This window comes from Botryllus schlosseri, chromosome 4 (assembly GCF_051294905.1).
Source record: "Botryllus schlosseri isolate E-star chromosome 4, Bs_hap1, whole genome shotgun sequence".
In the NCBI taxonomy this organism is placed as follows: Eukaryota; Metazoa; Chordata; class Ascidiacea; order Stolidobranchia; family Styelidae; genus Botryllus; species Botryllus schlosseri.
Genome location: NC_137239.1, coordinates 11,894,339 through 12,138,011, shown reverse-complemented (window position 1 = coordinate 12,138,011; position 243,673 = coordinate 11,894,339). Strand labels below are relative to the sequence as shown.

At 40.4% G+C, this 243,673-nt stretch overlaps 3 protein-coding genes and 3 long non-coding RNA genes across 18 annotated transcripts; 3 read left to right on the top strand and 3 right to left on the bottom strand.

Moving 5' to 3' along the window:
• Positions 1–21,267: 21,267 nt before the first annotated feature.
• Positions 21,268–25,015, bottom strand: LOC145437045 (uncharacterized). The gene is made up of 4 exons (XR_013914554.1): positions 24,809–25,015; positions 24,202–24,362; positions 21,516–22,074; positions 21,268–21,474 (listed from the first exon to the last, which is right to left on the bottom strand). It is a non-coding gene; the product is annotated as an uncharacterized LOC145437045 (long non-coding RNA).
• Positions 25,016–36,783: 11,768 nt separating this feature from the next.
• LOC145437050 (uncharacterized) lies at positions 36,784–157,296 on the bottom strand. 5 transcript variants are annotated; one of them, XM_080314221.1, is made up of 7 exons: positions 90,556–90,694; positions 90,317–90,391; positions 88,011–88,163; positions 46,877–46,930; positions 40,979–41,071; positions 39,888–40,111; positions 36,784–37,055 (listed from the first exon to the last, which is right to left on the bottom strand). In XM_080314221.1, the coding sequence occupies exons 1-7, from the start codon at positions 90,599–90,601 to the stop codon at positions 36,873–36,875; spliced, it is 828 nt and encodes a 275-aa protein (XP_080170347.1). In that variant the 5' UTR covers positions 90,602–90,694; the 3' UTR covers positions 36,784–36,872. The 5 variants fall into 5 exon arrangements, with proteins under 5 accessions (XP_080170347.1, XP_080170349.1, XP_080170348.1 ...); XM_080314223.1 differs by lacking the exon at positions 40,979–41,071; XM_080314222.1 differs by lacking the exon at positions 46,877–46,930.
• On the top strand, positions 101,371–102,993 carry LOC145436792 (uncharacterized). Its single transcript, XR_013914407.1, has 3 exons — positions 101,371–102,021; positions 102,106–102,266; positions 102,931–102,993. It is a non-coding gene; the product is annotated as an uncharacterized LOC145436792 (long non-coding RNA).
• A 12,582-nt stretch (positions 157,297–169,878) lies between the features above and the next one.
• LOC145436787 (uncharacterized) lies at positions 169,879–171,397 on the top strand. The gene is made up of 4 exons (XR_013914405.1): positions 169,879–170,188; positions 170,260–170,449; positions 171,035–171,059; positions 171,186–171,397. It is a non-coding gene; the product is annotated as an uncharacterized LOC145436787 (long non-coding RNA).
• Positions 171,398–190,503: 19,106 nt separating this feature from the next.
• On the top strand, positions 190,504–217,110 carry LOC145437049 (uncharacterized). Of its 9 annotated transcripts, none has more exons than XM_080314213.1 (12): positions 190,506–190,703; positions 194,230–194,280; positions 194,915–194,962; positions 195,931–196,062; positions 203,929–204,012; positions 205,070–205,165; positions 206,722–206,808; positions 208,438–208,533; positions 213,166–213,252; positions 213,406–213,498; positions 216,495–216,587; positions 216,932–217,110. In XM_080314213.1, the coding sequence occupies exons 1-12, from the start codon at positions 190,629–190,631 to the stop codon at positions 216,956–216,958; spliced, it is 969 nt and encodes a 322-aa protein (XP_080170339.1). In that variant the 5' UTR covers positions 190,506–190,628; the 3' UTR covers positions 216,959–217,110. The 9 variants fall into 9 exon arrangements, 8 of the variants coding, with proteins under 8 accessions (XP_080170345.1, XP_080170339.1, XP_080170343.1 ...); XR_013914556.1 differs by having other exon boundaries at positions 190,507–190,703; positions 203,929–204,021; positions 213,406–213,517; XM_080314214.1 differs by having other exon boundaries at positions 190,507–190,703; positions 194,915–194,950; positions 203,929–204,021.
• Positions 217,111–230,865: 13,755 nt separating this feature from the next.
• On the bottom strand, positions 230,866–239,104 carry LOC145437044 (uncharacterized). The gene is made up of 3 exons (XM_080314206.1): positions 239,063–239,104; positions 233,091–233,383; positions 230,866–231,221 (listed from the first exon to the last, which is right to left on the bottom strand). Exons 2-3 carry the CDS (start codon positions 233,256–233,258, stop codon positions 231,039–231,041), a joined length of 351 nt encoding a protein of 116 aa, XP_080170332.1. The 5' UTR covers positions 233,259–233,383; positions 239,063–239,104; the 3' UTR covers positions 230,866–231,038.
• Positions 239,105–243,673: the final 4,569 nt, after the last annotated feature.

The window sequence follows — 243,673 nt, the reverse complement described above, 5'->3', positions numbered from 1 at the left end:
AGCTTGAGTTTCAAGTCAAATCGAACATGTTTCCAGCCCTATGTTACTTCACGGTCGCTAAGTTCGGAATCAGTTTAAAATTTGATATTTTATTTATTTTATCAATGAACAAGCCTTCAACATATTGCATCAAGTAATTAAGGTATATAATCGTGATATACCTGGCGTACCGGCGGTTGACAACCACTGGATTAGACTATAATTTGCGGTGGCAGTTAAATTCTATATTGGAAACATTGTAAACACATGCTGCTAAGTGGAGGTGTTGATATTAGACTGTGTGGCTCAGCAAACTAGCCTGGCAGTTTTACTAGCTTCGCTAGGTGGTCCGCGTCGGCCGATTGTATGTCTTTCACTGCATGATTTTTCTCACAATGCCGACTCAAATTATATTCTGTAAACACGAAGAGCTGCTCGGTGATCATCATCATCTAAAAAGATTGGTTCACGGCTGACTTCAGTAAATAAATATTTAATACTTCAAATATTGCGGAAAGATCGACCTTTAGACGAATCTTTCATTATTTTACATAACATCGTTTATGAGTGAGGATGACGTAATACTCTGAAGACCAGATCTCCCATCAAACAATGTGTGAACTTGAATATGGAAACAGTGACTTCTAATTTTAATTGCTACAGCATACTTCGCTATATTGGCTTTATTTTGAACCTGGGTCACTCATACGACGTACGTTGCTTATGTAATCACGGTACATAACCAGAATTCAATTCCCCGTCTGACCGTCGTCGAGTACGCAGGTCTCTCGTGAAAGAGTAATTATCGCTAGTCTTCGTTTGCCTCATTAGGTATCGATACTCTGCGAGGTTAGGTCTTTACGTAGTGCATGCAGACGTGTCTCTTTGGATCTTTGTCAGGTAGTAAGTAGAGTGTATACCCTCACCACCTTAAAAAGGGTAGGTGATGGAGGGTATAACCTCTAATCTCAAACGTAGAATGGAAGATCCAGATAGCGATGAGGAAGCTGTTGGATCTTGCGGGAATACCAAGATTCCTGCCAGGAAATTCGCGATCGTAGATAATCCCAACGCTACGACGACTTCTCAACCATCCTCTAGTCAAAACTTTGATAGCTCTTCACCGAGCATTAACCCTAGTGCATCATTGGCAACACCGGTGTCAAGTGGGGGATCCGCATTCGTGACGGATCCCGTCAATAGTATGACCGTTATAATTTCGGGCAGAGATAGGGTGATGACACGATATCACCCTGGATCACCCTGGGAAAGTTAACAGAGCTCTATACGCTATCATCGACAGCTATGCTGGTATCAAGCCACTCCCTTCGGGAGATCTTCTCCTTACGTGTCATAACCACAAGCAAGTGACTGAAATGTTAGAATGCGTTTCATTAAGTGACACGACCACAAATACTAAAATTGCTATCTCAGTTACACCTCACACCGCACAGAAGCCATACGTCAGTCGCGCAGTCATCAAAGGGGTAACCTTAGAAATACCGGAGAGTGAATTATTAGAAGACCTGGCTGCCAGTAGTGTGATGCACCCCAAACCCCTGAAACGGAGGGCAGAAAAAGGGTTTGAGCCAAGCCTGTCCGTCTTGTTATACTTTAGTTCAACAGAGGTACCCAGTTCAACAGAGGTACCCAACTACGTCACGTTCGGTTACCTACGCTCAAGGGCGTAGCCAGAAAAAATATTTGGGGGGGGGCGAAAAATTCGATGACGTAAATGAGCCCCTCCCACCTTAAGATAAGGAAAAATGGGCTAAAACGATGGTCTTGGGCCCTTATTGGATGACTAACACAACATCTGAGGCGATCTTTATGCATATATTCCGCTCATATAAAGTGATGTGTGATTGTAGAAAACTCTGACGTCAACACTTTCGCAAATTTTTTGGTTAAAGAATGAAAATTGTTCATTATATTCTTACTTGCATATTGCAAATACGTTTTCATTATCAGATTTACCGGCAAAGCTGATAGAAGTGGTGTCATCGAACATTCAGGGCTAGTACACTTGAACTATGTACTATGTTCATAACACACGGCAAGACTATTTAGAGCAGTGGTTCTCAACCGGTGGTCCGCAAAGCCTTTTCAAGGGATCCACGAAACTCCAAATTTGCAAAATGGTTGATAACCTAATAATAATAAACTATTTTTGGTTTGTTTTAAATTAGAGAGATGATGAAGCACTTTCGCTTCATAACTGCTGAAAGTTCAGGACTCACATAACAGAAAATGGCCGTCTGAGATGAAATATTCCACCGTGCAAAGTCATTTTAATTGCCAATAGCCTACTTATACGAACACATTGCTGTTTAGGGATGTTTTGCTGAGGTTTTGGAAATAATTGTATGCAGAGATCCATTTTCTCCTATGAAATACACCGACCGCTATTCCAGAATAACTTCACGATAAGCTGCTAGATAGAAATGACTAATAGGCTGGAGGATATATTGATCCATGTGTGTTGCCATCATAGCCAAATGTGTCGTCGGACGCGTTACGTGTTATTATTACATTCACCACCACCTATCTCTGTGGAAATGGATACTCGGCACTCGTTCATATCGAATCGACGACGTGGATTTTCAAGACATAGCCCTGTATTTCAAGAAATGCAGCTACAGAATTCGCTTTAAAATAATAAAAAGTCGATGTTATTTTCAAGAAAGGTCATTTCGCTGTTGTTTATCACTAGCCTACAGATAATAATTGCACAAGGCAGATGAAGGTTGCATGATAATAGAGGCAAATTTGAAATAAGAACTGGAGGTCCGCCGGGTACGTGAAGGTGCAAAGAGGGTCCGCGACGACAAAAAGGTTGAGAACCATTGATTTAGAGATTGTATAGGGTGGACGCTGGACGGGACAGTTGTCATTTATTGCTGTTACTTCATGACTTGCGGAGAAAGCTGCCACCTCTCAAGAGATCGCTCACACACAAGGTCGTAGCCAGAATTACATTTTTTTGCGGGCGGGGGATTTTTATGAGTTTAGGGAAGCTCTCCCGTGGGAACACCTCGCAGAACCGTACATCCTGCCATGGGCAATTTCATCACTACCCTTTATTCAGACGCTTCTTAGACGCACGCACACACATACCCTATGGAAGCTTCCAGTTGAAAAGCAGTGTGCATTTCGGATCTAGTCGCGCGGAGCGTACATGTTTTTGAATAAATGAAAGTATTTGATTAATAATATTGGTGCGTGTATATGAGCAAGTGGATTCCATTCCAAATAATTACTTCGTTGAAGCACGGTTATTTAGTGACCTCTGGTAAAGATTGATGCTAGTTTAGAGATTGGAATTGCTGATATATATACCAGACCAAATTAAAAAACAACTCTTTTGATCAGACTCGTGCGATTTCAAATTAGCACTTTTTAAAGGGAGATGGCGATATTTTCCTGTGCCAGTCGCATTCATGTCGGAGAAGTCTGATTGCAGGGACAGGATCATTAGGCGCCAGCCATTTAAGTATACCCGAAAATCTATATCGAATAGGCTACATGCGTCGGTTTTATGGCCGTCAATCATTTTGGGAGCGCACTTTGCGGAGTCGCATGTAACCTACTTGATATGTCTTCGTGTGTCCCGTAACGGGAATTGTCGGAGCTAACAGTCCCCAATCCCCATACTGAACTTACAACCCTGAACTCAATCAACCCAACGACCTTGAGTTACTCTCGTCTATCTACTGGTACTGTTGTATTCTCATAACTAAGAATGCAGCTAAAATCAATTGTGGGTATTTGCGGAAGATTTTTTTCGGGACACCGATAATAAAATCAAGACAGTTATGATCATGGACACTAAATCGCGCGAAGCGCGAAGAAATTTTTTAGGTTGCATTCATCTGCCCTAAAATAATGTCATATTTATTGATTTTACGAAAATTTTTCGAATTTTTTTTTTTTTTGGGGGGGGCGATCGCCCCTCGCTGGCTACGCCAGTGCCTACGCTTCCGCATGAACACTTACAATCCACCGCCAACTCGCTGCTTCAAATGTAACAAATTCTGCTAACTCGCTGCTTCAAATGTAACAAATTCGGCCATACCTCTAAATCTTGCCGCGGAAAACCGAGCTGTACAAAATGTGGCGCCATGGACCATGCATATACAATGAATGCCAAATTAACAGAAAATGCATCAATTGCAATGAAAATCATAGTGCCGCTTATGTCGGGTGCCCCGTCTATAAAGAAGAGGCAAAAATCCAAATTGTCAAAGAGAAGGCAAACCTCTCCTTCCCTGAGGCGAGGCATCAAGTACGTACACAGGATCTCGTATCGGACTCTTCGACAACGCCGCAGGATTCCATTTCTGCTTCGTCGACGATGCCAAAAGAGTCCTACGCCCATAAAGTCACCGCCAAAAGCAAATCATTGAAAGTAAGAAATCTCCTGAACAGAAATATACCAACCGCGCCATCACCCAATAACGGGGACTTGAGACAACTACAGAGCAATCAATCAGAACAATCTGCGTTACGAAACCCCACCGCAACACAGACTGAGGATACCGCAGGCAACACGACAGTTCACTTGAATCAATTAAAACCGATGCAACTGCTGGTGATGGTAGCAGAAATCGTCCAGGTTACAATTTTAGCTTGCCAAACTGGCAACGGAAACATATTTAACATCGTCGCAGAAGCGTTTGGAAAGTACTTTGGACAGCATATCGACTCGACCTTGCTGCAGAAAATGTCGAAAAACGCAAACAATCGAAATTCGGAAGTACGAAATGAAGCCACGGTCCCACAAAATCGCGATGGACAATGAACGGGTGCCTTTATTTTGTGCTAGGAAACTTATGAAAATTATGAAAACTTATGAAACTTATGAAAACTTATGAAACTTATGAAACTTATGAAACTTATGAAAACTTATGAAAACTTATGAAACTTATGAAAACTTAAGAAACTTATGAAAACTTATGAAGCTTATGAAACTTATGAAACTTATGAAAACTTATGAAAACTTATGAAAACTTATGAAACTTATGAAAACTTATGAAACTTATGAAACTTATGAAAACTTATGAAAACTTATGAAACTTATGAAAACTTATGAAACTTATGAAAACTTATGAAGCTTATGAAACTTATGAAAACTTATAAAACATGAGGTAAATTAATTCAGATTCGAAGTTTATTGTGAGACCATTGCCTCGGTATTCGATACCAAATTGGGATTTTTAAATCATGATTGCAATAATGGCAATCAAGATTTACATAGACCAGTGGTTGCCAAAATCTTCAACCTCGCGGCACCCTCTGTAAATGGAAAATAGTCAGCGGCACCCTAGCATTATCGACCTTTTTTGGCTAGCAGCACACTGTAAACTACCGGAAGATTTGACAGCACCGATAGACACACGGAGGTGATCTCTGACGAAGCTATTTTACCTATTCGGTGACCGCGAGTAGGCTTTGCCTTCTTGTACTATACTTAAAACCATGCGGTAACTAAGTGCCAGCACGCCTAATAAGAGAATGCTGGGGAGTGTTCTGATTGCAATATGAATTTATAAACTTGAACATCGACGACGCTTCATTTCTTGGTGGTAATTAGGAAGGCAATGAGGTTTTGAAAACCGCATTGTCTCACAGGCGCCAGTATGTCTGCGATCGATCAACGCATCGTACAAAACTGGATTAACCCTTCTCGGCACGCGATATGTCTGGTAAACCGAGTTCGCGTGGATATTGGTTGTCGGCATGACAGAAATAATATTTTTACAAATAAACTTCACATCGACACCGACGGATTATAATTCAGATCAGTGGTTCCCAAACTTTTTCGGTGTCAGGGCCAGATTTAGAATTTCAGAGCACGGTCGGGGCCGCACGAATACCAGGGCAATTAAACGGACCCAAAATGTCATCAAAATATGATGATTGGTCGATGTGCGGTGATTCAATCTACAATTCTACATATAATTTTTAAAATCATAATCATTGGGAACGATAAGTAACAACTTATTCATACGTCACATATGAGTGTATCACGACTTCGCGAGTATCTTCAATAATATCGCGAACCGAAAAGGTTGTCTTAAAGCATAGTTTAAGTTTATCTAAATACTTGAGTGGCATTGACGTCGACTATTATTTCCAAAGATACCAATTCAGCGTCAATCAGCAAACGCGACTGTGTCGCAATCTTCATATGCTAAATTGCTAACGCGTGACCCAATTTGATTGCCGCGCGGGGAAAGTTCAAGATTGCGCAATGTGCACAATATCTCAGATGCGCTGGTAGACGTCTCATTGTTTTGATGTACTCTCTGTGCTGGTGACGTCATATTTTGTGTTACGATTGTTGATATACGCTGTTCTTTCGAATTCTCTACTAGTTGCTGACGATTACCCCTGACGAGTGTCAGCCCAAAATATTCGGGTTCATTTTAATATGAATATACTATTCAATTGTATATTGAAGTTCTGTACCTCAAAGAAGCTACTCTCTGTTCTTCACAACAGATTAAATAAAAATGCTTACTCTCCGGACGAAGCTTTAATTCTTCCACAATTACGAACAATGTTTATGTAAATTGCATTGTTAATTTAGGAGAATACCAGATACCCTGATTCCGACATAATTGTCTACTTAGAGCGAAATGCTGGTAACCTCTAATTTAATTCTGATATTTTTCAATACTTTACAATTTTGAATCTACTCTACTTCTGGTTTTCCGGAAAATAGTACTGAACTGTATAGTCCGGCACGAACCGAGGTTGTTGTACAGACATTTGCCATTCTCGTGCTTATAACAAAGAGCTCTGACTTAATTGTTATGAACTGAATTTATCTCAATTTCCACAACTGGTCGTGAAATTTATCCGAGTTATCCAACTTCACACTGACAACGCCCACGGTTTTCACTTGGCATTCGAAATAAATTTAAGCAAAGTAAAGGTGAATGAGTCCAGTATAATTCACGGTAATAAATTTTTTCTTTCCAGTCAGGTTTATAATATAGGACGGTTTCAACTAAATTTGATTGATTTTTTGGCTGGTATTCATTATATCATTGCGATTGTTGCTTTGCAATGTTTTTTTTAATTCTCTACTAGCTACTGACGATTACCCCTGACGTGTTTCAGCCGAAAATAATCGGGTTCATTTCAATAGGAAGATATTCTTAAATTGTATATTGAACGGCTCTTCATCCAAGAGCTCTTTATCTTCATAAGTTTCCATAAGTTTCATAAGTTTTCATAAGTTACATAAGTTTTCGTAAGTCTCATAAGTTTCCATAAGTCTCATAAGTTTTCATAAGTGTCATAAGTTTTCATAAGTGTCATAAGTTTCATAAGTTTTCATAAGTTTCATAAGTTTCATAAGTTTTCATAAGTTTCATAAGTTTCATAAGTTTTCATAAGTTTTCATAAGTTTTCATAAGTTTCATAAGTTTCATAAGTTTTCATAAGTTTCATAAGTTTCATAAGTTTTCATAAGTTTCATAAGTTTTCATAAGTTTCATAAGTTTTCATAATTTTCATAAGTTTCCTAGCACAAAATAAAGGCACCCCAATGAACCGCTAACCATATTACAATGGAATTGCCGTAGTATATATAAAAAATTGCCGGAGTTCAAGCATTTTCTATCGACCCTAGATCACAAATCAGATGTTATTCTTTTGCAGGAGACTCACCTAATCGACAAATATACTCCGAAATTACGGGGTTATCGGCTTTTCCGACGAGACAAGACGATTCACAAGGGTGGTCTGGCAGCTTTTGTTGCCGAATCTCTGAGTTGTCGCGAGGACGTTTCCGTGTCATCGAATTGCTTCGAGTTGATGTGCCTGAGACTTGCCAACATAACTATATGCAATGTCTATATACCTCCTGATTGCACTTTGAGCCAAGACGACCTCTCTTTCTTGTCATCCTTAGAGTCGCGGTCACTCATTTGTGGTGACTTTAATGCTCACCATTGGGCATGGAGCCATCGCTCAAACCAACGGGGTAACCGACTCTATATATATATAGACAGGCATATATATATATTGACAGGCATATATATATATTGACAGGCATAACTTTGTTGTGCTCAACACTTCGCAACCGACGAGAATCAACCTATCCGCAGATGCCATACATCGCTCATCCCTGCTTGATTTAACCCTTGCGTCACCAGACATTGCGGCTTGTCGTCACACCAGCGTATCAGGTCACCTCATTGGCAGCAATGTGGTACGTTCGTCAAAAATACCAAGATGGTGCTTTAAAAAAGCCAACTGGCTGGATTTCTCGCAGAACGTGGACCGTGCCCTCAGCAGCCCTATGCCGGAAAATGTGCAGCAACTCAATACTGCTCTAACAAATACCATAGTCAATTCCGCCAAAATCACAATTCCCCGGACGCGAAACACCAACAAGATCTCTGTGCCTTGGTGGAATAAGGACTGTGAAAGGGCCGTTCGACGCAAGAAAGCTGCATTCTTGAAAATGAAAAGATCTTTCAATTTACGTGATGTGATCTGCTTTAAGCGGCTGCGGTCGGAATGCCGCAAAATCATTCTGACTGCAAAGAGGTCGTGCTGGGATGAGTTTTGCGATTCTATTAACCGAAAAACGGACTCCCGCAAGGTGTGGAAAATTGTGGCATCGATGTCCGGGACCTCCGCACCTCGCACAATACCGATACTCAATGTCAACAACGCTACATTGAAGGCCGATCGATCCAAAGCCGAAGCCATCTCGGCGACTTTCTGTAAAGTTAGTAGTAACGCGAATTACCCAGTGACCTTCATGCAGTCTAGAAATGAAATCCAAAGAATTCAAATGTCCACCGCAAGTTCAAATCGTATTGAAGGTGAAATGGACATACCCTTCAGTATGTCCCGGAAAGACACGTCTCCAGGGGGCGATTCAATCTGTTATGCAATGTTAAAACATCTTTCCGGCAACTCGCTGCAGCATCTACAACGCCTCTTCAATGCATCCTGGGACAGCGGAGAAATCCCCTCTGGTTGGAAGCATTCTATTGTAATCCCGATTCTTAAGCAAGGCAAAGATGGCACTGATCCCAAGTCATATCGACCAATTTCTCTTACGAGTCATCTCTGCAAAGTGATGGAGGTTATGGTCGCAAATATAATACGCTGGCACTTAGAGGCCAACAATTTGCTACATCCCTCTCAGTCAGGATTCCGAAAGGGGAGATGTAGCCTACTCTAGAGTCTAGACCAATGGTTCTCAACCTTTTTCACCTCGCGGACCGGTAAAATTTTAAAATATGTCCGGCGGACCGGTGAACTTTGAAAGTTGAAATGAAGCCAGAATGTAAAGTATGCAACCGTTTTTTGCAAATATATGGTGCTAGAGAGTGTCATTTAGAGGGTTTTGATCGTAATTAATTATCTTCATGATGGCATCCATGCGATTTTATGGTAGTCAGTCTGCAGAGTCGAGGTAAAGTTGCCTTATCCAGATGAACGGTGGAACGTGCTACCGCTGAGAGTCGTTTACAGACTTTGGCGCCAAAGGCCGTGGGTTTAACCGGCCACGCCAACTCGAACCAAGCGCCTTATCGTGCTACCTTGCTCATTGCCCACTGCAACCAGACGCATAGGCTACTCTGGTAACTACGAATACAATGCATGCCGCAAGAAAACACCTTTACCAGCCATCCGCAAATCCGGGCCGCAAAAGCACTTCGTTAGCCCACCCCAAAAACTCTGGTCTTGAGCCCCACAGGGCGATAAGGCAAACTTCCGGGGCTTCGCCTCCAGACCCTACAGTTGGGTGGATGTTTTCACCTGTACTTGTGAGCACATTCATTCTACTCAGTGTAAGCAGAGAGTTTATGCGGCTTAATCGCGCCAATGGCGAAAATTATCGATAATTCAGGACTGAATCGGTTTTTTCGCTGCCGAAAGTTTGGCACACCATTCGGAGTCCCATGTTAGCCTAAACTTCATTATGCGTTGATACGTCGTGGCACGGTAATGTCTGACGCCGAAATGCCATTCTATAAACCTAATATAAGCAAGACGTTTAGTGACACTAAATCGCGCAAAGCGCGAAAAGAAATTGAAAAATGTTGGAAAAAGTTTCAGAAAAATACATTATGATTTATGTTCATCTGAAAAATAATTTTGGACTTTTTTCAAGCTCGGTCGCTCTCCAATTAAGCGGTTTGGGGTGCCCCAGTTACGGTCCTGCACAAAATGAATGAATCGAAAACGAATGATCGCGGAAACTGTGCTGTTTAGCGATGAGTCAGCTCGTATCTGTTCTGTACTTGTCGCTCACATGTCGTCAAATGACAGGTCTTGAACTTTAAGTCAAATCGAACATGTTTCCAGTCCTAATGCTACCTTACGAAGTTCTGAATTATTTTAAATTTGATGTTTTATTTATTTTATCAATGGACAAGCCTTCAACATTGCAACTTGTAATATACCTGGCGGACCGGCAGGAATGTCGTCGCGGACCGGCGGTTGAGAACCACTGGTCTAGACCACGCAATACGACTCCATGACTCGATATACAAGTCTATCAATAACCAACGCTCAACGATAGCCGTATTTCTCGATAATGAACGCGCTTACGACAAGGTTTGGCGAAAAGGTTTACTATTGAAGCTATCTCGGCTTGGTATTGGTGATAAAGCGCTCTGCCGGATCCAGAATTTCCTAACAAATCGAAGCTACCAAGTGCGTGTCGGGAATACGCTGTCAGATGTAAACAGCTTCGATAGCGGAATCCCCCAAGGAAGCGTTTTGAGTCCGTTGCTTTTCACCGTGATGCTAAACGATGTGCCCCTAGCTGTTCGGAGCAGCGTTGGAATTTACGCGGATGATTGTGCCATATGGGAGAACGGGCTTGGTAAACCGACGATCGTTTCATCAATTCAGAGGTCTCTAGACTCGGTGCAGGAAAGGTGTAGTAAATGGGGATTCGTCCTTTCAAAAACGAAGTCTGTAGCAATGCTATTCACTAGCAAAAGAAAGATTCCCGTGATGTACTTGCACATTGACGGAAATCGAATCACCCTCGTTGACAACTTCAAGTATCTTGGTATCACTTTTGATAAGTTGTTGACGTATAAAACACACATTGGCAACGTCGCGAAAAAATGCTCCAGAAGAATGGGATTACTTCGTGTCGTCACAAACACCGCATGGGGTGCTAATAATCACGCACTCCTACAGTTATACGGATCTCTTATCAGATCCGTCATCGACTATGGTATGCCAGCATACTTTTTCACCTCGAAGTATAACACTCACAGATTAGGGCTCACACAGAACCAAGCTTTACGTTTGATAGCGGAGCAATGCGGAGTACACCCATATGTGCTTTGCAAGCCGCATGTAGCGAACCGCCTCTCCACATTCGACACAAATATTTGTGTATGAATTATCGGTGCCACTTGCTTGGTCAGGAATACAACCAACACCCATCAACTGAACTACTAACTGATACATGGCATGATATTTACTCCTTGATAAGGCCAAACTTCAAGACGTTCAATACCCTGTCAAAATCCCCCATTCTGGAACGGTTGGTGGTGGAAAAAGAACGAATTCAATTCGTGGCACCCTGGACGGTTCCACAACACCACAGTCGACAGAACATTACTTCGGCTTATGGGAAAGGGGGGCTCGCCGATCTCAGTGAACTCGTGTTTCAGAGATTACCTTTTCGAGTGCCACGACCAAGCCGTCGAGATCCACGCAGACGGTTTTAAGACGGCTACAGCAACGGCTTTCGCGATTTACATACCATCACAGTCAGTCCGACTTGGCCAGATCTGCCCGAGTTCATTTTCCGTTTTCCAAGTGGAGATGCTAGCTTTGCCCTATCGTGGATAATCAATCATGGCAGTCGAACTGATAAATATGTTATTCTGAGAGATTGTCTTAGTGTTCTGAACACAATCGCCACCCCGAACCGCCCACCGAGCAGAACGTTCAATAAGATTTTTCCTCTCTTCCTGCAGTTGGTAGAAATGGGGATCGACGTTGCCTTCTCCTGGGTATGTCCTGACATAGTGGCATTCCCGGCAATGAGGTTGCAGATGAACTTGCACGTTCCGCCGCCTCTTTCGCATTTGACAGTCGGGGAACACCTGAAATTACCTATAGAGATGTCAAGAACGAAGTACGCAAATACGTCCGGACTGAGTGGCAGACCGAGTACCGTTCAACAGAGACGGGAAACCACTACAAACGTTTCCACCAAACGGTACAAACAACGTTTCCCTCGATGCACAGATCGCGTTTGTATGAAACGATAATATTCCGTCTCCGGTCCGGCCATTGTCGCCTAAAAGGGCATTTATTTAAAATAGGCTACATCGACACACGCCTTTGTGTGACTTATGCCTCGTACCCGAGAATATGGATCACTTCCTCCTCGCATCCCCAAAATGCGATTGGCACCGAGCATATTTGATTGATTTCTGCTTGAACTTGAAAGTTGAGTTCACCACATATAACCTTCTCGTACGACCAGAACTTCTCTCGCCTCTCGTTGAGTTCGTCCTGGCCAGCAATGTTTTGATTTGAGCAAATGTTTTTGGTCCACGATTTGCGACAGGTAATACGACATTTCTGTCGTGGCGCACCAGACCGATAAGGTGACAAGCGCCACAATGTCCCATTTTCAAAATTAATGATAATAAAAACCAGAATTCAAGGTAAACAGATTTCCGGTTAATTTTCTGTAGTCTATAGTTTTTTTTCAACGAAATAATAACAATAATAAGTAGATTTTATTATCGAAATTCCAAGGAACTTTCAGAAGGCCGCACATAATCTCGTCGCGGGCGCATTTGGCCTGCAAGCTGCAAAATGCCCAGGACTGCCCTAATAGAATTATTTTCAGCGTAATGCATAGAGCAGAGGTCTCAAACTCAAATGTGCTCGCGGGCCAATTTCCTAGTTTTGATGACGCCGCGGGCCGCAGCATCATGATAGGGATATGCAATGGCCTTATTTGAAGGGACCTTGCAGACAGGCATTCCACAAACATCGTGGAAATGTAATTTACTATCGTTCTATTAATGCTTTTTGACACGAAAAAAAAATCTCATTTTCAAATATTTGAATAAAATTGCTTTTGTGCCGGGCAGAATTTTTTCAATTAACGAGTTATAGACATCATGTGAGAGGATGCATTCATGAGATCGTAAAACTGTCGGGTGATAATATTGCAACTAGTGGACCTACGACGAGCAACAACCAGGGTTGTAACCAAGTCGCATGGCTACGAGTCACAAGTCAATCTCACTTTTATAATTTTGACTCGAGTCAAGTCGAGTCATTTTCACTTCACCACCGAGTCAAGTCCGAGTCCAAGTCATCAAGCAGCGGGTCGAGTCCAAGTCATGGTATGATGACTCGAGTCCGAGTCCAAGTCATCGTGTTGATTGCCCGGTTTCCATTAAACGTTTTGTTAAACCCATTTTTTATAGCTCTGTTTGGTGATATCAAATGGTTCGAATTGATATTATACTAATTTTCCTCACTCACTTCCTCACTCTGGTCGCATTTTCAAGAACCAGTACCAATAGACGAAATCCCAAGAGTGTGGTTACTTTACTTCTCTTCAAAAATACAATGAAATATCGGTCAATGCCCGTCCGAGTCTCGAGTCATATGACTTGGTTCGAGTCATGCGGAATGACTCGATTCCAAGTCGAGTCAATACACAAATTGACTCGAGTCGAGTCGAGTCATTTCCGTATTTTGAGAAAATGACTCGAGTCAAGTCGAGTCATTAGAAAATCGTGACTCGAGTAGGACTCGAGTCGAGTCATGACCCGAGTCATTACAACCCTGGACACAACTTTATGAAGACTATTTTAAAATCTACTGAAGGTTGATCTGATATCAGAGCATTTGAGCGGTGTAGCCTAATCCTATGGTTTTGATATCGTCGTGATAATTATAAGCTATTGTTACCATCATTGCCAAACACAAATTAAATAAGCATAAGATTTTGCCTTCGATATATCAATAACAACTTAAATACACTCATTATTGAGCCATAGTAATAGCGTTGCTTCTTAACCGTTTTAGTGATCGTACCCCTTGTGCTTCCAATAGGGATTTCTCGTAGCCCCTGTCCATTTTCAACACAATTTCTGATGGTACCTATTTAAATCAGAAAGCCCATTCACAAAATCGCACGCAGCGCGAAGACTATTTTCCAGCTGAATAAATAGGCCAAGAAAATATTCCACAGCATATGGGCCTACAAATTCTACAATGCATCTCTTACTCACTGATGTGGTGCTCTTACCCCGATGGGGTCTACGGACCCATGGTTAAGAACCCCTGGAATATAAATTCGTTGGTGTTACAGCTGTAGAGCGTACTACCAACTTACTCGCCACCGATAATTACATGGATGAAGAGAAAAAACAACATACAGCGTTTAACCAACTATAAACGTCGCGGGGGTCACGGAACACCCATGGTTGCCATACTGACCTGATTAAATATCTATATACCCTACGCAACGCCAGCTAGGACCTTTTTATGTATTACTATTCCCCATGAAAGTTGCATAGATTGATGCGTCCGTAGGATTACCAAGTCACGATTCCGAGTCGAAAGTCCTTCTCCGATTTCAGCGTTTGGCCCGACTCAACTCGAGTCATTCTTATTTAATCACCCATTCAATCCGAAATCAAGTAATTTTAGGAGAAGGTCGCACCAAACCAAATCACAATTTTCAGTCGCGAATCATCAACGGGTCATGTTTTATCATCATGAACTAGAAATGTGACGTAATAGCTGATCTTCTACCGCATGTTAGCTTTTAAAAGTGATGTGATAGTGATGTTTGTTGGGATTTCAGTGATTGTTATAATATTTTTGCGTGAACTTTAAGTTCTTATATCTAAAAAGATATATGGCACTTAAATATATTGTTGATTACTTGAAATTTCAAAATTCCGTCGCGGGCCGCACAGAATGCTCTCGCGGGCCGCATGCGGCCCGCGGGCCGCGTGTTTGAGACCTCTGGCATAGAGCATGGTGTTATGAATATTTGGCAATTACCAAATATATGTTATTGTGTATGAACCTGGTGTCGTTTCATTTTGTCGGACCAATAAGTCTGCCTCGTGCCGCCCACTACCGGCAGAATGTGCTGCATTCGTTACAGTTATCTTGGAAATATAGGGTATACAATACTCAGCGAATATATTCTTATAGGGGCCGGGAATCCCTTACACGCGTTCCAATTGTGGGAAGCACTTTCAAATATACATCAAATACTTTTAGCAGGCCGTCAGCCGATACTAATACGCCGAAAACCAAGATCGAGTGGTTATGAGGTCACTCATAAACCAATATGCTCAGGTGTTTCCGGATTTTATCGATTTCCCCAGCATTTCCTTGTAACTTGGTTCCGGCGTTGAAAGTAGTGCTATTACCACATTTTGCAAAAGCAGTTGGAAAGGTTCCTTGCTCGAACGGTTGATAAAATATCACCATAACCCAGAGGTGGGCAATTATTTTCCTTCGCTGGTCAAAGAAGAAAAATCAATACGTTAGCGGGCCAAGTGAAAAAATTTAGCTGTATTCTCAAGCGTATTTTAATTTTATTTCTAAATTACATTGCTGATAAATGGTGCTCGGTGAGTGTGTTGATATTAGATAATGAGAAAATGAAGGTTAATTAGAAAATATCTATTTGCTGTCATGATTTGAAACAATGTTAAACATGATACATTTTAGCTTTCGTTAAACCCCTGTCCACGTTTTTTGTGGTATTCATGGTGTTTGTCGACTACTATCATCATTTACACCAGGCCGATATTCTTCATTTTTTTCCGTAACTGCCGACTTATAGCACGGCCCGCTTCTAGGCTTTTTGTAAGACACCGCTTACGCGGAGGAGGTGGCGAGGAGGAGCCTAGATAAACCTCCAACACTTAGGTATAGGAATTCTGAAGTCGATCTCGGTCGGACTCGAACCCACACCCATTTGTGTTGCAGCCCTATCCACGTTCTTCTATTAAAACTCTAAAACAGTGGTTCTCAAACTTTTTAGTCACGCCTCCCTTTATGATGATGAACGATTTCGCGCCCACTTATCATGATATCACAAAATATTAAAAAGTGCAACCAGAATGCTAGCAATCCCAACGGATAGTTTAATGGCATGGAAGATTATGGCTGCTGATGAGAGAATTGTGAAATAACAAAGTCGGACAATACACAGAGCAACAACTATAAGCTGAGGGTATATCGCGCAGAGCGAGAAATTTTTTTCAATATGCTTCGCGTTCGCGCCACCCTTCTCATGCTTTCACGTTTCCCAGTTCGAGAATCACTGCTGCACTAAAATTTATATGCAATAGTACCAAGCTTATTTTCTTAGTCGCTGCCTTCGGAGCAGTGTACAGCTTAAATAGCCTTTATGCTGATCGAAGCATGCAGTTTATCTGAACTTCGCCTTCCCTTGACCGAGTGTTTCGTGCCTTTGTCGTAAGACCGACTTTAATTGCAATCCTTAATCTCGGCGACATGCTCGGCAAAAACTGAAAAGATGAGTTTAACCCTGACTCCAGTATGCGAATATTTATAGTGCTTTAAATTGTAAACCTAAACCTTCTTTGAATTCAGGTTTAGTTTTTTTTGGCATGGCCGTTAATCCTTTATGGGTGTTAGATAGGATGAGTCATATAGTAATCGCGAGCTCTGATTGACTTGTTTTACGAACATATCATGTAACAAATAGAAACACATACCGCATAATGCGTAATGTGACAATGTCAACAAGGAAGGCTTGAACTAAACTATATGGAAAGAGTGATTTCTTGTGGCTTCAATTGCTACTCATACTTTGCCACATTGCCTTTATTTTGAATCTGGATTACGCATGACAGGTACGTAGGCCGCGCAATCGTGGCATATAAATGAACAATGAACAGTCTTCAAATTAAACGAATTTCATGTTCATTTGATACAGCCTATGGATTTAGTCAAAGCTTGCATTTTGAGTTCCAAGCAACCTTTCACCGGTCGCACAGAATAGCTTCGCGGGCTGCATATGGCCCGCGGGCCGCACTTTGCCCAGGTCTGCTTTAGGGTATAAAGAGATTAAAGACTATGTGGACAGCACTGACATCTTGGAAGGTACACCGAACATACAGAGGATAAAAATGGTCAGAACCAAAATCTTCAATGAAAGAAAAAGATGCCGCCTGCAGTGAATAAGGGAATGCCACATATGCACGAATAGATATAGACTCTGCCACTAGACTTCCAACACGTAGCGTGAGTGTCTTCGATCATTGTCTACTGTAGATTATGTTCGAGTATTTTTCGTTTAGTCACTAGTCGCAATTTTATGCGTATCAATTCGTTTTATGCTATTTACATTTCATTGCATTCACTTCACATTTTGTTGCGAATGTGTTTTGATAAACTGGTTTCGTTAATGTATGCTTCGAACTATTTCTTTTCTTGGTGTGATTTAACAGGTTAAGCTTGTTAGCGACGTCACGTTGAATTGGAGAATGGAAGGATTTTTTGCTGCTTCCAACATTGACTCCTGGGTGCACTCATGGCTCTCCACAGCAGGAGTCGAGACCGTGTGGCATGCCATCGCGATTACTGAACATTGGACAAGTTGGCGCATGGCTTTCAAACAAATGGAAGTTAGGAATTATCAAGTAATAATAATATGAGTGTTGTTTATCATATTGTATATTTTTCATGATCACATTGGAATATTTTGATAGCTAATCGTTTAATTGACCATTAATACAAAGACATACACTACGAAGGCATTTGGCAATAGGAAAAGTTAAAACCATGGTAGAAAAGTATTCCTGTGGTTCCTAAACTGAACAATTAAAGAAATCTTTTGAAAAAGATTGGAGCTTTCACCGCATTGAACATCTGATAATGGTGGGTCGGATTCGGCGGAATCATTTTTCCTCGCAATTTCTGCATTTTTGATGCAGTCGTTCCAAAAATTCTGAATTGTCTTACTGTGGCTTATCTGGCAAAGGATATTGTAACTGCATACAGGCTACAGCATATGGGCTATGCATCTCAAATTAGTATCGGAGTGTCATGATGAAATTGATGCTAAATATTGTATGTTTGAATGGTCTCGGGGGAAATATGGATGTAGTATCTTCACCCCTACCACCTGCAAAGGGTATTTTGACAATGCTGCAGTATTTTTGATATGTTGTTTCATCTTTACAACATCTAATCGATGTCCAATTCAAGGTTTGCAAATTTTTCGAATGTGGTATAGCAGTTTTGAGTATAAAACCATCAAATCACTCATACCTAATATGACTTATTTTACATTTAGGCACATTCAATTGAATTCAAATTTGGCTATGTACTGATTGAAGCATGCTTGCACCATTTAAAAGCAACAGATTTCAAATACCTGTTCTACTTTTTCACTGAAATATTTTTCAATTTTCAAAGTCGATTTTCTCCCATTTCTAGTTTTTGATAATATGGTGTCACGGGGACAGGAAATTTTGATATCGGAATACCTTCAACCCTGATCAAACTTGGCTCATTACAAGCAGTAGGACTGTTCTACCTGATAAAACTATTGTTTCTCCTATAAGAGCTTTAGTGTACTTACTTTGCTACTTATGATCTGGATTTTATGAAAAGAAATCGTAAATTCGGCACCGTAACAGTACCAAACAAATATTTCGTAGGATATTTCGAAAAATGGGAAGTTTCACCAATTTCAGCAGGTGCTTAGAGGCCTCCGGACACTTTATTAAGCATTGCTTAGAATCTCTCAGCATCCATCGATGAAACAGGCGTTTCCCCGTGCTAACCATCTGATTCACCAATCTCCCCCCTCAATTTGGGCCCAAGGAATCATTGTGAAATGTTGAAATTTATGCAGTATATGATGTTGAGTAAAAATAGCTAACATTCCAATTTTGAGAATCTAGCATTTATTGTTTATAAAATATCGCAATATGAAAATTTTGTGAGTCTAGCAGTACCTTAGGGCCTTAAGGGGAAAGATTGCCTCATACCTGCTATTAGACTGTTGGGTCAATGAAACATGGAGCTTCTGAGGGATATTAGGGCCGCTCATAATAATTAAAAAGAATATATTTATCATTTCATTTGAACTGAGATCTGCTATCGCGGCAAAAGTAGCCATCGGCTAGCCAACGAATGTCGTGATGATTTGCATACTAGCCGTATAGAAAACTGGTGATCTAATCTGCAGAATGGCCAACTGTAGCTTCTTATAAAGGCCCATATCCCGTAATTTCACAGCAGCTTTCAAACGCAAAATATGTGTGTGGTGAAATGGCGTAGTCAGTGGTATAATCCACAGCTACAACATCAATTGGTTTTGGGGTAGAGTCCGACTGACATCGACTCCGGAATTCCAACCTAAGTGTTGGAGGTTTATCTAGGCTCCTCGTCACCACGTGATCCGCGTAAGCGGTGACTTTTAAAAGCCCAGAAGTGGGCCGTGATACAAGTAGGTAAATACGTAATCAAAATAATGAATATAGTCCTAGTGTAAAACTAACAATGTAGTCGAAACATCATGAATATAAAACAAACAAATGGCGAATTATATATAGCGATCATCCATATCGTACAACGATGACGTCGTGAATTTCAAATAGTGACGTCAAAATTGATTGTCATTGGTATACGACTCCTTTGGAGGTACAACTGAAAATGTAGGGGCTGGTATGACTCCTTTGACGAAACTGGTTCCTGAACCTTGACAAATAATATGACGACAATGCCCATCGTAGCTCAGTAACGGACATGGCCATGGTTTGGTAATTCAAAATGACGATATGTCTCCTTTAGTACCCAATGTCCACTGAAGTGGTCTATTAGATATTGGAAAAGTTGGCAAAAATTAGGGCGACTGCAGTTGGAGGACATTTCGTGTATATTCTAAAGCAGTGGTTCTCAACCTTTTTTGACACGCGCCCCCCTTGGAGATGGTCAAAAAATTCGCGCCCCCCCTGACCCCTTGCATTTATCGTCATGTCAAAAAGAGCACATCATCTAATACAGAGGTGGGCAACGTTTTTGATAATCATGGCCGCATTTCGATTGCTTATGTAGCGTAAGGCCGCATTCCAGGGCATAGCCGCAATGAACGATCTGGACGCAAAATACCTATGGCAAACTGTCCATATCCATTCCCGGTGAACTCCGGACATCTACTTTACATCTACATTTTTCAGGGCCGCGAACGAATTGTTATTTCTTGCCAGTTCCCATTCCGGCTCAGATTAAGAAGGGCGCTACTGCAATAAAATCGAAAAATGAAGTCTTGTTGAATTGCGCAGAGGGCGAAGAAAATTTCAAGATTAATTAAAATCTCTCGGAAATGCGGGAGTGAATTCGTAATTGCAATTTGCATGTCTACGGCCGCCAACACATACTAATTGAAATAGGCGTCGACGGCCGCTCCAATTCCCTTCTACGGCCGCAGGCTGCCCACCCCTGATCTAATAGTATACATAAGGTCTATCTTACGCCAATTTTGAATCTGCATTCCAGTTGTTGAGTCTTTTACATTGCTGACAAATTTCTCCAAACTTGTTTGAAAATAACAAAAAAACATTGAACAAGACATCCATTAATTAATTTCATGGTAGGTCACCCCGAGACTAATCCTGATGCTGGTAGTGAGTACAGAGAGCAAGGCGTCGTTCCGTCCTGCCAGGCTAAATTTGATCAGTTTTGGAAATTAATTAAATTGTATTGATTTAGAGTAGCCTAATTGAGGGCGAAACCGGGCAACCTATGTTGCATCTAAGTCTGTCTTAGGCAGTGCAATTCGCAAGCTACTAACAAGAGCTGCCCGGCGCGACAAGCTTTAGGCTACTGTCAAAGCTATGAAGCAATAAATGACTTACACGTGGGAATTGCTCTCTATATCTCCAAAGAATTTCAAAAACTTGCTCAAATGAAGTTGAAATCAGACTATACTCCGTTGAGCGCGTTTGCTAGAGTTTGTATTTTGCAAACTTTCTTGAATATGGAATAAATTTCATCTTCATTAATCGTCTTCTCATAATGGATGTGAAACACATGTTCAGACACGTACAATTTATACTGACTTTGTCAATTTCTCGCGCCCCCCCCCCCCTATACTGACTTCGTCAATTTTTCGCGCCCGCCCTGAGAGCCTCCCGCGCCCCCCAGGTTGAGAACCCCTGTTCTAAAGGCTGCGATAATAACAGCTAGTCACCAGTGAGCACCCGCGGAATCGATATTTAAAAACCAATCGAGATATTTTCAGTCGCCTACCCAGCAAACACTCGATTTCCAGTTGACTTCCTGCGGAATAGCCGCAGGGCGCCCAGCGTTACTTCCCTGGAGTGGATTTGTCGACTACTAGAAGCGTCCTAAACACTTCCTGAGTTGGTCTACTATGGACGTGAAGCGACTCCATATGGACTCATTGGATCTGCTGTGAACGTGACGTGACTCCCTATGGATGCGTCAGACCTACTGTGGACGTGACGTGACTCCCTATGGATGCGTCAGACCTACTGTGGACGTGACGTGACTCCCTATGGATATGTCATTTACCACCTGTTCTATTCCTCGGGATTACCATATCAGGACTCCCCTCCACACCTGGTGCAATTACATGGAATTCAACATCATATAAACTAACGAACTGTTTATATTGGGTTACTGGAAAACGACAATTGCAAAATACAAGTACAACATTAACTAATGAACTATTACTTGTTAACAAAGTTCAGGCTTACGTGAAAAATCGATCAGGAAATCACTACGAATAAATGTGTCAGTGGGATTTTGTATATAACAGCAAGTTCTAAGTCAATTTTAAAATACCATTATAAATATTTCAATTGAAGTGCATCATGAAATTAGAAATAAACGTGTCACATGACTTTGAAAAAGTACAAATGCTAATACAACTAAAACAGGGAAAAGCATGGAGCAATCATAAGTAATAATTTACATTGCATATTATAAAACGATGGATCATTTGCACCGCATCATGTTAAGAGCGCGAGCGCGTATTCGCAATAAACTTGGTTGCAACAACAGTTTTCTTCTTGGTCTTTGTTTTGCCTGAAACATATACAACAATGTCAGCAAGGCCACTCTGCTGACATAGCACATGAATTTGCGTCAGAGCTTCAATTTCTATTTCCTCATGCATTAATTGTGATATGTCTTGTGATCCGCTACTTCTACTTGTGCTGAGTGATAATTTATGACGATACTACCATGTCTACTCAAGTGCGGGGAGCTTCTGACGTTGTGATACGGAGTATGCAACCCGTCAATCAAATTAAATTGTGGAAACACCTCAAGTACATACTTCAGTACTTTCCAGAACTTCTACTTCAACTAAAATAGTTTTGATAAGCCGTGTATATCGCTGCTTGAGTGCTTGAACCCGAATAGAAATACATTGCGTTACTCTTACTTGTACTAAAATAATACTGACGCTACAAATATTTCTAATTGAGTGCTGAAAATGATTACTTTCCTTATCTCTGTTTAAAAGCATACAACTACGACATTCCTCAAGTCTCCATATTTTGACCGTGTCGACACTTGGAAGTAGTTTGATGTCTTGTAAATCGCTATTTATACTATTTAGTACGGTACTAACGATGAATACTTTGACCACCTTCATTTGGAACTTACCACCTACTACAACTAGGGCTTGCCACGAATCTGAATAGAGTAACGATAAGTCGAAACAGATGATCTTTTCGGGTACATAAATTGTACTCAACAAGTATTAGAATTCCGATTCTATGTACCACTGCGAGGCCTAAAAACATCGATTGGTCATATCGCAGAACACGGCACATGTAGGACGTAGCTACGCACGATCGTGTGAATGACAAATGTATTGTCTCAAAGTACAATAAAATAGGAGTTATCTTAAATCTAAAAAACATTCTTTGATATGATATAGAGCCGGTATTCATTTTCTTTGAAGTCGCATACGAGATCGATATTTCAACTTTTCCATGTTCATAATGTTGTCACATCATATAGAGCAGAGGCTTCAAATTCAAATGTGGTCGCAGGTCAATTTCATGATTTTTGACGACGCAGCAAGATAGGGATTTTCAATGTATAATTTCCATGTAGGCCTTATTTGACGGGAGCTTGCAGACAGGCATTCCACAAACATTTCGAGAATGTAATTTACTGTTGTATTATTCACGTTTGACACGAAAAAAATCACAGTTTTGAATATTTCAATAAAATTATTTTTGTGCTGGGCATAATTTGTTAAAATAATGAGTTATAGAGATAATGCAATAGGATGCATCATGACATCGTCAAACTCTGGGTTATAATATTGCAGTTGGCGGACCTTTGACGTGTCACAGTTTTATGTCGAGTATTTTAAAATCTACTGGAATTTGATCTGGTATCAGAGCATTTGAGCGGTGTAGCCTAATCCGGGTTTTGATATAGTCGTGATAAGTAGGCTGTTGCTACTGTCATTACCGAAGTAAAATTAATTCAGAATTAGCTGTTGCCTTCGATTATTATTGGAACATATCAATAACAACTTTAGCCATAGTAATAGCATTGTTTCTTAGCCTTAGCGATCGCACCCTTCATGCTACCTAAGATTTCTAGCAGCCCAAAATTTATTTTCAACACAATTTCTGATGGTACCTATATTAAAATCAGATAGTCAATTCACATAAAATTGCGCATAGCACGAGAACCACAGCATATAGGTCTAATCTCACGATGCATATCGTTCCCTCTGATGTGGTGCTTCGTACCACGAAAGGGTCTACGGGCCCTGTTTAAGAACCCCTGGGATAGAATAGAGCACGATATCTTATTTTAGAACTTTTTACTTCATTTTGAAGTGAATTTTACAAGCCTGGTAAATGGCTAATTGTACAGCAGTAGAAATTCAAGGCGTTGCAACTATTTCAACTCCAGTGCAAACAATAATTACTTTGACCACCAACTATGATTAAACGCTAAGAAGGCCTACGCAACACCTCAACCAAATCGACTTCTTAAAACTTATTATTTGTATACTTTCCAGAACTGCATTATCTACTTCCATTTCGAGTAGATCTAACGCAACTTCAAAGTTGTTACCTCTAGGTGTGTATAAATCCATAACATTACATCTACTTCAGTTCAAAAGATAATTGCTTTCACAGCCTCTGGTTTCCATGAAGTGTATTCAATGTTTTATACCTTCTGACTTTTTCCTGAGGATGACGCAGCAACGATTTTACAGCAATGCTTGTTCCATGTGGCAGTAGTTCTTGCGAACGTTTTCGGTTCCAGTCATCAAGACATTCTTTATACAGTGTTCTTGACGTTGTTGAACACTATCAATTGAAGACATTGCCGATCTAAATAATCAAAATTATTATAATGTTTGTAGTGAAGCCATTTGTCAAGAAGCCAAGCCAGGAATCTAGAATATCCTGTAAAAAAAACAAAGACAATGAAGTTCAAGCTGGACCATTCCCACATTCTACTCACTGAAATGACTAATCAGTAGGGCTGAGCACATTGGTATGGTTACTCAAATATCGAACGAGTATCAATTTGTAAGATTCGAGCCAAGTATGTGAGTATTTTAAAGACAGCCTACTGAAATTACACGCTCTATGCCACTATAAGAATGCAGTTTATAATAAAATTATAGTTCCACCCAACACGTTTTAGCAGCCCGATTGCGAACCACCGTCAATAGTATATTTCCGCCTCATCGATGGCACTTTTTTCAGGGTAATAAATTGCTAATTAATGAACAATCATAAATCATCATATATAGTTCGTAACTTCAACTTACATAATTCAACATCTTGATCCATGAACAATGCACCACTGCGGCGCCTTCCTCTGAAGTTTAGAACTACATAACATTGCCTGTTCAATATCTAGTCTCCTGGTAGAAATGAAGTAACTTTGTATACACAAACACAGATATGTCCCATCCATATATAGTAAGAATCCATTGATAATAAGGTTGTGTTTTCTTATTGACGGCCATGATGACCATGAGCAATCAGCCTTCCTTAGGGCCCATCCATAGCCTACTTTTTTAATACTGCTGCAATGTAGGCAATGTTTCCGTGTATATATACTAATATCGAAAGTTATAATCATGCAATAAAAGTATGCACGGAGGCCGTGCCAACATTGCGGTAACATTGCCAACAACCCGTCTGCACCAGGCCATGAACATGTTCAGTTTATAGACTTATAATTGGTTTAGTGTTGGAGTATCCTTTGATTAGAGCGAGGTTAAAGATGGGCTAACAAACTAATATAATGTTGTTCCCAAAATACCTTAAATATAAACTAATATTGCCATAAATTCTTACATGTTCACTGAAAGCCTCAATTATTTTACTAACGCTATTATAGATGGTTATATACTGTTGTGGACACAAAAATACGAAAATGGATGGTACTGTGATGCTACAATCTTCATGCGTCCACAAATTCAGCAATCTCACATTCCATAAAGGAACTTTCCACATTTCTATTAGCCTACATAACATTTCAAAATTCAGCATATACCGATATGTTTACTTTATGCGGCATCTGGTTTGCTGATTGGGTCCTGCAGTCCTAGGAAATCCTTGTAAAACTTTTCACAGGATGCACATGAAATGTCAAGTTATTGCTTGTGAGACATTATGCAACAGAGCACAATAAATCAGACTTCTATGATCAATACATTAGCCTATCATATAGTATCAAATATACTACAAGAATTATCGGCTTGCATGAGTTACCGATTAGCAGCGGGTCGATCAATTTCGTCTGTAGGTGATATTACAGCCGTGTCACTATAATCATATAGTCGAATTCATTATATCGCATCAGCAGTTCATGATGATCGAGACTGTTGCTGTATATTAAATATAGCACTCAAATACCAAGCTTCCTGCCCTTCCGGTACTCATGATAGAGACATCTCACAATCCACGCTGTTAACGTTTCCCATTATGCACTAAACCATTACTGTGATAAATTCGTCCCTCCGCCATTGCTACATACGCTGATCAAATTGAATTACAACGCGCATGCGCGATGCTCGCGAAATAGAAGAAGGCAGGCTTCTGGTTTTATGGTTGGATGAATTTCAAGCAACAGGCGTGTTCGACTCCATTATCGAAATAGCCGAGAGGATTGCTTACTGAGTTGTTCCGTGATTGGAATAGTCATGACAATCCCATCATGACGATTATCAAGTTCTGATGTCGGAAGATTTCACATGCATTACGAGTATTTGCCCGTGATGTGGGTATTTTCGACCCGATAATGTCACAATAAAATCAGCTACTGTGTCTCTGTATCGCACATTATATCGAGCCTCTTTAGCACTGTGCGATCGATAGCCGGGCATGTGAAGTTCCACGCGATGGGAAAGTCATCACCATATCACCATTCACGGCTTCACTCCACTAGATTTCACTTATATCATGAGTGCATTCAACACAACTTATTTGGCATTGACTGCAGAATAATGCACATTTGAGTTCATAGAAACGATTTCCCAGTAAAAGGACATCCAAATCAACTCCTGTGTAGGTGGCATCCAGGCATCACACTATTATGACATCCACTGGAATGGTCATTGGTGACTGGGATAGGAGAACTCCAAAAGTTACCTCCTCTGGGGGTCACTTGGAGTTAGATAATCGGACGTCAGTTTGTGACTTACTGAGCAAGTCCTCAGTCACTAAAAGTGGGACGTGGGACGATTGGGCACAATTGTGGACGTACCCGTAAGTCCGTGGGAGATCGGGTGTTTGCTGGGTAGCTTGTCTCCTTCTGAAGGCGATAGTTGTCGCCCAAATTCTTTAAAAACAGGACTGTCCACCAAAGTAGTGTAATAGGTAAATATATATATATATATATATTCATAGTCGGAACTTTCTGGGTACATTATATCGACACTCGAAAGCAGTGGTTCTAAACCTTGTTGTCAACGTCCCCAAGGGGGCGATTTGGTAGCTTACGCCTTAGTGTTAGTCCGATCTAACCGACACCGTTAAGACAAGCGTATCTCATCTTGGTAGTCCTTGTCGAAATTGGAGGCTAGGCGACGTAAATGGCATGACATGAAATCACCTGAAGGGGTGCGAAGAGAGAAATGAAATTTATGAACAGTGAACACGGAATGAGTTATATTTGTGTTGCACATTCAAAGTTTCTATAGCAGTAATAATCCTAATTACATTGCGATTTTTCAATGTCATGGTAGGGTTGCAATATCCATACACCTATGTTATATTGGGACTGATGCCGTACCTTGAACCGATCACAAGTTGTGTACGAATTGGGATTATCTGATGAAGGCGTGCAGGTGTTAGCAGTTAGCTGATGCTTTTACGGTTTGTCTTTAAAGCATCCGTGAAGAGTGCGTAGGAAAATACAACAGGCTTTTTACTAAGTTTATGGCCGCTGATCACTCTGGTACGTTTGAGGCTAGTATTGCATATAAAAAGTGTTTTAAAAAGTGTCATTTTTTAAATTAAAAAAATGTGCTCACGTTTGCTTTCACGTGGAACCTTTCAAAAAGGTTCGCACCATCCTTCGTAATTAAGTATGATCCCGTTTCAGACGGTCTATATCAGTGATTCCCAAGCGCGGCCCCGAGGGCCGCATGCGACCCCCAGATAGCCTTCTTGCGGCCCCAAAAATATATTAAGAAATCGATTTATGACAAAAAATAAAATTTATATTTATAAAATACTCTTGCTTGGCTTAGCCTCTGTAGTTTTTAATTATAGAATTGCAGGAAAGTTGTGAGTATAGACTGCTAACGTTACGTCACCGCTGTTTCAATGCAATGTGCCCTAACTTTCCAGTTGAACGAGCTGTAGCTATAGATATGAATAGGTATTGATAACTTTCAAAACCGGAGGAAAATCCTGAAAAAATGGTACATTTTTCCCACTTCGTTAGCGCGTGACTAAAAAAGAAATAGAGGCTCAACTCTCGGAAAATACACTTTTTCTTTCACATTAACAGGTGGTTGACTGAAAAAAAAGGTCAACTTTCCGGTCCAGCTTTCGAAATAGCCGCCGTAGCGTTCCTACAGTGCTGACTTAGTGTATATCAGTCAAATTTGGCCCTATATGTAACGAAAATCCTCAAAAAAGAAGAAAAAATCTCAAAAAAGAAGACATTTGGGCGTCCTCCGAGGACACTTTAAAACAAATCAAAAAAGAGGACAAATCATCTTAAAAGAGGACATATGGTAACCCTATGATAACTAGATGTGCAACACGTGACTGACGGTTGAATACGCCGAGATGCATACTGCTTAGCCGGCTAAAAGTAGCATAATTGGTAGTCTTATAGTCAGGGCCGTAACTGCCGCACCCCAAACCCCCCAATTGAGGGGGGCTGAGCTCGAAGGGGGCCAAAATTATTTCGTGAATTAGCATAAATTATAGAGTATTTTTTGAAAATTTATGCAACATTTTCAAAATTATTTTTTTACTCTTTCCCAAGAAAAAATACGCAAGATTTATAGAAATGGGCAAATCAGCGTTGGCCATGACCGCACCACAACGCACCAAGACATATAAAGTTTTAGGCCATGTAACATGTGACTCCAAGAAGTGTGTCAGAACGATCGGCAGCGAGAAAGCCTTGGCCGTAAAGAACTGCTTTTATGCTGACCAAAAACTTCGAAAAATCAAAGACTTCGTTATATATACAAAATACAGATAAGTTTAATTGTCCATATAGGCGCCTAAATGACTGGCGCCGAATGTTCTTGCCTTGGCAATCTGTACCTCACAAGACAAATACCATCTCGCAGGAAAGAAAATTATATGCCAGTGAAGAAATACCAGTCTGAAATCGTGTGATCTTTCAGTTTAGTAGGTTTGGTCAATTCTACATTTTTTTGATATAGCAGACAGGAGGTCACAAAATAACATCATGTAAAGAAGTCATACCTAGGGGTCCTCCCGCCCGAAGATGTTTAATTTTACGGGGTCTGCAGTTTCAAAGACACCTCTCACTCAGCTCTACCGGTAAATCTGATAACGTGGGCAAAGAGTACAACCATTCTATTCCCGATCTTATTCACCGATTTTTTCATGAATTATCGAAATATTCGCGCGTCGCGATGCCTCACTAAACAGTACAACTTTAATTTTGTGGCAACAGCAAACAACGTGATGCGAGGTCAGTGTATCACCCTGTGAGAGCCCGGGGTCTTGACTAAGTGCTGTTACGTTCCTGCCAACGGGTATACCCCCGGAGATGCTTAATTACTATTGAGGGCACCTATACTTTTTCAAACACACCTCACTCAGCTCTACCGGTAAATCAGATTACGTGAACAGAGACAGGATGAAAATTGATAGCAATACATGCAATTCCCGATCATATTGACCAGGGTTGTAACCAAGTCACATGGTTCCGAGTCACGAGTCAATCTTACTTTTGTGGTTTTGACTCGAGTCAAGTCGAGTCATTTTCAGTTCATCACGGAGTCGAGTCCGAGTCCAAGTCACAGTATTGAAGTCATGTTCAACTCATGTTTTCAATCCTGCTTGGGTGATATCGAATTCCGATGCTACAGATAGACAAGACAGGCCGCTAATATGATAACTCTACTAATGTTAGAACCTAAAATCAAATATCTGTCTTGTCAGTCCGATATACATCACAAATACAAGCAGTCAGTTTTTATTTCTAGCAAATCGACGACAGCTCACAAACAGCTGATAGAGAACCAACGAATTCACGTTTACATGCTATCTGATAGAGAACCACCGAATTCGCGTCTAGATACCAGCTAATAGAGAATGAACAAATGTATGTTTAGGTCTGGAGAGGTATTTTCACCAGGCCAGCATGCTGTAAAAGCGTGCATGCAGCTATGTGCAGTAGGGTTGTCCAAAATTTGAAAAATTTCGAAAATGCTGCGTTGTAATGTCTTATTCTATAGATTATTGATTAAAAACATCAACAAGCCTGAAAGAAGCTCTCAGGAACGTCGTTAAGATTTCTTACAAAGCGTTTGAAAGTAGCTGCCAAAGAGTGGGCGGGCCACCGACGGCGAAATTGCAACTAGGCGGGCAATGACGAAACCACGATTCTTGATTGGGTAATCGGTTATGCTTCAATGATGACGGCGGCTGTCAGCTCTGATTTGGGTGCTTCACCGTGTTTGACAGAAGGAGTAGGTTTTGCTGCTGCTGAGTCTGTTGGTGACGGCTGTAATACTGTAAAAGCGTGTTGTGGTTTGATGAGTCAATAGTAGTAATGTAACAGTGGTTCTTCGAATGTATCAGTTGTAGCAGTAGTTTCTGTTTTGCGGAGGTCGACTCTGTTAGTAGAGACGGGAATTTGTAAAGCGCATTGTGGGTTGATGCATCAATAGTTGTAATGCAACACTTGTTCCTTGCTCAATGTTTTAGTTGCAGCAGCATTTTCTGTTCTGATGAGGTCGATTTTGTTAGTAGTGGTTGTGGTTATGTACAAGGGCATTGTGGGTTGGTGAGTTAATAGTCGTAATGTAACACTTGTTACTTAAATGTTTTAGGCGTAGCTGTAATTTATGATAGAAGGCAAAAATATTACTGTCATGGCAGAGGCAAAACGGCGGAAGACTGTGCACTTGCCACAGAGAAGAACAAGATCTCGATCTGAGCATTACTTGGTCGGATATGCTTGCGATTACATCTGTGGCTCGAGATTACCAACCTTGCGAGAAGTAATGAGTTACTTTCTGCATCTGAAAGACCATTGCCCTCAGTCAACCCCTACTCGTGAGCTATGTAATGTGGTGGTTCATGATGTCATGACAGTGTGGCAAATGGCGAGAATTGCCACAATACTTAAAGGAAATGCGGTGAAATTACTTGAAAAACTGAACAAAAAATATATTTTTCTGAAGGCGACCATGAAACGGGAAAGTGATCCCAAGGGTAAGAGGAAAAAATTCACGGAAGATTTGGACAAGTTGTGGGATATTGGAAGTACAGATGCGATAGCAATAATACAAAATGACATTTATCTATCACATGATAGAAAGCTCGAAGACATTGCATTCTATGAAGATCAACAGCAATCTCGCAAATGCATAATGTTGGGAAGAGACAAGATTCTCGCTAAAGACATCGAAAAGAAAACAGCAACCATGGCGGATAGAACTGTTAAAAACATTCAACATGACTCAAGTAATGACTATGTTGTTTTAGCATCTTCTTCATCTTCAAAAGAGGGTGATAGTGTGAGTTCAAGTTCTGATTATGATGCTGATGTTGGTCTTGGCACCTCGACAGCCATTAAGCTGATGGCACCTAAAAATATTATGAATAATACCCATGTGTCCCAAGCTCTGGATCGATTGCAAATAACAGACAACAAGGCAACAATGCTGATCGGAGCATTTATTACGGCTTGTGGCGGTGACATAGCAATGTTCTCTCTGTCAAGATCTTCGGCAAAGAGAGCCAGGGAAACAAATCGTCTTGAAATTTCCAAGGATATTTCAGAGAAATTTGCAGAAAATAAACCTCAACATGTTGCTATTCATTGGGATGGAAAGCTCACAGAGGATAGATTAGGAAATCGGTATGAGGCTTTGTCAATTGTCCTATCTTGTCATCCTCAATACTCAGAAGGAAAACTACTTGGCATTCAAAAGATGCAAAATGCTGCAGGTCAGACGCAAGCAGAAACCACTTTCAACATAATTGAAAGTTGGAATATAAAAGATGCTGTAACAGCTTTGGTTTTTGACACTACAGCAAGCAACAGCGGCTGGAAGAAGGGTGCGGCAAAGATTCTTGAAGACCTTCTAGGAAGGAAGGTGTTCTACCATGCATGTCGGCACCATGTGTATGAGCTGGTAGTGAAAGACGTTTGGAAATCTTTATTTGGAAAGGCCACAACTGGACCAGAGAATGCATGGTTTGCCCACCTTAAAAGGAACTGGAGCAGTCTTGACAGGGAACAGCAATTCAAGACTCTGACTATTCCTCTATGTTTTGCTGAACGAGCTGCAATGATAGTTGATAAGTTCAAGCTACTGTTGAACAGAAAAGATTTTTTCACACGGGATGACTACAAGCAATGTGTGACTAATGCTCTTGCTCTTCTCGGTGCAGATGAAGATATACGTCATCACAAACCTGGTGCAGCACACCATGCGAGATGGATGGGTACAATTCTGTATGCTCAAAAGATGTTCATGTGGGCCGACCAATTAGATTACAAATCTGAAGAAGTTGAACTGCTGCGCCGCTTCAATTTATTTTTGGTTCTCTTTTATATCCCTGCGTGGGTGGATTCAAGCATTGGTCGTGATGCAGCTGGTAATGACTTGAGATTCGTTCAGCACATGTTGAGTTATAAGGAATATGATGAGCAAGTTTCCACAGCTGCTTCACGAAAGCTTTTGAAGCACGACTGGTATATTGTTGAGGAAACCGCTGTATACGCCTTGTTTTCACCGACGGAAAGCAAGGAAACCCGGGAAAATATGGCAAAGGCGCTCCTGCAAGTAGAGCGAACTTCCAGTTTCAGAAGGGGCCCACCCTCATTGAATGCAACTATACAGATCAACAAGGACAGTACGTTGTCTGACCTTATTGGGCCCCAGTCGTGGTACATATTTGAAGTTTTTGAATGCTCTGGGGATTGGCTGCGTCAACCGGTTGATGATTGGCACTTTTCAGATTCATTCAATAAAATGAATTGCTACGTTAGTTCTGTCAAAGTCGTTAATGATGCCGCAGAAAGAGGTGTCAAGCTAAGCACAGACTATGCTGCAATCTTGACTGACAATGAACAGCAAAGAGACAGTTTGCTTCAAGCTGTGGAACAGCATAGGAAGATTTTTGGAGACAGCAGGAAGTCTACTCTTATCAAAGGCCAGTGATCTGCAACACTGACCCTGCGATATACTTTTTAATGATGCCTTTTGTAAATAGCATTTTTGCCTTTGTTAAATCTTGAATAAAAAGTGTAATATGCGTTCGTTTTAGAGAGAGACGTCGACTTACCATAACAAGCCATAAGGAGAAATTGACTACTGGTTTGCAATTTATGAGTTACAGTCGTTGTCAACTGGTATGTTTTAGAAGGCTCGAAGGTAGCACGATGCATGCATCTAGTTCATTCTTATCTTAATTGGCCAAGCTCCTGTGCAAGAAGTAACAAAACTGTTATACACAGTGTTCAGGTAGAAAATATATTACTGGATCGTTATGCTGTTGTCGATGGCAGCATTAACAACGTCAATTTACCATATCGCCAATGCCACGAACAGAAATGGCTGCAAACCAACACAACAGAGTAGAACGAAATCGTGACCAGCAATGATCACAAAATCAGTATTTCAGCCAATCAGTAGCTTATTATTACAGGTTCCAACCAATCAAAATTCTAGGTTCGTGATTGCCCGCCCACTTCATCGATTCCCCGCCCACATGCAGACGGCTACTTTCAAACGCTTTGTAAGAAATCTTAACGACGTTCCTGAGAGCTTCTTTCAGGCTTGTTGATGTTTTTAATCAATAATCTATAGAATAAGACATTACAACGCAGCATTTTCGAAATTTTTCAAATTTTGGACAACCCTAATGTGCAGTGACAAAAGAACAGATACCTTTTGATATTACTAATGGTTTTCCCAATTGCATTACAGACTATGCATCTCCGTTACAGCATCGGAGAAATAATTGTACAACGGGTCTGTTCAAAATCATTTTTTCAAATTTTCCGAATACTTCTTAAAATTGTACATAGTAAAGTCATGCTCATGTCACATCGATAAGATTATTTATCAGCCTAATGCCTGTGCGCAATGCACCACTGAGCTATATAAACACCGCACTCCTGCTGGTTTCCGACCGTTTATGGTCGCGACTCCATTTCCGATATGAAAATGTTCCGTGGCCCAGCTCAAAATTTGATAGGCTGATTACTAATTAAAGGTCGTCACATTTGCCCAGACTCATCCACGGCATATTTGGAAACTGATTTGATTGCATTCAACGTCTTCGCGAACCCAAAATAAAGGCAAACTACCCCCAAGTTTAGAGCCTCTATCTTTGAATAAAGCATCGCCACAGCGTAAACCGACTCTACGAATATACCGTTATCTTGTAATTGTAATTGCGATTACAATTAGACTTATTTCTGTAAATGAAGGTTATTTTTATTTATCTTTGATCGCAGTTTTGCGAGGGTGGTAGTCCCCACATTAAAGCCGACATATGTGATGCCAAATCGTGCGTAGCGCGAACAAAAATTTCACGTAGGCTATACCATAAATCTACCCAAATATATCATTGTTTATGTTGATTTAGGAAAAAAATTGTGAGCTTACTTCAACACATTTTCGACACATTTTCGAAATTCATCCCGGACGCAGTTTTAACAGTGAAATTCCGAACATGTCCGGGAAATTCCAGACGTCTGGCAACCCTACGTTAGAATATACCCACCTCTACTGAATACACGTTCCACTGGTGCACTAGATGCAGGAATGGACAAGCATTTTTGAACCACACTGAAGAGCATTGCATACTCATTCTTTCTAGTCGCCGAAAAATGCAAAGAATCATCGCCTTCAAATCCACGCAAGAGCTTATCAGTCTAGCTCTTCCAAGCACTCGACCATCTGAGTCATTGCATTGGCTCTAATTGAACGTTGCTTCGATTGTTTGCTTGTATAATTGAAAAGTGTTGAGTACTCTGATTTCGGAGGATCTATTACACCTTCATTACTGGATCACTTTGTGCAATGCATTGCTAATATGTACCATTGTCTGTTGTTTTTACAACGGCATATCTGATATCAGACGAGTGCATCGGAAGCAGTGGTGACAAATAGCGATGGCGGCAGAATTCGTCAGATGCGTTGATCTAGCCTTTACGATTTGCAAATTTCTTCATCTTCAAGTCATATAAAATAAGCCGAGTCAATGACTTGGGTCGAGTAATGCGCAATGACTCGAGTACAAGTCGAGTCAATCCAAATAGTGACTCGAGTCGAGTCGAGTCATTTTCCCATTTCAAGAAAATGACTCGAGTCAAGTCGAGTCACAAAAAAATCGTGACTCGAGTCAGATTCGAGTCGAGTCATGACTCGAGTCATTACAACCCTGATATTGACCGATTCAGTCATGAAACTAAAGAAATTTCTCGCTCTTCGTGCGTTTAGGCGAGTAAAGCTGATTCACTCAACGGACACCCAATGCAGCAGATAAGTAGCGGTAAACAGTGTCCAGTTTCGAAATCTCGCCAGGGCAATAAAACTACTCTGAAATAGCCATGATGACTGTTTGGGTCGGTTTCATAGTAGTATTCGTGCGACCCCGACCGTACTCTGAAATTCTAATTTTGGCCCTCACACCGAAAAAGTTTGGGAACCACTGTTCTATATAGCAACCTTGATTTCGATTTCATTATTACATTTATTGTATCGTACATTAGTCGAGTCGAGTGATGATCTGGCGCGATCCAACCGCGAAATACTTCCAATTGTAAATCCAAACCCAGAAAGACCGACCGGGACTTTGGCCTCTACAACATAGTCTTTAGTACAACCTTTAGATATATGCACTGTATGTTGAGATGAGAGCAATCTTCAAGTTTTGTACTACAAACCCGATGTACTGTAGGATCTATAAAATATGACGCAAGTCAAGATACGTATCTAATAAAATTATCTCGGTTTCGGCAACTTATCATGTGGGCTGCCGTAGTTCGATTGTAATATATGTTTATTCGTCGACTGGTGCAACACAATTAGTCAAATATACAGTGGTGGTGAATAACGAAGTACTGCAAATCTTTCGAAGAATAAAAGTATATGGTTGTATTTTTTGATTACTTCCACTTATACTATACAGTTTTTAACAATAACTGTTATTAGACAAGTAGCTTTGGGATATGTAAACATCACGTCTACGAGTTAAATTGTCATGACGGCCCGATGTATCAAAGACACGGAATAATTTTCGAATATTGCACCAATTTGTATCAACATTAGTCTTTTTGTGTTAGTCGCGAAGATGCACCCAGCATCGGTACTTACCATTGAGTAGACTTTAACCGTATTGTTTTTACTTCTACTTGAGTAACCGGGATAACTTTTTGGTCACTTCTGCAAATATCCGTGTTCGTACCTTTTACTGAGACCTCCACACAAAGGGGTTATAGAGTCGCTATGTCTAAAGGCTATCATTACGAATATTCAAACTATAAAAAAGCGACACTATTTGCAGGATTAGTTCTTGGATATAAAAGTGATATCGTTTGTGCTCCTCGAATATTAGTGCCCGGTGTCGGGTTATGGCGTCGACTCTTTGAATAATCAGTCGTGCATACTGATTTTAGAACTTCTTAATATGCTGCGCAGTGCGCATGCGTGCTTTTCTCTTGACCTAGCCTACACCCTGATGTAACAGTAGGCTATGCCTTCATGATCAGTCGGTCTTGTTGGCTTTTGTCGTTCTTTGATTAGCATCTTCGTATTTTCTCTTCATCTTGTCTCTCACTGCGCTTTTGTTATAAAGACGTATTATTAGACGTGCGCAAAAAATATAGCCTTGAAAACCAGCCATTAAATATCTCAAAAACTTTGAATCGTGCTACATGGCTAGATTCGAACCACAGTTTCTCGAGGCGACTACATCAGTTGGAGTGACACATGAGGAGTCTACATCTCTCTATCTCACCGAGATGAAGGAATGCTCATTGCTCATCTGGTTTCTATATGACCGTCTCAGAGGAACGTTGACACGATGAAACCAACTTGTTTTTTTCACATTTTCGAATCAGTATGTTTATTTATTACTGTAGATACATCCTAACGTTTACATAGGATTAAAGAAATACACGAATATAATATATTATAATTAAATTTCACACAGTGTTCCCTCTCGCGTGGACGTTGGCGCATAGGCCATTAATCCGCCATGATTCCGGTCTGATTTAGCAACTTCAATCAATACATTGGGGTAAGATGAAGGGTGGCCGCTATGCCACTTAAAGTTGGCAGTTCCGGTTGTCGTTCCATTACTATACTCCAGTGTGTGCTCCTTAACAAAACGTATAACGTTACGGGTAGTTAGAAGAAACGTATAGATTTTCCTGTTTTGTGAACAGTTTAACTGACTTTCTCTACATCAGGGGTTCTCAACCTGGGGGGCGCGGGAGGCTCTCAGGAGGGGCGCGAGAAATTTTTGTCAATTTTGTCAATGTCTGTAAAAATTGTGACTGAGCATGTATTTCACAACCATTCTGAAGAGACGATTATTAAATATTAAACTTAATTCGTATTCTAGAAAGCTTGCCAAAAAACTCCAGCAGTCGCGCTCAACGGAGTATAGCCTGACTTCAACTTCATTTGAGCAAGTTTTTGATATTCTTTGAAGATTTAGAGAAATTCCTACGTGCAAGTCATCCATTACTTCATAGCTTTGGCAGTATCCTAAAAATCTGTGCGCTAGGTAGCTGTTGTTGATAGCTGGCGAACTGCACTGCCTAAGACAGACTTAGATGCAATATAGGTTGCCCGGTTTCGTCCTCAATTTGCTATAAATCAACACAATTTAATTCATTTCCAAAACTGATCAAATTTAGCATGGCAGGACAGAACGACGCCGTGCTCTCTGTAGTCACTACCAGCATCAGGATTAGTCTCAGTGCAACCTACCTTGAAATTAATTGATGTCCTTTTCAATGTTTTTTTGTTATTTTCTAACAAGTTTGGGGAAGTTTATTGTCAGCAATGTAAAAGACTAAACAACTGGAATGCGGATTCAAAATTGGCCTAAGATATACCTTATGTATACTATCAGATCAGGGGCGGGCAGCCCGTTCGGCCGCATGCGGACGTAGAAGGGAATTTGTGCGGCCGTCGACGCCCAATGGAATTAGTATGTGTTGGCAGCCGTAGACATGCAAATTGCAATTACGAATTCACTCCCGAATTTTCGAGATATTTTATTTAATCTTGAAATTATCTTGGCGCTCCGCGCAATTCAACAAGACTTCATTTTTCGATTTTAGTTGGAGCAGGAATGGGAATCCTCAAGAAATAACAATTCATTCCCGGCTCTGAACAATTTTCGCGCTAGGCGCGACAATATGCACTGCCAGCAACTATTCATAACATTGCCACTCGCGATTTCGGTGCGTACAATAGGCCGTTGCGAAAAGTATAATAGTCCGGAGTTCACCTGGAATGGATATGGACAGTTTGCCATAGGTATTTTTCGTCCAGATCGTTCATTGCGGCTATGCCCTGGAATGCGGCCTTGGGCTACATAAGTAATCGAAATGCGGCCATGATTAGCAAGAAGGTTGCCCACCTCTGTATTAGATGATGTGTTTTTTATGACATTACGATAAATGTCAGGGGGGCACGATTTTTTTGACCATCGCTAAGGGGGGCGCGTGTCGAAAAAGGTTGAGAACCGCTGCTCTACATTGTACTGCGTTACGGTACTTTAACTATACCTCCCTTAATGTTTAAAATTCACAAATTCATATCGCTTACACTGCGGACAGTCTGAAATAGAGAAAATGCTGGCGTAGGTGGTTTTTAATATTGATTGAATTGATTCCCTTCCAATTTATAATTAAGTAAGCCTTTTTTGGGCGCAAAGTCAGGATTCATCACTCGAGATGCCATAAAGTCACACACCCTTCCTTGAGTCTGAGTGAGATAGGTGCAATACTTATTATATTAGTAGAAGGTGTTAATTTATTATGTTATCTGATGGCCGACAGGTTGCTAATGGTAAAAACAATCTCACACGTTCTGGATACGCAATTGGTCGAATGTACAACACATTACTTCTAAATTTTGCTTCTCATTCGATAATGTAATGATACTTGCGAATAGTCTTCAGATAGCTAGGCTACATACGGCAGAGGAAAGCGCGATTAGAAAAAACCATAGCTACGTGGTTCCTAAACATTTGGGACACGCACCCTTGGCGATAGTCGGAAGATTCGCGAATGGAATCCATCTGTCTTTGTTGTACCAATAATAACAGCCCTAATCGCAGGGTTTTGACGTTTGAACGATTTGGCTAGCTAGATTTCAATACTTTTCGAACCCATAGAACTTAGTTTCACCCAATCAAAACTTTTTGATTTATTTGTGTTATTTGGACAAATCGTCCAACCTCCAACTATTACAGTGGTTACGAGACGGGTGACTTAAAACTAACGGCCAAGGGCAAGGTTTCGAGGTACGGACGAGGCCAAGAAGGTAGGTAGGTAGGTGGAACTAATAAAGTCCCGACGTCCTCACAAATAGATCCTGCTGCATGCGTTATCTGTGCAAGAAGATGGGGTTGTGATCCTTGACGCAACAGACATCCATTAGCTGGGCAATCATTGATCAATATTCATTGATGGGATCTAAAATTATTAGCAATTTATGTAATTTCCAATATATTGACGGTATCATTACTGGATGTGAAAAGATTTCGCGCTGTGCGCGAATTAATTAACATTTACCAGCTGACCTCCGCTAAACTAATACGCGCGTTGTCGAGTAGTGGTGTCGGATGTCGCAGAATCGGGCCTGCGAGCGAATCCCCCAGAAGCTTTAGGCTATGGGGCCACCAAAATCTACTTTCATGAGGGGGGCAGACGAAAACCTGTGTCCTGCGCAGTGCGCAACAGTACATTGGTTGTTATGCATTGCCTAGCATTAAGCGTTACGCGTTACCATGTTTAGTTGATTTCCGCTTAGTTTGGACAGATTCAATTCTCCGCTTACGAACGTTGTTGTAAGTGAAGTGTCCGAATTAAGCAGAGTGGAATGTTGCTCGACTGTTGCTAATATGCGCCATCATTCAAATGATTATTGTAGTGCCTCTCCATTGAACGCCAACCAACAGTAATTTGCCCACCGTATGATGATGGATCATTCCGAGCCAGAATCCAGGAGTACCAGATCGTATCTTTTCCCGTATGAAATCTTGCAATTCGATTTGCTGATTTCTGCTATAAATTTGTGCGAGCACACCGCCCTGTTGTTCGCATTTTGCCTTGGCTTGCGAAACATTCATTCTGTCCAAGAAAAACACGTAACATCGTTCCTCCGAAAATATGCCTCCTGGTCTCCAGCATCTTCCTGAAAAAAATAATACCAATGTTACATAAAATGCAGAGCCTAAATTATTTCATGTCATCAAACGGCGTATATCATATCTGTGTAGTACAAATCCACGATTCCCATTCAAATTTCGATTATCTGAAATTAGTATCCGATACCTCCTCATTCCCTTATGGAACAGCAGATAGTCAAGCCGTTGATAGATTAACGTGGAAAAGTTGTACTCTGGTAATCAAGGATATCTTACTAGGGCTGGGCAAAATCGAGTACCCGAGTGATTCGATTCTGAATCACGTATTCTGCTTCGAGTCGAGTAATCGAGTACTACTCATTGTGACATCATATCCGAATGTAGTATGTCAAAGTATAAATATTTACCTTTTATGCCACCACAAAGAATATATATATAATGTCCGTTATCCATCATATTAAAGATACTTTAGTAGTTTTTGGACCAGACCGAATTCATTGCACTTGGTGATCATTTTGTGGAATGATCATAACTTCAGAAATGTTTTATTCCCAGTAACGTTCGTATAGCATCGCACAATATGTATTGTATGCGACACTACGGCTACTCAATGTTTCAAGGCTTCAACACTGAAAATTAGTATCGAAATTAAAATTCTCGTTGACAAATCAACTTTCAGCGTATAATTTCAGTACTCGAAAAAATCGTCTTTTATAAATCATTATGCCCAACAGCCAGCACTATATATTACTCATATTCGCAACTGAAGCGATTATTTATTGACAACTGAATGAAGTTTCAAACGGAATACAACATCCTGGGAATCCGCTCGAAAAATGGCCATAGCCAATTGGGCATACTGCCTAGATTCGCTTGGTGTAGAAACAGCGAACACATTGTGATTCCACACCTACCTTTCAGCAGTAGCTTGACAATAATATCCTCATTCATAACCAAAACATTGCTGAGGTTTTCCGCCAGGCTTTTATTCTTCAGTGATTCCAAATCTCAAACATAAGGATGTGCATGAGATGTAATTACATATCGCCACTACCAATACGATCCACCATTATGTCGTACTAACACGGGATATAATCGTGATGTATTGGTTATCGGCTACGACGATTACAGCATTATGAAGTAACCGTGATCGAGATCGATGACATTCGAAATAAATCTGAATTGTGACAACTATTCTCTAGAATGCCAATTAATCGGGTACTATGAATCAATTAATCAATCGGTGGCTCATTTCTAAAAATTGTAGTGTAGCGCCACCTATAACACGAGGTTAGTGTCTGGCCAACACTATAAAGATTGAAGTGCCGTGTGTGTCGAAATCAATATAACGGGAATGTCTCCTTTTAGGAAAATTACAAGTGATCGATAGTGCGGCTATGCTATGTGTTAACAGTATACAATATATACACACACGCTCGGCGCGGCTGAATAGCTTATACACCAGGAGTAGGCGAACTAGGGCCAGCAAAGTCATTAAGAAATGCAATATAAATATTGATAAAATGGGCAGTCAAATCTAATTACTGGTGAGGTTTGGTTAAACATTTTCCTAAAATGTTGCATCATTGATGGATTGAGTTATAATCTTAATATTGTATTATTTGATTCTATGGTTGGCGCAGTAGCCCATCCTCGGGTAAGGTCCACACATTTTGAAACCTTTCGGTTGCTAAACATCCAAGATGATCAAAACAAAAAGAAATCTGTTCGGATAACAATTGTGATTTTGGATTAGAATTGCAACTTTCAGTGCTGTACTTGAAAAACTATTTCGTCTGTGTGTTAAGTAGATTCGTTGTCTATACGCACTTGCGCAGTTACATGTCACATGTTTATAGCTTAGGCCTCGATTTATTCATAATGCGCTGTCCCAATCAATACAATAAGCGAAAAGTTGACGATGATGCTATGCAATTAAAACAAATCAACTGATAGGAAGGCCTACTTCTGTTTCGTTGTCGGAGAAAACGCAAAATGTAATATTTGTTGTATAATATATATATATATCACTTGCATCCGAACATCCTAACTATTTATAGGCCCAATATATCAAATTACGAGGTGCAAAATAAATCAACTGAATTAAGCAAATGCTTGAGACAACAATAAATAATGTCGATGTCGTCCTTACAAAAAAACGTGAAGAAGGCAAATTTAACACAGTAGCAAGCCTTTTACTGAAACGTATTTAAAGGTAACATGCTGGCTATGATGAAGCATTGTGCGTTCTGAAGTTTAACCAACGGAAAATCAGCATATCTGTAAGCCGATCGCTGCTCACAAATTGAATTTACCATCTTGTCTTAGGAATCGTGACAACCTACTTCAATCCCTAATTTAGACGAATTGATTGAAGATCACCTGATTGTAAAATCTCGTTAATGTTTGTGGCTAATGTGCGTTATCATCAATGCAATATTTTAATTCTTTTAATCCATATCTATGTATTATATCCAGTTGGCGTCTTGGCTTATAATTTCGATCATACCAGTGGTTCCCAACCTCCAGTGGTTTCCAACCTTTCTGTCCTCATTCCACACTTCCGATTTATTCTGAATCTTCATTCCCCACTATCCAAAACTATTTGCTTGTTTGAGTTCACAAGACACACAACCACACCAGTACGCACGACAATCGCCTATAACTACAACATAACCCGTATACCAGTGTTGCCACTCTAGGTTTCTGGAAAGACACAAGATTATGTCGTGAAAAACACTAGATTAGTAAATTGCAGGAAAAATTTGCCGTTGCCAAGTAGGCCTAGTCATGATGACCAAGGTGCAAATCCATAGATAAGAAGTGTTCCACACATGAATTCGATACATATGTACTGCATGATTATTCAACGAATATTAATGAAACGAATTGATATACTGCATTATTATTCAACGAAAATTAATGAAACGAATTCAACAGAGTAAGTAATATTGTCGCTCTCGAATTGTACGGCATCATAAAATTATCTTTCGATTGTACACCGTCCATCAAACATAAGTATATTTGATGTGCTCATTTTGTGACTTCGCCAAAGCAGCCCATACTTCCGAAAAATCTTAGACGAAGAAAAATCATCAAGTTCATCAAATAATATCACGGAGGGAAATTGCACAGCTAGAGGAATGATTGATTTTACTTTTCGCTGTGTTGATAAGGCTGTTAACGGATTCAATACACTCAAGTACGAAAGTATGCTGTCCTCGGCAAATGAAAATCTTGCCTGAATCTATAGAGGGAATTCAAGAACAAATGACAGAGAATCAGAGCGAAACCGCGCTTCCTTTTTTCCGAGACTTTCGCTCTTAAGTATAACCAATATATTACCAAGTTTAGTACGAGTATAGAATGTAAACGTTTACATTCTCTAGTACGAGCGGCATGACGTGGGCGGATTCACAGCGCACCCGGTTACGTAATAATTGCTTGTTGAAAACACGCAGCAAGGGAGAAGGGACACCAAATCGCCTTATTAGCGATAAATTTGGATGATAATTTAGTAGTCTAATGTTAGAATGTTCATTGTTCGCAAAATTGCAGAAAAACACTAGTTATCAAAATTGTGCAAAATAAAACACTAGAACACTAGGACGACCGAAAAAACACTAGATCTAGTGTCAAAACACTAGGAGTGGCACCACTGCCGTATACGTATTGTGAATCGTTACCGGTATCCATCAATATTGAGCGAAATCGTTATATCACGTCATATTGGTCGCGCTGGATGCGTTTGTGACGCAACCATTGATTATCCAGAGTTAAATGAGTTTTGGTGAACAACACGCTATAAAATTTTCGATACATTCCAGAGCAGTTTACTGGTAACGGTAATAGCGCATGTGGCTCCGTAAATATGTAGTCTATCCTGCATATAATGTTAAGCAAATGCATCTATTCCCACCAGAATCCATTGAATTCCACACTAGTGGGGAATTCCCCACCGGTTGGGAACCACTGGATTATACTATGATGCGGCCCGCGAACGGATTCCGATGTTGAATGCGGTCCGGAAGCTGAAAAGTTTCCAACCTGTGTTTAGATCGTCATCTGTATTTTGCGTCGCACTACTTGACTTCTTCGCTTGGATATAGATAGAAGTCGTTCCAAAAGACCTATACACGTTGTTATAGTCTATAGAGCAGTGGTTCCCAAAGTGGGCGATATTGCCCCCAGGGAACGATTTGGCGGTCTAGGGGGGCGAAAATAACGAAGGGGGCGATAGGGGGGCAAAAACGGACGAAGGGGGCGATTGCGCGTTAAAATGGCTGTATTGAAGTCGTGACTGTAAGTACCGTACCCCAAACCCCCTAATTGGGAGTGGGCGGCCCGAAATCGAAGGAAGCCCAAATTTATTTTGTGAATTAACATGAATGATAGAGTAATTTTTCAGAAATTCAAGCGACTTTTTCAAAAGTTTTCGCGCTGTGCGCGATTTAATATTTTCATGTGTCTTGATGTTGGGGTCCCCGTCACCCAACAGAAATACGCATGATTTCTGGAAATAGGAGACTTCGGCGTCGGCCATTACTGCGCCACGACGCACCAAGACATATGAAGGTAGAGGCCATGGTTAGGGGCTATTTAATGCATTTATTAACATTCGGATTTTCAATAGCAGTTGAAGTCAATGAGAAGATTATGGTCGATCAAAGTTGTCAACAAGGTCTTTGAACTCTGGCTGCATGTCGGACGTATAAACCTTAAGTTCACTGTACGTGAACAGCAGTCAGATTGGAACGCAGCTCGAACAAAGGACTAATGAAGAACCTACCGTCACTATAATTTGACGTAGTAGGCTTCGTGTCCGTGGCCACATTATCATGTAAGACCGGATACGATCGGCGGGCCACTAAAAATACCGTCAAGGGCCGGGGCCGGCCCGTGGGCCGTATGCTGCCCGCCCCTTGGTCTAGAGCAGGGGCGGGCAACTTATCCAGTCGGCGGGCTGCATATAGAAAAATTAAGTGCTTGGCGAGCCGGATTGCTGAATCGATACATTATTTGCCAATTTATCCTCATATACAAGGCATAAATCATGTACAATGAATGTATTTTAACGACTGCAATGACGAAGACAATGTGGATTTGAGAATAGTATTGTCATACAGGCGTCGCCATGTCTGCTTCTATCTGATCATTTACCACACGGTGCAATCCTTTAATAAAGATCTCAAGGCGTTCGATAAGCCCGGTACCACAAACTTACCAAGATGTCAATTCATTAGGGTTAAGTAGGCCTACGTCCTCTACGAAATTTGAAAAGTATCCGGCGACCCGTTTTGAGTCGGCGATTACGGAATCAAAAATGTGAAATATCAGCCTGGTGTAAATCACGAATGTAGTGGACAAACAACATGATTACCACAAACGACATTAGGGTTGAGCACATATTGTAAATGGCGATGGTGCAAGTCTTCTCGCTTCTACAAACTTAAGGTCCACTCTCACACGTTGTGCATGCGCAATGCGCATACACGCATATGATAACACAGTCACTAAAATTTGACGTAGTAAGCAAGTACTGAAGTGGGGAATCTCGCCTGACTGGGGCCGCGGGCCACATTATCATGTAATACGAAAAACTGTCCGCAGCCCGGACAAAATACCTTCGCGGGCCGGATCGGGCCGTGGACCGTATGTTGCCCGCCCCTGGTCTAGAGAGACGTTGACGACTCTATAATTGCATAATGGCCATTGCTGTGAATATATAGTCGCCAACTTCTCAGATAGGCTTCAAGTATATAGGCTTGGTCGAAGATATGCTGATCATTATTTCAGTATCCTCAATGTGATGGAGAACAGACTTTATTTTCTTTGTGGCCGCATAAAAGGTACATATTCGGATTTTGTCATCTTGTAAACAGTTATTACGTCACAATTAGTAATACTCGAATACTCGACTTGACTCGAAGTATATAATACTCGATTCAAAATCGAATCACTCATGTACTCGATTTTGCCCAGCCCTACAAATAACACGAAAAGATGTCGCTGAGTTTGATTCAACAGCAATCGATTATCAGGAGTTAGTCTGACGGTGAATACAATGTCTGGTCTAACCTATTATCTCGCAAGTCCTCGTCGAAATTGCTAACAAGGCGACGGAAGGTATTGATTTATGGGATTATCGCATTTGAATGTTCCAGTCCAGTTGATACATTTGGTGACGCTTGAAAAGTTATATGTACTTGAGCGTTGTGGCAAAATGTGACCTGAGTCGCTAGGTATCATGTACATTAACATATTACTTTATTGAAATGTAGGGTTGGAATTGGAAATATGACGCCACGTGACGTCATGGGCATTTGGTTAAGCACTGCAGTCACGACGTCAATGGAAGTGGGTTCGGATCCCGGTTCTGATAATCTCCTACGTAATTATAATAACAAGAACCTTTCATGGGTTCGCACCACCCCCACTATTTACCCTAATTCTCTACTGTCAATGTCATTTCATTGTGACGTCACACATCAAGATTCGTTACATAATGTTTAATAAAAACAATAAAAAACATTTTTCAAATAGGACCATGCTTTAAACATTATTGTTTTGAATGCAACCCCAATTAAAATCGCGGTAATTTATCGGAATACTTTCGTCTACATTAATATTTCTTTGCGACCTATGTCATCGACTTTCGTCGTCGCGAATGAAGAACCCAAACTTGAATTAAATATATCGCATCCTCCCAAGATATGACTTTTTTTAAGACTGGCGATTTAACTATTCCTATACGTTATAATTGCAAAAGGACAACTTCGTCACCGATTTGTATAGGTAATTGAATTACTCACCATTAGATATGATCATGATGTTATCATGAAGGCTTTCGTTCATTCGTTTGAATTCTAAGAAATAGGTGCAAATTAATAAATCAATGAGTGTATATAAGTAGATGCTCGATCCAGAGTGGTCATAGCATTTATAAACAGCGTCTCATAATATATTCACTCACTATTTAAGTCGATAAATGATCACTATTTGTCTACATAATTAATGCTTCGTCGACTGTCATCGACCCTGGTGCGTAATATCGCAAATCAACAACAAGATATGACTTATTTCAAAGACTGACTATTTAACTTTTTATATGCGTTATCTTTTCTAAAGGGCGATATAGCAATCCGATTTGTAGCATTGAATTGCTGTGGTCATGTTGATGTCGTTTAGGCGTTCGTTGATTCGTAGGAGCCCTAAACAATGAATGGAATTCAAGATATCAATCAGGGCTGTAGAGTCGGTAAATTTTTCCTCCGACTCCAACTCCAGAGTCTTTAAACGTACCGACTCCGACTATTTTCCTCATAGAGCTCCGACTCCGACTCCAACAGTACTACGAATTTACTTCAAAATTATAGGCCACAGTGACGGTTGAATGACGTTCATATAACCATCAAACATGTGAAAAGGTATTGTTGACGATGGCATGCAAAATTGTGTCATTGTGACACATCTCGAAATATTCACTGTGCAATTATCATGTAAGTATTCATTTCGAAATAGTCTTCCCTTTTTCATATGTTATAGTTTTTATAATATGGACAAGCCACGGATACTCTAATGCAGTGATTCCCAACCGCGGCTCCCACCTAGCCTTCTTGCGGCTCCCATTATGTTTGAAAATCCCACAAAAATAATAAAAAATCAATTTATAACAAAAAAATAAAATTCATTTTCTAAAATCACCCTTGCTTGGCTTCGAGTCTGGAGTTTATAATTAAGGGTTGTATTTTTGACTTTGTTTACAATTTTGACATTTTTTGACTTAACGCTACAATTTTGACTTAATCTAGGAACACTCTCATCTCCATAATTATTACTTCACCGACTGTGATCGACTCGGTTGCGTACTATCGCAAATAAACAACCCAATAGTGAAAGAAATATATCGAAACCGCCGAAGATATGACTTATTTTTGAAACTGATCGGAAATCTATATATATGTAGATGATAATGATATTTGAAGAGTTACCGATGTGCGGTACGCCGTCCGACGTGCTGGATCGCAGAATGGCGGTTGCGTATGTTATTCACTTATATTACAGCGTTGTAACGACTCGAATCCGAATTTTTCCTAATAAAAGCACGAGATCTGCATCGCCGGTGGCCACCTGATAATTGAGACTTTCATAATAATCATGAATATCTTTAGCTCGCTCTCGACGTACTGGGTCATCACATCCGAATCTGCAATCGTGGGCGTGAAAATCGCATCTAAGGAACAATAAGATTATCCCTTGTCCGGCCGAATTACGATAAAACCCATCAGGTCGATAATTGCGTATCCCCACGTGAATTTCAGACCCGTTAAAAGCGTGGTGAACATGCACCTTATGAATATGAGAATACCAATTCATCCACTGGGTTACAGTCTGAGCATTTCGGCGCGGTCTTGACAGGTTTGAATTTAGTACACTCGGCGTCGATTGGTTGCCAACGTACCGCAAATCCGGTTGGACTTGGTCGACTTAAAGCATACAGATAGAGTGAGTCGCTGGTCAAACTTGTTATATGTCGCGCAATCTGTGCATTTTCCTTATAGACATGTTCTTTGATTCGAGTTACACCTGGTTTTGGGTGTCGATGGAAAATGATCGATGGTCCACCCGCTAAATTATCCCTGAATAGCGAAAACAGATCTTTATGTTTGTCGTTGAACATTGCGAAATCCCGTGGGATGCTATTAAAAAGATGTCTCGATACAACCCCGAGCAGACAGACCGTATCCTTGAATATATCAACATTGAATTGACTTTTGAAAGATTGGAATTGTTTTTCTAAAACCTCTATGAGGTAGCGAGTATCGTTCGCGTTGCACCATCCGAGATAATCACGCAGAGAGGTCATTTTGTTGTCGTTCCAAACCTTCAAACAGTTTTCATATTCCGATGTTGATATATTGTAACCTTTTAGTGGGTTATAAAACTCGTTGTGGCTAGGAAGACTCGAGTTATCCAACTTCTCCAAACTAGTCAGAAACTGATGCGGGAAGTGAGCTTTAGTGGTGCTACATTTGAAGGCTTCCAAATATGAATCATACGAGAACCCGGGTGCCAAGTAATTCACAATATCCAAGAATTTGAGTCTGTTGGTCGTCATTGAGAGAAATTTGTTACCGCGTTTCAGTACACTAAGATTGTCATCAACGAGAAAACCAAACAAGTACGCTTTGAGCCAGTTCAAGTCATACCGATCACCATTGAACGACAAAACAGGAATTTGACGTAAATAACGCATAAACTCCTCCTGTAAACGTTCAAGGGGTATTGGGTGTTTTGAAGGATCAAGCGCTTTCATTTCGGTAATTTTTGATTTGAGCATGTCCAAGTAGGGTTGATATTCTGTGAGTGACAGTCTGAATGATTCGCTTTGAATATCATGAAAATGATCAATCATTTGTGCGCACAAATCGTTTGTGTCACCGCTCGAGACAATTACATGCGACTCCGAGTAACCTTCCACATTAGACGATATGCTAACAGAGATGGGGATGTTCTGGTGCTCTCGCAAAGTTTTAGAGGTATCATACAAGCTCTCTATACTGAACGCGATACGGTATTTGAAATAACGAAGCTGACGAGGAACAAACACCCCTTCTAGATCAAGTTTTTCAAAGATGTTCAGAGGAGGGCTATAAACCCAGCCGGGGAACACTTCAACAGGACCCGTCACACATTTGTGTCTGGTCAAATCATATTGTTCAGTAAACAACCGTTGACAAACATCACATTTATAGGTCTGTATATATCGCCTCATATCAGTAATGAAACAGAAATGGTTGCTTTCTAAATGTAAATACACAGGTTTCGCTTCAAACGTACTACGCCGGAGCGCGACAGCTTTACCCTCAGTTTTGGTGTAAACGAATATGGCCACATTAAACAAGACCTCGATATCATTCAACACGTCAAGTGTCACACCAGATTCTACACTGACACCATATACCGAAGTAAATTGTTGAGCCAAATCTTTGGTATCTTTTCCTACTGAGTGACCAATACAGCGAAAAGCACACAGATTGTCATTGTACCGATGTCTATTTTTTCGATGGGTAAATGTCATGACGCATCTCGCTCTCGCAAGCCATGTCGGTAGCTTAATACCAACACAACCAATCAGTAAATGACCCGTAGGGTATACATAAAACTGGACATTAGTCAGACAGACTGGCAGTGACTTTGTATCTGCTCGAGAGTTTTGTAACAAATCAAGTGCGGTTTCCAAGTGAATAGATTCAACAAATTCATCGAATTCAGGTAGTGTTGAAATTAGCGCCGGTGTTTCTAATACACTATCGATGTTTGCCGAAGCGTGAAAATACCGAAATCTCAGAGTCTCAGTGTGATATAAAATGAAGGCCTGTGCGTAGTTCACTTTAAAGGTATGTGACTCGGAGAAAAATATCGCTTGGATATCGCGGTAAACATCTGTTAGCTCACGATCGATAACTCGAATATTATACACATGACTGGTCTTTTTCACTACATACGATTTTATCGCTTGCCAGTTCTGATTTACAACTTCTTGGTGTTCGTCGCCAATCTCTGGCGGTGCATTCGGTTCTTCGCGAACACGATTCCGTCTGCGTCGACTCATCTGTAAAATTAATAACACGTGGTCAAATTCAGCACTTGGGGAACATGAAACTAGTCTTACTTACATTCTAGTTTCTTTGTTGGTGTCTTCGATTCTTTACGCTTAATAAAACAAGTAACACATCAATCTATGTCCACTAACGTTGTGTTATAGCAGATAACTTACCAGTAGACTCGCGCGTTCAACTCGAGTTGCTCTGTCTGTTCAACAACAAAATCGTTACATCATGCTCAATAGTTCTGAACAGTAATAACTCACCGTTTCAATTCTTTAATTCCGACGCTTGTTTTGTCTGTAGGATAAACGAATAACATATTACGTTCATAAATCCAAGTAGCCTAATCGTACCGAATAACTTACTAATTAACTCCTTATCCACCAATTCGCGATCGAATATACCCAGACAGTAAGCCACGTTGTTCGCCGCTCGACACCCGGAGAGAAAGACCTAAACCGCTGATTCGAGATTAAAAGACCACCAGCGCCGTTGGTGGTTGCGCTTTCAGAAGCTATTATTTATGGTTCTAATGTAAAATCTGAAACGGTAAACAGAAATTGAGAATACACACTCACAACAATGAAAATCATGCAGCACAATCACAAATTATACTTCAATTTCGTTCTAATTTCTAGAAGTCGATGTAAGTACTCATCGGTTGCGGTATTTAATTCAGGTTGAATCTCATCGAGACTCCAACGCTGACCCTTGACAGTAAGCAATCGTTTGATATCAGTCATGAGCTTTGTGACAGTCAAATTTTTTTTCTCCATCAATGAGTCAACATAACATAGTATTGAACCTAAATGCGGCTTAACAACGTCAATAGTCTGGAGGTGGGTAACCATTTTGTCAACTGTGTATTGACATAGTTTTTCTTCTTGCTTGTTCTTTCCCTTCACGTCGTCGCGAAAATCGTCGTCACTCACGGTTTTCGATTTCGCAGGTTTCTTGCTAGCCTTCTGTCTGGGTTCAGTACGACTCGAATTTTTCGATTTCGCATTACGAATCTGTTTAGTTGGCAGTATGCCTACCCCCGCCGTTGTCGATATGGCTCTTTTTCGAGTCGGCTTGTCGGTTGATACAGATTTAGGAGTATCAGTTACCGATAGCGACCCCGCGGAGCGTGGTAGCGTCACCCCAGAAGTCGACGGCTTCTCAGTACTCGGTAATTCGGTGCTAACGTTCGCCTCATCGATCGGTACACACGGCGTCGTCAACAAGTTCGCGAGGTCGTTAATCGCGCTTTCTCTAGTTAGTTGACCCGACTTCAGCCACGTCTGGCGCGCTATATCTGTATAGTTTGACTGCATTTCGATCGTTGTCGTAGAGTCGCATTCTGTGGATTCAACTCTTAAATCCGGCGTCATCAGATCACCAGGATTAATCGCATCAAAGATATCCGCGTTCTCTTCAAATTGCGATTCGAATGCATTTGGTTCATAACCAGATTTGTCAAGATTATCTATCTGAACCTCGGCCATTGTATAATAATTAATCTAACTGCTCCAACCAACGTTTATGTCTGCGACAGTGAAGTATAACAACCGGGTCGCGGTGGTGTCTATTTATAGATTTAATTTTTCACACGCTAACACAGACCTCTTCTTTCTAGGTGATCGAGAGGTATATTTCACCATTTTAACACCTCGTGGTGTCATGGTTTACTTTTTCAGCTGATAGTTATTCGTTATGACAACTAGTGTGATTATTGAGAATTATCTTCTGTATTATCATAACTTAACAACCCCCACCTTGAGCGAAACGGAAAAATTCATCCACAGAGTGCTAGATTTCTATGTACATGGAGAAAACGTGAACCGTGTTCGAAAGTGTGATTTTACCGCGTTGGTTAACTCGATTCGATCATACGGTATCGACTGGAATGGTGTGTTTAGTGTCATAAGCATTGCAGCGATGAAGAGCGACATTCGTTCGATTGCATTGTACAGAGATTTAACAACAGACATCTTGAATACTCACTACAGTACATTGATAAGTGAATGGGTAAGAAGAAAATTCATTCGTGTCGTTTGTCACTTGTGAACGGCATCCTTTCTTACAGAACTCCTGTAAAGTTTATTTCAACCCAAGTCTATTCACGCGGGTCATCAGCGTTATACAAAGCCTGTTAACCTGTTTTATAACACGCGGTTAATTCTATAAATGACGATTGATTTGTTGATGACTCTCACTTTACCAAACGATATGGCATCGAACAGCGTCACCAGCATGCAAGTCGGAGCAACTTCAAATTTCCATGTCGGTGTCAAATTCGTTTCATCACCCAAAAGAGGTGGTGTTTGTCAATATCTCAAAGGTATATTCATCGACGGTAATAATGAAGAGATATCTTTCACGTGTTTCAATCGCGAATTATTCGGGAACATTGAGAAAGCATTCAACAAACGAAAAAATCTCATGGTCAAATCCGGTTGGGTCCAAATTGATAAATTTACTGGCAAACCGATTGTATTACTGGGTCGGGCTTCGTCAGTAACCCCGCATGGAAAATCGAGACATACGACTGAAGAATATCCATTACTGACCTGCGAATCGGTATACGGGAATAAAGACGAATACGTATCGATCGCTGCTACTTGTGTTTCTCGAGAGGAGAAGATGGTCAATTCCGACGCCGGAAAGGAGTTGAAATTATACAGTTTTACATTGAAGGATGATACTGGCGAGGTGGTTTTGGATCAATGGACCAAAGCCTCGCTCGTACCCGGGAAGAAATATCAACTCACTCGTGTTAAAAACTGTGTCGGCAGATTGAAAATCGATCAGTTAACTAGACTTGTTGAATTGGAAGAATAGTTTGCTTATTTGTATACCACAATACAATATTTCCATTCACAAGAAATGTTTGGTCTATGTGATTCGACAACTGGGTTAGCGCGGTGTTGTTCTACTGGTCGAGGTGCGAAAATTGCGCTATCGCCGTGAAGTCGCGACTGTGAACAGCAGACTATTCTGTAGGTGCGAAACAGCGGTATGGAAGGTGCGAATAATCCGATCTGAAAGTACTATTCAGCTAGCGATCAATAGCGAGGAAAGACTTAGAACACGATCGGTCATTTGTCACGACTAAACTACATCATATATAATAATTTACGATATACACATTAACAAAGGTTCATTCACATGACTATTTATTTGATACATATTCAACACCGCGCGAGAGATGCCCGAAAGGGCGATTCACGGCCGCACCCATAAGAACACATGGCGAGTCACCACAGAACCCGTAAGAATACACGACAGGCGAATCACCGCCACCGCCTATAGCAAAAAAGGCGAGTCACGACCCCGAGTTTTCACGGCGAATCACGACCGCAGCCTATACCCGAAAGGGCGAATCACGACCGCACCCATAAGAACACATGGCGAATCGCGGCCCCGCCATAAGAGATAAGAGGCGAATCGCCACCCCGGGTTTTCACGGCGAATCGCGACCCCGCCATAAGCCACAATAGCCCGTCACGACCGATCGACTATACTACTGGCATAGCCATCTCTCGTGGTGTGGATTTACAGAGGTAGGAATCACGCACAAGTAATATTTTGGTAATTAGTTTGTCACGGAGCCGGCGTAGACGGCGATTCGGTTACCAACAATCAGTAAGTCGCGAAACTGGATTTCACTGGTAAGATTTAATAAGTAACGAATAACAGAGCCATCGCAGACGGTGATTCGAAAACCAACAATTTGACACTTTCTGGTGGTCGCTATATGTTTTGACACTCCGGAATAGTGGTGGACTTTAGTTGCGTGATAAGAATATTCAAGCAATGTGTCAATTTGTCAACTTGAAATGAAACTCACTACACAACTCAAGTTGATTCGTATCTGAATGTTTTAAATCGGTACAACTCTAATCCTTTGACAAATCCCTTTAACGCGTTTTTGTTGAATCGAACGTAACCTGAATATTACTGACGCCAACATTCAGCCGCATCGGATTATTCGCACATTCCGCGCCACTGTTTTCACACTTATAGAATCAATACCAACTATAATTCTCCAAGAATCAAGAATCACAAGTATGTGCATTACACAGTTATTGTCTTTATTAACTTGAAATCAAACACTTAACAAAAACACGCAACTAATCATTTGGCAACTCTAGCATTACCAAAAAAATTCCAGTATTGTTGATTGAAAATCCTTGAGTCATTATTATCAAAAATGTTATAGTACCGCATCGGAATCCATTCGCAGGATGTACTAAAGGTAAATCCAGATAATCCAAAATGAAATATTAGGACTTTGACATAGTCTGAATTGAAATAGATTGACAAACATGACTACCAACTTTCACCCAGTCACATTTCGAGATTATACGCACATTGATTTGAAACAAGTAATGAAACATTGCAACTCTATTCGCAATCCCGCTTTCCGTTTTTCAAAGTGACATTTAACATCTTACCATACTCAAAAGAATTATTCACAACATTAACCGGTGTTAAAAATCTAGTTTTCACTTACTTGATTATATCACCACAACTCACAAACTTGAAATAATTCAACCTGGTTGTATTCATATGGCCGATAATTTTTTATTCAACTGTAAAGGTCGTTACTATTCTGTAAAACAAAGTATTTACTAATCGGCACATATACACTTGACATAAACCTATTACATTTTGAGTATACGATATTTGAATGTCTGAACAATAACTGAGAATTAAATTATCACAAGTGAATCCGTATATTACAGCATAAAAGATATTGGAATGTCAGCAACTCTTTACGGTTATTGTTACTACCACATTAACTAATTTACCCGCCCAACTCGTCATGATCATTCCTGAAATCAACACAAACATGACCACTGACTTGAGTTAACCACAAAACATCATCAAGTTTTAAATCCACTTGTAGCTTACGGATTATTTGAATGCGGGTTATCTTTTATTGCAATTGAGTTAACGAAATAGTATTAAGACTCGACATTTTAACATTTTACCATACTCAGTCAATCAGGAAAACCTTGCCGAGTAAATCCGTTTGTAACTTACCCAACCAACTCAAGAGTATCCGTATAGAAAGTAGACAAGATTACTAGAGTACATACAATCGCTACAGTCTAAAATCATAACAAGTTCGGTTGTATTCATATTCCGACGATGCGTCTTTTTTTGTTCAATTGAAGTAGTTACTATTCTGTAAGATAAAGGAATTACTACGCGGTATATTCTGCAAGACAAAGTAATTACTACTCGATATATTTTGTAAGACAAAAGTAATTACTACTCGATGCAGGCGCCTTGAGATTAACATAATATTTTTGAGTATACGAGATTTGAAAGTCTGATCAACGTAGTTGGGGATTCATTTCTTACAATCGAACGCTGGCGTTGTATCGAAAGTTATCATGCTGTAAACATAAGGATTGACACATTGATTTGACATATGTAATAGTTGATCATGACTTGATTATTAAATTATTTGCGTTAATTAGACCCGACGTTGTGGTGAAGGTTATTTTGACATCAACAAACTTTTCAGTACCATTGTTATTAACATATTGAGTTGTAAACTATGTGTGTCTAAAATGTTCTCGATTGGAAAATTATTCAGCCTTGGTACAAACCACGCAGTGTATTGTGGATATCAGGAAATATTTTACAAATGTAATTGTCTGCAGTAAACAAGACTAAAGATGAAACAACAATTTCCTTTGTTGAACAATAACCGGTACAATACTTTATTGTCGGTGAGAATTGAAACACTTTCGCGCATTACCTGGTGTCAAGATATCACACTAGGTGAATTGACATACCACCATTTGATTAATGCTTAATCCGTTCGCATCATTTCACACACACTTTGATCATTACAAAAGACAAATTGGAATATGTTTGCTAGGCACCACCTATTCAACTATACTTGAGTAATACAGAAACCTCTCAGCATTAATAAAATCGAAGTATGTGCTACACTGAAATCTAGAAAAATGTGTTTGTATTGTTGTTCATAGTAGTGATATCGATTTGAACCTGCAGAATAATTGTCATCATCTAACCAAACTAATGAAAGTCTTTGTCAATTTGTATGATGTTCACTGATTTCATACTAGAACTATTTGTGCAACACACACGAACAGAGAAATTGGAAATTTTCCCATTGCCATTCGGCAAAGTAAATGTCATCACAATACTCAGTCACTAAAAGACCATATACTTGTATGTGATTGAATCACCAGCAATTAACTCACTAAATCAAATCGTAAGGTAATTTCACGCACTCATCGGATATTAAACAACGTCGCTTTATCGGTGTGGGTCGTTTTTTCTAAATACAAATCATATCTGTCCAGTAGAAAACAATTTTCACGCACTTGTGATCCTCACACTACGAAACCAAATGGTTGTTTAGACTCTACAAACTTTTTTTACACGAATGGTCACACATCTAAATATTCAAATAATCCAACACAAAACTATAGTACTTACAGAAATATCATAGTTCTTGTAACAAAGGTGTTTATCGTAAGTCCTACACAGTCATGATAGCCGTCCGAGTTTGACTTTTAGAAAATATTATACCGATATCGATACATCTTTCAAAAACAAAACCATGGTCACTGCTTGAGAGACCTGCCAATTATATCACAATAATACAGTTACTTCCACAAAAAAGTATGTATTCGACTTACTTTCCACAAATCTTACACACAAATCAACCTACTTTGCTAACGAAAAGTGCTGAGTCATCACATGATTGTCCTCGCAACAATACAATTAAAACATACTATCATACAAAATGGTCGTTATAGTTCGCACACCAACGATACATCGTACAAGTAACAAGTCTCGAGAATCCAGTTATTGAAAAAACGTGAAAGTGTTTCTACGCCAAGTCGTTATGTTGACGAAAGCGTATATTGTAATATCATGGTCGATTTACATTCGTTGGTCACAAACTGTCACTACTCTAAATAATTATTTTTCACTCAAAGCCTACTTGTCACCATTCGTTTCATCAAGCACGAGTTCAAGAAACCTGCTACGACATGAATTGTTATTTTTATGTTGTGTAAATAGGTAATAATTAATTTTAGTAACACTATATCAACATCATCGAGTTGCGCGAATAGATTTACATGTGGTCTTGTGGTTTTAATCGAAGTATACAGCACGGTCTAATGTAGAGTCGTCTCTACTGTACAGCAACTCGGTAATCGAAATGTATTAAAATTTAAACAACGATCTTGTTTCGTCGCACCAAAAATATGTTTACTATCGCGATACTCTGCACAGGCCGTGTAAATCCTTTTCACACTCGTAATAGTATACCAACAGCTACCGGCGACAACGTTTAACAATACCAACGACACTAAACATACGATACCTACCCAAGTAAAATTACCATTTTCACCTGGAGGTCGGTCGTTACCCGAGTAAAAATACCATTATCCTTTGGGGATTTATCGTTTACTCAGAGTAACAATACATTTTCACTTGGGGGGTCTATCGTTTCCTAGAGTAACAAACCCCTTTTCGTTTGCAAATCTATTTTTCCCTGGGTAACAAACCTTTTTCGTTTGCAAATCTATTTTTCCCTGGGTAACAAACCTTTTTCACTTGGAAATATATTTTTTCTCTGGGTAACAAACCTTTTTCACTTGGAAATATATTTTTTCTCTGGGTAACAAACCTTTTTCACTTGGAAATATATTTTTTCTCTGGGTAACAAACCTTTTTCCCTGAGCAACAAAACATTTTCACTTGGTGGTCCGTCGTTTACCCGAGTAAAAATATCATTTTCTTTTGGAGATCCGGTGTTTACCCAGTGTAACAATACATTTTCACTTGGAAAAATACTTTTACCTAGAGTAACTAATCATTTTCTCCTGGGTAACAAACCCTTTTCGTCTGGAAACTATCATTTACCTGAGTACCAATACAGTTTCCACTTGGAAATCTACCTTCTCCCTGGGTAACAATATCATTTTCGTTTTGAAAACTGACAACCACACCGGACAATTTGATAGTTTTGTATATTGTTACAACGGGCAGTGACAAAATATACACCAACAACGACTCCGATTCATTTGTCTAATCAAATATTCGTCCTCACTTGACCAAGTGGATGTCTTCGTGTTTTTGTCATAAAATCGACTTAAATTGCACTCCTTCAACATGGCGATATGCTCGGCACTAACTACTAAAAAGACGGGTTGACTCGTGACTCCAGTAAAAAAAATATTTAGTGCCCATATCGTATCACGTACCGACCGTGTACCGACCGACTGTGTAATGCGTAATGCGACTATGACAACAATGAAGGTTTTGTGACTTCTAGTGACTTTAATTATTACTCCATAATTTGCTACATTGACTTCATTTTGAATGGGCTGCGTAATCGCGGCATAATAACAAACGGGCTTGAAAGTAAACGAATTTTCGTTTCGATCCATACAGTCTATGGTTTTAGTCCACGCAGTAACATGTGAAAGTAGGTTTTACGTTTTGAATTCCAAGCAACTTTTCGCCGGCCGCTCAATATGAATCAAGTACCTGGAACGAGATGCAAGACTATACCGGCATACGCGCACAACTGCTCAAATTCTGCAATTTTAAATACCAGTTTCTCAATTTCGATATGGAACAAATTTCTTATAATGATAGTATCGCCCACATACTCCGAGTTGAGATTAACAATGCTATAATACAACCTCGTATACGTCATTTCATTACAATTTTTTGATAGACTCACCGCCTAAGAAAATCGGAAAAGAGCCAGAGCCGACCGTTCTGTCATCGAAACACGTAATGTTGATATTTGGCGTAAACATATTCACAATGCTGGGTGTTATCTTCACTTTAATATTTTGCGCCTTGTCACAAGCACGCTTACAAGCAGGTCAGTGCATATTCGTCAATTAAACAATTACTTACAGGAAACTAATTCTTGACATGAAATAAGGTATTGTCTCGACGCTACTCGAAGTAACTGTTCCTGTTTATGAACATATCGTAAGTAGTTAGTATGATCGGTCGTGAGGTGGGTGGGGCTCTTATGGGCCCGCTCGCATGCGGCTGGGAAACTCGTGTTGGCATGCGGCTCCTTATGCCTTATGGGCCCGCTCGCATGCGGCTATTGCGTCTTATGGCCCCTCTCGCACGGTAACTCTTTTCAGTATAGGGATCGCTCGCACGCGGCTTGGAAATTCGTGTTGGCATGCGGCTCTTATTTCTTATGGCGGGGCGGCATGCGGCTATTGCGTCTTATGGGCGCGGTCGTGATTCGTACTTTCGGGTATAGGCTGCGGCGGTGAATCGTAATGAAAACTCGTGGTCGTGATTCGTACTTTCCCGTGATTCGTAATGATTCTTATGGACGCGGTCGTTATTCGCACTTTTGGGTATAGGCATCTCTCGCACATCGCATGGAAAACTCGTGGTGGCACATCGTACTTTTAGGTATAGGCTGCGGCGATGATGCGCCTGTCATGTATTCTTACGCGATCTCTGGTGATTCGCCATGTGTTCTTATGGGTGCGGTCGTGATTCGTACTTTCAGGCATCTCTCGCGCGGTGTTGAATATGTACGAGTCACCAACAATAACCGCACAAACGGAAACGTGGCTTGCAATAGGATTACGCAGTGCGTGCGACCTATATTTCGAATGACCTGCGCGCTGAATTGTTCCCCGGCCAACCGCGGGCTACTATCGATTATTACACTAATCCATTCAGCGCGAAATAGTTTGCTAAATCTAGGAATCACTTCCAAGGTAATATTTTGGTAATTAGTTTACCGCAGAGCCGGCGTAGACGGCGATTCGAATATCAACAATAACCGCGTTCACAAACTAACACTTCAAAAATGTGTGAAATAGTTTGCAAAACCCCGCAATCGCTGACAAGATAACACATCAGGCATAAGTAGTATAGTCGATCGGTCGTGACGGGCTATTGTGGCTTATGGCGGGGTCGCGATTCGCCGTGAAAACCCGGGGTGGCGATTCGCCTCTTATCTCTTATGGCGGGGCCGCGATTCGCCATGTGTTCTTATGGGTGCGGTCGTGATTCGCCCTTTCGGGTATAGGCTGCGGTCGTGATTCGCCGTGAAAACTCGGGGTCGTGACTCGCCTTTTTTGCTATAGGCGGTGGCGGTGATTCGCCTGTCGTGTATTCTTACGGGTTCTGTGGTGACTCGCCATGTGTTCTTATGGGTGCGGCCGTGAATCGCCCTTTCGGGCATCTCTCGCGCGGTGTTGAATATGTATCAAATAAATAGTCATGTGAATGAACCTTTGTTAATGTGTATATCGTAAATTATTATATATGATGTAGTTTAGTCGTGTCAAATGACCGATCGTGTTCTCTTTCCTCTCTATTGATTGCTAGCTGAATAATACTTCAGATCGGATTATTCGCACCTTCCATACCGCTGTTTCGCGCCTACAGAATAGTCTGCTGTTCACAGTCGCAACAAGAATCACAAGTATACACATTTACACATTCGTTTATTACTCTGAAATCAAACTCTTCACAAAAGCACGTACAATCGTATCATTCACTTTTTTATCATCGCCAAAATTATCCAAGTATTCCTCGGCTGAAAACCCTTGAGCTCTTTTTATCAAGAATGCGATAGCATGATCTCCACACACATCCGAAGTTTTACTCTGTAACTGTTTCCCAGTCACTGAAAATTCATCCGGCTCCAGGAATTCGATTATCTGAGGTTTTAGTGGTCCGAAGCCTAGCGAATCATGAAAATGAGTATCGTCATCTCTGTATATAGACACCCAGTGAGACCCAGGCAAACTCGACTCATCGTAATTAATGGTGATAGCGAATTTTCCGCTAGTTGGTTTCTTTGGTAACTGGTCTACTGGATAAGTTCCTAGATATAGACTTTGTGTGTCAGGGTGGTTATAGAGAATATCATTGATCTCAGACGTATTCATATTTCGACGACTTGTCTTTTTTGATTCAGCTGTAGAAGATGTTGAAACTCCTTCAAACATAACAAGGTTACGGAGGTTGGTAACGGCTTCGAGGTAGTCAAAACCAGATGCACAGTTCCTGTCTTATGAAGTTGATAACATCCCAAACTATTATCGGGCGTCAAATCAAACACAAAAAGAGTGTATCCATTAACATAATCTTTGCGTGAAATATTTAAAGGTGCCTCGGATTCCCAGCGACCTGTCTGAGAGAATAGTGTCATATAACCTTCGAGTCCGCCGTGTTTATCAAAATCGAAATGAAATTCGCGTCCGTTAATTTGACGCCCATCCACACTTAACGAAAGATTTTGAACATCAAAGTGTTTAAAGTTGAACGGATTTTTGGCTCGAACACCATTAAATGTCGTGGTCTCGACTAAACCAATTACGATCTTCTTTGGCATGGTGCCGCTAACTAACTCTCTATCAATTTTCGATAAACCCGCCGCGAATGTATGAGTCGACATTTGTAAGCGTATCCAGGGGTACTTGGCAGTATTCTTCTGTAATACAGACTTGTGTGCTAAGCTTACACTTTCAGCGATCTTCATCTGTTTGACATACACCTCCATTTCGAGTAAAACAATTTGTACATCCTCCGCGTCGCCGAGAAGACAGAAATTATCTTCGTTACGTGTAAATTTTAATTTCATGTCGACATTATCCAAGATACATCTAGACTGTTCAAAAAGACCCATTCGAATTTTTCCGATCAACTCTAGCGGGGTGCTGTTTTTTGTAAGGTCTTTTCGTTTAACATATCCAGTATTCGCTGCACCGAGAACATCCATAGATCCAGCGACATCTTTATAAAAACCTTGTCCTTGCACAAAACTCTCCGAGGCACCATGTGTATCATTCAACAACCGAGAGATATAAGCTTTGTACGCATGACAATTATCCGAATTTGTGATAACCTCATTTGAAATAGTTACATCGATTTGTTTGAAAAGAGAATCCAACATGTTATTGACCAGGCCCACTTGTGTATCGTTTGCTAAATCAGTTCCATCGCGTTTAGTGAGCTTCAAACGTAATCTCAAGAACGTGTTTTGTAAATCCATATATCGATCCGTCCTTGGTAATTGTACTTCCATGACATTACCTAAACTATGGGGTTTGACGACGACATATTGCGATTCCTCAATACTGGTTTGTGTGTGGGGTATACTAAATATGTTTAACCCGGAGTTATGACATTCTCTGGAACCCGCGTGCATCAACATAGTTCTTAGTCGAATATATCCTGTTGTTTACGACGACGTTTGGATGAAGTGTTCTTTGACTTTGTTTTTTTCCTTTTTATAGCTTTTGGGGTTAAAATTTTATCAATCACTCGACCGCCAGCTTGTTTACTTCTCTTGACAACACTAGACTTGATCGAGTTACCCCGTAATAGATCTCTCGCTATTTCACCTCCAGTCCGTAACAATTGACCGCCGGCGTATTTCGCAATAGGTGTCACTAAACGACCGAGTGATTTAAACAAACTCCCGATGCCGGAACCGGCTTGAACTCCACCACTAAAATATCCATAACCATCGCCTGTCTGGTTATAATGACGATGGACAGAATGATGATCACACGTGAAAACAACTTTCATAATCGCTTCCTAATGTTAAATGTAGCTTGCAATGAACGACTTATTATATTTATAGGTTCCCCAAACTCATCCCTGAGGTAAAGACATACAGAATCTACAACATCTTTTGAAACAGGGAAATAATACGGATTTGTCGCTACCCAATTATGCGCGACATCACCAGGTGTCAGCGGTATAACTCGTAATAAACGCGCTAACACATCTCCAAGTAAGTGAGGGTGAATAATATCGCAATACACAAACAAATATTGACCAATCGCCGGTTCGGTTAAAGTGAAATCGATCTCCATGAGGGCTAATTCACAATATCTTGTCGGGATGTTGTTGATGGTGAGTAGTCTGTGTTCAAAATCAACACCAAGCATAGAGGTGGTTAACGTCACTATTTTCATCGTGCGTGGAGTGTCAATGTGGTCTCTATATCATGTACTAACTGACCGTATTGATCCCGGATGGTGATTTTTATATCGCGGACGTGGTTAATCGATACTGGGAAATAAAACGGTTTTTCATATACAACTTCTTGTCTCATACACGTCTCGTTATTTACTTGGATCACACGAAGCAATTGACTCATGTAATCACCCACCGGATGATGTCGTAGTACATTGATATACACAAAAAGATATCTGAGGTGGGGTTGAGTTGGTTTAGGTTTGATCGACGTGACATTACATACTGGTGTCGACACTTGATCAACTACACTGAAATAATTCGTGAATATATCCGTGGGGTATAGTGTGATACGTTTCGAGTAACGAATTCGGAAAAGTTCATCGTTGATTCTTTCGGTGAAACAATGTTTGAAACTTTCAGATAATATTCTTCGCGTCAACTCGAGGTTGTTTGCATAATTCCCAAGTGGTGTTAGGTACGCATCTACTATTCGGTCTTTCTCATTATGTAGCTCCCAGAGTGCTTGATCACGATTGATTATAATTCGATCAAGAGATTCACTGACAAAACTCATATCCACCAACGCAAGCTCATTACAAATAATTTCATTCGGTAACACCACCGAGAATTCACCTTTGGTGCTAGACAACGTGATGTAACTCATATTGAATCAACAGCTCTACGACGGAAGCGTAGGGTTACTGTCACTGGTGCTTTTCGAAATTTAATAGGGTTGCCAGCTGCATCACGTAGATAAATTCGTATCGTTCTAAAATTGTTTCTCGCTAAAGCAAAGAAGTATGGTTTTGGGAATATGTTGATTTGGTTTTCATTCGGTTTAGCGGTTACAGTAACCACCCGTAAAAGTTGTTGCAGCTTGTTACCGTGTGGTCTTGGTTGTATCAGATCACAATACACATAAACCTTATCAATCCGTTCCAACTTTATCGCGGGTGTAAAGATAAATTCTACCACTCCGCGGCGACGAGATACAACGCGTCTAAATGTTATTGTATCCAACACAGAACCAAGTGGTATCAATCCGTAAGGTTCGGGTGAATCATACGTGGTACGGGGTATGTGTTTGACGCTAGAGTCTGCGGTATCGGTATTTATGGGTACACCCCGCTTGTGTCTTTTTTTACTCGTGACTAATCTTCTGAATGTGATTCTAAAGTCTCCGAATCCTTGTAAAATGAAAATGTCCCCTATGTAATATTTCTCGTACGATTCTAACATTTCACCGATGCTGTAATACGAGCCTTCGGGAATATAATACCGATCGGTGTAGCCATTCGCATCGACAAATCCAAAACCGATACTTTTCGCTGTCACTTCAATTCGCGGTTGAAAATCATGGGGGAAGGTCAACTCACATAATCCTAGCTCATGGCGATTCATTTCTAATTCTTTGTAAAGTTCCGTTTGAAAATCTGTGCTAGTATTCGGAAATTTATCCAAACTCGCATTCGAAGGTAGAGTCAACAACATTTTATTGTTTCTTTCAACATATACGGTGAGGTGATGGATTCGGTAATAAATACCCAAGTGAAGAAGACAGTAGCGTTAAATATATTTCACGATCCACCCCGACAGAAATTTGATATAATGAAAACACGATTACACACACTAACATACAAATCTGTACAATAAACACAATCTGGTTTTTCAGACTGTTCGAGACTTGACCCATGCGAGATGAGACGGAATCAGAATCCATAGTTTGGTTGAACAACATTTTCAGCGTCTATTTATACAAATCCGAGACCCAGGAATTAAATTTAGATGGGTAACCCAACCATTTTACAAGATATTGCGTTTTCTTTCCTTTCCCGCGAGTAGACAGGATTTTCTCGATATTGTAAATATTATTATTTTTAGTAATTGGTTGTAACTCTTCACGCTGGAAGCGACCGTCTATAACTTCCCCGTGGTAGTCTTTCAATTGATAAGTAGGAGGATCACCTTTACGACATCGAGATACGAAAAAGATTTCTTCGCTCCAACTCACCAAGGCACTTTTCACAAAATTACCACGCGATTTCGAAATCCTGACGGGTGTGTCGATAGTTAGTTTGGGTTTTTTTGGGGTCATGTCACCGTATAACCTATGGAAAATTTGTTCTTGATTTGAATAATCAACATCCGCTGGAGGGCCCCCTATAGCCACGTGAAAAGTAGTGTTGTACCCCTGGCATATCTCGGACAGGACATCGATATAATTCAAAGTCTTATTGTGTGTGAAATAACGGTATAACACTTGCTTCACAGTACGAATAACACGCTCGCATATCGATGCTTTCAGTTCACTATTTGTATGAAAATGTCGCACATTGTTATCTTTCAAGAAAGTCTGAAACGCACGGTTAGTAAACTCAGAACCCTGATCACTTTGAATAACATGAGGTATACGATCCTTGAATATTTCCTTGAATCCACGAATAATACCTTGCGAGGTTTTGTTCTTGAGTGGATACAGATATAAAAATCGGCTGAAACAATCGATCGTCACCAACACATATTTAAAATTGTCGTTTTCTTTTGAAAGGTTTTGCATATGCATGAGATCGGTTTGATACTGAACACCAAGACCGGACGTAATCACTCTAGGTCTCTTAAATTTCTTTCGATAGGGAAAATGTTTCGTGTACGCGTCCTTGCTCGAAAGAAACTCCTTGACTTTGACTCTATTCCGCCCTCTAGAGAATACGTATGCACCACGGTAACTACCAGGTAGCCCTGGCGTGAAATATTTAGTATGGCTCCCATCCGTATCGTCTCGGGGTCTTGGGTGTACGACCGCTTTTCGTCGGGGCATGCCGAGTCTTTACTTTGCTTCGTTGGCTACTCGGTGATGGTATAGGAATCCTTGATGGTTCACCCTTGATCAGGCGTCGCAGTGCGTCCAACTCACTAACCGAAAATAGATTCCTTTGTTCTGATATATCGATTTTCATCGGTTGATTCAGTGTGTCGTGTTTTGTTTGATAACGATTTAGTGCATCGTTATATAAGGCTAATTTTCGTTCTTGGGGTATGTTCATCTGTAGTATGTCACTCATACATTTGTCGATATCCAAATTCAATTTCTGAACGTCAGCTCCGTTGATCGGACTCGGATTTATGAAGATTTTTTTAAAAGAAGTCATTTTTTGAAAAGATTACCGAGTAAACCAGTGACGACGGGTAGGATGCTTGATAATAGAGTCATAAACATACCCCCATTCTGGTTGACCATGCGTTTCTTATGTCGAATAGGGATGTCTTTCCGGACAAGTCGACGTAAACTACATTTATGAGCTGATAGTCGCTTTCTTTTATACTTTGAAAGAGGGATGTTACCGTTTAAAATGTTCTTTGTACAATCACATATACACTCGATCAATTCTTTGCTGGCTCCAGATATAATTTGCTTGCGTATCTCGGGTTTACTTTTATGTAGGAACTCTAGTGTGGGTATATGCCGCTGCGTCCGAGCTGGTACCTTGGTCATTTTGAGTTTAAAGTCGTCTCCGCGCTTGGCTATTTATACCATCGGGCTATAAACCACCATGGTTTCACCAGGAAATATATTGGTCATAACGCGTCGATGTTCAGGTGCTTCTTGCGTGAGATCGAGGAACAAGTAACTATGAGGTTGTCTAGCAGCGTCACGATAAGCCTCTGTTAAAAATCTAGAGTTTGGGTACATTTGTCGACCAAGAAAACTGATCTGCTGTTGGTCGCGCGGATTCTTGAAAATCACCATATACGAGCTCGAGAGACTCAAGTCACGCGCTCCTTTACCCTTGTGATACAGGTTCTGTGTGATATAGCAAATTGATTTGGCTGAATGATGAGAAAATCTTGTAAAGTAGTCTGCAATTTTCGCTGTCTCAGTCATGAAATCATCCACTATAATCAAGGTGTCTTCAGAGCAAACCTTCAACTCTTCTAAAATATCTAGACCGGCGTGGAATTCTACGTTACGCATCGTCTTGAAAACCTCCTGATAATTATTGTAACAATATACGACCCTGGACACACTAGGTTTAATCATTGATGTCACATGTCTAATCAGCTTTGCAACAAAAGTGGTCTTCCCACTTCTTGAAGGACCACTCACAATACACGCGAATGGGTGGATCAATTCCATCGTTTGTTGTTTATTGAAAACTCGATAAAGTGTATGTGTTTATATATCAACAAGGTTGGGAATATCCACTGTTGTAGTCATCTTGTTCTAGCGGAATATATAATCCCAGTAGAGTTCGATTTAACAATTTTCCACGGGTTATGAAATCTTCATCTGTTTCTCATCGTCAGTGGAAGTTGTAGTGTTACGAACGCTTCAGGTCATCAAGCAGCTGATCCCAATCTGCAAAATAATAAATCGCATAAGAGGAGTCATAATACGTTCATAGCGCTTTAAAATCTAACAGTGTTATTATTACAACTATAGACCTCACCACGGATCACAAGTTTTGGTGGTCTGCTTTTCATCAATCGGATATCATCGACGTTGGGAGTTGTTTGGTAGAACCAAGAATCATGAACTGTGGTAATTCCCGCTCCAAGGTAATCATCTCTACATGTAAACTATGTAAATCTAATGACACGACAGACTTAAGATATGAAATAGTGTTATCCATCTGGAAAACAAATGATACATGAACACACAATACAAATAAATCACATCAAACATGCAGTATATACAAATAAATTAAAGTCACACAAAATATATACAAGTACACCACAATAACATTCAATGTCATGCTTAATTTTTTCTTGGGTCACTGCGAAAACGATTGAGACCACGGAAAGATGCATCGGCGTCGTATCTCACTTCCATCAAACCAGGTTGATGAAGATAATGAGCATACGTATCTTTACAGCATTGTCTCGAGCGGTCAAAAGAAATCGGATCAGTCAAGAATTCGTTTCGATGGTTATCACAAAAATAACGTGGAAACCAATTCTCGTAATCACGGTAAAATTCGTTCCTTTTCTCGGAAATGAGAATATCATCGAGCGGTGCTGAATGCGCGACGAAAAACGAGTTGATATCCACCGAAAGTAGCATGAAGCTGTCGGCACGAAAATATTTGCATAAACAGTCATAAAAAAACGACAACATCCGTAACTTGACATTATTATACAACCAGAACGATACTTGAATGCAGTTATCTTGCTCGATCTTTTGAGGGTGCTTCGTTATTTCAAATAGATCTGTGTTTAATTGTTCACACTTGATGAAAAAGCGATCCTCCACATTTGCGTCCAATTCACTTTTATCACAGAACGTGGTTTGTTTGAGTTTACGCGGATTCATTAACTCACGATCATAACAAGAATTCGCAGCGAGTTTTTGCGCTAGCTCAATAATCGCCATGTTAGGATTGCGACCCCCAGCACGTCGACAGTCTGAGACATTTTTTGTAAAGGTAGCAAAACAGGTCTTTTTGGTGAATTCGACAGCCTCATGAATTTTTGATACCACCAACCCGTGATCTACATACCATTTGATCAAGTCGGAGGTTAGCAAGATTTTCTTACCACAGTACGACGCAACCAACATGTCAGTGGGTTTACTGGGTGATTTCCGATCTACAGCAAGCTGATTCATGTCACTTTTCACGGTATCGCGAGACACTGTGGTATTTTTGAATATCGGGCGGAGTTGAGCGAATTGCTTTTTCGAATGTGGTCGAGTACAAATATCAACCAGCAAACAACCAAAGAAAGTACCATTCATCACCATCTCCATCAATTTCTGTGGGGTGACAGACTTGGTACGAGTCAGTTGTGGTTGAATGCCATCGAGATATCGCACAATATGAGGATTTCTCTTCTTCTCAATATTCCACTCACATTCCCATTTACATACAACCTGATAATTGAGACTTTCATAATAATCATGAATATCTTTAGCTCGCTCTCGACGTACTGGGTCATCACATCCGAATCTGCAATCGTGGGCGTGAAAATCGCATCTAAGGAACAATAAGATTATCCCTTGTCCGGCCGAATTACGATAAAACCCATCAGGTCGATAATTGCGTATCCCCACGTGAATTTCAGACCCGTTAAAAGCGTGGTGAACATGCACCTTATGAATATGAGAATACCAATTCATCCACTGGGTTACAGTCTGAGCATTTCGGCGCGGTCTTGACAGGTTTGAATTTAGTACACTCGGCGTCGATTGGTTGCCAACGTACCGCAAATCCGGTTGGACTTGGTCGACTTAAAGCATACAGATAGAGTGAGTCGCTGGTCAAACTTGTTATATGTCGCGCAATCTGTGCATTTTCCTTATAGACATGTTCTTTGATTCGAGTTACACCTGGTTTTGGGTGTCGATGGAAAATGATCGATGGTCCACCCGCTAAATTATCCCTGAATAGCGAAAACAGATCTTTATGTTTGTCGTTGAACATTGCGAAATCCCGTGGGATGCTATTAAAAAGATGTCTCGATACAACCCCGAGCAGACAGACCGTATCCTTGAATATATCAACATTGAATTGACTTTTGAAAGATTGGAATTGTTTTTCTAAAACCTCTATGAGGTAGCGAGTATCGTTCGCGTTGCACCATCCGAGATAATCACGCAGAGAGGTCATTTTGTTGTCGTTCCAAACCTTCAAACAGTTTTCATATTCCGATGTTGATATATTGTAACCTTTTAGTGGGTTATAAAACTCGTTGTGGCTAGGAAGACTCGAGTTATCCAACTTCTCCAAACTAGTCAGAAACTGATGCGGGAAGTGAGCTTTAGTGGTGCTACATTTGAAGGCTTCCAAATATGAATCATACGAGAACCCGGGTGCCAAGTAATTCACAATATCCAAGAATTTGAGTCTGTTGGTCGTCATTGAGAGAAATTTGTTACCGCGTTTCAGTACACTAAGATTGTCATCAACGAGAAAACCAAACAAGTACGCTTTGAGCCAGTTCAAGTCATACCGATCACCATTGAACGACAAAACAGGAATTTGACGTAAATAACGCATAAACTCCTCCTGTAAACGTTCAAGGGGTATTGGGTGTTTTGAAGGATCAAGCGCTTTCATTTCGGTAATTTTTGATTTGAGCATGTCCAAGTAGGGTTGATATTCTGTGAGTGACAGTCTGAATGATTCGCTTTGAATATCATGAAAATGATCAATCATTTGTGCGCACAAATCGTTTGTGTCACCGCTCGAGACAATTACATGCGACTCCGAGTAACCTTCCACATTAGACGATATGCTAACAGAGATGGGGATGTTCTGGTGCTCTCGCAAAGTTTTAGAGGTATCATACAAGCTCTCTATACTGAACGCGATACGGTATTTGAAATAACGAAGCTGACGAGGAACAAACACCCCTTCTAGATCAAGTTTTTCAAAGATGTTCAGAGGAGGGCTATAAACCCAGCCGGGGAACACTTCAACAGGACCCGTCACACATTTGTGTCTGGTCAAATCATATTGTTCAGTAAACAACCGTTGACAAACATCACATTTATAGGTCTGTATATATCGCCTCATATCAGTAATGAAACAGAAATGGTTGCTTTCTAAATGTAAATACACAGGTTTCGCTTCAAACGTACTACGCCGGAGCGCGACAGCTTTACCCTCAGTTTTGGTGTAAACGAATATGGCCACATTAAACAAGACCTCGATATCATTCAACACGTCAAGTGTCACACCAGATTCTACACTGACACCATATACCGAAGTAAATTGTTGAGCCAAATCTTTGGTATCTTTTCCTACTGAGTGACCAATACAGCGAAAAGCACACAGATTGTCATTGTACCGATGTCTATTTTTTCGATGGGTAAATGTCATGACGCATCTCGCTCTCGCAAGCCATGTCGGTAGCTTAATACCAACACAACCAATCAGTAAATGACCCGTAGGGTATACATAAAACTGGACATTAGTCAGACAGACTGGCAGTGACTTTGTATCTGCTCGAGAGTTTTGTAACAAATCAAGTGCGGTTTCCAAGTGAATAGATTCAACAAATTCATCGAATTCAGGTAGTGTTGAAATTAGCGCCGGTGTTTCTAATACACTATCGATGTTTGCCGAAGCGTGAAAATACCGAAATCTCAGAGTCTCAGTGTGATATAAAATGAAGGCCTGTGCGTAGTTCACTTTAAAGGTATGTGACTCGGAGAAAAATATCGCTTGGATATCGCGGTAAACATCTGTTAGCTCACGATCGATAACTCGAATATTATACACATGACTGGTCTTTTTCACTACATACGATTTTATCGCTTGCCAGTTCTGATTTACAACTTCTTGGTGTTCGTCGCCAATCTCTGGCGGTGCATTCGGTTCTTCGCGAACACGATTCCGTCTGCGTCGACTCATCTGTAAAATTAATAACACGTGGTCAAATTCAGCACTTGGGGAACATGAAACTAGTCTTACTTACATTCTAGTTTCTTTGTTGGTGTCTTCGATTCTTTACGCTTAATAAAACAAGTAACACATCAATCTATGTCCACTAACGTTGTGTTATAGCAGATAACTTACCAGTAGACTCGCGCGTTCAACTCGAGTTGCTCTGTCTGTTCAACAACAAAATCGTTACATCATGCTCAATAGTTCTGAACAGTAATAACTCACCGTTTCAATTCTTTAATTCCGACGCTTGTTTTGTCTGTAGGATAAACGAATAACATATTACGTTCATAAATCCAAGTAGCCTAATCGTACCGAATAACTTACTAATTAACTCCTTATCCACCAATTCGCGATCGAATATACCCAGACAGTAAGCCACGTTGTTCGCCGCTCGACACCCGGAGAGAAAGACCTAAACCGCTGATTCGAGATTAAAAGACCACCAGCGCCGTTGGTGGTTGCGCTTTCAGAAGCTATTATTTATGGTTCTAATGTAAAATCTGAAACGGTAAACAGAAATTGAGAATACACACTCACAACAATGAAAATCATGCAGCACAATCACAAATTATACTTCAATTTCGTTCTAATTTCTAGAAGTCGATGTAAGTACTCATCGGTTGCGGTATTTAATTCAGGTTGAATCTCATCGAGACTCCAACGCTGACCCTTGACAGTAAGCAATCGTTTGATATCAGTCATGAGCTTTGTGACAGTCAAATTTTTTTTCTCCATCAATGAGTCAACATAACATAGTATTGAACCTAAATGCGGCTTAACAACGTCAATAGTCTGGAGGTGGGTAACCATTTTGTCAACTGTGTATTGACATAGTTTTTCTTCTTGCTTGTTCTTTCCCTTCACGTCGTCGCGAAAATCGTCGTCACTCACGGTTTTCGATTTCGCAGGTTTCTTGCTAGCCTTCTGTCTGGGTTCAGTACGACTCGAATTTTTCGATTTCGCATTACGAATCTGTTTAGTTGGCAGTATGCCTACCCCCGCCGTTGTCGATATGGCTCTTTTTCGAGTCGGCTTGTCGGTTGATACAGATTTAGGAGTATCAGTTACCGATAGCGACCCCGCGGAGCGTGGTAGCGTCACCCCAGAAGTCGACGGCTTCTCAGTACTCGGTAATTCGGTGCTAACGTTCGCCTCATCGATCGGTACACACGGCGTCGTCAACAAGTTCGCGAGGTCGTTAATCGCGCTTTCTCTAGTTAGTTGACCCGACTTCAGCCACGTCTGGCGCGCTATATCTGTATAGTTTGACTGCATTTCGATCGTTGTCGTAGAGTCGCATTCTGTGGATTCAACTCTTAAATCCGGCGTCATCAGATCACCAGGATTAATCGCATCAAAGATATCCGCGTTCTCTTCAAATTGCGATTCGAATGCATTTGGTTCATAACCAGATTTGTCAAGATTATCTATCTGAACCTCGGCCATTGTATAATAATTAATCTAACTGCTCCAACCAACGTTTATGTCTGCGACAGTGAAGTATAACAACCGGGTCGCGGTGGTGTCTATTTATAGATTTAATTTTTCACACGCTAACACAGACCTCTTCTTTCTAGGTGATCGAGAGGTATATTTCACCATTTTAACACCTCGTGGTGTCATGGTTTACTTTTTCAGCTGATAGTTATTCGTTATGACAACTAGTGTGATTATTGAGAATTATCTTCTGTATTATCATAACTTAACAACCCCCACCTTGAGCGAAACGGAAAAATTCATCCACAGAGTGCTAGATTTCTATGTACATGGAGAAAACGTGAACCGTGTTCGAAAGTGTGATTTTACCGCGTTGGTTAACTCGATTCGATCATACGGTATCGACTGGAATGGTGTGTTTAGTGTCATAAGCATTGCAGCGATGAAGAGCGACATTCGTTCGATTGCATTGTACAGAGATTTAACAACAGACATCTTGAATACTCACTACAGTACATTGATAAGTGAATGGGTAAGAAGAAAATTCATTCGTGTCGTTTGTCACTTGTGAACGGCATCCTTTCTTACAGAACTCCTGTAAAGTTTATTTCAACCCAAGTCTATTCACGCGGGTCATCAGCGTTATACAAAGCCTGTTAACCTGTTTTATAACACGCGGTTAATTCTATAAATGACGATTGATTTGTTGATGACTCTCACTTTACCAAACGATATGGCATCGAACAGCGTCACCAGCATGCAAGTCGGAGCAACTTCAAATTTCCATGTCGGTGTCAAATTCGTTTCATCACCCAAAAGAGGTGGTGTTTGTCAATATCTCAAAGGTATATTCATCGACGGTAATAATGAAGAGATATCTTTCACGTGTTTCAATCGCGAATTATTCGGGAACATTGAGAAAGCATTCAACAAACGAAAAAATCTCATGGTCAAATCCGGTTGGGTCCAAATTGATAAATTTACTGGCAAACCGATTGTATTACTGGGTCGGGCTTCGTCAGTAACCCCGCATGGAAAATCGAGACATACGACTGAAGAATATCCATTACTGACCTGCGAATCGGTATACGGGAATAAAGACGAATACGTATCGATCGCTGCTACTTGTGTTTCTCGAGAGGAGAAGATGGTCAATTCCGACGCCGGAAAGGAGTTGAAATTATACAGTTTTACATTGAAGGATGATACTGGCGAGGTGGTTTTGGATCAATGGACCAAAGCCTCGCTCGTACCCGGGAAGAAATATCAACTCACTCGTGTTAAAAACTGTGTCGGCAGATTGAAAATCGATCAGTTAACTAGACTTGTTGAATTGGAAGAATAGTTTGCTTATTTGTATACCACAATACAATATTTCCATTCACAAGAAATGTTTGGTCTATGTGATTCGACAACTGGGTTAGCGCGGTGTTGTTCTACTGGTCGAGGTGCGAAAATTGCGCTATCGCCGTGAAGTCGCGACTGTGAACAGCAGACTATTCTGTAGGTGCGAAACAGCGGTCTGGAAGGTGCGAATAATCCGATCTGAAAGTACTATTCAGCTAGCGATCAATAGCGAGGAAAGACTTAGAACACGATCGGTCATTTGTCACGACTAAACTACATCATATATAATAATTTACGATATACACATTAACAAAGGTTCATTCACATGACTATTTATTTGATACATATTCAACACCGCGCGAGAGATGCCCGAAAGGGCGATTCACGGCCGCACCCATAAGAACACATGGCGAGTCACCACAGAACCCGTAAGAATACACGACAGGCGAATCACCGCCACCGCCTATAGCAAAAAAGGCGAGTCACGACCCCGAGTTTTCACGGCGAATCACGACCGCAGCCTATACCCGAAAGGGCGAATCACGACCGCACCCATAAGAACACATGGCGAATCGCGGCCCCGCCATAAGAGATAAGAGGCGAATCGCCACCCCGGGTTTTCACGGCGAATCGCGACCCCGCCATAAGCCACAATAGCCCGTCACGACCGATCGACTATACTACTGGCATAGCCATCTCTCGTGGTGTGGATTTACAGAGGTAGGAATCACGCACAAGTAATATTTTGGTAATTAGTTTGTCACGGAGCCGGCGTAGACGGCGATTCGGTTACCAACAATCAGTAAGTCGCGAAACTGGATTTCACTGGTAAGATTTAATAAGTAACGAATAACAGAGCCATCGCAGACGGTGATTCGAAAACCAACAATTTGACACTTTCTGGTGGTCGCTATATGTTTTGACACTCCGGAATAGTGGTGGACTTTAGTTGCGTGATAAGAATATTCAAGCAATGTGTCAATTTGTCAACTTGAAATGAAACTCACTACACAACTCAAGTTGATTCGTATCTGAATGTTTTAAATCGGTACAACTCTAGTCCTTTGACAAATCCCTTTAACGCGTTTTTGTTGAATCGAACGTAACCTGAATATTACTGACGCCAACATTCAGCCGCATCGGATTATTCGCACATTCCGCGCCACTGTTTTCACACTTATAGAATCAATACCAACTATAATTCTCCAAGAATCAAGAATCACAAGTATGTGCATTACACAGTTATTGTCTTTATTAACTTGAAATCAAACACTTAACAAAAACACGCAACTAATCATTTGGCAACTCTAGCATTACCAAAAAAATTCCAGTATTGTTGATTGAAAATCCTTGAGTCATTATTATCAAAAATGTTATAGTACCGCATCGGAATCCATTCGCAGGATGTACTAAAGGTAAATCCAGATAATCCAAAATGAAATATTAGGACTTTGACATAGTCTGAATTGAAATAGATTGACAAACATGACTACCAACTTTCACCCAGTCACATTTCGAGATTATACGCACATTGATTTGAAACAAGTAATGAAACATTGCAACTCTATTCGCAATCCCGCTTTCCGTTTTTCAAAGTGACATTTAACATCTTACCATACTCAAAAGAATTATTCACAACATTAACCGGTGTTAAAAATCTAGTTTTCACTTACTTGATTATATCACCACAACTCACAAACTTGAAATAATTCAACCTGGTTGTATTCATATGGCCGATAATTTTTTATTCAACTGTAAAGGTCGTTACTATTCTGTAAAACAAAGTATTTACTAATCGGCACATATACACTTGACATAAACCTATTACATTTTGAGTATACGATATTTGAATGTCTGAACAATAACTGAGAATTAAATTATCACAAGTGAATCCGTATATTACAGCATAAAAGATATTGGAATGTCAGCAACTCTTTACGGTTATTGTTACTACCACATTAACTAATTTACCCGCCCAACTCGTCATGATCATTCCTGAAATCAACACAAACATGACCACTGACTTGAGTTAACCACAAAACATCATCAAGTTTTAAATCCACTTGTAGCTTACGGATTATTTGAATGCGGGTTATCTTTTATTGCAATTGAGTTAACGAAATAGTATTAAGACTCGACATTTTAACATTTTACCATACTCAGTCAATCAGGAAAACCTTGCCGAGTAAATCCGTTTGTAACTTACCCAACCAACTCAAGAGTATCCGTATAGAAAGTAGACAAGATTACTAGAGTACATACAATCGCTACAGTCTAAAATCATAACAAGTTCGGTTGTATTCATATTCCGACGATGCGTCTTTTTTTGTTCAATTGAAGTAGTTACTATTCTGTAAGATAAAGGAATTACTACGCGGTATATTCTGCAAGACAAAGTAATTACTACTCGATATATTTTGTAAGACAAAAGTAATTACTACTCGATGCAGGCGCCTTGAGATTAACATAATATTTTTGAGTATACGAGATTTGAAAGTCTGATCAACGTAGTTGGGGATTCATTTCTTACAATCGAACGCTGGCGTTGTATCGAAAGTTATCATGCTGTAAACATAAGGATTGACACATTGATTTGACATATGTAATAGTTGATCATGACTTGATTATTAAATTATTTGCGTTAATTAGACCCGACGTTGTGGTGAAGGTTATTTTGACATCAACAAACTTTTCAGTACCATTGTTATTAACATATTGAGTTGTAAACTATGTGTGTCTAAAATGTTCTCGATTGGAAAATTATTCAGCCTTGGTACAAACCACGCAGTGTATTGTGGATATCAGGAAATATTTTACAAATGTAATTGTCTGCAGTAAACAAGACTAAAGATGAAACAACAATTTCCTTTGTTGAACAATAACCGGTACAATACTTTATTGTCGGTGAGAATTGAAACACTTTCGCGCATTACCTGGTGTCAAGATATCACACTAGGTGAATTGACATACCACCATTTGATTAATGCTTAATCCGTTCGCATCATTTCACACACACTTTGATCATTACAAAAGACAAATTGGAATATGTTTGCTAGGCACCACCTATTCAACTATACTTGAGTAATACAGAAACCTCTCAGCATTAATAAAATCGAAGTATGTGCTACACTGAAATCTAGAAAAATGTGTTTGTATTGTTGTTCATAGTAGTGATATCGATTTGAACCTGCAGAATAATTGTCATCATCTAACCAAACTAATGAAAGTCTTTGTCAATTTGTATGATGTTCACTGATTTCATACTAGAACTATTTGTGCAACACACACGAACAGAGAAATTGGAAATTTTCCCATTGCCATTCGGCAAAGTAAATGTCATCACAATACTCAGTCACTAAAAGACCATATACTTGTATGTGATTGAATCACCAGCAATTAACTCACTAAATCAAATCGTAAGGTAATTTCACGCACTCATCGGATATTAAACAACGTCGCTTTATCGGTGTGGGTCGTTTTTTCTAAATACAAATCATATCTGTCCAGTAGAAAACAATTTTCACGCACTTGTGATCCTCACACTACGAAACCAAATGGTTGTTTAGACTCTACAAACTTTTTTTACACGAATGGTCACACATCTAAATATTCAAATAATCCAACACAAAACTATAGTACTTACAGAAATATCATAGTTCTTGTAACAAAGGTGTTTATCGTAAGTCCTACACAGTCATGATAGCCGTCCGAGTTTGACTTTTAGAAAATATTATACCGATATCGATACATCTTTCAAAAACAAAACCATGGTCACTGCTTGAGAGACCTGCCAATTATATCACAATAATACAGTTACTTCCACAAAAAAGTATGTATTCGACTTACTTTCCACAAATCTTACACACAAATCAACCTACTTTGCTAACGAAAAGTGCTGAGTCATCACATGATTGTCCTCGCAACAATACAATTAAAACATACTATCATACAAAATGGTCGTTATAGTTCGCACACCAACGATACATCGTACAAGTAACAAGTCTCGAGAATCCAGTTATTGAAAAAACGTGAAAGTGTTTCTACGCCAAGTCGTTATGTTGACGAAAGCGTATATTGTAATATCATGGTCGATTTACATTCGTTGGTCACAAACTGTCACTACTCTAAATAATTATTTTTCACTCAAAGCCTACTTGTCACCATTCGTTTCATCAAGCACGAGTTCAAGAAACCTGCTACGACATGAATTGTTATTTTTATGTTGTGTAAATAGGTAATAATTAATTTTAGTAACACTATATCAACATCATCGAGTTGCGCGAATAGATTTACATGTGGTCTTGTGGTTTTAATCGAAGTATACAGCACGGTCTAATGTAGAGTCGTCTCTACTGTACAGCAACTCGGTAATCGAAATGTATTAAAATTTAAACAACGATCTTGTTTCGTCGCACCAAAAATATGTTTACTATCGCGATACTCTGCACAGGCCGTGTAAATCCTTTTCACACTCGTAATAGTATACCAACAGCTACCGGCGACAACGTTTAACAATACCAACGACACTAAACATACGATACCTACCCAAGTAAAATTACCATTTTCACCTGGAGGTCGGTCGTTACCCGAGTAAAAATACCATTATCCTTTGGGGATTTATCGTTTACTCAGAGTAACAATACATTTTCACTTGGGGGGTCTATCGTTTCCTAGAGTAACAAACCCCTTTTCGTTTGCAAATCTATTTTTCCCTGGGTAACAAACCTTTTTCGTTTGCAAATCTATTTTTCCCTGGGTAACAAACCTTTTTCACTTGGAAATATATTTTTTCTCTGGGTAACAAACCTTTTTCACTTGGAAATATATTTTTTCTCTGGGTAACAAACCTTTTTCACTTGGAAATATATTTTTTCTCTGGGTAACAAACCTTTTTCACTTGGAAATATATTTTTTCTCTGGGTAACAAACCTTTTTCACTTGGAAATATATTTTTTCTCTGGGTAACAAACCTTTTTCCCTGAGCAACAAAACATTTTCACTTGGTGGTCCGTCGTTTACCCGAGTAAAAATATCATTTTCTTTTGGAGATCCGGTGTTTACCCAGTGTAACAATACATTTTCACTTGGAAAAATACTTTTACCTAGAGTAACTAATCATTTTCTCCTGGGTAACAAACCCTTTTCGTCTGGAAACTATCATTTACCTGAGTACCAATACAGTTTCCACTTGGAAATCTACCTTCTCCCTGGGTAACAATATCATTTTCGTTTTGAAAACTGACAACCACACCGGACAATTTGATAGTTTTGTATATTGTTACAACGGGCAGTGACAAAATATACACCAACAACGACTCCGATTCATTTGTCTAATCAAATATTCACTTGCTCTGATGCATCCCATCAAAATCATTGGTTACTCACATACAATAACAATGAGCTGTTGTACATAGACATGTATGTTTTCGGAATTGGCGAATAAAGGGGTTTCCGATATGTCTGTGATGTCCGGGTTCGTGCTTTGGATTTCCCAGAGTCAAAATGTCTGAATAAAACACCTCCTCGACTTTGGTAACTGATTGATACACGGATAATGGTGTTCGGAAAACGGATGAATTTATGTTCCCCATCGCGCCAACAACTCCGGGTTACTTGTGAGTTTCCTCAGGTCTGTTTACTATATTGTGTCTTTACTGATCAATACATGTCGCTCCAGTCAGCTGAAACCGGATCACTAATACGAGAAAGTGTGTGGGGGCCTGATCCGGATATTCACTCATGAACCAACGACCAATATTCAAGTAAACATGTTACAGACCGTGTTTTGTCTCCATGAAAAATACCAATGCATACACCATCACATCAAGTACGTCACGATTGTTCACAAGTATTCACGTAAACGAGGTGTAAATACAATTTGCCGGTGTACAAACATCATGGAAAACAAATTCATGTTCTCAAGTCTCATCATGTGACGACTCTGTACATTCAATGTGGGCATAGATGACAAACGACATGATACAATGGACAGTGCATTATGCATACCGATATATTCTCAGTCAAATATGCGAACCATGTACTATCATGCATCCCGATTTTCGCTGAATATCCACAACACCAACAAATCTGTACATTTCTTTTCCCTCGACCTCGACGATAGAGTTGTCATCCCAATGTACCAATCGAGTGTATGGTTCATCAGGTGTAAAATCCAAATCAAATGTCACCAAGGTATCGTTTTTCATTTTCAATATTTCCACCGCTGCATCTTGTCTGTGTCGTAAAACCACGGTGTGGGGCCAGAGGAATCTATGGACAGTTACGCGTAGTCCCATATTTACACGTGGATATGGTTATGTTACGACAACGTTTTCTCAATGGTCTGTGTGGGTGCACCGTTTCAATACGTAGCTGGATCAACTAGACCAAAAGTTTCCAACTGCGTTTATAACGACCTGTTGAATTACGAGATAGCACCCTCTTGCGGCGTGATTAACACGAAATCAACCTTTAACACGAAATAAGCCTTCAACACACAGAGACACACCTTGGATTACAGTATCTAATCGTAATCGAACTCGAGATTCACACACACACAGAGAGTCCATGTTTACGATTTCAATCCGGAGTCACTGCTCACGATGTTTATCTGGAGTCGTTATGTGGGAGTAGCGATATCTGACATATTCATCGCGTGAAAGATTGATAACGATGGTGATCGCCAAATACATTAAACCAGGTGAAACACTGCGATCTCAGCAGAAAAGTTCGCAGGTTAGGACGAACAATACGTGGAGGGATTGAGCGAGTTACGCAACCCGATTATGTCGAAGTCTGGATCACGATACAAGTCTACCTGAGAATCCGAACAATCTTACAAAATCTAAGTGTGAACCCGTGAAAGGGCTGTACTATTGTGAGATTGATTTTTCACAAGTTGGGTGGAGGTCGGTTCATACTAAGACCATGTTACGTCCAAATAAGACCGCTTGCCTGTCTCCAAGTCATCTATGCCCACATTGAATGTACAGAGTCGTCACATGATGAGACTTGAGAACATGAATTTGTTTTCCATGATGTTTGTACACCGGCAAATTGTATTTACACCTCGTTCACGTGAATACTTGTGAACAATCGTGACGTACTTGATGTGATGGTGTATGCATTGGTATTTTTCATGGAGACAAAACACGGTCTGTAACATGTTTACTTGAATATTGGTCGTTGGTTCATGAGTGAATATCCGGATCAGGCCCCCACACACTTTCTCGTATTAGTGATCCGGTTTCAGCTGACTGGAGCGACATGTATTGATCAGTAAAGACACAATATAGTAAACAGACCTGAGGAAACTCACAAGTAACCCGGAGTTGTTGGCGCGATGGGGAACATAAATTCATCCGTTTTCCGAACACCATTATCCGTGTATCAATCAGTTACCAAAGTCGAGGAGGTGTTTTATTCAGACATTTTGACTCTGGGAAATCCAAAGCACGAACCCGGACATCACAGACATATCGGAAACCCCTTTATTCGCCAATTCCGAAAACATACATGTCTATGTACAACAGCTCATTGTTATTGTATGTGAGTAACCAATGATTTTGATGGGATGCATCAGAGCAAGTGAATATTTGATTAGACAAATGAATCGGAGTCGTTGTTGGTGTATATTTTGTCACTGCCCGTTGTAACAATATACAAAACTATCAAATTGTCCGGTGTGGTTGTCAGTTTTCAAAACGAAAATGATATTGTTACCCAGGGAGAAGGTAGATTTCCAAGTGGAAACTGTATTGGTACTCAGGTAAATGATAGTTTCCAGACGAAAAGGGTTTGTTACCCAGGAGAAAATGATTAGTTACTCTAGGTAAAAGTATTTTTCCAAGTGAAAATGTATTGTTACACTGGGTAAACACCGGATCTCCAAAAGAAAATGATATTTTTACTCGGGTAAACGACGGACCACCAAGTGAAAATGTTTTGTTGCTCAGGGAAAAAGGTTTGTTACCCAGAGAAAAAATATATTTCCAAGTGAAAAAGGTTTGTTACCCAGAGAAAAAATATATTTCCAAGTGAAAAAGGTTTGTTACCCAGAGAAAAAATATATTTCCAAGTGAAAAAGGTTTGTTACCCAGGGAAAAATAGATTTGCAAACGAAAAAGGTTTGTTACCCAGGGAAAAATAGATTTGCAAACGAAAAGGGGTTTGTTACTCTAGGAAACGATAGACCCCCCAAGTGAAAATGTATTGTTACTCTGAGTAAACGATAAATCCCCAAAGGATAATGGTATTTTTACTCGGGTAACGACCGACCTCCAGGTGAAAATGGTAATTTTACTTGGGTAGGTATCGTATGTTTAGTGTCGTTGGTATTGTTAAACGTTGTCGCCGGTAGCTGTTGGTATACTATTACGAGTGTGAAAAGGATTTACACGGCCTGTGCAGAGTATCGCGATAGTAAACATATTTTTGGTGCGACGAAACAAGATCGTTGTTTAAATTTTAATACATTTCGATTACCGAGTTGCTGTACAGTAGAGACGACTCTACATTAGACCGTGCTGTATACTTCGATTAAAACCACAAGACCACATGTAAATCTATTCGCGCAACTCGATGATGTTGATATAGTGTTACTAAAATTAATTATTACCTATTTACACAACATAAAAATAACAATTCATGTCGTAGCAGGTTTCTTGAACTCGTGCTTGATGAAACGAATGGTGACAAGTAGGCTTTGAGTGAAAAATAATTATTTAGAGTAGTGACAGTTTGTGACCAACGAATGTAAATCGACCATGATATTACAATATACGCTTTCGTCAACATAACGACTTGGCGTAGAAACACTTTCACGTTTTTTCAATAACTGGATTCTCGAGACTTGTTACTTGTACGATGTATCGTTGGTGTGCGAACTATAACGACCATTTTGTATGATAGTATGTTTTAATTGTATTGTTGCGAGGACAATCATGTGATGACTCAGCACTTTTCGTTAGCAAAGTAGGTTGATTTGTGTGTAAGATTTGTGGAAAGTAAGTCGAATACATACTTTTTTGTGGAAGTAACTGTATTATTGTGATATAATTGGCAGGTCTCTCAAGCAGTGACCATGGTTTTGTTTTTGAAAGATGTATCGATATCGGTATAATATTTTCTAAAAGTCAAACTCGGACGGCTATCATGACTGTGTAGGACTTACGATAAACACCTTTGTTACAAGAACTATGATATTTCTGTAAGTACTATAGTTTTGTGTTGGATTATTTGAATATTTAGATGTGTGACCATTCGTGTAAAAAAAGTTTGTAGAGTCTAAACAACCATTTGGTTTCGTAGTGTGAGGATCACAAGTGCGTGAAAATTGTTTTCTACTGGACAGATATGATTTGTATTTAGAAAAAACGACCCACACCGATAAAGCGACGTTGTTTAATATCCGATGAGTGCGTGAAATTACCTTACGATTTGATTTAGTGAGTTAATTGCTGGTGATTCAATCACATACAAGTATATGGTCTTTTAGTGACTGAGTATTGTGATGACATTTACTTTGCCGAATGGCAATGGGAAAATTTCCAATTTCTCTGTTCGTGTGTGTTGCACAAATAGTTCTAGTATGAAATCAGTGAACATCATACAAATTGACAAAGACTTTCATTAGTTTGGTTAGATGATGACAATTATTCTGCAGGTTCAAATCGATATCACTACTATGAACAACAATACAAACACATTTTTCTAGATTTCAGTGTAGCACATACTTCGATTTTATTAATGCTGAGAGGTTTCTGTATTACTCAAGTATAGTTGAATAGGTGGTGCCTAGCAAACATATTCCAATTTGTCTTTTGTAATGATCAAAGTGTGTGTGAAATGATGCGAACGGATTAAGCATTAATCAAATGGTGGTATGTCAATTCACCTAGTGTGATATCTTGACACCAGGTAATGCGCGAAAGTGTTTCAATTCTCACCGACAATAAAGTATTGTACCGGTTATTGTTCAACAAAGGAAATTGTTGTTTCATCTTTAGTCTTGTTTACTGCAGACAATTACATTTGTAAAATATTTCCTGATATCCACAATACACTGCGTGGTTTGTACCAAGGCTGAATAATTTTCCAATCGAGAACATTTTAGACACACATAGTTTACAACTCAATATGTTAATAACAATGGTACTGAAAAGTTTGTTGATGTCAAAATAACCTTCACCACAACGTCGGGTCTAATTAACGCAAATAATTTAATAATCAAGTCATGATCAACTATTACATATGTCAAATCAATGTGTCAATCCTTATGTTTACAGCATGATAACTTTCGATACAACGCCAGCGTTCGATTGTAAGAAATGAATCCCCAACTACGTTGATCAGACTTTCAAATCTCGTATACTCAAAAATATTATGTTAATCTCAAGGCGCCTGCATCGAGTAGTAATTACTTTTGTCTTACAAAATATATCGAGTAGTAATTACTTTGTCTTGCAGAATATACCGCGTAGTAATTCCTTTATCTTACAGAATAGTAACTACTTCAATTGAACAAAAAAAGACGCATCGTCGGAATATGAATACAACCGAACTTGTTATGATTTTAGACTGTAGCGATTGTATGTACTCTAGTAATCTTGTCTACTTTCTATACGGATACTCTTGAGTTGGTTGGGTAAGTTACAAACGGATTTACTCGGCAAGGTTTTCCTGATTGACTGAGTATGGTAAAATGTTAAAATGTCGAGTCTTAATACTATTTCGTTAACTCAATTGCAATAAAAGATAACCCGCATTCAAATAATCCGTAAGCTACAAGTGGATTTAAAACTTGATGATGTTTTGTGGTTAACTCAAGTCAGTGGTCATGTTTGTGTTGATTTCAGGAATGATCATGACGAGTTGGGCGGGTAAATTAGTTAATGTGGTAGTAACAATAACCGTAAAGAGTTGCTGACATTCCAATATCTTTTATGCTGTAATATACGGATTCACTTGTGATAATTTAATTCTCAGTTATTGTTCAGACATTCAAATATCGTATACTCAAAATGTAATAGGTTTATGTCAAGTGTATATGTGCCGATTAGTAAATACTTTGTTTTACAGAATAGTAACGACCTTTACAGTTGAATAAAAAATTATCGGCCATATGAATACAACCAGGTTGAATTATTTCAAGTTTGTGAGTTGTGGTGATATAATCAAGTAAGTGAAAACTAGATTTTTAACACCGGTTAATGTTGTGAATAATTCTTTTGAGTATGGTAAGATGTTAAATGTCACTTTGAAAAACGGAAAGCGGGATTGCGAATAGAGTTGCAATGTTTCATTACTTGTTTCAAATCAATGTGCGTATAATCTCGAAATGTGACTGGGTGAAAGTTGGTAGTCATGTTTGTCAATCTATTTCAATTCAGACTATGTCAAAGTCTTAATATTTCATTTTGGATTATCTGGATTTACCTTTAGTACATCCTGCGAATGGATTCCGATGCGGTACTATAACATTTTTGATAATAATGACTCAAGGATTTTCAATCAACAATACTGGAATTTTTTTGGTAATGCTAGAGTTGCCAAATGATTAGTTGCGTGTTTTTGTTAAGTGTTTGATTTCAAGTTAATAAAGACAATAACTGTGTAATGCACATACTTGTGATTCTTGATTCTTGGAGAATTATAGTTGGTATTGATTCTATAAGTGTGAAAACAGTGGCGCGGAATGTGCGAATAATCCGATGCGGCTGAATGTTGGCGTCAGTAATATTCAGGTTACGTTCGATTCAACAAAAACGCGTTAAAGGGATTTGTCAAAGGATTAGAGTTGTACCGATTTAAAACATTCAGATACGAATCAACTTGAGTTGTGTAGTGAGTTTCATTTCAAGTTGACAAATTGACACATTGCTTGAATATTCTTATCACGCAACTAAAGTCCACCACTATTCCGGAGTGTCAAAACATATAGCGACCACCAGAAAGTGTCAAATTGTTGGTTTTCGAATCACCGTCTGCGATGGCTCTGTTATTCGTTACTTATTAAATCTTACCAGTGAAATCCAGTTTCGCGACTTACTGATTGTTGGTAACCGAATCGCCGTCTACGCCGGCTCCGTGACAAACTAATTACCAAAATATTACTTGTGCGTGATTCCTACCTCTGTAAATCCACACCACGAGAGATGGCTATGCCTGATGTGTTATCTTGTCAGCGATTGCGGGGTTTTGCAAACTATTTCACACATTTTTGAAGTGTTAGTTTGTGAACGCGGTTATTGTTGATATTCGAATCGCCGTCTACGCCGGCTCTGCGGTAAACTAATTACCAAAATATTACCTTGGAAGTGATTCCTAGATTTAGCAAACTATTTCGCGCTGAATGGATTAGTGTAATAATCGATAGTAGCCCGCGGTTGGCCGGGGAACAATTCAGCGCGCAGGTCATTCGAAATATAGGTCGCACGCACTGCGTAATCCTATTGCAAGCCACGTTTCCGTTTGTGCGGTTATTGTTGGTGACTCGTACATATTCAACACCGCGCGAGAGATGCCTGAAAGTACGAATCACGACCGCACCCATAAGAACACATGGCGAATCACCAGAGATCGCGTAAGAATACATGACAGGCGCATCATCGCCGCAGCCTATACCTAAAAGTACGATGTGCCACCACGAGTTTTCCATGCGATGTGCGAGAGATGCCTATACCCAAAAGTGCGAATAACGACCGCGTCCATAAGAATCATTACGAATCACGGGAAAGTACGAATCACGACCACGAGTTTTCATTACGATTCACCGCCGCAGCCTATACCCGAAAGTACGAATCACGACCGCGCCCATAAGACGCAATAGCCGCATGCCGCCCCGCCATAAGAAATAAGAGCCGCATGCCAACACGAATTTCCAAGCCGCGTGCGAGCGATCCCTATACTGAAAAGAGTTACCGTGCGAGAGGGGCCATAAGACGCAATAGCCGCATGCGAGCGGGCCCATAAGGCATAAGGAGCCGCATGCCAACACGGGTTTCCCAGCCGCATGCGAGCGGGCCCATAAGAGCCCCACCCACCTCACGACCGATCATACTAACTACTTACGATATGTTCATAAACAGGAACAGTTACTTCGAGTAGCGTCGAGACAATACCTTATTTCATGTCAAGAATTAGTTTCCTGTAAGTAATTGTTTAATTGACGAATATGCACTGACCTGCTTGTAAGCGTGCTTGTGACAAGGCGCAAAATATTAAAGTGAAGATAACACCCAGCATTGTGAATATGTTTACGCCAAATATCAACATTACGTGTTTCGATGACAGAACGGTCGGCTCTGGCTCTTTTCCGATTTTCTTAGGCGGTGAGTCTATCAAAAAATTGTAATGAAATGACGTATACGAGGTTGTATTATAGCATTGTTAATCTCAACTCGGAGTATGTGGGCGATACTATCATTATAAGAAATTTGTTCCATATCGAAATTGAGAAACTGGTATTTAAAATTGCAGAATTTGAGCAGTTGTGCGCGTATGCCGGTATAGTCTTGCATCTCGTTCCAGGTACTTGATTCATATTGAGCGGCCGGCGAAAAGTTGCTTGGAATTCAAAACGTAAAACCTACTTTCACATGTTACTGCGTGGACTAAAACCATAGACTGTATGGATCGAAACGAAAATTCGTTTACTTTCAAGCCCGTTTGTTATTATGCCGCGATTACGCAGCCCATTCAAAATGAAGTCAATGTAGCAAATTATGGAGTAATAATTAAAGTCACTAGAAGTCACAAAACCTTCATTGTTGTCATAGTCGCATTACGCATTACACAGTCGGTCGGTACACGGTCGGTACGTGATACGATATGGGCACTAAATATTTTTTTTACTGGAGTCACGAGTGAACCCGTCTTTTTAGTAGTTAGTGCCGAGCATATCGCCATGTTGAAGGAGTGCAATTTAAGTCGATTTTATGACAAAAACACGAAGACATCCACTTGGTCAAGTGAGGACGAATTTTAGAAGGACAGAAAGCTTAATTCGCTCAACAACAAGGCTATTTCGCCAAGCTGCGCATTGCTCGAAAGGCAGCGACCAAGACAATAAGCTTTGTAGTATCTCGGATACATTGTAATTTCTTGATAAAAAATGCAGATAGCGGTTCAAAGACAAATTAAAATGTATCATATTCAACATTGGTTCGAAATATGACGGCGAATAAATATTATTTTTAGTAATAAATTATCACTTTCTCATCCCTAATATCAACACATCCACTGAGCAGCATTTGTTACCAATGTAATTCACTGATTTCTTCCTAGAAGCTCGCTATTGCAAGTGTATCTAAATCCAAGTACTCAGAAGAAAATATCCCATGACCACAGTGATGTTGTTTTGTTTCATTTTATATGTTAATAATATTAAATTTGATATTACCACTATGTACATGGATCAAATTGTTATTTTGTGATCACATTGTTAACAATGATAACCGTCCTTCACTAGTGTTGCTGTCTTTTATTTACTTTTGTTCATTTCGTTACTCTTTGCTGTGCTACTCGAAAGAGAGAAGAAATTGATTCATATTATTATTAATACTGCCAAATATGCTTGGGTGACTCCGGCCTAGAAGACTTCGGTCATATCGGGTCTCCCAGTCTATACCGTGTAGAAAATAGTTAGGAAATTTTTTTTTTAAATGTGTACTTTTGGGCGTGAATGTTTTTGGACATTGCCTACACTATATTTCATGGTTGACGAATAAAATAATTCTCTCTCTCTCTCCGTGTTTCTCTCTTAATACGCTGGAGAATAAAGCTAAAATTTTGACTCGACCCTCCAACGTTTTTTGACGTAATGTAGAGTGTACTTATTGAGCTCGCATTGTTTTTAGCCCATTGAATATGTTACGTTACCAAATATCAAAACGTTAGTTGCTCTCGGCAGTTGCTGACCTGCTTGTATATTGTTCGACTTGCAACCTTACTGTATGAAATATAGCGCTAACGTCAGTGAAATGCTCACTTTTCGTTGTTCTGTACGAAGTGCCTATATCTAGTTACATTACTGATCATAGTAAAAGTCCGAGTCGCAGAAGAACGCATATGAATCATACCATTTATACCAGGGCAGAATCGATAATATACGTATAATTGTATATAGGCAGTTTGGAATATTAGTGCGAAGTTATGGAATAGCCACTTACATGATATATCTTCGGCATATGAGGCCAAAAGACATTAATCACGGGCGTCAAACATACGATCACAAGATTAAAACTGATGTATATTCTAGAAATCTAGAAAATGCCCATTCTCGGTAATGCCTGTTCACGGAAATGTCCACTCTCGGTAAAATACACGATGGGTAATGTCCATTGTCTGTAACAACATTCTCGGTAATCTATACTCTCTCTAATGGTATGTAACCTTTTGATCGTGACCAGGAAAATATTAATCTGAGGCATAACTCACGGAATCGAACATAATTTATCTTCCAATTCCCCAAAAAATATTTTTAACATACCCATCTCTTCGGGGGTCGCGTCAACGCAAGTCGATGGCATTTGTTGCAGTGCATAGCTTTCGTAAACCGCATTTCCTTAGAAGAGTAGAAAGTTTCTTTTTCATTTTTAAGGTACGATGCTAAAAGTTTACTTGTGCTTTAACACAGAATGGCAATAATATAATGGATTAGGAAACGCGATAGTAAATATTTCTGTTGTGTTCGCACGAAATAAATACTTTTCTTTTTAATAACCATACCTTCTTCGTCGGCGGTTGCCGAATTAACATAGATGTTATCCTCCATGATTGCTTACATCGTCCGGCACAATTAATATAATACAAAAAACAAAAAACGTTTTACGTCTGAATTATATAAACAGCAACGGAGAAAATGCTTCAACATTCGAATAAAACCGAGACGGCAGTTTTCACCAATAACAAACGCTGCTACTTCTAAGCTGGTATGAATCAACTGATCTGAATTTATGCAATAAATCAGTGGTTCTTAAACTTGTCGACCTCACAAACCGGTAAAACTTCAAAACAAATGGGACGGGCCAGGCTTCCAAAACAACAAATAACCGTAAATTTTTGGCGGCTTAGCGTAGTGCTATGACCCACAGCTGCAACGCCAATAGGGTACGGGTTCCCATCCGTCCGTGGTCGATTCAAGAATCCCTTCCCAAGGCTCCTCCAAGCCATTTGATCCGATTAAGCCAGTGCTTCTTGAACTTTTTAGCGCTCGTCTCTATCGAGTTATGACGAAATGTCTCTCGTACCCCCCTCCCATTCAGCATCGGAACATCCCTTTTATCAAGCCACCCTCGAAGGCTAGTATTGGGCCCCCGGTTTACAACACAACTTATGTGGATTTCAGGGACATAAGACATTACAGCGACTGGATAAATAAATATCGACGGTTTCACCGATGTGCTGTGATTCTAGGGTCCAAATGTTAATCTCCGCTGCCGGTACACAAATTCAATGCAAGAATGCTCTTGATAGGAAGTCGCGCGACGCGCGAAGAAAATTACAGAGTTGAAGAGATCCGGCCAACAATATTCCATTTTATGTTAATTTGCAAAGTAATATAGATGTGATCAAATAGCGTATAATTGCACACTGCATCTCGTAGCCCTACTTTATTGGTTCGTATCCCACAAGGGGTCCGTGGCCCCCTGTTTAAGAACCGCTGGCATAAGTGGTGTCTTTAAAAAAATCCCAGATGAGGGTCGTGCTACAAGTTGGCAGCTACTGATTCATAATAAAGACGTACCCACGAATGCCACAAGCAACAACGCTGAATTTAATTACAGTATGTAACTCTGCCACAAAAGAAATCTTGGAAACTCCACTAAATGCTGCCTTTTGATATTACAAATTTATATGTGATACTGTTGAAGTTTCTGCAAGGCGAGCTCGCGAAGTCCAGAGCACTAACTTGGTTGTGATTGTTCGGTATAGTTTGAAAGTAATGGGACTTTGTTGTTTGCTATTGCGTCAATTATACTGCCAAGTAGGCTATCGCTTAATTGCACTGTCGGAATTCAGCAAGTTTCGTTCAATAGTCTTGATAGCTTTCACTTATAGATTGTGCGAAACGAGTTATATGCTACTTTTGAACACTTTCGTACGGCACTTGCATCAATTGTGCCGCACTCCCAAAGAATACCATGAGCCCTCAATTAGTACACGATGCAGACAAATAAATTTAAAATTCGATGCTTTATTTCTCTAATTCGTGAACAAGATCCAACTTCTTGCATTTTGGAATGGAGATATAAAATCCTAAACTATTTGGCGCACCGACAGCGAACTTGCCACGGACAAAGGGTTGATAACCACAACTATGGAATATATATTTGTTAAGAACTACTGCTTAGTTGCTAGTTAGGTGGCTCAGAAGCGTTATCGTCGCTGACTCACATCATGACGAGTCCGGGTGGCCGCGTATAAATCATTTAAGCAGCTGGGAATTTGTTGAGTACATCCTGTGTTTGAGTTTTATCAATCGTTTTATTAAATTGACACATACGCGAATACATTGAAATTTTGACCATGCAATAGCTTGTAGTTTTAGTTAGGCAACAAAATTGTTGTTGACTTCCTTGTATAAGAGATTTTCGAAGCAAGCGGGTTACATAGTACTATACTTGTGTTGAAACTCCACAATTCCGACATTCCGATTGTTTATGGTATTCGTGGTGTTTTTCGGCTACAACCGCCAACTGGCAGGCGGATATTCTTTAATATTGTTCCGTATCTTCTTACCGATGTTATTTACAAGCTTTTTAAGACACCCCTAACGCAGATCACATGACATGCAGAAGCCTAAAAACCTCCAAAACTTAAGAAGGAAATCTCGAGTCGAAACCGGCCCAGCCAACAAGATGGGAAGCGATCGTCCGGCGTATTATGCGCATTCGATGTCAAAATGATGCTTCAAAAGAAACAATTTTCGCACTTCAGCTGCAGACTCATTAACCCTTTTGTTGCCGTTCATTAACCCTCTCGCTACTGCAGGTTACAACCGCTAGTAACCCTATCGTTTCCTGAATCATTGTTGCTTTCTGGCAGATATATTAACCGTAGGTTGCAAGACATCACAATTTGACAATATTTTTTCATTGTTGTGTTAGTTATACTAAAATTCAGCACGAGCATACATTCAGAAGACCGGTCAAATACAAACAGACAGTCATATGAAATGCATAACACGACACATTGATTTCAGTCGAGATACAGAGAGATCTTTATTCCAGGAAAAGTTTGACACAACTATTCCTGCTCTTGAATTGAAATACTGACAAGATCTGGTTTATCAAACAAGTCTGTGCCTTGGCGGGAAGAATAGGATCAAGGCAACGCGGAGCTACCATCAGTACCCAGCTCACTGTGTGGCACGCTAACTTCATTCAGAGCCAAATTGTGAATGATATATCCTAAGTATAGGCTTGACCTGGTCTCCGATATCTGGGTAATTCCACTGGCCTCATATTCGTGCGATGTACTGTAAGCGAGATATCATTACTAATGATAGTCGGCTGATCATGGACATTGTCGCTGCAGGTTGAGCCAATGCTTAGGGCACGATATTTTATAAACTGTTGCCTTCGCCAACGCTGAATTTTTTTCAATTCACCATCAGACTTCTGCCCAGGGATATTTGGGCATATCGCAATCACTTCATGGCTTCAGTCTCAGATATTGCAGACAGAGACAATAGATGGTTTGAGCATATCCCATGTTTCGTTAATATACATAGCCTACATTAATGAATGCACTAACAAATGAAGTCAAAGCCATAACTATAACACGTCAAGATTCAGCGAGGGGTAACGACACACTTACGCGGTTTAGCATTAAACTATAAATGGACCGGGAGTACGTATTACGTTCAGAGCATTTGACAAGTATCACGCTGTTCAATGCCACCAACCTGACATTTCAGGTCCGGAAAAGTCAAGGTCAGCATCAGCATTTATATCAAGTCCTATTTTATAAGCCTAACGCAAACAAGCAATTACAGTGTATTATGACTGATCTGCTATTCGAAACACCATTTGACTACCAATACACATCTAAGCAAGCATGTAAAATATTTCGATAACAACCCGAACTATCTCTTGCGCAACTTACCTCAACGAAGAACTTCATTCACATTCCCTTCCATCGCTATAATCTCGGAAATACAATTCGCCGGTAGGGACGAGAATTCAAACTTCGAGTGTGCAACGGTAAAGAACATCCGATGACTTATGACATCACAATTGCTCCACGCTCAAGTGCTCACGAACCTGGCAAATCTAGGCAGAAGAAACGTCACGATGAAGCCGCGTGATAATCATGCGCAATTTGATTGGTTAATAACACTGACACCAATCTGCCTGGCCGACCGATGGAAAGGAGAACAATCGATCTTTTGAATTCGAGAACGATCAGTTTTTGTACATCAAAGGTGCCGCCTCAATGTAGTGTCAAAACTATAGAAATTAAACATGGAACGGCAACGACCGATTTTGCAGCTTCGTTCCGCTTCGCCGAGGCTGGAGTGGAGAATTGTTTTGCGTAAGCAAGGCAACCGACACCGATCAGAAGGACAAACAAACGAGGAAAATTTCAACGGTGCCGCTCTGGATAATCTATCGCCTACTAATGTTGATGAGATTAAAGAGCTCATATCTGGTACACGTCCAAAGACATGCGATCTTGATCTTATACCAACTTGGATTCTGATGGAATGTTTCTCGGACATAGCGATTCTGGTCGTCGAAATCATAAATCGGTCGCTGTTAGACGGCGTGGTACCGCAATGCTTTAAGCGAGCTGTGGTGACCCCACTCCTGAAGAAGAACACTCTTGACCCCGATCTGATGCAAAACTATCGACCGATATCGCAGCTTCCGCATCTCTCAAAACTTCTGGAGGAGGTTGTCGCCAAACGCATTGTGGACCATGTGACCGAGTACGATCTTCACGATATGAATCAGTCGGCATATCGTGCCGGACACTCGACTGAAACAGCAACGTTACGAGTCCACAATGACATTGCTTCTGCCCTCGACAACGGAAACATGGTCGCTCTGATCATGCTGGATCTCTCCGCTGCCTTCGATGTAATCGACCACGTTCTATTGGTGGAACGGCTCCATCATGTATTCGGAATCTCCGGCGTGGCATTAGAATGGGTAAAATCTTATTTGAAAGATAGAATGCAGTGCGTATCTGTGGATGGTGTCCGTTCGTCAGAGATTCAAATCGAATCAGGAGTACCACAGGGTTCTGTTCTCGGCCCATTGCTCTACCTCATGTACACGAAGCCAGTCGGAGATATTTGCCGTCGCCATGGTTTCTTCCACCATTGCTACGCGGATGATACACAGGTTTACGGTCTTATGAGAAATAGCAATGACTGGGAGAGCGTGTCATCCAAGTTACAGCGATGTCTTATCGATATTGAGCTCTGGATGACACAAAATCGTCTCAAGTTGAACAAAGAGAAAACTGAACTCATAATTTTTACGCCAACCAGACGCCCCATCGACCACAATCAATTCACCATCAGATTCGGACCAGACACCATCCAAGCCAAGACCTGTGTACGTAACCTAGGTATTCACTTTGACGGCATGCTCTCAATGGAAAAACATATCGACTATACATCAAAGATCTGTTTCATGTATATCCACAAGATCAGTCGGATCAGGAACTACCTATCTGAGGATGCATGCAAAGCCATAATACTGTCGCTGGTGATATCACGGCTTGACTATGGAAATGCTCTGCTTTACGGGGTAAACCAAAATTGCATCGACAAGCTACAAAAGATCCAAAACATCGCTGCTCGTTTGGTAACTCGGTCAAGGAAGCGTGATCACGTAACGCCGATTCTTAGATCCCTTCATTGGTTACCCGTGAAATTTAGGTCTGAATACAAGCTTCTTCTGTACGTCTTCAAATGCATGGAGGGAAGTGCACCAACGTATCTTCGTGAGCTAGTGACAATGTATAATCCCGGAAGAGCGCTACGTTCTCAGTCCCAAATGCTCTTGTCAGTTCCAAGAGTTAGAACATCGACCTACGGTGTGAGAACCTCTTCTTCCTCGGCCGCCATTCTGTGGAACAATCTTCCAATTTCTATCAGACTATGTGACTCGCTATATGTTTTCAAACGCAAAATCAAGACCGTTTTATTCACACGAGCGTTCGAACTAGAGTAGTGTTCATTCCGCCCTACAACTATGCACTTCGTCTTTTATACATATCGTTTACTTTTATATTTTATTGCCTTTTATGTACAGCGCCCTAGTGTAGTAATGACATATTGTTATATTCGGCGCTCTATAAATTATTATATTATTATTTATATTCTTTATTCACAGTAAAACTGGTAGATACACACATAATCCGGGGAGCAACCTGCCCCCAAAGGAAAATGGCGAGATTGGAGTAAATTTTTAAAATTTCAGTAATACATTCAAATTGTTATTCCTATGCAATACACGGAGAAGTCAGATTACAGAATTGCAGCAGATGAAGAATTGGCAAGGGTTACAGAGCAGAGGTAGAGATGATTGAAGATGAAGAATCGAAATTACAGAAATTATGCTGTGATTCACAAGCGTAATTTTAGTCCAGTGGTGCATTCAAGGCCTTCCGAAGAATGTGCACAGTGCCCAATAATGTGATCTTTTGGATCATGTCGAATCGAACGTTACCCGGAATTTGTTGGATATGTCTCATGAGTTTTTTGCTCACGACCCCTGTAGCACCAATGACTATCGGTACAATGTTTATTTTGCATCGCCACATTTTCTCACATTCCATTTTGAGGTCTGCGTATTTGGAGTATTTTTCTGATTCTTTTTGCAGTAGGTTGTGATCAGCTGGGACAGCCAGTTCAATGAATAAGCATTCTCTTTTCTTTTTTAGTTTGACGATTATATCCGGGCGGTTGCTCCTGATTTCGCGGTCAGTTATAACTGGTACATCCCACATAATTTTTACTTGTTCGTTTTCTGTCACTGGTGCTGGGCTGTAATCGTACCAAGGCGAAGTGGTGATGTTAAAATGTTTGCATAATTCAAGATGAATGTAGTGACCAATCCTATTGTGTCTCCATGTGTATTCGGTAGCTGCAAGTGCACCACAGCCGGACATGAGATGTGCTACAGTTTCATTTTGGTTGTGGCACATTCTGCATTTGCCGTCCGTGTTTTGCTTCAGAATTCTTTTGCGATAGTATTTTGTAGGAAGCGATTGGTTTTGTGCTGCGAAAATGAATCCTTCGCTTGCCGGTTTCAGGCCAGAGCTGGATAGCCAGGTCCATGAAAGCTCGTCTACATGGGGCTGTGAAGTTAACTTCTTGTGCTGTCCATGAAGAGGCATCGACTCCCATATCGTTTCTCTCATTTTCAGCGTTGCATTTTTGTATCGGACTCGTGCTGCTTTTGCTATTGTTGTGGGTTTAGCAACAGTGTTTTCTGCAGTGTACAGGTTAGCTGTTTCCAAGTTGACTTCTCTGGCGTACTTGTCGTGACGATAGCTCAGAGATTTTGTTTTGCGCTGTTTGTCTTCCTGTGCAATGAGTTTGCAGTAAATGTTATCGCTGTTGTTGATGTACTGTGACAAGCCGATGATTTCTGTTTTGAAGGTTTGTTCAATTTCTTGTAGTCCTCGACCACCTTTTTTTCTGGGGATGTACAGTCTTTGTGTATCAGATTTTGGGTGATGCATGTGGTGCATTGTCATCAGTTTTCTCGTCTTTGTGTCCAATTTTTTAATTTCATCCTTACGCCAGTTCACCACACCAAAGCTATATCTCAAGACAGGCACTGCAAGACTGTTTATGGCATTAATTTTGTTTTTGGAATTGAGTTCAGTTTTGAGAATTGACTTGAGCCTGCTGATGTATTCTTTTTTTAGACTTGATTTCATTGCAGCATGTTTAATGTTGTCGCTTTCACAGATCCCTAGATATTTATAGTGATCTTCGGCATTCAATTCTGTTATGGTTTCGTCCATTTTGAAGTTCATGTCGCCAGTGCTGGTGGCTCTTCCGCGTCGTATGGTAAGTTTTGAGCATTTATCCAAGCCAAATTTCATTTTTATATCTTCCGAAAACTCATGAACAATTTTCATTTGGTTATTCAGGTCCGTGTCGGATTTCGCATACAGTTTCAGATCATCCATGAACAAAAGGTGATGAATCTTTTGACCTTCAGAATTTGCTGCTTTTTTCATCACGTATCCTGTTTCATTTTTTCTCAGCAACTCACTGAGTGGAGCTAAGCTGAGGCAGAATAGAAGTGGTGAGAATGAGTCGCCTTGGAAGATACCATTGCATATCTGAATTGTACAGGTTTCTGTTTCACCTTGGTCATGTTTGATCAACAGTTTTGTATGCCAATTTTTCATTGAATTTTCAATAAATCTGATGATGATCGGATTCATTTTGTACATACGCATTGTTTTCAGTATCCACGTGTGAGGGACTGAATCGAAAGCTTTTTTGTAATCTATCCATGCCATGCTGAGGTTAGTGTGTCTCCTCTTGCAGTTTTCAAGAATGGTTTTGTCAAGGAGCAGGTGGTCCTTACAGCCAAGGGCGCCTTCCTTGCATCCTTTCTGCTCAGGCGGTAGAAGATTTTCTAGGTGTTTGTAGCTTCGTTTTGCCAGGATTTTGGTCAGTGTTTTGTACATGGTTGTCAGGCATGTTATTGGCCTGTAGTTCTTGGGGTCCCTGGTGTTTTCATTTTTTGGAATAAGATAGGTGATCCCTTGTGTGAACCAGGCTGGGATCTCGTGCGAGCTGGTTGAGGATAAAAGCTCATTGTAGGTCACCGCTAGGTAATTATGTGTTGCAGTTAGTTTTTTTAGCCAAAAGTTTTTGATCTGGTCAGGACCAGCTGCTTTCCAGTTCAGTGAACTCCTTAGGGCCTCCTTGATTTCTTGTTTTGTGATTTCTGACCATTGTTGTTCTGGTGTTTGTAGATGGTCAGTGTGGAGGTCTTGTATCCAGTTTGCATTTGAGTTGTGCAATTTTTTGGTTTCCCATATTTTCTTCCAAAATGATTCCACATCTGCAGTGGCTGGTATTTTGCTGCTGGTAATTTTTTGATTTGACTTTTGTTTCATCATTCGAAAAAATTGTCCAGGTTTCCGAGCAAATAACAAATTTTGGCGATATTGTGTTTCTCGTTTTTTATATCGTTTCAATCGTTGTGCTTTGGCGCATATTCTCATTTTTAATTCTTCTTGCAACATTGTCACTTTTTCTGTTGACTGCAGTTTGGTTTGGTGCTCCAGTTCTATTCTTTTTACTTTATTTTTTACTTTGCGGGAAACATTTCCTTTTTTTAGTTCTGAGAGTATCGCAACGTCACACCTTAGTTTTGCGATTTTGTTTTCAATTCTGCGTTGCCAAGCTGGCGTATGCCTTCCCCTTTTTTTGTTGACAGTTCTTGGTATTTTGCAGTGCCTTTCTGAGATAACTGCCGCAGTGCTGTAAATGAGGTTGTTGATTGTTGTCAAGGGACATTGTGGTCTTTCTCCTTGTTTGTCATTTAGAGTTGCAGGTAGTATGGTTTCTGTCAAAATTTTGTTCGCTACTGCAATATCAGTTTTCAGTTTCTTTGTAATTTGTAAGTCAGGTAACTGCACTCTGTCATTTACATTCAATGTGGATTTCATGCGGTCGATGATTTGATTTTTGATCTCCAATTCTAATTCCGTGTCTATGTCGCCATCGTTAGGTGTTGTTGATTCATTCGGGTGCCCGGTGGTATTTTGTAATTCTACTTCTGCGATGTTCGGGTCATCAAGTGATTGTTGTGGGTTCAGGTCATCTTGGCCGAATTGCAGTTCCATTGCCTCAGAGTTTTCTATGTTTTTGTTACACATATCTCCCTCGATTTCTGCGAGTTCTTGTTCAGATAATTTTTGATTTTTTATTACACAACGTCTCATTGTTGCCAGGGTATTGGCAGTCATGGTTGGAGAGTTGTTCGTTCTCTCTTTCCATTTTTGAAAAGTTCCTTCGGTTACTCCTGCCGAGTTTTCAAATTTGGCTAAGAAGTAACATCTCATTATTTCTTTATACTCTTCTTTACTCCATCTGTGTCTCTTCTTTTTTTCTTTTGCAGCAGAGCTGTTTTGTGAGCCACAGTTCGGTGTTGCACAGGCGCCATGTTGAGAAATATCTTCTCTTTGGTGTTCCTGTGTGGTCGGAGTTGACGAGTCCTCTGGGGTCATCCGCTTGGTCCCACGGCGGGTACGTCCAGGTGCGATATATCCAGATCGTTTCGCAGGCATTCACAGCAGTGATGCGTCAGTTCAGAAGTTAGGTTAAGTTAAAGTAATTAATTAATTATTAATTAATTATTAATTAATTCTTAATACAACCAAATACTTATTATTATTATTATTATTATAAGCGACTGTAGGATTTCTGGCAATCCAAAAGCTATCTTCCCGATTACAGAAATTACTGAATCTGGTCTTGATCGAAAGCTACTGTTGCACCGATTCCGAAAATATAAATTTAAATAATGATCATGCACTGATCCACCTAGAATCTGTCCTCCAAGTCTGAAATATCGGCATTGTTCAGAACAATCGGGTAACCGCAATGCAATGGCCATAACAATGACTTGTTGCGACCCTCCGATTGTTCGAACAATGCCGATATTTCAGACTTGGAGGACGGATTCTAGGTGGATCAGTGCCTGATCATTATTTAAATTTATATTTTCGGAATCGGTGCAACAGTAGCTTTCGATCAAGACCAGATTCAGTAATTTCTGTACTCGGGAAGATAGCTTTTGGATTGCCAGAAATCCTACAGTCGCTTACGCAAAACAATTCTCCACTCCAGCCTCGGTGAAGCGGAACGAAGCTGCAAAATCGGTCGTTGCCGTTCCATGTTTAATTTCTATAGTCAAAACGGTTGCGCTCACATCTCTCCTGCACTGTCTTCGCCTGGTTCGGCATTGAATATACACACTTTTGTTGCCTGCGAGGCAGAGTCGAACCCATCACATATCGGTATCGGTGTTGCAGCTGTAGCTACTACAACTACCCAGTGTTACCATTCGAGGTTCGTGATGAAACACTAGATTTGCCTACTAAAATGTTTTAATCGACAAAACATACACTAGTTTTGTAATTTAGGTCAAATTTATTGAGTAAATCATGAACGATAAGGAAAATGAGCTGATCAACAACAATAACATAACGAGAATAGCCTACTCAGTAAATAGCAAAATCATCACGTTTTCTGCAATCTTTCGACATCTGACAATACTGTCAGGCAGTGGCGGCTCGTTTTATAGGTCAACTGTGGCATTGCTCTCCTCAAATTCTGTGCTATACCAATGATTTACCATTTATAGACGCACTGCAATCAATATATAACTTAATTACGGCAACAGTAGCACTATCTTATCCGTTTTCGCTTGTAAACGCCTAAGTGGGGCATATTACTCGTGCCCCGGTCGCACTCATAACAAGCTTCACCTTTCTATTCTCTTGAAGACTCTCAAAATAAAGAAATACCTATCATTTTCTGTAATGCACGATTTTCATTTTTGCTCACGAGCGCCGCCATTATGGTCAAGGGATGGCGGTCGGTGAATCTTGCTTCGTGCGCGCAGATGGCAGTTTTGGAATTGGTTTCGCTATTTATCTCCGTGGGTTGTCGATATGATGCAGTTCAGGGTATCGATGCTAAATTAAGATAAATAGCATGTTTATTATTAGCATGGAATCTTTTTGTTAGCGAAAAACAGCCGATTTCAGCCGTTTTACGAAGTTTTCGGTACTGGTTTGTGACAACTCACGAGAAGTCGAGAACATCATGGCATATCAGCTTGACTTCTAAGATAATAATAGTGCATATATATTTGTAAAATGGCTGGTCATAACGGATATATTTATGTAATTTAAATTAGTGAATTTATTCCTGTAATACAGTTTTATGTTTGATATGGACAGGTTGATTTCTTGCAAAGAACTTTTGCGATAAACAATCTGTATATTATACTGTATTGCCTGTGAGATAACAGACATGAATGCAGATGCGGGATCGTAGACTGTGACGGGAAGATCACACTATGTTTGTTGTGTTCTGAAATGCAACAACGACTAAGAAAGGCCATGAAACTATCTTTTCACATGAAGAAATGGATATAAAAAATTAGATCTGTGGTCGGGTTGAATTTTGAAGTGAGTAAATTACCAGAAGTGTTTCAATCCGATCATATTCTCTCCTGTTCTATTGTGATAATGTTGCTATTGACTTTTGCCTAGATAACTGGAAATACACGTGTTTGTGGGGAGCATTTTAATGACGAGGATTATAGACTGAAGTCTTGCGGACGTCACTATTTGAAAATTGGGGCAGTTCCTGAGATATTCAAGTGGACGAAGTCAACAACACCATCAAAAAGGGTGTTGCACAGGCATCAGAGGTGAGATCAAAGTAAAATGACATGATATGAGGCTACAAATTTCTTTCAATTCTTAACAATGACTGGTACATGGTAGATAGCCTAGGTCTCTTATGTGTGAGAGATTCCAATATGATTTGAAACTATTTCGCGAACTCGGCACATCAATTGGGTGGAAGGGAAAGTTCAATAACTACATGATACTGCCTTTCCAACTATATGTAGACTGTAGAGTGCATTGCAGCCAAAAATATAACTTGCACATAACTCAGTATCAGGAAATATGTCCAAGGTGTGCTTGGCCATTCTAGAACCGTGTAAAAGTATTCATGGTTATTATGATTAGTGCAGCAAAATCCCAAGCTGCTGTATCACCTGAACAGCGACAAACATTATGACCGAACATTATTAGTGATATTAGTGTGTGGCAAGCTGACAGACATTTTATCCAATTCGGCTCATTTGTTGTTCGGGTGATTGTTTACTTTGAATTTTTTTCTGCACTTGGTTATACCACCAGGCACCAGCACTAACTATTTAGTAAAAAGAACTCTAACACTTGAAAAACGTAGATGTACTCGAATAACTGCCATTGTTAGTTGATCGTAAATATACCGCAAGTCAGTAACTATAAATGTTTTCAATTCTGTCGGCATGTTATTAATGCATCTAACTGTATTTGCAGTGGACATCATACTCCAGAAGAAATTCCTGGTCCAAGTAGCACTGATCAGATTCCACATCTACAGCCATTGCTGGATCACGCGTATTGTGAAGAAAAATCATCTAAAGTAAAGGAATAATTCAGGATTTAAGTAACGAGCTGAAGAAGCTGATTTTGTGCACGATTCAAGGCATCCGATGATATATGTTTCCGTATTATTCTGGATTTTCAAGTTATGGGATTGGTTTTGAAGTTTTTGATATAGTATGGGATTGGTTTTAAAGTTTTTGATATAGTCAATAGTCAATATAGTGATCAACAGCTGCAACTGTTCCACTTTTATCAGCTGTTAAAAATTATCTCAGAAGTGGTATATTGAAGAATCTCAAGCAAAGGCAAACTCAAAAACTCTGCCATTGCAAGACGAACTGTTTTCATTTGTTTGTCGGATTCACCAAGGCTTTGGAGTGAAAGACCTTGGTGTTCGATTCAACTTGTCAACTGCATCTGTTAGCGGATTATCGATAACTTGGGCAAATTTTTCATATTTTACTCTTGGGAAATTGACAATTTGGGTGAGTAGAGAGAAAATTAGAGAACATATGCCCCAATCCTTCAGATGAGGGAACTATGGTAGCACACATGTTAATAATGCTTGATTGGTATCGCGCCACATGGCCTTAGTGGCTACATACACACAAGCTTGATTGGTATCGCGCCACATGGCCAAAGTGGCTACATAAAGTCAAGTCTGCTTTATATCGCTAATCCTTTCATTTTTTATCTGCTCAATAAACAAAACAAGTAACATTCAACAGTTCTGTTGGGTATTGTATATTGACAAATTTATCCGCCATTTGCTAGGAGTTAGCCAGTTATGCGCAAAGCTTATCCGGTACACAACGGAGTGAGCGGCTTGGTGTCCACCGTGGAGAACAAAGTCTAAACCCAGGTGAAATGAAAGATCTCTGGGTGGCCATGACCCTTTCATATCCCGCAAATGGGCAAGGTGTCCTTGACAGTTCTAGTTTTATCATCAGATTTCGAAATATCCTTGTCGATCATTGATGGTCCGTGTCGTTGTGGCTGGTCGATGAGGCACATCTGCACCTGGAACATAAAATACTGCAGCAGTATATGGTGCACTTGACAATCATCGAACTGGGGCAGTCAGGCAGTGCAACTGGGAACATTGCAATGACAGCAATTTTTAGTCATATTGTAAAGCTTCGTATTTGTTTGTTACTAAATAATTTCTTGATTTGACAATATGCAATATCAAGCATTGACCCCAACAACACTGCTGATACTGACATGCTCAAACTCATCAGGATCACAGATGATACTTGCAAAGTCACGAAGTCTAATTCTCAAAGCCAGTTAGGAGCCTATAATTTGAGTGCTTGAATAAATCTACCAAGGACCTCTGCTAGTATAAATTACAAAATGCCTCTAAAATCTCATATGTCAGATTCAGCGAATAATTTATAGCCTTTGCTATTTCCATTACCTCTCGATTCGCTGGCAATCCTGTCTACGTCGGCAAAACTGAACTCTGGTAGATCCGTCAACAACTAAGACAATACAAGCTCCATACATTGCTGTATAAATTGTTACTGTTACTAGTGACATCAGAAGAGAAGTCAGCAGCAGTTCAGTTAAAGCAAAAATACAGTCCCACGCTAAGGCTTCTCAAACAGCTATAATGAAGAAGTAGGGTCTGGATTTCACTAGCAATGACAGGAAATCAGGCATTAGTGGTGTTGCAATAACCAACAACTCATGCATTCGCAGTAACGCCGCCATAAAGGGAAAAGTACTTCAATATTTCTGCACACAATGGCAGCCTTATGGAGGCAAAATTACGACCGCCATCCCTTCATAGGTGGCGCTAGAGCGGTGAGAATCGTCCATTATCTTATTACTTTGCGATTTGCCCCGCATGTGTGACGTAACAATTTATCAGTATTTAAACTATGTTACCACATCTTATGCGTTGAATCGATCGCTGCTGCAGCATATCGAATTTCACGGTGTTTCGTAATATGATAGGTCTTGAAACTTGGTATGGTATGTTGTGATGGTGATATCTTACACTGGTCCAAGTTTCAGGGCTGCTTCTCTACGATTATGGTAGTAATTTCGTTTCCAAAGTAGAATGTGTGCTGATCCGTAATGTATCGCAAATAGATTTCACTCAAAAGCCGGTATTTATCTCTAGTTATTTTAACAATGTTTCATACCGATATCCGTCATGATTTGGCACGGTATGTCTTGCTTTTAGTTTAGAACAATGTGCCAAGTCTCAAAGTTAGCACTCAATGATTAGGGCCGTAATTTCGTTATCGAGTTTGAGTATATTGCCGTCAGTTTTATCCTCTCTCTGGTCACGTATGGAGATTTACCGGTAAAGCTGATCGAGTAAGGTGTGTTGGAAAAGGTAGGACCCAAAAACAAGAATTAAACATCTTCGGGCGTACCCGTTGGTATAATGACTTCGTTATATGATGATATTTCGTGACCTCCTATCTGCTATAACTAAAATATTGAAATTGCCCAAACTTACTAAACTAAAAGACGTAGGCCTACACGATTTCAAATTGGTATTTCTTTACTGGCATAAATAATGTTGCCTCGAGATGGCATTTGTCTTGTGGGGATCGGATCGCCAGGACAGGAACACTTAGGTGCCTATGGACAATTAAACAGATATGTATAGGCTATACATCAAAGTTTTCGGTCATCGCATGGGCAGTTTTTTTTCGGCCACAGGTCTTGTCGCTGCTGATCGTTCTGACACACTTCTCGGGGTCGAATGGTTCAAGGCCTGTAACTTCATATGTTTTGGTGTACTGTGGCGCGGTAATGGTCGACGCTCATTTCTTTAAATCATGCGTATTTTTTGTTGGGGGAAGGATACCGAATATTCAAGATATTTGAAAACACTACATCGCACCCGGCGCGAAAAAAAATTGAAAAAGTTGCATAAATTTTCAAAAAAATGCTCAATGATTCATGTTAATTCACGGAATAATTTTGGGCTCCCTTCGAGCTCGCCCCCCCTCCAATTGGGAGTTTGGGGTTCGGCATTTTCGGTCCCGACAAAGACTATGCTACGTTTGTATGACGTTGAGAAATCCGGGTAACTGCTGCGCACCTCAAGCTGTCTACCAGCATTAGATTGACACTTCGCGATTATGGAGTCGAGGTAAAATCTTATGGATGCAATTTGTCATCCCCGTGGTTTGGCACGAGCCAAAGAACCACCGTGATCATTGATATTTTTCCATGAATTACATGCCAGATTGGAACCAAAATAAGAAGTCTTAGCACTATCCCAACGTAGACTCTGCTTTACATCCAATTGTCCACTCCCCTGAAATTTTAGTCGCAGCTTTAGGTCCCTGCCAGATCTGATTTAGAATGATGCTGCAATATAGGATTTAGTGGAAGATTAAGATGACAATGGTAAATGATGTAGCAACTGCAGTGACAACGATTCCTCAACATTGTCACGAATACGAAGTAAACCGACGCCGTTTACTAAATATTAGCTAAACAACCACTTGGGTTGGAACAGAGGTGTGCAATTATTTTCTCCGCGGGCTGAAGCCGAAAATACTTTGGTGAGCCGATTCAAAAAATGTAGCTGTGTTCTCCAGCGCATTCGTTTTATTTCTAAATTGAAAGCAGTGAATTACACTGATAATACATGCTGCGCATTGGATGTACTGATATTAGGGAATGAGAAGTTGCTGTCATATTTCGAAACAATGCTAAAATGCTACCCTTTAAACTCTCTTTAAATCCCTATCCGCATTTTTCTATCAATACAATAAAATGTTTTTGGGTTATAACGCAGCTCATTGTCTTGATCGCTGACTTCCGAGCACCGTGTAGCTTGGCGAAATAGCCTTGTTGTGGAGCGAAGCTTACAGTTCTTCTGAAACTCGGCCTCCCTCGACCGAGTGTATGTCTTCGTGTTTATGTCATAATATCGACATAAATTATACTCCTGTTACACGGCGACCTGATCCGCACCAGCTACTAAAATGAACGGTTTACCCCCGATTTCAGACTTGGACAAACTAGTGAATTTTCAAAAAGCGCAACTAGAACTATAACTATAACTACTCAATTTTTAAGACTCGCAACTATAACCATAACTAGAACTACCCAATTTTCAAATCCCGCAACTAGAACTAGAACTAGAACTACTAAATTTTAAAAACTCGCAACTATAACTATAACTAGAACTAACGAAATTTAAATATCGGCAACTAACTAACTAACTAAAACACAACTAACTAAATTTAATTGTCAATCAACTCATTCATTTTTATTTTATTAGAATTCGGCGTTCTAGCCTTCCACATGAACGTCGGTACAACGAAATTACCGAAAAGTCAGACAGACAGAACTATTCTGTAATCAGTACAGGATAAACTAAACCATTTTCTGCAGCGGTTGTTGATTGCAGCGAATCAATATGAGTCGCGAAAATGTTTTTTCGTTGAATTTTGCCCTATTTGGGGAATACAAAATCCCAGCATGCGAGAAAGCCCTTTCACTGGGCGCAGATGTCGCAGTCATCCCAAGAAAATCTTTCGCCAAGTTCCGTAATTCTTGCAAGTCGGTCATATTCCGCCAACAGTTTAGCACATTCTGACCCAGGGGTAGTCGCTGTTCCCTGGCATACTTTTACACCTCAGACGGGCCGGATTTAACTTCAAGCGGACGAGACTGACTTGGAGGTAGAAAGTTGAAGAGTGAGAGTCTCGGTTTCCTGTGCGTTGGAGAGCCAGGAGGAGACAACCCAGGCAATTTCTGCAATTTCCTTCGTAAAGATACCTTGGGTGAATCCAGATCGTCTTCTCTCCAATTAGTAAACAACCTCAGCGGGAGATCGCGTGCGCTGCGCACTGTCGATTGTTGTAAATTTGCCGAGTTATCAGTGAACTCGGCATAATCAATGTATTAACTATGATCCAACAATGAGCATTTGATCCTTTGTCATGATCACATCAGTAACCCGCAGTAACCTCACTTGTCACGCGAGGAGAGTTCTCATCACGCAGGACACACGAGTGTTTTCTAGTTGTTCCGCAACTAATATTTTTTTGAAATGCGCAACTAAAACTAGAACTAGAACTACTGAATTTTCAAAATCTGCAACTACAACTAGAACTAAAACTACGCAATTTTCAAAATCCGCAACTACAACTCGAACTAGAACTACGCAATTTGCAAAAGCCGCAACTACAACTAGAACTAGAACTACTCAAAAAACTGTTAGTTAGTTGACCGTCAACTAACTAAATGTTTAGTTGGTACAAGTCTGTACACGGAGCAATAACTATGAATTGAAATTTTTTTGAGTTGACAGGCTTGAAAGCAGACTTGGACAACTAGAAATTTTCAGCTTTTCTGAATTAGATTGGAATTAGAATTAGAGCTAGACAATTATTTCCTAATTGGATTATAATTAGAATTAGAGCTAGACAGCTTTTTCCAAATTCCATTAGAATTAGAGCTACACAGTTTTTTCCGAATTAGATTATAAGTATAATTACTGAATTCACAAAAACTTGGAAATTGAATGAAATTGTGAATGGGAAATGAAGACATCAAAAATCAGTTCATATCAAATCACAGTGCATTCCAATAACCACGAGAATGGTTAAAGTCTGTACCCCAAGCTTTGCTCGTTTTGAACTATACCAGGGGTCACCGCAATCGCAGCCGGCGATCTGATTTGCTACTTTGGAAGAAAGCGAAATAAAGCATTTTGAAATGCTAAAATTGATTTCAGTTTCAAATTATCGCTGTTGTTTCAAAATAAGCTATCCACCTGTGCCCGACAACACTATTCCACACCAGCTCAAACGGCTTCGGCGATGGCAACAGCATTCCATCGGTGTAAGGTCAGCTGAAATCAATAAGCATATTGCCTTGATGTGCAATAGCCCAGACACTGCAAATACCGATACATTTAGAAAACGGCGTAGGACGTGTCTACAAGATCAACGTTTAGGATGAGATAGTCTTTCAGCAAGTAACATGTCTGGATAGCCGCAATATCGATTCATTAGTCGCTGGAAAGCGTTGTCGGGTGTCGTGCGCAGCTCATAGTTCAAAATAAACTGACGTTTATGATCATGATATTTCGTGTTGTATCTGTACTACTTTAATATTAAAATATTACTTCTTTTGTGGTAACCATATGCATCGCCCAGGTTAGTCGTCAGTACGGCGTTGTACTAACGTAAAGTTTAAAGAACTAGAATGTTGTTGTCGTTTGCAGACTACACGCTAGTAAAGCTACCATGCTATTACCAGGCTATTACTCTTCACAATCACAGTAATTACAATGACTGTACGTGCGGTGTAAGTAAGGCGATGGCGACTTGGCACTGGCTTTTCTCGCTCGAGAGGGACATTCATGTTAACTCGCTGCAAAAAGGCCCGGACAAAGAGGCATTTTCAGGAAAACAATAAATTAGATTAGAATTAAAATTAGAGCATAGGAATATTTCACAAATTAGATTAGAATTAGAATTAGAGCATAAAAATATTTCACAAATTAGATTAAAGTTTGGTTACTGACATTTTGCTCTAATTTTGTAAAATCACACAACTAAAATTATCTAGTTGTCCAAGTCTGTTTGAAATTAAACGAATTTTTGGTTCAGTTTATACAGCCTATGGTTTTATTCCACGCAGCAACATTAAAATGTAGGTTTAATGTTTTGAATTCGAAGCAACTTTTCGCGGGCCGCACAGAATAGCTCCGCGGGCCGCATTTGGCCTGCGGGCTGCACTTTGCCCCGGTCTGGGTTGGAACGACAGAAGCATGCAACTATGTGGATCTCTTGGAAGTGATGCTTGCGAACTTTCTAGGATCAAGGATGAGATGAGCATGAAAATTCACTATCAGAGAGGTATCAAAATATAGCCGGAATACTCACATGATGGCAGATTACTGCCTGCGCCTATTCCGAAACTGTCACCATCAAACTCGTATAAGACAAATGCCCTGCAGATGACTTCCAGCTAATTTGAGTTAATAATCAGATTTGCATCTATGAACTTCACTAATGTACATCCTGAGATGGATATATTTCTCTGTGAAGCGCTGAATACTCATCGATGAACAAAAATATTGCTTTCTTGTTCATTTCGTCTTTGTCTACCAATTGTCGTCTTGTTGTAGGCTCAGGTATACTTGGATTGTTGTTACCGAATAACTGCTAATTATTGTTCACATCCGATTAAAATATCAATAAATGGGGCATATTTGTGCTGGATATATGGGAAAAAATAGATTTATGCAGCACAGCGTCGTTTAGCTGATCTAATGGTGACTTTAACTTTCGCATATTCTGGTGGTTTCGGTGCCCACAGACTCACTAAATCATTTAATATTTGCAGTTGTGATAAAATGAAATCTTGTTTAAATGAAATAAAAAATAAATAAATTCGGTGATAGCTTGATAATTGAGCTAATTTCCAATAACAAATACCATTTTCGAGGTCAGCGCCCCTGATTTAGGCTAAAATCGTTCTCACCTTCCGTGATGAATTATTTTTTGTAGGCCAGTGTTATTGCCTGTACTTCACCACTATGGCATAATGAAGCCTGCAATATGACGTCATATGTTCGTTTTAAAGTTTGCATTCATTCAGAACCCTGCAAAAGGTTTGCACGATCCCCAATAATTAGATAGGAGCCCGTCCCAGACGGTTAATATAATAATCTTGATTTTGATTTCATTAGTACATTCATTGTAACATTAATTAGTCGAGTGATAATTCCAATAATCAAATCTAAACCCGAAAAGACCAGCTGGAAGTTCGACCTCTGTCCCATAGTCTTTAATGTAACCCTCAAAATACGTGTGGCGCTAGATCATGAAAATTTTTGATTAGTGGCATTGGAGAAAAAAGGTTATGAACTACTGCTCTAAAGGGATTAGAGTTTAAATACAGGCGCTGCATGTTGAGATGAAAACAATCTTCAAGTTTTGTACTGCAAACCCGATGTACTGTAGAATTTATAAAATACACAGAAAGTCAAGTTACGTAGCAAATAAAATTGGTTCGGTTTCGGGAACTTATCATGTGTGCTGCTATAGTTAGATTTTTTTGAATTTTTTTTAGCAGACTGATGTAATACAAGTAGTCAAATATTCGGAGGTGATGAATACCGAAGTACTTCTAATTTGTCAAAGCATTCAAGTAAGTGGTTGAATTTTTGCTTTATTCCACTTCTACTAAGCAGTTTTGGGATACGTATACATCACATCTACAAGTGAGATTGTCATAACGGCCAGGTGTAATACCCTCTGCATCACAAACACGGAATAAATTTTCGAATATTGGGATTGGTCATTTTGTGTAAGTCGTGATTATGCACCCAGCAAGTTTGAAAGTAGCATCTTCTACTTTTACTTTGTAGGAGTACTTTGCTAATCTTGATTTTCTACTTCGAATACAAGTAGTTCTGACATCTCTTGGAACTCGGTACTTGCCTCATAGGCGCCGTGTTACGAGGTGGCGGTCACCCCATACAATAACATTAAACGCCCGCCGTGTGTGGCGAGATAGCGCAGTGGTATAATCCGCGGCTGCGACACCAATGGGTGCGGGTTCGCGTCCGACCAAGGTCGACTTCAGCATTCCGATGCCTAAGTGTTGGAGGTTTACCTAGGCTCCTCCTCGCCACCTCATCCGCGTAAGCGGTGTTTTACAAAAAGCTTAGAGGCGTGCTATAAGTCGGCAGTTACGGAAAATAATAAACAATATCGGCCTGGCGTAAATGACCATAGTAGTCGACAAACACCATGAATACCACAAACAAACAAACTCCGCCGTCTGCAATTTCAAATCATCAGCGCTCTCAATCAACGAGTCCGTGATAGCGCGTAAATGCCAACTATTTAGCATTAACCGATACGCGCGCGAATAATTGAATACGCAGGTTCGTTGGCGACGACGAGCTAGTCCTTAAAACGCCCCAATAAATTGTAATCCGTGATTGGTAATCAGTAGGGCGGTTTTTTTTTTGACATGTCAAAATTTGTCAAAATTTTGTCAAAATTGTAGCGTTAGGTCAAAATTTGTCAAAATTTCTCATGATGTCAAAAATTTTTTGACGCCTTCATTTTGTTTGTATCGTAGATTTTGCACTGTCGGTGAACTTATAATTTGATATTTTACTGCTGTTAGCCTATTTTATAGGCCTGCCGTTGCAAACGGCTAATCGTCTGCTCATTGTGAATCATAAACGGTCAAATAAAACAAATAATAGGTAGACATGGTGTTATATGGTCAACGTACCGCAATATCCTAACTGAAGAAAGACTTCTTGTGCATTGCATCATTCTTATATTAAGAAGCGCATGATGAAAATTTGTGATGTAGACAACATTGTCAGAGCGAAGCAACACGGTGTGTCAGCAGCACCAGCTGTGTACGCACAACTTGAGTGTTGTCAGCCAACAACTGCTGCTGTTGAACATCCTTGGCAAGCTTCTTAGTAAGGACGTGCACTTTCTACCCAAGAATGTAGGGAAATATCTCTCGTTGTACTACAAAATATTTTAATTATTTCTACCATAATACATATTGTAACCACTGGAATTCTTCATAGGGCCAGATTTCGTTAAAATATTGTTTTTTTCATGTACAAAGTTGCCTGTTTCTAAGCCAAAAACGCTTTTTCTGGCCAAACTACTTCGTTAGGACAGTCAGATCCAACCAGAAATGAAGATAAGTGGTACAATTTTAACATTATGTAGGAAAACACCTAATTTGCATACGTTAGGTCAAAATTCAGTTTTTTCAGGTCAAAAACAGTCAAAATTTGGATTTTTTATGTCAAAATTTCCTTTTTTTTAGGTAAAAAAAAACCGCCCTAGTAATCAGACAATCGAAGCAACATAGTTTACTACGTCGATTTCGACACGCTTGCGCTGAGAAGCACCATCTTCTCTCTTAACCAGACGAGCTAACTTGTTGTATTTGCGCCCATATTCGCAAAATAATTCTTGAGTTAGTTCCGTGATAGTCTCTTTAATTGGAGGGTTGGAGCTAGAAATAGAACAGTGTGTTTGTATAATGTATATGCCTGCGAATTGGAAGTCATTCCTGCGAAAAGTGCGCATATTCATTACTTTAACAAGGCTTTGCCAACTTTTATCGGAAAATGCAACAATGCAGCTCAAACGTCGTTATAATGTGCAAACAATTGTCGCGAAGTCAGACTTGGAACCCAATTGTGCTGTACACATGTTGAGGAATTACTGATTAGATGCGCGCTTTCTCGTTTGCTATCACCTGTAGGCCACTAATTCTTGTATGCTTTATACACTCGTATTCCCTCGGTGTCACTTGTCGGTGTTTTACTGCGCATTGTGCAGTGCACGGCGTTGAATTACGTTGTTAAAATTGATGCAACACGAGATTCTCGGTGGCGCAAATTCTGAATTTCTTCGATTAGTTTGAACGGGAACATTCTATCTTCCAATAAACTTCATTGTTGGACGGACTCAATCGAGAGCAACCTTATCGCGAATCGAATTTAAAACCTTTGGGATATATATTTTTATTGATGAGGTCTCGGCCTGCGCCCATATTGCTCTTACTGCAATATCACGTGGATAATTAAAAGCGCACCATTTTGCGATCAAATTCGACAGCCTGATATTAATCAGCGCGTTGTCGGCATAAAAACCCCAGGTGCGTAGCCAGGGAGTTTCTCATTTATAACTAGAAATCCCGTCCTTTTCGAAATGCTAATTCACTAATTCGTATTATCGATACTGTATACTGCAAATTAGCGAGAATCATTGTATGCGAAATGAGACTACATCTTGAATCACAAAAAGCAGGTATCCCTGGCGGACAAATGGACTCCATCCTCAACAACATCCGAGCTACACTGCGTTACTATAAAGAAAAGCGAACAGAAGGATACCTGATGACAATAGACGCCAAAAAAGCCTTCGATAAGGTAGACCACTGCATGTTGTTTGAAATTCTTGGAAAACTGCCCATCTCGCCACAGACCCTAAATGTCATACGGGCAATATACAACAAACCGATGGCTACGATAGAGATAAACGTCCAACAAATAGCCAACATAGCATACACGAGAGGCATCAGACAAGGATGCCCTCTCAGTATGACGCTATACGCCATCAGCGCAGATCCTATGGCCCGTAGAATCAACAACAACAACTCGATAAGAGGAATACGTATTGGAGGAATGTACCACAAGATCGACCAATTCGCCGATGACGTCACCCTATACCTATCCGACATAGACTCAATAACGCAAGTGCTAAGAGAATACTCGAGCCTGTACCAAGCCACTGGGCAGGAAATCAATACCGAAAAAACCGAGATCCTACCCATGAACCCTAAATCCCACCAACGACTAAAAGATTCCAGGCACGCCCACTTCGCAAAAACAAAAATTAAAATCCTCGGAATCCACTACGGGGAGGATGCGAATGGAACAAATCATGACAACCTCATAAAAGAAGTAAGAAAGCAGGCCGCCAACATCAAATCAAAAAAGCTATCATGGATCGGGAAAATACAGGCAATCAAGGCATACATAATGACAAAAATAACTTACATATACTACAATATTCAGATCACCGAACAACGAAGAAAAGAACTGGAAAGGATAATCTACAACATCCTGTGGAGTCCGGAAAACTTGGAGCAGAAATCGAGAATCACTCTAATTAGACCCAAACAGCACGGGGGAATAGGATTCCCGGACGTGGCCAGCACAATACATGCCAGGAACGCCAAGCGCATACAAGAGATCGAATCTATTACAACACCCAGTGAGATATGGCACGCGGAAGCAATCCATAATATGGGGACCAGGGTGAGGTCTATAAACAATAACCTCTATAACAACTTATATACCCACAGATACGCGCCCTCCCGAGACTGGAAGAAGGAAATAGACTCATACGAGTCACTGAGAGGAGAAAACACACAAACGTGGAAACTGACCCAAAAAGAGATATACGTCGCACTAATTCGAACCAAAGCGCAACATGATGACCAAGAAACACCAAATTGGAAGCAAATATGGTTATACGAAGAGGCAATCAAACATCAAATATCAAATATTCAACGGGTAATATCCTACAGAATGAACACTGAGGCATACTTTTCAGGTGCAAGAAAAAACCAATCTGGATGGGCCAAGAGAAAAGACCAGGTCCTCAAAAACGATTGTAAATTCTGCCGTAAAAACCACGATACCATGTATCACATCTTCAACGCATGTCCAATTTATAAAAAGATATTCTATATCGTCAGGGCGGACATCGAGGACGTAATCGCAAACATCATCAACGTGTCCATAGAAGAGATTTACCGAAACATCTACACGGGACCACATAAGAAGATCATCATCACAACCTTCATGAATATGAAGACCGAAATATGGATATGGAAGATGACGCTCGATAAGAAAAATGAATACGCAGAAGACGCGAACACCGAAATCGAAAACATAAGAAGACGCCTATTATCGAAAACCAGACGACAGCAAAACAGAAGTTGAAAGAACGCGAAAAACTGTCGAAAAAAAAAGTCGAACCACAAACGCGCGCGCGAACGCCAAAATATCCGATATATGTAATACGCATATCGCGAGAATAATGTAATTTGATTATTTTCACCGCAATCTCAAACCATGACGCCAGACTATCACCACTTCTATCTTATTACATCTCATGCATTCATGTATATATATTGAATAAAAATGCGCACCTATACAACCCCACCCCCCACCCCCACCCAAATGCCCCAAACACCCCTTGCAGCCACCATACAGAGAGCCCAAGACCACTCCGCCCCATAACCCAACCAACAGTTGACTCTAAACCTGAACCACCTCAAAGCTTAGCAAATCCCGAACAGAAAAACCCGGACCACGCCCTCTCCACTTGCTAAGTGAAAGAATGAGCGTCATCCTTTCAAAAATAGCACATCCACCCATACCCCACAAGACAACCCCCATCCCAAGATACGTATATCATTTATTGTAATATTGCACTTCTGTACTTATGAAAATAAACCACTAAACCAGTATTCGAGTATCACTCATTATGACGTCACAACAACATGTACTATGTTAAAGTTCAAATATGTACCTTTTATGCCACTACAAGGAACATAACGCGTGTTATCCATCACATTAAAGATACTTTGGTATTTTTTCAACCATAACGATTTCATTGCACTTCTTGACAATGTTGCGGGTTGATCATGACTTCGGAAATGTGTTATTTCCAGTAACGTTCGTAGCTTTGCGATATGTCTCGTATGCTGCGACACGGCCAATCAAGGTTTCAGGCTTTCTCAGTGGAAAATAGTGTCAAAACTATAATTATCGTTAGTAAATTAACTTTCAGTTGCGAGGAGCGTATAATTTCAGTACTCGAAAAAATCGTGTTTTACTACTCGACTCGAATCATCCAAATTAATACTCGATTCAGATTCGAGTACTCAAATCATTATGCCCAGCCCTACTAATCTATTCAATCCGGTTTGAACAGCGATATGCCTTGCGAAAGGCAAAGGACGTGGCTTTTTAAATACGGGCTTGGCATTAGGTTTCAAGTAAACTGTCACCTTGTCTAGGTGCATCGTCCTAATACATTAGAGAAAACGGAGGGAAATTTGGACTGAAAAGATACCAATTTGTCATTCGAATCACAAATGTCAATAGTATTACATGATTGCGACTTGACCATCTGCGAGGAAATTGCATCCAGAGCAGACGTTCCCTTAGCGGTCATGGAGAAAGCAACGCTCCAATCGAGACCAAAAGTGTTTTGCACTCGGTGTTTGTCGAGAACTACCAATTTTAAGCCAACTCGAACCTCGGAACCCACTTGCACGGTTCCAGGGCAAATACCTTTCACTTTTAGTGGCTTGTCGCCGTACGCTACGAAAGAGCAATGGTATGCTGAGAGTTTCGGAGAGCCCAAAGTTTTGTGCCCAGTCAATCCCACCATGGCGGAGCGTGCACCAGTGTCCCACTGTGTCGGCAACGGAATACCGTTGATGCTGGAGTTGATACAGAGCTGGTTTCCTACACGTCGATATAGTTGATCGATGTCGAAGGAGAGGGGCGGCACTGAGCAGAAATTGACGGATGTGACCTGTTGCGTGATACTAGGTTTGGTAGACATGCACACAGGTTTGATATGACCTTTACGACCACATTTCTGACATACTGCATGTCGATATTGACAGTCATTTCTCTGGTGATCGATGAAACAGCGGCTGCAGGATTTCAGTCTTTCCGGGAAGTTGCCCTGGATGGATTTGGAAGGTATTTTCCCCTTCTGATATCTTCCCGTCATTTTGTTGACGATGGAAGTGTCTTTACTGTTACTCTCGCCCTGGATAACCCTATCGTTTTCATCGTCCTCACGTATGTTGCGGTTACTTTGAGAGCATCGTCAAGGATGGATTGCTTTGTGTTAGACCAGGGGTTCTCAGCACTTTCTTGGCCGTGGCCCATTTTCCGGTTTGAAAATGTGCTGTGGCCCACCTCTTATCTTGGAGTCATAATCCTGTTCAAGGCGTGGCAATCGACGGCGCTGATATGCCTATTTCTTTGAAATATGCGCATTTTTCTCTTAATTTACTGATGATATTTAAATATAGACCTTGCGACCTATGAACTTGCGCGAAGCGCGACGAAAACTTTCATGTCTAATAATTATCCTCCAACAAACGGCCAACGAAATAATCTTTGGCCCCTTCCAGCTCCCGCAGTTGGGGGTTTGGGTGCTGCAGTTACGGCCCTGGTAGATCATAGGCTATAATATGATGGTCCGCTGCTCCATTCGCATCGCGAAACAATGATCTAATCCAGTGGTTCTCAACCTTTTTCGCCTCGCGGACCGGTCAAATTTCAAAAAATGTCTGGCGGACCGGTGAACTGTCAATATTGAAATGAAGCCAAAATGTAAAGCATGCAACCATCTTTGGCAATTACGTGATGCTAGTGAGTGGCATTTAGCGGGTATTCATCGTATTTAATTATATTCATGATGGCATCCACGTGATTTTATGGTATAGTGCATGAGTATGCTGAGTCGAGGTAAAATTACCTTGTCCGGATAAACGTGCTACCGCCGAGAGTCGTTTACAGTCTTTCGCGCCGAAGGCCGTGGGTTTAAACGGCCACGCCAACTCCAATAATATTCTTCTCCTTGACTATATCAAGAGAAGAAGCGTTTCGGAGTCGAACCAAGCACCTTGTCTGGCTGCCTTGTTGATTGCCCACTGCTACCAGACGCAGGCTACTCTGGCAACTACGAATACCATGCGTGCCGCAAGAAAACACATTACCGCAGCTATACCGGCTATCCGCAAATCCGGCCGAAAAAGCACTTCGTCAGCCCACCCCCAAAAACGTTGGTCTTGGGGCCCCCACATGGCGATAAGCCAAACTTCCGGGGGCTACGCCCCAAGACCCTACACTTAGTTGGATGTTTTCACCTGTAGCCTACTTGTGATCAGATCCATTCTATTTAGCGTAAGCAGAGAGTTTACGTAGCTCATCGCGACAATAGCGAAAATTTTCGATCATTCACGACTGTAGCGGTTTTCTCGCGGCCAAATTTTTGGCCCAAATTTCGTAGTCCCATATGTTAACCTAAACTTCATTATGTGTGGATACGTCGTGGTGTGGTAATGGCTGACGCCGAAAGGCATATAGATCATGCGTATTTCTCGGAGAAGCAAGACATTTAGGGACACCAAATCGTGCAAAGCCCCACAGGAAATTGAAAAATGTTGGAAAAAGTTTCAAATAAAACACTATGATTTATATTCATTTGCGAAATAAGTTTGGGCCCTTTTCAAGCTCGACCCCTCTCCAATAGGGCGGTTTGGGGTGCCCCAGTAATGGTCCTGCACAAAATAAACGAATCGAAAACCAATGATCAAACTGCGCTGTTTAGCGATGAGTGAGCTCGTATCTGTTCTGTATTCGTCGCTCGCATGTCGTCAAATAAAACGTCTTGAACTTTAACTCAAATCGAACATGTTTCAAGCCCTAATGCTACCTCACGAAATTTTGATTCAGTTTAAAATTAGATGTTTTATTTATTTTATCAAAGGACAAGCCTTCAACATTGCATCTTGAAATTAAAGTATGAAATTGTAATATACCTCGCGGACCGGCAGGAATGTCGTCGCGGACCGGCACCGGTCCGCGAACCGGCGGTTGAGAATCACTGATCTAATCCACGCATCCGCTAAGTGATCGGGATTTTAGTTCCACTGTTGTGGGGAATAATATAATCATTCTGGGTCAGCTTCATGCAGTTTATTGGTGAATAGGGTACTACAGAGAAGTGGAGAAAGATTTATTTAATATGCATGCTGTACAATTGCACATTGTATGTCTTGTACCAAACCAACTGAAGTTGCGATGTCAGAATATTCAATCCAATGATACAATCAATTCATGTCACTCTTACATTATGTACATGTGATTTCCAGGGCGGACATTTTGAACCGACTCCAAAGATTATTTCGTACCGCTAAATCCTCAATCCATTACGATTCGTTGCGGTGGTACAGATACCTCCACCAGAAGTTGCTAATAATTTGCAATTATGGCTATTTTGTTCTTACAATAATAAGAATACATTAAATCTATATATACCTCAATTACACTTCATTCCGAGTTTATTGCACACTGCTTTTAACGGCATACAACATATGACCCTGCCGGATTACTTGGTTACTTCAGCATTACCTTCCAGTTATTATATACTCGAAATTATATTAGTTGCTGTTAGCCGTAGGTTGTCTTGGCCAGTGGAAAAAAGCCGCCATTTATCCCTCCCGTTTTCGACTTGAACATGCTGACTCCATACGTGCCACTACGTTTCATCAGAGTCGGATGAAAAACTTTACGTAGCCCACGTATAATTAGATAATATGAATATATTTTTAGCGATTAAAATAACAAATATAACCAAACTTACATTTATTCTAAAATTTTCTAACTAGCTTTGTGGTCCACCTCAAATGCTCCTGTGGCCCACCAGTTGGCCATGGCCCACCCTTTGAGAACCCCTGTGTTAGACAATGCCGTCTCACATCCGCGTGCAGCGTTTCGTTAATGATGAGATCGCGCATTAGCTCATCAACGTAGCTCTGATTACATCGTTCTCTTGAGCACGTCAAGTTGCAATCCTTCGACATTCCGCCTGGAGTAGCGATCCAATCGGCATACGACTGTCCCAGCTGCATTTTGCAATTGTAAAATTCGTACCTGGCTGCTTGCACATGAATTGAGTCCTTGAAGTGTGTAGACAACTTCTCAGTCAACGCGTCGAAGGATTGCGCACTGACATCAGCAGCACCAAACAAATTACGTAGGAGCGAATAGGTTTCAGGTCCGACCCATGAGAGTAGACAGGCTGTTTTTTTCTCCATGTTGGAAATGCCGTAAATCGCTAGGTGATGGTTGAATCTTGGAAGATATTGGTTCCATTTCTCCTTTGATTTTACGAAAGAATCAATCTTGGGAGCAGTAGCTTCAGATGTTGACGCACCGGGATTCAACCTCTGCGCTAATTGCGATATGGCTTCCTCATGCTGCAGCTTTTGCTGTGCTATATCTTCTATGTGCTGTGCGCGTTGTTGCTTCAAATCTTCTCCGTGGCGAGCATTTTGTTGCTTCATGTCTTCTTTGTGCTGTGCCATCTCTCCTGTATATACTGATTTCATATTACAATAACTCATACGGCGAGGTTGCAATATGAAATCAGTATATTATACAGCAGAATAACTTCAAGACTGGCGACACGATCCAGAATGCAGTTAAACGAAAGACCAGTAGACAACATAACACAGGGTATAAATTCGAAGCACGTCAAACGAGGAAATAATGATTGGCGGTAATTACTAATCCTAGACGAAAAAGAGGCAAACGATACCAACGTAAAATGCACGAAAATAAAAAATATGATAAATTATTTTCCACCCAGCAATGAAAAACTATGAAAGGACTGCATGTATATATGTATGTGTGGTACGTAAAGATCTGGAGGCCTTTTGCAAAGGCAGCTTGTTATTTTTGGGATTTTTCAGATTTTATTTTGGGCAGTTTTGGCATCGACAGGATTTCATATTTGTATACTTAGGTCACAACAGAAAAATACCTATTCATCGAGCTACATCCCTAATTGATAGATGTCATTTACTACCCGGGTTGATCAATCCACAGAATGTCGCAAATTCAGATTTCAGTATTCGAGTTTTTGGTCTCGCCCCAAGATTATCATTTGCATTACATAGATCCCTTGGACGGTAGACCGGGGCCTTCCGAAGGATTCACAGACCTCGATTTGCGAGGTTAGCGTTACGCACTTGTTTTGTCGCTTCATGCAGACTCATTTCAATAATTGTTGACATTTGAATCTAAAACTTTCATAAAAATCTATGTTTTCAAAAAGCCTTATTTTGGGCATTTTAAAATCTTTATTTTTGGCAGTTTTGGCATTTGGTTAACACGGCCTGAACATGCACCCTTGGCGATAGTCGGGAGATTCGCGAAAGGAATCATTCTGTCTTAGCGGTACTAATGATAACAGCCCTAATCGCATGGTTTTGACGCATGAACGATTTAGCAAGCTAGATTTCAATACTTTTCAAAGCCACAACACTTAGTTTCAACGAATCGAAACTTTTTGAATTCTTTCTGTCATTTGGACAACACTCCCAACTTCCAAGTATTACAGTTATTCTTCGCACTTCGCGCGATTCGGGGCGGCGATAAGTTTCAAATATGGGAGTGTCTTTGTTAGCTGAGCCCACATTGTATATGCAATGCACAGAGGAAACTAATGCGCCCCATATAGAAATACCGATTTGGAATCGTGTGCGTCTCACAAAATATTTTTCTTGTAAATTTGGGTGATTCCAATAATTTTTACTATACTAACAATCCTGATGAGAGGTCAAGAAATAACAACATGCAACAAAGTGGTTGATAACAATGGTGTGGCCACCTGAAGTTGGATCACAATTAATTAGTTACCCTAAATTTTCGAAGACATCCCTTCCATCAGCTCTATGGGTACATCTGACAGGGTTGTAATGATTCGAGTCAGACTCGAGTTAGGATTTTTTGATGACTCGGCTTGACTCGAATCATTTTCTCAAATTACGGAAATGACTCGACTGGACTCGAGTCAATCGGTGTATTGACTCGACTTGAACTAGAACCAAGTCATATGACTCGAGACTCAGACGGCCAAGACCGACATTTCATTGAAATGTCGAAGAACGGTAAAGTGATCACCCTATTGGGAATTTGTCTATTGGTACTAGTACTTGAAGATGCGACCAGAAACTAAGGAAAGTGTGGAAAATTAATATATTATAAATGCCAACCATTCGATATCACCAAACAGAGTTGTAAAAGTGGGTTTATCAAGTCTTTAACTGGAAACTGAGCAGTCAATACAATGAATTGGACTCGGACTCGAGTCATAATACCATGGCTCGGACTCGATTCTCTGCATGATGACTTGAACTCAGACTTGACTCGGTGGTGAATTGAAAATGACTCGACTTGACTCGAGTCAAAATTAAAAAAGTGAGATTGACTTGTGACTCTGAGCTTTGTGACTTGGTTACAACCGTGACATCTGATCTCATGGGCGGAGAAAAGTTAAGTATTTGATAGTAATATGGGTAGGCTTACCATGCGTCCCGTTTTAGGCGGGATTGTCCCGCTTTTTAACGTCTTGTCCCGGCGTCCCGACCAGTCAGCCAAACGTCCCGCTTTTTAAGGCCGTAAGGTACTGCTGAACTAACAGAATTTTCCAAATTTTTTTTATTGCAGAATCCTAAAGTATGAAACTAGTTCTTTTCAAAAATGTATTGCTTTTGTCTGATTTCGAATTAGAAGTATGGTAAAATACGATTTGAAATCAACCATTTTCGTAGAAATTCACCCCCCATACAAGTTCATTTATTTAAACTCACTCAAAATTGTTATAATCCCTCTGCCGTAAGCATTACCGGTATTTGCTACAGAAAAGGAGTGGCTAATACGCCCTACCTACATCTTTACCACCCCTGACGACGTGAGATGCTATGGTAGAGTTGCTTTGGACTGAGTCATATTCATGCTACTATATTATTACCCTCAGCTTATGCTCTAAATTATTTTGTTAATCTTATTTCCTTATTATGACTTTACCTTTATTTATACTTTATCTTCCCATAAGAACTCTTTATCCTATATACTCCCAGATTTTATGTTACATAATATCTACCCAAAACACCCATGCTTTGAATTCTTGTCGGTAGGGTCAAGCCCGCCTATGACAGCTTACGGATGAAGATCCTTTGGCTAAAACACCAGAATGTTTTGTTCACTAAATTCCTACCAATATATATATCTTAAATGTATATATTATATCAGTGGTTCTCAACCTTTTTCGCCTCGCGGATCGGTAAAATTTCAAAAAATGTCCGGCGGACCGGTGAACTTTCAAAATTGAAATGAGGCCAAAATGTAAAGTATGCAACCGTTTTTTGCAATTATATGGTGCTAGAGAGTGACATTTAGAGGGTTTCGATCGTAGTTAATTATATTCATGATGGCATCCATGTGATTTTATGGTAGTGAGTCTGCCGAGTCGAGGTTAAATTGCCTTGTCAGATAAACGTGCTACCGCCGAGAGTCGTTTACAGTCTCTCGCGCCGAAGGCCGTGGGATTGAGTGACCACGTCAACTCCAATAATATTTTTCTCTTTGATAATATCGAGAGTAGAAGCGTTTCGGATTCGAACCAAGCATCTTGTCGTGCTACCTTGCTCATGCCCACTGCCACCAGACGAAGGCTACTCTGCCAACTACGAATAAAATGCGTGCCGCAAGAAAACACATTACAGCAGCTATACCGGCCGTCCACAAATCCGGAACGAAAAAGCACTTCTTCAGCCCACCCACAAAAACGTTGGTCATGGGACCCCCACAGGGTGATAAGCCAAACTTCCGGGGGATTCGTCCCCAGACCCTGCAGTTGGGTGGATATTTCACCTGTGCTTGTGATCACATCTATTCTACTCAGCGTAAGCAGAGAGTTTACGTAAATAATCGCTCCAATGGCGAAAATTTTCGATCATTCACAACCGAAGCGGTTTTCTCGCGGCCGAATTTTTGGTCCACCTTTCGGAGTCCCATGTTAACCTAAACTTCATTATGTGTTGGTGCGTCGTTACGCGGTATTGGCTGACGCCGAAATCCCTATAAATCATGCGTATTTCTCGGAGAAGGGCACCTAATAAGCAAGACATTTAGGCACACCAATTCGTGCAAAGCGCGAAAAGAAATTGAAAAATGCTGAAAAAAGTTTTAAATAAATACGCTTATTTATGTTCATTGGCGAAATGATTTTGGGCCCTTTTCAAGCTCGGCCCCTCTCCAATTAAGCGGTTTGGGGTGTCCCAGTTACGGTCCTGCACAAAATGAATGAATCAAAAACCAATGATCAAATTGCGCTGTTTAGCGATGAGGGAGCTCGCATCTGATTTGTATTTGTCGCTCGCATGTCGTAAAATGAAACGTCTTGAACTTTAAGTCAAATCGAACATGCTTCCAGCCCTAATGTTACCTTACAAAGTTATGAATCAGTTTAGAATATGATGTTTTATTTATTTTATCAATGGACCAGCCTTCAACATTGCATCTTGAATTTAAAGTATAAAATTGTAATTTACCTGGCGGACCGGCAGGAATGTCGTCGCGGACCGGCGGTTGAGAACCACTGTATTATATCATGTCTTAAATCTGAATAAGAACTGTGGTGGATCCATTTCGGAAACTCTGTACTACGCCCTCACGGGCGTAGCTATTAGTTTTTCTCGCTATGCTGCCTTCGGCAGCTTAATATTGTAAAATTCTGATCTGGGCCACGGAACATTTTCAAATTGGAGGCGGAGTCGCCCAGAAGTTGCATTGATTACCCCATAGTGTGGGCTCAAAATCATTGTTTATTTGGGCGGGAGGGGGCTAAAACATGTGCTTTCGGTTCCGGTTACACAACACACAGCCATATACTCCTGAACCGGACCGTGACAACCTCGGGTCTATGAGCAAAGCGTTGCTAGTGTGACGTCATAATCCAATTTGAAATCTACTAGTGGGCGCTAAAGAGTGTCCCGAATTTGGGTTGCTGAAATATGGTAACCCTAAATATGGGCCAACTACCAATATTATTAAAGACAGTCATTCATGAATATGAACAAATTTCCGCGAATTTTCGTGCGAATAGACCACAGATCTCAATAGCTTTTGATTGTATTGATACTAGTTATTTCGGTGCGTACGAAAAGCTGACTGGAGATGACGATATGACCTATAAAGGTCTTGTTATTCGTCACGTCCATGACAGTGAAATAATCGAGTGTATTAATTACATATATATATATATATATATATATATAACAGTGGAAAGCCTGCTATATAGAAGAAAATATTAAACATGAATATGTAAGAAAGACAGTAGCCATGGTAACATACTATAGCTAAAACAATATGAAATCAATAAATATATGGATAATATATCCATCAAAGGGTTTATACTCTCAGATCTCATTGTAATTAGCAAAATGGAATGCGACCGTATGCCATAAATGTAATCGAAATGCGGCCGTGTGAGTAGAAACAAGGTTGAGCACCCCTGATCTAATCCAATGACTACGACCTTAATGTGATTAATCATTCCTGCCGGTATCCCCATATGGCGACGTCCAAGAGATCTGTTGGCAGCGTTTAGCGATTACATCTTTTTCACTCTCTCGCTTTATTAGCGTACTGCTGAATACGCTCAGTGGTAATTCGATTTGAAATTTCCCCACCAGCTGAACTATTCCTGAAACCTGTTACACCTATCTTCAAAACAGCGGATGTGGTATATGTACATGTGGGCTAGCGAATTCCCGAGTATGCAGTAAGTATTTCACAATAACTGGGTGGACAAAAACTGATTGGCAAAAACACAAGAACATTCGCCCATGGGAGGCAGGGAGAGCCTAATCAGGTTCCATGTTAAATATAGAATATCAATAACAAAAACACAATAAAAGATACATTGTCCGCTGATCTATATGAATGGCAAATTTTGAACATCTTCTTTACAGTGTTGAATTAAAGGTGCCTACATCTCGCCGCAAAAATTCCGTAAATGCGCTGTATGGGAGCATCGAGTTGACCTCGTCAAATTATTCTAAATAGGCCTGAGACATCGATTGGTTCGTACATGTCGCAATATTTCTGCATTTTGCAGACAGAATAGTTACGTTTAGTAATTCATATTGTGCGATTTTAACCGATCTGGCCGATGTCTTTATTTATTCATCATTAAGGTTTGTAACTGTAAAATAATTTTGCTGACAGAGCATAAACCGCACTGATTTACTGATTTATCAGCAGCCTAGAAACTTGCTGCATCCATTAACTACGGCGAAAAAGTCGAAACGAAAACGTAAACGAAAACGTATCCTAAACCGGGTGTTCTTCCGCTTTGGTACCGTTCCCGAGCATTGTCCGAGTTATCCAATGTGCGAACTAAACGAATTCATCTCTGATTCAAGTTCGGGAAGGGTTAATTTCGTTCGATTGACGGTTCATTTGTGTGACATGCTGATAATGACCATTTGCGTTACAAGTAAGCTTAGTTTTTGGTTAGGGTAAGTGCTGGATTATACGCTAGGGCAGTGCTTTTCAACCTGTGTTACGGTTCGCACTTGTGCGAATGAAAAAATTGCAGTGCGAATAACGAAGGTGGTGCGAATGGTGCTAATGAAAATCGTGAATAGTTGTTCATTTTTCTTACGTGGAATATTTCAAATGAAGCTAATACGAAATTCAAGGGCAGTGTAACTTTTGTAGTTGCGATGCAATTGTAAAAACTTTTTTAACTTACGACGTACCACTAATCGTAGCTCTTACAAGCCGCAGTGAATCAATATTTTCGCAAAGCCTGGTTCGGAAGCTGGAGTAGTGGCAGACATACAGTATATCAACCCGTTTGAGCCTGCGACAGGCTGGAAAAATGTCAAATTGACTTTCTGCTTCCTTTCACTGAACAATCATCATATTTTCGTAATAACTGTTCGATTAGCGCAAGGCACGAGGATAGTAGTAAATACTACCATTACAGACTCACATTTGCAAGTTACTGTAACGCAAATTTTACCCCTTCAAGGGAAATTAAGGTACCGCAAAGGGATTTAATTTTGGGTCGACACGGTGCGGAGCTATCTGTTATTATTTAGGTAATATTTGTTGAATTTATTGCAAATAATCCTGCGATAGTTTCACATATCCGATGTCACCGTGTTGGGTACTGTAGTCAAAACACGGGACACGCAGAAAATATGCGTTTATCATGATAATTCAATGATTTTTCTGGAAATTATGTTCGAAGACCGTTGGGATGAACTAGTGTAGGGGTGTGCAACGAGCCAGTTCAGGCCGATGAGACTCATTCATTTCGAGGCCAACGCCTTCTGCGTCGGGGCACATGAAGAAGTAAAGTTTTGGCCAACAAATCGCTGATAAAATGCGGTGCCAAAAACATAAGCGGCGACAAAACCTTGGCCGAAAAATCCTGGATGGCCAACCCTTTGGATATGGATTTGCTCCTTTGTCGCAATAGCCCCCTTCTGGCAATTTGATTAGACTGTAGTACAACTGCAACGCGCAGAATAATTTAATTCACCCTAATTTGAAATCGAGCTGTGTTAGGTAGAATTGTGGTGTGCGCGTTCTGTATGTCAGACATGTCCGTAAAATCGTAGCATACTACTGTGATATTGAAAATATTTATTTTTCATGAGTGAGGCTCGGGTCACGAGATGCCTCAAAAACTCATATTTTGGTGGTAGTCTAAAAAGCTGCTTTACCATTATTAAACTGTTATGAATTCTCAAATTGGATTGAGCTAAAGAGCAGATATACGTCATCGTGAGTTTATTTGCTCTTGTCATATATACTCGCGTTACAGAAAATGGAAAATCGAAATAAAAAAACAGAACACAAGTTGGAGCAACGTATCATAAGGTAGCGAGCTCTAATTTTCTTAGTCTCCTTGATCGTTTTGAACCTTATTTTCCAAGCCCAAAGCCTCAACACAAACATGTGGGTTTTTCACCCTTTCGACAAACTGGAGCCTCCGGGACGTTTGTGTCAGCTCTCAAAAACGATTTCTGCCAGCAAGCATTTTACACTCGCGAAAAATACGCTGTATTTTTGATAGGTGTGCAGAGCAGCTGTTAAGACCTGCCCATCCAAGGACTAATAGACTTTTGTACAAAACCCAACAACTTGTTTGGTCGAGAAGGGTATATGCGAGGTGTATTTAAAAGATGAAAACGCGAAATGCCACAACTGCAACGCAACAACAACAAAACGACCTCTCTCTCCACGGCTCACACGAGCTCTGTGTGCCAATATTCACGACCATCAAACAACACCATTCGATCCAGACATGGGGTGATTACTTCATGAATGTAATCGATTGCGATTACGATTACTTCTGAATCCCGCGATTATGATTACGATTACAGCAAAATCAGCAAGTAGTCGATTACGATTACGATTACATTGGAAAAGTAATCACGATTACTCATGATTACATTAATTTTGCTTCTTAGAACTAATCTTAGAGGATTGGTAGACTATATAAGGATTGAGATGAAAATGCGTAATGAGATAACAACTTTCTATATAGATAATGCGTCATCTGCTTATTACGTCATAATGTACCCGATCCCCAACTTTATGGGGGAAGATTTATCGCACCCACTGATTTGCATTATTTCTAGGTGCGTACTTGCCGCGCCCTAAACACCCTAATAGGGTGGGGAGCGAGCTCGAATGGGACTCAAAAGTATTTCGTAAATCAACATAAATTATAAGGCACTTTCCAAAGTTTTAATTACCTTTAAAATTTTCTTCGAGCTTCGCGAGTTAATGTCTCTGGATAATTTAGTTTTGAAATGCATACCTCTCCTCCAAGGAAAAAAGCATGCCTAGTTATTAGGAATATGCATTACGGTGCCAGCATTACCGCGCCACGACACACCAAAAGATATATGCAGTTTCTGCCATCATGCGACACCACGAAGTGTGCTACCAAAGAAAGACCTAGGCCGAAACTTTGGGTATGTGCCCATGTGTCCATTGTCAATAGCCGCGCTGGATTGGCGTGACGAATAGTCGTGTCCTTTCAATCTTATCCCAACAATACAAATGCAACCGGGGTCACCCACGGAGGAATGAAGACCTGACAATGTGTGTGTTTGTCTCACGAAAGTTTTAATCTGTTACGTTTGCGTGATTACAATATATTTTGATTATATAACAGACGGGAGGTCACGAATGAACAACATACAATAAAGCAATTATAACAGCATATCAGATGTTACAATTGTGAATTATATGTGCCCCAGCTCTACAGGCAAATTTGACCGTCGGGGGTCGAGAGAGGATTAAAATGAATAGTGATAGAATGCAATTACCAATATTCTGACGAAATTCAGCCATCAACCTGAAAGTTGACCACCATATGGGCCCAAGACCAACGTTTGGAGTGGAGACGAAGTGCTGTTTGTGTCCTGATTCTAGCTACAACCCAAGCTGACATGGTGTACAAGCGGATGGCTATGGCAGCAGTTCCAAATGTTGGGTAAAGAATTGCGAAATAGCGATTGACGGCTTGACGCCCGTTTCAAGTATAGACTCATATGAGAAAAAGATGAGGTGAAAATAAAATTCTGCCTTTCACTTAATACAGACACTACAAGCTGCCGTCACGAGAAGCGGCAAACAACGTCTCGGTTATGATATACGTCAGCAGCTGTTGGTTTCTAATGCTTCATTTTCGAAATCGCAATGTTTCTTTCATTTGACTTTAGTACGCAATTTCAAATCTTTGTCCGGTGTACGTACGTACATAGGCCTACTGCCCGCCAAGCAATAACGGTAAAACTGCGTTAAACTAAGCATAACCAGACATCAATACATAAGTTACCATTTACAATTGAAAAGTTCTATATGAATATACTATTCAATTGTATATTGAAGTCCTATTCCTCCAAGAAGATCTTCAAGTTACTATTTGAAACTAGGCAGAGTGATTTTATCATCCTTCTGCGAGGTAGTGGCGTCTCAATTGTATTGGTAACCTGATATACACCATGACAGGTGTTCTTACAATCACACTGCAATGTACTGTGCATCGAATATCTATTTCCCATGTGTGGATGCTTCTTACGCAGTGGCGAGGTAAGCTAATATTTCTGACGTAATAATGAGCAGTGGCGCTTGAAAATCAGACGTTTGTGCTATCAATAAACCTGGTATAATATTTGTTCCTTGTTCACGAATGTTCAAATTGTTCAGTTTATGTCATAGTAAAGAGGAATCGTTTTGTCACAAAGAAATCGATTAGATATATGAAGTAGTCGATTACGATTACGATTACGATTACTTCGGAATTTTTTCGAATGCAATCGATTGCGATTACGATTACTTGAAAATGCTGTAATCGTCGTAATCGATTACGATTAATAATCGCGATTACCTCATGTCTGATTCGAACTAATTAACGAGCAATCAATCAGTCACACGCTCTATGATCAGCGTCCGAGGTAACAGTCAGTACACAAAATCTACACGAAGACACAGGGTTTTAGTGAAATAGTTGAATTCAAAAACAGCGATAAAAGTTGCTTTTTCAATGAAACACTTGGTAGCTTAAGCTACATAGTAGCCAATTTGTTGCATGAACAAAATGTTGGAAAATATCTTCATCCATTTTTGTACAACAATTTTCTGTTAGTTAGTGCGAATGAAATTTATTTTACAAAAAGAGTGCGAGTGGAGCTCAAAAAGGCTGAAAAGCACTGGGCTTGAGTAATGGTTCGTTACCGGTGTTTCCGGTAACCACAAGGGTTCCCTGTGCTAAGCTAGTTTCAGGTGCTCCCTGAAGGCCAAATCAGACCCTCAAATAATACATATGATTTGTGATGACACGCCCGTCAGGGCTACCAAAGGTTGTGGATGATGGAGCGGGAACTGTGATCGAATTGTGACGGTTGCAGTAGTGCGTCGTGTGCGGTGGTTTGTGTTTTCAAAGATTATCGTAAGTGTTGCAAAGAGTAATAAGTTTAAAAACCACAGGGTTAGGGTTAGAGTTTGAGATAGAGGTTAGTGGGCGTAATTTGGATTTGAACACAGGTTCGCAATCCCTAGCGTTGGGTTGTGACACAATGAAAAGTAGGCTAGCTCTTAACGCAAGATGAGTGAATATGGTGAGACAACGACAACCTGTGCAGTAGCAATCGACAATAATCTCATATCAGGTCGTCCTAGCGTCATCATCGCTTTTACTTAGGTACAATCACTTGCAGATAATTGCTTACAAAATGGCACACATAAAATATCGTTTCAGCACTTGCTGCAGGACTTAGTAATAAGTTTGAAGATTGGCTGTACAATTTAGGGTTAACATTCGTCAATGACGTGCGGTCAGAGGAGGCAAATGAGGCAGTGCCTCACCTGATGACAGGACGAGTAAACTAGGCTTTCCATATTTTGGATATCTAAAAGAGGACACTTTTTCAGAAATTTGAGACTTGCAAAACTGGAGAAGAATGCTCAAAAATCGGTGAAGTTTGGTCAACTTTCACGCTCAGAGCCCCACAATGCCGGGTGGTTGACTAAAAAAAAAGGTCAACTTTGCGCCCGGCCGGAGCGTCACTTCTGTGCTTATTTACGGCATATCACTCGCAATTTGCTCTAAATATGACCTAGATTTTTAAAAAAGAGGACAAAATCTCAAAAAAGAGGACAAAAGGGCGTCCTCCGAGAACACTTTCAAAAAAGTCAAAAAAGAGGACAAATCCTCTTAAAAGAGGACGTATGGTAACCCTAGAGTAAACAGAATTGTGAAAACCATCAATGACTGTTATTGATCGTCTCCCTCGATTTTCATGAATACCTATTATTGAACCTCCCAACTCCTCCCACCTCCACCCAGCAAAAATAATCTGCATATTTATTATAAAAATATGGGCCTACAACGCGAAAGGAGAGGTGAGGCACAGGTGAGGCGCAGATGAGTCGAGACCAACTTTGCGGGGGGGGGGGGGTTGGACGGATTGTTGCTTCCGTCCTGCGCAACAGTACATTAGTTTGAATGTGTTGTTCGTCTTTACGCATTACCATGGAGCGAACAGTTGATTTTCCGTTTAATTCGGACAAATGTAAAACGCCGTATAATTAGACCATTTGTTAGTGAAACCAAAGTGTCCGTATTAAGCGGAGTCGACTGTTTTTGTCGCTCTACTAAGCGGTCATTCAAATGAGTATTATAGTATCGCTCAGTTCAACGTCAACCCTTGCCAATACTCACCGTGGCATGATGGTTCATTCCGATCCAGAATGCAGGAGAACCGGACTGTATCATTTCCCGTATGGAATCTTGTAATTCAATTTGCTGTTGTCTGCTATAAATTTGTGCAAGAACACCACCCTGTCGTTCGCATTTTGCCTTGGCTTGCAAATATGTCATTCGTTCCAAGTAATACACGTAGCATCGTCCCTCATAAAATATGTCTCCGTTTCGCTGGCATATTTCTGAAGAAAATATTTATAAAAATATATAAATTGCATTGTCCCAAATTATTCAATGTCATCCAACGACGCCTATATGATATCAGTGTAGTGCAAATCCACGACTACTGTGCAATTTTGCAACTATCTGAAATTAGTATCCGATACCTCCGCACTCACCTTTGGAACGGCAGATAGTCAGGCTGTTGATAGATTAACGTGGAAAAGTTGTAGTCTGGTAACCAAGGATATATTACTCATATTCGCAACTAGAGCGATTATTTATTGGCAAATGAATGATGTCTCAAACGGAATACAACATCCTGGCAACCCGATCGTAATATCGGCATACTGCCATGATCGATTACATTCGAAATCTGAATTGAGACGACTATTCTCTATTCTCTAGAACAGAGGTCTCAAACACGCGGCCCGCCAGAGCATTTTGTGCGGCCCGCGACGACATTTTAGATTTTTAATAGTTTGACAATATGTAAGTGTCACATAAATCTTTTCAGGTTATAAAGTCAAAATTCCCTCTTAAATTGCTCCGAAAGCCTGAAACTATTCGTCAAAATTCACTATCACATCCATTGCAAACGCTACCATGCAGGGGAAGATTCGCTATTTCGCCACATTTCCAATTCATGATGACAAAACCTGACCCTTAGACGATTCGTGACTGAAATTTGTCACTTGGAATTGGACGCGGCCTTTCTTAGAATTACTCAGACTCGGGCTAACTCGATGGCAAAATGAAAATGACTCAGGTTGACTCGGAGGGACTCGGAATGCCGTGAATTTGTTAGAACCATGGACGCAACAAACTAATCGCGTATCAGGGGAAAGTAATAGATCAGAAGGTCGCAGCTTGGTATTTCGCTAACCAAGCAAGTAGTTATGGCAACCATGGGCAATCTGTTAGTTACATCTTTGGTCGCTAAACCATGTTATTAAGGCCACTTCAAGGTACCGAGTACCGTAGTGGTACGCTCCAACGATGTAACGACAATGGGCTGTTCGGCGTTCCGACATTTCAATCACTAAGGCACATTCATTATTATATTTATATCATATTTATATTTTTTTCTGCTCCTGTATTTGAGGATATTTGGCCATGAGATTACTAGGCTACATATCAGAAGTACAACCGAATCCTGGATTGGAATTACAATGCTCAACCTAAAAATGTTTTGATATCAGATCATTCTCTATTATTATCAATCTGTTAAATTCAAAATATTCATAGTAGCTGCAAAATTATAACTAGATAGCTTTTATGATGGCATCATACATTTGTCCGCCCATATGGTGTCTATATCTTATAATTAATATATATCAAGTACAACAACAATTCTATTCAAATAGTTATAAATGGGATGATTCTTTTCGTGACGGGCCTAAATTGATACAAGAGCAAATCACATTTTGACGATGTGTGTTTACTGTCAGTCTGCTGGATCGGCTCACTTTCAATAGGACAATTCCTTCCCGCCAAATAAGTCCTACTTGGAAAGACATAGAATACCCCTATAAGTGATGCGGCCCGCGGCGTCGTCAAAACGGGAAAACTGGCCCGCGAGCACATTTGAGTTTGAGACCTCTGCTCTAGAATACCAATTAATCGGATGCTATCGGTAGCTCATTTCTAAAAGTTGTAGTGTAGCGCCACCTATAACACAAGTTTAGTGTCTGGCCAAGTGCCGCGTGTGTCGAAATCAATAGAAAGGAAAATAACAAGTGATCGGTAATGCAATCAAATCTAATTACTGGAGAGATTTTCTAAAATATTTCATCATAATATTGATTAAGTTATAATCTTCATATTGTATTTTTTGATTTTATGGTTGGCGCAGTAGCCCGTCCTCGGTAAGGTTCGACGCATTTTGAAACGTTTCGGTTGCTAAACATCGAAAATATTCAAAACGGAAAGAAATTAGTTTGGATAACAATTGTGATTTTGGATTAGAAATGCAACTTTTAGTACTGTACTTGGAAAACTTATTTCGTGCGTGTGTTAGGTACATTCGTCCTCTATGCGCAGTTAGGTGTAATATGTTAACAACTTAAGTCTCAATTCGTTCATAATGCGTTGTCCAAATCAATACAAAAGGCGAAAGGTTGAAGATGATGCTTTGCAATGAAAGAGGAATCAACTGATAGGCAGTATAGTAAGCCTTTTACTGAAACGTATTTAAACGTGACATGTTGCTTATGATGATGTCAGCATTGTGCGTTCTGAAGTTAAACCAAACACAGAATCAGCATATCTGTGAGCCGATTGCTGCTCCTACATTCAAACTTCCATCCTGTCCCAAGAATCGCGACAACCTACTTCCATCCCTAATTTTGACGAATTGATTGAAGATGGCCAAATTGAAAAATCTCCTTGTTTTGAGGCTTGTGCATTATTATCAAACCGATGTCTGAATGGTTTTAATCCATACCTATGTATTATGTCCAATCCACATCTCCATGCCTACTCTACATTCAAATAAAATTTTGCGTCTTAGCTTATAATTCTGATTATACTATCATCCGCGCCGCGAGCTGAAAATTTTGCCAACCCCTGTTATAGATCGTTATCTCTATTTTACATAACACAGAATTTCACGTAGCACCACTTGACTACTTCGATTGGATTAAGATAGAAATCTTTCCAAGGACCTATACACGTTGTTATAGGCTGAGAGACGTTGACGAGTCGATAATTGCATGATTGTTATTGCTGCGTATAAGTGAGTATATAGTCGCCAGCGTCCCAAATAGGCTAACAGTATAGGTTTGGGCGAGGATACTGATTATTATTTTAGTGATCAGCACTTCGAATCGAGAGGTGGGTTGGAGAGACATTTTCAAATCGAAATTTAGAGTCGTGACGATATAATGGTTTGGAACTCCTGGTTTAGGTGACAAGAGTAGTTTAGTAGATCGCTCGTGACCTGAAATTGTGGCTTATGGGCGCGGCGGTGATTCGCCTGGAAACTCGTGGTGGTGACTCGCCTTTTAGACCCCCCTCTCGGCGGCGGTGTTCTTATGGCCGCGGTCGGGATTCGCCCTTTCAGGTATAGGTCGTGGTGGTGACTCGCCGTGAAAACTCGTGGTGGTGATTCGTCCTTTTTGCTATAGACTGTGGCGGTGATTCGCCTGTCATGTATTCTTACGGGATCTCTGGTGATTCGCCCTTATTGGTATAGGTTGTGTGTGGCGGTGAGTCGCCATGTGTTCTTATGGTCGCGGTCGTGATTCGTCCTTTCGGGTATAGGGATCTCTCGCCCGGTGTTGAATAAGTATCAGGTATAGTAAATAGTAACGTGATTTGACCTTACATAATGTGTATATTCCAAATTATATATATGACCAATTCGAGGTAATCCCCACGTTTACGGTGATTGCGACTTCAATATATCGTTATCCTTATGGCTGCGGCGGTGATTCGTACTCTCAGGTATAGGCTGCGGTGACATGTCGTACTGGTAGCAAAAAAGGTGTGAAATAGTTTGCAAAATCTAGGAAACACTCTCAGGGTAATATTTTGGTAATTAGTTTGCCACAGAGCCGGCGTAGACGGCGATTCGAAGACCAACAATAGACACACTCACAAACTAACACTTCAAAAAGGTGTGAAATAGTTTGCAAAATCCTACGGCCGCTGACGAGGTGATGCCCCAGGCATATTGATCTCTCGCTCAATACACAACCGAAGTTGAATCGTATTTGAATGCGTAAATTTGTCACCGCGACATCAAGATTCGAAAACAGCAACTTGATGTTTTATGTTCTAACTCTAATTGATAAGTACAATAAGTATCGAATAACAGAACCGCCACCGGCGGGACTTGAACACCAACAAATTGTCACATATTTCTGCTCTAACCCTAATCCTTTGTGGAGTTAGCGCGTATTCAAAAAGGTGCGAAATAATTGTAAATCCCTACGGTCGCTCACAGGATAATGATTCAGGCATAGCGATCGCTCGTGACTTGGTGTTACAAACATACCGATCGCTCACAAAGGTAACGAACAACAGAACCGCCACCAGCGGGGCTTCAATACCAACACATTGTCACTTGCTGGTCTAACTCTAATCTTTTTAAGAGTCTAATCCTTTTGAAACTGAATATTACTTGACTTGAATAACTTTCAACTCCGTTTCCGGATTATTCACACATTCCACGCCGCTGTTTTAACAGTTATAGAATCAATACCAACTATCTCTAACCCGAAAATATTCAATCATTTTGGTATAATTTGTCAACTTTAAGTCCATTCGTGAGATCTACTACAGGTACATTGGGATAATCCAAAATGAAATATTTTGACTTTGGTATAGTCTGAATTGAAATAGATTTGACAAACATGACTACCAACTTTCATCCCAGACACATTTCGAGATCATACGCATATTGATTTGAAATAAGTAATGAAGCCTTACAACTGTATTCGCGAGTAGGTTTTTCGTTTGTCAGTTTCAGTAAATACTATCGCGATATTTTAATGTGTTACTACACACAATTGAGTCAATTAATGAAATATTGCCCGTTGTTGAAAACATTTCCAACTTGACAACCGCTTGCACATAACGCAATCGAGTTGCAATGCGATGAGTTGAATCGGAATCGGAATATTTCAAGCTACTTTGTCATATCGCGATTTGAAGTAGGATTTTCAGACAGGCTGGGTAAACTTTCACTCCAGTGCGTTTCAGATTAATTTATTCACACGATCACCATCTCGCTGTCTTCACACTTACACAATCGCGTACTGTTCCCACTCGCAACTTCAGTACGATATTTCAATTTGTCACAATAACTGATTATTCACATGTTGATTTGAAACAAATGAAGCCTTGAACAAGTTATCTGGTTATTTTTTGTCACTATTGAGTTAACGGAGATAGAATTACGCCTCGACATTTTAACATCTTACCATACTCAAAAGAGTCAATCATCAGAACCTTGTCAAATAAACCCGTTTGTAACTTTCCCGATCAACTCAACAGTATCCCTGTGAGAAGTAGACAAGATTACGCGAGTACATACAATCACTACAACCTAAAATCAATAGCAAGTTCGGTTGTAGTCATATATCGGCAACTCGTCTTTTTTATTCAACTGCAAAGTCGTTACTATTTTGTAAGATAAAGTAATTACTACTCGGTATATTTTGTAAACCAAAGTAAGTACTACTCGGTGTGCGGTTTGAGATTAACATATTACATTTTTAGTATACGAGATTTGAAAGTCTGAGCGACATAGTTTAAAAATTCATTTCTTACAATCGAACGCTGGTGTTATATTGAAAGTTATCACGCTGTAAACATAAGGATTGACACATTGATTTGACATATGTAATAGTTGATCATGACTTGATTACTTAATTATTCGCGTTAATTAGAACCGGCGTTGTGGTAAAGGTTATTATGACAGCAACAAACTTTTCAGTACCATTGTTATTAACCAGTGGCGGCTCGTGACAATATCGGGTGGTGGGGCAAGGGATGCCAGCGACTTTTTATTAAGATGACGTCACAATGGCGTTTTCCAACGTAAACAAGTAACTTAATGATGGTACGGTAACATGAATTTGCCGGCAACAGTGCTTTTAACGTATGCGCCACGAGAGGTCCGCCGGTGAGCTGTGACTTGAAGTGTGGTAACTGCGTAAACGGCGTGCGGAACAAAGATTCAACACGGTTCATGTTCGCACTAGACCTGGAAATGACTATAACTCGAGAGATAGCGTAAGCTCAACTGGAAAGGTCAACGAGTTCGGACAGATACGCAATTGTTATCTCATAGAATGGGCCTGTAATATTGAATCCAAAACATCATTCTGAAGAACTAAGAATAGCAGCCTCGGAAATACGGTCTGGGTACAGCATAGGAGATTTCGGCCTTGAAACTGGAGACTGTAACACGACACATACGGCTTTATTACTGTCTATAGGTCTGCTGCGAAATCGCCTTTGGAAAATATATTACCGAATAAATACGTGGATGAAAGCTTTAAACTTAGTACACTGTTACATGATATCATCGAGAAGTGGTCTCATGGCCCTTTTCGGTATGGTACACTGTCAAAATTAATGCGAACAGACCAACACCGAATTTTGCGCAATATTTACTGAGGAATAGGCTGATCAAGTGATCAGCTGTTAGCCGCCATCGAAAACGAAATAGCTACCGCGCTTGACAGCAGGGGGTTGTGAGCAAATGGCTTGAAGGTCACAATTTCACGGTGAAATTGACATTGGAGAATATAATATCAAAGTAAATATTTGAATGGAAAATGAGAATGATATCATCATTTCAGTTAACGTTACCGCAGATACACCGGCTTTTGCATGAAATCCGCAATGCGTTGTATGCTAAAGTGTCAGATCGGAGCACATCTCTACCATACTCGACCTTGTTAACGAAATTACTGCCCTAATCACTGAGTGTCAACCTTGGGACTTGGCACAGCGTTCGATACTAAAACCAAGACATACCGTGCAAAAGCTTATGACGAATCTAGGTAAGGAGGATCATTAAAACCAATAGATACCAATACCGGCTTTGCGTATAATCTGTTAGCGATAAATGACGAGTCAGCTCTCACTCGAATTAGGAAACGAAATTACCACTAACACAGTTCAGTGAGAAACTTAAAACTTGGTACAGCGTTCGATACTAACATTAAGACTTACCGTGCCAAATTTCTTAACCGATCTCAGTATTGAACATCGTCAAAATAAATGGATACCAATACCGGCTTTTGAGTAAAATCTGTTTGCGATACATGACGGATCAGCACACACTCAACTTCGGAAACGGAATTACTACCCTAAACTTTAAGTAGAAACCCTGAAACTTGGGGCAGTGTTAAATACCACCATAACGACATGACATACCAAGTTTCAAGAGTTTTCATGACGTGAAACACCATCAAAATCGGCCTATACCAGCAAAGGTCGACTAAACGCATATTACGGTAATCGAGTTCAGATATAGATACGATTGTTACATCACACCTTAGGGGCGACCAGGCATATTTGCCCCGCTTGCGCAGCCATTTTACGAATAGGAGAGAGTAAATCACCGTTTCTTTATTGTGCGCGGCTTTGAGAGATTAGACAGTGAAAGCTTGTTAAGAGCGCTACCAGGGCATGCCCCGGCTAGGCATTCGCAAAGCGAAAACACGAAGAGAATTCGATTTTCGCAGAGACTTCGCTATATATGGGCATTTACAAGCGAAAGGACAAGAAGAATACGATTTTCGCTGTGATTTCAGTATATATAGATTGGTGTGCGTCTATAAATGGTAAAGAATGGTTATTGAACAGAATATTAGGCGAGGCAATGCCCCAGTTGCCCTATAGGACGAGCCGCCACTGTTATTAACATACCAACTTGTAAAACTAGATTAGTGTGTCTGAAATGTTCTTGATTGGGAAGTTATTCCGCGTTGGTACAAATCCCTCTGCGTTTCGCGGTTATCAGAAAATATTTTACAAATGTAATTGTTTCAAGTAACGAAGACTAAAGATGAAACAACAATATCGGTATTATTACATTCAACAACCAGTACAATTATTAAAATCTATCGTTGCGATAACCCGGGCTAAAGATGTAACAATTCCATTCATCATACATTGAACACCCGATACAAAATGCTTTACTATCGTAATTCGTAACGGGTAATTGAAACGACTACGTGTAGAGTCAGTAGACCTCTATCACAATATCGTTACTATTGCATCCAGCAATTGATACGATTTACTGTCGGAATTTGTGACAGGGAATCGAAACATATTACGTACCTTACATAGTGTGAAAATATCACTTTGGGTATCGAGTGCCGGTCGAAGCGGGTTATCAATACTTAATCATATCAGTAACTCTCCATCATACGTGCTAAATGTAAAAACATTACGAGGTCGCACTCTAAGGCTTTGATCAGCACAGAAGCAATTTGGAATATCTTTACCAGATGGAACCTATTATACTAGACTGTAGTAATAGGCAAAACTCATAACATGAATAAAAGCGAAGTATCTACCACACTAAAATCTACAAAAATATGTTTGTATTGTTGATCATAAGTAGTGGTAATACATTACCGATTTGAGCCTTCTGAAATAATTGTCATCATCTAACCAGACTACTGAAAGTCGTTGCCATCGCAAAAACAATTTATATGACGTTTGCGAAATGTATCCTATAGTTATGTATACTAGAATTATTTGTCAAACGCGCTCTGCAAAAGTAATCGAAACGATATCCTACACCTAAATCTGGTGAAATCATTTTGTACTTTTTGTTCGTTAGTAGTATCCATTTCAATTTTTCCATTTCCTTTCGTCAAAGTAAATGTAATCATAGTCACTAAAGAACTTACTTGGACGTGTTTGAATTCTAAACATAGTTCTGATTTACCCGACACAAGACCCAAGAACAACCCTAGTTTCAACCGAACACACATATCCAAAATATCACACACTTTGCTATTCCTATAGCGCAAACACCCCATACAAAATATTACTTGTTGTGTTGTTGCGGTATCATCTTCACAATATCACACACAATACAAATGATGTGTATGTGTAACATGTTATCGACTTGAATCACACCAACCTGGAAGAGGATTTACTCACTCTTTACACAACGGATATTGACCGACATCACGTCATCGGTGTGTATTGTTTTTTTGGGGGGATACAAACTATGCTAGTGTAGCGGAAAATAATTTAGTGTAACAAAAAACAATTTTCACTCTCTTGACCTATGAAAACAATAAACGAGTCTTCATTCAATATTTTGTTTGTATCAACTAGTTACTTTGTATGATACGATTGATACCCCCGCGACTTTTTCAGATCACAATATGAAAGATATTTACATCACACAAAACACTCCACTCGTCGTCGCATGATAAGACTTGAGAACATGACTTTGATTTCCATGATGTTTGTACAGTGTACAATGTACACCGACGCATTGTATGTACACCTCGTTTATGTGAATACTCGTGTGGGCGAACAATCGTGACGTACTTGATGTGGTGGTGTATGCATTGGTATTTTTCATGGAGACAAAACACGGGGTGTAACATGTTTACTTGAATATTGGTCGTTGGTTCATGGGTGAATATCCGGATCCGGTCCACACACTTTCTCATAATGGTGATCCGGTTTCAGCTGACTGGAGCGTCATCTATTGATCAATAAAGACACAATATAGTAAACATACCCGAGGAAACGCACAAGTTACCCGGAATTGTTAGCGCAATGGGGAACATAAATTCAACCGTTTTCCGAACACCATTAACCCGTGTACTAACCAGTTACCAAAGTCGAGAAGGTGTTTTATTCAGACATTTTGACTCTGGAAAATCCAAAGTACGAACCCGGACATCACGGACATATCGGAAACCTATTGTCAAATTTCCAAAACATACATGTCGATGTACAACAGCACATTGTTATTGCATGCGGGTAGCCGATGATATTGATGTGATACGCCCGACGCGGGTATACTCTGAAACCGGTTGTCCGTATATATTTTCGTCACTGTTCGTTGTTATCAATTTCAAACTGTCGTCAATACAACAAATACCAAATTGTCAGGTGTGGTTGTCAGTTTTAAAAACAAAAATGGATTGTTACTCAGAGAAAAAATATATTTCCAAGTGAAAATGGTTTGTTACTCGAGGGAAAGATAGATTTCCAAGTGAAAACGGTATTGTTACTCAGGGGAAATATAGATTTCCAAGTGAAAACGGTATTGTTACTCAGGGAAAAAATATATTTCAAAGTGAAAATGGTTTGTTACTCAGGGAAAAAATATATTTCAAAGTGAAAATGGTTTTGTTACTCTGGGTAAACGATAGATCGCCAAGTGAAAATGTATTGTTACACTGGGTAAACGATGGATCCCCAAAGGAAAATGGTTTTGTTACTCAGGTAACGGTGGATCTTCAGGTGATAATGATATTTTTTACTCGGGTAAGCGTCATGTATCCTGAGGAAAATGTATTGTTACTCGGGTAAGTGTCGTGGGTTCAGTGTTTCCAGTGTCGTTGGTATTGTTAAACGTTGTCGCCGGTAGCCATTGGTATACTATTATGAGTGTGGAAAGGATTTGCACGCCCTGTGTAGAGTATCGTGATAGTGAACATATTTTCACGTGACGAAACAAGATCGTTGTTCGAATGTGAATGCATGTATTTCGATTACGGGTTGTTGTACAAGAGAGGAGAGTCTACAGTTTGACCATGCTGTATGCTTCGATTAAACCCACAATACCACATGTAAATCCATTCGCACAACTCGATGACATTGATATAGTGTTACTAAAAATGATTATTTAGAGTAGTGCCATGATGACATTGATATAGTGTTACTAAAATGATTATTCAGAGTAGTGACAGTTTGTGATCAACGAATGAAAATTGATCATGATATTACAATATACGCTTTCGTCAACATAACGACTTGGCATATGGAAAACTCTTTCACGTTATTCAATAACTCGATTCTCGAAACTTGTTGCTTGTGTGATTTACAGCTGGTGCACAAAGGTTAGCAACGTTTTTTAATATAGTTCCGCATTCTAGTTGTTTTGATGTATGGAAAATCATTCAATAACTTATCACTTCTCCTTAGTAAAAGTAAACTGTTTTGCGCGTTAGATTTGTGGAACGTAAGTCGAATACATACTCTTTTATGAAAGTAACTAGATTACTGTGATGAAATTGATAGGTCTCTCAAGCAGTGACCACGGTTTTGTTTTCGAAAGACGTCAATATGTAGATATAATATTTTCTAAAAGTCAAACTCGGGCGGATATCATGAATGTGTAGGACTCACGATAAACATTGTACACATACAACTTTGAAGAGCTTCTTGGAGGTACAAAACTTCAATATACAATTGAATAGTATATTCATACAACTTTGATACAAGAACTATATGACATTTCTGTAAGTACTATAGTTGTGTGTTGGATTATTTGAATATTTAGATACGTGAACATTCGTGTAAAAACGATATCAAAACATTTTGTAGAGTCTGACCAATCATTCCGCAGTTTAGTATAGTATGGGAATATCGAGTGGAGTATTTTGTGTGATGTAAAAATCTTTCATATTGTGATCTGAAAAAGTCGCTGCGGTATCAGTCGTATCATACAAAGTAACTAGTTGATACAAACAAAATATTGAATGAAGACTCGTCTATTGTTTTCATACGTCAAGAGAGTGAAAATTGTTTTTTGTTACACTAAATTATTTTCCGCTACACTAGCATAGTTTGAATCCAGAAAAAACTATACACACTGATGACGTGATGTAGGTCAATATCCGTTATGTAAAGAGTGAGTAAATCCTCTTTCAGGTTGGTGTGATTCAAGTCGGTAGCATGTTACACATACACATCATTTGTATTGTGTGTGATATTGTGAAGATGATACCGCAACAACACAACAAGTAATATATATTTTATATCGGGTGTTTGCGCTTTAGGAATAGGGAAGTGTGTGATATTTTTGATATATGTGCTCGGTTGAAACTAGGGTTGTTCCTGGGTCTTGTGTCGGGTAAATCAGAACTATGTCTAGAATTCGAACACGTCCAAGTAAGTTCTTTAGTGACTATGATTACATCTACTTTGACGAAAGCAAATGGAAAAATTCAAATGAATACTACTAATGAACAAAAAGTACAAAATGATTTTACCAGATTTAGGTGTAGGATATCTTTTCGATTTCTTTACCAGAGCGCGTTTGACAAATAATTCTAGTATACCTAACTATAGGATACATTTAGAAAACGTCATATAAATTGTTTTTGCGATGGCGACGACTTTCAGTAGTCTGGTTAGATGATGACAATTATTTCAGAAGGCTCAAATCGATAATGTATTATCACTATACCAGTGGCGGCTCGTCCTATAGGGCAACTGGGGCATTGCCCCACCTAAAATTCTGTTCAATAACAATTTAACCATTTATAGACGCACAGCAATCTGTATATACCGAGATCACAGCGAAACCCGCATTATTCTTGTGCTTTCGCTAACAAATGCCCATACATAGCGAAGTCTCTGCGAAAATCGAATTCTCTTCTGTGTTTTCGCTTTGTGAATGCCTAGCCGGGGCTTGCCCCGGTAGCGCTCATAACAAGCTTTCACTATCTATTCTCTCAAAGCCGCGCACAATAAAGAAACGGTGATTTACTCTCTCCTATTCGTAAAATGGTTGAGCAAGTGGGGCAACTATGCCTGTCGCCCCTAAGGTGTGATGTAACAATCGTATCTATATGTGAACTCGGTTACCGTGATATGCGTTGAGTCGACCTTTACTGGTATATGTCGATTTTGACGGTGTTTCGCACCATGATAATTCTTGAAACTTGGTATGATATGTCGTGAAGGTAGTATTTAGCACTGCTCCAAGTTTCAGGCTTGCTACTTAAAGATAAGAGTAGTAATTTTGTTTCCGAAGTCCAGTGTGTGCTGATCTATCATGTACATTGTACAGCAAACAGATTTTACTCAAAAGCCGGTATTGGTCTCCATTGGTTTTGACGATGTTCCATACCGAGATCGGTCATGACATTTGGCACAGTAAGTCTTAATGTTAGTATCGACCGCTGTAACAAGTTTTAAGTTTGTCACTGAACTATGTGGGTGGTAATTTCGTTTCCAAAGTCGAGTGAGAGCTGACTCTTCGTTTATCGCTAACAGATTTACGCAAAACCGTTATTGGTCTCTATTGATTTTAACGATGTTCCATACCTAGATCTGTCATGAGCTTTTGCACGGTATGTCTTGATTTTAGTATCGAACGCGGTGCCAAGTCTTAAAGTTGACGCTCAATGATTGAGGCAAATATTTCGTTTTCGAGGTCGAGTATGATAGAGATGCGCGCTGATCTGATACTTAGCCTACCTACATCATTGCGGATCTCACGCAAAAGCCGGTGTCTGTCTGTGCTAATCTAGTCTGCGTTCCATAACGAGATCGGTGATGATATTTCCAATGGTATATCTCGATGATCGCATGAAACAGCTAATTAAGATTCTCGGTTTGCATTCAAATATTCACATAATTTTATGTTCGCCAATGTGCATTTCACTGTGAAATTGTGGCCTTCAAACCATTTGCTTACAATCCCCTGTCAAATGCAATAGCTATTTCATTTTCGATGTCGGCTAACAGCTGATCATTCGATCAGCCTATTCCTCGATCTATTTTACTCCAAGTTCGGTGTTCGTCTGTTTGTATTGATTTTGACAGTGTACCATGCCGGAATGGGTTATGAGATTGTGAATGCTACTTCTCGATGATTTCATGTAACAGTATGCTAAGTTTACGGCTTTCATTCATGTATTTATTGATTAATATATTTTCCAACGGCGATTTCGCAGCAGACTTACAGACAGTAAGCCGTATGTGTTGCGTCACAATCTCCAGTTTCAAGGCCAAAATGTACTATGTTGTTCCGAGGCCGAAGTTCCAAGGCTGCTGTCCTTAGTTCTTCAAAGACCATTCAAATTGATGTTCTGGATTCAATATGACAGGCCCAATCTATGAGATAACAATTGCGTATGTTTCCGAAGTCGTTGACCTTTGCAGTTAGGCTTACGCAATCTCTCGAGTTCTAGTCATTGGAATTAGTCTGGTCAAGTCAAGTGCGAACATGAATCGTATTGAATCTTTGCTCCGTACGTAGGCTAGTTTACGCAGTTGCCTTTAGAGCGAAAATTAAAGGTCTAGAAATTGTCCAGTCCATTGATCCAATCGTACGCCGGGTACCTCCGCTTTGGTTGCCTATCACCTGGTCGTAACTCGTAACCACCAGCTCAGTGGTCGTAACACACCAGGATCGTGTATGAAACACTTTCGGACGGCCTATCGATTTGCGTAATCTCTAACTCTACCATGAAATCATAACGCATGCTACTAAGGATGACCTGATAATTGATTCGTGGCATGGGGACGATTCTTAGTTCACGTACATTATGTAAAATAATCCTTTGATTAAAGAAAATGAATAAAACATTTGTTACCACACTTCAAGTCACGGCTCACCGGCAAACCTGTCGCGGCACCTACGTTAAAATCACTGTTGTCAGGAAATTCATGTGACCATCATATTAAAGTTACTGTTTACGTTGGAAAACGCCATTGTGACGTCATGTTGATAAAAGTCGCTCGCAGCCCTTGCCCCACCACCCGATATTGTCACGAGCCGCCACTGCACTATACTATGATCAACAATACAAACATATTTTTGTAGATTTCAGTGCGGTAGATACTTCGATTTTATTCGTGTTATGAGTTTTGCCTATTACTCAAGTCTTGTATAATAGGTTCCATCTGGTAAAGATATTCCAAATTGCTTCTGTGCTGATCAAAGCCTTAGAGTGCGACCTCGTAATGTTTTTACATTTAGCACGTACAATGGAGAGTTACTGAAATGATTAAGTATTGATCACCCGCTTCGACCGGTACTCGATACCGAAAGTGATATTTTCACACTATGTAAGGTACTTATGTTTCAATTCCCTGTCACAAATTCCGACAATAAATCGTATCAATTGCTGGATTCAATAGTAACGATATTGTAATATACTGACTCTACGCGTAGTCGTTTCAATTACCCGTTTCGAATTACGATAGTGAAGCATTTTGTATCGGGTGTTCAATGTATGAATAATGGAATTGTTACATCTTTAGTCCGGGTTATCGCAACGATAGATTTTAATAATTGTACTGGTTGAATGTAATAATACCGTTATTGTTGTTTCATCTTTCGTCTTGGTTACTGGAAACAATTACATTTGTAAAATATTTTCTGATAACCGCGATACGCAGAGTGATTTGTACCAACGCGGAATAATTTCCTAATCAAGAACATTTCAGACACACTAATCTAGTTTTACAAGTTGGTATGTTAATAACAATGATACTGAAAATTATGTTGCTGTCATATTAACCTTTACCACAACGCCGGTTCTAATTAACGCGAATAATTTAGTAATCAAGTCATGATCAACTATTACATATGTCAAATCAATGTGTCAATCCTTATCCTTACTGCGTGATAACTTTCGATATAGCACCAGTGTTCGATTGTAAGAAATTAATTTTCAAACTATGTCGGTCAGACTTTCAAATCTCGTATACTAAAAATGTAATATGTTAATCTCAAACCGCACACCGAGTAGTATTTACTTTGGTTTACAAAATATACTGAGTAGTAATTACTTTATCTTACAGAATAGTAACGACTTTTGCAGTTGAATAAAAAAGACGAGTTGCCGATGTTTGACTACAACCGAACTTGCTATTGATTTTAGGTTGTAGTGATTGTATGTACTCGCGTAATCTTGTCTACTTGTTATAGGGATACTGTTGATTTGGTCGGGAAAGTTACAGACGGGTTCACTTGACAAGATTCTCATGATTGACTCTTTTGAGTATGGTAAGATGGTAAAATGTCGAGGTGTAATACTATTTCCGTTAACTCAGTTGTGACAAAAAATAACCAGATAACTTGTTCAAGGCTTCATTTGTTTCAAATCAACATGTGAATAATCAGTTATTGTGACAAATTGAAATATCGTACTGAAGTTGCGAGTGGGAACAGTACGCGATTGTGTAAGTGTGAAGACAGCGAGATGGTGATCGTGTGAATAAATTAATCTGAAACGCAGTGGAGTGAAAGTTTACCCAGCCTGTCTAACAATCCTACTTCAAATCGCGATATGACATAGTAGCTTGAAATATTCCGATTCCGATTCAACTCATCGCATTGCAACTCGAACGCGTTATGTGCAAGCGGTTGTCAAGTTGGAAATGTTTTCAACAACAGTAAATATTTCATTAATTGACTCTATTGTGTGTAGTAACACATTAAAATATCGCGATAGTATTTACTGAAACTGACAAACGGAAAACCAACTCGCGAATACAGTTGTAAGGTTTCATTACATGTTTCAAATCAATATGCGTATAATCTCGAAATGTGTCTGGGTTGAAAGTTTGTAGTCATGTCTGTCAAACCTATTTCAATTCAGACTATACCAAAGTCAAAATATTTCATTTTGGATTATCCCAATGTACCTGTAGTATAGGGTTACCATATTTCTAAAACACCCAAATTCCGGACCCTCTTTAGCGCCCACCAGTGGGTTCTAAAATGAGTTATGACGTCACAGTAGCAAAGCTTGGCTCATAGACCAGAGGTGGTCACACGATCCAATTCAGGAGTATGTGGCTGTGTGCTGTGTAATCGGGACAGAAACCACACATTTTTCAGCCCCTTTCCGCCAAAATATACAATGGTTTTGAGCCGACCATAGGGTAATCGATGCAACTTCTGGGCGGGGGGCTTGCTATATGAATCTGGTTTCTATATTCATCTATGATCGTTAAATGTTTTGAATGAAGTCTGCCAATAATATTGGTTGTTCCATATATTACTATATAGTTACTACTCTCCGTCCACATGATCCGAGTTTGCGGTAGAGCTGGTGGAGGATGATGAGTTCGAAAATGAACGGAGCGTAATTGTACATCGTTAAGTCATGTTCAAATTGTTCATGTCCCACAGATAAGATTGTTTATCAGCCTTATGCCGGTGCGCACCACGGAGCTTTATAAACACCCCACATCCAATGGTTTCCAACCTTTTACCTCCAATTTAAAAATGTTTCGTGGACAAGATCAAAATTTGACGAGCTGATTACTAAAAGAAGTCAGCACCTTTGCCCAGACTCACTCACGGGCCGATTACGTTCAACATATTCGCAAACCCCAGAATAAAGGCGAACGACTCCCACGTTTTGGAACACTATCTTTGAAAAAAGCATTTAAACGGCCTCAACGATCTCTAGGAGTATACCGTTGTCCTATAAATTGCGATTACAATTAGGCTTATTCCAGTAAACGAAGGGTGTTTTTATTTATATTTTATTGCAATTTTTTCGAGGGTGGTAGTCCCCATAATAAAACGAATAAATGTGATAGTAAATCGCGCGCAGCGCGAAGAAAAATATCATGCATCAGCATAAATATTCCCCAAAATAATGTTTTTATGTTAATTTTCAAAACGATTATGAGCCTACGTCAAGTCTTCAAAATTACGGACATTTGGCATATTTTAAAAATTCCTCCCGGACGCTAATTTGAACAGTGAAATTCCGGACATGTCCAGGAAATTCCGGACGTATGGCAACCCTACTGTAGTACATCTCATGAAGGGTTTAAAGTTGACAAATTACCAAAATGATTGAATATTCTCGGGTTAGAGATAGTTGGTATTGATTCTATAAGTCAGTGGTTCCCAACCTGTGGTACGCGTACCACTAGTGGTACGCGAAGGTCTTCCAGGTGGTACGCGAGTAGATTCTGTTATTTCTTCGACCGAAGGGTGTTATTAGTTAAGGTGGGGTTGAACACAAATATCGTCCACCAATAAACTTCTGGCTTAGCATGGCCTCCTCATACTAGACTCTAACTTCTCACGCTATTCCCCAGCTGCAAATTGTCCCTTCTACGTGGGAGTGCAAGCAAGGATTTTGATGTCTGATGACTATCAAGTTGAAGAAACAAAACCGACTTGTTGCGCTCATGCATGACTTTCGATGCGCTGTGAGCAAACACATGCCACCCATCGACCAGCTAGTGCAATATTTCTCCAAATTGGGGGGGTGCTAAGTTGCGGCAAACTGATTTTTTTTTTCGCGTTTCGCGCGATTTATCTCCAACTCATTGTATTTTCTCTGCGTGCATATTTGAGAATTCTCTTATCAACTGTCATATCCTTCCATACTATCAAATTATTAGTTGGGATTGCTAGCATTCTGGCTGCATTTTCTGATATGACAATAAGGGGAGGGCGGGATTGCGCGCGAAATTTTTCACTATCAGAAACGGGGGCGTGTCTAAAAAAATACTTTGAGAACCGCTTTGCTTGTGGAAAATAAGCAAATAAAGCCATCGCATTAAAACAATTGACGTTGCTGTTTGCTGTTATTTCATAATGTTGTTCTTCTTTTGTGACTGGGGGTGAAAAACAATTTCATGCATCCCACTAACCCTGGCTGATAATGCCTAGTTTATTAGTATTTGCTATTACGCCTCGCTTAGATCAACTACTTCATTATGACGTCATAAATGACGGAAAAATTTTTTTGACTGCCTTCAGCGTGCGTAATTTATGTAGGTGGTACGCGAGCACTTCATAAAACCTCGAATTGGTACGTGGGTGAAAAAAGGTTGGGAACCACTGCTATAAGTGTTAAAACAGCGGCGTGGAATGTGTTAATAATCCGGAAACGGAGTTGAAAGTTGGTCAAGTCAAGTAATATTCAGTTTCAAAAGGATTAAACTCTTAAAAAGATTAGAGTTGGACCAGTAAGTGACAATTTGTTGGTATTCAAGCCCCGCCGGTGGCGGTTCTGTTGTTCGTTACCTTTGTGAGCGATCGGTATGTTTGTAACACCAAGTCACGAGCGATCGCTATGCCTGAATCATTATCCTGTGAGCGACCGTAGGGATTTACAATTATTTCGCACCTTTTTGAATACGCGCTAACTCCACAAAGGATTAGGGTTAGAGCAGAAATAAGTGACAATTTGTTGGTGTTCAAGTCCCGCCGGTGGCGGTTCTGTTATTCGATACTTATTGTACTTATCAATTAGAGTTAGAACATAAAACATCAAGTTTACGCATTCAAATACGATTCAACTTCGGTTGTGTATTGAGCGAGAGATCAATATGTCTGGGGCATTACCTCGTCAGCGGCAGTAGGATTTTGCAAACTATTTCACACAACTTTTTGAAGTGTTAGTTTATGAGTGTGGCTATTGTTGGTCTTCGAATCGCCGTCTACGCCGGCTCTGGGGCAAACTAATTACCAAAATATTACGTGATTCCTAGATTTTGCAAACTATTTCACACCTTTTTTGCTACAAGTACGACATGTCACCGCAGCCTATACCTGAGAGTACGAATCACCGCCGCAGCCATAAGAATAACGGTATATTGAAGTCGCAATCACCGTAAACGTTGGCATTACCTCGAATTCGTTATGTCTACTAATTTGGAGTATACACATTATGAAAGGACAAATCACGTGACTATTTACTATACCTGATACATATTCAACACCGGGCGAGAGATGCCTATACCCGAAAGGGCGAATCACGACCGCGACCATAAGAACACATGGCAACTAACCGCCACAGCCTATAGCAATAAGGGCGAATCACCAGAGATCCCGTAAGAATACATGACAGGCGAATCACCGCCACAGCCTATAGCAAAAAGGGCGAATTACCACCACGACTTTTCACGGCGAGTCACCACCACGACCTATACCTGAAAGGGTGAATCACAACCGCGGACATAAGAACACATGGCGACTCACCGCCGAGGGGGGGTCTAAAAAGGCGAGTCACCACCGCGAGTTTCCAGGCGAATCACCGCCGCGCCCGTAAGCCACAATTGCAGGTCACGAGCGATCTACTATACTACTGACATAAAGACGGCCTGTGTCCCCAATGCGTGATGTAGCAAACATTTGAGAGCTTCCTCTCATTTTACCCAACCGATACGTCTCTAAAAGAAGGTATCTGAGTAATTTTGCTAGGCAGAACAATATTGTAATCACTATGCGGGCCTTGTTTGAGTAACCCATACATAATGTTTCAACATGCAATCTCGTGGGCACATCGGTTGCATTTAAAAGAAATTGTGTTTTAATACACTTTGTTTAAAAAAATTTAAAAAGTGTTTTGAAAAATTTTATTAAAAAACAGTTGAGTTTTTTTTCAGTTAAAAGTTGTTTTGTTATGCCATGATTGTATACTCAAAAAAAATGCAGTATGATCCTACGGACGATTTGCGCCCGATATAGTCGACGTATATGTATGATATGGAATGGTTGTAACCCTAGTAATCGTCGTCGATTCAACAATAATAGCATGTAGTTATAGATCATTGGTACGGTATGGATGTTGTGATGATGATGGCCTCGGCCGTAAAAGTCCTGTATGACGATGTAGACCTGGTCAACGATATTTTCTGGTCCGTTTAAAACAGGGGTCGGAAGCCTTTTCGTCAAGCCATATTTACCCTATATTTTCAATTGTTAATGCCTTTTATTGTGACGTCACAATTAAACAATCACATTTTAAACGAGGGCCCTGTTTTGAGCATGTTTGTTTTAAATTCGTTGTTATTCTAAATCAGTGGTTCCAAACGTGAGCGATATAGCCCACCAGTTGGCGATTTTGAGAAACAAGTGGCGAAAATACCAAAGAAGCGACTGGGGAGACGATGGGGGCGACAATGGTAGAACATCCAGTGAGATAAATTTAATTAACAGGGCGAAAACATGCACGTGAGGACACTGGCGTAGCAGCATGTGCTGCCGCCCCTGACTCTCGCTTAAAATGCCGCCCCCTAAGTAGACAGCAGCAAATTTCGACATATATTGATTTTAAAGCAATCTTGTCAATACAAATAATTACAAATAATATGCCGCATCTCAGCCTCATCGTCTCAACGTTAATAAGGCCAAAAATATTACAGACAAGAAATAGCGAACGAATGTATTGTGCAAATAGAAATCAATAGCCGCCTTAAAACTTTTCGGGCTTTCACTGAAGCAAAATCAGCGACAATAACCTCAAATTCAAGTTTTTGAACGCATGGTCTCTTTCTATAGGCAGAATGGATAGGGATGATTGCCGATCATCATTTATGGTAGAAGGTATATAAGACTTAATCAAATTGAGCTTTGAGAAGCTCCTCTCACAGCTTGCAATTGAAACAGCAATGGTCAGATAAAGTTTCAGACGCGAGCATAAATATAGTGGCGAATCAAGTAGCTTTGCATTAACTAACTACTGCTCCATACCAGCCTTATAAATCTGTCAATTTCCGCAGCTAACTCCAAAAAGTACACCTCGTCGTCGTAGGTGCTTTTAAATGCGCTGATGAATAAATTGTGACTTTCGCTTTGCAGCAGCGCGTGGGGATTAAAAAATCCAATCATATCATTAAGTGGTGTAAGCTATGCCGGTAAACCTAGTTTGAGCTTCAACTTTAGTTGTCACACTTGAATACCCATACAGGCTTACTGCTGAGCCAGCTAAAAGCAGCATAATTGGTCATGGTCATTGGTCATCCTATAGTTGATCAAGCCCTCCGAGCGCTCACATTTACCAATACTGCTCTTAATCGAAAGCCATCGTTGACCTGATTCCGGAAATACAATTTAAATACTGGTCTGAAAATCGGCATTGTTCCGAATAATGGCTCGATATAATTTCCATTATCATGGTAAATTGGTCAGTGTGTTGCGGCGCTCCGATTGTCAGGAACAATCGGCCTTGACGGCTATTTTGGAGTGGTTCCATTGCCATGTTAACATAAAAATTCGTGTTTTTGGAATCAGCGCAACACTGGCTTTTGATTGAGACCAGTTTGATTAAATTTTAGCTCACGGGATGCCAGCTATAGGACTACCAATTACGCTGCTTTTAGCCGGCTGTGTACACTCTACACTGTGCTCTATGCAGTGGCCTCATTTTGCCGCCCCCTTGGAGCCTGCCGTCCCTGGCGCAGGGCCAGAACCGCCAAGTGTCTGCTACGCCACTGAGTAAGGATGGCTTATTCTGCATATGACGCGAAAGATGACTATAGAAAAAAGGCCAACTCAAAAAGGAAAATTGACGATAAAACCGGTTTTCCCAGCATCTATACTTGAAAAAAACGACCATTTCTTTAATTAATTCACCCAGCGATCAGAGATTAGTGGATAAATTCCCGGTATATATGTTCTATTTTCGGATCCGTAAATATTGGGGGGGGGGGGCGAAAAGTTGGCTGAAGCTTGATAAGGGGGCGATGAGTCAAAATAGGTTGGGAACCACTGTTCTGAATGCAACCGAAGTTAGCACCCGAATACTCCAATGAAGCCAATCGACAAGTTCGAACAGGTGCTGTACACAAGATTACTGTAATCAAGCAGCATGATCCCCATTTACAACAACTACGGTGCCGAATAGCAGAGCAATGAACCGAGATCGCCGTTTATCCGAAAGATACGTACATACTTGAAGAGGACCTTTCTGGGTCAAACAAATATTACGAAAATATGTCCTTCAAGTTTCGTTCAGAAGCAATGGATATAGAGGTCGGAGAAAGTCGCTCTTTCCCCGTTGCTATCATAGCAAAGTTGGAAATACAAAAATCTATTTCAAAGGATGTTTTATTGTCGACTGTAAGATGATGCTCAACGCTCAAAATTTCGTAGAACAATCCCAACGATCGCAAAGCCCCGGGCTTACTTTTTATTTCCTCATTGTTTCAAACATTATCCATATCACGCCATTGTTGCCTTATAAAATCAGAAATTATATGAATGGTATAATGCAGCTGCTGTGCATTCACGCGGAAAAAATCGGACATAATCCACACTGAACTTTCGGTGTCACCCTAAAAAGCGCTGCTGACCACTGGCCTTTGCAAATCTCAAAGTTTATATTATGAAAATGATATTAGCTTGATTTAATTTCTGGCTTACATCGAGATCCGGAAAAGTCGCACAGAAAGGAATGAATAGCCCAACTCTGGCTCTGGAATCAAATGCTTGATTCAATTCCGGCGGAAATCCCTTTAATAATTGGTTTCATCACTTGTTTCAATTACGGAAGCAGTTTCTGCAAAATCCGTCATATCCTTTCCATGACCAGATTCAATTTAGTTATGTACAGTATCGAATGTTATGTTGCCTGCATGTATCGACTGTAAACCGATTTTTCTGCTTCGTTCCGTTTCGCTGAGGCTACACTGGACTGATTCGCGGCAGCGAATGTAGGATATCTGTCAATACAATTTTTTTCATTCATGGAGCGCAATATACTGAATCTGGTCTTGATCGAAAGCTGCTGTCGCACTGGTTCCGAAAATATAAATTAAAATATGGTCTGGGCTCCGGAACCTTTCCTAAACTCCCCACAACATCTAAGATCTGAACTGCTCACAACAATCGGATGACCTCAAAACAATGACCATAACATTGACCCATTTCTGCTCTCCAATTGTTTGTCAAATGCGGATGTTTACGACTCGGAGGGCACATTTAAGGTGGTTCCATAGCCTGATGATAATTTTATTTATATTTTCACAATCGGTTCGTCAGTAGATTTAGATCACTGACAGATTCGGCAAATTCTGCCAGATGATAGATTTTGGATTGCCAGAAATCCTAGTCGCTATCGCGAATCAATCCAGTTCTCAGTCTCAGCGAAACTGGATGAAGCAGAAAAATCGGTCGAAAGTCGGAGATTCTATTGGTGCAGCGGCTCCTTTCTCCCTGACCCCCTTGTCAACGTCAATGCAAAGTCCGCAATAGCTCTATTTAGAACGAGTGCAGTGTTCAAAAACAATCTGGCGCAATCGTGGACTCATTAAACTTCGACATCCAATTAGTACTGATTGCAAGTCCAAGTACTAATACAGACAGGATAAGTACTCACTTGATTGCAGCTCTGTTAATCTTTCTTTTATTTCCCGATTTCCTGAAAAACAGCACAATCGGCGTTGTTTCTTTAATAAAAATTGCAATTAATTAATATCAGGCATGCTGGGCTCAGCCGAAGTCTTGTATATGCGACTAAAAGCAATCAAGCGCCATAGTAGGCCATTCTTGCGATATGATGCCTGTGACAAAACAATACGTCAAATAAATGACAGGATTCTGAAAGCAGCCCAGCTTGGACAAAATTAAAATGCACGCGGTAGCAAGTTATTTAATTGGACTTCGATACCATAGAGATATATAGTGAGAATGAAAATATTTTCGCTGCAGATCGAATACGGTGATTCAATGAGAGGAAAATGATTTGGAAATTTGTAACGTATTTTTCTGCATGGTGACATCAGATAGATTCATGGTGTACTTTCGAATTAGCGTACATCACTATGCAACCGGTGTTGTAACGAAACCGCTCTAACGAATCCTACAGTTCGTTTAATGCAAGTTATTTGTAAAAGCTAAAAATATTCCTAATTAACCAAATGAGTTAACTTCTGACAGTATACTTGTGAATATAGAAGAAAAATTGACCTCGCGCTCAGATATTTAATACGATAATTTGACCAAGTATAATGCGTCTAAAGACAGCTTAAACTGAAGCTTCAAATAATTGTCTTGAATTGCATATTATCTGGTCAGTCAGGGTGATACGTGGGGCGAACTTTGACAACAAAATTGGTTTGTTCCCGTTTTTCTTGAAATGCCCATCTAAATCGAATCCATCACAAATACCTTCTCGCAATTTCATATCGATCGAGTTATTTATCCTTTCATAATCGACAACTCCTGCAGGCCCCGGACTACCGCTAGGGCCAGGCAATCCAGGCTGTCCAGTGGGCCCCCGCTTTCCAGGCGGACCTTGGGCTTTCGCAGAACGGTTACTCTCAGCTGTGTTTGTGGCAACGGTGAAGATATCATCGATCGTCTTGCACATCATGAATTTCTGATGGCATCGCACAGTGGTAAAAGTCATCGACATCGACAACAATAATAAGGTCAAAAATGTTAAGTTTAAGTTCATCGTGAGTAGATCGCGTAACGATAACAAGAATTCTGTAAAGGTAAAGTCATTATATAGGTTCTTTTTCGTCAATATGAATTCATGAATTCGTCACTCCCCTAATACGCAGCATTAAAGTGAGACAACACAGTAGAGAAATATCATTAAATTCCTATAATCTCAAAAAACATCGGATTAAGTTTACCTATACATTTTCAGTAGAATGCTAATCGTCATCAATACTCTGGAGACTAGCATGTTCGCTATTGTAACCCAGCTAGTTCGTATACCCGAGTCTTTTTTACATATCTTACCCCCATGTATATCTGGGTGGGTTCCGTTCAATTTGGTGAAATATGAAGGAGATGATAAAATGCATCGCTGAAATATGTACTCATCAATTCATTATCCAGCTCTTACTGGGATTATATGTTCAAAGTGAAAATATCGTGTGCAATCCAAACACCCACCACACACACGGAGACCACGAAGAGCGAGGCGTCGACATACAATACGTCCTAACTACGTATACAAGAACAATACGTTGATTTTACAGCATTGATTTCATTTTCCGTATGCTTGCATTGGCGTAAGCGAAGGGAAACGCGCAGAGTGCTGTTGCCGTTTCCAAATTCAAGGAACCGAACATTGTCACACTGGAAATCTCGTTTTTGACGACACAGTGGGATGACGGGTGTATTTGCTAAGAAGACAGTCGTCAAACTGTGAAAAGAGCCTGAAACCAAGCCCCGAACTACTGCTATCTCCGGCTAAGCAAATTTGCGTGGTCCCCCTGCGCAGATGCATTATGGGTACACGGTTAAGTGATTTAGTACAGGGGCTTATGGAAAAGCGGTCAGTGTATAAATATATTTGATTCGTATTCGGTCTGTAGTATTTTATGCGTATAGAGCTTTGAATGACTAATTATTCTAACATTCAGGATTTGCTTCAGCCCAATATCTCGTGTCAGTATATTGATATTCTGTGTAATTCGACATGTCGAAGATAGTCCGTTCATCAGGTGGTAGTGGTAGTCTTTGCTATGCCGGGGTGGGTGCAGCAAAAGGCCGAAGAAGATATCCAATGAGTCGCATGCAAGAAGTAATAGTGACGGCAGTAGTGATGAGGAGTCGATAGTAAAGCGTCGATACCCCAGAACTTTTCACCGGTAAGTGAATAACAAAATAAGAATTGCAGCCAGCCATGTCCAGATCAGCCACAGTTGTAATAAATAGGTCATGGTAAAGTGATAGCAGAACATTTCGTTGCCGCTAAATGAATGAAATGATCAGACCAGACTACCAGCAGAAATCCGTGTCAACATATCAGCTATGTAATGTTCATCATCAATATATGTAATAATGTCCATCTCACTCTTCGTATTTTGTCCATGATCGAGTAGCCTGCAGTTCGGCCAATAATCAGTTTAGTATTCAATTCTTGCTTATGCTATGTAGGCACGAGCAGGACTACAAGGAAAAGATACAATTAATGGCCTATGGGTGAAGCAGTTCTCCATGACTCAAAAGCTCATTCAACAGCAACGCCGTAGAGTGGTACAAATTAAAAAGAGGTTGCATGCTGCCAAAATGCGGACATGCCACATGTGAAAAAACGTGAAAACTCCGGATGAGGTCATTGCATCTCTGAAAAAAAAATTGGATCAGCGATTTGTGTGGAGAAGTAATGTCACAAAAATTCAGTCGTCCAAGTGAGCTGCTGCAGCGCATAAAGCTACAAGCTGGTGGATGAGGAGTCAAATACTCTAAAGAACTGCAAAAGCATACCATTTTGTGCGTCAAAATTTTTCAACTCGCTCTTCCCCATCCGAGTGTGATAAGACGCTGGTATGGAAAACTTCCCGCTGAGCCTGACTTTACTGTTATTGCGTTTTCTCCTATCAGAGGAAAAGTAGAGGCATCAACAACTCCCGCTGTGGGGTGGCCTTCCACGTCACTGTGCCGCGACAAAAAAGGTCTATTAAATTGCAACTTCGATCAGAATCGGTTAGTTTATTGTACCTCGATCGCAGATATTAAGCCCCAACTTATCCCACATTTTACTTTCGGATCACCCTCAATTACGTCTGTTTTTATTTTTGATTTTAATAGAAAAATCATTCAAAACCTTGCGTTTCTTCATTTAAAACCTTGCGTTTCTCATAACTGAAGCTGATGTTACTGACAACGAAGGTTTTGGTTCTAGGCAGTACAGTGCAGTATTTCGTGTGATCCCAGAAATGGTTGATTGAAAGCCAGGTTGGAATGCTTCGTCTAGTAGGGAAGGAAGGGCTCAGGTAGGCAGCGATCGCGTGATCCCAGAAATGGTTGATCCGATAACGCACTAGGTAGGAATGCTTCATCTAGCAGGCAAGGAAAGGATCATGGGCAGCCACTACGTGATTCCTGCCTGATCTGATATATCGACCTTGCTTTCCGTCGCACGCCATCTTTCTTTTGTCGCTTGACCTTATATGGTATCTTAGTTCTATTGGTTTTCATCCAGTGTACCCTGTACATGCCTCCTCTTTCCTTGGCCTAGGCCCAGGTGGGTGTAGATTTCGTAGATTACCTCGGGCCGTTGCGTTACCTTGCTATCTTTTCATCGCTGATTAATCTGATAAAATCAATAACGATAATCAACTCTTAGAGCGCAGATTGCTGTAACCAATATAGCGTCAATTTCAGTGAGCACTAGGCAATTCTACTCCGATCTAAATAAGGACTCATGCGTTCATCATGTTTCTCTCATTCAATGATATAAATATATTATTTCTCTCATTTGATCACCTCTGCAGAAATCGCTAACCCATATTGCTACACATAACTCACATATCCTCACTTTCACTTTCTAGGATTTATTTGGACTACTTTGACACAATGGATAAGTAGAATAACAATTAGAATGTATAAATTTGATTGTATCTGTGCCTTTGCCATGTCACATGATGCTGAATTTTCCTCCGTCAGTGGTATTCATAGCCAATACGTGGCTGGAAGCCAAAGCATTGACATCAGCGCCATTCTAGTGAGAAGATTTCGAATCGAGGCCAGGGTGATTCTTAGGCAGTCTCTGGTAATAACTTGAAGCTTGTGGTCATAGCCATAGATTCTTTTACTACCTATAGATACAGTACCTGGAAGATAACAACAAAACTGGCATTATTCATTGCAATCAGCTGATAGCTTGGTTAATTATTTACACTTGAAATGTTCCTGCTTGTTGGTTTTCAAGATTTGTAATAGTAAATTACAGTGTGTGCTTGTATTAACAATTCGAGGACGCAGTACATGAAACTGAACCTATGATGAGTAAAAAGGCAACATCAGTAAGCCCCCTCAGGATTAATGGCATCATGCATATCCAAATCAAATTGCCATACACAGTACCGAAACCGAAGCTGTAGGAATAAAGAAGAAAACATCACCAGGCTCCCTTAGGATTAACGGTATCATATCCAAATCGAATTATCAATGCCATGACAATTGCCTTATCCCAGTAATTGTGAAAACAGCACTCAAGGCCAGCAGGAATTTTTGAGCAGAAGCATATGTTTATTTACCTGGATACAACGAGTTAAGCAATCTACATCAGGAAGATATTTGCAAATGAATACATACGGTGACACATATATAACCTTATCTTGTCCGAACCATCGAAATTGATACCTCCAGGCCAAAGAGCAATCAAAACAGTCACTTCACCCAACCACTTCCGCCTTGACTACCAGCTTAACGCGCAACTATTAACCTAACCCAAAGATGGCGGCCAATTGATCACACAAATATCGCGAGTAGCGCACTCCAGTGTTTATATAGCTCAGTGCCTGAAACCCTCGACATATTGTAGAAACACTGTCAAATACATGATGAACTCTCGGAATTGTGTCAAATAGGCCTACCTGATACAAGTATAGCTCCAAATAATATCATGCCGGAACTCGTTATTCTCCAGCCGTACAATCTCCTCCTCCCGTTTATTGAACCATGTGCCATCAGAGGCTCTTCAAACTCACATCTCACATCGGTTCCATCCTAAAAGGTATGTTTTGCTCACTATGACTGACTATTGAATAACGACTTGAATAAATCGATTAAAGTCACATTCGAAGCCTTATATATCTTATTTTGTTGAGTTGTTGGATGTTACTGTTGTGACTTGGTCTCTTAAGTAGCCGAAATATGCATCGATCGATGTCAGTAATCTTCATTAGCTTGCTGTTGGTTTCAACATGTTGTAAACAACATTCGAGCAAGCGTTTGGTTTCAAACGATTTGTTATTGACATGATTAGGAATGTGTTAGATGACCAGTTAGTTTGGCCAAGCGAAGCCAGTAATCTTGTTTTAATTGCTGTCTGTTTGCACGAATTTTGTTTATTCCTAAATTGAAAACAGGTATTGAAACTTGGAATTGATTTCAAGAAATTGTAAACGAATTTGGAGCGTTTGCTTTCAAACTATTTGTTAATGACATTATTAGGAATGCACTTGATGACCAGTTAATTCGGTGAAGCTTTCAAATGGTTTCTCCAGTCATGCTACATACCGGCTTGAAACAAAACATTCACAGTCTTCAGTTTATTATCATCCTATATATCGAGGTGATGAGACATGGACATATCACACCTTGATACTCACGTGTTTGGTAAATTGGTCAAATATTGCTTAGCGACATGGAAACTACCTACGTCCCACGGTCAAGTGAAATATTCAAGTGATTCAATTAATTCAAGCGATTCAAGCGATCCAAGTGAAATATCTCGGATTGACATCCTATCGCTGTCAAATAAGAGGTCCTGATTGACAGTCAAAGTTCCTGGCATACCCCCGTGCTCCATGCAATATCCTTACGCTTTCCGATATGGAATTGAAGCATTTGGCTCATCCAGTTGTGAAATTATATCGATAATATTGAAGTGGATATCAATGAAGGGAGTAGCCTACATGAACCAGTCTCGTAGAGTCCTTTCGATCAAATTCCCTGATATCTAAATCCAAGAACTCAAGATATCAATATTATAATAACGATAATTCGTCACGAACGCGGAGATATGACACGGTGTCGGTCGCTTGCTACAAATCAATGCGAAGATGATCGTTTAAACATTTTAGAAAATGATTTGGGCTCTTGGCGATCGTTTCGTTCCACCGACACATTGCAGAGAGCTATTTCAGCAGGAAAGCGACGGAATTTAACCATGATGAAATTTCGGAATAATTTTGTTGCTTACGAACGGTTCCTGTAGTGACTAACGTGCCAAAGTTATAGTAAATCTCTTGCGAACAGGTAGGTCCACATATGGTTTGAATTCTGATATCATCAACTAAACCCTTAGGTTCACTGCAACTCTGCCAAGAATACGTTCGCAATAACCAAACGTCTTTTTGTAACGCCACTATAGAGTACATACTAGGGATGGTTCGCGTTCACACGAATCTGAACCTCATGACGTCATATGGCTAATTCCAACTCTATCTTTCAATGAAGTGATAGCCTATATTAATGTACACGATATACCTAGCGACGACTCGGGTCACATAATGCCACAATGCTGAAGTACATATTGGCGTTTTAAACGTCGCTAAATGTATCAACTGAGGCAATCAAAGGATATAATACTCTCATAAAATCAATATATTCCGTCGCATTGCCAACTATTTCTCGTCGAGGACTTACCAGGGAATATAAGCTTACGCCTTAACGGTCTAGGCCAGACCGGACAATGTAGCCTATTCCGCGTCTGAGTATTGCTACATTTATTTTGAGCATATAGTGTAAAACGGGTTTCTATACTTGCTACCAATATTACCCCATTAACAAATTATACAGCAGTAGACAACACCTCGATCGCACGGATTTGATTTTGATGATGCAGTAAAGATATGAAGTCAAGATTGTCCCCGTACGAAAGCTAGAGTTTTTAAATCAGAGAACGATATCAATCTCATTGATTCGTTGACTAAGCATCATTCGCTGACTACATATTTCGATCGTGATGTTGTGTGATTGCGGGTCAAGCTCACAGCAGAGAGTCTCTAAATATTCACAAACGGAAAGCATGATATTTCGAGCAAACTTTTGTACCAAAGCAAGTAGAACTTTTGAGATTGTCAAGGTGCATGCTTGTTCTGTGTTGATTTCTAATGCTGCCAACGCCATGCAGAGAATGGTCCGCAGTTGAAATGCAATAACTTTGAACCAAATATGTTATAATCACGTGGAAAATTGTAATATATGAAAATATTCACAGTGCAGAACCTACGAAGGTTCTGTTGTGAACGCGAACCTCCAAATTTACGAGGTTCACCGCATCGTCCCTAAGACATACCTTTGTTCACAAATGTAACAAAAGCTCCGATAATATGTACAAATTTCGCTCGGTGATATAACCATGAATTTGCATGGCATATTTTATCGCCTTATCCGTTACCTCATCCTTTTCCGGCATATGCGCTATACAGTCCTGTGGTATGGTTGTACCAGCTGTATCTGTTATAAAAGGTCATTGACAGTAGCCAGTAGGGCAGTATGCCATCTCCACTAAAGTAGGTAGCTTTGTATTATACATGGGGAGATGTGGTACCGATGGATCAAAAATTGAAAAATAATCTCTGGCCCGCAAATATTCAGCCGAGAATTGCAGCTATTTTGCTGGCTGAACACTTTGATCCAGGCTCTACCTATCGTGGATATTCACATGAATGTCCGCCTTTTTGAAAAATATTTATGAACGTTCAGAATTTGATGCCCAAACATATTATCGGTCCCCGCCCTTGACTCCAACGAAATGGGACCCATGAGACATGCGCCCAAAAACTCACATTTTTCATCTTGTATTGTTGTGTAATCTAAGCCAGTGGTTCCCAACCGGGTGGAATTCCCCCCTTGGGGGGAATCTGGCTTTAGGGTGGTAACGCAAGATGCTCTGGGTTCACATGATTTTTCGACTTTTATGGCAGAAATGTGAAGTATGAAACTAGTTCGTTACAATTGTATGGTTTTTTTGGTAAATTCTAAGCTATAGATATATGGTTAAATGCTTTTTATAATCTTTCTTTCCGTAGAAATTCCACCCCCTGAAAATGTGAGGCTCGCGAGACGATTCCGTTTGACCTTCTAGAGACCAAATTGCCACTAAGCAGGGAAAAGTCATGTCGAATGCAGCACAAGGCCGCTTGGGAAAATGTTCATCTTTTTAGCCAAAATCTGAGCCGACGTGAAAAACATGTGAAGTCGTCGATTCAGCTCAACGCCATCGCAAAAGCGAACTTCGTGATTTAGTTGTAGTAAGGAGCTACTTAAACGGAAGGAAAAAACAGGCCAAATTTAAAGCAATGCTACCATAACGGAAAATGATGACCTAATTTCTTTTGATTCAGTTAATCTCTAAATAACAATAAATAAACCGAGTGTTAAATAATTGATACGGAAGTAGCCCGCGGTACTTTACCAAAGTGTAATGCGGACCACGTTCGACATAGTTTGGGCATATATTGCTCAGTCGATAAATGGTTGTGCGTAAAAGAGCATCATTTTTAGTCACCGGGAAACTTTTTGTTAGGGAGAAATTTTTGCTCAAATATCGGCGAAGGGGTCCACGAGACGAAAAAGGTTGGGAACCACTGATCTAAGCTAAAGCAAGCCACCTTCAAGAATAAACTAGATCACATAAACTCAAATGATGGCATAAAATCACGTTTCGACTCACGCCCAAACTTGCAGAATTATTGGCTCATACATATTACCCGTAAATCGACATTTCGACTTGCAAAGACCTAGTTATAGCGATAAAACACCCCAGCTAACAGGTATCTGCAGTCTCCAGTCTCCCTATATGCAGGCGTGCTTCTGTTGTTGAGTGATTAGTTAGTTCAACTATGTTGCTTGATTTGGCTATCGTAACATAGGCCCTCTACCCTATAAATATTGTAATTGAATTGAAAATAGTCCACTCGAGGATGGTATTGAATTATATGTGGCATGATATACCCTGATACAAGTTCTATACGTCACATTCAAAATTATGGCTGGTTTGTTAGTGTGGAAGGTGATACAGAAAAATGTATACGTCGATCCAAATTTATTTTATCCCACCCCTCCCCCAAATATGAATCATCTGTCACAGACCCCATAACTCAAGCAGGTCGAAGTTTTTTGCACTTGCGCGTATTATAACCATGGGATTACCACAAATAATTTTTCAAGTATTTTCGGTCCCACTGTCTCATCGGTACCACATTTCACCTTGATTACGACCAATAAGGGTTGCATGACTTCTACAGTGAAATATCGTTTCGAAACTATAATTCGCATCGTTAAATTAACTGCTTGTAGCTAACTGGCAATGTGTGTATAATTTCCGTACTTGATCAATCATATCTCACTAATCTACTCGCATTTTTACAATGAATAGTTAATTCAGATCCGAATACCCTAATCATTGCGCCCAGTATGATATACAGTAATGCCAAGTGATATTTGCGGTGCCATTGGCAGGATCTGGCAGGAGGTGTAGACACACACTGGAATCATTCGTGATGACATGTTCGTCTCTTGCCATCGTTACCTGTAGCCGACAAGACGCGATCACTTGGAATTGTGACTGTTGTTGCATGAGTTAACCACCATCAGTTAGGCTACTCGTGATTGATTTCAAAGTAAAACGACGATGTCGCCGATCTCGCCGTCATGATTGAGATCAATTGAGATCAAGACGTGAATCGTTTTTAATAACTTTAATATGAAGATAACTAAAAGGATTCAATGTGTCGAATTCATCACGGGAACCACACAGCTGTTGGTGTCGATCATGCCGCAGTTTAATTTGCATCGTTTGCTTCAATACAACTATAATGTAAGTTATTTCACGCGTACCGGATACATATTAAAGAGGCACGAAGGGGGCGTGGCCCTTCTGATAGATAATATCACATTAATGCAAATTTCCGATATTGGAATCTAATTATCATCGACTTCGGATATTGCTACAGTATGCACAATGCCTAGTAATTTCCGAGAATTAAGTCAGATCAAAATGTGGACATTATAGGACGGATAGCAGCGGTTCCGAAACTTCACGGTACCGCACCATAGGCACGAATAGTTTGCGGCAACATTACTTTGCATCATTCACATCAGTTTTATTTTTGGAGGCTCGCGATGGTGTATTTGCATCCCACGAACAATTTCGTTCTTGAACTTAGAGAACAGGGCTGTGGAGCCGGTAAATTTTACTACCAACTCCGGCTCCGACTCCGACTCCACACATTTTGAATATACCGACTCCGACTCCGACTTCCGAGTCTTTAAACGTACCGGATCCGACTCCGACTCCGACTCCTGGGTATTTAAACGTACCGACTCCGACTCCGGCATTATTACCTATTTACTTCGAAAATTATATGCCACATTGTCGGTTGAATGACTATCATACAACCAGTAAACATATCCAAACATATGATTAACGGTGGACATGCTAAATTGTTTCATTGTGGCACAGCTCGAATTATCCACTCTGCAATTAACATGAAAGAAAGATTTTCTAAATGTCCTTCCTTTTTCAAGTTTTTATAACATGGACTCTCTAATATCCTGAAATATATGAATCATTCAAATATGGCAGATATCCAATCCAATAAAAATGTAGATAAAAAATCCAAGTGTAGCTCTTGTGTATGAGTCAGCAACTAATCAAAATATTGAACCTACTAATTTTGTCATTTCACACTATACTGATTACAAGCACGCACACTCTTACTACTAATAGACATTGGCCATAAATGGAATTTAGTTAAGTAGTCAAAGACCATAGCCTATGTCTAGTCTACATGTACTTAATCAAGTATTCTGGGATTGGGACTTGCAGTCTTTCTTAATCATTTGTTCGACCCAAACAGCTAAGCTACACTACAAAGATTTTTAATTTTGTCAAGTGGGAATCATCGTTTGGTCAAATTTACATCATTTTTACAATTTTACAAAACCAGTCGATGCATTTGCTCTGTCGCAGTATCATGGTATAATTCCAAACATTGCATCAATTTTGACTGCATCGCGAAAACGCATATAGCGATTTTCTTCCGCTGTGCAACTGAGTTGTAATTTGCAAGTAATGTCTTTTTCGGCCAAAGGGACACATGAGATTTGCGAACCATTGCGCGAGGAACTGAAATGTCGATAACCTTTTTTTAGTCGTCCGATAGGAGCGAACCGAATTAGCTAACATTGCAAACAAGACTAATATTAATACGCTCTAAAATTGATAACAATATAGCCTGCAACTGTGCAGTGCGCAATCAGGCCCTGGTCGCGCGAAGTTCGAAATTTTTTTGCAAGATAATGACTGAATTATAGCAATAAATATGTTGCTAACATACATTGGGGGTCGGATCTGTATACCACTGGGCTCATTTGGCAAGGATAGGATAGGATTATTCGACGTTTAGACATAGTATCATCAGTGAACATGCCTCTATCATTTTGTGTAAATGTTTTGTCGACGATCTCGCTGTGAGTGCACAAGCGAAGCCGCATGTTGGACGACACGTTATCTCCTAATTGTGAATATAGTTAGACTCAATTCATGTTAATAATATGAATTTATAATTTTCAGAAGGGGGCTCAAATACTGAATGCAAGAAATCTAGCGACAATGAATCATGCGTAGTACCGAGAAAAATTTGAAGTCAAATAAATCTGCTATGAAATATTCTACTTTATGGTCATATACGAAGATATGGAATAAATGTGGCTGGCCCCTGGATACGTCAATGCGTCAGACCTGTTGTTTTGATCATCATCAAATTTCGCGGTCATGTTAATCAAATTTTGGTAGGCCTTGCAATTGTACCTGATGTCATAAATAATTTCGAGAATTACCTTGCAGGCCACACCTAACCTTCTCGTGTGCTAAACTTGGCCTGCGTGCCATACGCTGGCCGCACCTGATCTGGATGGTTATTAATACCAGTGATTGGTGGTACATAAAAATTCTATTGAAAATTCTTTGTAAGCAAATGTTTTCATGATAGAGAAGTGGGAGTCGGAGTCGGAGTCGAAGTCAGGGTCATTCTCACAAACTCCGACTCCGATACCGACTCCGATTTCAGCTATTATAGTTTTCACGACTCCGACTCCGACTCGATCAAGCGAAAATTACCCAGACTCCGACTCCACCGACTCCGACTCCCCAGCCCTGTTAGAGAACATTGTGTCAGCTGTGTTTACCACCTCGCAGCCAATGAGTGATGTCACCTGACTTTAAAACAGTTTGCCCACGTACACCGGGTCCGCTTAAAATACTTCATGTTCGACATCCGGGCTTCCCTGAAACACAAGCTATTGTAATATATGGGGAGCAGGGCTGGGCAAAACAGAGTCCCTGAGTCATTCGATTTGGAATTCGACTTCGAGTCGTGTATCATTCTTCCTGTCGTCATAACAGTATGAGAGATGTGGAAAATGCAAGCTAACAATTCATTCATGGTACAGAACTTGAGAATAACACGAAAAATATCTTCATATCGTTAATATATTTAACACCAGAGAACATCGGTAATATGGTTAATCAAATTCAAAATGTAGGTGATATTTAACCTGTGTGACGTCATCAGCGATAATTTGTTGTGTTTCGCAAAACTAAGTCCACAGCTCATTACCTTCAATGGAATTCTTTTAGCATAAATGTCGTCAAATGTGATCGGCACTTTCTGCCGCCGGGCGCTGACGATTCTCTTTGAGGCTAAATTGAATTCTGAGCTTGACTATCCGCAAAAGTTTTAATGACAACGGAAATGCGGTGAATGTCATCAGGTGGTCAAACAGTTACGTCATTGGAATGATATCCAACCACAAGAAACTTTCGAAAAAGTTTCTCCTAAAAGTGAGGATGTATACAGCCATCTATCTTGGATCGGCGCGGTTTCTTATCGATTTGAGAAACTGCAGGCTTCAGCTGTCTACCGCCTGGCGAGGGTTCCTGTTATTATTTTAATAGCAGACATGCACGTGGGCTTCTGAAGCAATACATTTCGAGTTCGGCTTGAAAAGGTGCCTGTCTTGTAGTCAGTCTTGCAGCTAGAAGCTAGGTTACAATTCTATAGGACTTTTAAATATAAACTCCTTTGATTAGGCCTACTTGTATATCAGACTCATTCCTATCTTTTGCCTTTTTAAACTGGATCAAAATCGAATCAATATCATGGGTAAGACCCCATAATAATGTTATGAATTATACCCTGCCTATGGCTACCACAATTTATAAAAATCGTATGAACCGATTTCTCGTATGCTAGATGACACTTTTCTCGCGTATACGACCACATCTGATCGCGGTTGTGTAATGTGTATACTCGCGCCTACGTTATCATAAATCTCACGTCGTCACCACGTTCGTGACGCCCATAAATAGCAGAAGATATCGTTCGGGGCTATTCCTAAATTCCTTGGCTGCCACGGACAAATACCTTGTCTCGTTGGGTGTTTATCTAGCCCTGCTATCATTCCCGCCAATAGAAAACAATATGTTGATGTGGCCCGCCGTGAATGTATGTTTGACGTCCCAGGTTTCTACTCTTTCGCAATTTTCCAATCAAATACCAAATCGCTCTGAATTATATTGCAATCAATGTCGCTTGCCTCCCGCCCCTACAATTTCAGTGTCCGAGTGATAGGCAGGATCTTGCGTCAGTTGATATAGCGGGATAATTCCACAATAGCGCGATACTTTAACGTTTTACATAAACATAAACATCAACAAATTATTCTCCGACTTCCGCTTCCACCGAAAGTTACGATATGGATGTTGTTTATGATAATAATTCATCACAAAATATTAGTTATGATGAGTCAATTAAACAGTATCCTGAGCAGCTGGTTCCTGTTCACCAAGGGGTCACTATGTAATCGCGGGATGAGAATTGCGTATCACAGGTTTTCGAAAGATAGCCCACCAGCAGCCAGTCAAGTAAGAACTGAAACTACATGTACCCCAGAACCTATATACTTTACATAATCGATCCTCTTTTGTTTAAGAAGAATGCAGATCAAAACTCTGATGCTCTTGCTCGTTGTGCTCGGACTCATCATGCAGTCCGAGGCACGTTGCTTTCATCGTCGTCGCAGGCGCCATCACCACAGGCGCCGCAGGCATGTCCACAGACGTCGTCGCAGATTCTGGGGACGTCGCCGCTACGATGAAGAAGCCGAAACCCCGGACTTCGAAGAGGTAAGGTCCTATCTATTGCGATGTATCTCCGTTTTGTATCTCTTTAGTAATATTTAAGCCCTTTTGGCAACTAGATAACGACTGTCTATGTAATGCATTCATGTCGATAAGGATGATAATGTCTTTTCTTGCAGGCAAGCTTTCTCTATTGCTGCATGATAGATTTAAAACACTTAGTTGGGTACCTCTCATCGTTATATATTAACACTATTACCCTACTTAGCCCATACATTGATTTCGATTTTATATTTTTCCTAATACTATTTAATTGGTTTGATAATTTAGAGACAGTGTACTTGTTTGATGCTGGTGTGATCAGACTAGTTGACCTTGACGGTCGTAGCTCAAGAACCAATACTTTGTATGCGTTTTTCGTTTGCATCATAATTCATGATGTTGATTTGTACTCTCTCTCTCCCTCTCTTCTCTCTCTCTTTTCTCTCTCTTTATTTTTCTCTCTCTCTCTTCTCCTCTCTATCCCTCTCTTTCTTTCTCTCTCTCTTTGTCTGAACATAAATCAATAACTTCATGTCTTTCAACAGTCCCTTGCCAATCCACCCACGTAATCGAATGTTTTTTTGTCAGGACATCGACGACATAGAGGAGCCAGGTAAAATATATTTTTAATCATAACATAACGAACTAGCCGACATGAGAAAGTAATCAATTTTATACTAATTTTTTTCGGATAACGTAAGAGACAATCCTTTTATATTTGTAAAAAATTTCATTGCAGACATGGACGAACAATAGAAAGCTGGATTGAAAGCGCTCGCAAACTTGAACATTCCAATATTTCATGGTTACTGATGCAGCGAAAATAAAATTCAGAATGATGTTCGTGTTGTTTTAATTGAGGACAGATAGAAGACCGAACGGCACTTTCGTATACAAAATAGTAACGATAATAAAGTGAATTGAGTATGTCCAAGACATGCAACTCATCGATGTATATCAGGGCTGGCCAACCTCTTCAGCCAAAGGGCCACATTTGATTGACGAACTGCTGTGCAGGCCAGTAGCTGCGCGAAGCGCGAAATTATTTTTAAATTTCACAGGTCAATAATATTGTCACCTGACTATATTGCGGGCCTGCTGTATATCACTGGGCTCAGTTTGCAAGGACTGGGCTATTGGCGTCTGGACATATCGATATCGAAAGTTTCGACCAACATGCGTCAATCATTTAGTGCATAGGTTTCATAGTTGACGGTCTTTCTGCGAGTTCAAACGCAAAGTCGCATATGTTGAACGACACTCAGTCTCGTAATCGCGAATATAAGATTCAATCTGATACATTAGGCGTTCTTTCATTTTCACAAAGGGGCAACAATATTAAAAGCAAAAAATCGAGTTACAACATGTTGCGCGAAGCGTGTAGAAAATTTTTACTTTTGATAAATCTATCGCAAATTATTCTGCTTTATTGTAGTGTATGAAGATCTACCAATATGTGACTGGCTCATGTATCTGCCAATGCGTCGGAACTGATATTTTAGTCATCGCATCTAAAGTGTTGCGGCCAGACTAATCAAATTTTTGGTTGGCACAAGTTCACAATCTGTGCAATCGATTTTTAAAAACATTACAAATTTCGGAAATTACCTCGCGGGCCACTCAAAAACTTCTCGCGGGCCACATGTGGCCCGCGGGCCATGGGTTGGCCGGCCGAGATGTATATAGTTCACAGATGTCGCACATATATTCAAATAAAATCATAAGTCAGCCACACTTCAAAACGAAGGGTATGCGACAAGTAATACGGCAGCCGTTAACTACTAGAACACCCAGTATTAGTTTCAAATACATACGTCGTTCGTAATCCAAACTGATTTGATATAGGCTATTATTTATACCTCAACACAGATAGTGCCTCAGCATTCTTGCGAAATGGTCTTGCGCAGCTTTATCAATTTTCGTCGCTGATGCAATGGGGCACGGTGGGTTCGGAAACGCTGTATGCCACATCTTCGAATCGAATGCATTCTGCAATAACCATAATATACATATTAGCGGTAGTAGTACCTCCGATTTCATTATGTTAGCAGTGAGCCGCGAATGTCAGAAAAATGATTTAAAGTTGATATGATTAAATTATGAAATTTCACGGAGAAACATAGCCTGTCACTACGTGAAAGTGTCCTCCATAATAGCTGTATTAATATTTGTCTCCCGCAAAGGTATGGTGATGCGGATGCTCAGAGAGAGAGAGAGAGAGATACGCGTCTGGGCGTCTGGTTACAGTAATAAACAACATGTGATAAAAACAATCAGAAATATATTTCCAAATTCTTCTTTAATGCTTCCGCGTATGCACGAATATCCACGGATTCTTGTACGTTCAAATGGTCATTCTGGACTTTGGACTTCTCAACCTCGACCCACCTGAAACGTTCATTCAGTCAAACACTGTTTTCCTTCACTTTAACTGGTGGTTGACTAAAAATAAATAAAAGATCAATTGTCGCTTGGCTCCCAAAATACCCTCCTGAGCGTTACTTCAGTGCACTTTTATGGTATCTCGGTCAAATTTTAACTAGAATTATACAAAAAGAGGACAAAATCTCAAAAAGGAGGACATTTGAGCGTCCTCGGGGGACATTTTCAAAAACCCGAAAAAGGATGACAAATCCTCTTAAAGGAGGAAGTCTGCATGGTGACCCTACTCTCAGCCCACGTGATCCTGTTTGCCGATGTAAAGCAGACCTATTGTTATTAATCACTTTATTGTGGGCTATTATTTCGTGACCTTCAGTCCGGACTGTAGCTGAAGTCGAAACATATCACAATCATACCTAACTAGAAGATATTAATTCTAAAGTGATACACACAGGGCTCCAAATTGTCAATTCTTCACGTGGCGCATCATTTTCCTCGGACGACAGACGCCGGTCCATGGACAATTGACATTAGTATATATATCGACCAACCTGAGGCATTTTCGACCCAGGTTATCTCGGCGGCGATCTTTATGGCAGCACACTTCGCGTTATCGCATGTTGGCCGAAACGGCATGCGTCGTCGTCTGTGGGGGTGCGCGATAACGGATCGAAATTTTGAGCCTATTAGTCACGCACCCGCCAGTTGCACACTCTTTACTAAATCACCCCAGTGTCCTCAAGCTATATAAGGAATACACAAGGTGGTTTGCGTGCGGTTGTTACGGCCCTAACTATATCATTCGATGATATTATTGATGCTTCTTATCCGGACACCGCATGTCGTCATTCGATGCAAGTCTTGTAGGCCTAACTTTTTGGTATTTCCGTAATTTTTGCTCGGAAAATAGAAATACATTTCGCCGCGCAACTTAATTAAATGTCTACTGTAGTAGGTATTCTTCCTTTGACTCCATGCAGGACAAATTTACTGATTTCTTCTGATCACACTGATGCTTGTTTAAAATGGCTAGGCGATCTAGTAAGGCACACTTCCCAGAGAGAAGACTCTCATTCATGAACTGTTATAGGAAAGGGGACAGCAGACGTCACAACCGTAATTTTCCATGTATATTGCGCAGAATTTTACCGATTTTTGCCCTAAAAAAGGGGCGCGTATTATACATGGTACAACAAAAAAAATCTCCCCAGAAAATCTTGAAAAAAATCTCCCTCGATAAAAAAATTGAAATCATACATTTCTTCATGTTGGTTTCCAATCGCGCATCACTTTCAACCATTGTGCCCAGTAATTCCTGTTATCAGCACTGTTAATCCGCGAGAAGCGTGTTGCCAATTAACGAGAGTCGTCTGCGAAGCACGCGATCTCCTGCTGAGTTGGTTTGGCGTTTGTACGCGAGCGAAATTAGGTGATTGATTGATTGTTGCACGTGCGCGGCAATCCTCGCTAACCCATTGCTTCAACGACAGGCCTGAACTGAACAATCGCATATACAACAGGCCATGTGCGCAAGATTGCTTGCGTAATCAGTCGCATCTCCCACAGGCCCGGTGCGCAGGATATAACTGTTGGCCTGAGAAATCGCATCTGTAATAGACCTCGTGCGAAAGATCTCGTGTCGCTGGCCTAAACTGTCGCATCGCCGGCCTTGACGGCGACGGCTGCTATCTATTATCGTTTGGATACAATGCCGTTAATTGTATAATGATTGGCTAACGCATCTGTGATAGGCCTCGTTCGCAAGATGTCGTATCACCGGCCCAAACTATCGCGCCGCCAACCTCGCAGCCTTTGGCTGTTCTCTACTAACGTTTAGAGCAGGCCTGGGAAAAGTGCGGCCCGCGAAGCTGTTCTGTGCGGCCCGCGAAAGGTTGCTTGGAATTCAAAACATAAAACGTGCTTTTTGAATGACTAAAACCATGGGCTGTATCAAAGGAACAGGAAATTCGTATATTTTGAAGCCTGTTCATTATTATGCCAAGATTACTTGGACTACGTACCTGACATGTGTGATCCAGATTCAAAATAAAGGCAATGCGGCAAAGTAAGAGTAGAAGTCACAAGAAATCACTCCTTCTTATAGTTTAGTTCAAACCTTCCTTGTTGCCTTTGTTAAATTACGCATTATAAGGTGTAGTTCAATTTGTTACGTGATATGTTTCCAAATCCCAATTCGTAAAACAAGTCAATCAGTACTCGCGATTACTATATGACCCATCATATCTATACCCCATAAAGGATTACCGAGCATGCCAAAAAAAGAAAGCCGAAAACTGAAATTCAAGAAGATTTTGGTTTAGAATTTAAAGCACTAAATATTCCCATAGAGGAGTCAGGGCTAAACCCGTCCTTGCAGTTTTTGCCGAACATGTCGCCGAGATTAAGGATTTTAATTAAAGTCGGTCTTATGACATGAACATGAAACACTCGGTCAAGGGAGGGCGAGGTTCAGAAAAACTGCAAGCTTCGCTCAACATAAAAGCTTTATAAGCTGCTGCACACTGCACGGAAGGCATTGATCAAGAAAATAAGCTTTGAACTGCATAGACATTTCAATGCAGCGGTTCTCGAACTGGGGACGTGAAAGCATCGGAAGGGTGGCACGAAGCCAAGTTTATTGAAAAAAATTCGCGCTCAGCGCGACATACCCACACGCTTGTAGTTTTCGATATGTGTATTGTCCGACATAATATTTCACAATTCTCTCGTCAACAGTCATAACCGTCCATGCCATCAAACTATCCGTTGGGATTGCTAGCATTCTGGTTGCAGTTTTTATTATTTTGTAATATCATGATAAGGGGGTAAGAAATTGTTCACTATCATAAAGGGAGGCGTGCCTACAAAAGTTTGAGAACCGGTGTTTTTGAGTCTTTATAGAAAAACGTGGATAGGGCTTCAAAGAGAGCTAAACTGTATCATGATTAACATTGTTCCGAATCATGACAGCAAATAGATATTTTTTAATTAAGCGCCACTTTCTCATTACCTGATATCAACACATACACTGAGCAGCATTTATTACCAATGTAATTTAGAAATAAAATTAAAATACTCTGGAGAATATAGCTAAAATTCTTCACTCGGCCCGCCAAAGTATTTATTTTTCTCATTTGGCCCGCAGAGAAAAATAATTGCCCACCCCTGGTTTAGAGCAGCGGTTTTCAACCTTTTTGGGCATGCGCCCTTCTTGGCGATGGTCAAAAATATCGCGCCCCTGACCCCCCTGCACTTATCGTCAAGTCAAAAAGAGCACATCATCTAATACAGAGGTGAGCAACCTTTTTGCTAATCACGGCCACATTTCGATTACTCATGTCGCCTAAGGCCGCATTCCAGGGTCGAGCCGCAATGAACTATCTAGACCAGTGGTTCCCAAACGGTGGGGAATTCCCCACTGGTGGGGAGTTCAATGGTTTCTGGTGGGGAATAGACGCATTTGTTCAAAATTACCTACAGGACACGGAGACACATGCGCAATTGACGTGTTGTTCACAAAACCTAATTTGCAACTCTGAATGGCCAATGATGGCGTCACAAACGCATCATGCACGACTAGTTTGACGTGAAATAACGTTTTCGCGAAATTTTGTGCGTTACTGATATCGGTTCACAATACGTTTTACGTTGCAGTTATAGACGATTGTCTTGCGTACTGGTGTGATTGTGTGTCTTCTGTCGTCAAATCAGCAAATAGCTGCGCTATGTGATGACAAAAGTGTTGTGTAGTGGGCAACAGGACCATAACTGCCGCACCCCAAATTGAACTCGAAGGGGCCTAAAATGATTTGGTGAATTAACATCAATTATAGAGTATTTTTTTTAAAATTTATGTCACTTTTTATTTATTTTTTGCGCTGGGCGCGCGATTCAATATTGTCAAATATCTTGATTATTGGGTACCCTTCCCCCACGAAAATACGTAGGATTTATAGAAATGGAGACTTCGGCGTCGGTAATTACTGCGCCACGACGCACCAAGACAAATAAAGCTATAGGCCATGCAACATGCGACTCCAAGAAGTGTGTCTAAACGATCACCAGCGAGAAAACCTTGGAGAGAAGTAATGTCCATGTGGTGACCGAAAACTTCGATATATATACAATATACATATATGTTCAATTGTCCATAGGCGGCTAAATGCTGGCGTTGAATGTTCCTGTCCTGGCGATCTGAACCTCACAGGACAAATGCCATCCCGCAGGGAAAAGTTATTCGCCAGTAAAGCAATACCAATTTGAAATCGTGTGTGCCTTTTAGTTTTGGCGATTTCCATATCTTTTACGTAGCAGATATAGGAGGTCACGAAATAGCATCATGTAACGAAGTCAATGTATCAACGGGTCTGCCCGAAAATGTCCGATTAATATTTAGGGGTCCTACCTTATCCAACACACTTCACTCAGCTCAACCGGTAAATTTGATTACGTGAGCAGAGAGACGATAAAACATTGATAGCAAAGTATACGCAATTCCCGATCATATTGACCGATTCAAACATGAATTATAAAAAAATTTCGCGCGTAGCGCGTTTACGGTCCAGGTGGGGAATGAAGGCTTGGAATAAATCTGAAGTGGGGAATGAAGACAAAAAGGTTGGGAACCACTGATCTAGACGCAAAATAAGTATGTTAAACTGTCCATATTCATTCCCGGGGAACTCCGGACTAGTCTATGGGCCGTATGCACCAACATTGAACACGTTCAAGTCTGATCGTCTGTTCGCTCGAACATAACTCAAACGAAACATCAGTTCAAAATATCTCGCGATGCGCCATCAATATTTAAACTAGGTTCAGACGAACTGATGATCATTGAGACGAGCTAGCGTTCAGTAAATAGATGCTCAATTTGAACCCTGAAAAGCTAGTCAATGCCGACCGAATAGTAAACAAAACAAGCTTTTTGTGGAACTCAGCGGTCGCTGGCGCGATGTCTATTTCAATGATGAGCAGCTGAGCACATTCACAAAACTCCGGCTATATTTCTGTAACCATTTTCGAATCAAATACCATTGCTAGCTTTGCCATCATGCTTTTAAAGTTCCGAAATTTAGTCATGGCTTTACTGGCGATGCCCTGCCAGGAGGTAAATTGAAGGACAGGGCGAAAATTTACAATATCCTGGCTTATGAATATATATTTGACGCCACACTGTCTGTAAAAATCGAGGGCCAGTGGCGCTTTTCACCCACTGTCTTCACCCCGCACAACTTGTTCTGTGTGTTCACAGTGCAGAATATCACCTTCGTTGTTTTACCTACATTCGAATCTAACCGGAACAGAATGAGTGTCCTGTGCTTCCTTAATTCCTTGGGAGTACCTTACTGTCAACTTGAGAATCATCAGTGCTCCCCTAATCAATTGCGCAGAACTTGCCGAGATTCCACCATTACTGTGTTCTCTCCATAGCCCGACAATCCAATCCAACTACCATATCTGAACAGCATATATTAAACATTCTCAACTGATTAGGTAAAACAAATCGACAGACTTAATTTATTGTTCATTATCATGTTGTATACTTGAACAGTTTGTGAAAAGAACTGAAATCCTTCAATTTGCATTTTTGTCGAGTAAATAGGAACCTCCAGGGTCTGGTCTTCATCATCACACAACAAATTATCATGATAGCCAAAAACATGAAATGAAAATAGTCTACAAAGACAAACTCATCCAAGTAAAAACCTTTTCATTCAAACATGAGTACTGCACAGTGTGCACACCTAACATTTTCTGCTAGACATGATAAAATACCATGCTATACATACCGAATTCTTTCAAGCATTATTGTAAGCACCTTGCTAGAGATAAAAGATTATTTGTTATAGAATATGTAAGATTTGTACATCCCTTATCATAGTGCCAACCGAAGCATTTTTCAGAGTCGATCTAATCATTCACTATATTTCGATTGGTGGTATATCCATATTTTTGGCGAGTTGACTCAAGCATCGAACTTCGGAATGACGGTCAGTCAAAATCTAAAGCAATTGAATTTCGGACCAAGGTAGTTAGTCCCATCATCGCACATGCACAGTACATCAATATCAGAATGGACAACCTTCAGTTGCATGTTGATGCTATTGTAGAAATTGAGATGAATATGGTCCATGTTGATGTAGGCTACATTCCCCCAACATAGTACAATTCCAAATCAGTCATATTATGCACATTTCCGTGACTGGTTTCTTGATTTCTCGGTCCTACCACTGGAGTATTCTTGCAGACATTGACTTTTTGGGGAATTTGACTCGGACAGATACCTTTGTAATGATATTCAGCCCAAATCTCTAGCGATTGACATACGACCCAGGATAGTTAGTCCCCTCTTCTTTGCGAAGTACATCAAAATCGGAATCTATATAACCTTCAGTTTCATGGTGATTCTTTTGTATATGTAAATGTGTCTTCTTCCAACATAATATTATTGCATATTATGCACATTTTTGAGGATGGTCTCTTGGCCAACATCTCTTGATAATGCCGGTACTCATTGACTGTGACCTAATCCGAGAATCTCCAGATTAGTGAAACGCTTATCGTTGTTAGGACGTGTAGCCTATATGTTTCACTCATGTAACCTAAACCTGTAAAATTACTATATAGAGATTTGCAAGATACGCGGCTCCAAAACCAACCTATCTACAGCCGACCGCGAGTGCAAATCACAGGACCACGATTCCTGACGTCTAGTACAAATCCATACAACTTCTGCTCCCACTACTCAATCGACAACCTACATCATTAGCAAGCAAATAAGCTTTCAGTTTTGTCTTGGGTCCATTTTACTAAATTCCGTACTCATACTTCATACAAAACTTAAAATGGTTACATAAAAGAGGATTCAGCAATTCATGACATGCCGTGACATTGGCAGCCGGCAGCTACGTGCTTTCCATTTCGCCAATATGGAAGCGGTGTCTCGTGCACATCAAAGATTCTACTAATACACACAGGTGTGACGCTGAAAACCGTCTTGGTACACCAAATATATTACGCTAAACGTACCGGGATTCCAACCCGGTCATTTGGGCTATGATGACAATTTACTGTAATATCGGCTGTACTGGCATAGCTTCAATGATGGTGAAATATATCAAACTTTATAGGGAAAACGCCTGATCAATTGTACCCCGCATGGTACTTCAAAACTGTACACTGTTGCAGGATGAAGATCGGTCCGTTAGTCTGCGATTGTATACGGCAAGTCCATGGTCTATGGATGGCAGCTTACAGTATATACTTAACTGGCAGTAGCTGACACAAACGTCCTGTGTAGTTCTTGACTGGTAGTTCAATAGACACAACCAATTGCCTTTTCCAGATATATTGTACGGACGGTTATATCAACTTGGGTATAAGCAGGCCGTGTTATTTTTGGCATATGCCAAAACTGCCAAAAATAACTTATTTTTGGCATTTTTCGATTTTTATTTTTGGCAGTTTTGGCATCTTCCTCTAAATAGATAATTTCAGTCTCGAATTAGTCACAAAAACGCTTTATTTGGGCTAGTTTGTCAAAAGACACCACAAAATGTGCAGCATCCACGTATAATCAGTGCCAACAAACAATAATAAGAAGAAAAAACCTAACGATTTCATAGATTAATAATATCAAACGAAACCACAAAATGTGCAGTATCCATCGGAATCGGTGCCAATAAGCAAAAAAAAGCCTAACAAACACGCTCAACAGCTGATTGTTACAGCTGTTGAATAGACTTAAATCGTTTGCACAGTAACAGTGCTTACAAACTCAGGTCAGCTAGGTTTCTCCTAAATACATTTCTCGCCCAGCGAATCTGGGAAATATCGGCTTCAACAGTAGCCGTTGAGGGAAAGAATGTTGCCAGTCATCCACAAAAGGTTTTCAGAGCTTCAAAATCTTTGGAGGGCCGAACCGGCTTCCGTGCATCATGAAAAGAGATCACTTCGCCAGTGTCATCGATCTCATCGCGGACGGAATTTTCTTCCCGATCCTTTTCCAGGAGTTTCCTGTGTTGTCTCTCAACACATTCTATTTAGTAGCCCGACTATCATTTCTCCTTCAGTGTACCGATATATTTTCGGAGGACTTTTGTCAGTGGCTTTAATGTTACCAACTCGCATGGAAGAGTCCTGGGAAGGTTAGCTTGTTTAGGAACATTGACGCAACAAGACTGTCTGGCAAAACGAGACTATGCAGCTCAGAAATAGCCAGACAGTTTGTTGCGTCACGATGTTCAACTCGATCACAATGCAAAAATCGTGGTTGATTTTGGGGGTTCCAGTTCCATGAGCAGAATATAATTTATATTTTAATAATCAGTATACTGCCACAGCTTCTCATTGATACCCGTTTTATCAAATTTAGCGCTCGACAAGCCGGTCAAAAATGGTCGTAAAATTGCCTTTGGACAAATGGAAAGTATGACGTAATCCAAATGCAGTCAGCCGTTAAATCTCGCTGTGCCCCAGTGGCGGCTCGTGACAATATCGGGTGGTGGGGCAAGGGCTGCGAGCGACTTTTATCAACATGACGTCACAATGGCTTTTTCCAACGTAAAAAAGTAACTTTATGATGCTCACATGAATTTCCCGACAACAGTGATTTTAACGTAGGTGCCGCGAGAGGTTTGTCGGTGAGCCGTGACTTGAAGTGTGGTAACAAATGTTTTATTCATTTATTTTTTAACAAAGGATTATTTTACAAAATGTACGTGAACTAAGAATCGTCCCTATGCCACAAATCAAGTATCAGGTCATCCTTAGTAGCATGCGTTATGATTTCATGGTATAGTTGTAGATTACGCAAATCGATAGACCCTAATTTTTCTAAGCCCGTCCGAAAGTGTTTCGTACACGATCCTGGTGTGTTACGACCACTGAGCTGGTGGTTACGACCAGAGATGGGCGGATTCCAAAATTTCGGGATCCGAATCTATCCGGATCCGGCTGGCAATTGGAAATTCATAGTCCAAAGAAATCCGGCTGGTGAATGTCCAGTTCGGAATCCGAAAAAATCCTGCCAGAACAATGCTAATTAATCATATCACAGCAAAAAAATCCGGCTAAAATCCGACCGTCACCCTAAATTCAAAATCCGGATCCAGTCCGGCCAGGTAAAAAAACATTGAAATCCTGCTCCGGCTCCTGAACCGGACTGTGGCCATCTCTGGTTACGACCAGGTGATAATAGGCAACCAAAGGGGAGGCACCCGGCGTACGATTGGATCAATAGACTGGACAACTTCTAGACCTCTCATTTTCGCTCTAAAGGCAACTGCGTAAACTACGTACGGGGCAAAGATTCAATACGATTCATGTTCGCACTTGACTTGATCTGACTCATTCCAATGACTAGAACTCGAGAGATTGCGTAAGCCTAACTGGAAAGGTCAACGAGTTCGGACACATACGCAATTGTTATCTCATAGATTGGGCCTGTCATATTGAATCCAGAACATCAATTTGAATGGTCTTTGAAGAACTAAGGACAGCAGCCTCGGAACTTCGGTCTCGGAACATCATAGGACATTTTGACCTTGAAACTGGAGACTGTGACACAACATATACGGCTTACAGTCTATAAGTCTGCTGCGAAATCGCCGTTGGAAAATATACTAATCAATAAATACATGAATAAAAGCCGTAACTGAGTATACTGTTACAAGAAATCATCGAGAAGTAGCATACGCAATCTCAGAACCCATTCCGGTATGGTACACTGTCAAAATCAATACAAACAGACGAACACCGAACTTTGAGTAAAATAGATCGAGGAATAGGCTGATCGAATGATCAGCTGTTAGCCGACATCGAAAATGAAATAGATATCGCATTTGACAGGGGATTGTAAGCAAATGGTTTGAAGGCCGCAATTTCACAGTGAAATGGACATTGGCGAACATAAAATTATGTGAATATTTGAATGCAAACCGAGAATCTTGGTCAGCTGTTTCATGCGATCATCGAGATATACCATTGGAAATATCATCACCGATCTCGTTATGGAACGCAGACTATAGATTAGCACAGACCGACACCGGCTATTGCGTGAGATCCGCAATGACGTAGGTAGGCTAAGTATCAGATCAGCGCGCATCTCTACCATACTCGACCTCGAAAACGAAATAACTGCCTCAATCATTGAGTGTCAACTTTAAGACTTGGCACCGTGTTCGATACTAAAATCCAGACATACCGTGCGAAAGCTCATGACAGATCTAGGTATGGAACATCGTTGAAATCAATAGAGACCAATAACGGCTTTTGCGTAAATTTGTTGGCGATAAATGAAGAGTCAGCTCTTACTCGACTTTGGAAACGAAATTACCACCCACATAGTTCAGTGAAAAACTTACAACTTGTTACAGCGGTCGATACTAACACTTATCGTGCCAAATGTCATGACCGATCTCGGTATATAACATCGTCAAAATCAATGGAGACCAATACCGGCTTTTGAGTAAAATCTGTTTGCTTTACTATGTACATGATAGATCAGCACACACTGAACTTCGGAAACGGAATTACTACCATTATCTTTAAGTAGCAAGCCTGAAACTTGGAGCAGTGTTAAATACTACCTTCACGACATATCATACCAAGTTTCAAGAAATATCATGGTGCGAAACACCGTCAAAATCGACCTATTCCAGCAAAGGTCGACTCAACGCATATTACGGTAACCGAGTTCAGATATAGATACGATTGTTACATCACACCTTAGGGGCGAGCAAGCATATTTGCCCCGGTTGCTCGGCCATTTTACGAATAGGAGAGACTAAATCACCGTTTCTTTATTGTGCGCGGCTTTGAGAGAATAGATAGTGAAAGCTTGTTATGAGCGCTACCGGGGCAAGCCCCGGCTAGGCATTCACAAAGCGAAAACACAGAAGAGAATTCGATTTTCGCAGACTTCGCTATGTATGGGCGTTTGCAAGCGAAAGCACAAGAAGAACGCGGGTTTCGCTGTGATCTCGGTATATATTGATTGCTGTGCGTCTATAAATGGTTAAATTGTTATTGAACAGAATTTTAGGTGGGGCAATGCCCCAGTTGCCCTATAGGACGAGCCGCCACTGCTGTGCCCACACCATTTAGGACACCATGCTTTCACCCCGAATGGGGGGGCTGTTAACACAACACCATGAACGAAATACACTATTTGGCAGGCCGTGTTATTTTTGGCATATGCCAAAAATTGCTTATTTTTGGCATTTTCAAATTTTTATTTTTGGCAGTTTTGGCATCTGGCTCCTGAAATGCCAAAAATAACACGGCCTGGGTATAAGCAGTAGGTTAGCGTACATGAGTCTCTCTCAGGGATATCTAGATTAGGGATGCCATACGTCCGGAATTTCCCGGACATGTCCGGAATTTCACTGTTCAAACTAGCGTCCGGGAGGAATTTCTAAAATATGCCAAATGTCCGGAATTTTGAAGACTTGACGTAGGCTCATAACTTTTTCGTAAATCAGCATAAAATCAATATTTTTTGGGGGAATATTTATGCTGATGCATGGTATTTTTCTTCGCGCTACGCGCGATTTACCATCACATTTATTGATTTTACTATGGAGACTACCACCATCGCAAAAACTGCAATAAAATATAAATATAAACAACCTTCATTTACTGGAATAAGCCTAATTGTAATCGCAATTATAGGAGAATGGTATATTCCTAGATATCGTTAAGGCCGGTTAAATGCTTTATTCAAAGATAATAGTGGTTCCAAACGCGGGGGGGGGGTGTTCGTTTGTCTTTATTCTGGGGTTTGCGAATATGTTGAACGAAATCAGCTTCCAAAATAGCCCGTGAGTAAGTATGGGCAAAGGTGCTGACTTCTTTTAGTAATCAACTCGTCAAATTTTGATCTGGGCCACGGAACATTTTAAAATTGGAGATGGAATCGCGACCATAAAAGGTTGGAAACCAATGGAAGTGGGTTTTTTATAAAGCTCTGTGGTGCGCGCCGGCAAGTTGCATATATTACCCTATGGCGTGTGCTCCAAATCATTGTTTATTTGGGCGGGAGGAAGCTGAAACATGTGCTTTCGGTCCCGGTTACACTACACACAGACAGCCACATACTCCTGAACCGGATCGTGACCACCTCTGGTCTCGAGCAAAGCTTTGCTAGTGTGACGTCATAACTCATGTTGAAATCCACTAGTGGGCGCTAGAGAGTGTCCGGAATTTGGGTTGCTGAAATATGGTAACCCTAATCTAGATATCCCTGGTCTCTCTAAGTCAATCTTTGATATGGATTTCCTGGTTCGCCACTATACTCGCTAATACTGGTATACCGATCAACTAACGGTAAACCGTAAGCCATTCGGCCTCACATTGGTGAAACTCTAGTTCTGGGTTCGGAAACATATAAAATCTATTCCTACAGCTTAGAAAGTGTGCTAATTTACGGAAAGATAGAAAATAGTGCACCTACGTCTTCAAGACGAACCAATTTACAGTCAACCAGTCGCAAGAAACAGGAGACCACGATCAGCGACAACCAAGCCAAAGCACTGAACTACGTTTTAAACAACCTCCCGCGGTTGTTTACTTTTGGATCAAATTCGGCGCGAGTGAACGCTAGATCATTGACGTTTCGGTGTTGGTGCTTTGGAAATATCACCTGAACCCCTGTTTGAGCTCCAGTTTGGGTCAAAACATGTTGGTGCATACGGCCCTATATTCTAATTTTCAAAACCTCCTATTGTACGCACCGAAATCGCGAGTGGCAATGTTGCGAATACTTGCTGTAATTGCATATTGTCGCGCGGGGCGCGAGAATTTTCAGAGCCACGAATGTATTCCGTTATTAATAGTAGCAGTATCACATATTACTACCAAATATTTATCATTTCTCAGCCCATATGATAAGATTCACCGGTAGAGTTGATGGAGGGAGTGCATTCAAAAATTTAGGTCAAGGTATAAATGCTGATGCATCTTTGGGTGGGCCAATTGTTATCAGTGACTTTGTTGAATGCTCTTATTTCTTGACGATTCCCATTCCGTCACAGATTGAGAAGGACGCTACTATATAAAAATCGAAAAATGAAGTCTTGTTGAATTGCGCCGAGCGCGAAGAAAAATTAATGATTAATTAAAATCTCTAGAAAATTCGGGAGTGAATTAGTAATTTCAATTTGAATGTCTACTGCCGCCAACAGATACTAATTGAATTAGGCGTCGACGGCCACACAACTTACCTTCTACTGCCGCATGCTGCCGTACGGGCGCAGTTTGCACACCCCTGATCTAATAGTATACATATAAGGTATATCTTACGCCAAGTTTGAATCCTCATTCCAGTTGTTGAATCTTTTATATTTCGGACAAATATTGCCAAACATGTTTGAAAATAGCAAAAAAACATTGAATAGTACGTCAATTTATTTCAAGGTAGGTAGCACTGAGACTAATCCTAATGCTGGTAGTGACTACAGAGAGCACGGCGTCCTTCTTTCCAGCCATGCTAAATTTGATCAGTTTTGAAATTGAATTTAATTGTGTTGATTCAGGGTAGCCTAATTGATAGCGAAACCGGGCAACTGCATCTAAGTCTGTCTTAGGCAGTGCAGTTCGCCAGCTGTTACCCAGGGAACCGAGCTTTAGGCTACTGACAAAGCTAAGAAGCAATGAATGACTTACACGTGGGAATTGCTCTAAATCTTCAAAGAATATCAAAAATTTGTTCAAATGAAGTTGAAATCAGCCAATAGTCCGTTGAGCGCGACTCCTAGGGTTTGAGTTTGGCAAGCTTTCTTGAATACGAAATAAGTTTAATCTACAACAATCGTATTTTCAGAATGATTTTGAAACAAATGTTTCGTCACGATTTATACAGACTTTGTCAATTTCTCGCGCCCCTCCCCCTGAGAGACTCCCGAGCCCCCCAAAGGGGGGCACCCACCAGGTTGAGAACCACTGGTTTAGAGACAATGCCGTTAATTGCATTATGATTAGCGATCGTTATGACACGATTGTTGAACAGTGATATCGCAAAACAGACAACATCGTATACTAAAACACAACTATATTCATGTACTGCGAATGCGGGTGCGTACTATACATGGGTACATGATCTTCCCCAGAATCTGCATGCCATTGTAAGGGTGCGTATTATACATGGGGGCGTACTATACTTGGAAAATTACGCTAATCTGGAATAGTCATTTCGTTTTGTTTAAAATTTGGGTTTGCCGTTGGCTTGCAGATTTGCGTAGGCTAAGTGTTCCCGATGAGGTTAAGACTCACTGCTCTAGAATATTTCAGAAAATTTCACAATTTAAAGTTTTGATAATCGAATTTATCGAGCATTTTCACGAAAGTACCAATAAACCAATATAGGCCCCGTTGAGAAATTTGCTAACGGGAGCTCTGCTCACGAAATGGAAATTTGGGATTGTGATATATCCTCGATATTCAACTACACTACATGATTGGGAATCATTCTATTCAAAACTGAATATGAGAAAATCACGAGGCAACAATCCCTATTTTTCATGAAATATGGCAGCTACGGGTCCTAGGAACTGACACCAAGAAAAAAAGCATGGTCAGACATGGGGTGATTACTTCATGAATGTAATCGATTGCGATTACGATTACTTCTGATGACGCGATTACGATTACGATTACGATTACAGCAAAATCAGGAAGTAGTCGATTACGATTACGATTACATTAGAAAAGTAATCACGATTACTCACGATTACATTTATTTTGCATCTTAGAAGCTATGTTAGAAGACAAAATCTGGATTGCGCTGAAAAGGCCTAATGAGATAAAAAAAACTCCCTTTAAAAAAGATGCGTCATGTTTTTGTTACGTCATATTGTATCCATTGCCCATTTTCATAGAGGTCAATATATCGCGCCCAACGATTTGCATTCTTGCCAGGGCCACAACTGCTGCACCCCAAATTTTCCAATAGGGCGGAGAGCGAGCTCGAAGTGAACTCAAAAAGTATGTCGTAAACCAACATAAGTTATAGAGTATTTTCGAGAGATCTAATTAACTTGAAAATCCTCTCTAGATCAATGATTCCCAACCGCGGGTCCGAGAGCCGCATGCGGCTCTCAGCTAGTCTACTTGCGGCTCCCATTGACGTTGGAAAATCCAACAAAAATATTAAAAAATCAATCTATAACAAACAAAAAAATTGACATTAAAAAATTTCAATAGCTTGGCTTGGAATCTGGAGTTTATAATTAAGGGTGAAGACCAATTCCTTTGGTGTCGAGTAGCGATTCTCTACTCAGCAACGATTTCGTTACTCAACTCACGTCAAAAAGCATGCTCACACTCAAATACGTTTGGATCGGCACTCAAATTTAAGTCAGCTCATCACCAGACTTAATTCAGTGCAGGTGGTGTTACGACACGTTTTACAACACTATCTGACCAGCAAACCAAAGAATTATTTGACTTGATTGTTAAATTCAACGGCCGCATTGACGGAATGAATGATGAAAATGTTTTTAAGTCCTATTGTAGTTAATGTGGCCTTTGACCCTATAATAATTTACAACTTGAGTTGCTAGACATGCAGTCAGATATAAAGACATGACAATTTGTTTGTGCGTCTCACGAAAGTTTTTCTTTTAGTCTGCTACGTTTGAGCCAGTACAATATCTTTCGATTGTATAACAAACCGGAGGTCACAAATTAAGAACGTACACTAAAGTAATTATAAAAAGAAATCAGAGGTCATAATTATGAATTACGTCTCCCCCAGCTCTACAGGTAGGTAATTGTGTGGCGATATATCGCAGTGGTATAATCCAGTGCTGCAACACCAATGGGTTGCGGGTTCGAGTCTGATCGGGGTCGACTTCAGAATTCCCACCCAAGTGTTAGAGGTTTATCCAGGCTCCTCCTCGCCGCCTCATCCGCGTAAGCGGTGTCTGACAAAAAGCTTACAAGTGGGCCATGATACAAGTTGGCAGATGCGGAATCAAAAATGCAGAAAATCGGCCTGGTGTAAATTACCGTTGTAGTCGACAAACACCATGATTACCTAAAACAAATAAACTCTACAGGTATATCTGACCATCGGGGGCTGAGAGAGGATTAGAAATTAACAGTATTATATTGTAATTACTAAATTTATTGACGAAATTCAGTCTTCAACTTGAGATTTCCACCCTAATGGGGCCAAAGACCAACGTTTGGACTGCGGGACGAATTGCTGGCGGCAGGTCACAATGTTGAATAAAGAATTATGAAATAACGATGGGCGCCCCTTTCAAGTAGAGTCATATGAGAATAAGACGAAGCGAACAAAAAATTCTGCCTTCAACCCAATACAGATATTGTACTGCAAGCTGCCGTTACGAGATACGGCAAAACCGGCTCGGTTATGATACATATATCACCAGCTGTTGATTTTACTGCTTCGTTGTGGAAACCGCAATGTTTTATTTGACGAGTTCAAAATATCAAATCTTTGTCCGGTGTACGTACGTACTGGATAGGCCTACTGCTCCCCAAGCAGCAACGGTCAAACTGCATTTAACTAAGCATAAGCACAACCAAACTTCAACACATAAGTTACTATTTTAAACTAGGCAGAGCGGAGATAAATTATACTGCTGCCAGGTAGTGGCGTGTGGAACGTGTTGATAACCTGATATACAGCACGGTGGGTGTTCTTACAATCACACTAATGTACGACGTACGTACATCGAATATCTAGTTACTGTGGAGCGTGGATACTTCTCACACAGACGCGCAAAGCTAATAGGCTGCTTCTGACGTAATAATGAGCAGTGGCGTTTGAAAATCAGACGTTTGTGCCATCACGAATCTGGTATAAATTTTCATTGTTCGCGAATGTTCAGTTTATGTCATAGTCTTTGTACAAATAAAAAGTAATCGTTCTTTCACAGAGAAATCGATTAGATATGAGAAGTAGTCGATTACGATTACGATTACTTCGGAATTTTTTCGAATGTAATCGATTGCGATTACGATTACTTGAAAATGCTGTAATCGTCGTAATCGATTACGATTACTAATCACGATTACCCCATGTCTGGCATGGATACATTGACACTAATTGAATTATTTGTGATTCAAGTCAGGTATAGAACTGTCAAATCGCTCATCGAAAGTACAACCTTTCAGACTGTGAAGTAGGTATGACGACAAACTTAGCCTATACGCTACCTCTACTGTGTTGGGCTATAGATTCAAAGGTATTTAAAATACTCAAGAAGGCTAGTATAAGTTGACGTATTGACCCATAATTGTACTCGTGCACCGGACGAGGTAGTGCCTTTATAAGCAGCCCTAAACGACTTCAAGTTGAAGTAGAATTTTCTGTCTTTGGAAACTGCTCAGGTATGTAAATATTTCTGAAAAGCACACATAAATACTCTCTCGTTGACCGTCAAAACCAGGAAATTGACATATGCGAACCGTGCGGAGAGCTGGATTTGTGTTACCATATAGCCCATGCAAGGACATAGATGTTTTCAACTGTATGCAATATCAGTATATTTTCGTTTCGGATATTAACGTAGCGTTATGTGTATACCTACTCCATATGGAAGCTCTAGTATTCACTGAGAGCCGACGCACCCATACACTTTCCAAGTAATCATGGAATTTTACTTCCGTGTGTAGCGATTATGGTGACTAATTACATTCTAACGCCGCACTCATCAAATGACTCGCTAATACGCTTAACATCATTGCAATACAGCTGCATCAGTTACGTTCTGTTTGTCGACGTATATTATAGCTCAACATCATCTGATATTTAGTACAGGAGAAAATGAAGGCCATACTGTTCATTGCCGTTATGCTGGGAGTGGCATTCTGGACCGAAGCTAAGACTTTGGAACGTCCGGTAAGCAACATTATCTCATATGTTGTACGCTATCAGATTCGTGTGGCGTTATCTGCAAGGAGCGCATATTAGGTATCCTACAGTGTAGGGATGGTGTGAACCTCTGCAAGGTTCAGGTTCGTGTGAACGCAAACCTTTTTGAAAGGTTCTGTGTGAACGCGAACGTGAACCTCATGACGTCATATTGATAATTGCAACCCTACATTTCAATGAAGTGGTAGCCTATTATTGCACACGTCGCCTAGAGACGACTCGGGCCACATAATGCCACAGTGCTAAAGTACATATTGACGTTTTAAACGTCGCCAAATGTATCAACTGGAGCAATCAAATGTTATAACAATCCCAGAAAATCAATATCTTCCGTCGTTTTGCCAACAAATTTAACGAGGAATTGCAAGGAAATATAAACTTGCGCCTTAACGGTCTATGCCAGACCGGACAATGTATTCGACGTCTGAGCACGTTGATATTGAGAAGAGTGTAAAACGGGTTTTTATACTTGCTACCGATATTACCCCATCAACAAGTTGTATACAGCAGTGGCCAGTAAATGTATGAAGTCAAGATTGACATCGAACGCCAGTTTGATTTTTCACATCAGACACCGATATCAATTTCATTGATTGGTTGAATAAGCATCATTCGCTGACTACCTACGTGTAGTGTATTTCGCTCTTGATGTTGTGTGATTGCGGGTCACGCTCACAGCAAAGAGTCACTAAATATTCACAAGCGGAAAGCTGGATATTTCGAGCAAACCTTTGTCACAAAGCAATTTTTGAGATTGTCAACGTGCATGCTTGTTTAGTGTTTTTTATGCTGCCAGCGCCATGCATATAGTTTCCTGCAGTTGAAATGCAATAAATTTCAACCAAAGATGTTATAATTAAGTGAAAATTGTAATATATGACAAAGGTTCACATTGCAGAACCTACCTAGGTTCGTTTGTGAACGTGAACCTCTAAATTGCTGAGGTTCACACACAGAACGCGAACGTGAACCTCACGTTCGCATTGTGTCTGTGAATCTCTAGAATTTGGGGGATGGTGTCCACAGCCGAACCTTGGTAGGTTCTGTACTGTGAATCTTTTTTATGTATTACAATTTATCGCGTCATTGCGTCATTTGGTTGGAGTTTCCTGCATTTCAACTTCGGACCACTCTCAGCATGGCTCTGGCAACATGAAAGAAAATTCAGCACTAAACGAGCAATCACCTATACCAGGGGCGGGCAACTTCTCCGGTTGGCGCGCCGGATATGGGAAATAAAGTACTTGGCGGGCCGGATTCCTGAATCGATACATCAAACGCGTATTTATCCACCTAACGAGGATTAATCGTATACTTGATGTAAACTTTAAGTTTGAAGCACAGAAACCAAAAACAGTTCTCAATAAATTTATTTACGTAATGTATTTCAATAGCTGTTGAAGTCAATGAGACAGCTGTGGTCGATCAAAGTTGTAAACATGTTCTTTGAACTGTGGATGCATGCCGCACACAAAGAAAACAAAGAACCGAAGCATAACTACAAATCACTATTATTTCTGTCCTAAAAAGAATGAATAACCAACAGTCACTATAATTTGACCTAGTAAGCAAGTAGTGGAAAATTGCGGCTGAATGTGACCGCGGGCTCTATGTTGCGCGCCCCTGAAATTTACCGAGATATCAATTCATAAGGGTTGAGTACATGCGTAAATGCCGGTAATGCAAGCCTTCTCGTGTTGACGAACTTACGCGTAAGCTCCACTCTCGCACGCTACTCACACACGCACGCTAAAGAATAACCTACAGTCACTATAACATGACGTAATAAGTATTGAACAAGTAGCAGTAGATTGCGGCAGACTGTGGCCGCAGGCCACATTATCACGTACGACCGGAAACTCTCAGCGGGCCGCTCAAAATCCCGTCGCGGGCCGGATCCGGATCACCAGGGAGTCTTCGTGGAAATGTATTTTCGGCACTCGTTCATATCAAATCGAAGTCGCGGACTTTCAAGACACGACAAACTATTTTAAGAAATGAAGTTGCGAAATTTACTTTGAAATAATAAGTCAACCCGAAAAGTCGTTCTTTTGCTCTCTATCACTAGCCTACGGATATCATTTGCACAAGACAGATGACTCTAGCACGATAAGTGACCTACATTTGAATTTAAAATTCCGGGGTCCGCGAAAGCAAAATGGTTGAGAACCACTGCTTTAGAGAGTAAAACGAAATCGCAGTTTCGTCTTGATGTTTTCTAAATGCGAGAACGACTGCTCACATGCGTACGTGAATCCAGACATGGTCAATACAGAAGTGCCTACCCACTGTAGGGTGCGATTCGTCAGTGATATGGGGTCACGGGAGGCACAAATAGGTCAAGCCTCGCCTGTGACATTACTATTCATCGCCAATAGTTTAGTATTTATAATAAATGATATGAATCGAATACAATTGTCGCTCGGATTCCAAAAATCTAAATACTGATCGGCTTCTCAATTCTTAAAGTACTCGGTGGTACCATAACGTCATGATACACACCAACATTTTAACGGTGGTTCTAAAAGCTGTTTATCAATCAAGAACGCGGATAGCTATGGCGTTGTATGTAATTTGAATTTATAATTGAGAATATCACTTCCATTCCTCGCCGTAGAACAGGATCAGACAGTGCGTAATTAAAAACTGCATTGTCCTACAGGTGTCGACATAGCCGCTTTTCTCTCTGATCAATTCACGTATCGTGCAAACCAATCTTATGAAGCGTGCGATGTCGGGAACAACGAATTCGCGAGTGATATTGGTCGCAAGTGCGACAGTAGCCTAACTTACATCTCAGGATTTGTAAAAGTGGGTTCGAGCCCTTAAACCTAGATAGCCACTGTCTGAAACTCTCGAAGATATGTCTTTGCTGCCACGAGAATAACTATTCTGGCTGTTATGAAAATATACTGTTGCTGCAACATTGATGATTAAGTAAAGAGTTTAAAATTCATCAAAGTGCCAAATCTTATACCCGAAAGAGCCATAGGTACCCGACCCCTGAACTATAGTAATGTATCAGATGTGTAGTTAGAGATGTATTGTGGTGGGATTTTTTTTTTTTAATTTTGAGTTCCGTGAAGGTTAGCAGATTAGCGTAAGTGTTACGCGGGTTAGTAAAGGTTAACAACCGCTGTCGCAGAACCAAATGATGTCGAATATTAAGAAATCTCACATCACCCTTCGGGGGACATCGCTAATATGTCGACTGGAATTCATTATTAAATCAGTCTGTAATTCGTTGCTATTAGGAGGTGCTCGATTGTGTCTTAACCAAAGATACCCAGTAGTACTCACAAGATCTAGGCTAGCATCTCGCGACGCCCTATATAGTTCATGGGCAATAAATCCGTAATATCACGGTGTCGGCAAATATGCCATAAGATCAACATAATTACGATGTAAAGTAGAATTATCATTCCTGGAACAGTAAAATAGACAATACAAGTGTTTCACGGATTATAAAAAGTGTTTGATTTTCATGGAATAGGATTCGGCGGTGGACACTTTCGATACTGACGCGGTAACAGACGAAGATTACGTAAGTTTTTGTGTCTTGATGTTGTTGGAGAAAGGGGTGCCTTGTACAGTTAGATATGGCTTTAGTTGTGGGGTCCAATCGCGTCTAATCGATTTGTCAGTTTGCGTATGTTGGCTGTGGATGATGAAAACATTTCACTTCTATCATGCTAGGCAGGACGCAGGAGCCTGTACATCACGAAATATTGACCTATGGATTATGTTCTTAGAGCGACTGCTTTAGTAGCACTATGGGCCTACTCTTTAGACTTCTTGCGTTCGTTCTCAGAAGCTATCTTCCGATTTTATATCCTGTGTCTTATAGAGCTAAGTAATTGACTTTTGCTTTGTGAGTCTGAAAGTCTAGGTTTTATTGCTGGAAGAGTGTTCACGACTCGGAAATATAGTTCCGTGTGTCAACAAGGATGAAGAGTTACAAATAAGATCGTACTTTGTACCCAATTTGTCATTCCCGTTTCGTTCGTCTCAGAGCTCAGTTTCCTCATTCTAAAAATTGTCGCAAGCTAGTAACAAATAGGACAACGTCGTTCCGAACTTGAATACCCGATTTGAGTACTTTACAAGTAAAGAAATCACTACCCCGTGATTGCATGAGTTCAGTTGACCCAATACATTACAAACACGACGTTTTGCAGGGTGACGAGGAAAGCTACAAAGAAGATCTCAACGACGTAAATGACGAGGTCTGTATTCATGCCTATTCTTCTTGCGAACGACATATGATGATGTAGTCTCTGCCATCTCACTGCATTGCCGAAGGGGAAGATCGATCCTTCGCAAAATGCGCAATGAATGATTCCCAGCTAAGCTAAAGATAACCTAAAATTTTGCTATTACGACAAAGATCTGCGAATCATACAAATATATACTTGAATTTAAACTGGAGTCACGAGGCTGAGAAAACACGCGCATCCGACATGCTCTGACATGGATGGCACGAAGTTGCATTGTAATAAGATATACAGCAAGCTCTTATTGCCAAAATATTTATTCCGGTTAGTGGTAAAATACCAAACACTGATGATTTAATTTGGAGACAGATTTTGGAGTTAAGTCGAGTCGGATTTACTCGTGTCAGTCAATCCTTAGTGCTAGCTCACCCCCGAAATATTGAAGTTATGACTGTTTTCTTGGGATATATGTAGGCCTACTTTTCCTGTCTAACGTATTCGCTCCTGGTATGAAATTGGTAGATTCGTGAATACAATTTAGTCTCCTATCTCTCTAATAGCGTCTCTCAAATAGCGTCAGTTCTGCCTGTGAACAACATAACGAGCGAATTTGACTTAATTAGGGCAACAACGAGCAGTGCGCACCTTCATCTTTCCCGCATTTGCCCCATTATCTATGGCTCTACTGATTCACAGCCATTATTATTGTCAAAGTTCCGCTTCATAATCATCATGCAGGAGATCATTCCATTACCTTTACCTGAAGGCATCATAGTGCACAAATGCATGAACGAGTGGGCTTACAAGATTATCGAACGCAGTTAAGCAGATTGATTGGTATCATCACTAATCCTTTCTGATACTAAACTTAGTTTAATTTATTTCTCCTGCAATGTGACACTCGTTACCTGCATAACAACGGGTTTCTGGATCACAGTCTAAACATTGAATTATCAATTCGGTTGTTGATTCTCATTCAGTTTACCGATGAAGGCTTTGATGAAGATTTTGAAGAGAACTCCTATGAAGATGACGATTTTGAAGAGAACTTCGATGGAGATGAAGACTTTGAAGAGAACATTGATGAAGATGGGGATGCGGATGGCGTGGAAGTAGGGATATAAAGTTGTATACATCTAAGAACGAATAATGCCATATATATAGCAAAATGGCGCATTGTATGGAAAAGCGTCCGAGACTGACCTCAACATGTATATCACTCCATGATTTTATAATCCCAGCCTTACATTCGGTGTTTTCTGTGAACATAGTCAGTCCAGAGTTGGCTAACTTAGCTCCCAGTCAACAAAATGGAAAGCGATCGCCCGGCGTATTTTGCGCATTCAATGTCAAAATGATGCTTCAAAAGATACACTTTTCGCACTTCAGCTGCAGACTCATTAACCCTTTAGTTGCCGTTCATTAACCCTCTCGCTACTGCAGCTTACAACCGCTAGTAACCCTATCGCTACCTGAATCATTGTTGCTTTCTGGCAGATATATTAACCTTATGTTGCAAGACATCACAATTTGACAATATATTCTCATTATCATGTTAGTTATAATAAAATCCACCACGAGCATACATTCAAAATACCGGTCAAATACAGACAGACAGTCATATAAAATGCATAAAACGACACATTGATTTCAGTCGAGATACAGAGAGATGTTCTTTCCGGGACAAGTTTGATACAACTATTCCTGATTTTGAATTGAAATGCAGACAAAATCTGGTTTATCAAACAAGTCTGTGCCTTGGCGGGAAGAATAGGGTCAAGGCAACGCGGAGCTACCATCAGCAGCCAGCTCACTGTGTGGGACGCTATCTTCATTCAGGGCCAAATTGTGAATGATAAAACCCACGTTGAGGCTTGGCTTGGTCTCTGGTATCTGGGTTAATTCCACTGGCCTCATATTCATCGATGTACAGAAAGCGAGATGACAGTAGTAGTGACAATCGGCTGATCAAGGACATTGTCGCTGCAGGCTGAACCAATGCTTAGAGAACGATATTTTATGAACTGTTGCCTTCGCCAACGCTGAATTCCTTTCAATTCACCATCAGAAGTACACTGATATTTGGGCATATCGCAGTCACTTCATGGCTTCAGTCTCCATAGTAAAATAAAGGCTAAATATAGCAATAAAATACCTCTTAGATTAACTGAAATGAGCATCACAAATTTTAATCAGAAATTATTACAAGATACAGTATTTGGCTGAACAGTTGAAATGGCAACCGTTGTAACGATTGTAAATTCAGTCACAGATAATGCAGACAGAGAAAATAGATGGTTGAGCATATCCCATGTTTCGTTAATATACCTAGCCTACATTAATGAATGCACTAACAAATGATGTCAAAGCCATAACCACAACACGTCAAGATCCGGCGCGCGGTAACGACACTCTTCCGCGGTTTACACTAAAACAGTGGTTCTTAACCTTGCCCACAGCGCCCCCCAGGGGGCGCTGGCGACTTTGAAGGGGGGCGGAAAAGCTCAGGGGGCGATATGGGGGGCGCTGGGCTCAGGGGGGCGGTATGGGGGGCGCTGGAGAAAAACGGTATTGCAGTAGAATCTAAATTCAAATTTTAGAGCAAATTGCGAGTGATATGCCACAAAATAGCACAGAAATGAAGCTCCGGCGGGTGAAAAACGGTGATTTTAGCTCTGAGCGAAAAAATGACCTTTTTTTTTTTTTTTTTTTTAGTCATCCACCTGACGATGTGGAGTAAAAAACGTTATTTTGGGATCTGAGCGGAAAAGATGACCTTTTTTTTTTTTTTTTTAGTCAACCGATCACAAAGTGGGTAAAATTAACCGAATTTTGAAAATGTCACTCCGGTTTTGCAAGTGGAAAATTTCTGAAAAAGTGTCCTCTTTTTTGATTTCCAAAATATGGTAAGCCTATTATTACATTCCTTACAATATGAAGTTGGGGGGCGCTGGAGCACGATAATTTTTGAAAGGGGGCGCTGGAAGAAAAAAGGTTAAGAACCACTGCACTAAAATATATATCAACAAATCCGTAGTACGCATAACGGTCAGAGCACTTGACAAGTATCACGCTGTTCACTGCCGCCAACCTGACACTTCAGGCCACGGAAAAGTCAAAGTCAGCATTTATATCAAGTCCTATTTTACAAGCCTAACGCAAACAAGCAATTAATATGACTGATCTGCTATTCGAAACACCATTTCACTACCAATGCACATCTAAGCAAGCATGTGAAAAATCTCAAAATTAACCCGAACTATCTCTTGCTCCACTTCACTCAACTAAGAACTTCATTCATATTTCTCTCCATCGCTACAGTCTCGGAAATACAATTCGCCGGTACGATAATTCAAACTTCAAGTGTGCAGCGGTAAACAACATCCGATGACTTATGACATCACCATCACTCCACGCTCAAGTGCTCACGAACCTGGAAAAGCCAGGCAGAAGAAACGTCACGGTGAAGCCGCGTGATAATCAAGCGCAATTTGATTGGTTAATTACACTGACACCAATCTCGCTGGCCGACCGATGGAAAGGAGAACAATCGATCTTCTAAATTCGGGAGCGATCAGTTTTTGTACATCAAAGGTGCCGCCTCACAGTAGTGTCAAAACGGTTGCGTTCACTTCTCTCCTGCACTTTCTTCGCCTGTTTCGGCATTGAATGTACACTCTTTTGTTGACTGGGCTAAGAACGCGACTGAAGTAGAAGCAGTGACAAAAATCTTTGAAAAATTTTTTCGGCATTTTTCAGATTTTATTTTCGGTAGTTTTGGCATTGCCAGGAATTCCTATTTGTATACTCGAATCAACAATGTAAAACACAGCATAGCTTAATCTTTCATATCAAATGAAAACCACAAAACGTGCGGTACCACTTTGTGTCATCAAACAACAGGGTACAAACCAAATTGACAACGGTGTTTGAGAGTCAATTGACCAAATACAAAACCGATCGACTGCTTCTGCAATATCTAATCCAAATAGTCAATTCGATATGCGTGCATAATCACCTACATTCACACAGATCACAATACCGCTTATGATAACAATTCAAAATTGTTGCTGACACGTTTGAATCACAGCCCTTCACTCTCTAACCAATGGTTAGAAATCAAGAGTGGCTTCAATATTTAACATACCATGAAAAAATATCCAACGGGCAAACAGAAAAAACAGTGAAGGACTGAATGTTTGCAAGCCCGTGTATGGTACGCATTGATGGGGGTTACTTCTTGGCGACTGGTGCATTTACACTGCGTAAGTGTGTATGTTCAATTGCTCATTGATGAAACTATATCCCTATTGTCCAGCGGGACATAGTCTGTCAGCGATGGCACCATATGCTGACATTTTTATAACAAGTTGAAAGTAAATGGAGTTATATCTACACATTGGCCTAAATGCAGCATGAGTCGCGCGTGTCGGCTACATGAGGTAACAAAATGCACGACCGGTGGCAACAGGAAAGTGTCCAGTCATTGAGCTATATCCCTAATTGCTGGATATCATTTACTGCCAGAGTTGATCAATCCACAGCATATCGTAAATCCCGATTTCAGTACTCAAATTTTTGACCACGACCCTAAGATTTTCATTCGCACTACATAGATCCCTAGGACGGTAGACCAGTTCACGCACCTCAATTTAGGAATTTAGCGTTACACACTGGTTTTATCGCTTCATGCAGACTCATCGCAATACTTGTTGACATTTCTGTCAGAAACTTTCATAAAAATCTACATTTTCAAAACGCCTTATTTTTGGCATTTTAAATTATTTGTTTTTATTGGCAGTTTTGGTTCCCGAAATGCCAAAAATAACACGCCCTAATTATAGTGCTTTTAAAAGGAACTTAACGCTACTTTGAGTATGAAGTCGTATTGGGTGACTTTGAATCTACTCAGGCAAGTAAGCATAGTGGTGAAAATCAGGCATATAAACACTCTAATGAACTGCCAGAAGCCAGAAACTGACCTATACGCGGACGGCGAAGAAAGTATCATGGGATGCAAATGGTAGTCTTGCTATGGAACAGCGTCTCTTAACTCTTGCTTGGCCTAGCGCCTCGTTTCAGAAAATGACATGTAATGGCGGCTTGCCCCACATTATAAAGTCCGTAGTTAAGACTAAGATTAATACGGACAACTTATTTTGGATGCTACATTAACGCTTTTTGCGACAACTAAAAATATGGTACTTCGTAAAAATGCACTTCACGCACAAGCAGAGTCTAACGCTCAAAAGTGAAGCACCACTTTTCCCAATTAAGACACGCCATATACTGCTAGATTACGGCGCGATAGTGAGCAAGGTTTTACTGAACTATATTTACTGCAATGGAACATGTCTAATGGGCGACAATGCTTTGTGAAACAAGAGACGCAACCCGCTGTCACAACATATCTATTTCGTGCAAAGGACGACGAAAATTACGAGTTTAACTTCAATTTTGTGAAAATCAAATTCTTGTTTGTACTCCTTGAAAACATCAATCATTGAAAGAATATAATACTTCTACTTGACAAACTGTATATATCGAAACTTAAGCAAGTAAACCACCAAATAATTACATGTAGAAGTAGAAGAGGCGGCAAACTTGATGTAATTTAGTAAGAGCTGCGAGTAGAGGAATGCACGTATTGTTATATAAAATTTTACAATCGTGATGGAAATGAAGTCGAAGAAAAAATGTTTGGTGGGCTATTCTATGAACACCTTTATCACACATTAGGGTTATCATGATCTCTGTTTTCCTCGGAGGACGCCTAAATGTCATCTTTTGGGAGTATTTGTCCTCTTTTTCAAGAAAAAGTGTTAAAATGTGATCAAAAATTCAAAAACTGGACTCCGACGCAGCGAACCCCGGAATTGGCAAGACTATGAACCAAAAATAAGCGACGAAGTATATTTTGATAGTAGCGATGGGAAGGATGGCCATATTTAGGAAAAATCGCTCAAATGAGGTAAAAGCGAGTAAATCGCGGGTCGAGTCGAAAAGATATGACTTTTTTGGTCATCACAGTTCTATTCGACGAAAATTATTTCAAAATCATCAGTTTTCATTTCCGTCACTCTTTTTCGGTTCTCAAAATATGCCAACCGCGCCATACATACTTTTCGAAATACTCCAATAGACTTCCCCTACTTGCAATATTTATTCAAATGGTTATGTTTTAGGATATAGCCGCTTTCGCTTGGACAATTATTCAGTTTAAACTACTTGCGATTGTTGATATAAGATGTTCTTTACCATTCTCCACTAATTTCTGACGATTACCCCTGGCGAGTGTCAGGCGAAAATATACGGGTTCATTTCAATATGAATATATTATTCAATTTTAGATTGAAGTTCTGTGCCTCCAAGAAGCTGTTCAGGCTTTTGAAAAGCATAACATCATTTTGGGATACGTTTGCCTCACTTTCATTTGTGACATCGTCATAAGAACCGCGTGTGGTAGCCATTACAGAAACGGAAACTACTGGATAAATTTAGGCGATTGTACCTATTTGTAGCGTTATCAGTCATTTGCATCAGACGTAACTTGAGCTTTTCAGAGCTAGGTAGTGTAATGGTGTTGCATCCGGCTTCTTGAACGGTAGGTCGTGGGTTCGATCCCCTGCCGCGTCACAGCAAAGACTCGGAAACTGGTGTCCGCGTATAGCACGGGGGAGAAAAACTAGAGTGCGGCAGAGTTGGATCAATTACAATAATTCAGTTCAATTACAATTACAATTACTCCCTTGCATCTTTCAATTACATCACAATTACAATTACTCAATGTTAAAAATATCAAATTACAATTACAATTACTGCTAAACATGTAATTGATTCGGTAGAGAAGTGTTCTTTGACAACCGTAGAGACGTAATTAGCAACAATATCAAGATATTCATGTTTCATTCATGATTCGTAAAATACCCTTAAATTAGGAAAAAACTATTTGGACGTGTTTGAACTATATTCCTAATCATGGGTACTGAAAACTACAAACACAGAAAAATGTTTCAAGCGACTGTTAATAACCGAAAGTTTGAACGACTAACAGCGAATTGGCTACATGACAGTCAATGGAATGTAATCAAACGATTAGGCTACTCAGAGCTTAGTGAGGATAATGAAATGTAATTGGTAAGGCGTCAGCGATAAGGATGATACCGATAAGATCTGTAAAATTAAGATAAATGCAAAAGGAGATAACCTCCTGTTAACTACGAATTAAAACATTTTGGTTCGCATTTACATTTTCACTTGCTCGGAAAATGTTAGATTGCATTTGATTGACATTAGGGTGCGAAAATTTCTGGCCCCAGTAAATTTTGCCAAATTTGGAGGTAAGATTGGGATAACATCTCAACAAATGCGTGATAGAGTTTGATGAAACCTTGGTTGGAAACTTGAATTTCTTTTTGCAATTGTTGCAGCAAGCCTCGGTACTGGTCAGAGATTTAAAGAAAAAACGCTGACCGTGGTGTAGGAAATGGGTTAGCACAGGATTCAGAAGAGTTTATTTGCTGATTTAGTTTAGCCCACTGGTTCTCTAACTTTTTTAGACACGCCCCCTTTATGACAGTGAAATATATCGTACCCCCCTGTCGTCATATCACACAATGAAACCAGAATGTTAGCAATTCTTACATATAGTTTGATGGTATTGAAGGTTATGACTGTTGATGAGAGAATTCTCCAATATGAAATTCGGACTATACACGTAGCAATAACTATGAAATAGAGGTGAATCGAGGCAAGCGCGGAAAACATTTCAGTTTACCGGAGCTTCGCGCCCCCTTCAGATGCTTTCGCGCCGCCCAAGGGGGGCACGCCCCCAGTTTGAGAACCACTGGTTTAGCCTATATTGTAATTCACAAAGTTTTCTGTTGCTACTGAAGTATGGGAAACAGTTTAGCATGGCTGAAATATCTAGTTATTTTATGTTGTGATTGTCAGGTTTCCATAACAATGTAATTGACAATGTAATTGAGCAAAATTTTTATCAAATTACAATCACAATTACAATTACACAAAATAGAAATGCTTCAATTACAATTACAATTACAATTACATGAAAAAATGTAATTATTAAATTGAACTCAATTACAAATTACAATTGATCCAGCTCTGGTGTGCGGACTATCGCATCTCCGTCGACAAAGCACCTCGATGGTGGAGGCGATAACGAATACCCCCTCTCTCTTTCGAAAGCATAGCCACCCCTGATTAATTGCGCGAAAAGTATGCGTACCGTCGCAACCGAATTTCAAAAGTATAATTCAGAGCTTCCATTTTCTTCTTCCACTTCACACCTTCAAATCCACTACTCACATTTGTAATTGAGTAACGAATTTACGACGTGGACTCTACTTCTACTTTGGCCACCTCGTCGGGAGAGGCCGTTCACATTTTCATCCGTGTGCATAACGGTCTACTACCATCAAAATACGCCAACCTAGTTTGCGCTAATAGCAGTTCGTGTACCATCTAATAAGAGTACATTGAGCTTAAGCGATCTCTTCGCCACGATTATTCTAAATTTCATGCATGTGACGTCATAGTTTATGATTCGATTTGCTGAAGAATACCCCTGACGATTGTCGGCCGAAAACATTCGGGTTCATTTCAATATGAATATAGTATGTAATCATTCCGTAGTATTGCAAAGCATCCGACGATTTAGCAAATTATCCCATAATAACTGCGATTTGATTTAATAGCCATACTGTTTTCCATACATTTGCATGGGCGTAATATCAAATATACATGGAGTTTGGATTTCGAAACGGAAATCTAGAATTGACTTACAATTCATGGATATATGTCCTGATGCGGCATGCCGCACTATATGCCCAACAGGTGTTGCAGATAGCCTACTACTGGATATGGATTTAAATCCCATAGTAGATGACATCTATCCACTATCCCGCGCGCATTCGGTGAATGAAAAATGGTAATAATAAGCGGTACTGTTCCTTTAGTACTCGGAGCCCTCGCTAGCCTTTGATGAAAATGAGAAGACCTTCAACTACGATGTGCTACCCGAAGAAGATTTCAATACACTGGTTGTACAGGTGAAAGACGACGTTTTTTTAATTCATTTCAGACATCAGTTGATAAAACGGGCCGTGGCCATACTTGACACCGCAGCTAACAAATCATCATTCTGTTCATTCGAAGGTAATATTTCAAATGTCGAGTTTACATGGAACCAAATATTTGCATGCTACCGTATTGGGGATACTAGGTCAATTTCTATTGGCCTTCAATATTTATGTAAGAATATGTACCAGCAGATTTATAAAATGATGATTCAAGTTCGGAATTTCGTTTCCAATTAGGCCTGCGTCATATATTCTTGCTTTTTTATTGATTAAAATGTCGATATCAATGGACATATTGGTATACATTAAGGGTGGTATGAACACGAGCTTCAGGATCGCGTTCACAAACGAACTTTCGTAGGTTCTGCACTGTGAACCTGTTTTATTTATTGCAATTTTCACGTCATTTAGGCAGATTAGGTGGGAGGTCTTTCCATTTAAACTTTAGACTACTCCGTGCATGGTGCTGGCAGCCAGAAAATAAATTCAGCACTAACCGAGCATGTACGCTGCCCTTTTCGAAAATTCACTTGCTTTATTAGGAAGGTTTGCTCAAAATATTCAGCTTTCCGTTTGTGAATATTCAGTTACTTTCTGCTTTGAGCATTGAGCTTTTTTCAATGATTGACACCAACGGAGTTGATATAAAGAATGCATAGTTGTCTAATGTGAAAAGTAAAGCAGGCGTATACTTAATTTATCTTGGTTTGACATGTTTTGAGGTAGCATCTGCAGCAATTAGAAACCGGTATTTTATACTGATCAGCATTAATGTAGCAATAGTCTGACGTCTTACAAATACAGTGTCCGGTCTAGCCAAGACCGTTAAGGCGTAAGCTGATATTCCATTGCAATTCCTCGTCGAAGTTGTTGGCAAATCGGCGAAAAATATTGATTTCATGGAATTAATATAGAATTTGATTATTCCAGTTGATACAGTTGTCAACATTATAAGCTGGCCATCATTCCCTGTAGAAATGCTGAGTAGGAATAATAAGTGGCAGTGCAATTGCTTTAGAATTCTGACTCCTCGAATACTTTGGATGACGAAGCGAAGACCTTGAACTATGATGCATTTAGCGCCAACGAAGGCTCAAACGCGCTGGCGAAACAGGTGATATAACGTTTTGTTCGGTGGGTAATAAAATAGAGAGTTTCGATGCAACTATGGTTATCGCGTCTCATAATTTCGTTTTATCACCGGTTGTCAATCGAGATAATGCCTCTCACAATCACTATTCGAACCGAAGATTTCATCTGTGAATGTAACTTCAGGCACAGTGTGTTTGCTAAGTTTGAAATTTTGGGACTCTAGTATGTTATGCAACAAACATGTACCACTCTACATTTCAAACAATATTGGAGCACTGAACGTGATTCAACGAGATAACCGGGTGCTTGATATTGGCCTACAGGCGGGCTACAATCGTTAGCTATTTCCGGTCTGACTTCGATTACCCTTGGCATAGTTTCGCCTGTGTATGACAGTGAACCACCATTTAAAAACAATGATGTGTGTCCTAGCCTATCTAGTAAAATACGAATGATCACTATGCCTTCAGAAAAAAAAAAACGTTCTCGGAGTCTATAAGTTTGGTCGAGGATATGTAGTTGTATTGTATACAGGCTATCCCCGAGTGGGTGAAAGTGGCTACTTATCTGGATTTGTGAGCCACCCAACATTGTGTACAGGGCAATTTTACGCGGAAGCAATAGTTTAAAATGCAATGAAATCAAAGACAGTTTCAGAGAAAACAGTGTTTATTAGCACTCTGGAAGTGGTTGGTGAAAACGGGTCCTATACTTCAGAATTCAGAAATCAAGTTCTGGAAATGTCAATCTATTATTTCACTGTTCTTCTCGTCAACTGAACAGCATTTCCTTAGCGTGTTTGATTTGAGCCAATCATCATTTTCATGCAAAAACCAATCTCCTTTTATATTCAATCGCTAGCTTAGTTCTTTCGTTTTTTCCGCGGAAGGGACGGTTGTGATTTATCCATGGTCAAAGCGTGGAGCACCTACTCACAGGCCGAATGAAGCCCGTCAGGACATTTACTGGACTTAAACATGTTATGGAAACGGAGCATTGACTGACGCAGCAGTGTCGTAGATCCTATGTCATTCGATAGCGCTATGTTTTGCCGCCAGCGCCTGTCAAGTTAAAAAATTGGCGCTCTTGGAATACTGCCAATTTTGAGTGAATGGCCCCTGGTTTTAATCATTGTTATAAATCCCACGTATACCTACGAGTATGCCTGTCGAGTTTCAACGTCTCTCTGTTCCTGTGTTCCCACTCCCCTTGTACTAATTCCATAATTTGTCACGCGTCATTTGGATTAAAAAGCTGTGTTTGATTTCAATTGCCATATAATTCTGAAGTATGTTCCGTTTTATGTACCACCTTCAGGGTGGGAATACACTGTCTTCTCCGTACGCAATTTCTAACGGTAACGGTACGATAGTTCCCAAAATTACGCACATTCATAACTACAGACACACTAGTGGGTGATTTAGTTATTTGTAATATATTTCGGCATGGCAGCCAACTCGAGCATATGAATGTCATGTTCACGAGTGCGTAAAGTTGACTATATACGATAGGGCATTGGGGCCTTCTTATGTCGGATGAATGTGAAATTAGATTAAACGGCTACAATTTTTCTTACAGGACGTGGAGTCCTCGCGTAGTGACGAAGAGAAGACCTTCAACTACAATGCATTGCCCGAAGAAGATTCCATGACTCTGTCGGAACAGGTGAAAGAATACCCTACACGGTAGGGATGGTGTGAACGTGAGGTTCACGTTCGCGTTCTGTGTGTGAACCTCAGAAATTCAGAGGTTCGCGTTCACAACAGAACCTTGGTAGGTTCTGCACTGTGAACCTTTTTCATATACTACAATTTTCACTTCATTACAACATCGTTGGTTCAAATTTATTGCATTTCAACTGCGGGCCACTCTATAGGCATGGCGCTATAGGCATAAAAAATCATCACTAAACGAGCATGTACCTTGACAATGTCAAAAGTTTTACTTGCTTTGTTGCAAAAGTTTGCTCGAAATATCCAACTTTCCGTTTGTAAATATTTATTGACTCTCTGCTGCGAGCTTGACCCACAATCACAAAACATCACGATCGAAATAAGCTACGTAGGCCTAGTCAGCGAATGATGCTTATTCCACTAATCAATCTAGCAGGCGTATGGGGTCAATCTTTACTTCATATGTTTACTGGATCATTAAAACCAAATCGGTGCGATTGAGGCGTTGGCTACTGCTGTATAACTTGTTAACGGGGTAATATCGAGAGCAAGTATAGAAACCCGTTTCACACTCTGCTCAATATCAATGTAGCAATACTCAGACGCCGAATACATTTTCCGAACTGTCATACGAAAAAGGTGACTCGAGTCTGACTTGAGTTAAGTCATGACTCGACTCATCCCAACCCTGCTACAAGGCTATAATCTGCATCTTCCTTGCCCGACGGCATATGCACATCATGTAGCCTACTCATGGTATGGTATGCATATACGCAGATCGTGTGTATGTATATCATGAGTCGGTGTATATGCCGCAAGAACATCAAAGACAAAAATAAACTACGTCCCTTCCTTCCCTTGTATTCCCTGGTAAGTCCTCGTCAAAATTGTTGGCAAAGCGACGGAAGATATTGATTTTATGAGATTATTATATCATTTGATTGCCCCAGTTGATACATTTGGCGGCGTTTAAAACGTCAATATGTATTTCAGCTTTGTGACGTAATGCTGCCCGAATCGTCGCTAGGTATCGTGTACATTAATATAGGCTATCATTTCATTGAAGGATAGGTTGGAATTAGCAATATGACGTCCCGTGACGTCATGAGGTTCACGTTCGTGTTCACACAGAACCTTTCAAAAAGGTTCGCGTTCACACGAACCAGAACCTTTTAGAGGTTCACACCATCCCTACTACACGGCGTTTTACGCATTTCCGATGTCTATTGTTAAAACGTCCCGCTGTACTATATTTACTACCACAGGCAATAAATCAACATCCCTTTAATTCAACTGCGATAGAGTTCAACCATCCATAACCAAATAGTTGTAGGCAACTATATTGGGTGTATTTGCTCAATTTACATTTGCCTTCAGTACATAAATATAGACCGCTGTTTTGGAATATTATGTATCAGCAATTTACAAGTCCAATAGTATATAATTTTCTTCCATTTCCATTGAATAAGATGTGGATATATCTAATGGCCTATCGGTCATGATATCCGTCTCTGAATTGTATGTTCCCTCCAATGCCCGAATACCTGAGTTGTATTCCATGACATTCGTTCACTATTGCGATGCTGCTTAATTGTAATAATCAATAGCTCAATTGCTTTAGGAATCGGACTCCTTCAAAAGTTGGGATGACAAAGCGAAGACCTTGAACTATGATTCATTTAGCGCCAGCGAAGACTCTAATGCGCTGGCGAAACAGGTGATATAATGTTTTGTTTAGTGGGTAATAAAATAGATAGGTTCGATTAAAGTATAGTTATCGCGTCCCATAATTTCGTTTTATCGCCGATAATCAATCGAGATACTGCCTCTAACAATTATTATTCGGAACGAATGTTTCATCTGTGAATATAGCTCCACGCACAGTGCGAGGGCTAACTTTGAAATATAGCGACAATCTTGATTACACTACGGTCGGTTACCATACGTGTGGAATTCCCCCGACATGTCCGAAATGTCGCTGTTTAAAATGTGTCTGGGAGGAAATGCTGAAATATGGCAAAATGTCACAAATTCTGAAGGCTTGAAGGAGGCTGAAAATTGTTTCGTAAATCAACATAAATATTAAAATATTTGAGGAAGATTCATGCTTATTGAAATTTGTCCTCACGCTTTGCAAAAACTACAATAACAAATAATTTAAAATAACATTATTTACTGTAATGAGACTAATTGCAATAGAAATTTTAGAGAACCGTATATTCTTAGTGTGGGTAAGGCGCTTTGAGTGTTTCTCAAGCCGGGGGTCGTTTTCACTTTTCCGGGGTTCTCGATGATGTTGAACTTAATCAGCAAAGTAAGTCTGGACAAAGGTGCTCACCATTTTTCAGTATTCAACTAAGAAATTTTGAGGTTTGCCACGGAACATTTTCAAATTGGAAATGGGGTCGTGACCAGGGCATGGTATGGTATGGTATGGAACGAGAATTTTCCATACTCCATACTTGCCTTACTCTCTCCATACCATACTTGCAATTTTCCATACCATACCAACATAGTTCCATACCATACTTGATACATATTCCATACTTTCAAATACTTGAATATCATAAGTATATTTCCTTTTCTAGCACCTATTGATATTTCGGATGTCATAATTGCTTAAACTAGCCATGATGCGAAGAGTCCGTTTTGGTGAGGTTTAGTCCACGGTGGTGAGGTGCCGTGTAAGTCTACTCTACAGCTTCCGTGAGCAAAATGAGATAGTCAACAGATTGTTATCTAGGACCGTTCATAAAAGGAACGGGTAACATACTGCTCGCGGGCCGGATGCGGCCCGCGACGAAATTTTGTCCGGCTCGCGGACAGTTTCCCGTCTTACATGATAATGTGGCCCGCAGCCCCAGTCAGCCGAGATTCCCCACCACTTACTTAAACGTAAAATTTTTTTGTTGACTGCGTATGTAATTATATAGGTGTGCGCACTGCGCAGCGTGCGAGAGTGGAGCTTACGCGTAAGTTCGTCGAAGAGAGAAGACTTGCATTATCGGCATTTATGATGTACTCTACCTTAATGAATTGATATCTTGGTAAATTTTGGGTACCGGAGTTATGAAACGCTTTGAAATCTTAATTAAGGATTGCACCGTGAGTTGGTTGATCAGAGAGAAGCAGACATATGGCGGCACCTGTATGATAATGCTGTTGTCAAATCCACATTGTATTGTCATTATCGGCGAGAAATGGCTTTGAAGTGACATTGCTGTCGATAAAATACATTCATTAAATACGATTTATTCCTTGTAGTTGTATATATGCGCGAATAATGTATCCATTCAGCAATCCGGCTTGCCAAGTACCTAATTTTCCTATATCCGGCCCACCGACTGGCGAAGTTCTCCGCCCATAAGAATATCATCGCACTAACGGTTATGCGTCCGGCTTCTCGAGCGGTAGGTCGTGGGTTCGATCCCCGGCCGGGTCATACCAAAGACTTGAAAATTGGTATCCGCAGCTATCCTGCTAGGCGCTCAGCAATCACGGATAGCATGGAGGAGAAGAAAACGGGGGCGCAGACTAGATGACCTCATGGGGCCGTATCGCAACTCCATCGTCAAAGCATCTCGATGGTGCAGGCGAAATAGAATATCATATCTCTCTCTCTCTCTCTCTCTCTCGCATTTCCGGTACATTGGCATGATGCACATGCAAGTTTGAAGTAAATACTCGCAAACTAATATGTAATATAGGCGCACCCATAAAATATCCCAGCTGCAGGCAATCAATACTGTAGCGATCTGCGTGATTATTAGTACAGCATTTGGTTTGGGTTAGCGTGGCGAGAATTTCAAACTATGTCTACCCCACTCCCTAATTTATAATCCTAATGCGAGAGCGTTTGAAATATGACCTATAAGATATCTCGGTATGCAAATAGTATAAATGTGTGGAGCGGACAATGTTTCAGAAGAAATGTAATTATCAATCGCATTGAGCAATTAGTACGTTGCATCATGATTGCTTGTGAGCTGTCGTCACTCAAGGAATGAGGTATAGTTGGAGTTGCCTACATTACCTATTATTGCGTCACATGATAGACTATGCTCGGAGACGTCGTGTCTAGACTCAATAGAATATCAGATCAACAGTACTGTTTTCATTATTATATCACAAAATCATGTCATTCCAAGTGCTCCTAAAACCGTTGCACAAGCGCGTATGGTATTTGTACCTACACAGCGTTCAATTATAGATAACTAACCTACGGTTAGGTTAGTTATCTATAGTTCAATAGTTCACGTTCACACATAACAAAAGCGATCGTATTCCGTGAGCAGCGATCAACGTACGCTTCATGAAGCTTGCACAGATCACGATAAAATGTATAAAAACACCAAAGTATGGAAGTATGGAAATTTCGTTCCATACCATAGATTAAAATCTTCCATTCCATACCATACTTGCATTCTTCCATATTCCATACCAAAATAGCGATCCATACCATACCATACCATGCCCTGGTCGTGACCGTCAAAGTTTGGAAACCACTGGATGTGCAACCTGCAGGTGCGGACTGGCATTTCGGCCCAACAATAGCCTTATTCGTGTGACATGAACATCACTTGGCGATGTGAAATTACGTTTGCTGCCATTTCAAAGTTCTCATATCCTCATTCCTCATATCTACCGCTAACTTCGATCACGTAAGCTATATAAGATGGGATAAAATATTCATAGTGATACATGGAAGAATCAATGTTATTGACACCATTCATTCACAAAATTTAACAACCAGATGCACGCAGAAACCAGGTGCGTATAGGAAGCCCCCCACTCCAGAAGTGGAATTGATCACCCAATGGTGGGCCCCAGACCAGTTGCTTTGGGGGCGGGAGTTGACTCAAAAGTGTTGTTTTGGTGCTGGCTACAATACACAGTCACATATCTGCACCGGCCTAACAGTATGGCAGGACTGTCAAACATACGGCCGGCGGGTCACACGATTTCTTCGGCCGGTGAAGAAGTCTGTCGCAGACCAATTGCTAGATTTTTTTCTTTTGGTTTTTTTTTGCGGTTGTGATTGATTCAATGTTTAAAGCTAGGGTCATCAACTCCCGGGCCGCATCTAGCCCGTCAGGAAATATACTGGACGAAAACATGCTACGGCAACGGTGTATTAAGTTACGCAGCAGTATCGTAGAACCTTTGCTTCTCGATATTGCTGTTTTTGCGGCCGGCGCCTACCAAGTTGGAAAATTTTCGCCCTCAGAATATTGCCAATTTTTGAGTTGATAAGGCCTAGTTTAAAGCATTGTTATAAATCCGACCTCCCTACGAGTATGCGTGCCGAGCTCCAACGTCCTTCTGTGCCTATGCTATTTAGTACTCCCCTTGTACTGATTCTAATTGTCAAGCATCATTTGGATTGAAATAAAATGCTTGATTTCTACTCCGCATAATTCTGAGGTACGTTCCGTTTTGTGTACCGCCTTCATGGTGGGAATATACCGTAACACGAGAAATGGTCAAGTGATTGTGAACCTCGCAGCTCAGTAGTGCCCTCTGTGGTTGGATTTTCCCCTCGTGTCCTGATAGTCACTTGTTGAAGTTTAGTCGCTTTGTTGCTTGTAATATCATTGGATCAGTGATTGAAGTTAGGCTAAATTTAGGGATATAATGTACCATAGGGCATTATTTGTGTTGTATAAGTATTGTAAGTTTCGGCCACCATTCAGGTGATTGTATTTTATTGATTTAGATTGCAAGTTTAGAGCCTGGAGAGTTAACTGTTGTTAACCGCTATTGTGACTATTGCATCGACGTTGACGTGATCTTTCTATGTAGTAAATTGCTATCCTATTCTGTAATTGTTTGAGTTACATTTGACCGGGTCTCAGGGGTAGGCTCGGATTGTAGGAAGCGAAGAAAGTGAAGTGGTATTCTCAATTCGAGTTGGCAAGCTACTCGACAAGCCTAAATTGTTACAGCCAAAACTCTAATCTAGTAAATATAACGAACTATCGTTTGAGCTAGGCAACGACCAAAACGTACGTTATATATACAGTCTTCTACGTACATAATGTCGAACGTAAAGGTACAGTAGACCACAAAATTAAGCACATTCACAGCTACAGACACAATATAGTTGGTATTATATTTATTTATAATATATTTCGGCATGGCGGCCTACTCGAACATGTGAATGTCATGTTGGCTAGTGCGTTAAGTTGACTAGGCCTACTTATGTTGGATGTATGTAAAATTTGAATATTATATTCATATTTATTCCCGAAGCTTTTCGGCTGACACTCATCAGTCAGCGATAATGCGAACATTCAAATAACTATGTTGAATGTAAAATTAGAATTAACGGCTCCACTGTTTCTCACAGGACGTAGAGTCTTCGCGTAGTGACGAAGAGAAGATCTTCAACTACAATGCACTGCCAGAAGAAGATTCTATGACTCTGTCAGAACAGGTGAAAGAATACCATACACGCCGTTTTGATGTATTTCCGATAAAACGACATGAATGTTCACTCCAATGCCCGAATACCGCGTTGTATGCGATGACATTCGTTCACTGTAGCGGTGCTGCCTAATTGGAATAATCAATAGTGCAATTGCTTTAGGAATCGGACTCCTTCCGTACTTTGGATGACGAAGTGAAACAATTCAACTATGATGCCCTTCTTGCGGACGACTCAAAGTTACTGACTAAACAGGTGAAAAATATATTGACTGGTGGATATTATAATTGACAGCGGTTCCTTGGTAGTGGTTCCCAACCGGAGGATGGCGAGCAAAACTTGGGTCACGCGGCTATTTTTGAGTTGCTTGTTTTCAGACATTTGTATCTGAGGCGACAAATTACAATGAAAATATTTGAAAAACTGAAGGTATCAAAAAACGTGAAAATATATACACTCAGTCATAAAGCGTTTCATCTCGATATCGGGAGTTCCATTACTAAATATATCGGCAAATCATAATTTCTGTCATCCGTCATTAGTAGGGCAATTTTATGACCTAATAACGAAAGATTTTGACCTAAAAAATCAAAAATGTGAGTTTTTTGACAATAAATATCTAATTTTGACCAAATTTGACCTCACGTATGTAAATTAGGTGTTTTCCAATAAAATAGTAGAATTGTACTAATTACCTTCATTTCTGGTTCGAACTGTCTGTCAATACGAAGTAGTTAGACCTGAGTTAATTTTTTTGACTCAAAAACTGACAAATTTTTACATGAAAAAACTTTATTTTAACGAAATCTGGACCTATGAAGAATTCCAGTAGTTACACTTCGCAATATGGGAGAACTTATTACAATTTATTGTAATAAAACGAAAGATACTTCCTTAGATTATCGGGTAGAAAGTACTGTAAACGGCTGGTGACGCACCGTGTTGCTTCATTCTGACAATTTTGTGTGCATCACAATTTTCATCATGCGCTTGCTGATATAAAAACCAATGCCCACTGCCCATGCACACTTGCTTCAGTTAGGATATTGCGGTATGTTAAGCATAACACCATGCCAACCTATTTGCGTCATTTGACCGTTCATGATTCGCGATAAGCAGACAATGTGTCGTCTACAACGGTAGGCCGATAAGTTGGACTACAATCTGTAAAATATCAATGATAAGTTCACCCACAGTGATCTACGATACAAATAAAATGCAGTTTGCAAAAAAGGTTTGCCTTTGTAAGCAATTTTGACATTTTTTAACCTAACGCTAAAATTTTGACAAAATTTTGTCAAAAAAAATCGCCCTAGTCATTAGCTCTCTCGAATGCAATTACCGCGTATTTCATATACTGGTATTTCAAAATGTTTTGCGGTCAGCTTACGCCTGGCCGCAGTGAACTTTGGTAAACTGTCGTAATTGAGACGCAACACGACTATTCGACAACTATTTCGTCTGTGATTTTGCCATGTCGACAACATCAGAAATGGGCGACTATGCCGCAGTGTCAAAAATCATGGATGATCAGTTTTTAAGTTGAGGTCGAAGCTGAATACAGTTGGACCAATATAGCATAATGAAAATTTGGCATGAATCGTAATTCATTAGTATAGGCCTACTCAGGACCCAAACGGCACTCCGCCAACCTCCCCACAAAACACGTTGGTCCAGAACCCCCACAGGGTGATCAACTAGACTTCCGGAGGTTTCACCCACCCAGATCACTAGTGTTGCATTTAAAACAAAAGATTTATTAAAACACTATGTTTAAAAGTTGTTTTAAACATTGTTTTAAACAAAGGCCTTTAATTTTTTTAAGTTGTATAATTATGCCATAATCATGCAAAAACTTTCAAAAAACATGTTGTATGATCATACGGACGACGATTACCATCCAATATAGCCGACGTATAGGATATGGGATGGTTGGAACCCTCGAAATAGTCGGTTCAACAGCTATAGTACGTAGATATAAATCATTGGTACGGAATGACTGTTCTGGTGATGATGACCGCCGAACGTAAAAATGCTACAAGACGATGCAGTCCTGGTTAAATATATTTTTGGTCTGTATATGACAGGGGTTGGAAGCCTATTTCGTCAAAGGAGATATATTTACCCTATATTTTCAATTTGGAATATCAATCCACTATGACGTCACGATTTAATATGCGTGACGTAATTGTTTGAAAAAAAGTTTTTTCAAGAGCCTTGTTTTAAACATGTTTGTTTTAAATTGATTTTTCTTTCTAACACAACCTTGGAGACCACCCAACTCGCGGAGACAAGAAAGTCCGAGTTCATTGTTATCAGAATACTTGGTTGCGCCGATAGCAGACGATATATATAAACGTAAGACCTTAGTAGCTTTCACACTCTATTTAACGTCCACTTGCGAATGAATATAACTTTATTAGTTACACGAGCTTTCGGAGCGCTGCTCCTTCATCACTTTCGCTTTGACACCTGATGAAGGAGCAGCGCTCCGAAAGCTCGTGTAACTAATAAACTAATAAAGTTATATTCATTCGCAAGTGGACGTTAAATAGAGTGTGAAAGCTACTAAGGTCTTACGTTGTTATCAGAAGACACCGAGTTTGGTAAATGACGCCACTTGCTCAACTCTGTGAACCACTCAAATTTTCGTATATGGCAATGTGGGTATTGTATGGTGCTGCTCGTCAAATGATGCCATTTTCCCCATGCGGAAACCATAAGTCCATATTTCATCAACTTGTAGCAACTAATTGCATGTTAGAAGAAGAATAGAAATTTGATGTGTATCTGCGGATTGTACTAAATGCAGCGTGGGTCGCTTGTAGCGGCTACATAATGTATCAAAATGCTAACGTGATCTAGCGTGGCGACGAGAGTTCAAAAAGTAATCTAATTAGAGCTGGAAAGTTGAAAGTACGTTGATGGTGCGGCTGTAGAAACGATGGTTGCCAATTGTTATCGAAATTTTTAAGAGTAGCGTCATATACAATCCTTGTAAACAATATGGCTATTGCCAATAAAGATGAATATACACAAACACCCAGTATCAATCAAAATTGGTGATAGCTGAATGGTAACCGAGAGTACTTGATAAAAAATTGTGTGGAGTGCACAGTAAAATTCTATGATATCAAGATCAATCTCACATTTTCTGCCAACTCTGACACATAGATGTCATGCTGCCAAAGTTGCGTGGGCCTACATAGGGCGATTGTAAATTGAGAAAAAACGGTGATAATATCTCTTAGGACTTGGACTCCATGAGTGATTATGGTGATGAAGAGAAGAATTTTAACTACGATCCCCTTCGCGACGAAGACATCGTGGCGCTCGTAAAACAGGTAAATCTGACACCGTTTGGCAGGAATTGCTGGATGATATGGGGGCCCAGGACCATGAGCAAATATGATTTATATTTTCGTATTCAGTACCGCGGCTTCTTTCCATTAGTACCCGTTCTATCAAACCAGTCAAGTCGTACATTTTAACAAACCGCAAATTACCTTTGGTCACATGGAGATAATGATGTAACCCAATCGCAGAAGGTTTTTCCGATTTGGTTGTGTGCGCACCATTGTCGGACACTATGGCTGAACTCAGCAGCAGCTTCGCCAAAGATGACGATTTCGATATATTTCTTGTCATATTTATAGCAATATATTTAATTCCATGTATCCTTTTCTAGGAGGAAGACAACGAAGACATGGAATGAATGAATCAATCTCGAAAGATCCTTCTTTTAGTGTAATTGGAAGATCGGCATGATGTAGAATTTAGTTTCAAAATTCACAGATACAGGCTCTGAAAAAAGGGCATTCCTATATTATGCAGATGAAACACCTACAATCACAGCGATTTTCAGAATTGACTCCAATAACTTAATGAGCTGTGAGCATATAGGCCTGAAAATGGCTAGTTAGTCTATAGGTAAGAAAGTTGTAAGCAAGGCACGCCCTCCTCGCCTCGGTAAAGTGTACAGACGTTATTAAGTTGCATCATCGACTTCGTTTCCATGGAATGTTACAGTTGACATGGAGTCGCAAATGCTTGATAAACAATGCACAATGCACATTCGCTACTGGCTACGGATCAATGCTTTCGATATGGCACAAGTAGAGAAGGGGTCTCAAACACGCGGCCCGCGTGGGCATTTTAGATTTTCAAGTAGGGGAGATGTGGTACCGATGGATCACTGGGACCGAAAATACTTGAAAAATTTTCCATGATAATTCCATGATTACACTCCGTGAATTTGTCTACAATTATATGCTGACAGAATCTTTCCTCACATGCAAAAAAAATCGACCTGCGTGAGTTATGGGGTCTGTGACGAATGATTTACGTTTTAGGGGGTGTAAAGTAAACTTGGATCGACATTTTCTTTTTTCTATATCACCTTTTAGACTAACAAACCCGGCATAATTTTTGATGTGAAGTATAGGGCTTGTATCAGGGTATATAATGGCACATATTTTTCGAATCAATAGCATCCTCGAGTGGACTATTTTCAAGTCGATTACAAAATTTATGGGGTGGGGGACCTGTGGTACCATAGCAAAATCAAGCAAAATAGATGGACCAACTAATCACTTAACAACAGAAACTCGCCTACATATATATAGGCTGTAAATGATAGTTACCTGTGGTGTTTTATCGTTATTACGAGGTATTTGAAAGTCAAAATGTCGATTTGCTGGTAATATGTATGTGGCATTAATTTTGTAAGTTTAGGCGTAAATCAAACCATGATTTTATGCCAAAATTTGAGTTGATATAATCTATTTTATCCTTGAAGGTCGCGACGAAACGTTCCTCATTGGCTTGCTGTAGCTTAGCTTATAGTACACAACAAAACAAGTTACAAATTTGAGTTTTTGAGCGTATGTCTCATAGGTCCCATGGTCGTGTGCCTTTGGACCCACCGGGTGGGGACCGATGGCACGTTCGAGCAACAAATTTTAAACGTCTATAAATATTTTTTGAAAAGGCGGATATTCATGTAAATGTCCGCGATAGGTAGAGCTTGTATCGAAGTGTTGAAACAGCAAAGGATCTGTTATTCTCGGCTGAAGATTTGAGGGTCAGAGATCATTTTGCAATTTTTGATCCATCGGTACCACATCTCCCCTATTCCACAATATTTGACTGTCACATATGTATTTAAATTTTAAAACATGAAATTCTCCCCAAACTGCTCCAGAGTCCTTAAACTACTCATCAAACTTCAATATCGAAACACTTTCAAAAGCTAGCATGTGGTGGAAGATCTGCTATTACGTCACATCACCTGTTCGGGATGATGAAACATAAACCGTTGATGATTCGTGACTGAAAATTGTGGTTTCTACTTATGCGCGATCTTTCGTAGAATTACTCGAACTCGATCTGACTGGGTGATAAAATGAAGATAACGCGAGTTGGCTCAGTTTAAACGGTAAAATCAGGGAAGGACATGTGACTTGGATTCCGTGGGTTGGTAACGCCATGGACGCAACCAACTATCAAACTGTCGTGAGGAATAGTTTTATATCGAAAGGCTGTATAGCGGGCGTTGCGTAGCGTAGCGGATTTCGCCATCTAAGCAGGTCGGTTTGTCCACCATTGGCATTCCGTCACCTCATTGATATATAGTTTTTTACATCTTGGGTCTCTCTATCCATGCTATTATCGCCATATAAAAATGACAGGTAACAAATTGGTATGCTCGACAGCTGTAACGCCAATGGATTGTTAGGCCAGGCCTGGGCAAAGTGCGGCCCGCGGGCCAAATGCGGCCCGCCGAGGGATTCTGTGCGGCCCGCGAAAGGCTGCTTGAAATTTAAAATATCAAACCTACTAATTAATGTTGCTGAGTGGATTAAAACCATACGATGTATAAACTTGATCAGAAATTCGTTTACTATCAAGCCTGTTCATTAACACACCGTGATTACGCAGCCTATACGTACCTCTCATGCCTAATCCAGACTAAAACTAAAGTCAATGTAGCAAGTTTTGCCGTTAGAGTTAAAGTCACAAAAAATCATCAAACCTTCTTTGGTGCCATTGTCACATTACGCATTACACGGTCTGTGTTTCAAATTGTTACGTGATGTGTTTCCAAATCCATAATTCATGAAACAAGTGAATCAATTACCATGATTTCTATGAATATATCACCACCCATAAAGGATGTCAAAAAAAAGAAAGCCGAAAGTTGAAATTCAAAGATGGTTGATAACTGCAACCTTCGCTGATCAACAAGGCCATCTCGGCAAGCTGCACACTACTCAGAAACCAGCTACCAAGATAATAAGCTATATATTATTATTGGGACCGTAACTACCGCGCCTCAACACCCCCCCCCCCCAATTGCGTGGCGAGATCGACGGGTGCCCAAAATTATTTCATGAGTGAACATAAATTATAGGGTATTTTTTGAAAATTTATGCAACTTCATTCAATGGTTTTCAGAATGGGCATTTCGGCGATAGCCATTACCGCGCCACAACGCGCCAAGATAAATGAATTTTAGGCCAACACGGGATTCCGAGAAGGCACTGCAATTTCAACTGCTGATCAAAAGTAAAGGGAATAAAGCTCGACAGCGAGAAAACCTTGACCGAAAAGGACTGCCCTTATGTTGACCGAAAACCACAAGGTCCGATTGTCCATAGGCAATATTTGCCGGTGAAGAAATAGGCTACCAATCGCGAATCGGGGTCGTCTTTTTAGTTTGGTAAGCTTCGGCGATTTCAATATCTTTTTACATAGCAGAAGGGAGGTCACGAAATAACAACTTGTAACGAAGTAATTATACCAATGGGCCCTCCGGAATATTTCCAAGACAGTACCTCACTCATCTCTAGCGGTAAAACTGAGTAGGCCACTACTTGGGCTGAGAGCAGTGTTGGGATCAAGTCACTTCCGTCGAGTCACGAGTCATTTCGAGTCATTGCCCATTTTGACTCGAGTCAAGTCAAGTCAATCGATTTTCAAAGGTGACTCGAGTCAAGTCAAGTCACTCGATTTTAGGAGGCGACTCGAGTCAAGTCAAGTCAAGTCACGAGTCAAGTCACAATTCAAGTCAAGTTGCCTTTTCGAAGCATAGGGCATGATAACTTCATTGCATTTTGCAAGCTGTCTGAAATACAGATTGAGAGGTCGTTGATTTTGAACAGATGAACGAATATTGAGTTAAATATACACTCAAGAGGGCGCTGTATCGCTCACATATACGTAGAACTGCTAGACCACGGTCTATAGTTACCAGCCAAAATAGAGAATAGATGCGAATTGATAGAATGCAATACATTACCCATTTACAAATCGATATGACACAATTCTAGCCTGTGCCAATGGTTGAGGACTATATAAACTATATTCGAATTCACTTTCAATAAAACAAGAGGTTTGGTTAAGGTAAAAACAGAGATTAACTACTTAAACTATACTAGTTTACAACGACGTAAGCTGTAAACTTGGATCACTTCGTTTGCGGTCAATTTATTTGTGAGGGAACGATGGAGGCCAAGTAAAACGCACGATCATTAAATGATTGGTCGCGCTCACGGGTTACACCAGCGTTTCGTGAACAATCCGAACATATGCAAGATTCAGGGATTTTTATCGACACCGATTACTTGATGACTTGAAATTGACTCGTGAATTCTGCTCCGAGTCACGAGTCAATCCACTCACGAGTCAATCCACATTTCTGATACGCCGAGTCAAGTCAAGTCCAGTCATTTTAGCAAAGTGACTCGAGTCAAGTCAAGTCATTCGAAAAAGGTGACTCGAGTCATCCCAACACTGGCTGAGAGAGGTTAAAAAATGTAGCAATATATTTGCAATTACCAATATTATTGACCGATTGAATCATGAATGATGAAAAAATTCCGCGGTTCGCGCGATTAGGGCATAAAAGACGTGCATCGTGCATCTCGATGGGGGCTGGTATCGATAGAAAAACGCGAATAGGGGTTCAAAGAGAGTTCAAAATGTATCGTGTTTAACGTTGTTTCTAAATATGACGGCAAATAGCTATTTTTTTTTGGGTAATTAACCGTCACTTTGTCATTCCTCAATATCAACACATCCACTGAGCACTAATTCGTGCAATACACTGCTTCCAATTTGGAAATAAAATCAATACGCTGGATATTCTATATTTCTGACTCGGCCCGCCAGCATATTTCTGCTTCTCAATTGGCCCGCGGAGAAAAATAATTGCCCACCCCTGTGTTAGGCGATAGACATTTCTTTACTGAGACACATTAATTTTATATTTGTGTTATTATTTATCTCTTCCAATATTCGTAGGTAAATCCAATAATGATTTAATTTGAGTTTGGCAAAGACATGATCAAAAGTAGTATGTCCAAAACATGGATTGGGTTAGTCTTCTCAACTGCTGTGATATCATGTCAGTCCATGCTAAATTCTAAAATATTGTACCTGTAATTGCGGCACGTCAAATGTCCGCTACAGCTGCAAAATTGTAACGCTATAGCTTTTATGATGTCATCATGCATTTGTCCCCTTGCATTGTGTCTGTTTCTGATGATTTTGAAAAGTTTTGACAAGTACAACAACATTTGTATTAAAATATTTAGGAATGTGCTTTTTCCTGCCATGCGTGGATATTACGATGGTAGACGAGACCGGGGACAAATGTAACACGGAGAAAATGTAACAATCGACCTCACCCCTAGTAGGATGGCAAAATCTCCTTCATCTTTTGAGTGCACATGCGGTAGTTATGTATTCTAACATACCTGAAGTATAGATAACTAGCCTACGGATGGATACGCAACACTCGTCGTCACGCTTGTTTGCCCGGAGGAAACTACTGCTCATCAATCTGAACGCAGCATAATTGCCAATCCCATAGCTGACGACCTGAGCGCTCAAATTAAATAAGGTTGATCTTATTTGAAAGCTACTGTCGCGTGATTCTGAAAATTTACATTAAAATTTCATTAAGGGAATGGAACCAGCTCGAAATAGCCTTCAAAGTCTGAAAATCAGCATTGTTGCTAACAATGGCAGCGACGTAGCACAATGACCATAACAATGGCCCTTGCATGGTTGCGATTGTTTACAACAATGCAGATTTTCAGATGTTGTCGTGTATTTTGAGTGGGTTCCACTGCCCTGATGAGATTTTAATGTATATATTCGGAATCAGTGCGACAGTAGCTTTCAAATAAGATCAACTTTATTTAATTTGAGCGCTCAGGTCGTCAGCTATGGGATTAGCAATTATGCTGCGTTCAGATTGCTGAGCAATAAACAGCTCCGGGGAAGCAAGCGTGACGACGGGTGTTGCGTATCTATCCGTAGGTTAGTTATCTATACCTGAAGTTAGGTTGAGCTACGGCGCGAAACCCCTAAATCATTTGAAAAAAACGAATTTTTGGACACTTGAGTAAATAGTTTCTGGTCTGGAATAATTTTTTCAGAAGAATAATACTTCAAGTGGTTACAACGTAATATATATAGCTGGAACAATGTTACCATAGTCTACCGCGATTATGGGAAAACTAGGACTTGCATCGCCGGGAGGGTGCCGTATTAAGACATTAATCATGGTCGAGCTAGTCAGGGGAAATTGTAACACTCTGTTACTTTTTCCCCGTTACGATATATTTTCAATGCTGAATATCTGGGTTCATCTGTTGGTAAAACCATTTATCTACTGCAGATGAATCTTGCATCAGTCAGAAGTTCAATACCAGAACAGACACTACCTTGCAATAGCAATTCTGACATGATCCTCTGTCGGAACAGCCATACAGTAGTGGTGATGTGAATCATAGGGTTCGGTTATCTCCGTGATTCTACCACCCTATCTCATGTTGATCGACTTTTTGTGTATCGACCTTCAATGGTAACTTAAGAACTTGCGCATGACTAAATCCTCATCCCCTGACTTCGAGCAATTGCCATTTAGATTTTGTCATTTGGTGTGAACAATATATTTTAATTTTGTTTAGAGCAGAAGAATGCCATTAGCTTTGACGCCACACAATGTTGCGTCCTCGTTTTGCTACACTATCATCGGCCAATTCAACCAATATATTTGAGCCAGGTTTCGCACCTTCGCAGGAGACCGAATGCCCAACCCATTATGCGCGCTGAACTACAGCACGTTGGTGGAAGAGGCCGAATATGTGTAGGGAGACGATGAAACAATGTGTTTCTTGTACACTTTGAGCTCATGCAGAAGGCACGGAGGGTGATACATTATTCAGATTCCAAAAATGCGATGGGGCGTAGCCTAGAAGCGTTCAAACTTGTCTTTTGAAGTTTATTGCAATAATACAATTTGTGCTCCCGTTTTGGTTGTTCATTTCGTTTGTTTTTTATTATAAATAACACTATTATAATCTCCGCGCATGGCCATTGCAATTGCGATTTTCGCGACCCAAAATTTCCATGATTGATTGTTGATTTAGTTCCATTTTAGTTTCATATCGACTATCGAGTTGATGGCTTCTTTATTTAAAACTTTGGAAATGAAATATCTACGAGAAAAACACGTGATGTTGGAAAATACAAAAAGTTTCACAATTCTCCCCGGTCTCCTCTATACATCAAATTTTCACGACTCTCTGTGAAATGCCAGTCTACAAAGTCCCGTCAAATAAGGCCTAATTCGAAATATATTGGATGCCCCTATCATTGATGCTGCGGCTCGAGGCGTTATCAAAACCTATTGGATATTGGCCCGCAAGCACATTTAAGTTTGCGACGCCTGAAGTAGAGCATCAGTTTAATCACAACCACTCGTCAAGTTGAAGGTGGAGAGTATAGTGATGACCTGACGATTGGAGGAAGCGATGGGCGAAACTTCCTGACTCCCTTCTTTAAGCTATTTAAAAGCAGCTCTTCGTTATCCGCTCGCCAGACCCCCTCTATACCGTTTGTTATTACAAAATTCTTATTAGCGCACACTATAATCATAATTATTTGATATGTCAGGGGTCTCAAACACGCGGGCCGCATGCGACCCGCGTCGAAATTGATCATATTTCCGAGCCGCATACTTTTCTTCGATTTGAAAAGTCAAAATTCACTATAAAATTGCTCGAAAATCAAGAATCTACTCATCAAGCTTCAGTGTCATAAATCAGAAGATCGTAGAGGTATTGCGCTATGTAAGCAAATCATTATGGCAGCCAGCATTGATATTCTGTGACCACCTTCACGTATAGTTGGTTACATACTGTCTACTTTTATACATAGTATTAAAGCCACTGGCGAGAAACATTGGGGCACTATAGAGATTGTAGTGGCACGCTCCACCGCTGTAACACCACGGATTTACGGCGATTGGACATTCCTCTTATTATCACACAATGATTATTATGTTTATGCTGTTATTTATCTGTGGCAATATTCGAAGGTAAATATAATGCTGTTTTGATTTGACTTGGGCTATATTATGGTCAATAGCCTACTTATCATGAGTATACCTGAAACCTGGGCTAGGCTACACGCTCAAATTCTATGATATCAGATCCTAATATTTTACCTATAGTTGCGGCTATAGCTGCAAATTATAACGCGGCAGCTTTTATGATGACATCATGCATTTGTATTCTGGCATGGTGTCTAAATATCATAATTTTGACAAATTATACTTACTCTCTACCAAATACAACAACAATTTTATTTACCCATTTATAAGTGTGATTTTATTTCGTTGCAGGCGTGAATTGCTACTACAGTAAATCAAATTTCCGCGATGTGAGTAGAATGTCTATCGGCATGGTCTGCTTACTATAAATCGGACAACTTCATGACGTTAAATAAGGCTTACTTGGAAAGACATTAAATAGGCCTATTGGTTCTGCGGCGTGCGGCGTCCTTAAAAACTAGGGAATTGACCCGCACCACCAGAGGGGGTCAAAGTAGTCAAGAAAGCTACTCAAGTAGAAGTAGAAGTAGCAACGAAAAAATCTACTCAAGTACGAGTAGAAGTACTTCTTCCATAAGCAACCGAAAACTACTTGAAGTAAAGTAGAATTTACTGACTTTAAAAGTACTCAAGTAATTAAGTAGTTGTGAAAACGATCCTAATTTGTTCACATGGATTGTAAAAACGTGCAAATTGAGCTATGCGAAAGGTGACGAGCTTGATTCATATTGATGCATACCAGCAGGCAGCAGGTATCCAATTTTCGATAGCATAAGCATTCGTCCACATCATAGGATGAAAATGATAGTATTAGTATGGAAATGCGTTACTTATCCTCTGTTTTCTCGAACAGCACATTTTAGAAAATAGCATGGTATGGCGCCATCCCCAATATTATAAGGTCCGTAGTTTAGTCGAAGAGCAATACGGAGAAGTTGTATAGGATACGGTGTAAAGACTTTGCGCGATTAGTAAACGTTAATAGAAATATGGTGGACCGTAAAAATGCCATATTGTGTAGCTTTATTTCCGGAAATTAAAGGCATTACTACACATGCTTTTATACTTCAACAGGTATTTTAACCAGACAAAAAAACTGATATTAATTATAACTCAAAGTATATGATACTAGGAATTGAAACTAAAACATAAATACTACTTCTAAAAGCAGAACACATTTTTTCATGCCTTCAGTCCAGAAAATTTCAAAGCGGTATGCTAAAACAGCACTAAAGCTAACTAAAACGTCAGAGTCCACTCTTCCAGGTTAGGACGTGCCATGGACATGCTAGATTACGATATGACAAGTAAATAATAGATTGCAAACATCAGTTTCAAACGATATGATGAGCCATATATAATGTGATGAATTATTTCATATGGGCGAAGGGGGACGATGTGGTGTGAACGCAGGGATATCTAGTTCTAGATATCCCTGTGTGAACGGAATCACGCCAACCCGCTACCTAAATTATATTCATCGGTACTTTCGTGAAATCATACTGGTAACTCCGTATCCACTGCGCTGGGTTTTACTCAACTTTTATGAAAATTAAATGTTGATGCTCCGTGAAAACAGCCCCGAAATTCCTCAGGCTATCTTCCTGATTGGAAGATTGAACTACTTCTACTTGACAAACTGAAAATAGCGAAAAGTAAGTAAGTAGATCACAAAATATTACGAAGTAGAAGTAGAAGTAGCAGAAATCCGATCTACTTGAGTAAGTACCAGAAGTAGAGGAAAACTACTTGAGTACTTCGAAAAAGTAGAAGTTTGTTTGTTTGTTTTATTCGCACAACATTGGCGCTTATCGCCTGTAAGGTCATTTGCGCCCAGTACATCAATTGCAGTAAATTTCAAGTGTCTTTTACGGTATTTTTCGTCATATTACGGACGACTTCCGTGCACGCGCTCTTCCACCATCAGTCTCTCTCGTTTTTCATGCGCCCGTATATCTTCGTCTGTATTGCAGACTTTTTGGCGCGGCTCGCCTACATCTGGGCTTTTCAATGCGCTGCGACTGCAGTGAGGTCAGCGATGAGGCCCAGAGAAACCTCCGACACGTAGAAGGTGGTCCGAACCGGGATTTGAACCACTGCCATTGGTGTCGTGACGCTGGTGCTTAACCAACTGCGCCACTCACTGGGGCAAAATCGTTACTTACGTAGTTTAGCAGTTCTACCTATGATCTAGTGATACAAGTCCGTGTATATCTAACTCTATATTGATTCCTTGATTCAGAATATATGGAGGCTGAATTTGTATTTAAAACAGCTACAAAATGCAATGACTTGGAATCATGCCTTGTACTTGGAAAACTGAATTTGACTTGACGACCAACTTGACTCGTGACATGACTCGACTCGACTCGACTCGACTCGACTCGACTCGACTCGACTCGACTCGACTCGAGTCACCCCCAAAATATGAGTGACTTGACTCGATTTGACTCTAGTCCAGAGGTCTCAAACTCAAATGTGTTCGCGGGCCAATTTCCTAGTTTTTAATGACGTCGTGGGCCGCAGCATCAATAATAGGGTTATTCAATGTATAATTTCCAAGTAGGCCTTATTTGAGCGGACCTTGCAGACAGGCATTCCACAAACAGCTTGGAAATGTAGCCTAATTTGCTATTTACTATTCCCGCTTGACACGAAAAAAACACATTTTCAAGTACTTGAATAAAATTGTTTTTGTGCCGGGCATAATTTTTTTAATTAATGAGTTATAGACATCATGTGAGAGGATGCATCATGACATCGTAAAACTGTCGAGTTATAATATTGCAACTAGTGAACACTTAACATGCCACAATTTTATGTAGAATAAGGTACAATTTACTGACGATTGATCTAATATCATAGTGTTTGAGCGGTGTAGCCTAATCCTGGTTTTGATATAGTCGTGCAGTTACTGTCATTGCCAAAGTCAAATTAAATCAGCGTTAGATTATGCCTTCTATTATTATTATTGGAACATATCAATAACAACTTAAATATAATCATTATTGAGTCATAGTAATAGCATTGGTTCTTAACCTTTTAATCGATCGTAGGCTACCCCTTGTGCTTTCAATAAGATTTCTCGTAGCCCCTGTCCATTTTGAACTCAATTTCTGATGGCACCTATATTAAGATCAGAAAGCCCATTCACATAAAATCGCGCATAGCAGGAAGACTATTTTCCGGTTGAATAAATTGACCAAGAAAATATTCCACAGCATATAAGCCTAATTCCACACTGCAGCTCGTACACCTTTATGTGGTGGTTCGTACCCCGATGGGTCTACGCACCCTGGGAACCTTTGGAACAGAAATGTCCAATCGGCGAAGAATTCATTGGTATTACAGCTGTAGGGCGTGATATTACCTCAGTCGTCACGGATAATAACATGGATAATGAGAGCAAACAGCACCCAGCATGTAACTAACTATACGTCACGGGGGTTAGAAAATACCAATGGCCGCCATACTGACCTGATTAGATAGCTATATACACTTAGGCTTACCATATTTTGGAAATCTAAAACGAGGACACTTTTTCAGAAATTTGAGACTTGCAAAACCGGAGAAGAATTCTCAAAAACCGGTGAATTTTCCCACTTTGTGATCGGTTGACTAAAAAAAGGTCATATCTTCGCTCAGAGCTTGTTGTTGCTGTATAAGTTTAATATTGGTGCTCGACTTCTAATGGTCTTTTGCACCAGATCTATGATGAGAGTATCAGGTATCCCTTATGTCTTTATAACTCTCGACCGGTTAGTAGGGCATATTCTATCAGAGTGCCCATGGTAAGCTCAGAGGTAATATCACCGTTTTTCGCTCCGAAATACCCGCCGTCACCCAGCGTCACTTCTGTGCTAATTTACGGCATATCACTCGCATTGTGCTCTAAATCTGACCTAAATTTTCAAAAAAGAGGACAAAATCTCAAAAAAGAGGACAAAAGGGCGTCCTCCGAGGACACTTTCAAAAAAGTCAGAAAAGAAGACAAATCCTCTTAAAAGAGGACGTATGGTAACCCTATATACACTATACGTAACGCAAGCTACGACCTTTTGACATATTACTATTCCCATGACAGATTCATAGATTGTTGCGTTCGTAGGATTACCAAGTCACCGTTCCGAGTCGCAAGTCCTCTTATTTTAACGTTTGAACCGACTCAACACGAGTCATTTTTATTTAATCAGAGAGATAATCCGAAATCGAGAAATTTTACGATAAGGTCGCACCAAACCAAATCATAATTTTCAGTCACAAATCATCACCGGGTCACGTTTTATCGTAATGAACTTGAATTGTGACGTAATACTGATCTTCTACCGCATGGTAGCTTTTACTGATGTGATAGTGAACTTTGTTTAGATTTCAGTGGCTTTGCCTGGTCTAGTTACATAAGTACAAATCCATGTTACTGGATCTTATAGATACTATTGATCGTACATAACTAACAAAATGTGCAATTTGCAACTGCACAAGGCCATCGTAAATAAATATATTGCCTTGTTTGACACTTCTCATAGGCGCGCGATTTCTCTTGTTTCTTCATTTCATATCAATTTGGGAACGTGCTGCACATATCGAATATCCGATACAGGTTCATCAGTATATGGGCATACGATCAACATCTATTCATTGAAGACTACAGTAACTTCCTATAACATCTAAAACGGATGATTCAACTGTCTGTATGATGTTGTTATTATAGGCGCGTTACCGTGTACTCGCGTAACTTACGCACCTATTTCTGCAGTGTTTAGCACTGGCGTCGGGTAACTTATATAAGACCAACCTCCGTGATACTGATCTTGTTGAAGTGTTATGGACTGCATCTAACTATGTGTGTGACATTCAACTGTATAAGGCACTCGTAAGTGAATGTATATGACCTTATGCGGCAATGCTTACACGTCAGCGGCATTTTTCACGTAACAGAATATTGCTTCACTTCACACCAATTTGAAGCGTGTTCTATTCAACTAATTTCCAATATTATGGTTTCAATGAACTCTTACGAGCAACAATTACTCTAAAACGACAACTGTGTCTGCTTACGACGTGTAGAACGAAAGATATGAGGGAATATATGAGCAGCGTTCATTCAGCGAACTGAGCTACAGATTGTATTTTGCGGGAAACGTTTTTCTGTATACAATCTGCATTTTGAACAGGTCTTGCGATAAGGCAATGGGTTATATAAACCTCGTAGTATGCGTATTGACAATATCTATTTATAGACGATAACTGTAACCGTTTATCACCGCTACAACGCAAGAGGTCGTAAATTGATTGAAGCGTGTTTGTGAAAAACTGACCATGGATCATACATTATCCACCCGCGGGAAAACGGTAAGGCACGGGTTCCAACTATAGAATAAAAAGAGTACAAAGTTAAGATCATAACCTAATCAATGTCATGATGTCTTGTTCGGTAGGTCGTGGGTTCGATCCCAGGCCGGGTCAGAACAAAGACCTGATTAATAACACTGGTATCGATGACTTCCCCGCTTGGTGCTAATGCATTACTGGGATAGCATGGAGGGGTGATGCAACACTTAGAAAGCCCCACGAGGCTATATCTGCACCTCATGCACTCATGGTATGAATATGCACAGATCGTGTGTATATGTGTATCATGAGTCGGTGTATATGCCGCAAAAACATCAAGGACAAAAATAAACTACGTCCTCTCCCATGAAATAACATCTGAAAAAATTTACCGAAGTGTCTCTAGCAATTGAATTTGTACGGCGCGTTTTATCACAGTTCTCGATGCCTTCGCAGGCCACACAAATTGTCGTCACTGGCCACATGCGACCCGCGGGCCCAAGTTTGCCCACCCCTGACCTAAGGCGAGACACTGTACAATACACGCACGCAAAGAAATATAATAAGACACCAACTAGTAATCGACTTGTGTGTGTAGAAATATATTTAACCAATATCTTTGTATGGTTGTTTACTCCGAAAATATATTGAAATTTCCAGGGAGATTGGCCAAACTGTCTGATCGTTTAAGTCTCAAAAATTGACTTTTATACAATCTGAGATAGGTTAGCATTCCACAATAATCATACTTGTTCTGTCGTAAATCTCTTCAAGAATCCAAACAGTTCTTGATCGTATACTTCGATACATTTTCTAATTTCTGTCCACGCCGGCGTGTTTGTTCATGTGAAATTTCCATACATAAGAAAAGTTTACGGCTCATATTGCAAGAGAAACTGGCGGAGCTCTGGGCTCATTTATTTCATTGTAAACCAAGCCAAAAGACATCGATACTACGATATATACGACGTAGGCTAGATTATATTCTAATAGATCGCTATCCGCACTCACCACCTGCACCCAAACTCTCTCGCGCACTCACAGAGTATTATCAAATTTATTTCTCGCATAAGACTCCATGCCGAGGGAATAGTTTGTTGTAATTATGTAATCCGAAATCCGTACTCTCGCTATTTTTCACTCTAATCATCAGGTACTTGTATGATCCTGGTGACGGGTCATTCGGAATCCAATGAAATCGACTCGAACTTATTTCATCTCCAGATCTGTAGTGCAGAGTCTGTTGAAATAACAAAAATAAATGGATGGGACGTACATAATGACTCTTACCACAACCTAATTAGTAGATCTCCAATGCGCATCCACAATGCGAAAATGTTGTCCACGTCCGTTTGGTTTAATCAAAATGAACCAATGATGAAAATTACAATTTCACTTATTCATTATCACTTGACGTTCTGAAGAATAAATCTTGTTTCGGGTTGCATAAAATGACTTTATTTCCGTACCGCGGTTTCGTACACGGCTATACGAATCCAACTCGCATTATGATTGACACCAATATAATATAATCTTTATGCCAAAAATCAGAAATGAAATCGAAGTCAATCTATATATAACTTCACGTGATGATGCTCATGTGTATTCTTATTCCTATGATGATGGCATGTTCAAGATACAATAAGATTATATTTATATACTTCATAATTCACGAAAAGTACTATAAGAAACATGAAATTTTATAAGGTTCGTTGAAAATAAGCTTTCTTCTTAAACGGGTTAATTTTCATTCGATCATTATAGAGCAGGGGTCACCAACTTTTTTGCAACCGAGGGCTACTTTTGCGTAATGATTGAAGCGGCGGGCTACTATTTACTCCCGCCGTTTACCCGTGTCACACTGAATTTCCGCTTTGATATTCATAGCACTGGGCAGGACTGGACATCATGTTATATGTTTCTATAGCAGCCAGTGGGAAGCCTGGCATTGTATGATATCAACTAGTGCGCTGTACTCTGTGTAGTGTTCCTGATGTGCATTAATTAAGCGTGTTTTGCGTTTGTTTTTGATGAAGTTCATGTCCGAAAAGGCTGATTCACAACGATAGGTTGAACCACAGACGCTTGCAACCTTCATAGCTGCTGCGCATACACCACTGTGCTTTTCCGTATCAACAATGCACCAAAGTTCGCTGCAGACTGAGGTAGGGGTCATTTTGCAGTGTTACAATTTCAATCTCCAACTGTTCCGCATCCAGAAATGACAAGATTTTATTATACCGGACACCAGCAACGATTTCAGAAAGTTAGAAACATGGTATATTAAACTGCGTTGAGTGTAACAGAAACAAGCTGTGGCAAAAGATGCAATACGTAATGGGTATACAGATATTGAAAATCTGCTAGTACTTCACGGCTATCTGACTCCGAATAGTCGTCGAGCTATCGTAACGGAACCCCCCACCATTTCAAGAAGACCGTGGACGGCATTACGTCATGTCGCCTTTATAGGCAATGCGCCGTATCTTGAATTTCTGGAGATTCTATCACAAAAACATCTATACATTACTAATTGTAATTGAAGATATTTTCAAGTGTTTATATATGTAAGTTACATGTTAGTGTGTTTTAAACAAGAATAGCTGAATCAATCAATCTATATATTTAAAAGCTCACTATGGTAATAATCTGACGAATATTGGTAAATGCTGCTATTCCACATATTTTTAGAATGGGCTCGCGGGCTACTCATCTAATCCTCGCGGGCTACCTGGTGCCCGCGGGCACCGGGTTGGTGACCCCTGTTATAGAGAATAGATTCGTTAGACAGCGAGAATTAAGTTTTGATACGATGCAATGGAAGTTATTTCATGCATTCGCATTTCACGGTAGAGGGGCTCTTCACCAGGGGTCCGTGGATCCTCTGGGGATACACAGTCACAAATCAAGAAGTACCAGATGCACAGAGGAATCAGGCCTATACGCTATGCAGTCCACAGCCTAAAATTATTTATCACGGGGTACGTGAGCTAAAAAGGTCAAGAAAAACCGAGTAGAGTAAAATCATTCGCATCTAACTTATCGAAAACCGATTTAAGTTGTTTTCAAATACGAATCTGTATTGAAAGGAGAATTTATATAACCATACCGAACGCTCATATTCCATTCCTATCCATATGTCGGCGTACGTCAATGCATCAGGTGGCATCTTCGTGAGAAGAAAATCGTACAATTCGGTTTGCTGAGTTCTGTCACGGATTTCTGCCAATAAAGATCTGTTCTTCGCACATTCTGCAATCGCTTCGTCGTAACTCATGACAGTTGATGATGATGACGATGGTAGATGGGATACTGTGAAACATTTTCCAGAGCGACTTAACCCTCCTCGTAGTCTGCAGTCACTTTCTGGAAATGAGGGAGAAGGCTGCAGCAGTGAAACTCCTGGTTAAAGATATAATAAGAGAAAGTGAGCGGAAAAACGAACGTTTTATTGGGATATTTATTATAACGTATATAACTGTGTGCCATCATCATAATGAAGTGATTAGAGGTGGTCAGTACCGAAGTACTTCTATTTTTTCAAAGCACTCAAGTAGCTTTCCTCTACTTCTGGTACTTATTCAGGTAGATCTGATTTTCGCTACTTTTACTTCTACCTCATAATATCTTGTGATCTACTTACTTGCTTCGCGCTATTTTCAGTTTGTCAAGTAGAAGTAGTTTAATCCCCAATAAATAAGATAGCCTGGCGAATTTCGGGGCTGTTTTCACGGAGTACCAACATGTAATTTTCATAAAAGTCAAGTGAAGCCCAGAACTTTTGTTGCGCTTCGCGCACAGTAGTTTTGAAGTGTCAAATATATGTTTTCGCGAAATTATCGGTGAAAATAATTTAGGCAACGTCTTTCGTGGTTTCGCTGACATCGCATTGTCTCCCCCATTTCAAATATTTCATTACAGTAAATATAGCCCACCATAACGCTTGACGCTACCGTTTCGCAATCTAGCAATTGCCCATCATATCGTAATCTAGCAACCCATGCCGTGTCCTAATCTGGAAAAGTGAACTCTGGATTTTTTGAACGTTACAGACCAACGTTCTGGACAAAAGATGTGAAATATATTTTCCGCTTTTTTGTATTTCTATTTCAATTACGAGTATGATACTTTGACTTTCAATTAATTTCAGTTCTTTCGTCTGCAGAACATACATGTTGAAGAATAAAAGAAAGTGTAATAATGCCTTTACTTTCCGACAATAGCGCTTCACTATATGGCATTTTTACGATCAGCCATATTTTTATTAACGTTTACTAATCGCCTAGGCCAAGGTGGGTGTCTGATTCCATAGACTACTCCAAGTCGCTTCGACACCTTCCTATTTTTTCATTGCATCGCATTTTTGTGATGTATTGAACTGATAAAAATTTCTAATATATCAATGATGAAAAAGGTGTTAATACCGTATCCGACACAACTTCTCCGTATTGCTCTCCGACCAAACAACGGGAGATAGCGCCACACCATTATATTTTTTAAATCAGGGTGTTCGAGTAAGTTCGATTAGCATCGCATTACCATATCAATGCTATTATTTTCATCTAATGATACGGACGAATGCTTGCGCTGTTGAAAATTTATGCATCCTGTGTTGCATCAACATGAATCAAGCTCTGCACATTTCGCATAGCTCAATTTGCAGCTTTTGACAGTATATACAGACCTGTCGAAGAACCATAACCAATGCAGAGCTGCCTTCTACATGCACGGGGAATATCACTCCTGGAACCAGAAACTACTGGGTGCGCTGTCGATATTTTCAGCAGAGCTTATTTCAATAAGAGCGGCGTTGGACTGGGTTACGGTAAAATGCCTGCCAAATTCACGATTTTTTCAGACAGCAATTTTATACGATCGCTACAACGAATAGCATCGTCGTAGATATACGAGAACACAACAACGGTTTGGTCTTCAACAAGAAAGCGTTTTCGATGGTATGGATATCTGGACACAAGAATGTTGGTTTCAACGAGAGATGTGATCAAGTAGCGTGGGACGCAGCGAACGATCTATCGGACAACATGGAAAAGCAGGACATATCTACAGAGGAAGCAAGAACCCTAATCCCCGAATTCTGCAAAACTAAATTGGATAATCACTGGAATCAAATTGACATTGACTCGCCATATCGACGAATGTTTTCAAGCATCGATGTTCATACGATCATGCCGTGGCTTTCCCGTAAAGAATCGTCCATTCTCGTTCGAATGCAAACGGGGCGGAATAGACTAAACGATCAGCTGTATAGACTAGGACTTCGTGAAACGGGACTGTGTGACACATGTAATCCACCGGAGACGCTTGAGAATTTTGTTTCATCGTGCAATCATACGATCGATCCAGAGTTCATCTAGTTCAGTGGTTCTTAACCTTGCCTCCAGCGCCCACCAGCGCTGGCGATTTTGAAGGGGGCGGAAATGCTCAGGGGGCAAAATGGGGGCGCTGGGCTCAAGGGGGCGGTATGGGGGGCGCTGGAGAAAAATGGCTTCGCAGTAGATGGTGTGGCGGTAGGACATATCCTTAATGAGTATTCAGAGCAAATTAACACCAAAAAATTCGTTATATATAGCCTACAAAGGACATATAGGTTTAATTGGCCATGGGCGCCTAAATGACTGGCGCCGAAAGAAATACCAATTTGAAATCGTGTGCGTCTTTTAGTTTAGTACGATTGGGCGACAGGGATATCTAAAACTAGATATTCCTGTTGGGCGATATCCCTGCTGGGCGATTCTATATTTTTTGATATAGCAGACAGGAGGTCACGAAATAACATCATGCAACGAAGTCATACCAACGAGTTCGCCCGCCCGAATATGTTTAATTATTAGTTACGGGCCCTACAGTTTCCAAGACACCTCAAAATGTTCGCTCTACGTTTTGATGAGTCTGCGCACACTCAACAACTCACTGCGCAGACCCTTGGACAACAGTGCGTAACGACTAAAAAAGGTCATAACTTCGGATTTGTTGTGCGCAACGAAGATTTTCTGTGCACAGAGACCGTGTCAGCACTGCGCACGTGCGCAGCTTAGAGGGAACATCGCACCTCACTCAGCTCTACCGGTAAATCTGGTAACGTGAACAGAGAGGACAAGGAATTGATAGCAATATATATGCAATTCCCGATCTTACTGACCGATTTTATCATGAATTATCGAAAGTTTTCGCGCTTCGCACTGGCTCGCTAAACAGTACAGCTGATTTCGTGGCAAAAGCGAACAACGTGATGGGGGCGGTCGGTTTATCACCCTATGGGAGCCCAAGACCCAAGTTTTTTCGGCGGGCCTGACGAAGTGCCGTTTCGTTCCTGCCAACGGGTATACGCCCGAAGATGTATAATTATTATTGAGGGGTCCTATACCTTTTCAATCACACATCAGTCAGCTCTACCGGTAAATCTGTTTACGTGAGAAGAAAGAGCATAAGAATTGATATCAATATACATGCAATTCCCGATTATAGTGACCAATTCAATCAATAATTATTGAAACTTTTCGCGCTTCGCGCGTCTAGATGAGAATAGCTGGCTCAGTAAATGGACAGTGTGGACACCCAATGTAGATGACTAGTATCAGGCTATAAGCAAATAGCGGATAGCAGAAGGGGGGTCTGGGGGCGAAGCCCCCCGGAAGTTTGGTGTATCGCCCGATGGGGGCCCAAGACCAACGTTTTTTTTGTGGGCTGACGAAGTGCTCTTACGTCCCTGGTAACGAAATAATTGTACCTACGGGCACGCCCGAATATGTTTAATTATTAATTACGTGCCCTTTATTTTCCCATACAACAGCTCACTCAGCGCTACTGGTAAATCTGATTTCGTGGGCTGAGAGGATAAAAGATTTATAGCGGCTTATATATGTAACTACCACCTATTCATTCATGCATTATAGAAAATGTTGGTACCTAGGGCGACCAGGCCACACAAACTTTGCTGACCATCGAAATGACGCTACAGGGTTCTTGGGGCGAAGCCCTCAGAATTTTGGTTTATGACGCTATGGGCGTGCAAGGCAATCGTTTTTAGGGGGTTGACGAAGTGCTGTTACGGCCCTCCCTCTTACTCATTGTCTTTATTACATTCCCTACAATATGAGGTTGGGGGGCGCTGGAGCACGATAATTTTTGAAAGGGGGCGCTGGAGGAAAAAAGGTTAAGGACCACTGATCTAGTTCAACCCGCTCATAGACACAATATTCCACTTTCGTTTAGTTTGCTATTGAAAAGTTCTTACACGGATAAATCACTGTTAGACTTTGCAATTTTGTCCACTAGGGACTTATAGTTGTGTGAATGAGCACTTAAGCAGGCATGGTCCAAAAGGCTTCAGTTTTCCGAGAAGCACCCCCTCCCTCTACACATACATACAGCGGCATTGTCTCCGAGCCATCGAGATATAGGAGCTAAATCATGCTATAGGCCCGAGAAGCGATAGTTAGGCCAGCGATGATGTCTCATGTACCAGGCTTATTGCAGATGCGATTGTGTAGGCCGGCGATGATATCGTGCGCACCAGACCAACGCAATGCGATTGTGCAGGCCTGCGATGGTGTAGTGCGCAGTGTGCACCGGGCCTATTGCAGATGCGGTTCTTCGAGCCAGCCGAACTAGGCTTGTTCGAGACGCGGTAAATCATGTCAGCGACGATTGCCAATGCGCGGCAGTCAATGACCTAATTTCGCAATCATCTCAGTGGGAGATCACGTCACGTTACAATATGCAGTGCACAAAAGAATCTCGCTAATTTGCAACACGCTTTTCGCTACTTCGCTGCGTGCAACACTAACAATACGACTTGTTGAATTGCAACTAAATATTAGCATCAGAATGGTCATTTCAAAAGGACCAGGTTTCGCATTTCAAAAGGAGGGGGTTTCGACCCCCGAAACCTCCCTGGCAACGCGCCTGGTTCGTTGGTAATAAAATGATGAGCGATACGAATAATAATTTGTATCGGATACCATACACTAACGCTCTTCGCGATTAGGAAGGTAACTGAAAATGTGATTGATCTACTTGACAAATTGTAAACAGCGAAAGGTAAGTAAGTCACAAAATGTCACAAAGTAGAAGTAGTGGGGAACTAGAGTTACTTGAATAACTACTGCAACTAGAGGAAAATTACTTGAGTACTTCCAAAAAGTTGAAGTACTTCATTACAGTGGGGTAGTATCGTGGGTTTGGTATATGTGGATTTACATGAAGTCAATGATCAATGATCAATGAACGGCAACAATCCACAACCTTTGTTATATACCAGCCGTCACCAACACGCGGCGGGCCGCCAGGTCATATTTTGCGGCCTGCGAACTGATATGGGATTTCGGAAGAACGCTATTAGTATAGCATTTTGTGATGCTGAAATTTATTTCTGTTTCAAAATATTGTTGTTTCAAAATAAGCTATTCGCTTGTGCCCAACATCCTTATTCCTCACCATATAACTGAAACGGCTTCGGCTATGGCAACATCATTCGATCGAGGGAGAATCAGCTGATATAAATAGACAAACATGTTGCCGTGGCTTGCAATTGCTTAGCCTAGACACTCCCAATACCGAAACGCTTAGACAACGGCTTAGTGCTTCTGCATAAGATCAAGCTTTATAATGATACAGTCATTCGGCCAGTAACGTGTATCGCTAGCTCCAGTGTTGATTCTTTTGTCCCTGATAAGAGTAGTTGTCAGGTATCGTTGGCAGCTCAGATTTCAAATTAAAATGAATTTGATAAGCATGACATTTCTTGTTCCATTTGTACTTCTTTATTGGAATATTGTTTCTTTTGCGGCAACTATGCCCATCGCACATGTTAGAGAGCACGGCGTTGTACTGACGTAAAGTTTTTTAAACGGCGTTGCTCAACTGCGTGTGGCCTATCTTGTCTCGATATTGCATTCTTCCAGCCCCGGACGGCCTCTACGAAATTTTTGAAGTGGCACGCGACCCTTTTTTAGATGGCGATCCCTGTTGTATACGATCGTAACTATTGTAAATATTACATATATAAACTAAATATGGATCGCCATACATATTTGAAACAGATACATGTTTACTGCATACCGGTTAATAGGGTTGATAGGTTTCTGTTCAGTTCGGCGATCTTTGAATAACGTCATTCACTCGGTCGTAATCCACCCTGCCTGGGTGACCTTCAGTCCCTGGTAAACCTCTATAACCCCGTTCACCTTTGGGGCCGGTTATGCCTCGCATGCCCTGGACTCCTCTGCAACGTGGTTGGGTTTCAGCTTGACCATCTTCCGTGAAAACATCTTCAATGCTTTTGCAAACTAAATGTTGTTGGTCACTCGAGACAACGCACCAGAACAATGCGAGAACAAGAATCGGACTCGAGATGGATTTCGACATCAGGTGAAAAGGATTAACAACAATCTCCGTGGTATGGTGCAAAAATACTTCAGATCACACATCTGCATTCAAGACCTCGATAAATAGTTGGTACCGAGGGGCGAGTCGGGCGGTATGCGCAATCTTTTCATACGTTAATTGTTTCGTTATACGATCGACATAAATTATGTTTTTCGGAATAGAATCGGACTTCAGACCAGCAAGAAGTATCAGCTATTTCTATGTAATTTTCTTTAAAATATATAGGTAATAGAATCAAATTCAAAAGATTTTTATATGGCGCAGCGTTATCGGATGACAGAAATGCCTTGTTAATTCTAATCAATCACGCTTCGAAACAGAGTCACAGTTTGCTGCGTCGCGTAGGTATAATAAGGCTGCATACGGTGTGATTCCAAAGCAATACAACGTAGTGTCCCCGAGGGATGGGCAAGAGAATACTCCCCGTGTAAATAGCCAGAAAGGGGAATCGGGACAATGCGCTATGCTATGTTTTGCTGCGAACCTGTGATATTTTCTGAAGGACATGTTGCTGAACCAGAGAAATTCAAAATGATTGTAAATCACGTGATCTTGGTATACACTCCGCATATGGGTATATTTATTGCTTTGTAATTTTCGGTACGAAAATTATTTCAATCAGCTCTCAAGCTGACTTCTGCTAGCGATGACTCATCAACTTCATCAAAGTATTCACAATTTATTCGTCATAAAAATGCCCAGATACGTATGATACGCTGACAAATCTGCACGGTTGCGGGATTGCTGCTCTGCGTGATCAAGAATGGCTTCAACTGCACTCCCTTATATACTTGAAATGGAAGATGTTTCGTGATATTTACCCAATATGCGAGAGAATTTTATTTGGGGTATGATTACTGCAATCGTAAAAACACGGGGCATTCTGGTGAGGAATGTGGGAGAAATCAAGGAATGTTATATCCTCATGGGATGGACATTCCGCGTAGCTGTGTTTTATTTTCCAGTCATGTTGGTTGGAAGGGAATGATGTACGAGTTTTTCCGCACACCTGCAAGAGCTACGAATTAAACGGATGAATGAATGAAATACCACGCGTCGTTGAAAAACAATGAAGTGAAATTTTGATGGAATTGATACCATGACTTTCAATCTTTGCTTGGTTGACAGAAGCTTATATGTCAGACCTCAAACATCAAGCAAAGCGACTGTGGAAGATCGTGTGGGAGCAGGTCATAGTCATCATCTTTTATAAGGCAAGCACATTGTTCGGTAATTTGATGCTGGATGTGTCTCGGTAAGTTTTCGCGCCTTCTTGGTTGGAGATTGGGTTATTCAGAGGAGTTAATCTGGTCCAGAGTTGCTGATTTCCGTTTTTAACATATTGATCTATGATAAGCTTCCTGAGTGGTAATTGCAAAGGAAGGAGATTCCGAACGTATAGACACCATCGACGTTCCTGTTGAGTCAACGATACATCGGGGAAGCTGCAATACATTGAATAAACTATATTTCCGAACTCGAACATCACATAACGTATGTTTAAAGTATTATAATAAACCTTGCAAGATGTGCTTAGTCAATAGAGCGGAATTAAACAGAACTACAAAGATGTACGAATGGCTTAAATTCTTGCATTGACATTGCGACGTGGGAGTCAAGTCTTTCCTGCCTTTGTATTTCAATCGCTAGGCACACGTTAGCACGAGTCACAATATTATGGAAGCGTGAATTTAAAATATGAAGTTAATCGAACCTCTCATGTTGCAATAAGCTTGTCAAACCGAAGACTTTGCAATCGCAATATTAACGGATGAGAGTGGAAATCATGAAGATTCACGGGCGGATTATTCGGACGCGAGTCGCCTATCGCCGCCGTAAGATATCTGGTAGAGAAATATAACACTAGGACAGTATAGATATACTATAGTATAGAACTTTCAATTTTGAAATGGTATGGTGCAAAAAGCCATCCGCAGTTACACTATTTCCAATTATACACACATACATACATACATACCGCCGTTTGATATATTGAAACGTAAATTATGAGGATGGGCCGCTTAAAACATCTTCCCCGTGTTGCTAACGTCTGAATCTGTTCATAAAATACTCAATGTACAAGACAAGTCTTTTGCTAATTTACAGTAGGCTACGGTATGTGACTATAGACATTTTAGACAACTAGCCTACAGATAGATGTGCATTGGGCAATTAATCAGTCACTGTTGAGTACCCAGTAGAGTAGGCTACCCGCTGCGAAAACAGATATTGTATGCAAACAGTCGGACAGCATTGTTTCGACACTGGACAAGTGGACAGCATTATGTCCGGCCGCTTACATACAATATCTGTTCACGAAGCAAATCATCAATAGCCATCTCGCTCTCGCTACTCAGCCGTGAGTCACGTGTTGCTCATCTATCCGTAGGTTAGTAATGTATAACGCGACTGAGTGCACGTATAATGTCGATGAAGACAGATTCCGATTCGTTTTCAGTAATACGACCCTTCGCTTCCAAAAGAACCATCACTTTGCGGTTAGCCTGGCGAACGAGCCGAAGTTCCAATTTGTCAACTCACCATGATCCATGCCAAGATAGGGGGGATGTGATACCGATGGATTAAAAATTGCAAAATGATCTCTGGCCCTCAAATCTTCAGCCGAGAATAGCTAATCTTTTGCTGACTCAACCTTTTGATCCGAGCTCTACCTATATCGCAGACATTTACATGAATATCCGCCTTTTCAAAAAAATATTTATGAACGTTCAAAACATCTTGCTCGAACGTATCATCGGTTCCCACTCGGTGGGTCCAAAGGCACGCGACCATGGGACCTATTACACATACGATAAAAAAACTCTAATTTTTCATCTTGTGTTGTTGTGTGCTATAATCTAAGCTACAGCAAGCCAACGAAAAATATTTCGTCGCCACTTACAAGAATAAAATAGATTATATCAACTCCAAGGTTGACGTAAAATCACATTTCGATTTACGCCCAAACTTACAAAATTAGTGGCACATACATATTACCCGTAAATCGACATTTTCACTTTCAAATACTTCGTTATATCGATAAAACACCACAGGTAACTATGATTGGCGGCCTCTATATATGTAAGGGTGTTTCTGTTGTATGTTATTAGGGGGTCCAACTATTTTGCTTGATTTGGCTATTGTACCATAGGCCCCACCCTATAAATATTGCAATTGAATTAAAAATAGCCCACGCGAGGATGGTATTGAATTAAAAAATATGTGGCATTATACACCCCGATACAAGCCCTACACTTATGACTGGTTTGTCGGTGTGGAAGGGGATGTAGAAAAATGTGTACGTCCATCCAAATTTATTTTACACCCCCAAAAACATAAATCATCTGTCACAGACCCCATAACTCAGGCAGGTTTTTGCATGTGAGGAAAGATTCCGTCAGCATGCAATTGCAGACAAATTCGCGTACTGTAATCATGTGATAATCACAGAGAATTTTTCAAGTATTTTCGGTTCCGCTTTTTCATCGGTACCACATCTCCGCCTATTCATCTGATCGTTGGTAAATGTGAACTGTGAAGGTTATGAGGATAATTATGTTCCGACGTATATGAACCATTTAACATCGCTATAATCGTACCCCAGCAATCAACATGCCGGTGATACATGAACATTGTGCACTTTGCAGAGCAAAGTCTCTAGACATATGCTGCAGAGTCGGATCGTTAAGGCACTAAACAAGGTGTAGTATACTGCACCAAATAAAATTAATTACGTTCCGGATTTTAAATTTGTAGCATGGTTGGATTACAAAAGTCAATAGTTGAAAGTCCTTTGTGTAATGCGATATGTGTGTCAATGAGATTCCCAATTGTGATTCGGAGGTTGTTCAACATGATCGTGACCCGTGGCATATAACGTGGATGTTGCATTTGCGAAAGGATCGTTGCGTCATCTTTCTCGCTTTTCTACTGATCTGCAATGTTATATATCTCTGAAATGCACGAATACTAGCCTAACCACAGGATAAACAGCATCGCAGGTAATAATAAAAACAACAAACCAAACTTTGCGATCCTATTCTGAGTTAACCTTCCAGGGGCAATAACATGTCGGTATTTATGAAGTTGGCATCCGCCTACATTCTTGCTATGCCGGAATACTATTGGCCAACTACGACATTCGATCAAAACACGTAATTGACAGTATTGAGTAATTATACTTCAGAGTTTGCCCGGTGATATTTGTTGCATTCAAAGCAATAAATCTTATGTGCGAACGCCTATGCCTTCCTACGTCCGTTCGCACTCCGTTTGTGCTTATTC

What these genes read in the sequence shown, in the direction of transcription:
- LOC145437050 (XM_080314220.1), bottom strand. Translation starts at nt 157,240, where the DNA reads ATGAACTTAAACTTAACATTTTTGACCTTATTATTGTTGTCGATGTCG. An exon ending in CGATATGAAATTGCGAGAAG is followed by an intron (nt 156,203 to 156,951) that starts GTATTTGTGATG and finishes GCTGTTTTTCAG; the next exon opens with GAAATCGGGAAATAAAAGAA. An exon ending in TGTCAAGCTACTGCTGAAAG is followed by an intron (nt 40,112 to 40,978) that starts GTAGGTGTGGAA and finishes TATTTTTTTCAG; the next exon opens with GAAGATGCTGGAGACCAGGA.
- LOC145437049 (XM_080314212.1), top strand. Translation starts at nt 190,629, where the DNA reads ATGAAGGCCATACTGTTCATTGCCGTTATGCTGGGAGTGGCATTCTGG. An exon ending in CAAACGCGCTGGCGAAACAG is followed by an intron (nt 205,166 to 206,721) that starts GTGATATAACGT and finishes TTTTTCTTACAG; the next exon opens with GACGTGGAGTCCTCGCGTAG. An exon ending in CTAATGCGCTGGCGAAACAG is followed by an intron (nt 208,534 to 213,165) that starts GTGATATAATGT and finishes TGTTTCTCACAG; the next exon opens with GACGTAGAGTCTTCGCGTAG.
- LOC145437044 (XM_080314206.1), bottom strand. Translation starts at nt 233,258, where the DNA reads ATGAGTTACGACGAAGCGATTGCAGAATGTGCGAAGAACAGATCTTTA. An exon ending in GAATGGAATATGAGCGTTCG is followed by an intron (nt 231,222 to 233,090) that starts GTATGGTTATAT and finishes TTATTTCAACAG; the next exon opens with ACTCTGCACTACAGATCTGG.